The 288,358-nt window shown below is 39.6% G+C and overlaps 6 protein-coding genes across 6 annotated transcripts; 5 read left to right on the top strand and 1 right to left on the bottom strand.

Annotated features, from left to right (window-relative positions):
- Nucleotides 1-54,695: 54,695 nt before the first annotated feature.
- Nucleotides 54,696-81,091, top strand: BDKRB2 (bradykinin receptor B2; the record flags this gene model as incomplete). The annotated part of the gene is made up of 4 exons (XM_082485786.1): nucleotides 54,696-54,820; nucleotides 56,374-56,392; nucleotides 79,944-80,053; nucleotides 80,362-81,091. 4 exons carry the CDS (start codon nucleotides 54,696-54,698, stop codon nucleotides 81,089-81,091), a joined length of 984 nt encoding a protein of 327 aa, XP_082341912.1.
- BDKRB1 (bradykinin receptor B1) lies at nucleotides 56,335-90,808 on the top strand. The gene is made up of 2 exons (XM_082484945.1): nucleotides 56,335-56,392; nucleotides 89,613-90,808. Exon 2 carries the CDS (start codon nucleotides 89,653-89,655, stop codon nucleotides 90,736-90,738), a length of 1,086 nt encoding a protein of 361 aa, XP_082341071.1. The 5' UTR covers nucleotides 56,335-56,392; nucleotides 89,613-89,652; the 3' UTR covers nucleotides 90,739-90,808.
- Nucleotides 90,809-120,901: 30,093 nt separating this feature from the next.
- Nucleotides 120,902-170,555, bottom strand: ATG2B (autophagy related 2B). Its single transcript, XM_082485091.1, has 42 exons — nucleotides 169,846-170,555; nucleotides 166,005-166,167; nucleotides 164,055-164,207; nucleotides 162,961-163,063; nucleotides 161,410-161,572; nucleotides 160,750-160,929; nucleotides 157,576-157,676; nucleotides 155,438-155,616; nucleotides 154,608-154,762; nucleotides 153,767-153,878; nucleotides 153,348-153,609; nucleotides 152,306-152,456; nucleotides 151,693-151,785; nucleotides 151,328-151,516; nucleotides 149,695-149,968; nucleotides 148,794-148,899; nucleotides 147,839-148,031; nucleotides 147,559-147,701; nucleotides 146,255-146,412; nucleotides 145,833-146,005; nucleotides 145,382-145,532; nucleotides 144,320-144,519; nucleotides 143,326-143,406; nucleotides 141,574-141,680; nucleotides 141,209-141,301; nucleotides 140,370-140,440; nucleotides 139,282-139,358; nucleotides 138,879-139,049; nucleotides 138,252-138,393; nucleotides 137,091-137,293; nucleotides 135,889-136,115; nucleotides 135,071-135,179; nucleotides 132,666-132,860; nucleotides 131,981-132,082; nucleotides 129,726-129,804; nucleotides 128,672-128,876; nucleotides 127,644-127,713; nucleotides 126,609-126,691; nucleotides 126,002-126,123; nucleotides 125,678-125,832; nucleotides 124,465-124,614; nucleotides 120,902-123,650 (listed from the first exon to the last, which is right to left on the bottom strand). Exons 1-42 carry the CDS (start codon nucleotides 170,005-170,007, stop codon nucleotides 123,420-123,422), a joined length of 6,237 nt encoding a protein of 2,078 aa, XP_082341217.1. The 5' UTR covers nucleotides 170,008-170,555; the 3' UTR covers nucleotides 120,902-123,419.
- An 81-nt stretch (nucleotides 170,556-170,636) lies between these two features.
- GSKIP (GSK3B interacting protein) lies at nucleotides 170,637-173,617 on the top strand. The gene is made up of 3 exons (XM_082485090.1): nucleotides 170,637-170,810; nucleotides 172,363-172,621; nucleotides 173,246-173,617. The coding sequence occupies exons 2-3, from the start codon at nucleotides 172,364-172,366 to the stop codon at nucleotides 173,405-173,407; spliced, it is 420 nt and encodes a 139-aa protein (XP_082341216.1). The 5' UTR covers nucleotides 170,637-170,810; nucleotide 172,363; the 3' UTR covers nucleotides 173,408-173,617.
- A 2,759-nt stretch (nucleotides 173,618-176,376) lies between these two features.
- AK7 (adenylate kinase 7) lies at nucleotides 176,377-202,810 on the top strand (the record flags this gene model as incomplete). Its single annotated transcript, XM_082485842.1, has 18 exons — nucleotides 176,377-176,454; nucleotides 177,060-177,242; nucleotides 178,343-178,451; nucleotides 179,495-179,589; nucleotides 180,374-180,484; nucleotides 183,890-183,973; nucleotides 184,557-184,645; nucleotides 185,174-185,264; nucleotides 187,917-187,994; nucleotides 189,059-189,208; nucleotides 190,280-190,408; nucleotides 190,711-190,855; nucleotides 192,341-192,469; nucleotides 193,492-193,560; nucleotides 195,531-195,728; nucleotides 199,078-199,298; nucleotides 201,418-201,576; nucleotides 202,772-202,810. 18 exons carry the CDS (start codon nucleotides 176,377-176,379, stop codon nucleotides 202,808-202,810), a joined length of 2,157 nt encoding a protein of 718 aa, XP_082341968.1.
- A 1,917-nt stretch (nucleotides 202,811-204,727) lies between these two features.
- On the top strand, nucleotides 204,728-251,265 carry PAPOLA (poly(A) polymerase alpha). The gene is made up of 22 exons (XM_082484847.1): nucleotides 204,728-204,752; nucleotides 216,088-216,258; nucleotides 216,933-216,999; nucleotides 218,417-218,498; nucleotides 219,048-219,157; nucleotides 221,116-221,169; nucleotides 224,080-224,191; nucleotides 225,461-225,550; nucleotides 225,647-225,785; nucleotides 227,263-227,335; nucleotides 228,825-228,945; nucleotides 229,876-229,960; nucleotides 234,632-234,685; nucleotides 235,455-235,574; nucleotides 237,266-237,375; nucleotides 239,653-239,774; nucleotides 241,677-241,819; nucleotides 243,137-243,237; nucleotides 244,778-244,998; nucleotides 245,278-245,343; nucleotides 246,929-247,003; nucleotides 249,104-251,265. Exons 1-22 carry the CDS (start codon nucleotides 204,745-204,747, stop codon nucleotides 249,197-249,199), a joined length of 2,220 nt encoding a protein of 739 aa, XP_082340973.1. The 5' UTR covers nucleotides 204,728-204,744; the 3' UTR covers nucleotides 249,200-251,265.
- Nucleotides 251,266-288,358: the final 37,093 nt, after the last annotated feature.

Raw genomic sequence — 288,358 nt, 5'->3', positions numbered from 1 at the left:
TATCCATGGCCCAGCAATGTGCCCTTGTTGCCAAAAAGGCCAATGGAATCCTGGGCTGCATAGGGAAGAGTGTGGCCAGTAGGTCGAGGGAGGTCATTCTCCCCCTCTACTTGGCACTGGTGAGGCCACAACTGGAATACTGTGTCCAGTTTTGGGCTCCCCAGTTCAAGAGGGACAGGGAACTGCTGGAGCGAGTCCAGCGAAGGGCAACTAAGATGATTAAGGGCTTGGAGCACCTCCCTTATGAGGAAAGGCTGAGAGAGCTGGGACTCTTTAGCCTGGAGAAGAGAAGGCTGAGGGGAGACCTTATTATGGCATACAAGTATCTAAAGGGTGGGTTGAAGGAGGATGGAGCCAGGCTCTTTTCATTGGTTCCAAGTGACAGGACGAGGGGCAATGGGCACAAGTTAGAACACAGGAAGTTCCGTTCAAATACATGGAAAAACTTCTTTACGGTGAGGGTGACAGAGCACTGGCACAGGCTGCCCAGGGAGGGGGTGGAGTCCCCTTCTCTGGAGATTTTCAAGACCCGCCTGGATGCAGTCCTGAGTGATGTGCTCTAGGCAATCCTGCTTTAGCAGGGGAGTTGGGCTAGATGATCTCTAGAGGTCCCTTCCAACTCTGATAATTCTGTGATTCTGTGATCTCTAGAGGTCTCTTCCAACTCTGAAAATTCTGTGATTCTGTGACTTTTCTAATGGGAAGCCTGCATGAGTACCCGCCTATACACAAATGCACGTGCCAGGGATTGCTGCAAACACACAAATGATGATACTTCTGAGCTTTATTTTGAACTTTGTAAATAGAAAGAGAAGTCAGAGTGTGAATCACTGTATTATGCTAAAAACCTGGTCCCACATGCCAGTGGTTGCAGCAAGGCACACCTGCCTCTACTTAGTTTTATAGTGAAGTTGTCCTGTGAAATATTTTTCTTGGCTAGAGGCTATGAGGAAACAACTGTAGTTTTCCAAGCAAGAGGAAACAGGAGAGCGGGCCAGTTACTCTCCTAATTTCCTAGGAGAAATTCCTAGGCAAAGAGCTCTCTGTCCACTGCTAGTGAGAACAGCCGGTTTTCTGCATAATTTTATATATCTGAAACTAATCCTAGCACAGTTTATACTTACTCAAGGACTGTCACAAAGAGTGCTACAGGCTAATTCATCCCAACAGTCTCTCTAAATGAGGCTGTCATGATACCTCCAGACCATCCAGGCACATCTGTGCTGCACATTACGGGGGTGACGTCAGGCATGAGCCACTACTAATTCCAGAAAGACCCTTTGAAAACTTATTTATAATATCCCTCAATCTAGTACAACCACACAGCATTTATTAAATCTGTATTTTAAAAAACTCAATTGTGCACGAGATGACCAGGAACCATCTCCGGATTTCAACAGGATGATGGATTAGTGAGCAACTTTCAATTGCAGAGTATCAAATCTGCCCTTATGACCAGCCATATCTGAAGTAAAACTAGATTAAGCTGCAAGTGAATTTTGATTTCAGTCCAACAGCCCTGGGGAAAATATTCTGCTCGGATAGAAACGCAAAGGGTGAGAGCATGGATCAGTAAGACAAATTAGGTGAATAAGGGAGCAGGGAGAAGACATCTCTTGGAAAGGGGAATAGAAAGAAACCACAGACTTTTCAGCATTTTAGATACTTTATCTTCTCTCCCAGAAGGGACAACCCCTGGCTTCAGGTGCTGAAGCTGGGAGCACAGTTGCCCTGGGTTTCTCATTTTATCAGGCTGGGAGATAGCTGAGGTTGATGCATAACATCCCTCAGCTAGCAGCAACACTGAGGCGATGCTTTCAACTTACAGGTCACATTAAGGGGCCTTCGTCCTTTCAATCAAGATCTCTGAATCAGCAAAGGAAGATAGCAAATATTCATATGGCAGAGCCTATTAGAGGCACTTCTTGTGTACTTGGCATAGAATAAATGTACACCTCAGCTCACTGGGCAAACAAACACAAAGATGCTAGGAAAGCAAAATAATAATGTTTTTAAAAAAACCACAGAAGTCCAATCAGAAATCCTAATTTTGGGGAAAGACTTAGCAGAAGGGAAGACATCTATTTTCTGATCATTTTTACTAAGACAGTAACAGTGGATGATCAGCAAAGGCACAAATGGAGATGCAGCTATAGTGGTAAAAATGCTTTTGCTACAAGTATTTAGTTTATTCAGACAAAATGGTATCATGAAGAGGAATCAGACTAACATGTTCTTTTGCTTCTGTGAAGCAGTTTCACAGTAACAGGAATTGCTAGCACAGATGTACCAACCAGTCTTTTTTTTTTTTTTAATCAGGCACCCAGTTGTAGATGCAACACAGATTTCCCTTTAGCTGCAAAGCATTTACACTTTGCTCTTAATCAGATTTTCCTTCAGAGAAAGAAATGAGTAAGTAACAAAAAAAAGTGCATGAACTCAAACCAGCGGTGCAAATTCAAAAACAAAATCATGTGAACTTTGCTGAACTTCCAGCTCTGAAGTTTAATGTATGATTTATGCTGTTACTGAGTGCAGCCATGACACTGATGCAGTCCAGAGTCACATATGTCTTAAGCATTAGATCTTAAGCATTTGATCTTCAAGGTCCTTTCCAACCTAAACCATTCTATGATTTCTATGATTAATGTTGACGGTTACAAATACATTCAACCTACGGCTACACACAAAGCACTGTTTGTGGGAGCAGAAATAGTTCTCTAGCAACTGTGATAAATAAAGCTTGGCTTTAATTTTTTACTTTTAAGATCATTTACTGCCTACTGAAAAGGACATTTTCCCATTCCGAGGACTAAATGCATATTGGTCGAATCCCAAAGGACAGAGAACCATTGCCTTGGCTCGTCCTGCACTGGAGTTTGAGGCAGTGTTGCAAGCTTTACCGTCAGGGTCTCAAGGGATTCTGGAGTCTGCACAAAGTCCTTCATCTTGCATTCCATAGTGACAAAAAGCCCCACATGTGTCCAGCCCAAATGCACCAGATTTAAATACAAACAGCAGATGGGAAAGCAGCTCCTTTCAGAAAGTTGTTACAGCCTCAGGTATTGGTGCATCACATTAATCTGATACTGAAGTTTCTGAAAAACACTATTTTAAGCTAAAGGATAGATTGAAAATAGGAGGTCAACAACCAGCTAGACTATACAGAGAGAATTTCCTTGTCCTCAGGCTCGGCTCCAACATATCAACAACTGCTATCAACTTTGAAGCTCTTTTACACGTTTCTGATGGAAATTGCAAAGATTAATGGTTTCATAGCTGTCATTCGCATGTAACATGACAAATTATTTCAACAGGATTCTGTGTCAGTCTATTGCTTAGGCACAGGCAAAGTGATATTATTTGAAAGCAAATTATACCCTAGAAACCAATTCTTCTCATGGCTTACGAGGGTGGAAATGAAGAGAAAATTTGTTCAAGTGATGTTTAGAACAAGCGCCAGTACCTGCTCTTCTTAGGACATGCGCTACAAGGGGGTGGTATGGTATATTATCTCCAGCATTGCTTTCGAAGCAAACTGCTACACAACTCAAGCACGTGCCGGTGGTTCACCTTCTAACAAAGCAGAGAAGTGTTTGAGTGTCTACCCCAGACAGATTCTCCGCAAGACACCTTTCTGCCCCCGGAGGCTCTGCAGTTGCTCTCTATTAAAAAGATTTGCTGGGACACTTCATGAGCAAAATGGATACAGGTCTACACCAAAGAGGACAGCTCAGGTGCGGCACACTATTGCTCAGCCCTCAGTGACACACCCCAAGCCAAAAATAATTTCAGAAGGAGAAAGTACTTTTAATAGAAAAGCAACTGAAAGGAGTAACCATCACAGATACACCTAAATAACCAGGATATAATAAAATGGTGGGTGAGAAGCTCAACGTGAGCCAGCAATGTGCGCTCACAGCCCAGAAAGCCAACCGCACCCTGGGCTGCATCAAAAGCAACACGGCCAGCAGGGTGAGGCAGGTGATTCCGCCTCTCTGCTCCTCTCTTGTCAGAACCCACATGGAGTACTGTGTCCAGCTCTGGAGCCCTCAGCACAGGAAAGACATGGACCTGTGGGAGCAGGTCCAGAGGAGGGCCATGAAGATCATCAAAGGGCTGGAGCCCCTCTGCTGTGACGACAGGCTGAGAGAGTTGGGGTTGTTCAGCCTGGAGAAGAGAAGACTCCAGGGAGACCTTAGAGTAGCCTTCCAGTACTTAAAGAGGGCCTATAAGAAAGCTGGAGAGGGACATTTTGCAAAGACATCTAATGACAGGATGAGGGGTAATGTCTTCAAACTGGAAGAGGGAGATTTAGATGAGATATCAGGAAGAAATTCTGTACTGTGAGGGTGGTGAGGCACTGGCACAGGTTGCCCAGAGAAGCTGTGGTGGATGCCCCATCCCTGGAGGTGTCCAAGGCCAGGCTGGATGGGGCTCTGAGCAACCTGGTCTGGTGGGAGGTGTCCCTGCCCATGGCAGGGGGGTTGGAACTAGATGATCTTTAAGGTCCCTTCCAGCCTAAACCATTCTGTGTTTCTATGAAAATACCATACCCATTACAAAGTTCTTCACTGATAATCTGCAACAACAAAAAAATAATCATAGAATTGTAGAATGGTTTAGACTAACAGTATACAGCAAGCCAAAATGATCAAATCGACTTAAACTTTAATCTCTGTGTCATAATGGGAAGTATTCTCCTCCAGGATAATCTTCCATTTTTGCTTCTCACTTTTGCATGCCTACCGTCTTCCTGGGTTTGCTTGCACGCTTGGACTGCACGAAGTCACTCTGCTTTTAGACCTTGATGTTGCTGACAGGTAAATGCAAATCCAGCTGCAGCTGTAAACCTGCCGCAGCGTTTCAGTGGGACTATTCACGTGACAGATGCTGAGCACGTGCTGTGGAAGGGACAGCCCTGCAAGGGAGGTGGGAAATTATACCTGCCCATGGCATGGCGGGCACTCCTACTACACTATAAATCCGACCAGCTGAACCCTTATTGATGAGCACTGGCAGCGGTGCGTGACACAGCACTAGTCAATCACAGAGGATTTTTTCAAAGTGGCAGATTATCTAACGTTTTACCATAGGGAAGATGCATAAGGCATATACAGAGCCCCGAGGAAAGCCGTACACGCAATTTGCTACCAATTACAGATGATATACCTCGTCAGGGTCAAATTTCAGAAAACTAACAGACATCGGCAAGTCTTGCATATTCCTTCTAGAACATGCCAACCTTCCAGAGAATCTGTCTTTTCCCTATAGCTATACTGTATTTACTTGAAAATAGTCCCCCAAATTACATACTTAGGATAAATGCTTATAGAGGAAGTCACAAGACTGAAGTAATCTCACCAAACTCTGAGAGCGTACTTAAACAAGATAGTACGACCAATTCTGCTTGGCCGGTGCCAAGATTCGGCCTGCCTTAGCACAGATTAAACCAAGTATCACAAATCCAGTTATTGGAATATGGAAATTCTCTTAGTACAGTGCTGAATTTATGGAAAACACAGTGAAGCAACATGTCCAATGAATTCTTTTAGAAGCTAACGAAGCTACAGCCACTGGAAATACATGTAATGGGTAAAGAATGTTTCTGTTTTAACTGTTGCTGATATGAGTAACCCTGCCCTGCAGAAGAACTCCCCGCTGCAAGGCACAAAATAATCTTTAGCACTAAATCTGACAGTAAAGCATTTCAGAAACATTCTTCTTGTACACATGGGAGATTGTTGCCTACAAATTTTCTGTCATAAGGACTGCATGTTTGAAAGTTAACACTGAATCTGTGGAAATAATAAGTCAGTGGATAGCTATTCTATGGGGGGTTATTTTAAAAGAAAGCATTAGAAGAAGAGAGGCACAGTTAGTTTTGCAGTTACCATAAGTAAAAAGGGCCACATGAGTCTGGATGAGACTCTTCTTATCTACACTTCATCTCATCTTCATCACCTGTTTATGCTGTACAAAAGCCTGACATGAAGTGTAAAAACAAACAAAAAATCCATTTCATGCTCATTAACTTTTATGCTTTGAGATAATTTTTTCTCACCAGTAGCACTGGGACACCGTCTGAGTAAAATTGTTCGGCAACAACAAAAAACAAAGCAAACAAAACAAAACAAACCTGGCTAAAGTAAGGCTGAAAGACAGAATCCATTTTAAATTCAACAAGGGAACCAAATATTTTGACGGGGTAAAAAGAAGAGCTTTGTTCCTGGGATTAGTAGACAGCACTAACGAGACACAAGTTTTAACTGTTTATAACTGACTTCTCAGCTGTAACTATTTCAACTTCTTTCTGAGGTCATAAATTACATACAATTAGGTGTAAATACTTTGACATTAAGGTGACTGATCCAGAAAGCAAGACTCAATTTGTATATTGGGGTTATCGAATATTCAGATTATAAAAGCCCACCTTAAATAACAGGAGCACTAAAAAAAAAAAGACAAAATAAAAATCTCATATTTCAGCTACCCTGAAGTAACATAATTTTAGATAATTATTTCAGAAAGTTTCTTTGAAGTTTAAAAAATTCAAAACAATTTTTAATGTAATTAATAGTTTGAAACAGGGATTTTTTTAGCATTCTGGAAAATGTCCTCGTTTATATTTTTTCCTCTTTTTCCTCTTTTTTCAAAGGAAGAAATTCCTCAAAGATCAAATTCCGATTTGGTTTTATTTCTCATAATTTTGTTCTCATGGGGCACAACAGCCTTCTCATGGAAAAAAAACAGGAGCCCATCAGATAACAGCAAGTGACCATTTTCGTCTTAAATAATAAAATACTCGTCACAGACCAGTAAAGATGCAAGTTGCTATAATTCAAAGCCATTGCTCTTAAACTGAGAGATATTCTCAAGTATCACAAGGATCCTTGAGAATGTTTTCAATGCAACTTACTTGAGGAAAGGGGGGGAGGAATGGGGGGGGAGGAAAGAAGAATTCATTTAATTTCTTTTTATTTACTTTTTTTTCAATTCCCAAATCTGGAAAAAAAAACAATAAGAACAGCTTTTTTATATTTCTTGAACATTGCTTGAACATTAGCAACCACCCTCCACATCCCTTTTTTTTTTTTTTTTTTTTTTTTACTTTTAAGTCTGATGTTACTAGCAAAATACACTATCACAGTCAACAGCTCAAAAATCCCTATGGAATTCTGATAGATCAAAACTACTGTGGTGGAAGACAAACAATTAAGTAAAAGTAGCACACAGTGTCAGTGTAAGAAAGTAGTTCATGCTTACTAGCTTTAAGTAAATTAAGTAAAAAAATATCAGTATCCTCTTTTAAAGGGTTCTTGTTTTTTTTCTCACAAATGGCTGAAAACTGAGGAAGCTGGCATGAACTGCTCATTGCTCAGGTTCTTTCTTGAAAGGTACTCCAACTTGTTGATTGTCTTAAGACTTCTCCCTTAGAGAGGACTTTCTAGAAGCATTTTTATGTTCCACAACTTCATCCCAGATAAAACCTGGCAGTGTGCTGAATTTCAAAAATGGAAATTAAGAGTTTATTATGAAACGTGGATGCACCTCCACTCAGCTGGAGATCCTGTCTGGTGTCCTGGGGCAGGGTCATGTGTCACGGACACCTCGAAACACTTTGACACCACTGGACCAGGTCATTGCCAAAGGGTGGGATCAGTGGTTGATGGTCCAGAAATTAGGTTGTAGCAGAGAAGTTGAACTACGCCACAGTGCAGTTACAGAAATGAAGGGGAAGGACATGACTGTTAGTATGTCACTTGTAGAAAATAAAAGACCATTTCCCTGCAGTTTCATTTCCTGCATCCTCAAGCTCCACACAGACAGATCCTGTTTTGAAATAAACTCTTAGAGAAAAAAGAAATGTAAATATTTTGTTTCTATATTTTGTCTGTTTTCAAAACTCAAGGAACTTGAGGATACCTTTAAGACCACCAGTAATAAAACTGCACCCTTCTTTCCACACTCGCTGTTTCAGTTGTGCAAACACTCTTTGGGCTATCCCATGGAGGATCTTCCTATCATGTCGTGGAACAAACTGTCTAGCTTCATCCCCCGGGCAATTTTCAGCCCAGTCAACCATAGTATGAGTATAAGACAAGATTTCAAGAACAAGTGATGAATTCCTTTTCCTTGCAATCCACCAACACAAATTAAGCAAGTTACAGCAAAGATGAATTCCAACAAAAGTGTGCAGCTCTTCCTACTCAGAGAGAATTCAAGTTGGAAGTTGAAATCATGGCTCTGGCCTGTTCTTAGCAAGCAACATTGGGTAGGTGTTGCATGTGGCACGCGCATCTGGTTTGGGGGATATCTCCATACAGTAACACTGAAGTATCGGAGCTCTCCCAACCTGCGAGGCAGAAGGTGGTTAATCTGGAAGCAGACATAGCCTCTGCTGTGCCTTGCTGCCTACGGTCTCCACTAGAATTCTTTTGCTACCAAAACTTCTCAAGGAGATAATTAGTAGAGTTTTAATTAAACAGTGGTCTGCTGCTTCATCTCCGTTGATCCAAAGGAGCTCACCTAGGGGGTTTTCAAGGATTGACACACCTCCTAAAATGGCACTCAACAGGCCTACACAGGCTTTTACTCTTTCAATGGTTATAATTTAATAACACACACTGGTTTTGGCTTAGAAAACATATTTGGAAAGAGAGAGAGGGGAGCAGAGAGCAAGGATAGGGTTTGTATCATCTCAGTAAAACTGAAAAAAACCCCATGTCATTAAAATCAGTTGACCAGGTGGTTTAGCTTTTAACTTCAGAAATACTTTCAACACATATTTACAGATGGAGAACCGGACAGATTTTTCATGTACTACATTTGTAACCTATTCCTTTAACCATTCACTTTTTGCAACAAAAGCTACAACATGAAGATTCTTTCATTTAACATGAAAACAAAATTAATAAGCATGTGAAGTCATTAAAAAAAAAAAAAATAAAGAGTGCCAAAATCACATGGAAATCTTTATCTCTTGCTCTCACTTAAAGCAGAAAAGCCAGCAAACAACACACAGCATCCCAAAAGTATAATCCTGAAATCCAGGTCACATATCATAAAGAGGCAGACACCTAATATCCCCCACTTTGTTAGAAATCAGAACTTTCACACATAACTAAAATTGCCAATATTTTTCTATTCTCCAGATTCTGTAAGAAAATACAGACAGATTGATCAGGAAGGAAACCCCTTTGGAATTTTAAACTTTTTGGAATGCGATATTTTCTCTTTAACTTTTTTTCCCCTCCTTAAATTGGAACTAAACATTGTATTGGGATTATAGGAACCTAGAGGAGATACACAAAATGAGAGGAGACGGCCATTCGATCTCACTGACCTTTGACCAAACCGGACAACCCCCACCTCCTTACAGTGATCATTTACCCACTCCATGTCACCAGGCAGGCAGAGCATGAGCAGCTCTTCTTCCCATCGCCATGCCCAGTGCTCTGCTTCACAAGTGTTTGTACTTCACATATTTTATGAGGTTGAAATTATTTGAGAGATGAACGAAAAACAAACCCCTAATTTTCTCCCCCACACCAACACATACACTCTCTCTTGGACTAGATGATCTCCAGAGGTCCCTTCCAACCCTGACCATTCTGTGATTGGTCACAGACACCTTTCATGGCTATTAACCTCAAATATTTAATATTCACAGGATGCTACAGAAAAGTCCTTTCATGAGATTGTTACTCATCACTTAAATGCCATTGAAGTTTCATTCTGAAAAATAAACTTGATTTAGAACTGGGCATTTTCTCAACAGCTATTTTTAACAAGCTTTCACCACCAAACAGATCTGCTTATTAAAAGTTATGGTTCTCTGCAGAGGTTATATTTTCTGTATAGTATTGAAGAACGGGGATGGGTATAGATTTATTCACTGAAAAATAACAGTGACTTAAAAGCAAACACACAAAACCTTGATGGAAAATAACCCCAAGTCCTATTTCGCAGTGGGTTTGAAAGCTTCAGCACTTTCCTTATCACAGTCACAAAGTCTTGCCCCAGCCTGCAGCACGGCAGGGCACCGGGAGTCCACCCTGACAACTGGGCTGGTTTTCCTCCTCCTAAAACAACTCAGGACAACGTGAGATATCAGCAAAGGTACGAGCGAGGCACTGGCAGGCAGGCTTTTTAAGTACTCAGCCTTTGACCTGTTACGTTCTCCCTTCCGCACCTCGCCAGCCTCGCAAGCCGCGATGCCCCTGCGCGCCGGGGGCCGAGAGCCTGCTCAGCGCAGGGATGGCACAGGAAGCTCTCGTGTTCAAGGCTGTGGAAGGCATTTATACCCCTACCTAGGTTCGGAAAGACGGAAGCATCCTTTGTGTGCTTCATACTGCTCTCAAACATCTTTATGACTACAGTTTTTATAGCCAGCTCACAGAACTGTACTGGCAGAGGAAGGCAGGGAATCGGGGAGGCCCTGCGAGGGGAATCATGCATTGATGTTTGAAATGTCAGCTTTTAAACGCTTCTAAATTTTCCTTCTCTGTGCCCTTGATGAAAGATGTCCTCTCCTTGACCCCCAGCTATTTAAATAGCTCAAAATTCTATTAGATATGATAATCATAGAATCATAGAATGGTTTAAGTTGGAAAGGACCTTGAAGATCATCGAGTTCCAACCCCCCTGCCATAGGCAGGGACACCTCCCACCAGACCAGGTTGCCCAAGGCAACTATAATAAGCTATTAAATAGCTCAAAAGTCCCCCTTTTGAGCTACTTAAATTGACAAAATAGGTGCCTACAGAGGAAAAGGTTGTCAGAAGAGAGTATAGAAGAAGAGACAAGACAAAAGGCAAAAAGAGTGGGAGCTAGGAGGGATGGTTACAGTAGCAGAGGTATCGCAGGAGACAGGATGAGGAAGGGAGCACAGAACTAGAGGACGTGGGACGTGAACAGATTAGAAAGGGAGTGGAGCACAAGCAAGAAAGTCAGGGCTAGCAGGAAAAGGAAGGGAAGCAGCCTCTTTGTATTACAAACTTTTATGCATGAGTTTTTCCCCTTGATTTTTGCACTAAGCATCAAGCAGCACAACAGAAGATGCAAATAAGCTGGTTAGTAGTTCTGGTCTTGACCGAGTCTCTCTGCTTTTATTCTTTTTCTTCCCTTTCCTCCCCTAGCGGGCTATGCGGTTAAATGCTGACAAACAACCCTGCCAACGCCAACTTCATCTTCACATCAGCCTTCTGCTTCGTTGCCTTTTAGCCCCCTTATCCCTCCAGTGTCACCTCACCAGCTCTTGAAGACTGAAGTTCCCAAGGTGTCATCTTCCCTTTGCTTATCTGACATTCAGTCAAAACCCCTCAAGTCGTTACAGTTGATGCTTATTTCACAAGAGATAAGAATAAAAATCCTACCCGCATTAACAGAGGTTTCTTTGCTGCAGTGACTGGTGGCTGTTGCAGCTGTTTAACACTCAAAATGCTTTATGGGCTTCAGGTATTGTAAAGTACACGGAAAACAGGCTGGGTTTGTTTCTCCTTTAGAAATGAACATATGTAAAGTTATTTTCTCTTGGGTTTTTCTGGATGGTGCTGCGAAGGGAGATAAAAGACAAAGCAAGATTCTAGAAGATGAACAGAATAAACTTTCAATGCCTGGGACTCTTTTTCACAACCATTGCCACTGTCTGAAACATATGGATATTGGGATCAATGCACTGTTACTGTAACACTACTTTATATAATACTACAAACAAGGATGCTTTGCTGGGTGAGAAGGACTCAAGGGCTTGCAAAGGCTGCAAGGAGTCGTCTCTTCCTTCACCTCCATTAGCACCCTGTGCCTCCATGCATCTGCTTATCAGGAGTATGGACAGAAAGGGAGATTTACCATTGAAAAATTTCACTGCAAAGTCCAAGTATGACAGAATTTATTATTGTGGTCCTGCCCTCAGCACTCTCCTCAGACCCAGGTCATTGTTCCCCTCCTAAAACAACAGCAAAAAGCCACAGCAACAAAACTTACCTTGTGGCCAATGAGGATTTTGAGATGTGCATAATAAAATGAAGTATTATTGATTTCAATCTCTTGAGGAAAAGCAGACGACATCTTTATAGCAAAATTCAGAATTTCTATTTCGTTTCCTGAATTTATGTCCCCATTAAGACTGAGATAATTTTTATTGTGCTGCTTTTAAAATGTACTTGCAAAAGCTGAAAGAGATACTAGATAGTATTAAACTTTTTTTTCCAGAGCATTCTAGATGCACTTTCAGTGATTCTTTTCTACAGACATCAGTTATTAAAATAATAAGTTGTGTTTCACCTTTAAATTCATCATCACGGAACAGTTTGTTACTGGCATTTGCCATCACAGCCCTTCCTCACTAACCATCATCTCTCTCCCTTTCCTTATCTGGTGATTATCTTCAACTGCCTTTCATGTTAATGAATCATTTTCCAAGCAAGATGGAACACTGCGGACAAACCTCTTAAAGCAGATCACTAATTCAGTGGAATTATCAGTGAATCTTCCACGTGGCTTCCCACACGGCCCCTTCTCTTTTGGTAGAAGTGGTTGACAAAACATTATGCAAGAGCATCACTGTAGTGGGACTTTCCAAGGAAATTTTGCCAAATTTTTGGAGTGACAAAATGTTTTGAAGAAAATACTCAGCAACTGTTCTGTCCCACATACACATACTCCCTATTTCTCACTACCATCTAAAATCTTTGCCGTCTTTCTACAAGTTACTCTATGGCAAAGCTGCAGATATTTTTTCCAAATTCATTCCAGTTTTTTTCCAAAGGTGGAGAAGCACTGGGAAATTAGGACATTATAGTAAGAAGGTGGTATTCAACACATTTGATTTTACTGGACTGTAGCCTTACAGGCTAAATGGGATCCACTGACCTCTGGGAAACCACGGTGTCGTGATGTACAGTGGTATGAGCTTCGTATGCCACTATAGTTGCCAAAGACTTCTTAAGGTGAAACCATGATTTGAAACAAAGAAAAACAAAGGAATGAAAAAAGTGGGAAACCGGGCAAGAGGATTGTCAGTCTTTGACAGTAGTCTTAAAACGGTAAGCTGGAAAAGTCTCATCAGTTCCATGCCATAGAAACACGCAAAAGCAGAGAACGAGTGGGATATATTCTTTCTGGTATAAGCAAACTGAAGCCAAATGAATTGTAATGTGGTCTGTTCCTTTGGCTTCTAGAACTACACAGTGTTTGGGAATAATAATTAAACAACACTTTAAAGATTGATCAATTTTCTCATTACCAGCTGTTCTTCAATGCAATGGAGAATCTCCACCCAGTACGGAAAGGACTGCAGAATCTGACATATTGTGGGAATTGAGTTTACCAGTTGCTTTACATCTGTCTCTAGTGCTGCTGATGTTTGTGATGTCTCTCCAAGGACTAGAGTCATACCGTCTATTGTCACGTAAGCCCACTGTCCTGCTAGGTCAGTCCTCACCTCCTTTTTAGCATCCCTTCTGCTACCAAAAAAAAGTCAAGCCTGACAGGTGGAAAGCAACACATTTCGAAGCAAGTTTAAGGTTTGCCTGACCCTCCCAGGGACACACGCAGAGCCCTTGTCTGTACTCACAGATATACAACCGGACTCCCACTGAAGTTTGCAACCTTATTTCTGTCACTCAGAAGAGAGACCCTCACAGCAGACGCTATTGAAGGAGAAACAACAGGGTCTGCAGCATCCCTTCGGATCAGACCAGGGCCAACTCTAGACAGACAACTGCTGACTTTGCCCGCAAGGCAGCACAGCAGCGACGCCTCTGATGTGCATTTGCCTCCAGCTGAATTGCGAAAAGGCTAGACGTCGCTTTTAGCAACTGAAACCTCCAGGAGTGTAAGGAGAAGGACACTGCTACCAGCTCCTCCTGTAAAATCACCAGCTGCCACCCTCTCCTGCCCCTGACCCGAGTCTTTGGCGTACTGAAATGCAGTTCTGTATGCACTGCTGAGACAGTTCCGGGGTCCGGCGCTCTCCGAGACAAACACTAACCTGGGGAGAATTATGCCCCAGCATCCAACGGCAGGACCTGATCAGCAGTGCCTGCTATAAACACCACTGTTTTCTGTGGAGAAGAATGGTGTTACTAGACGAGAAGTCTAACAAAATCCCTGAAAATTCTAGCACCAGGGCATGCTGCAAAAAAAAAACCCAACAACCAGTAAGAAGAGAGGGAATTCAGCTTCAGTACTGAAAATGACTGCTTTAAGAAAACAAAACAAAACAATAAAACCTAGGGGGGGGGAGAACCAAAAAAAAACCCAAACCATCAGTAAAGTTACTGCTGGAACTCTTTCAGCTTGCTGCAGTTTCCACCTTGTTTTTGGTTTCTCTGCAATTCAGAGAAGCAGCACCCCCTGCCCAGCCTCAGCCCAGCAGCCAGATGGGCTGTGTGTGTGTGTGTGGGGGGGGGGGGGTAGATCTTGCAGGGAAACAGGATCCAGAAGGTTTAAAAAAGCTGCTTTCTCCAAATCTGGCCCTGCATCATACTTTCTTCATGCGTGAGATAGAGACAATACTTAACCTGCGCACACATAAATGAGGAGGTTAAATGAGATGTGTTTACATAGATCCCTGGAGTGGAAGGTGAGAGACTGCATACAAATTAAAATATTACATAGCGTTTGTTATTATTTCTACATTGTATTAATTCTTTTTCACGCCTTTTTCAAAAACAGTCCCTTAAAGCACACCAAGATAACAAAAGAAATGCCGCCTCATCCTGTCTCTCAGTTTCTAGATTCTGCTCTTTGTTTCTATGAAGCTTTTTTCCTTCCTTGTTTCTGAGAATTTTTTTATCTGGGTATTTGCGTTCGGTCAAGATGAAGCATTCAGCCATGACTGCTGCTTCTTCCTCACTTGCTGCAATCCTTATTTTTCCGTTTGCAATATAGAAATTGGGCACATTTTAATACAAGGACAGTGGGAGCAGTAAAAAACAAGCAAAGGCAGATGAGCTCTCTACAGGAAAGAGCCCACTCATCAGGAATGACAGACGCGGACAGGGAATAGCCGACAGGCTGAAAATTCATTGATTTAAATACTGAGCAGCAGTCCTCAGCCTCTTTATGCTCTCACACATCAGGCACTCAACTGTTTTCAGTGCCTGCATCTAGGATCTTACCATGTCGCCACCAGCAGGGACAAACTCTTTCCCCTGCCCCTGATCCTCAGCATATTTCTGAACCATTTCTCATTTTTCCACACAGAGGGAAAAAAAAAGAAATTATAAAAGGGATATTACAGTCCACAGGGACTCTGAGTTGCTTTGCAGCAACTGCATCACGGTGCCTGCTACCCACGTCTGGGGAAGTTGAGCCCTCGGAGTCAACTGGCCTCTACTCAACAGGTATCTGCAGAGCACACCCAGTGTAAGAGCTACTCCAACACACCTTTGATGGTGACTGAAGTGGATCACCTTGTAATTCACGGTTCACCTTGTTCAGGACTCCCTGGCCTGACTGATACCCTGTTCCACACACACCAGAACCTGCTGTGCAAATTTGTTTGGTTTCAAGCTCCAGTATCACAGGAAGCTGGAGGACCACCAAGGACAGAAGTTGGTCGTTATCAGTGGAAGATGGGTCAGGTTTATATTGATGAAACACCCATTCTTCTCTCAGGAAACATCTCAGGTTAAATGATCTATCTGGTGCAGTCCACTGCTGATCTGGTTATCATCTGGGAACCCATCATGGAGCAGGGCGCGTGCTAATCTAAACCTTACACACTCACAAGCAACAGAAGTAGCTCCTGCCCTGAGGTTGCCCAGGACATCAGTGGGATGAGCACAGGTCCCGGAGCAGTCCTTTTCCAGCACCCAGCTCTGTGCAACTTAGAAGTTAAAAATTCTCAGACATTGCTGTTTCAATCCTCAGGAGCATGCAGCTAAACGTTATCTTGACTGCAGCAAAAAGACTCCAGGTTAGGCAGCTGCCACTCCTATATGCGAGCAACAAGACATGTATGATTGAGAAAAGCTTTGACAAGTGGGAAGAGACTGCTTTCTGTGCGCTGCTTTCACTTTGTCACAGCTTCCCTTCCCCAGCCGTTCAAGTCTTCTAATCCTCCAGTCTCATCAACATTGCTCCATGTGGGAGCAGCACATCTGCCAGTTTAAATTGATTTGAACAAAACCGTCTTGTCCCAACGCTAAACACTTAATAGAGCACCTCCCAGAATTCTACTAAGATCTGCATGGCTGAAGAGTACTTTTCATCTTCCCATTTTTCATGCCCTTGGGGACACCTCTCCAAAACCAGACGTAAGCATTTCATCAAGCCCTGTTAAACAGCCTGAAGAAATCCCACATCATGATTTCCTTCTCGACCACAAATTTATATCGTTTGTATAGCCATTCAGTGGAGCTTTATATATACACACTGGGACTCTCACCCTTGGAACTCATGAGGGACCATCTCCACAGGTGGGCCGATTCCATGCAAGCTCTTCTCTCTGCTACGATCACTATCGAGTTCATCTTATAAGTCCCAATTAAGCACATGTGTGCGTACACATGCCGATAAGAGGTGACGGACAGTGATCACACAGGTCATGACGACTTAAACTTACAGTTGAGCTGCTACCTGGGCACGACGTGAAATTTGGGAAATCCAGTTGTGGTTTTTTTGGTTTAGGGTTTGGTTTGGGCTTTTTAATGGGATTTGATGGCTTCCAGAGAAACCTACAGGGTTTTCTGAATAAATGAGGTCTGGTGAAAAAGAAACAAACAAACAAAAAACCCCTCTGAGTTTGCAGATAGCTCGTGGCTGAAACATATGGTGATGCTGCCTCCGGAGCAGCCTGAGTCATTAATTATTAGGTTGTGTACTAAAATTGAGACAAGAAGGGATTTCCAATGTTTAGAAATATCCCAATTCTTTTGGCAAAACAAGGACAACAATGATGGAACAAAATGTGCAATAAGCCTGGACTTTGCCAAGATCCATGATTTGGCAAGAAAATCCTGACAAGAAGATTAGCAAGTCATATATCAGGATTTTCTCAAGAAAGTTAAAGATCTTTGTTTACAGCAGAACTGGGCACTGGAATTTGGATATGAACTGGATCGTTTCCAGAACGTGAGGGAACACATGCTCTGGTGGTTACTTCATCTCACCAGACACGACTTGGTGTCACTCAAAAGCCAGAATCCAAACTTCAGGCTGCTTCTAATCAATAATTTCTTGAACCAGATTAATGGGATTCTTCGCATTTTCGCACAGATTTATGGTGAGAATTATGCTAATTGTCACCACTGCTAGATATTACTTCCTTCATTTAATTACCTTGCCAGTAAAAGATGTCTGCTGATAATTCAATGTACCCTTGTAGCTCAGCACAGGAATTTCTTCATGGCTTAGTGTATATAAATGCAAACCAAAGAGAGAAACAAAGTAAAAGACACACCTAGAAAAGGTATGTTCAACACTGTATCACATTAAACCATTAGCAATGTGACCACCAATAATAGTAATATACATGTCATGTATATATGTATATATTTATTTTACGCAGTAAAAAGAATCAGAAGCCAAATGATAGGATGATATGTTTATATTTGGGCATCAGAAGAAATAATATGATATCCAGAAATTCCAGGATTTCAATTTACTTTCTTTGACTGCAATTCTCAAAGGCTTCTGTTCTACAGACCAAGACATTCACTCATGTCCCCACATTGAACCCCTCTGGAGCACCCCAAAAATGTGCTCTAAGCACAACTATTTTTCTCGAAGAGCTTTTGCCTTCTGTCTTTACACTGCATGATGCCAAAGCCCCTGTTTTTCACCTTTTGTGGACTTTTTACCTAGTCTCTCCCAGTTTCCTTAAAACCATTAAACCTTAAACCTATTTCTTCTACCTCACCATTTACTGTAAACATTTTGGACAACAAATACAGTCTGCTAGAAGTTATCCTGTTTATTTGGATTGCATAAAATCATAGAATTATAGAATAAATCAGGTTCAAAGTCACCTCTAGACGTCATCTAACTCTATCGCATCGCTCAGGGCCTTGTCCAGCTCAGTTTTTGAATTTATTATCATCATCGTGTGCTCCAGCCCCCTAACCAACTTATTGGCCTTCCACTGAACTCTCTCCAGTTTGCTGATATCTTCCTCATACTGTGGGGCCTAAAACTGGACGCACCACTCCAGATGCAGCTCTGCAAGCGCTGGGATAACAAGAATACTCAGGTCCTTTCATCTGGTGACTGTGCTGCATATACCCTGATCCCGCTTTGTCACATCCTCTCTTTCTGGTCTCTCCCAATTGTTTGGTACAATCACTTGAGACTTGATGTTTTACAGGAAAGGCTTATTAAAAAAAAATAAATAATCATACAATAAAAGGTGTATAAATAAGAATCTTATCTGAGCTGGGCCCAAAGACAGGAAGAGATTGATGCTAAAAATGAAGTTATTATAAATTAGAAAAAATAAGCTGACTGAACCTGAAGTTAATGAAAGCAGATGAAATTAATGCAGAAGTGCAGACATATTTCCATTTAGACTGTGAAATAGAGATCACGCTCCTATTAACAGGGTAGGGATTACCATTATTTATTATATTCTACTGGGACAAAACTTGTAACAAGAAAAAAAAAATCAAACCCAGAAAGGAGAGGAGAATAGAATTTTAAATCTATTCGGTACACTTTCAGGCGTCTCAAGAGGGAACTTGTTCCTGAAGAAATGAAATTTTCCTTCAGAACAGCAAAGTACCTCTAGCCCTTCCATGCTGCTCCGAGTGCCATGCAGACTCAATTGTTCCATAAACAAACACGCTGAGGGAAAGAGAGGAAAAGCAAAGTGAATAAAGGAACAAAAATACCTTCTGAGACCTTTTCCTCAGTCTCCTGCTATCACTAGTAAATCCATCGTATAATACTTCTCCTAAAACAAGCTCATCAGCCACAACAGCTTGACAGAAATGGTGTTCCCCCCCGATAAGAAAGCTAATACGTGAAGAAATTAGTACAGCCTGACCATCAGTAACATTTATTGCATGAGCTAAAGCCCAGTTCTGTTTGGGCCCTTGGTTTCCACAGGTATCCGAATCCCTTCTTCTTGATCTGTGCATCAGCCTTTGTCTAACCATCATCCTGCAGTGGGTTGGTACTGGAGACAAAAATGCCTTTAGTCCTGTGCATGTCATTTCTCTTTCTCTTGTGGGATTTTGGATCACCTCACTCAGCCCAAGGCAGGCAAGGGAGGGGGACACGGAAAAACAGAAACCAAGCTGTTAGAGAAGGCTCATTGCCATCTGGCAATATATAGCCACTGTATGACCTCTGGAAAATTGGATCAGTTACCCATATTTTAACATTTACATATAGTAATGGGAACAGAAATCCAATGATGGTGTCAGGCAACCTCAGACTTGCACAGCAGAGGAGAAGGAAATGCGTGCACTGGTTTGGAAACGACTGTGTTGCTGATTTAGGTACACAAGTAACCCTCTTGACTCTGATGTAACTGCTTGTGTGAGAAAAGCACAGAATATTGGGCTCAGGAACAAAGAGTAGGTGACTCTCCAGATGCTTCCCGAGACGAGTTTTATTTTTATTACTGCTATTAATTTCCTAAGTTGTGTTAAGTGGCCCTTAGAAAAAGAACAGAGACAGTTTTAATTTGTTAAAATAAAGTCTATTCAGCTACTATTTATGCACCTTCTTTAGATGGTACTAAAATAGCTGAGAAACTAGTACACTAATTCATCACTTGTTCAGAAATCTCATTCGTTTTAGTCAGGGCATTTATTTATTTTGGTCACTAAGCAGCAAGCGTTTCTGGGTCTCATGGTTGTCCAAATGGAAGAGAGAAGCTTCTAGGAATTTACAGAACTGCAAGGCAGAGCTTCATGTTAACCCATACTGATTAAAATAAGATCAACTAAAAGCAGTGATTAAGAAGCCACTTAAAATTAGAATAACCCTCAAGTTGCTTTACCTCAAATAGGGTGTACCCTCACACATTCAGGGACAGCAGACGGACGCAGGGAGCATTGCCCAACCTTCTTCTCTGTCGTGACTGCAGTAACACATTTGCAACCAGGGCTAGGGAAAGAAAGCTTTTATTTTAAGTTTTCACAGCAAGCAGACAAATTGGCTGGGATTAACACCCAAACTCCCAATCCGGAAGACAGGCTAAATATAAGTGCATGATTGTCCCAAAACATGGGGACTTGGTACAATTGTATTCTTCTCATTTTATTATGAACTTCAAGAGGGAAGTCTAATTCTTAGCCAAAGGCTTTCCATGTGTAAGTTTACGGCATGTAACTATTTGCCCAAGCAATTTTTATTTGCAAGATCCAGTTTCTGAAGTTATGTCCATTGCTGCACCGTGGACCCTTTATAAACAGAATTTCCAACAATGACAAACTGTTCCATAAGCATTACATTCCTTGTGCAGGGTTCAAATGTCAAGGGACGATACCACCTTATTCACTTTCTCCCTGAACATTGAAGACTATATTCCACCACCACCACCCCACCAAGAGCACAGATTCCTTATTTGCTGTTCTATGTAAGAAGTCACGAAAAACAAAGGCTGCATCCTAGAAACGTGCGCTTCTCCCCATGACCAAAGGTCAGAGCTGGTGCCTTCCACCAGCCCGAGAACATTTGCATTATACCTTAGGGATGCATTTGCCATTACTCCTGTGTTACATCTCAAATCCAATGCTGTCTGCTAATATACTAATATTTCCATTACAGTGTTTGTGTAAATAAGACAAGTAATTGACTGTAAAAAAAAAATCCAAGGACATCCATTAATACTAATCTCTTGTTTTCTGTTTTCTAAAGCACTTTTAAACCAGTTTGCCTTTTTGCTGTATTTCCCCCTTGGCCAAGGTCCACATGCAAAGGCATTGGGACAAGGCATCCTCTTTCACATTGGCAAAGTGAAAAGCTTGTGATGTTTTCTCTTATTTATATGGCAAATGGATTTCCATTTTGCTTTCAGCAAACAAGGTGGTTCCCTAATAGAAATAAGCAAACATTTGCTTAGATTTTTGAATACACTTGGAAAGAGTTCATTACATACATTTTTGTATAGGAAAGTTAACGGAAGTAAAATACATTTGCTATTTCAATCTGTAGCAGGTTTCATGTTTCAGAACTTAAGGAGGACAGTCTGAAATCCTTTCCAGGTGACATCAATAAACCAAACCTTCATATTCCTCAAAGCCTTTTGCTAACAACGAAAGTGAAGTTTTGCAGTAGATGTTTATATCTGATAAAAGCAATTCCTGATGGTTTTGATGCAAACAGCGAGAGACTTGCAGGTCAGCAACAGAGAGAGTTGCAGGTCAGCTTTCCAAGCCACAGAACACAGCAATGGATACTTCTACATAGAGAGAATGAATTGAACCCTCCTACCTACCTTCTAGATCTGCCCATGTGAACTACCAGACCCTGAGGATGACCCACCAGTGTCCTGCACCTTTCCACCATGTGTCTGTTAAGGTAATGGATGTCTAGGAAAACTATGGGGAGCCCGTGGCAATATTTCATACTGTTAGTAATGCGAGTAGTCCATATACCCCCTACTCTCATCAAATCAGCAAGAATAACATCCTTGTTTCCCTGGGAAGTGTTAAGTATTCCCAGTGCATCCAGAGAGACCATCATCAGATGCTGCTTGAAATTCATGCTTCACAGAGAACTTTCCACATTTTTTGCAGAAACTGGACTTGTCTTGCCAATAACATTGGTTATACACTGCAAAGACAGCCCTAATCCCAAAGGATCTATAGGCTGTTCTGCCCTTCTCTTTCTTCCAGCCTTTCAGGAGTTTATTGCATGTGGCAGCCTACAAAAGTGACAGTTATCCCGTAACAAAAAAGAGTTAAGATTATAAAGTCAACCAAACAACCACCACTCTCCTACTCTGTATTCCTGCTACAGTGTAGGATAAATCAGGGCAAGATCAGTAACCAGCTGTAGAAAGGTGATGTATAATAACCCTTGGTAAACCAAATCCTGCACTTTATGCCTGACCTGTGAGAACTCCAGAACTCGCTGGTATTGCCACAAAACCTGCTTACCACCACATAAATACACAGTACACTTCTACCGCTATTCCATTTGCTTTAAACAAAAAAACCCAAACAACCAAAAAAAAACCCCCAAACCAGCCAATATGTTGAAAGCATTTACATTGTAATCTTGGGGTATATACACTTTACTCACAGTTTATACCCCAATACCAAAAATATAGTCCTTTTAACCTTTAAAAGTAATTCTCAGTCCAAAACAAGACTGAAAAAAAAAAAAAAGTGAATGCTTTTTGAGGGTATAAGCTGGGATGTCAGGTCATTCTACCTACTTAAAGTAAGGTTATGTTCTGTATTCCTATAGAGTTGCGTTCTGCACAACACTGAACACTACTGCTTTTACTATTTTGCTCAAAGGCAGAACCAAACATGATGAAGGCCGTTGTTCAACCTTCAACTCTAAGCAACTGAGGTAGCCTTGAGTTCTGGTTATGAGCTAGCACATGCAGTCGTCACATATTTGCTTCCACTGCTTGACAGACAGCATCTTATCTGAAGGTTTAATTGCAGCCCTAATGAAACCTTAATTTACAGATTCTTCTGCTGTAGTTCATTCCATCTCAATTACTTATCATGCAGTTATTTACTCTACTAAATTCATCAGTTTGAAACAGAGGATAAACTTAAGCAGCCATATATTCACTGCTTAATTTCCAGGTCAGGGCTTTACCTTATATATACACCATAATATAAGAGTATTTTACTGAGTGTCACATACTGTCAGAGTAGTGCTGAAAGCCAGTTTTTTAAAGGCCATTTAATGATTTGCCTCATTGTTGTCACATAAATTGGTCAGGTCAAACCACATTTTCAAACACAAGCCATGAATCTTTTGAGAGGAGGTAACTAAAGGACCCAACATGGTCTAGTGGTCAACCTGGTACACAGGCTACTTTAAGCAGTATGTCACATGGATTTTTATTTTACACATGAAAATTAGTCAGGGCCAAACCGTGTCCCCTCAGGTTACATCAACTTAAATCCAGGGTTGCCTGCAAAAAGACCTAAAAAAAGAAAAAAAGGTCTATTGTACGAGCCTGTTTACTCTGTCTGCCCAAGTGAAACTCTTGTTTAGACATCAGTGACTCAACATAGTTTCTTCAGATTTCTGTATAGTACTCCCCCAGGATCGCCTCTAATGTATTATTTATTTACATGAAAGTTGCACTTAATGGAGTTCAGATTACTTGGCAAAAGAATCTCACTGTGAAACCCTCTTTCACGTGGAGAGCGTTGTCGTCTTACAAGTAGCCCCTGTGACTTTATTTGTGACTGCCATCATAAATAAGTTTCCACAACATGGCTTTGGTCTACAATCACCAATAGATCATCATTTCAGCATCATGTTCCTGGATTGGTTGCCAAATGGACCGGTAGCTCTAGTCCAGTTCCGTATGAGCTAGTGGCCGTAGAGTTTCATCCTACTTAATCTGTATTTTGACCATCCTTGAACAAACATCAAATGATTGAGTTGACTAGCACAGCTAATCTGAACCAATCAGCGCAGTAGACTGTGCCTTTCCTCCTGTTCCCAAGAAGAGGAAATTTGTATAGAAAAGCAGATAAGGGACAGATGTATTATTTTAAGAGATGGAGGTGCCACATGCTAATACTTCCAACAGTAAAGTCAGAGCCCAGTGGATTTTTTTAGAGAAGTGTTGTCTCCTCATTGCAGTTGCCTTTGCCCCCAAAAAACTGTATGAACAGCATGAAGGAGGGAGATTGAGACAGTGTCCCCAGGAACCTGAGCTCATGCAAACTTGGGAGAATCCAGTCAGCACAGGTGGACCATGACCAGTGTTGGCATTTCCCTCTACTCTCCCGCAGTAGTGCTGCACCCCTGCTCTCTGACCCGAGGTGGCACACAGCGAGAGCAAGACCTGCCTCTGAATGCGAAAAATTGGGGTGACAGCACATGAAAATGCTTTGGACGTTACTACAGGAACGAGTCCACTCTTTGATAAGCAACTCAAAGCACATGGGGGCTGAACCGGTGAGCAAACCGTGCTGTAAAATACAGGACGTGAGTAGGTCTTATCTCACATTTTCAGCCAAAATTCCTGCCTTTTGCAGGCTGTGCCAGAGAATAGCTAAACAGCAACACCAAACTAAGCATGAGCAAACAATACTTATCTGACCTCTCTGCAAATCAAACCCCCAATTGTGTACTTCTTCGCATTACAGTCACACCGTGTTTAGCTGCTAAGGGGAAAAACAACAGTCTGTTATGGCAACACAGGGTCCTGTGAACAGGTTTCCGTCAACTAATAGGCTCTCCTTCAAAGAGCCTATAGGCTGAAGGAATGCAAGTGTTGCATAAGGGAGGAGAGGAATAAAAGAATCAAGTCTTTCAAATACATCAGTTTACCATCATTTGCAAAGTATACAAAGCAAGACAAGTATCTTTCTTTCAGGTAAAGAACAGCCTTAACTCATTTCCCCTCCCTCCCAATGAATTCAACATCAATAAATTAAGCCAATTACGTCTTTCTGGAAAGAAATGTTCTAATCTCTTTTGTGTCTGAACAGAAAATTAACAGTGGAGTTTTACTTTATAACCAAGAACTTTGGAACATGCTTTGTTCAGAGTCTGAAATCAGTTTCTCTGATGCGTTTCTCTTTCATCACTCTGCTCTCTTTTGAGAAGAGTGGAATAGCCTTGTAGTAAATCTTCACACACACACAAACACACAATCTAGTTCTGTGTGTAAACAAACGTGTTTTTCTAGTGTGTGTCCATGTGATTTCAACTGTTATTTACTGGAACTTTAAACACAAGTCCAGAAAAGAAAGAGACACACAAGAACAGTTTTCAAATTACTCACTGCAAGAAAAGCCTGAGTCAAGAAAGCATACGTTTTCATCAGAACTCCCACACACAGACTCTTAAACTGTAGTTACAAATATTAAATAACAAGCACCCTTGAGCAATCCTGGGTAGGAGGAAATTTTGGAATCATTTGATAAGTCTGTTTTTAACTGGTTCCACCTCAGGCTTCAAACAGGTGATCTGGTATGGCAGATCAAAAAAAAAAAAAAAAAAAGAAAAAATTCCAGAAAAAAAAAAGCAAAGTAACCAAAAAACAACCAAACAAGACAACACACCCACCCCACAACACACACACTTCCCAGTCTCAGTTTTTTTTTCTCATGGCCTTCTAAAACCAGTTTCAAGACAGTCCTCTTACCTTCCTCCCTACCGTGCTCTCATAGCCTCCCAAATTAAAGTGGGGTATAGTCTAGCTCCACTCCCCATCTCAAGAGTACATCGAACAAAAGCAGAATTTACTGCTACTTTGGTCTGCAGGTTCTACTTCTCATGGTGCAATACTTCACCCATCTCTAGTTCTTGAGCTCTGCGGGGTGGGAACTGTATTAGTCCCCGCTCATATGGGATCAATCACCCAGGTGCACTGCTTGTGACTCCGGTTTTGGCAGTCCTGTGATTAATGAGGTCATTTTCCCACAAAGTAGAGCGATACCCATACTAGGCAAGCAGTCCTTTCAGACTGAAGAAGGACAAAGACTCCTCAGAGGTGCCTGTAATATCAAATCTGTTCAGTGCTGAGGGGTGGTATCTGAAGAAATGAAGTGCGGAGGTCAACATAATTTAAACAGCTGTCTAATCTGACACTTGACAACACATATTTGCTTCACTCAGTCCAAGTAATTTGTTTTTGCCTTCTGCAGCACTGTTTGCAAGTTGACCCTATCAGTTGCTTGGACCCGAGACCAACACTGCAACCCGTCATTTCCCAAAGGAAACGTCTTGCCAGCTCTAACAGAGCACTCGGTTTCCTCCCCATGTACACCTTCACCATTTGTACTGAGCACCTCTGGCACTTGCTGCAGTTTTTGTTTTAACTCTAACTGCCCTCAGAATTTTATGCGTTTTAACCTACCATCTCAGACAATCTTCTGATCAAGGTCATCAGCGTTTTTTTGACAACTCACCAACCGTTCTTGTACTTTCAAGGTTGCCCAAGGTGAGCAAAGTAACACGTCTGTTATTCTCAACAGCTGAATTCTGAAGAGCCGGAGCCCCAGAGGAGCCCTGACACAAGTATCCCTCAACTTGTTTCTTTCTTTGGCCAGAAACCTGCCTCAAAGCAACAGCCATTCCTTCCAGCCCCTCACCTTTCTATGGGCAAATATTATTTCTAATATTACTTCTCCTTAAATATAACACAATAAAAGGTAATGGGCACTACATACCTTAAGTGATAACAGTTTTCCTGCGGATGAGAGATCGTGACCATTTCCCTGGACAGAATAAAACATGTTAAGTGGTGCTGGCAAAGGCTCCAAGATCCACTGCTTTTATCCATTTGCCAGTTGGCCCTGGCAGATTGTGGCACGACCACAAACGCGGTTTCATGCTATGGATATTGAGTATAGCTTCCTTCGTTTGTTTGGTTATTTATTTCAAGGCACTCATGTTTGTGAGCACCGGACAAAACAGTATGTTTCTCAGCACACCCTAATTAAAGCTGTAGGCTCGGAAACAGTGGCAATTTGGATGAAGTTCAAGCGCGTAGAGGCAACTGATGAGATACTTATCCAGTGAGCACCAAACAGATCCCTGCTTGGTACTTTCCCTGGTCACCTCTCAGTTTATTCTACAATTAGCTACATATTTGCAACTAATTGTCTGTCTTGATCCTCCATGCCAATACACTGACTATGGATGCAACTCCACAAAATTTAGCAATTTTAACAAATCCTGTTTGAAAAAACTGGAGAACGATAGTTAGCTTTTTAAATATATATATATATTTAGACAGTACCCACTTCCACTTGCAATTAGGAAAATAAGTAGGAACCTCAGCTAGCACAACCTAGCACAAGTGGCACTCACTCCAACATTCAGAACTGCTTCTTCTAGTGACCCACAAAGGACTATCACTACAAGTCAAGGCTTGAGAGGCCATAAGGTTTATGCTATGATTCCATCAAGACAGTAGATGCAGGGCTCGGAAAGCCTTTCTGAACTTCCAACCGCACGCTGGGTTTGAAGCAGACATGCAGTTCACAGGTGCGATGAAACCCTTCTTTTGTATCCCACTATACCAGCGAAGCAAATACAACAAAGTGTTCACTGTACAAGTGACTTTCAAATCACTACAAGTCTGAAGACAGATAATTTCTTTTCCTGGCATGATGCTACTTCTTACACTTCCTGCTCTATAATTTAAAACATCTGCTCTCCACCCCTTAATCAGACATCAGAACATTATCCCCTTACAAAACTTGTCTTCTGTCTGTAAGGATCTATTCACCTCCTTCCTCCACCCAGTTGTTCTCAAAGACTTAATGATTGTGCCTTTATTCTGTTTTCAGAGAGGCATTCAAATTTCCTCTCCCTCTTCCCCTTAACAAAACAACAACAGAAGTCCAAGACACTATGTAAAATTTTAGCCACTAATTTCCTGTACTTGGTCTTGTGTTCAAAAGAATGCCAAGGAAAATTGAGTCGTTAGCTAGTCTAATTAAACTCACTTTGGTCTGATTAACTGCAGTTATATTTCACAGTTGCTTTGAGCTCTCTGTTAACCTCCATTTTCAGTCCTGTATCTCTGCTCAGTGTGATGAGAATTTCACTCCACTGACTTCCATTAGGAGCAGCTCTCTTTTACCCTCTAGGCTTAATACTATTCATTGCCCTTTCAAACTTGACTAGTTCAACCACAATCATCTTTCTTGCTTATCCCTAAGTAATGCTAACCTCTCATCTCGTGAAGTTTGCCCATCGCAGCATTTTCAATTGGAGCACTTCTAATGTGATAGGACATCTGAAGCTCCCCTTATTTAACAACTAGTTACCACACGAGGAGGAAAAAAGGCAAATGAAAAGAGGCAGGAATTTATGCTCCCGCTTCATCTGGCTCTCCCTGGCCACAGAAGCTGCTCAATGGCTGCTCTCTTCGGAGGGAATTGAGCACAAGAATCAACACGGCGAACAGCCACACTTACAGCCTTTCTGGTTAAAATAACCTTATGACGGTACCATTTATGACTGTTAAGGGGCCACCCGTGAGCCCTGTTAAAGACTTTGTGATTTTGGCAGCTGGTATTAAGAACAATTAAGTAGCTACAGTATCTTAATGCAGCAATGTAGTTATGTATTAATCAGTATTTAATAGCCATAGCTACAAAATCTTAAGCATTTGGCTTGACCCTTATTTTTAATCTCAGTCACTTGATAATATTCATAAACTCATGCACAAAGCCACTGTCCTCAGTTCACAGAAAACCAGATTTCCATTTTTACCATCACAGAGACACTGTCAACTTAAATGGAAATAACTCAGTCCCTTTGTCCACTGGAAAACCAGCAAACTCGTCTGAGAATAATTCAATTACGGGCTGCAAGAGGGATTCCAGATCGGCTCTGGATGGTCAGCGCAAGTGCCGTGAGCAACAGCTGGCACAAAAGGCAGCTCAGGCAGCCTCCAGGAGCATAAAACAGAAGGTCTGAGGCTCAGTCTGCTTTGCATAGATGGAAGAGGGGAGCAGAGGAGAAGTCAGGTCAACTGCACAAAATTAGCTTTATGAAGTCCCCTGACCGTATTATAGATTCTGCTCTTGACTAGCAGGGAAATGGTCCTGCAGCATGGAGAATTTTGCCAGCTCTTTTGTTTAGATAAATATGATCCCAAAGAACTCGCTAACAAGTCTCAGACATCTTGCAGATCCAGCATCATATCAACGGAGGGGTTTGTGATTAGTTTCTTGCTTTGGGTGTGTGCATCTAGTAAATCAATATTGTGTCCACTCTTTATAGCCATAGCATTCTTTAAAGCTCTAAGATTTATGGAGAAATCTGAAATCTCTGTGGCAGAAAGAAGATTTAACATGAATTCTTCATTCTGTTCCTATTCGCGTTCTTCCACATTTCTTAATTCCTCATTTAACTTCTCATCTGGCAAATAAGAAAGATGTTAATACAAACTCCCTAAATAGCCTCCCCTGTTTCTACAGGGAATAACAGATGTGTAAGACTACAGAAAGAACAAATATTATGATGATTATGATGGTAAGATAAAGCAGTTTATTTGGATGTGTAAACTTATTGCCTTAGTCAGCTCAGGGTTGTTATCTTCTTATCAGCTGTTCACAGGAAAAAGGATGCATTTAGACTATTTTCCTGGTGGCACCATAAGAGCTCTGAGGTAAGAGAGGCATTTGAGGTGTGAAGGATATTTACACGGTTCTCTATTTTCAACATCCACACATATAGGAACCGTTGTGCTTGATCTGAGCAGAAGACTGGGAGCCAGAATATTACACTTAGGTTTTCCCAGTTATTTCTGCTTTAATCTCATGCTAATCTGGACCTTTGTTCTCACAGCTAACCTGTGAACACCAAAATGGTCACTCTATACCCACCGATGAGTGCAGCTGGAATTCCAGGCAGGCACCGTCCACCCCTCACCTGCCAGCAGCCAGAGCTCAGGGAAAGCACCTATGTGTGTGAGAAAAAAATTAAGCTCAGCTCATTTTTTTTGTTATTACTGTACCCAGGCAAAGATTAATTGCTTAGAGTGCTAGAACACTTTCTATATTTTACATTGAAGCTATGATTAAGTTAAAAACAATAGTAATGGTTCTGGAAACGATTTCCCTTCGTCAAAATGAGTGCCGTAGCCACCAATGAGAATGCATGGTCATGTTCTTTCTTCTTGGTTTCATGAATCCTGTATTTAGGAAAAATTCTTTCACAGGAAGGACTACAAGTCTATCCAAATATTGATGCCTGGGAAACACACACAAGAAGCGGCAGATATGGCTTTTAATTTCTGAGTAGGAAAACTACACTTTGAAAGCCGGGTCATTGCCTAGAGCAGTACTTTAGAAGCAAGTCCCTTTTAAAAATTCCCTTGTATCCTTCCAGTAATATTATTCTAAGAGTAAGAGTGCCTCAGTTTTATTTTATCAGGGTCTGTAGGCTGGGAGGATGGGAAACACACACAGAGGAAGCCCTACCAGGTCAGGCTCTGCAGTAGTCTAGGGGTTACCACTTCTCATTTTTGAATTTCAGTTGGGCTTTGATGGGAGAAAGGCATCGAATTGTTGAGGCTGGGCCACATCTGCAAATGCCTGATGGGTGTTTGGGGCCAACCAACAACAACCTCCGCCAGCTCTCAGATGTCTCCTCTGAAAGGCAATGTGACGATGAGCAGGAGATTTGGAATCAGTGTGTAAATTTTGATCATGTCCTGATCTCAGCCTCTAAGTTGTCTCTTTCCCTGAGCATATTTCAGTAATGTTCACTTCCCCTACTTCAGAACAGTTCTAGACCAAGTATTTGATGATTAAAACTAAGTGAGTGAATCTTCATTCTCTGTCATGGGAAGACTGCTTACCAGCACAGTAAGCCTTGGCTTTGTGACTTCTACAGTGTATATCATGATCGTTTTAAATCATCCTAAATTGCTCTTTGTCCTCAGTGCTTTTGAACAAATTACTTAGAACTGTATCATATTTGGCTGCTGTATAGCTAAACTATCCACAGTTAGTTTTTCTTCCAGACTAGCAAGTCCTTACAGACCAGCAAGTCCTTACAGACCCCTCGTCTCTTTTCCAGGAACCCCTATAACTTTACCCACAGACAAAGCCTAGTCTCACAGCAACATGCTGCGCAGAGACCCACCATTCCTCTCTGACTTGATACACTGGCAGATAGAGGGGGGAGAAGTCAGATGAAACTGATATGAAGGAGATGCATAGCAGATGTTCTAGTTGCATGTGAGGCCAATTAACCAAAACAGGTCATCAGCTTTCCCTTTTCATTTCTATTTTATTTCCAGTCACTGTGACTGTAAGGACAATCCAACTTCTAAAGCTTGCATCTTTGCCCCACATCACCTTTCACTGCCCTAATTCCTGTGTAGTCTCAAAAGGCAGATCAGTAGCACAAAACCAGAGTGTGAGACAAGTAAAAGTAGTAAGAATTGTCGTTCTAACTCCACATCTACTAGTGAGCAATTCTGTATCTCCATGTCATTCGTTACCTTCCACGGTTTTCCAGGAGCTGAGGTCCTGCTTTTCCAATGAGTAATCACAGATGGTTTGGCTTGGGAACCAGCAAAGCTCTTCGGAACAGTGTTTAGAAAGTAAGAGACACATCCAAATTATGTGATCAGAATTGAAATGGAAGTGAAACAGGCCACCTCTCAGCTCTGACATCAGAAGGCAGAGAGTGCATTCAGCTCCCACGTCTCCTGGCTCCTGCCCAGCGTGGGCCAGCTCAGACCTTTGGAGTAAAACCTCGTACCCCGGGAGGTGAACAGGGTGTCTCCTTTCGGTCTCCAAGAGTGCAGAATTTCATCCACTACAGTGGATTCATCCTGTGGGGAAAGCCTCCTGCTTGAAAAAACTAAGAGACATTTCTGCAAAGCCTGAAACTATGGCACTAAGAGCAGAAAAGAGAAAGAGGAGATTCCCCTTCCTGCTCTTGTTAGTAAACTGTGGCTTTGAGATTCTCACGGAAACTTAGGGTACTCCCTTCCCAGCTTGCAGCATCTAGCCTGCAGCTCACACAGCCATTGAAACGAGAAATAAAGGGCTGCACTACTGAAAAACTTTATGGGTGATGGAAGTCATCTGACCTCTCGGAAAGTAATTTGCTCGTTCCCTTGATTTACTTCTCCCAGATGCGCCGAATCAATATTAAGGTGGCATTAGGGATCTGGCTTACATGCTGTCTTTCCCTACAATTGCACTGCCTACAGAGCACACATGTTCAAGAAATCCCAGCCTGGATCTTACTCATTTTAACTAGCTTTTTTTGTACTTGTCATTTTGCTTTTTTGATTTTTTTTTTCGGGGGCGCAGGGAGGGATGGCATGTGTGTGAGGTGGTCTTTTTAAAAATTCTTCGGACTGTTATCTCAACTACAAACATCTTAGGCTCCAGACAGCTTTAATAACAGATAGCAAAACTTATGAAGAAAAGAAGCCTAAATAAGGAAACTCGTGTGGTCCACCAATATGACCAACAAATAAATCCAGCATGAGAGGAGAAAGGAAAAAAAAAAAATGTTTATGCACCATAAACTGAGTAGGGGATTCCACTTTCCCCCTCCCCCTAAGGGCTCTAAGTGAGTCATCTTGAGCAAATTGCCATGAAGTAGGTTGACATTTTATATAATTCTAGGTTATTTGTTTTCCCCTTCAAAGATTTCTCTGCTGGTTTGCATGAATATAAGGCTAACTTTATAGTTCCTTGACATGCTGAGTTCTTTCTGCATTAGTTTCCTGATCCTCAAAGCATCCCCGGTACTTATTCACTGTACCAAGAATTATTTGAAAGAGCTACTGCACTAAATTCATAATGTGGATTAACTAATTCTTAGAATTTATCAGCATGATCTGCATGGTAGCACGTTCTAACTGCTGCTGAAGGCAGCGAGAAGAGGGAAGACATCCAAAATGGAAGCAGAGTTTAACTCAAGCCCAGCGTGAAATGGTCGTGCTGATGATCTGTCCTGCTCCCTATGGCACAGAGGCCGTGTGTCTGCCATGATGTATCTTCACACAAAAACGGCGCTACCAAATCCAAGTGTCACACACCTGGCTTAAAGTAAATAGCTACATCTTTTCTGTTTGTCTCTAGGTTTTCCACTTTTGAAGATAAATTCATAAAATATGGCCTGGATATAACCTGACTCCATGGGAGCCAGAAGCTTTTTTTCCCCTCTTATGAAATTTAAGGTTTGAGTATATTTTCCTCTTATTCCAGGACCTGTCTTTCAGGAAAACATTAGCAATCATGGAACTAGGGAAAGAATTGTCAACACCACAACAATTATGACTGGTTTACGTTTCTCCCTCCCAGCTTAATTCCATCCATATGCCATCTTGGACATCTGCTCTACATCCTTCCGCTTTTTACATTTGCAGCAGAATAGAAAAAGCTAATTCACCTTACACTCCACTGTTTTGCTATTTGCTGTTCTTTGTATTCAGATCCGCTTTTATATACATGTGTTTGTACTAAGTGCACAAAGAATAGGTGTTTTGTGAAAGAATGAAGAAGTGCCTTAGGTTCTTTGGGCTGGAGGCACCGAGTGAACCAGGTGCTGTGGCACTTATCTGTCCCTCAGGAACAAGACATTGGCACAGATACATCACAAGGATAACCGCAAAGTGACTGAAGTTCGCCGGTCTCCATCGCAAGGGGTCAGAGGAAAGAATTTGCTAGCAGGCAGACAGCACTACCGGCTGCTAAAGAGGACACAAATTTTGCTCTCAGCTGGAAAGAAGCTGGAGAGTACGTGACTTATTTCTGAAGTGATGACGAAGTCTTGTCAAGAAAACTTTGGTGACTGGGATGACAGAGTGACCCAAGACCGAAGATAAGAAAACCTAGGTTATACATCAACTTTAGAAAAAAAGTCTTCTTTTTAAATCTACCATAAGCTATATTTATAAATTGATATTTCTTTAAAAAAAATGATAAGTTTTTAGCTTGTGTAAGACACTATCCTCCAGACACAATTGGAAAATAAAATTAATCTGGAGGTATCACTGAAAACATGGCTTTAAGTACCTTTATATTTTTGGGGAAGTTTAAAGCAGGTTTATTTTCCTTCCCTGGCTGAAACAGAACCTGCGGAAGGCAGTTTGTGTCTGCCACAAGAGCAGATAATAAAATACAAATACGCATTTATACGAAGTAATTATTTTCCTACGTTTCACTATTACTTTTTTTGATACAGATCCCTCTCAGCTGTTTTCCCCTCCCTTCCCTCAGCAATTAAACCAGACAGAGGAGGGACCTCAGCGCCCGGCTCCTTTCCCAGCCGCGCAACTCCACCTCCCCCGGTGACAGCACCTGCAGTAAAGATACGCACACTGCCAGTGGGAGCAGTGCTCAAGACAAGTATGGCAAGGAGAGCCCTACGGGGAAAGGCAAAACAAAAAAAACAGTAGTTGTAGTAGTTTAAAAGGAGGTGGTACTGAGACTCCTGGTCTTTGCTGTAGAACGACGGATGAGAGGGGTAAAAATTGCCCGCCGCAGTTCAAAGTACTAAAAATTAACAGTCAACAGGGAGAAAACTGAAGCAGCTGAAACTGTGGCAACAGAGCACTTGTGAATTTAAATGCGCTTTCCCCCTTCTCCGTGGCTTACGGAGCAGTTTCCTCAAGGCCTTGCCTTGGGAGAGGCACCTACTGGTTAGGAGACAAAGCCATAAAGGCAAAGCCTTCACCGCCCCAGACGTCACCTTGAGCTGGCGCCGGCGTTGCCTTTGCGCTGCCTCAGCGCAGTCACAGCTGTCCCAAGGCGGCAACAATCGCATCTAACTGCTGCTATTTTGATTTATTGAATGAGAAGGCAGCTACTGCTGCATCTCTTTAGCTTTAAATCTTCACAAGCTTTTTTATTTGAGTTAGATATTTTCGACTTTTACCTGTATCATTTATCTAACTGACACGTCAGGTAATCGCATTCAACTCTAAGCCATGTTACAGACATCTTTTATAGACTTGGGTAAATTTCTTAATTGGAGTTTTGTTTCCCTTACCTGTAAAACGCAAACTGTAAGATTTTTCTACCAACTTTTGGCTACTCTATTTATGGGGATTATAAATCCTCTGAACATGGAACATTGAAAAAAAAAAAAAAAAAAAAAAAAACAACAAAACCAAACTCACATACTTACAATAAAAGTCCTTTAAATTCTACTGTCCCTAAATATTACCATAGTGAAAAAGCAATATTACAAGTCTAATTTCTGCTAAGTGAACGTTCGCATAAGTGAAACAATGTCTTAAACTCATGTTTTTTCTATAGCAACCACCATTCCATGCATTAGAAATCCGAGACAAGCTTTAGGGCTTGCCTGTGGGCTAGTGCACTTCATTACTCTACATTGCCAATATGTGTCTGGAGACAGGAATTTATACATTAGCATTTTTAACGATATCCAGGTGTATGACCAAATATGCACTTCCATCTGTGACTTAGCGTTAAGCACGCAAACATTGTTTCAGTCATGAAGGAGCTAATTACGTCCCCTTATAAAATTTACCTTGTGTTTATCCTATAATACACAAGCAATAATGTCTGAGATAAATGTTTTGGTACAACTGAATGCCTCAGAGTTTTAGCCTGAAAAACAGCAGCTGTGGGACAGAATTTATTGCTTTGGCTTCTTACAATTTGTAACTACTCGCATGAAGGTCAGATGGAAAAGGCCAAACAACGAAAGCCAAGTCTCCAACATGTCTGAAGAGCGCAGAACAAGCAATTAACATGGGCACTATTGCAGATTTCATTGGGGTTAGATTTTAATTAAGAACGCTTCACTGGATTACATTCCGCCCCATGTTACATATGCCTGTGTTGCACATATCTCATTCTACAAGCAGATGACCTCTGTACCACCCCAGTTTTTCCCCACCTGAGAACCATGTGTACGTGTGTACCACGTGAGGTACAACTATCTCCTTAGTTGAAGTATATGGTGCAAATTTTAAGCGAGGCCCATGTGTTAAACACATATCTAAAAAACTGCTTTGTACGCTTCGGGCTACAACCAACAGGGAACGATTTGGGAAAATTAACAAGGTTACCACATCAGCACTCTGCCCTCGCCGCACGGACACAGGAGCTGCTCAGCCATCAGCCGCTCAGCCTTTACAGCCCCATGTTGCCTGACAAAGCCATCACTGGTTTTGTTCGGCTCAACCTCTGGAGCTGTGCGCTGCAGCAGTTCCAGCTGTGCCTGACCAGCAGCTCCAGCTGTGCCTGACCAGCAGCTCGGATATCCCTGCAGGATGGGCAGGGCAGAGCTGAAGCGCAACAACACGTTCCTTGCTCAAACTAATCCGCTACTCCTCAGTCAGAGACTTAGGATGAAAAATACCAGATCTTTCTATTCCTTAAGCCCATCTCTTGGTAAAGAAGAGGTATTTTGGTTCACTGATGGATTTGTTCTCTTTGCCCATTGTGTAATTTTCAAATAGAAGCCAGAAAGAACAATTAGCTAGTTGTCTAGACACAAAACAAAAACATATTCCCAGGAGGAGCAGACCTCCTGAATTTAAAAATAAATAAATAAATAAATAGTGATAGCGTTCTAATTAACACTCGCTTTCACTTTGAAACTTGCAAACTCACTCTGAGGAAAGTTTGAGTAACTGCCTCTGCCAAAGGGCAAAGGGAAGCTCTGACTGCAATCCGTCATCTGCGAGAGACTGAAGCATTTGTAGTTCTTTGCTCCTGCAAAAGCCGGTCAGGAAGCCACTCCCTCCAGGGCTTCGACTTGAACTTTTGGTGACCAGCGAGCGCTCTACAGAGCAAGGGTATCAGCTCCTATTGCCTGCAAGCCTCATCTTCCCATTACCCCAGAACATGAGTATTGCATCCGTGTTTGGAGAAAGCTGAAAACCTTTATATACATACATAAGTCACACTAATGCTGCTCTTGGATTTCAAGAGAAGGTTGTGTCATCTGTATAAACATAAGGAATATAAATGAAAACAAAAGAAATCACTTTCTATTCTTCTCACTCAAACATTCATCTTCACCCACGTCTGACCCCCTTCTCCAGAAAATTACAAGAAAGGCAGCAGATGTCACTACTCTCAGAGAAAGCTGAGGCAAACCCTCCCCACCTAGGAGCCCTGACCTAATGAAACCACGCAGCTTAGCAGGACACAGCAGTTCGGATGTAGCATTTCTTGAACCAGTTTAAGCATCTCTGTTGGGGTGAGAGTTTGATTAAGAAATAGTTTCAGCTTACGTCTCTGCAGCTATGCTCTAGACTTGCCACAAGAACAAGGGAGGTCTCCAAATTGAGAGCCAAAACATTACTTTCCATGCAAACTCAGAGGCTGATCTGGTTCTTAAAGTTGTTCAGAATCATTTTCTAGATTTTGTGCATCAAGTCCAAATGGGGGAGGACAGGAATAAAATCAGACTAATTGCCAAAGGAACACAGTGTTGGGAGGAAAAGAATCAGGGTGTGCGTACATTTGTGGCTGTAAATTCAGAAAGACGCAGCCTCATACCTAATCTCCACAGAAGATTGCAGAGGTATTTCTGCTTATAAAGATCTGCATATATACACAAACACGTATATGTATGTACATGCAAACATATCTGCATATATGAACACACACATGCTCATTTTTAAGTACATTCAGAAGTACAAAACCTACTAAATCATGAATTAGATATTTCAACAGCAATTCACATGCAGTAGGAACACACAGATTTAGAATACCGAATTTTCAGAGCAATACTTGCTGTTAAAAAGTAGTTCCTGTAATTTGGAAGCAAGCACTTTTGCGAGGCGAATAAATTCAATCTGGGTTTGCTCCAAAGTAGCATTTACGGGTTGTCATCATATCGTTGGCTCAACCGTCACAAAAGCACTAAGGCAAACTCACGAGCTTCCTACCGTTTGCAACAGGAGAGACAGTAGCAACACATTTGGCACTGGTTACCAGCGAGCCAACTGGTTTGTTTCAAGGTCTTCTAGGCAGCATTCACACAGCTTTTACAGGCCTGATCTGCACTTGTAACAATCCATCGCTTATGTCCCTCTGGGACATTTGCAATTAGCAAAACAGTCCCTGCTGACTGGAGAAAAGGGCAGGGTCTTTACGGTTCAACAGTCCCAGGAAAGTCATTCCCTTCCTAAGCCTGTCAGAGTCCCTCAGAAACCACCTGCAGGGCTCTAGCCAAAGATTTTCTATTCAGGTTGGTTCAACTTGAAACTAGACCAGTTTCTTCATTTTACAAAGAAAACATTTGTTTTCCACCCAACTGCTGCAACTACACAGCTGCAAAGCAAAGCTTGGTCGTGCAGGTTTGTTGAGAGCGTGGTGGCACTACCAACTCAAAATCCAACCTCCTGTCCCATTCCTGTTGCCCTACACTGTAGCGTTGAGCCAGCCAAAGGGATGGCAAATACTGTTTGGATGGTTCATGCTGTGATGCAGAGAGGGAATTAAAATAATTTAGCTAAGTACATGTTGTGGGGCTGTTCAACCAGACCAGTTCTCAAAAAAAACTTCAGCCAGCCTCACTGCAAAAAGTTGTGCCTGAACAACCGAAGGCACCACTCTCCATTGTGGCGACAGGAATGAGCAGGAGGAGGTTTGGACGAGCTGATAGGCAATGCTGTAAGTGGCAGGATGTCAAATCTCAGCCTCAGGGTAGATGTGGCCCAGCCAGCCAGATCCAGGATCTGGTCATCACGAGGCTTGAATTAGGATTCAATTTCATGGAATCATAGAGCAGTTTGGGCTGGAAGAGACCATCAAAGGTCATCTAGTACAACCCCACCCCCCTGTGTGCCCTTCCTTGGTAAGGGATTTTGCTTTAAAATCACAGCCATGAACATATTGTTCTTTTTGTTCGCACAAGATGTGGGGCCTCAGGCATAAAATGCTAATCTGAAAGATCCAAAATTTCATTATGTCCCTTAACACAAGGCTAAAATTATGATAATATAGAATAGGGCACTTTAGGTTTCACATATTCCTTAATAAGCCAACAGAAAAGATAGCAGTTAAAGGATGTTATTATACACAGGGTAATTAAATCCACCTCCAAACACCATTCGCTTTACCTGACACTGTTTTTTCTCTGTCTGATTATAGTCCCTACCTGATCACTTGTCAATAAAGTGAGGACAGATTTTCATTCTCAGCTACAAGAAAAAAAAATGGTTGATCTTGTTTTACCTTAATATCTTTTTTGGTACTATTTTTTTAAACCCTTGTTTTATTAGAGGAAGACATCTCAGTAGAAGAGGATCTACCTTCAGCTTAGGCTGGGATTGCTCTGTTGCAATATATCTGCCTTCAGCACAATATTGTGATCATTATAAATTGTCCAGCCTCAGAAGTATGAACCAGTTTAAGCTGCTGACACCAACAGAAGCCGAGAGAACTTCTTTTTCCTTTCTCAGGAAGGACTTGGTAGGTTTCGGGTATCCTGCACGCACTCTGCAATTTGTGTAAGAGCGGTTCGGTGGCCCAGATCCAAGTGATACAACTGCTTTTATGTGTAACGAGAACCGACTGGCTATCACTTTCAAATTCACTATGGCCTTAACAGAAAGAGAGTCTACAAATTGTTGTGAAGACCTAGAAGAATAAACAATTTAGTGCAAACTGTCTAGGGGAGAGAGTAAGCCAAGAAGATTAATTGAGTAAAATCATCTATTCTCACCTTTCTTTTGCTAAGAAAGAAGACACAATCATCTCACGCATACAGAGTCACTGAAGTGACACCCCCTCCCCCCCCCAGGGAGACTGAACTGCCACTGCCACAAACATTTAAAGCTGATCTAGTAAATATGCCTCAGTAGCTCAAGAAGTCTGTTCAATGGCCAACTTCTCTGTTCGTTGAATTCAGATGAAGTTCAGCTAGGCTGCTCTCTATTTCTCCAGGCCTGCTTCCTTTCAAACAGCTTTTCAAAGCATATGATGAAATGATTTCACATATATGGAGCAGATCATCTTGAATGCCATCATGTGGCACATGCAGGACAACCAGGTGATCAGGCAGAGTCAGCATGGGTTCATGAAAGGCAGGTCCTGCTTGGCTAACCTAATCTCCTTCTATGACATGATGACCCACCTAATGGACAAGGGAAAGGCTGTAGATGCTGTCTACTTGGACTTCAGTAAAGCCTTTTACACTGTTTCCCACAGCATTCTTCTGGAGAAACTGGCTGCTCATGGCTTCGACAGGTGTACTCTTCAATGGGTAAAAAACTGGCTGGTGGTGTTCCCCAGGGCTCAGTATAGGGGCCAGTTCTCTTTAATACCTTTATCATGGACCTGGATGAGAAAATTGAGCGCACCCTCAGTAAGTTTTCAGATGACACCAAGTTGGGCGGGAGTGTTAATCTGTGTGAGGGAAGGAAGGCTCTGCAGAGGGATCTGGACAGGCTGCATCAATGGGCTGAGGCCAATGGTATAAGGTTCAACAAGGCCAAGTGCCGGGTCCTGCACTTGGGTCACAACAACCCCAAGCAGCGCTACAGGCTTGCACAAGTGGCTAGAAAGCTCTCTGGCAGAAAAGGACCTGGGGGCGTTGGTCGGCAGCCAGCTGAATATGAGCCATCAGAGTGCTCAGGTGGCCAAGAAGGCCAAAAGCATCCTGGCTTGTATTAGAAATAGTGTGGCCAGCAAGACTAGGGAAGTGATCGCCCCTCTGTACTCTGCACTGCTGAGGCCACACCTTGAATACTGTATTCAGTTTTGAGCCCCTCACTACAAGAAAGACATTGAGCTGCTGGAGCACATCCAAAGAATGGCAACAGTGCTGGTGAAGGTTCTAGAGCACAAGGCTTATGAGGACCAGATGAGGGAACTGGGATTGTCCAGCCTGGAGAAAAGGAGGCTCAGAGGAAACCTTATCACTTGCTGTAACTACCTGAAAGGGGGTTGTAGCCAGGTGACGGTCAGTCTCTTCTTCCAAGCAACAGGACATAGGACAAGAGGAAACAACCTCAAGTTGTTGGAGAAGTTTAGATTAGATATTTAGAAAATTTTCTTCCCTGAAAGGGTTGACAAGTTTTAGAACAGGCTGCTCAGGGAAGTGGTTGAGCCACCATCCATGGAGGTATTTAACAGAGGTGTAGATGTGGTGCTTAGGGACACGGTTTAGTGGTGGACTTGGCAGTGCTTGGTTGACAGTTAATGCTAGGCTAACAGTTGGACCTGGTGATCTTAAAGGTCCAAACATAACGATTCTACAGTTCCATCCCAAGCACAAATACAGGCCTGGCAGAGAATGGATTGAAAGCAGCACTAAGGAGGAGGACTTGGGGGTATTGGTTGATGAGAACCTCAGCAGGAGCCAGCATTGTGTGTTGCAGCCCAGGCGGCCAACCATATCCTGGGCTGCATCAAAAGAAGCATGGACAGCAAGTCAAGGCAGGTGATTCTGCCCCTCTACTCTGCTTTGATGAGGTGCCACCTGGAATACTGCATCCAGCTCTGAAGCCCTCAGCATAGGAAAGACATGGACCTGTGGGAGCAAGTCCAAAGGAGGGCCATGAAGATGATCAGAGGGATGGAGCACCTCTTCTATGAGGACAGGCTGAGAGAGTTGGGGTTGTTCAGCCTGGAGAAAAGAAGGCTCGGGGGAAGACCTTAATAGCAGCCTCCCAGTACTTAATGGGGGCCTACAGGAACACTGGGGAGGGACTCTTTATCAGGGAGTGCAGTGACAGGATGAAGGGTAATGGTTTTAAACTGAAAGAGGGGAGATTTAGATGAGATGAGGAAGAAATTCTCTACTGTGAGGGCAGTGAGGCACTGGCCCAGATTGCCCAGAGAAGCTGTGGCTGCCCCATCCCTGGAGGTGTTCAAGGCCAGGCTGGATGGGGCCTTGAGAAACCTGGTCTGGTGGAAAGCATCCCTGCCCCTGGCAGGGGTTTGGAACTAGAGGAACTATCTTTAAGGTCCCTTCCAACCCAAACTGCTCTATGATATGTATAAGTATATGCATGCATCAGTTATTACAGTTTCATGAAGCTTAAACACCATGTACATCCTAAAATACCTTTCTCCCCCCTAAGATTCAAAGAACAAAGGCATACTTTTCAGTTTCATGAGGATGGTACAGGCAGAACAGACAGCATGAGCACCATGTGCTGGATGGACCGTACAAGTCTGCTCAGCCCTGTATGTGTTCAGTTAAAAATGTTACAGTGGTGCTTTCTTTCATACATCAGATCACTGGGGCAGGGCAAAGGAAGGAGGCATCTTTGTGAAGCATCCATAGATTGACCTGCATTTTATTGGTCATTAAACAGATGTTATTTTTCAGGCATTGTTTGTCTCCCACTAATTAACATCCAAAAGTAGGAGGCTAAGTTAACTGTGCCGGAGCCAGAGTTATTGCTACAAATAACTTCATTTGAAATGCAGCCACCTTTTGAACATCTCAGTCATAGCAGATGTCTATCTAAAATGTGATTATTTCAGAGCAGTTTTCTGTAGCCTACAGCCAACGCATACTTGTAAACTGGCTTTCTGTCCCTTATTAATCATTCCCCCAAAGACAACTGCACAGGCAATTGGCTGTTACTGCACATTCAGTAAATTTTCTTTGTCATTGCCATAAGCTCTTAATTTTGCCAGCAAGGCCAAGCCTGCAGGTTCTCTGTCACAACTCTTAAAACGTTTAGGGGGCATCTCCAAAATAATTCACACCTTTTTTACCAGATTGTGGATTTCGCACAATCTTTTTATAAACTCCAGCAACATTCAGAATATTACAACAAAGAGAAAAACAAGAGGAAATACCACCACAGAGTAAGAGATTTAATGAATGTCTTGTAAGACCTACAGTAGATTCAGACAAGGGAGTAGATTATCAGTGCAGTGCTTTGGCCACAAAACAGCTGCCTTCTGTGGGGTATCGTCCCTTTCTCATGAAACAAGAGTGGTGCGGTCGCAGGAAATGAAAGAGGAGCAAGTGCATTTCCCCAACGTTTGTGAAAGGTCCATGCACTTGAGAACCTGCTGACATGAGTAACCCCTGCTGGGCATCCCCAGCTCGGCCTCACTGAGCAATAGTCAATGATGCAGCTCTTGCATGCCTGGCAGGAAGAGAGACGGTCTCAGAGCAGATTTTTAAAGTTTGTCTTGGTAGCTGGAGTGACCTGGGTACCCTAGAGTTCGAGTGAATGCTGAGAGAGGAACATAATGGTGTTTAGATAGTTATCTTCGTCAAGGAATCAAGCTACTGTGCACTCTATTTTTTTTTTTTTCAGAGCAATCTTCACTGCTGTTCAGTTTCACCTGCCTTGCACGGCAGAAGCTATCAGTGACATATCATGAAATCCTGTATTTAAAAAAAAAAAAATAAATAGATGTATGACAATAGCCATTGTGGCATAAAACCAGAATATGACAGGTGGGTGCAACCCAAGAGAACCTTACTATCCTCAGTGATAAAACTAGTTTCCTTTACCAGTGCAGGATCAGGCCTGCAGTACTGCTGCTCTTCCAGTGGCCAGTCCAGATCCCAAACCTGACTTTCACTTGATTTGGTAGTTCATTCTTCTGCAGGGATTCCCACATCCTCAGAGAACGTGAATGATTGCTGGAAAAAAGTCAGGTCTCCAATTTTAGTAGAAAGGATTCCTCATTTCTTAAATGGGTGAGGAAAACATATCCAGACAAGTGACATTAGTGTTCCAGGAAAGAATGGAAACACTTTAAAACATTCTAAAGGCTTTCTTACCCCTACTAAAATGCTGATAGTCTGATTAACGTCTACCCCTCATATTCAAGTCCTTTTCATGGCTAACAAAAAGACTTCCCCATGTGGGCTTTAATCTAAACGCTTGTGTTTCCCCTCAACAACTGGTACAACAGGCTGTATTTTATTTTTGCCTTACAGACAAGTCATTGTGCAAGATGACAAAATTTGTCTAGTTAGAGGAGATGCTCATATTTTAACGATACTGAAAGATGCTCGAAAAAGAGTGTATTGCAGCCCTAGCAATTGTCAGACCACATCTCTCAGTCGTAGCTCCAACCCTGCTAGAACAGACAGCAGCTAAAGTGGGAAACGCGGTATCTCAGAATAAACTTATTTTCTACTTGAAAGGGGATGCCAAAGATCTCGCTTACAATGCCTTTTAGTCTGTATATTATAACAGAAATACTGATTTTTTTTTTTTCTTGCTTTAAGCAAAGACAGAAGTTTAGCTAGCGAGTTCTCCCCACATTCCTGCTGGCATCTCAAACAATGAAACACACGTTTTTTTACCACTGCCCTTAATTCCATCTTTATAACCTAATGGAGGCACAGCACTCTAGGATCAGCTCAAAGTGTTTAGAGGATAGTTCTGATTTCAGGTCAAGTAGCCTACATCCTCTACATCATTATAAAGCTGAAAACAAACCAACTGTCTCTGAAGAGTCATGTCCAGAGGACTGGAGGGGACCTCCAGAGGTCATCTAGGCAATCCTCTTTACTCACAACCGATCGGACATAGCCGTTCCCGAAACAACAAAAGCTTCCTATGAAAAAAAAGTGTGTCAATGCTTCACTCTCTTTAGTACTAGAAGGATTTTACTGATGTACAGCCTAGATCGCCCTTGCTGCAATTTATGCCCATGGTTTATTGATAGCCTGAAATAGGTGGAACCTCCCATGTCTTCTTTAACATCCTTTACTTGCTTGAGAGCTCAGGCTTCTCTTCTTAAAACTGAAAAACTGGAGTTCCTCCAGTTTTCCTGTGTAGGCCATCGTTTCTAGACATCTGATTGTTGTCACTGCTGGTTATTCCTTTGATACACATTTTTCTTGAAACGGGGCACACAAAACTTGACACTACTCTGCTTCAAGCTTTACCCCTGCCTGAATGATGAAATAATTCTTTTGTACATGTCTTCCTAGATATTTTTTCTGTAATATACCCCAGGATATTCACATATTTTCATACAGTGGGGTTGTCTCTTGCTTCTCTTGTAAACAACTATACTCCCTGCCTTCTATCTTTTCACGTGGAGCTGCTGGCTAGATGGGAATAATTGGCTGACCAGCTGTAGCTCCTTATTCTTGTCCTGGCTGAAGTGAAAAGGTGGGCTGAAATTCATTTTTATTAAGGTGCCCTTCTTCCAACATACTGAGGGAGTCCTTCCTTGTTCTGCCTTCCCCACCCCCCTCACCCACCTTTTATTGTCTTTTTTAAACGTGTCCACCCACATGCAGTCCCTTCCGGCACCAACGTTATTCCAAAAGACTGATCAGAGCCCTGGAGAACCCCACGCAGGTCATCCCCACCATTTTGAGCCTGTTCTGTTGATAACTCTTCAAAGTACACTACAGGAGTTTTATTCAGCCAGATCATGTTTCTCTTCCTTGCTTATGAGCAAACAGGATACGAGATTTTGCCGGATGCCCCACAGTTAAAATATCGGGCTACACTGTTGGGTCTATCTGCAAGTTGTGCTCCCCTGTTACAGAGGAAAATAAAATCAGTTCAAGACATTTTGTTCTTGCTAAATCCACACGGACCATTCTCTTCAATAGGTTATTAAAAAGGTGGTCCTATTGAGCAAACCACACAGTAATTCACAGGCAAAAGGGATCGCGCTGTCTTCCAGTAGGTCTTTACTTAGTAAGCCCTTCGTCCTTGCCCTTAAGAATGCCACCTCTCAACCAGGAATAAATCTAACCTTTAAACTTGGACTTTAAAAGAAAACAAACAAAAACCCGCAAGAAACCCACACAAGCTAAGAAACAGAGTGCCACCTGGTAAGATCTAGGTATGGTATTTCCATGTGGACTGCACTCATCTGACACTACTCTCACAGAATTCAGTGGAAATAGATGATGGTGGATTATCCTGACTTAGACTCATGGAGAAAGAGCTATGGCTCAGGCACTACTTCCCTGATCCAGTATAAAAGAGCTTGGGTTTTTCCCCCCTTAGTTCTGTTTCTCTTGTGGGCAAATTGTGTTCTATTTAACTGTCTCAGTATCCCCCAGTTATGAGCAGACCCAGTATTCCCGCTGTTTCCAGTAAAAGTTGTTTTACCAGGTCAGAGAAGGCTGCTTTGGAAATCATTAGGAAATATCCGGTTTCCACTTTTATTTGATAGAATTACGCAAATGCTGAACTAGAGACACCATAAACAGATGGGAGCAGGACATATTCAAGAAATGCATGGAAATCATTAGAGATGAAAACTAAGTACTCAGAGCAAAAGCTGAACCAGAGATGCCATCATGCAGGGTTGAAATCAAACTTCAGAGTTTGGAGAAGAGCTGCAACTCTGGTGAGAACAGAGGTCATGCCAGAGAAATAGGTAAACAAACTGCAGCATTTAAAGTCATGAAAAGCTGAGGGACATACTGTACGCCAGCATTTCATAACATCTTAACACTTGTGAAGACTCAGCTAAAGTTTCTTTAGACATGCACAGATAGAGGCACGCTAGATACTCTAGGATTCCACACGAGGCACTGAAGCTACTTGTAAAAAGCAAAAAGCTCAAGAGAAACATTATGCCTGTTTTGGGGTAGTTTTTTTTTTTTTTTTTTATTTAAAGGGAAAATCCCATCGTCTCCGGAGAAGCCATGTAGAGTTGCACTCATTGCTGCAGAAGCAGTTGCATGCAGTATTCCGCTTGCCAACACACCCCTTCAGAGCTGAAGTCCCCTTACTATCAGAGGAAAGAAAAAGGAATAGTCCCCTGTTCTGCCCCCACGGAGACAGCAGGCAAAGCAGGGAAGGTGTCCATGTAGGAGCCCCCAGCAGGACCAACCAGGGAGAGACCGCAGCCAGCGTACTTATCCCTTTTAAGGGTACATGTCATACCACAGCCAAAAGGCTTCAACTTTTGAACTCTGTAAATATCCAAGAACAAGTGACATTATAACAACTCGAGAAGCTTTTGTTCCAGTGAGACTTACAAAGGGAAAATATAAAGAGATAAACTCATCTTCCCATCATTATCCTTCCAGCTATTAGCAAAATCAGTTTTGCAGTCATCTGGTCTTTCTACAGTTTGGCTGCAATTTTCTTGCACATGTTTAAATTTGCACGTATTTTTCTCACTGCAAACGATTACCAAGGTAATAAATCTTTCTTATTTCATTAAATAGGGGACGAGAGGTCAGAAAAAAAAAAACACAACAATGGAAGTGCTGGGAAGTTGATAATCAATTTTTAAAAAGTGAAAAAATAGTGAACTTTAAAATGCCCAATTTTTCACTTAGCTACTTATACAGATTAAATCATGATTATGAAAGCTTTCTCTTTAACACTAGTACGTGTCTTCCAAAGATGGGGTTGCATTTCTTCTTCAAATGCATTTCCACTTAAAAATCTAATTTGGCAGAATGTATAGATCATTTCAGTTCACACTGAATGAGTGCTGCCGAATACTGAATTTACTGCAAATATCAGAATTCTTGCCACAGCCCTCCAAAAATTGCTCCTTGATTGTAAACAATGCCCTAGAGCTAAGCTGTGAAAGAAGGTAAAATGTTAGGACAGGACAAAAAAGTCTGTCACTATGTTTTTCACTGAACTTTAGAAACCTCTCCCTGTTCTGACTCATGCCAACATCCTCAGTGAATTTTAGAGTGCTCCATTCCTCTGAAGTTTACCTCCGAAAGAAAACGATGGCTTTTACCAACAGGACCATCAGCTCATCAGCATGGAAGAGCCTGACTAAAAATAATGGAATAGCTCATTTTTACTAAAGTCTTTACCATCACAGGTTTGTGGAAAACTGATCTTTCTAAATCAAGAGGCTCAATGGTGGGGGAGGGTGTTAGTTTAATTTCTGGAAGAAATCCAAAAGCAGAGTTCTAGAAGCTATTTAATCTTGTGCATCATCATCATTAACTGACTCAAATGGTACCAAAAGGTAGCAGCATGTCACACCTACAGTTGCTTAAAAGCTGGCTGGCAGATCTCCAGGATTACTGTAAATGAGAAATCTCTGCTGGGCATTTATATTTCTGCTGAGGTTTCTCACGCACTTTCAGATCACTGATGGAAAACAGAAAAGAAAAAAAAAAAAAAAAACCACCACACACCACCTCTTGCTGATAGATTTGTGAAAAGGGATCACAAGTTATCTAGATATTTTTCCATCTTTTTTTTGTTATAAACTGGGCAAAAAGAAATTATTGCCACAAGTAAAGCACTCTGTAGCCCACTCATCTAGTCTGTATCTCCCCAGGTCAGTTATAAGAAATAGCACATGGTATCAAATGGTCTGCTAAAGTCAAGATAAACAACATCCACTACTGTCCCTTGTCCACCCAGCCAGTTGCCATTTCATCAGAGAAGGCAATCCAGATCATCAGGCATTATTTGTCCTCGGTATATCTGTGTAGACTATTCTCAACCACCTTCTTACTCCTCACGTGCATGGAAATGGCTGGACTTGCTCCACAGTATTCCCAGGACCAAAGTGAAGCTAAGCAGCTTCCAATTTCTCAGTTTCTGGCTTTCCTCCTCAGCTCTTCTGCTATAGTAAGCATAGCTTGTATGCCCAATAAGCATTTAGCTAGAAGCATGAAAAAAAAAAAGTGTTGAAACAGTAAATAATAAGATCTAGGTGGATAAGGACAAATACAATCCTTAATTTTCCTAGTTCTAGTCGTATTGGGTACCAGTCAAAAAGGAAACGGGCAATACATGGTGCATCGTTTGCTTTTGAACAAATTTGATCTTGGCTGCTGTGAAATCCAGACCAAGGTTAGACTGAAGAACAGCAAAATAGTATGAAGATGCATTTGCTCATTTTCTCTTGTTCCTTTGATCCCTTTAATCTCACTACTCCACTATTTCTTCCAGACTTCTTTGGTGTCCCCTCTGCTATTAGTACCTATCACTTTGTGGGGAAAAAGTAAGGAGTGAGGACACATTTTGTCTACAACTTTTTGCAAAAAATATTTATAATATTCGATAAATCACTTTTTTTTTTTTGGCTGCAGTTAGAGTACAGACTAATGTCCTGGTATCTTGTTTGAGTCAAATGTGAAGGGTATGGCTTCAGAGTCGTACTCTATTGTTCAGTCCTACCCTTAAGTCAGCCTAGCCCAGAAGACATCTGTAACATCAGTATTAAGGCTGGAGTGAATGCAGTGTAAATGCAAAGACATGTTTGTAAAAGGAGCAGAAGAAACAACAGAGCAAGGGTTAAGAGTGACACGCAACAATAGAGAAGGCAAAATTAGCAGTCACAGAACTAGTAAATACTGAAGAATGTGTTGCTCGTAACAAGATCATGACAGAGATGACTCAGTAGCTGAAGGCTTGTGCTTTGGTACAATTTCTCTTCCCGTTATTCAAACGGGAATAGAGTATTTAGCTAGAAGATGCCCAAAACAAGAGTATAAAACAGGCAGAGACCTTGCCTAAGGTTTCTGAAGGTTAAAACAAGCAGACCTCTTAGAGGAACGATCAGAGGCTCAGTAGCCAACATCTGTCATCTTCCATGTCACACACAAGTAATCCCAATCAGACTACTTGGACACGGGTATCTAGGAGTTCATGTATATGAAAGAGTCACCTTACCCAGAAATAAAAATAACCTTCCCCTTCTTTGGTCTCACACAGAGTTTTGATACAACCCAATGGCCTTGTGTCCCTTTCCCCAACCTCACCCAGAAGACAATAAATGCTTAGAATGAAGTCAAGCATGCTGTTGCAGGGACTATTATCATGCCCTGAGAAAACATTGGTATTGAGGAAATAGCAGAAAGTGATTTACACATATCACCAGTTGTAGCAGGAATTATTCCCTGCCAGTCATTTGTCACTATAAAAAGGTTACAAAAAAAATTACAGAGTTTTCATATTAAACTCCAGAAATACTTGGAGATACTCCTCTCAGGTTTAGTTACTGTGATCATCAAATCTTTGCCTTCTGTATCTTTAGAATAATTTGGATTTTGCTAAATGATGGTGGCCACATCTGTTTAATTTTCATTGCATTCCTAAGACATTGACCCAGAAAAGGTTTAAAGCCTTCATTCTCATGTTGCCCACATACAGTGCCCAGATCACCTTGTGGTTCATGCCCTTGAGCCACTCGCCACCGCCCTACTGCAAAGAGCAAACTTCCCTTTCACTTTTCTGGCTCAAGAAAGTGCCCAGTCAACACTTCCATTCTCCACACTTGATTTCAGCACAAATCAGTAAGATACTTGCAAGAAAGCACCTTTGGATCCATTTTAAAATCCCCTACTAAGCAAACTGTATTGAAAGTGTCATAAAAGTCAAACCCATCCCTTCCCCTATAATTCGGGGTTTACACGCTTGGTAGGTGCGGGGGTAAACCCAACACAAACAGCGCACATCACCTTGCAGGAAAAGCATAGGGGAGAACCCCAATAGCACATTTGGCTCACAAAAGGAAGCCGACGGGGTCAGGAGTTATCCTTTCCCCAATAAGAGGTACCATGCTTTTTAAAGTAAAATTAAAGTAAAAACGTAAGTAGTTCACACTCATAAAAGCCCAAAGAAACGCGTTCAAAGGCTAACGCTAACAGCTCCTGCGCATAGTCAGCTTGTCTGGAACTGTAGCATATCTTAAAATTTCAGCTTTTGTCTGCACCGCTTAGATGTGGCTCATAAGAAAGAGACAGTAAGAGGAGCTGTGTCCTTTCGTCACCTGATGGATCAGCGCGTTGCACTGCGGAGGCGTTCGGTAGCTTGCGTTGATCAGGAGTCAAATGGCATTACACTGTCCACCTGTCAGCACGACTTTTAGGCCTCAGCAGTGTTTCCTCACCCTCCCAGCAAGTATTAACTATCGCATTTTGTAGCTGTCACAAGGCTATTTAATTCCATGTAGTTGTAACAAGTAGCATCGATGGAAAATTTGCTACCAGGAATCTGGCAAAACGATGCTAGAAAACACAATAGTACACACATAGTGACAAGAGCAAACCAAAACGTTATTATAAAGGCACACGCGGGAAGTTTTACAAAAATAAGTTGCCAGGTATTTTGTGGTGTATACTACAAACACATCAACAGCCTTCAAAGTGCAGATAAGCTTGCGTTAGAATATTTGTACCAGGTTGAGGGAGGCGATTCTGCCCCTCTACTCTGCTCTGGTAAGACTCCACCTGAGACTCCACCAGCTCTGGAGCCCCCAACATAAGAAGAACGCGTACCTGTTGGAGCAGGTCCAGAGGAGGCCGTTAAGATGATAGAGGGATGGAGCACCTCTACTGTGAAGAAAAACTGAGAGAGTTGGGTTTGTTCAGCCTGGAGAAGAGAAGGCTCTGGGGAGAGATTGTAGCCCCTTCCAGTACTACAGGAAAGATGCGGAGGGACTTTTTATCAGGGAGCGTAGCGATAGGACAAAGGGTAATGGTTTTAAACTGGAAGAGGGGAGATTTAGATTAGGTACTAGGAAGAATTTTTTTTTATTCTGAGGGTGGTGAAGCACTGTCCCAGGTTGCCCAGAGAAGCTGTGGCTGCCCCATCCCTGAAGGTGTTTAAGGCTGAGATGGGGCTTTGAGCAACGTGGTCTACTGGGAGGTGTCCCTGCTGGTGGCAGGGGGGTTTGGAACTAGATGATCTCTAAGGTCCCTTCCAAGTCTAATCATTCAACGAAAACTTAATTTCTCTTAATTTTAGTATGTACGGCTCTGAATGTCTCTAAAGACTGCCCTGGGGGTCTGCCTTATCTTACTAGAGCTGTAGTTCACCAAATCTGAGACATCAGTAGAGTTTTCATATAAAAGATGCAAGACCCAGACATAAACAGAATATATTGTTCCCCGAGGTACATGGCTGCTTTTGACTGAAAATCCATTAGCTTCTTAAAATAAAATAAATAAAATATAAAGAGTCCACCACAGCATCCCAACTGGAATCACAGCGGTCTTTGTTTTGGCAGATTTTCCACAGAAAGCGCAGGGGGGGTTGAGTCTGTACAGGACTTGCTCCACGCTGCCGTTTAGATGTATGAGAAAAAGACTCTCCCATCCACCCGTCACCACCCGCAGGGAAGGCAGGACACAAGGAGTCACAGGGGACACAACTCTCCTCTTATCCTTCCCCTACCAAACTGCCAAATGCTGGGATACTCCCTCCTGTGCCCTGTTGCTTCCCCGTCACCCCTTCTCCTGGCAAAGGGCGGATCACACAGCTACCCCTCATATTAGGGGGAAAAATAAATAGTGCTTTTATCACCACCGCTATTCTCACAGATACATATCTCATCAGCTGTCTTAAATGGCTGTTGTTGCGCTCTGTACGCACGCACCAAACAGATCAGGGTTCCTGCGTTTGCATTAGGCCTCTATTAGCAGAACTTAATGAACAGACCGCCAAATTTTTGCCTGAGGAGCTCGGGAAGAGAGCAGCGTGCACTGGTGATTTTCAGCAAAGCCCAGTGCATCTGGGGAGGTGCGTGGAGATTTAACAGTCCCCTTTTACTCCAGTTGAAAGCGACGTAGCGTTGAACTACGACAGTTAATTTGAGGGCGTTCAATCCAAAGGATATTTAAAAAAGGGTATTTGCTTAGCTTGTCTTATATATATGTCTTAACTCGTACACTTGCAGGGTTGGATAGACAGCAGCGTGCATCCTTTGCGAAGTTCTCTCAGGATACAAGGGAACTCATAAATCTTAGTATTTCCAATAAGAGTGAAAAAGAATCCGATTTAAATGAGGAGAAGCAGCAAGTTTCCTTCCTGAATGGAGGAGCTTAATTTGAGGCACATCTGCAACATTGTTCACAGGAAAATTGCAGTAACTGTGAGGATAGGTGCACTACCCAGTGTCTCAGTTTGGGGTTATTCTGTTGTTTGGGTTTGTTGTTGTGTTTTTAAGTCTTTTTCCTGGTGCTAAGTGGTTACATTTAATCCCACCTAATGTCTACAAAGGAAAAAGGGGGAAAAACATTTGATGCAAAATAACAGAAAAACACAACCTAAACCATAACATCCTGCAGCACCATATGTCAGAGCTAATCCCACGGACTAGCACGCAGCGGCACCCTCACGAGAAGCTTGGTAAGATGCAGCTGTTGGAGAAGCAGGAAAGACACGCAAGCCTAATGCTGTTTGTTTCTATACGCAGTGCAAAGCTACAGAGTTAACACTCAGTAGCAGAGATATGCCAGGCTACGTGGTGGGGATAAATCTACGTAACATGAGTCTGCCAGCTGCTTGTGAAGGTAGTAACCCATTCCTTGGATGCGTGGCCAAATTGTGATTAGTACTAGAGAAGAAGCGGGGCCAAGCGCTGCATTCACAGTGACACTCCCTCCGATACTTCTGGACGCACACGTAAAAGTCACTCCTTCCACATCTTACAGATGGACTTTCTCATCCCAAGAGCGTTGCCTGCTGCTGCATGAGCAGACCTACCAAAGGTACGGAAAAGCAGGGTCCCGCGCCTGCTCCGTTCATTCTAGTGCCCTTTCCTTGGTCTCGTCCACGGCAGACTCAACTTCTGGCTACTCAGCTGAAGATGGTTCTGCTGCTAAAAGAGTACCACAGCATTCATTGCTCTCTGTGGTTTCTGCATGTGCTTGCCAAGGGATCGCCCGAGAGCCACTCACTACTTCCAAAGATGAATGCTGCCCCTTGCACACAGCTGAGGAAGTTCGATTCAGACAGCGTACCCATATAATACCATGTATAAAGGATCCAGTTTTCAGACAAGAGGTTTTTTCCTCTGGCAAGCAAGTTGCCAATATTTCCATCAGCCTTGTCTTTGCTTCTCTGTTGACATTCTGTAGCCTGTGCATCTGTAGTCAACCTTTGTCTCCTTAGAGGGCTTTCAGGACTAAACCCATTGTAAAGTCCTTGAGTACCTCATACCTCTTCTAAATCCTGATTAATTCAAACGCCTTTACAATACAAAAAAGAAGGTACTAAAATTCTTTAATTGTAGGAAGGAAAGGGCGTGTCTTTATGAATTAGAGAAATAAAGTTTTAAAATGAATGCAACACATGTTGTTTTGAACAGCCAGAAGCATGTGAAAAACAAGAAAAAAAACCAAAAAAAACCAACACTGTTCTCATGCCAGAAAAATGTAACTGACCAAAATGGATGGTTGTTTAAACCAGAACACACGCCAAGCAGCTAAGGCTCAGCGATGATACCAAAACCTCACAGCTGACAGAAAACTGTCCAGATACAATTTATTCAGGAGGATCAGACTCAGTCCAGGGCAAGGAAAAGGAAATTAATCAGCATCCCATGTAGGGAAAGTACCCAAATCTCTTCAGTCACTGATTTTAATCGGTGAGTCTTGGGCAAACACTGAGTTTGTAGCAGAAATGTATACACAGACTTAGCAGCACGAAAAGCTTCTGCTAGGAGCCCGACCAGCACACACGTACACGCAGACAGACTTCATCGAAGCACAGCTTCTCTCACTTGCGTGGTCAATAGCGCGCGACTCACCCGTTCGCACGGGGGCTCCTGCTCAGACACCGACACACAAAGTGGTAAGTCCCTGTCAAACAGCCCAGGACTGCCGTCCTTTTCCAAACCCAGGAGTGCAAAGGCAGCAACAGCTTTGCCAGCAGGGTAGGAAAGATCAAAGCACGCTTGGAAAAAGTCAGCAATTAATCAGTAAACTCACAAGGTAAGATTTTCTCCCCTAAAAAGTACCAGCAACTGTCCTGAACAACTACCAAGGCAAGAAATTCTCCCGTTATGCTTACTCTTTACTCACCGTTTGTTGTCTTCAATTAACAGTCCAAGATTCAGCTCCATTCTCCCTCAGTTTCCTAGAGAAGTACTGACTGACGAGGAATGCTCCCAAGTAACCCCGTTCAAAGCAATTAAAGGCTTCACAATTGCCGCTTATGACTCTCAGCTGTGGCACCTTGCAGCCACCCAGACAATTGTTTTCTCCAAAACCACAAAACGATGGGGGGAAGAAAGGGGAAATTTCTGTCACTCACTTGAGTTCGAGCTGTTCCGGCTTTATGCAAACACGTTGAAGATTCAACGTTTTATCTCCTTCATATTTAAATTTGAAGAGAATATTAACTGAAGGACTACAAATGAACAGGGAACTGAGCTGCACCTGAAGCCTGGCTCACGTGTTTGTTACCTCCCCCGCATCGCTGAACCACTCGTGCTTCCTCCTTTGCAGAGCTTTGCCTCTCTAAAGCTCTTGAGATGGTTGTATGCGTGTGTTTCCCCTTTCGGCAAGTCTCCGTGGCAGACCGGCTGCCTTCGCCTCCTGAGAAGGCTGTGGAGCACTCCTCACCTGCTCTTCCCGAAGTTATCTGCGTTCCTCAGGTGTAACTGAGTAGATCTGGCTATAGCTGGGGTTTATTACGTTACTACAAATGAGCCAGCAGAGTCCCTCCTATCAAGACATAAAAGACGTCTTAAAATCAAAGCAGAATTTTGCTGCACTGTATTTGCAAACTTATGTTAATGTTTATACTAAATCCAAGTCCAACCGAAAAAAAAACACCATAACCTAGAGAGAATCCTAAAATGTTTATTCAGGTACAGAAGGACTTAAAAAAAAAAGAGCTACAAGAAAAATTCAGAATTAAGATCTTTGAGATTTGAGTCTTGAGATTACACAATCAAACCAGAACTGATGCGGGGAAAGCAGGGGCAGACCAGGGGAAGGTATTGCTGATAGGAGAGCATGACTCAACTAGTGGCAAGAAAGAAAGAAAATGTGCTGAGCAGCTGTCATGACAGACTCGGCGAAAGAAAAGGAAAATGACTGGAAAGCAATGCAGTTATTCCTGTTGGGAAAAGTGCAAGTGAGACTTTCGCCCTAGAACTGTAAATGAAAAACCAGTGGAAAGCAGGGGCTGAGTACTTGCCCTGATAGATACCATTGATCTCAATATAGACCACATACAATACAAATAACCCCAAGTGCTTTCTTGAATCTTTTACTCAGAATTAGTATTTTGTGGGAAACTAAGAGAGCGGGCTGTTCTTTTCTCTCCTCACTTCTTATTTAAATGCAGATGTATCCTCTGTGTGGAATTCTGCAACCTTTTCAGATTTCAGTTTAATTGCATAAATATTAGAGGAAAAACAACTACACCTCTTACAAACAGTGTAAAATTAGTTCTCTGTAAATTATCTCAAATCCAGAACAAAAGCCAATGTAGTAGGAAAAAGTCTCTGCTATGTTCTTAGGGTATCATTCTGTTTTATATAGAGATCTCATCCATAAGCTTGAAGAAACTTTGGTGCGTTTTAAATCTTTCAGTAGTATTTGGACTCTGTATTAGTTCTCAGCAGACTGAGTAGTCAGAGGCTTCTGCTGAGGAAGAGCAGTGTCTTCCAGAAACATAAACACTGAACTTCTTCCCATGAAAGAGAAGTATGTAAGATTGTAAACGGGATAATTTGATCTTTTCTCTCTAAAAGGTCCAAGTCCTCCAACAAGCCGACTTGTTTAACTCTTGTTTGTATCTGACACCAGTAAAAAACAAATGCACTCACCACCCCTCAAAGTCCAGATCAGATTTGTGTGTGTGTGTGTGTGTGTGTGTGCTCACTCACAATTCTGGCAGCTGTTGTGCAAACACTTGACTGTTTTATATACATACAGTGGCACGTTAATGTTTTAGCTGGATTTGTGTTGTTTACCACCCATATTCAAATATCAGTAGTCTCATACTGGGTACAGTCGATAAATGTTGCTTTTAAAATACGGCGTGGGAGAAAATCCAGGAATATGATGTCATCAACAGAGGGATGAGTCTGTTCTGTTCAGGGAGGGGCAGAAAACCAGAAGTTAGACTCATTCATACAACAGAAGGAGCTTGGCTGTTCCCGGAGACGTTTCGCACTTCACTCATTTGTACCTGCTCAGTGGTGAATTTGTAGTCAAGGTATGTGTTTCCGCTTCTCTTTAATAGGAAAAGTTCTTGTTATTTAAATTCAATACAGTTTGTTGCTTCTTGGAAACCACTTCTTGAATTCTTAATATGTTTCTGGTTCAGTGGCAAAAGACGTGATGTTATTAGTGTTCCAGGAACATGGGGAAGAAAAATAATTGTCGCTAATGTGATTTTGCAACTTGCCAGCTTTTGCAGAGCTGTAACGTTTACAGAAAAAATGCTTTATTTCAATGTACCCAACATATCAAAGGCATGGCGCTTTGCACCTGCCACAGCTACTACCCAGTGTATGGGCTACTGGAGGGTGAGGAATTCTTCTGTCCAGAAGACATTTTGTGTCTCTACTCACACCATGGGCACGTGTTCTTTCATTTCACAAAAAAAAAAAAAAAAAAACAAAAAACACCCAAAACAAAAAAACCACACCAAAACCAAAAAACAACCCAGAAAGTACAAGCAGCTAACCTTTTTTTGAGCTGAGAAATTACCAACAAAATAGTGGGGAGAAACCCGAGGCAATTCTTTTCTGTATATACTGATCGTTTTCTCTCTGTTTATTGTTTTGCTTGTAAACTTAGTGGGGCGGGAAGTGTGTATGTGTGTGTACCCTGCACTGCTAACCTGTCTCATCTGCACTGCTTGAATGGCAAAGACTAAACCTTTAAAACTTTTTCTTACGTTACAAAGAAGAAAAGTTTGGGATGACCTTTAAGCAACATTATCAGTTTCTTTCTAAAATCTGTGTCCAAATAAAAAAATACAGTAGGAGCATGATTTATAAGATGCTGATAAAAACAAAGAAAAGCTTAGAACTAGGATTGTAATTAGGATCATATAACAAAAAGACCAAAGGTTGAAATACATGCTATATTTTTAGCTATTCATTTTCCATTACTCAGTATCCCAAGCACCCATCTTAGCATAATAATAACAAAATAGCCATAATGCCGAAAGAGTTCAAACAGTTTGTCATTAAGACTGTTTTAATACACTGTGTGTAATCTTACAGATGCCATCTCCTAAGATAAGAGTATGCTTTTAGCTTGCACAGCTGTACATAATTTCTTAAAGAGGCCAGAGGACAGTTAGCTAGGAAAAAAAACTATATTTTTACAAGAGAGTCTCTAAGATTGAAGTATCAGGATATTGAGTAATTACAGTCATATGATTTTTGTGTTGTCTGCTGTTCTCTGAGAATGTGCAATCATTAAGAAAAAGATGAATAGAAGTATCTTCACACTTCAGGATCGTTCATAGACTTTTAAATATATTTGTCTTGTTTTCGGTGTGTACAGTGAAAATGAGAGAAGGGATAAATGTACCCAAGTTGATAAAGACTTTGGAATTGCCAGAGCAGAGACACCTCCAGAAAATCTTTGTCAGCTTTCCCACTGGATCCGGGACACGCTAGAACAAGATCAATTGAGTTACTCAGACTTACCTGAACATTTTGTAATGACAATCCAACAAAAAACCTGAACTGCCTCTCCTACTGAGTTAGGGCTTCCTGAAATAAGAATCTTATCATTGTACTGGAACGTAGCTTTAAAAATTCTCATAGCTCTGTAATATTTGAAGTCTTTTCTCATATAGAAAAAAAAAAATAATTTTAGCATTTTCATTATGACGATTCTAAAATTCACTGCTTAAGAATAGTCTGGTTTTCTTTGAAAGAAGGCAGTAAAAAGCTCTTAGAAACCCAATTCCCACTGTTTTCAAAGTCACAGCAGGAAAAAGAATCATATTGCAAGTCCAGGAAAACGCATCGGAGAACAGAGCTTTGCTTTCAAAAGAAATTCCCTCCCAGTAACCAAGTCGACACCAAAAGTACACCTGAACTCATTAGCAATGCTAATAAACATAAAGTTAAAAAAAACCAAAACAACCAACTGAGAATAAATGCCATTTAGCTAAAGCTCTGCTTTTCTTTAAAAGTTATGCATAACCCAACCTTGTCCTACTGTCACTCATGGTTTTTTATAGCTCCCTCTCAGTACTCCATATATTTGAGTTTCCCCTACCTTATCTATAGGTTTATCATACTTCCTTCTTGCATTTAGCATACTTCATGCATCGAGCTGAAAAGTTATGCCTCTGCCTGGCTGATACAAGGCTGTAAAGAAACATGGTACTTTAAAGTGGAGACAAAAGCTCTCCTTAGGCGGTCCTCTATAACTGGAGTGACTTTGGGTGAATGAGCAGCTAGGAAAGAATCCCACCCTGCGGTACAATCTCGGTGTAGTGACTCACAAACCCAGCGGTCGGCAGGCAGAGGGCTGAACCGGCTTCTCCCCTCAGCCGGGTGCCCCTGGCCAGGGATGGAGGGAGGAGAGGGCATCCCTGGACCGTGGGAGCCCGGAGGTCGGTGGGCTGAACTGCCGTGGGAAAGCACAGAGGATGGGAGCACTACAGCAACACTTTAAATTTGGAGCCTGCAGGCTGCTGTCTTCACTCAAAGTTGCCCCTGCTAGTGATCACCGCAGTGGTGATCCATCATTCACTTACAAATATGCCAGTACACTGGGACTGCGGGACCCTGGTCACGGTCCAACACCCCACTAAGGAGTTAAATATTGGAGAAGGGGCGCAAACGGGACACAGACCAGAAAAACACACGGAGCAAAGTCGCCCGCTGAAAGCGTGCTGTCTTCAATCTGATGATAAGCAAGCCCAAAGCATTCAGACATTGCGGCAAAGCTGCTACATCCAACCCCAACCAAATGTTTCAGGACTCTCGATGTTCCCTGAAGGGGTGGATCTGACTTACTGTTGCTGCTGTGCTATATTTGCCTCCCCTACATGTCAACTCCTCAACTCGATTCAGCAAGGTTGGGCTGGTTTCTGTGGTCCCTGCAAACACATCCGATCATCCAGGTTTGCAGATCCACTAGTGCTGAGCTTTGCACACTAAGGCATGACAGAGTGGTGACAGTGTTGCAGACAAAGGCAGACTTCAGATTAGGGATAATTTGTAGAGAATAGAGCTGTCAAAATGCAGAAATCCATTTGTCCCACTCATGTTATGTGAGATCGCAGGTAAACTCCCCAACAAAGAGAGTGAGCTGTGGTTAGAGGCCCAGGTCTTCTTAATATTAACAGGATTTAGACATGCATGCCCAGAGGCAGAACTGGTCATAGATGGTTTTCCTCCTGCGGTGCTCCTGCTTTGGCTGCAGGCGCGTTCTTTGGGACCCGCACCCCTGCATCTCCGGAGGTGCTCTGTCCCTCTGCCACGGCTCTATGATTTCCGATCAGCCGTCTGACCGACTGAAAGGCTGCTGCTCCCAAGTGTCACGGGGTACAAAAGAAGGGCAGTGGGTTCCCCTCCAGAAGGGTGGTGCGAGCCCTCTGCCCACACACGTGGAGCAAAGCAGCAACCTGAGCCCCGTGCCCGTGAAGCCATCATCATTCAGAGGTGGGACCTGAACATTGAGCAAATAAGTAGGAAGACAGAAATGTTGCAGTATATGTCGCTAGGTTTTAGCTCAGGTCCGCGTGCACCTCTCATCTCCTTCTCCAGCAGTCTTTCCCTATAACGAGCTCTATTCTACGCTCTCTGTATTATATTTGGCTTCTGCTCTAGATTATAAGCTCCTTGAGGCAAAGCCTGTCTCTATGCTTACACGGCTTTTGCACATTGATTATCACCGAAGCCTCTGGTCATCGGTATAACACCGACAGCGCGGTAATATCTGCAGAGCCGTGCTCCAGCTCTTGCCTGCCAGACCGGGGCAAACAGCGCACCAAGCAGATAACCAGAGCAAGGGACCTAAAAAGTGCTACACTTAACCACACGGTCTAGATCCTCAACTGGATTGAATGCTCACAGTGCCATCCACATCAGCGGAGTAATGACACTTTATAGCAGGTGAGGTCTCACGGGTCCGTTAGCAGAGATGAGTGATTTGCTCACAGTAATCTGCGTACCAAAGATGAAAGATTAGCCCCATCCTTTTTCTGGCTGCTTCTTCCAGAGGGAAAGGCCTGTGGAAGGCTTGTTTTCCTGGCTGTGAACTCAAGAGACGAGAAAGAAATCTATGTGGTGGGTGTTCCCTTGACTACCACAACAGATAAACTTTGCTGCGGGACACAGGATACGCTCCAAAGCAAATTGTAGCCCTTGTAACTGTACAGCCTGAGCTCAGTGCTGAACTTCAGCCCATGGTGCTTATGACTGGCCTAGTGTCATCAGCCTATTTATTATAATGCTCTCATCTCCTTAAAAATCTGTCATATCTGAGCTCAAGGATGGAGTTCTTATTTCTTTATTTCTTTAGACTGAGTCGTCTAAATCAAACCCTCCAGGCTCTGTGTTTGTACTCTGGAGGGCCTTCCCTCCAGGATCCTGCTTTACCTGCTCCAGACCAGCTCACAGGCGGCTGTTCTCCCTGGCATCACCCAGGAAGTTTTGCTGTTCCAGCGCTGGGCACTGGAAACATGCAAACCACTTTCTCCCAGAGTAAACAGTAGAAGAGCAGGCAAACGGTTTGTGGCAGTAAAGGTGACCAGGAGATGTTTGCTTTGTGGGAATTCTCTCTCCTCTGACTCTATACACACGTAGACATATACAGACACAGAGACTTATATACACCTATATAGGCAAACACAGATATTTATTGGTGTCTTGTCAGAGAAGTAAAATACATGTTCCTCTGCATAATTATGTTATCCGTGCAGCCCTGTCCTGCCCCTTACTAGGGGACAATCCTACACGGAGCCTCCACCACTTCCTTCCTTGTTCCCACATTTGTACTTGGTACAAAAAGATCAACCAATATTTTCATCAGGCATTTCGGATGTGTCCATCTATTAGGATCAAGATCGTTGCCTTTGTTTATTTCTTCTCCTTTGCTTGGGCAAGAATCTTTCTTTTTTCTTCTAGTTAATGCCAAAATTTCCAAGTCGTGAGGATCTGGGGCTATCCCTCATGGGTAGACAAACAAGCAAAAGCAGTTATTGTCTCACAAGCCTTCGTTCTCTGAAAAGATTTACAGTTAAGTAACAGCCAAGTAATGAAGATGGACTAGCCATTTACAGAAATGAGGGCACCAGTTTAAATTTCTAAATAGCTCTACTCTTCTTTTTTTTTTTTTCTTAGTGAGTTGCAAGTTCATTTTCAAAGTGATACTATTCCAACCTGGCTAAAGTAGTCGTAGTGAATCAGACACGAATGCAATTCATGAATGGCTGGGATATTGTTCAGAGAACTATTAATTTATAACATACGTATGTTCTTTTAAAACAGCGTGTACAGGCATGTTGCATAAGACAACTGTGTGCTCTCACCTTCTGCGTACATCATTCCTCTGAGAAACTTTTTTTTTTTTTTCATTTTGTTCATTTTTTTTTTTTTTCAGCAACAGGGACATTTCCCAGAAGTAGAAGGAAGGAGAAATAACGATATGGAGTCAGTTTTGTGTAGGTGTTCCCTGCGATATTATGGAACATTAGTCTTTTTGGGAAATGTAAGAAGACAGCAATTAGTTTTCTTCCACAACATAGTCTACAAATTGGCATTTGAATCATGATTACAGCTCATGACTGTACAGTACGAAACATCTGGAATTTCATTCTGCTACACTTTGCTTCATGTATCACCGTAGACAGGTTTATTGTATAAGTAGTTTCCACTGCACAATTGTGTCATTTTTTTAAAAAAAAGGCTTAAATGGAACATATTAGTAGGGTGTGACTTAGGATAAACAAATTCTAGTCAAATAAGTTTGCAAAAATTGAAGAAAGATCTGTCTTTAAAAAACAGAATCAAACAATATTGAATATTGTACTATTTTGAAACTAGGCAAAATAAGGATCCAAAGCGTGTAAACTATCTAGGTTCTATAACATTTTAAATTAAAATCCCAGATGAAACTCTGATAACTTAGGTATTTACCTGAATCAGGCTGGAATCCTTATCCATTATTTGTTTCAGAACCCTTTTCCCTCATGGGAAATTAAACCCCTCTTTTTCCCTTCTTTCCTTCCTTCCTTCCATCATTCCTTCCCAGCGGCAGCATTTCTCCTGTTTGTTCTCCTTAGCAGCATTACGTTTTCTTCCAGAACTTGAATCCACTCATTTCCTTTTCACTTGTTCCTGCCCTGACATCCTGCCATGAGCCTTTGCTGCAGAAAACTCTCACGTGCAATTCTACGCAGTGCTTTATGTTCTACAGTGGTTGCAAAAGTGATGGCACACAAGTTCAAAGGTGACATGATTAACTTAAATTAGAACCTTTTTCAAAGTTAACAAAGCTGGTCAGAAGACAAAATTTCTGATTCACAGGAAAAATGTGAAGGGTAGAAAGGAGGAGTGAAATTTCTATCTAGAATTAAAGAATCTTGACTGTTTTTAAAAAAGCAAGAAACCAAAATACAGCGCACATGCACACACAGAGGAGAAATCTGCATGGCAATGGGTAGCACAGATTAGGGATTTTGAATCTTCCTTCTTAAGCAAGTGCCTGGGGGATAAGCTGTAGTGAGTTGGCCTCTTTCATTCCCTCTTTTTTGGAGCTGTTACGCTTTGTAAAGGTAATAAAATGTTTAGTTGGCCAGACAGAGCAAGAGTAAATCTGGGTGTCCTGCTATGATGTTAGCAGTCAGTATGTCTTCTTTATTCAAGATCGGAACTGACATCTTTACAATATTTTCTGTTAAATTCGCCAAATCTTTTGTGAAAAATCTTTTTTTTTTTTTTTTTAAAATCAGTTTCTCCAGAAACTTTCTGTTTTGATAGTGAGTTCAATAGGAAAAGAAAATTCCCCTCCTCCAACTTTTCATAAAACGTCTCCTACGTAGCTCTAGTAATATGCGCGTGTGAGGTACCAGAAAGTGTGACCCATTAACTGTTGCCACTGTGAAGGAAGGAAAAGGTCTCCGATCTTGTGTCAGGCTGCAGAGTCATCCTGTGACAACACAACACCATATGACTGCTCCATCTTTGAAGGATCTTTGGGTTTTGTTACCTTTGGGTACAATAGTTCTTTGAAGGAGCTGTGGCATATATTAAGGGAATCTCTCTCTACCTAAATTCTCACCATGGTTTTTTTTTGTTGGCTCTGACATTCTGGAAAGAGCAGATAGTCATATCTTCTTGGTGAACACCAGCATGCAATACCCATGTACACAGACTGAAAAACAAATTCCAGCCAGGCTCTGACATCTTCTGTTTATAACAAAGGGATGACAATAAATTAACACGCAGTTTAATTTCAGAACACTGGCAAAGCATGAAAAGGCAAAAATAGTGTCATAGTCCAAACATTGACTGTGTACATCAGTGTTGTAAATCACACCACTTCTCAGCTGGAGAATTGTCCCAAACCTTCCAGACCTCTCAGTGTTCAAAGCCACATGGATGTTTGTACAACTTAGTCACCGAATCCCTATCAGCACGTATTTGAATACTTAGTTCTTCCAGCAGAAATACAGTGTTTTCCCACTTAAGCATTGTTGTCATTAGAGTTCCCCTGGGTCTTCAGCAGAAAAACAGACTACATTTGGATGTATAACCAATTTTATCTGCTGTGACTCTCAAGGTAATTGCAATACAGTCTGAAGTTCACTGTAGTTACTCACACACACACACCCCATTTCCAATATGTACATCTGGTTTTGAGCTTTCCTCCACAGTATACAGGCTGTGGTGACTTTTAACATGATATCTGAAAACTGACCTCTTTCCAATTGCAAATGCTGCGTGTACTGGCTAAATCAGGAGCAGAGATATGAAAATAATACAAAATGACTGTCCCAGCTGCTCAAGCAACAGCGTAGCAGGACACGTTTGACCTCGGAAGGGCAAGGCAAAATGCCTTTCTGAAGTTTATCATTTAAGAAGTGAAACGCGTTCCAGGCTAGACTTCTCCTTGAGAAAGGAACTCACCAGTGCTTGCACTGCCGCACTCTGCTTTTAGGAGTTCTCGAAAGAGTATGAAGTTAAAAAACAAACAAACAAACAAACAAACAAACAAACAAACAAACAAACAAACAAACACCAAAACACACAAACCTAAGCCACCAATTCTTTTAGTAAAGACAACCTGCCATGTAGACAATGAGTATCATGTCATGCTTGTATTGCCTTCCATGATGCAAATCAGTGATGCTGGGGATCATGCACTGGGATGGCCCATGAGAAAACCTTTTCAAGAGGTTTAAATCTGAGTTTACAGTTTCATGTAGATTTTGGGATATGTCTACAGCTGTTGTCAGAGGTTCTATATTAAACCGAGAGCATCTTAAGAAGCCCATGTGGTAGAGGTGCTAACTTCAAGAACCTGGATAAATATCATCTCTTCTGTTTTCCACCTGCTTGAAATTAAAGCTGTAATTTCACTTGAATAATAGTCACGTAGTCAATCATACTTTCTAGCCTATTCTGCTGTCAGAGCCCAACGTGCTGTTTGAAAGCTGCACCATTACTCAGTGAAGCCATCCATATATCCCTTTGGTGGAAGGCATTAAGAGAACGCAAGGCATTATTACTAATTTATAGAGAGGACATATCCTGCCTGCGATGCCCTCTGCGCTAAGATCTCCTCTGCTTGCACAGAGCCATCAGCGTGTGGCTCAGCAATAGCAAAAGTAGTAGTGATGGAAATGTTTCCAGGTGCTGGTTGGGGGTGACTATTTGAGTTGCAAATATGTTTTGCAGACACAGAATGACAGTTTTGAACTTCTTTTGTGTTTTTGCAAAATGCAACAGAGACTTACTCAACTCCAGAGTAAAAGAATCAGCTACGCGTGTGATAAGAAATGCTGAAAAATTGAGTTGTCAAAAGAAACAGCTATTAGACTTTGGCCAACAACCAGTCAGCCACACATACTATCAGCTTCCAAACTTTGCTGTGGGACACAGCAGGCTTTTCTCAAAAGCCACACTTGTGAAAGCTGGTTGTGAAAATGTGCAAAAAATGCTTCATTATCGCAAATACCCTTGACAACAGCATAAACGGGATAGCGATTGGAGGCACTGGAGATGGCAAATCTCTGCCTTTTTCCTAAATGGCTGCTACAATGTTCTCGTGGTGCCAGAAGCAAAGTGCTTTCAGGGCACAGAGCCAGTTCATCCGAAAGGCAAATCTCTCCGTTAAGTATTTGATGCACAAAAGGAGCAACATTGGCAAATACTTTTCGGCCATTCTATTCACATTTTGCCTAGTCATGAGAACTTAAGAGTTGCTACCCAGGGAAAAGAGCAGCATTTCAGTTGCAAAGAGAAAGGAGTGGTTAAACCAAACTGAAGAGGTCTGGTAGGAGTAATGCAACAAACAGCAAAGCTTTAGAGGACATCCATGTGCATACCGGTGAAGGAACCTTAACTGGCGGTTTGTGCACTGCTGAACAGTTCTGTGCCTCCACTACAGCAAGGCGAATAAAGAAGCATCAGATGGTAAATCTTGGGGAACAAAAGTACTTTAGGACTTGCAGTTTTTTCCTCTTATTACTCCACCCCTGTTGCTCTATTGATATCGTCCAGTGCTTTCTGCAGGATATTTCCATTGTTCTCTGTAATGAAGATATCGAGCAACTTATGTCACTGACATGCTTCATCAGTGCTCTCCTGTCTTTCATACTGAAATCAGCCCTGTAACTACTTAATTAGTTGAACCCCAAGACTGGTTCTGAGAACCTACCCTAGGAACCACGCTCCAGCCCACCTCGCAAGAACTGCCATCAGTCTGTTGAAAATTCATGTATTTTCCCGCCTGGCTGTTTTCACCATGGTACTTGCAGTGGTTTCGATCTATCTGGGTTTCAGGAAAGGTTGTTTTCTAAAGCAGGAAATTCTTACTTTGACAAAGAAATATAATCTAGCTGTGCAAGCTACTCTTGATAAAATCACTAGCTTTTTATTTCTTTATCGCTGGATACAGGTTACCTTAGCTATTCACTGGGCTCAAAGTATTGTCTGCCACTTGATAGACACATTGTGCTGTTTGATACCATCAGACCTGCCATTTCACATGACGCTAGACTCCTGCAATGGACATTAAATGGGTCTCACAACATTAGTGCATTATACTCTTTGAATTTTGCGGTGGGATGGGGTACAGCAATCCTTTGGCTCCAACAGAGAATTCCTGCAGTCCTTAGGGAAGCAGATACAACCTCCTTTGACCCTACTCCAACCTGTTAAATCTACATGTCACATCATAAAAACCAGGAAGTTTATAGTCTCTCATTCGTCCTCGTACTTCAATTAAACTGTGCGAGTTGTGACCATTCAGCTCTGTAGACAGACACCACGAGTGTGACACAATATACAGCACGAGGGAGATGCAATATACCACGAGGGAGATGCAAGTTTGCAGCTTGGGCTGGGCTGGGAGAAGGCTTGGGCTTTCCCAGCAGTCACTGCCACCCGACAGGGAGCCCTGCGTGGTTCCCGGTGCCGAAGCACGTTGCTCTCACTCCAAGCAAACCTTTTTCCGCTTCTCTCCCCGTACAAATGTGCAGTTAGGCTCCCTCCCATCCATTGCTATTTGCAAGACAGTGCACCGGGGGAGGTATTATCAAGCTGGGCAGGGAGCCAGCTAGGCACAGGAATAAGTTATGTTAATAGCTGATCGTTTTCTCAGCAGCAGATCCAATGTTGAGTGCAAATTCTGCAAAAATGAAAAATGTGAGCAAAACATTATCTGATCATTGCCCCTGTTGGCAGGAGGCCTCATAGCTAATGATAGAAACTAGTGAGCTTTGTGAGTCTAAACAAATAAGACCAAGCTTTGGGGTTATTTCACCCATACTTCAAACCAAGTGTATTGTCCTTTACTTATTTCTCCCTAGCAGTAAGCAGGGCCCCAGACAGCACTGTCTCCATCAGGCACGTTTGCCTTCCCCTCCACCTGTCTGACTTGCAAATTTGCAGGGGCTCCTGACCTGCATCTGCCATCTTCATCTCTCCATTTTCCTCAACATCTCCTCTGTCTGTGCCTTTTAGAAAGGGAACCACTCAGCCTGAAAGCCAAGGAATCTTAAACCAGTGTATTTGGGGATGTATCCTATAGACACACAGACATATATGTGGGATGTATCCTACATCATTTTGGACCAAATATGAAGACCAAGTAAACAAAACCCAAAAGAGCAGAAGTTAGGCATGGGAGCAGATGGGCCCTAAGCTCAACGATACACTCAGAGATTTCTGAAAGCAAATGCTGTCAACAAAGCTCAAGATACCACTGTGCGAAACTAGCCTGAGCCAATATCATATACATGGGAAAACACAAAGCACTGATAAGACACAATATCAGGAGTGTGATAAACACATGTATAAGCATGATAGGGCTCACCCTGTCTCTGAAAGAGCAGACATAGACTGTGGGTCTCCTACCCCAAACCTGAATCCTAGGTATGGGCTGGGTCTTGCACCGTGGTGACCAGCCATGGTTCCCATGAAAAAGTTCTCAGAGGAACTCGTTTGGGTGACTCTTCTTCACTTCTGCAGTCCTTTTGCAGTCCCATTCTTACTGCAGCTCCTAGATTTCCCTTTCTCCTGACACCAACCCTAACAGAAATCCTACTTGTTGGCTGAGCTTTGGACAATGAGCACTCATGGTTAACCTTACCTGTTCTCATATGGGGAATGCCAAAAAGAACAGAACAAAATACCCTGTCAGCCTTGCAGAGTGAGTTTGTGGTCAGTTTTCTCCTGTTTGAATATTACCCTTCTCAGGATGTCGAAACATTTTGAGCAAACACACTAAAATACACACAGAAAATGTAAAGATTCAGCTGTGACTTGAGTGCATGGTGTGAGAGTAATGTGCCTTGCAGTGAGAAGATCAGAAAGTTGTCATCTTGGTTAAGGGAGACACAAAGCTACTGTGTGAGGACTACTCACACCAGGTCCTGGAGCAAAGACGCATTAACTCTAAGAGTGGAGTGTCCATGAAGATTAAGCTCCTGGAGAATTAAAGAAGATTAAAGAGACTTGAGAACAGCAGCAAGTAATTCAGTATTCACAAGGGGAGAGGGAAGGAGTTGTGAGATTGATATTATAAACTTCTCAACTGATAATATTTTCCAAACTTGGAAGAATCAGATTCATGGCCCTGATTCAACAACTATTTAAGTATTTATACTTATTTGAAATAGCATCATCAAGAGACATAGCCTCAATCAACATTATTTGGTAGCCTTGCGGCCTCTTAGTATACAGACTTGTAGATCACCTGAGTTTGTTCCAAGTTAAACCGAGTGGAGATTTGGAAATAGTTCTCTCATCTGTCCAACGACTACAAAGAGAGGAACAAGTTGGCTTATGCTTGATGAACACTAAGATTTAAGAACATCATATACTACATTCCTTCGTAAACATATACCACGTTGAGAAAGCTGGGGATGGAGAAAATAATAACTCCGTAAATCACAACAGCTTAAACTTTCTCAGAGGTGTTCGAACAGCAGAAATTGAAGTGCGTGCTGGGAGACGGAGGAAGGCAGTGATCTCTCTTTTCAGAGTATTTTGGTAGTTTTTGAATTAATCTTCTTTCTCTGCTCATGAACTACAATGGTAAAAAGTTGCTGAACAAGTACAGGACGTGCTACTGTGTTTACTAATCTGTCATGTACAAAAGGGAAGGGAAAAGCTGCACAGCATTAACATAATAGAAATCTCCAGGAAACAAAGCATTAAACCAGTTATTCAGGTCTAAATTTAACTTAGGGAATTGTTGCTGTGAGCCCATCACTGTGTACAGGTCTTGTATGTATCAAATTTTCAATTCTTGATGGCCCCACAGTTACCAACCTCATTTACCTTTATTACCAAATTCTTTCAAATATTAGCAGAAGGTTTATTGATAAAAAAACAGCTGAGGGATTTTGCCTCATATTCCATTCCTTTGTCCAAACTGCACCTTGCTATCATACACCTCAAAACAACCCTACAACAGTATTCGAGGGATTTGGCATTTTCTATTATTTATTTGCTTATACCCTCCCCTTTTTTATTTAAAGCTTTGAAGCAGCCTTTCTCTGCAAGGGGAATGTTCTCACCCAGCGTATCACCAATGGCAGTGCTTTTCTAGGATACTTTCTGAAATCCGGGATCTATGAAAGGTTTCCATACAGGAGGAATTACACATCTCTGAAAAACAGCTAATTGAGATAATGCAACAAAACCGCAACAAAACCGCAACTAAATCTTTATGGCACTTTGTTTTAAGAAGCGCCCAATAAGCGTGCCCAAGCTCTCCATCTGGCTCTTGTGCTCACCCCTGGCTGGGGGTAAGTCATGTAGCATCACAACAGCTCATCTGGTAAATTTTCACAGGAAAATGATTTCTGAGAGACTGAATCCACTCACGTTTGTGAAGTACTCTCAGCATAATTACTGCTATTGAAAAATATAAGAATACATGGCATTTGTAAATATTACAATAGGAATTATAGGTGATCAGAGCTGTGTGGCATTACTTTTCTGACTAAATGTATGTTTTCTCTCCTCCGTACTTCAGAGAAGGAAGAGGAAATATTGCTACAGGGAAAGTGGTTAATTTAAAAAGTTATTTCTTGCTGTACATTTCTAGCTTATATTGCCTTTGAGATAGTTTTGAAAGGCTAAAATATGGGTGAGCTTTAAGTCAACTTTGAGGAATACAGAGTTCTCAGGAATGAGGAAGGTGTTATGAACATGCAGATTTTTAAAAGGTCAGAAAGTCAGCAAAACCAAGTATATGGAGGCAAGTTTGTTTTTTTCCTCTGTTATTTTACCCATAGATAATACCATTTTTCAGAAAAACAAAACAGTAAAACCAAAATCCTTTGCCTCTAGCTCATCTGCTTTAGCTGTTGCCAAGGTACCACAGAGCTTTACACAGCATTGCTATTCTCCCAAAAGACAAGAAGCAGGAACTTCCCTTAAAAAGAGCACTAAGCCAAGGTGCAATACATTGAGCACCACATCAGACTCTTACTCATTTCAAATATGGACCCAAGCCTCCATTATTGTGTTTTTCAAATACTTAAAAATCAGAAACTTATATTTTAACTGTTTCTTCTGGAGGAAATCAGCAGCTTCCCTTTTTGAATTCTTAAAACCTGGACTTTTTTGACAGACTAATCTTCAGAAGACTATTTTCCTTATCTTCCTTTGCTATAATTCTGCATTCTATTTTGAAGCCATAAGGCTGTATTTTATGGTCCCTATAATGCTCTATTAAGCCCAAAGATTTGCTAGTTTCACAGTGGAGTTATACCCTCCGCCCTCCAATCTTAGTGCTAACGTCAAGGGGCCAGGGAGCCCCAGCAGCGCCTGAGGGTGCTTCAGAAACTGCAGGGAATCTGGCTTGTCTCCAGAAGACCACACCTCTCAGAAGTCCTGTATCATGTGCCATCCCCATGCAGACATCCCAGACACCCTGCACTTTCCAAAACACACATATTCAAGCACCCAAATTGCCTCCCAAACACCTGCATGCTGCTCTCCCTCAAAATCACAGAAATGCTTTTATCTTCTCTATACACACTGAATACAGTCCATCAGGATTTGTCTTGAAAAAAGAGGGAAAACTCCCCATTGCTACGCCAGACCAAGTTGTCAACGAGTGCATATTTCTATTTTAATTTCCTGTGCATCCCTCCTGCTCCATTGACTTACTGTCTCTGCTTAAGTCTTCCAGATGTCTCCCCCTCTCTCTCTGGGCTTTTCTTTCCTTTCTAGCCACCTAAAGAGATAACTGAAGCAACATAAACATTAGAAAGGTAAATGGAGCAGTACATACACGCTGAACCACGGCTCCAACAGCCCAGTGTGTCACATGGCAGCCTAGATGCAGAAGACTAACTCGTCACGTGTCGGTCGCTGGCGATGGCCTCTCAACTCCTGGCTGCTCAGGCTCTGCTCTCTTGGCACTCAGGCTGCCTTCTGCTTCCACCTGAAAACCCTAGATAATACAAAACAACTTTTCTCCAGTTCCTTCTGTGATCTGGAAAGGCCAAATTTGTGTCCCAATATTGGAAAAAATAAATTACTTAAGCGAAAGATGGTTCCCACAGTGCTTTCACCAAAACGGCCATAGGTTCCCAAGGAAGCTCGGTGAGCGAGGGCACCCCAGTGAGCTGGGAAACTCCGGCAAGCTACCGCACTCACTGCTGAAATTCAGCTTCTCCTTGGCCTTAATCCAACTGGAAGTTTCAGTTACTAGCACAAATTAAGGAATTTAGGATAATTCAGGTTGGAAGGGGCCTCAGAAGGTCTCTAGTCCAACCTCCTGCTCAAAGCTGGGTGAGCTGTGAAATCAGACTGTGCCACTCTGGGCTTTATCCAGCTGGGTCTTTAAAACTCTGAGGTTGACAGGGTTGAAATTGAATGATTTAGTGGCTGGAGAAACTTGAAGATCCCGTTGTTTTGATCCTGGAACAGTCTCTAATATTAAAACTAATTATATCTCAGTTTGGATTAAACAGAATTATTGTACTAAAACTCCTCTTTCAGAATGGCAGCAACATCAAGCTTTGGTGACATTTGCTTCATTTTGGAGTGCATTTTTAAGTACAAAAGTTTCCAAAATACTGACGGCATCAAGTCAGAGGTCAAATATGGACCGTCACTCAAACACCATCACCAAATCTGGACTAAATCAAAACAGTGTTCATAATGAAATTGGCCCTTTTCCTTATACAAATATCCTGTGTCCAATACTTCCCTCCGAACCAGTTGATATTTTCCTCTTCCTGCCAGCTCTCACTGCAGTCCAGCTGTTCTGTTTTTTCCATCTCAGTTAAAATTATTTTACACATAGATAATACCTTTTGTCAGAATCATCGCAGCTATTGAATGGGACATATAAACAGCATTGAAAGTTAACATCCCAAGTTATTTGGGGATAAAAAGTATGGGAATTTTTTAAGAAAAGTATAACACTGGAGAGTCTAAAGGGAGCCTTTTCAAGATTTCCATTTGGAAATAAATGTTATGCAAAGTGCTTTATTGCATTTGGGTTTGTGGTTTGTGCTCTTCCACTCCTTTCTTTAGCTGATTCCAATAGATACTATTGGAATTGACTGGCTTCACCTCCCTCCCATGGGGAAAAATCAACAGCCTTTTCTCACCTTGGACTCATTGTTATTAAAATAACTACATTAACAGGACAACTTTTTTTCCTCAATTTCCTAACATAATTGATGCAAATGCCTTAACGATAACTGCAGAGCAATGCCTGTCGTTCCAGAGTGTGCTTCAAGTTTGCATGCCGAAGGGTCTCTAAAAATTCCACTTTTGAGACGTAATAACTCCGTATCTTTTCTTTATTGCTTTAATTTTCTGACAAATTAGGGAGTTGATTTGCATTAAAATAACCTTTTCTTTTTGCAAGGTTATTTTTGTCCCAGCCAATTTCCTCAATCCGGTTCAACGTGAAGCCTCACGAAGCTGAACAGTGTAACTGCGAGGGCAGCCGCAGGGTGCAAAGGGACAGCGAAGGGTGAATGAAGAGCAGGAAATGTTTAAGCTCACATTGCCACAAAAAGCATCCACTGATCTACAACCTCAAATGGGCCAAAGCCCATTAGAGGTTCATTATACAAAGATTGGAAATTAAAAATTAAAGGCATGGGGTCAGTAAAAGCAGAACATTTTAGGAATGTTTCAACCACTTCCTCTATCTCTCCAGAATAAACAAATGCCTCCTCAGCAAAACAGAATTAAAAGGACGTTCTGAGTAACTTTCAGAGTATGTTTCAGAGATGCCACAAGAGCCACGTGGTATTACCTTTTGATATTCAGTCAAAGATACAAATCAAACCCCTTCTAAGGCCAAAGAGAGGGGTACAAGCAGTCCCACTGGGCTTGGATGAGGTGGAAACGAGAGTCGGTGCATCGGGGATAGATGACAAAGATGCTTTTTTGCAGTAGTAAAGGCAGGAAGAAGAGCAGGTTGAAACAGAAGCTTTGAAAATAAGCCTTACGGAGAAGGTATAGAATTTATAAGGAGGATGTCTTGCCTGTATTTTTGTTGACAATACATTCTGAAAATAAGAGTCCATCACAGAAGATGACCCCAATCTTCTAGCACATCTTTGGGTTCTTGCTGAGCAATGCTTCTGCTTATGCTGTCCCATCACGTGTACTTCAGGCCTGCTACACCTGTAGGTGTGGAGTTAAAGGAGAAAATATGCATTGAGGTTGTTTTGTTATAACCTCTTACTAAATAAAAAAAACCCCTACTTTTCTTTGCAAACAGATGTCCTCCTGGAACCAAATCCTCCAAAGCCGTTAAAACTAAACCTATTTCTTCTTGGCCAGCAAATACCTGGCAGGTGGTCACAAATGAAGCAGTTTAGGGGAAGTTCTGCAACCTCTTGACAACTTGTTGAGTCAATCAGGTTTACACTCCAAGCTCCTGAGAAAGCAGAAGGGGGAGGACAGCCCTTACCAATGACAGCTTTTAAACTCCTGCTATTTCTCATTTCAGTCACAGCAGATCTGTCAGGCGGATACCTTTTTTCTCCCTGTGGCTCTGACAGCTCCTCTGGTGCATTTACTGTAGCTTTTGCACGAGCGCAAAGGAAGGCTGCCAGACTGACAGGCACCACTGGAGAACCCTCTGCTGCCCAAGGTGGGCTCAGAGATGGTCAGGAGGACAAACCCATGCAAAAAATACACAGCAGGCCTGGCTCTGCACAGGAACAGAGATTTAGAGGAGAGGCTGTGGCAGGTCTTGGGTGTTTTGCTATTTCTTTCTGTATCTGACCTGTCTTCTAAAAAAACACCATACCCAAAGTTTGACAGTGGTCCTCTCAGTTTGTAGAAACTCACTCAAAACCATGTTTGTCCTCCCAGCTTTTCCACTCCGTGCCATCGACACCCATATGAAGTAGTACACAAGCACGGCAAGCCAGCTGTAAGTACCTGAAAACACTTTTGCCCACTGGCAGCACTTAAAACAAACCAGGGAATTATAAAATACCGTTAAGGTGTCATATCTAGCCTTCACAAGGCCCATCCCTTGATAAGAAATCCCTGAAATAAATGGAACACTAAATTGCTCTCTAAGCAACCTTCATCATGAATGGTCATATACCACAGACACCCCTCATTCGGAGTGGAAGACTGGTGGGGCCTTGGGCCTGCTCTGCCCTTGCAAATTAGACTATACGTGTTAACATCATGACTGTGCACATACGACACTTTTTAATATTCCACCATTTGTTCCTGCAAACCCCATTACAAGGGTTAACATCATAACATCCTGAACATTTATCTTAGACTCCACCTCTTGCCCCCGAGGACTAAATTAGCAAGGTTAATATTATGACAATCTCAGTATATACTAATTACAAATTTCATGCTGTTCTGTAAACATGTAACCAGCAAAGTTATAACAGCTTTATTATATGCATTACAATGTCCCTCCCTTGCTCCTGTAGACTAGATTATTGGCATTAACACTGCAATAATCTGAATATTTATTACACATTTCAGGCCTTGTTCTTACAAAACATATAACCGAGACCATCATAACAGTTTGTTATCCACTGTATCTTAGCATACAAGCAAATGTTTAGCATAGCGCAAGCAAAGATTAACACCACTAGTGGAGGTATTAATAGATTCATGAGTCCAGTAGCTGCATGGCTTCATCCAGATCCAAAATGGGTTGTGAAAAATGTTCACGTGATGCATCATGGGCATTTCCCCATTTGGGGAGTAAAGCAGTGCAACAAACGTCTTAGCTGTCCTGGAGCTTTTTCACATCCAGTAGCAGCATTAACTGAGCTCTGACCTTTTTTCCCCTGCACTTGCATTCCTTAGCTCACAGCTCTTGATCCTCAAAGGGCTTTTTGTCCCACCTCATCATACCCGGCTTCTTTTCTTTCAAGAACATCCATAGGTCCCAGCACGTACAGCTGGGTTGTACAACATTCCAAGGTTGACCACACTCCTGGACTCTGGGTGTTATCCTTGGCTTGTCCTCCAGCATGCTCTCCCCAGTACAGTGCATACAGGTCAGCCCTTGATCAACAGGACACCCCACCAGGTTACCAGACAATACCAGCGAGCCTTAGTGACTGTGCCCAGCCCTCAGAGCTTTCAGCCCATGGCACTGGTGAGCACCACCTTTTTGGGATTTCTCTCCCCTTGCTTGTAAATGCAATCCAACAGTCCAGCAACTACAGTGGATTAACCTCTTCTTCCCAGTTCCTCTGCAAGGGTTCTTCATTTGCAGCATTGGCAGGATCTGACCACTGCTCAATGTATCCCTGCATCAGCTGACCCCAAAGCCCTCCTCCCTTGATCAGGGCAGTTTCTATAAGAGGCACAGGTCTGGCTGCCACCAGCATGGGGCAGGTCATGGCTGCATCCCACGAAGGGCATCCTACAGCCCCCCACTATCGAAAACTTGCCATTTGTGCCCAATGTTATTAGTAAAAAATATTCTGGAACAATATGAGACAACAACCGACAATGTTTTTAGTGACTGTCCAGGAGGAGGCAACTAATAATAGGAGGTGAACTTCAGCAGGGACAAATTCAACCCCCCACAGGAGTCCCTCTTGATCCATAATGGTAGATTGCTTCAGCTGGGCAGTGTTCAAATTAAAATTGTCAGATAAAATCTTTCTGAGGGTCCCAGCTGGAACATTAGACCTGTCTTGCATTGCACAGAAAGTGTTTGTAGAAAGTGTGTGAAGGGGTCACATTGATGAGCTAATGACAAATAGACTTCATTCCCTTTTCTAAATTGCAGCTGCATAATTCATAACATTCAGTAAACACATACTTTAAATGAGTTTTCCTGTGCTGTAGAGAATAGCATCGAGCACATCATTTAAATTGGGTTTCTAAATTGATCATTAGCACATATCACCTTGTTGTCTCCCACATTTCTACCAATGCTTTACGGAAGAGCTTGAGCTAAGGACCAAGGAGGCAGGTCACCAGGTGTCCCATGTCATGGACTTGGTCACAGAGTCACAGAATCACAGAATGGTCAGGGTTGGAAGGGACCTCTGGAGATCATCTTGGTCACATCCTAACTAGACACTGCATACTGCTTCTAGACCACAACAATGTGATATAGGTAATTTATTTTAAAGTATTTTAGGGCTTTCCTAAACAGATAATCTGAAAGAGTGTCATAAATCAGTAGGAAGTTTTTGAGCTATTTGCTGTAAATTAGTTCCTGTTTATTGTTTTCCTATTAGTCATATAATGAAAGACAGAAATTACCAACATAGCCTTTATGAGCACTCTCTGAATTCCTAATGAACATCTTATTAAATATATGCATACATCCAACCTCAAAGCGTATAATAATGCACTTACAATTCTTTCTGCTGGTTCACAGCCCACTACCGGTAGAAGAAACAGCTTCTGCTAATTGCATCGCCCAACAGAACTCTCTTTCCAGATGACCTTTTTTTGATCAGCCATTAGTATTTCCCTTCCTATGTGTTTTCACAGTCTAAAGTGCCAGCGTACACAGAAAGGGAGACTTGAAACTGCTGTTTGCAATTTGTTAGTGGCATCTCTCGGAGCCACAAAAGTTGGGCTTTGAGATGTTTAAGTGTTTCTGAATACCATCACCTCGATGCCAGGCTTTGCTACAGGGAGATTAATTACAGAAAAGCATGGCTATCTAAGGTATTATTTAAGAGCGCAGAACGTCAAAGATATCAAAAACATCAGGATAAAAATGAGTTGCAGTTAATAGGGGACATAGGAGTTAACATAAAGTGTTTCTATAAACGTATCAAAAGTAAGAGGATAATGGAGGAAAGTCTGTGCCTGTTACCAAAAGGGAACCAGTAACTCAGAGAATGACTCTGTGTTAGTCCTCTCAGAAATGAAGACTGATCTGATATTTAAGATGGTTGATTTGAACAATTGCATTTATGTGAATCAGGAAAGAACAAATTAAAGAATATATGTAGGTATGCAAAGTGGCAGGGTCATATATAACCCACCCTGGTGTGGTTCAGGAATTACGAGAGGAAAACTTTGCTATCAGTTTTTATGTCTGTGAAACCAAGGAGAATGGCGACATTTCAGAAGCCCAGAGAGGGCAAAACAAAATACCTATCTTTAAAAGGCACAGGTAGCAAGGATTTACGAATTTGTCAATCTCATTTAAATACCTGGAAAACATGGTGGCAAAATATTAAATAATCAGTATATCCGCATATGGAGGATAAGAAAGAATAACAAAGTGATAAGGAACTGCCAGTATAAACTTGTCAAGAATAAAGTCGTGTGAGACTAACACAATCTGGAGTAATGGGTAAAACAGAAGCAATAGATCAGGCATATCTGGGTTTCTGTGAGGCTTTTGGTATAGTCCTAGATTCCATTGTGCTGAAAGACAAACAAATGAAGTGGTAGAAAAATGTACTATAGGTGCAGGTGCTCTGCTATGCCTAGAAGGGCTCAACAAAAATAAGATTTCTAACCAAAGCATTTGCAACCTACAGTAGTTGCTTGCACCTGGAAGATGAAAAGAGGACATAAATCAGAATATTGGCGATGTCGCACAGCCTGCACTGCGGATGGCATTTGCTTTCAGTATAGAACAACTACATCCATATCCACTAGACCTAGAAGCTCCAGATAACCAGTGTCACCAACAGCATAGGTCACTGGACAGGTGTCTACAACGTGTAATGCTATGTAATAAAGAGGCTCCACCAGCCCATTCCCCAGATGCTGGTTGAAAACATTCAGAAATCAAAAGGATACAGGTGTCTCAAGACTGAGCTGGCTCTAACAATGACAAAGTTAACGAAGAGGCAGGATAGAGGATGGACATATGTTCCTGCAATTAGATACGGGCTTGAAAAGTTGAGGTTTTGGGAGGTTGAACTTGGAGAATGAGAATATTTATGTTGTTACCCAGTCTATGCAAATACTGTCCTTTGCTCAAGTTAAAAAGGATTGGAAATGTGCATTGCTGACATTTCGTTTTGTGCCCATTAGTCTATTTTTAAATTGCCTTGTCTTTCAAGGTTCTCAGTCCCACTTGCCTGTTTTATCCAGTTGACCTGTCCTGCCTGACACCTCTTATAAATTTTACAGTATAGAGAGATTCTCCTTTGTTACTGCCTTTACTGTACTTAGTAAAATGTAGATTTCACCTCTGCTTTTGGTTCTCCAGCTTAATTAAAACTAAGTAAACAACATGTGAGCACCATTTTTCAGTAATTCTGCATCCAACAGGCAAATGTCCGCGTGCCTATCGAGCACTGACCCTTATCAACCAGCAAATCTGTAACCAGAATACAAATGAGAACCCCATCCTTTCAGGATTTACAAATGTGTCCCTTTTCTACTGCCAAGTTACCAGCTGAATCAGACAAATGCCTTGATTAAAAACACATCTGAAAAGCTTCCAATCAAACCATAATATAAACAGTGGTGTTTTAAAGACCTGGAAAAAGACAAACAGTATTTCTGTCACCCAGTCCCAGAGAATTATATAAACAGGTCTGGGCAGCCACTCTTTTATTTGAATACTGTCTCAGCATTCATTCCCTCAGAGCACAACACTAAAAACCACAGTTAACATTTTAACAGTACCGAGTGGATGCTGGGTGCTCAACTTCTGTCTGGTCTCAGTAACGTTTAAGCGCATGTCTGACATTTGTGCCCGTAAATAGCTCCCTGTAAGACCCCGAGCTCTTCCGTTCCGCTGAGTGTTTACGGCACGGCGCTTGGTTTTCAGACGGTGCTCTTGCACCCAAGCCGTCCCCCTGCGGCCTGGCTGCAGGCGGGTCCTCGCTTACACGATGGCCGCCATCTTTGCCAAGCCACCAGCCCGCCCACCGCGGACCTACGGAAACCAAATTCCCTCGCAGAGGTTGTACCGTTTCTCTCTTCTGCGACTCGCTTGCAGAAAGAGATTGCAACACAGAGGCAGAGATACACAGGTGATTGCAGTGAGGAGCTGAGAAAGGCAGACTGCCGGCGGACACGGATCCTTGCTCCCGCAGCTTCCTCGGCGCGAACCGGAGCTGCAAGCTAAATGTCTGCTGCGACAGTCGTGACACTTGGGAAAAAATACGGGGGTGTGTGGGGAGGAAAACACCACTGAATTCCACCCAATTCTTGCTTTACAGGAGAGGGTGTAAAATGCTGAGGGAGTTGCCCCAGGAGGAGCAGCTTAACAATGAGCAACACAAGACTCAGGAGGGACATCTGTCCTTTAGGAGGCTATGGCTACCGAGACACAAAGATAAGAAAAGAAAGTAACCATCAACCTCCTCAAAGAATTAAAAACCACTTGCTGCAGCTTGGTTCTAGTGAACAAAGGCTGGTAAATGTTCTTTTCAGTTAAGCTCTTGGTTACAATGTCTACTGTTGCTTTATCCCCTCTGTTTCACCCACTTAAAATTGGTCCACGCAGTTTAGCCTGTGAAACCCTCTGCAAGCGTTCAGGGTGTCTACGAGAAAGCAACCCGGGGAAGCGTAAGCCTGTTCAAAGCTGCACTTTTTAGGACAGTAGGAAAAGCAGGGCCAGCTTTTCTTATTGTATCTTTTGCAGCAATGAGGTAGACGAAGCAATCTCCTGTCATCTTTTTGTTTTTCTTTGCACAGAAATGGTTTCCATCACATCTGAAAGTGTTACACGGCTTTACAACGCCACGGCCGCCCAGGAGCTCACAGGCATTCCTGCGAATTTCGACAATAGTTCAGGAGTGCACCAGGTGAATCAATCTGAATGTGTTAATCAAGAGATATGGCAATGGCTACACGATATTCAGCCCGGATTCCTCTGGTTTATATTTATTCTGGGAGCAATAGAAAATGCCTTTGTCCTCACCGTCCTGTGTTTCCACAAGAGTCGCTGCACAGTGGCCGAAATTTACCTAGCAAACATGGCACTGGCTGACCTAATATTAGTCTGTACTTTGCCTTTCTGGGCCATTAATATTTCTAATAATTATCAATGGCCTTTTGGCCTGTTCCTCTGTAAAGCTGTCAATGTAATGAGTTACATGAACTTTTATTCTAGCATTTATTTCCTGACACTAGTGAGCATCGACCGCTATCTGGCCTTAGTGAAAACCATGTCTCTTGGACGGATGCGGCGAACCGTCTGTGCCAAATGGAATAGCTTTGTAGTCTGGATGTGCGCGTTGCTCATCTGTTCACCTACAATGGTGTTCCGAAATTTACATTATTACAAAGAATACAACATCACAGCCTGCGGTCTTATTTACCCTACCCGCCACTGGGAGCCTGCCAACAACTGCCTGCTGAATATTGTGGGCTTTGTGATGCCGCTCTGCGTAATCACCTATTGCACTACGCAAATCATCAAAGCCTTACGAAGTAGTGAGCTACAAAAACTGAAGTTAGTCCAGACAGAGAGGAGAGCCACCACGCTGGTCCTTGCTGTGCTTTTGCTGTTCATCGTTTGCTGGCTTCCGTTCCAGATCAGCACGTTCATCGACACAATCTGTTACCTCGCACCCACTTTCACATGCCTGAAACAAATCAATGACTTACTGACTCAGGTAGCTGTGTACTGTGCCTATAGCAACAGCTGCCTGAACCCGGTCCTGTATGTAATTGTCGGGAAGCACTTCCAGAAGAAGGCTGTGGAGTTCTATAAGGACTTGTTTCCAAAGAGGTGCAGAAAATCACAGTCTGTGCAGATGGAAAACTCCCTGGACACTATAAAAACTTCAATTTCTAGTGAATACCCAAGGAAAAAGTCTGTTTTCCCGCTATCACGATAGCACAATTTGTTCACTGGGGGAAAAAAGGCTTCTAACATATCAGTCTCCACTAATATCCATCTGCTACTGGTCACAGAATAAACGTGTGATAGAATTCCTCATTTGTGTGAAACCAATGGTTTGATGTTAATGGAAACTCCATACAGGGAACTGTTTCTAATCTTACTGGATGTTTGCCATGATTGAATCGTACATTGTAGCATACTTACATTTTCATAGCTGAATAATGTTTGATGCATGTGTCATTTGAACTGTTTGCATGTCTAAGGTGTACATACATGTACATACAGTTCTCTGAATAGACCCCCAGTATAGAAGCTCTTGTCAGGATTCTACAACTACTTGTGGTACCCATACAGTGTGCAAGACTAGATTTTTGATTGCAGGGGCTTGTATGTGAGTAAGTTCAGCTAAATTAATCCTGTAGGACTATTATACAAATGGATTCTTAAGTGTGACCATCTTCTGGGCTTTTACTTTCTCTGTTCAGTCATCCAAAACTATTTTGATTGTTTGATTGATGAGCTATACCTTTTTGCAACTGCTCTGCCCCTGCTAGTTCCAGGTTTACATCAGCTTGTATGTATGGAAGGTAGCTCAAAAAAGGTAAAGCATTAGCAGAAGGAAGGCTGCAGCCAGCTGCATGAAGTTAGCTGAGTTTTCTTTGTAACAGGTTATTCTTTACCTCTTCTGCATCAAGGTAAAAGAATTCAGTTATTCCTTTTGAGTGAGTGAGTGTTATTTACATTCATACCTACACTTCAGCTCAGACACTTAGGTTTTAATATTCACAAAGCATAATTAATATTTGTAATGTTATTTAATGGAAACATAAAAGCTCAGCACAACTGGTACAATCTCACAAGTAGAAGAAACTGAGAAAAGGAAGGAGGGCATCACCTAACTGCCTTAGAAATCTAACTGAAGCTAGTAGGAGTCTTGAAAGCTCAAAGTATTCAAGAATGGCCTTTTCAGGCACTAATACCTACGTTTTATTTGTAGAGTTAGTCCGAGTGATTTTGACGCAAGATAGCTTTTCCCCAATTGGACTCAGTTGATGATCTAAGTTGAATTTACACAGAAGGTAAACTCACAGTGTACTGAATTGTCAGTATGCGCTTTTACTTCTAGGAAACTTTATCGAAAACTGAGTTGGAGAAGATGTAAAATCTTCTGAAGCTAACAGAGTCTTTGTTCTTTCCAAAGCACTGAAGGTTACAGCCTTAAAACCACCAAGGGAAATGGAGTTTGGTGACATAAGTAAACTCAGACAGCTACTGCAGTCTGATATTTATTCATCAGAGCTTGAGTGCAGCAATAAAGTTCCATTTAAGATGGGAAATTTGTATTAAAACTTCAAATGATTAAACCCAAAAATGCTCTAGAAGTGTGCGGATGTGCTATAAAAATGATGGGATTTAGATCACTGTAGATGATTTATAGACAATTTCCATAGGTTTTCTTTAATAATCTAGTATAATCCTACATCATAAATACTTCTATTGTTCATTCTTTATATTGTCCAATACACCTATGATGAAACACGGCAAGGCTTTCTGTTATCTCCAGTGTTATCTCCAGTGAAGAGCGTGCTGTTCATATAACTGTTAAATAAAACCAACTCCATACAAAGGTTGTTGAGGCAATAGAAGAGATTTTTGAGTATTTGGTACTGAGAAGTAAAATATAAAAATGCTATTGTATTAATATGATATTAATTTAAATATGTAAATATATAGAGACATTATTTTGCTATGCGGTAAGCATGTACAACAGAAAATAAACTACTTTAAGAAACGAGAGTTACTGGCGTTGTCTTCTCTAGCCCATATCCTGTTACTCAGGAATGACTTGTCAGAAGTGCAACTGTTACAGGTGCTCTCTTTCAGCTCCCGTTGTACCACAGGAAAGTGAGCTGAAACCAGAGAATTTTAGCTACTTTGAGACCACTGTGTGAGCTTTCTTTTCAGGACCCATTTCTGAGCGGTGCTGACCACCCTCAGTCCCTTTGGAAGTTAAAATCTGAATTAAGACAGCTAAGGAGACTGAAATCTCTTCAGTAGCTTTTCACTCTCTGCAGACCGCAGAATGCACAACGACGGCTCACAGACTGCTTAATTCTCGTCCTTGCCCACTTGCCAACGCGATCACACGTTGTGCAGTATTGGCATGTACCGTTTATGCAGGTACAAAAGAATCCCCCAAGAAACAAAGTGTAATGTCCAAGCTACGTCTTACCTACTGGCAGTTTGCAGTCCCACTCAGTCGCTTGGCTCTGTCTTGTTCTCACAGAAACCGGGCAAAATATGAGAAGGGTTCTTAGTAAAATGAGGGCAGACATAGTCCTGAGGATCTCAGAGCTGGAGATGTCAAACTGTAATCACGCCACCTTTTTATTCCTCTTTATCCTGCCGCCCTCCCTCAGCTACTCCCATCTTCCCTCTTACCTGAAGCTGCCGCCTCTTTTATTTAGATTTTATCCATACAAACATCTGACCCCGCATTCAGGGTCGGACGGAGGCGGATGGGGACTGCTGCCAGAGGAACAGCGAGGATATCAACAGCCGGTTGATATTTCTGGCCTGCAATAGGTACGGGCAGGAATAATTCTCGTCTTTTCACTGTTTCTTATTTTCAGGTTGATTATTGGCTTCACTTGAAATGCAAAATTAACGATGTTAACTGCTGTTAGCACAAACAGCTGATGGCTCGTTGTGGACAAGTCAAGGTTGCTCCTTTTCAGGCAGGGTTTCAGTCAGGATCTCAGTTCAGGTCTCCCAAATCCCCAAGCAGCACTTTAGCCATTGAAGCATCCTTTCACGCCATTCTTCCATCAGCACATTGTGGGTTTCCAGCCTATAATGGCTCCTCCCGTGTTTTGCTGTTTCAGCCTCTGTAAACTGCAGTTAGTAGGGCTTCATATTACTGCGCTGTGATGCTACCAGGATCGTTTATTAGGGATTGTAAGACACTGCACCAGAGTTTAAGCTCTCCTCAGCAACCACTGTCTATAGTACATGTAAAGAAATCCAACAAGGTGAACAAAGAATTTTACATCAAAAGGTGACATCAAAAAACTTTACTCCTGTTCCAGAATAGATGAACTGTTTTAACAGATAACTATGTTGATTTGCAAACCATTTCAATAAAGGAAAACAAACCATTAAACCATACCGTCCCAAAAAGACAATTTGTTCAGATCATTAAAGGCTTCAACTACATTAAGAGGAAGAGTTTTAATGGCTGGACTGTTGGACCAAGAGCCAGAACTCTGGAGACCTTTTGGATTTCTGCCATTTGTCTACCACACAATATAAGTAATAATTGAGCAAACAGTCTTACCTCTGCCTTCGTCAACGTAATTGCTCAATGTTTCTGATCAGAGGGGCCCAGTCAGCATTTGTAAATTCCTATGCAGCTCTAGAGAATGTGTACTTTTTGCAGGAAAGTCAACACAGACAAGGTGGCTGAAAAACATAGAAGCTTAAAAGATAAACTAATGTGTGGTGAGTATCCTGAGTTGAAGGCACTAATACACAGATATGTTTTAATTACGTGTACACAGCAAAGGCCTTTTAACTATTGACTCTAATAGAGATGTTTTTCAACTTAATCCTTCACATTCCTTTAATTGGTAGTCCATAACATCTGTGCAAACTGTAAAATGTTACCAAATCATTATGTACTTTCTACAAGCTGAAATGAAGACCCAAGTTGCAAAGAAATAATACGCTAAATCCCCTTTTTGTATAAAGTCACAGCTTCTTACGTGGACTTGTTCCAAGTTGTTTAAGAGCTGGACCTACAGCAGTGCCTATTCATTTCACTATTATTTCCACCAAATGTACAGACTCCAGGTTTTGAACCTCTCTCCCCTGCTGAAAAATGTTCTAAAGAGGACAATGGAAAGCAGTAGAAAATAAGAAACTAGATTTACAAAGAAGAGTTGGATTTGCAAGGCAATATTTTGATCCCATTTTGAAGTGGTGAGTTTCGTAAGACTATGTTATTTATCATTTAAATTTTAGACGCAGCTGCAGTTTTCTATTCAGAGTCTGTGAGTAAATGTGGACGTAGGCAGGCTCCTAGAGATTCATGTCCAAGCAAGAACGAATTCCAGATTTCTTGTTATTGCTCAAATTTTCTTTCTTATGGAAAAAATAACTTAAACACAGAAATTCACTAACGTAAGCAAAGAGGAAATTTTGGAAAGCCTGTGACGAAGATCTCCTGTTGTATTGCACTTACCTTAATGAGTCAGCGTGGGATGTGTTGTTTAGATATTGATGTCCTGTAAGCTATTAAGATTCCTTAGGTAACAAGTAATTAAAAAAATATTGTGTTTCAGATCTTCACCAAAATAAATGTTTTGATCCAGATATTAAAAAAAAAAAACACACTTTGACAGAAGTGAAGACTATAGCTTCATTTGAGACTTATTTTTTACACTGTTTCATTTATTTAATAAGTAAATGTCTAAATAGGATGTCTTCTAAATAAAAGAAGTACTTACACATTTTAAATCTTCAAATTAAATGTTGGGTTCTATAGATTTTACTGCAGTGTGATGGTGTTAACCAGAACAATTTTTCAAATTTGTTAATTTTACCAGTGTTTTCATAATTTGAACTTAGTATCTTTTTAATGAATAAAAAGTTGGAATAAAAGTATTTATCCTGGTGATAGAGAAGTTCATAGTAAGATATCACCATGCAGCCTGGCATGCCTTTTAAATTTAACTCACTTATCAAACAAGAAGGGACACAGTTGAATAAGATGTCAGAGAGACAGTGCATGTGTTGGGTAGGTAGCCAATGGGAAAAAAGGTTTTGTAAGTAAATAACATTTCAGTCCCTGGATAATCTCTCACTGATTTTTAAAAAGAAGTTGAAAAAACCTACAGTTTACACAAATATACTTAAAAGAGATTTGTATTTAAAATCTGACATGCTTCAGGTGTGGGTTTGTTTTTTTTTTAAACATTGTCAATTAAATAAATCAGAGGAGAATCAGAATGAAAAAGATAAAAATAATTGATAAACTAGCAGCCTCAGGCTACAAGGTCCCAGCAGGTAATCACAGAAAAAGAAGATTATTTCTGGGTGCAAGCCTGAGAAAATACAGCGGTCGCCATACACTGCTGAGAAGTAACGTTCACAGAGGCTCACACCCTGGATACCTATAGCGGGGCGCAAAAGACATCGGCTTTCAAAAACAGCGGAGAGGCTGACAGGGGGTTTAGTGTGGCCAAGCTTCGGCAGCCCTTCCCATACACCTATCTGCTCCAACCCCAGCTCCTTGGCATGGTCCTCCCCCGGGCTGGCAGAGGAAGGAGCTCCCACCACCACCAAAACCTAGTTCAAAGTCTGTCTTTATGTGCATTGGCACCGAGAGCCAAGTTCAGAGCTGTAGATAAAATTGTTATTGTTACGGACAAAGTTAATCACACAAAGGAACTTTTAATTGGCAAGGACCTGTACTTGAAAGCTTTAATTAGCGGTTTCAGGAGGACAAGAGTCACAGCATATGGCTTATATGACTTCACAATGGGAATGAAATATTTCACATGCCTTGAAAATTACTACAGCCGACATTGGGAGAAGTGGAAAAAAAAAAAAAAATCCTGGGGCTTTCTTCCAAATTGTAACATCACACACATCGTACATGGCCAACGAAACACTCAGACAGCACTCAGTCGTGCCTCAGGATGCAACTCTGAATTCTCTCAGTAACCTCTGTCCTGCTATTTACCAACTGTTTCTGAATTTGAAACTTTACCTAAACTGCAAGGAAGGACAAGGACTAGGTATGTCTATCTGTTTTTAATGTCTTACCTTTCTTAAAATTATTTCACATACTTTTTATAGAAAACAAAAAAAACCTTTTGTGCTCTCAGTTCTGATCTGTGCAGTCTAGTAAGAGTTTCCCTTTCCTTTTCACCATGAAACTAACTCTAAAGTTCAGGATTAGTTCTCTTTATGTGTAAAAATATTATCCATTTTATAAAAATTCTTTATAGCTGAACATGCTTAGAAGTTTACAGAATTTTCTCTTTCAAAGTAATCTTTACTTTTAACATTGTTCCCAAAGATCAATTTGTGCTTATTTAGTGTTTCCAGAGCACATGATCCTAACTGGGTAATAAGTACTAGTAGTAATAACGGTGATAGATTCACTGTACATGGAAATTAATCATAAATGAGTCATTATTTGCATAAAAGATGACCAGAATGTGTTAAGTACATAAATTGAAAACTGTTCATGTGGCTAATTGTCCATTAGCACTAAATACATAAAAATACTTAGAGAAGAAAATTGCCTTTGAAGAAGAAATGAAATTAAGCAATGGAAAATGAATTGCATTTTCTGTCAAGAGGACATCTGGAGCTCTAAGGTCACAAAAGTTGTGGCTTGTGGTAGCGCTCAGGCACTGGCCAGTAGACACTGAAGAAATTTTCCCAGTAACAAACTCTACAGAAACTTCATGTACTGTTGAACTATTGTACAATTGCACTATTCTTGTTCCTGCTGAACAAGAAGTCAGATTCAGCTGTGCCTAAAACCTAAGTTGCAATGGAAAGTAATTGTTCCTGAAGTTTTTAGTTTAGCTCATAAGGAATGAATTTGTGGTTCCAGCCCAGAGATCACCTCCAAAATGTGCAAAGTGACTGGCATAAACTGAGAGCAAGAAATCATCAGAAAATAGGCAAGCAAGGAAATATAAGCACTTCTTTTTCCTCTGTATTTAGTAAAAGTAATAATTCTGTTTATAAAAAGAAATCTTTAACTCTTATCTTTCTTCTATGTTATTTTTGACATATGTAGGTTTTCTTCCATTACTCTCACACCTTAGCCAGCCTCCTGCTATAAAAAGTTAGACTCCTGTTGTCTCACAGATTGCCTCTTGCTGTCTCATGTATAGCCTCTTTGATGCTCATCAGCCATTTATGTGCTCTATATATCTTCTCTGCAGTTTTAGATCCTCTCAAGTTGTCTTAGTTTGCACGAGACTGTCAGTGAACTAGATAAAATTCAGACTGTTGTGAAGGAAGATGTTCCAAGCCCGAGAGCTGTGTTAGCCGGAGTTGTAGCCCAGTTCCCTGACAAGACGGTCAGCTTGAGTGAGTTTATGCACTCAGATAAAACTTTGCGGCTCACTTAATTCTGCGATGATGAAAAATGTTCTGTGCATGAAGTACCAAATTGTGTGGTGTGGAATATTCGTACTTACCTGATTCCTAGAGGCATCACAGAGATAAGTATGGCAAGCTGCTCAGATATAGGCATCACTAAGGCTGTACGTGGATGTGAAAGAGATGAACGACGGTCCTAAATGCTCTCTTTAGAAACTCCATCCTTAGCTATCTCCTTGGTGTAAAAACACAGGAACTGAAAGAGCAGAACTAAATAGCTGTAGCAGAAAGTTAACATTCAGGGTGACTGATTGCAAAATATTGATTTTTTTTAAATGCATTCTTTTTTACGACTGGCATGCTCCGCTTGGATAGGAAATACTGAAATGTTAGGTGTCACCACAGGCTCCGTAATGTCTTGCCTACCATAACGATTCTGAGACTGAATGCCTGTGAAAAACAAGATCCGGGCACTACGGTCGAGCATGACAACATCAGGAGAATAAAGTCACCCCAGGAGGCAGCTCTGGCAGCCCAGTGGGTTTTCACGGGAGGATAACATTTTACCCGTGTTCTCATTCCTGCCCGGTCTCGCACAGAGTTACCAGAGAGAAATAAAGGTATTGCCAACGCTACAAAAGCCTAAATGCTTTGGAGGCTGGGGCTGCCTCTCTCCACCTGCACTCGTATGAAATTTTTGGACTGGAGAAGAGTGCTGTGAATTTGGAGCTGCAGAGGCCTTCCCTCCAGGCAAGATTTTGAGCATAGGATTTTGGAGGAGTCAATGTTTTATTATTCCAACTGCTGACATTTGAGGGCAATAAGCCCTCTAAACTAATGGCAATTTTGAACCCAGCACTCGGGACGGGAGGAACTGAGAGGGAATGAAAGAATGCAAAGTTAAGCAAACAATTGATGCTTACAGCAAGTGAGTAGCATTCCCAGTTCTGGAAAAGGGGCATCATCCTGCTAAAGCTGTACATAGCACGGAAAATAAGAGTAAGAGAAAGGGCAGGGAAGGGTGCAAAGCTAGCCTTGTGTCGTCCCCGTGACTCCTGCTGCTCTCAGGGACCTGGAATTCGGCTGTGTCTATTTTTGTCACCAGTCTGGAGAAGACATAGAGAACTACTTGCACCAGATTGGCACCTTCCTTCCTCTGTGCCACTTTAAACAATGGCAGCAAAGAGAGGAAATTTCATAGGATGTGGAGGAAGTTCTATCCTTGCCGATACCGGGAACTTTTCTCACCGTTGCACATACATAAGAAGCATGGATTGATCTAGCCGATAATCATCGGTGAGCACTAATAAAGAATTTTCAGCAGTTAAATGTTTTTTACACCACTGATGGGAGACAACTTTTAGAATGTTATGCTTCTTTTTTTGCAGTCCCTTTCTCTCATTCCAAAGACTTCAGAGTTTTTAAAAAATGACTGACACTCCTCTACTGAGTGTTCCCTCCTCAAACCAGAGCGAAAACAACAGCGACTCAACTATTTGCCCGGACTTGAATGACTGGTGGGAAATCGTGTACTTTATAGTACCCAAGTATATAGACACCATCTGCGTTATCGGAATGTTTGGAAATGTATTTGTTCTCTTCACATATTCGCTGCACAAGGCTCCCCTGAAGATAGCTGAAATCTACCTTATGAACCTGGCTGTTGCTGATCTTATCTTCCTCACGTGCCTGCCTTTCTGGGCAGAGAACATCAGGAATGAGTTTAACTGGCCATTTGGCAATTTCCTTTGTCGCAGCACCAGCGCATCCATCAGCCTAAACATGTACACCAGCATCTACCTGCTAGTGGCAGTCAGCGTGGATCGCTACTTGACTTTTGTCCATACCTTGAACCACAGAGGGATACGGAGCAAAACTACGGCCAAAGGGATCTGCTTGCTCACCTGGTTCTTCGGCATCCTTCTCAGCGTCCCAACCTTTACGTTTCGGACTGTGAAATACTTTCCCCTGTGGAATATTTCAGCGTGCACTTTAGACTTCCCCAGCCCATCGTGGGTACCAGCTGAAAGGCTGGTGTTCAACATAGTGGGGTTTGCGTTGCCATCTACAGCAATCGTCTCCCTTAATTTCTCTACCATTCGCTCCCTACAAAAAACCGCAAGAGAGCGAAGAGCGCTCCGAACAAAGAGCTGCAAGGAGCACAAAGGCACAAAGGCTACCAGGTTGATCTTCGCAGTGGTGCTGATGTTTCTTTTGTGCTGGACTCCTTACCATTTTTTTGTATTCCTCGGTATATTATACCAGAGAGAAGTGATCAAAGGCTGCTTCTGGGGGGAACTGCTCAACTTTGGCGAGCAGTTTGGTTACACTCTGGCTACCACCAACAGTTGCATTAACCCTGTGATTTATGTCATTGTTGGGAAATACTTCAGGCAAAAGGCTTTAGAAGTCTTTTTGCAGTTTGTCCCCTGCGGATGTCCTCTGAGCTGGGTATCGTTCAAAGAAAAGTCTTCATATTTCAACATGTTTCCAGTCAGGAGTAGTTTAACCTAATGGTTTTTGGTTTCATCTTCATTTTGATACTACAACTTATCTCAAATGGCATTAAAAAATGAATATGAATTGCACTGATCTGCCATTCACAGACTAAGCTAATTATTTATTAAAATGAATCACTTGACTGCAGTAAAACTGACAGTAAATTGTTACACAGTTACTCATCAAGTACATAAAGATTTTTACTTTTTATATATGAAAATACCACTGATGGCCATTGATACTGTATTATTTTGGAATATCTTTCATCTATGGCAAATTCTTACGTACATATTTATATTTTTATGAATCAAAATGAATAAACTCTGTTACATTGCATTTTATACCATAATCTTGTTCTTTCTTTTATTTATTTTTGTTGTGGTTTCAGTAGTTAGAAGAGACCCAGTTAAGAAGCAAAGTTACTGAATAAAATTGGTCATGTTTTACCTCAAACAAGGACATTTTTGTATTTTGCCTCTTTCCCTGTTCCTTTGGGGAAGAGTAAACATATAATTCTGTGATTAAAAATCCTTGCTGCCACCAGAATATAAACTCTGGTGGTAGTAATAGTAATAATAATGACATAACAATAATACACCAGACAGGAGATAAGAAGAATGAAACTTCTTTTCTACCACTGCTGCAATTGCAGAATAGACTTAAGACAACTGCAATATCTGTTCCCATAACTATAAGAGTATGTGTATGTACAGACAATAGAAGAAGACAGGAGATAGAGTGCAGCCTGTTCAGCCAGAAAGGTACTGAGTGCAGAAAGAGGCATAACAAGCACATCATTTGTATAACAACTTATTTAATTAGTTATTATAAAGCCTGTTCAGTCTTGTACTCACTGTAACAGTGCTGCATTTTCCGCAGTTCTTTTTAGTGTCACTCTTTTGATTACAGAATTAATCTCGTATTTAATTATAGAAATCCACCCATTCTACTCATTGCAGGAAGAGTAGTGTTCATTATCAACGATTCCCCCAAACCTTTTGAATTTGAAGAGTGGGAGCCTTTTGAAGGGTTAAAAGTCTGTCTTCCTGCAATGATGGTTTAAGAATTAAGGGTGGATTAAGGGATCAGGCAGGAAGTATCACTCACAGCTTTTCACTCCTTCTGTGACAGGCTTTTTTTAAATAAATGTCAGGGTTAGACCTTAACAGTAACAACAGAATGTGAAGTCCACTGAGTCATCTGAGTTCAAAGCCTTAATTCCAGTTTACAATAAACTGTTGCATGCTGCATTTATTTAATGCATCCCCAGCCAAATCCTTAATTCAAAAAAAAAAACTTCCAAGCAGAGATATTTTCTGGGAAAAAAAAAAAAAAAAAGGCTGAAATAATCTTAAAAAGTGTATAAACAGAAGTAGCATTTTCCCTATGCATTGGGACCTTAAAAGGGAAAAATATCTTGTCTTGTCTGACTAACGCTTGTTCATGTTATGCAATGTACACAAATAAAGGGAAAAAAACTTCTTGAGCACTGTGGCCTATCTAGGGTATGAGCTAACAGACTGAAAATCAGCCTGAAATCGGAAATCAATGGAAAGCCTCCCGCTTACTTCAACGGGCAAGTGACAAGGGCTTTCCGAAAAGTGCTGCTTCTAATTTACATGTGCACAGCTGTCAGGGAAAGCATCTTTAGTTTAAATACTGCTTTAAACCACTTAGCAGGGTCTTGCAAATCAATGGATTTACTCTCCAATATGAATGTATGTAAATTAAAGTATTTTTTAGTCTATGAAGTAAAAATTGATCAGCTTCTCTCATTACTGATTGTGTGAGCCGTAATAATATAGAAAAATATGAAAAGTAAATGCAATTTATTCCACAACAAATGAAAAATTCCATATTTAATCAGAAATAATCCCCTGCACAGATACAGGGTGCAGAGTGAGAGACCAACAGCAGTTCAGCAGAAAATGATCCGTAGCTTAAAAGTCAAACGTGACCCAGGAGTGCCATGCTGTTTCCACCTTAGAGCTGTGTGTGACAACAGGTAATGAACTTAAATTGTAGCAAAGGGAGGCTCAGGAGAAGCGTTAATAAAACCTTCTCCTGGTCGAGGCAGTGACAGGCTGCCTTGGCAAGAATCCCACAGCACAGCGACGGGAACCGCTGGGGCCATTTTAGAGAGGCATCACTGGGCATGATATGAGCGTCGTTGGTTCTGCACCAGCATAGGGTGGGATTTTTAATGATGTGCGTCCCTCCACTGACTCTTCCTTTTGCGGTCAATAAATAAAGTTCTTTCGGGGCTTTTCACCTCTCACCTTTCAGTCAATACTGAAATGTCAGCTCCGTTAGCCAGTCAACAAATACGGCCAGGCTCCACTGCCCGGGGGCTGCTCTTTCGAATAAGCACCCTTTTTACTTTCTCTCATGTTATTCCTCACACTCACAATAAACACTGTCAAGTGTTGATCATTAAAACACTGCAATATCAATCTTTTGTGGGCAAGAAGCCAGCACCTCAAACCAGGACAACCCTAAAAGCTTGCAAGTGTAATTTTTTCTCCTCATCCATCTACATTGATTTAGTATATTTTATGTTTTAATCACAATTTCTCTAGGGCAAGGCTTAGTCCTAGTTTACAAATGGCCTTGCTAACACTAGAATAATAAAGTGGCATTTAGGATTCACTGAAACCCATCTCAAGGAATAATACAGCCTGGACTTGCTTTCACAGGATCAAAACATTTTGATAACCTGTTTCAACTTTACAAACTTTAACTGTAAAGGTAGACAGTTCTCATATCAGATTCTGCCTTTAGCAACAAAAAAAAAAAAAACCAAACCAACAACCAAAAAAAAGCCAAACAACCCCAGAACCCAAAACCCCCAAAAACCCAAGCTAAAATGAGCTCATCCATTACTAAAACTGAAGCTAGAAGAAAAGACATTGATCACTAAAAATAAAACCAGAAGCATTTTCAGAGATCTATAGCCACATGGGCTTCTAGGTTCCCAGGAGTCATCTTCCTGGCAAGAGACACCTTTGTCGTCCCTGGGAAAATCGTACCAAGTCAAGTAAAAATGTTGATGGAAGAATCAGTCAGCGCTGCTGGAGCAGCCAGGTCCCGTCCTCATGGAGATGCTCAAACCCTCCGCCGTTGCCTGTGACAGGGTTTCAAAAAAGACCTGGTCAAAGGAGCAACAGGGCCCGCTTCCCTGCCTGCGGGTGGCTGTGTGCCAAGGGTGGTGGGTGTCAAGGAAGCGGCTTGCTCATGGTCCTCGTGAGCTTCCTGGTGCACTCCCAGCAGTGGGGAAAGAGTAAGAGACAAAAGCTGTGCCAGACCGCAGGACCAGAACCAGACTGGTGAAACAGGGCTGTGTGTGGAGATTAATGGTAAAAAGAGGGATATCTGACTGGAGACTGGGAGTCAAGAAATGGAGGAAAAGACTGAGGGGAGAGAAGGCGGCAGCTACCAATGTCACTGTCAGCCGGTCCCCAATGCAGGAGTGTGTGGAGGAGCAGGGAGGTCACCTTGGCCAAAAGGAAGCGTGGAGGGAGGAGAGGAGACAGGGACTGGCTGCGCCAGAAGACACAGCAGGCACCAGTGTGCCTGTGAAGGGGAAATGACTTTGACAAGGATCTGGGAAAGAGGTGGGATCTGCTGGGCAAGGAGGACAGAGTAAAGTGTAAAAAAGGGAAGAAGAAGCCTCAGGATGGGACTTGGGTTTTTTTTTTCTCTTTAAAAAAAAAAAAAAAAGCCTGTCAAAATTAAAAATAATAAAAGAAATTTGAGTTTACCAAATCTAGCATTCAAGGGCCAGGAAATATTTGACCTAAGACTGTCCCCAGAATCTCAGTGTGACCTCCCTCAGTGTATGAGTTATAGTACAGTCTGATATGACTAAGCTTTGAATTTCCAACATTGCAACTTAACCACTTCTGATTTAGCTTTGTGTCACTCTGCCTTATGTGGGAGAGAAACACTCTTACATAAACCAAACAGTACCCTCAAGAAACTAAATCATCCATCCTGCATATTAAATAAAACCAACAGTATTGATAATACATATCCTGCCTTCAACTTTACAGAAAGAAATCTTTGAAATAACATATAATTAAACCAAAAACAAATTGCTGCAGGGAGATTATATAGAAACAAATGAGTCTAATAATCATATATAATCATAACTGAAAATATTAGAAGCAATTCTCAAAAAGGAGCAATTAGGAAGAATATAGTCATCAGCACAAATGTAGGAAGGCACATCCCCCTTCCCTTGTCGCAAAGCAGGGTGCCTGACAAACAGAAGACACAACCCTTGGTCACTGGAAAAGAGGGATCAAAACAGCTTCATCACAGAAGAGTGAGGTAGGGCTTTGGGTCCATCAGGAGGGCAGGAGGAGGGCAGAACTGGGGATTCAAAAAAATCCAACTCTGTCAGCGCAGGGCACATAGAGAATAGCTGGAAACACAAATTCCCTGGGCTGGACCATGAAAGAGCACCTTTTTTTTTAAGGAAAACTGAAATTTGAAGGCAAAACAAGCCTATCTGAAGAGCATGCCAACTTATCTTAGTTATTCAGGTGTTTTATCTGTTTTTTTTTCTTTGATTTTTCAGCAGTTGCTGTTCATTGCCAAGCCTGTTATTTCACACATGACTGAGAGTAAAATCCTGGGTACGTTTCCCAGCCTACCGGGCTAGATGAGGGACCTGCCTCTCTTTCCCTGGCCCCAAGCGACAGAGTCCTTGCGACTAGTATGTTTCTCCCTGGTGGAGAATGGCCACAGACCCATTTAGTCACAGGTGTCATGCCCCTACCTTAATTCTCTCCAGAACACACTGTGCAGAACACACTGAGCAGGAGAAAATGTTAGCAAAGCTCTGCTCCAAAGGAGGAGTGAAGACCTTCTCCTTGCTTTCCTTTTTTGTTGCTGTTGCAAAAAAGGGACAGTCTTGCTGGATGAGTTCACAGGTGCTCACGAAGAACCCGGATTTAATCCATTCTTGAGTTTCACCTTAGTTATTAAGCATGACTTGAACAGATCCAGCTGTCCCTCAGGGTCAATCCATGGGCAGCAATGCATCGTAGTGCCTCGTGCGAATGGTAAGAGGGGCAAAGCCCACTTTAGCACTCTGATCCTCACTTTCTGGCCTGAGGACCTTGTCCACACAACCTACTTTGGCCATGCTGTTGCCACAAATACAGTAACTCTCTTTTCGCCATCAAGCAGCGGTCATGGGGGGTTATTAAATGACATAACACAGTGAAAAGGGAACAATGAATTCAAAACTTCCTACTTTTAAAGCATATGTGTGGCTGGTTGCAGTGCATTCTATAAGAAAACACCTTAGGAAGCAATTGGTCAAGAAAACCCTCTTCTGCCATTTTAATCTTGTGCACTGCAGGTTTGTTCTGGCAAAATCTTCAGTGTCTGCTAGTGATATTTTCCTTCTGGAGCTGGGGCGTGTTCTCCATCATCACTCTAATCTACAGCTACAGCTGGGAGAGACGTTCTCCTCTGGGAAGTAATTCACATCCAGAGAAGTTCACATTTGGTTTCATGCATGGCTATTTATCTGTTTCAATTCCTGCACAGTAAATCCCCAGCCACGCATTAGGAATCAAACCAGCCACCACCATTTCCCATAGGAAGACATGAAGTAAGTCTCACTTCCATCACAAAAGACTAACTCAACAGATAAACTGCAAGGCCCAAATCCTGAAACAAACTTTTTAAATTGTCCCAGTATCGTTCTGATATATGGACAAAAGTACATTTCAGGTAGCTATGGAGTGAGAAATCCTCGTCATTCAGCACTGGGGAGGAGGAAAATTAGAAATATTTAATCTGTAAACTCAAGCGCTCCTTATCTGAGTGACAGAACTCTTCTATAACAAGTTTGAGGCCAAAACCTCAACTCATGTACCTCACAGTAAATTGAAATTAGTGGAGCTATACCTCTTTGTACCAGCCAAAGGGCTAATCCTGAACAGACAGTGACTTTGAGTGCCTATCATTACACTGTTTTAAAGTTATCATAATTTTTTCAAAACCAAAAGAATTACATGAGTGTAAAGCCAGTGTAATAAGCAAGAGTCTGTCTCTTTTTTTTTTTTTTTCTGCTATGCTTTTTAGCTATAAAGCTTCTGATGAAAATTTCTTTCCCATGACAAAACTGCTGGTGTGCACTGTAGAAGTTATTGCGGGTGGTGGGGCTTTCACGGAGTTTCAGAGTTGGAAGGGACCTCTAGAGATCATCTAGCCCACCTCCCCTGCTAAAGCAGGATTGCCCAGAGCACATTACTCAGGACTGCATCCAGGCGGGTCTTGAAAATCTCCAGGGAAGGGGACTCCACCACCTCCCTGGGCAGCCTGTGCCAGTGCTCTGTCACCTGAACCGTAAGGAAGTGTTTCCGTGTATTTGAACGGAACTTCCTATGTTCTAACTTGTGCCCATTGCCCCTCATCCTGTCACTGGGAACCATTGAAAAGAGCCTGGCTCTATCCTCCTTCAACCCACCCTTTAGATACTTGTACGCCATAATAAGGTCTCCCCTCAGCCTTCTCTTCTCCAGGCTAAAGAGTCCCAGCTCTCTCAGCCTTTCCTCATAAGGCAGATGCTCCAAGCCCTTAATCATCTTAGTTGCCCTTCGCTGGACTTGCTCCAGCAGTTCCCTGTCCCCCTTGAACTGACTTGCCCTTTTGGAGGACAAATCATGAAGAGACAGAACCTGAGATCAGTCTCTAATGATAAAGCGAGACTCTCATTAAGCTCGGTTTTGAAACAGTTAGGTAAATTGCAAAAGAAAGCCAAGACTTGATACTAAACTTCATAAATGGAAAAGCAGCTACAACATTTTCAAAAAGAAGAAACCCAAGAAAAATTAAAGATCAGGCCGCCTATTCTGCAAAACTTCAGTCAGTCTCTCAAGAACCACAAGAAGCACTGAGCCTCTGAGGGAGGCCTCTTGCCAACATTGCTTAACTCTTATCTGCTGGTTGCGTGCCAGCATCCCGGCGTGGATGCCAGGAATTCATAATGCAAATCGCACACAGCAAGAACATAAAATCTCTCTGACGTGGCAAGTGGTAGTCAGACAATGGGTGACGATATATCCGATGGGAATTAACGCTCTATAAGTATCCTTATGTTTTAGGCATTATTGCAGACAAATAATAATCTTTTGGAATAAATAATTTGTGAGAAGACGTTATGATGTTGAGCACAGTTTTGACTCCTTCTGTCCTGCCTCAGACATTTGGATGTGAAGGGCTGCAAAGCACCACTGGGTCAGCTAAATACAGAGTTCTGTAACTGTAAGAAAACGGCTTTGCGTAGCATCATCAAATGTATATCAAGGCCAACTTTCTTCTTCCCAGGGTGTGGGAAAAAAGGAATACTCTACTTTGGCAACTACTTCAGAGCTGTTAAATAGTAACCCATCACTATCAGGCTATCATGGAAAAGGTTGTTGTTGCCCTATTAACAGAAGAGGGAATTAATGATGGCAGAAGATTAATGCCACAAATTGAATTGCAGGTATATGGGAACATATGCAGAGTGCCATTTGTCGATGGTATCAAAATCCCTACAGCCAGCCCTGGGGTACTGTTCATGACTTGATAATGAAGGAGAGGGAGAAGTAAATTCAAGATAATGGGAAAATGTCTCCAGAAGCAAGTTCCAGAAAAGAAAAAGTCTTTTATCAAAGGACTTTTATGTGTGCACACTACTGAAGCTTCACACATCCTAAACTTCAAGGCAATTCTTTTGCTATTGTCACTGCAGATCAAGAGTAACATTCAGGTGCTCAGTGATGCATTATAGCCACACACTTTCCTTCCGCACACGGTCTTGTTCACACCAAGGCTTAGGAACTTTTCTTTGGCCTCCCCGAGACATGCATTTTAGCAGCCCAAGGGGAGAGGATAGTGGTCTAACTGTCAATTGTACAACTGGTATCTCAACTCCCCAAAACCACAGAACACCAGCTCTGATCTCAGCCCTTTGGCCTTCTGCAGCATTAGCACCACTCAGTTGACCATGAAGACTTGTTCTCAACAGTATGATTGTGGTCAAAGGTGTTCTGATGACTAAGGCACAAGTGTGGAGTTTTTTGAGAGACGGTTTCAGTTCTCACCTCTGTTACGGCTTTTTCTTGTTTTTTCCAGTCTTGGAGAAATCCTTAATTTCCATAATTATTTCTAAAATAGCCTTGCTAAACTGGAATCTGATTGCTCTGGTTTCCAGAGGCCTCTCAAGAACCAGCACCTCTCAGGAGCCAATAATTCACCTTACCTGCTGAAGGCGTGCTGCATTCACGCTGCTTGGAAACCCCATTTGCCCTGAGGCTCAGTGGTGTCAGAAGGACTCCAAGGAACCTTCAAGAGACATCAACAGGCAGAAAAGGGAACCAAGCCCGCACTGTGGGAGCAGATGGGGCAGCTTGATGGCTGGGGATCTGATTGCAGCCTTGTAGGCTGCTGTAAGTTCTATGTGCAGCCTGGGTTTGCCCCTAAAGGTACCAACAGTGATCCCAGAGCTGAGCCCTAGACCAAACAGTATAACCAAAAAGGTCGTTCTGTTTTGAGGTTTCTGCGATCAACACTATTCATAGCAGGGTCACTGCCACCAATGTATTTCAGGTCACCATCAATAGAATGAGGCTTACAAATTTCACAGGTGTCTTGTGACACCTAAAAAAAAAATATCACAGAATCATAGAATGGTTTAGGTTGAAAGGGATCTTAAAGATCATCTAGTTCCAACCCCCCTGCCATGGGCAGGAACACCTCCCACTAGACCAGGTAAAACAGGCATATGATATTCAGATACTATAATAACAGATGTTATTAATTACTTCATCTAGACCTTAAAAGCCAAAACCCCACCTACTCTCTATGGGCATACAGCACTTTAACTGTGTAGCATTTGCTCAAAGTTTCCCCACAATACATCTCTTCTTGGTTGTTGTGTCCTCAGATGTTTTCCTCTCCATGCACTGGATGCAGAGCATTTAAAGGTTTGTATTTACTAGGAAAAAATTAAACAAATAAAAGAAGCATTCATATGTTTTACTGTGAAAGTATCCACTTACTTGGAATAGTGGGACAAAAATATAGCTATTTTAGAATTAAAGTTATATCTCATCTTCCATGCTATGGCAAAAATCAAAAATCCTTCAAGTGTGCTGCATGTTGTCTTAAATAATAATAGGTCTGCTAAACAGCACATGATGTCCCTGTGAAACTACACAAAAGTACCGCTGATTGACCTCTTCAAAAGGGGTAGTCTGCAACACATGCATGTAAACCCAGGGCACAGCTTCAGTAGAATAAAATTAGATGTGTGATACTAGACCCGCATTGTTCTTCCTGCTCGGCTCTGCTTCACTTCCAGGTATTCACACAACCCATCCTGTTTATTCGGATGAGCTGTAAAGGGTCTGGAAGAGTTATTCTGGGATACTGTCCCAGACTTTTGGGATACTGATGTGAAACACAACTCCCTTCACACACTGAATTTTTTTGTCTGCTCTCTTTTCAAATTCTCACTGCTCAGACTAATATTAGTGGGGTTATCTTGTGCCCTGATTTTCATGAAAGACTTCCTTTTTCAGTTCAATATATTATTTTCTGATGCGTTGGACAATACTGTACCCAGTCATGTTGTGGTAGATGTATCTGAAGTCCCTGGCCACTGGTGGAGATAGCCTGCAGTAGTAGACAATGGCAGATGATGCCCTTCAGCAGTGCTCCTCAGTCCAGCCCCACAGCCTCGCTCCTGCTCCATCTTCAGGAGGACCACACACAGCACTTGCTGGCCCAGAGCAGGAGAATCCCTGCAACCCTGCAGTAAGGTACCAGTCTAGTGACAGAGACCTGGGAGACAGGAACAAACAGTACAAGACAAATGTGATGGACAAGTCAAGCCATCTTCCTCTTAGGAAACACCAGCAGTGTCTTCCTGGACATCCAAAATGTCTTCTTTTTGTCACACAAGCCAATCGGGAAATACCTTTGTTTGCCCAGGTTTATTGCTGTATGAAGTGACATTTTGTGTACATCTTCCAGGAGCAAACAAGACAGCAAGATGCATTCAGTTCCCTGAACTCCCTCCCTATGGTGTGAGGAGAAAGACTGAACAGCTCTGTTGCTATTAGTCCCACTTAGAGTAAGGTTAATAACACTTACTGAGCATTAGCAATAAACTCAGTCTATAACACTATGTTACAGGAAAAATACAATCCATTTTGCGAAATCTGAGTGTATGTTATTAGAAGCTGTCAGCAGAACAACAGTTACTCTTGGAAAAAGAGCAATAGAAATATGAGAATGTCTTAGTCATTCTAATTGAAAACAGTTTTGTATGCATGAAAAAATTCTGGTGTGACAGTTTTAGAATATAGAGACACGGTTTCATCATTTCTTACTGTCTTCTGCTGTAAGTTATTACTGAGTTACATGCTATACCTTAATAATGCACACTATAAAAACTCAAATAATTGCTTTCCTTTTCCTAGCCATTCTCTTATTTGTACAATTTTAAGTATTATCAAAGCGAAAGATTCTTTCTGAGAGATATTTTTTACTACTCGGCTTATCTAAGTTCACTTCTATGCTTCCTTAGGTGATAGAAAAAGCTATGGCATGAGAAAAACTTCTCTGGCACAGCGAGGAAATTAGAAAACCAGCTACATCCAAAAATAAAGCAGCAGCAAAGATACAGAACATACAAATGAAGTTCTCTATCATATGCTGCTACCACACATAGTTCCAAAAGTTGTGTATTTTAGTAAAGCACTTAGAAAGGTCATATTTGGTAATGGCAACAAAGGTGAAGGACAGTACAACAGTTCAATGTTTGTGAAACGACGTGTGTATCGTGAAGGTGAAATGGGTCATAGCTCGGCTGGGAGACCAGGGGCTGGTGGTGATGGGCAAAGCACTCCTGTCAATATGGGCTGCTCTGCCTGACGTGGGGTCAACGACTGCATCTTCTTCGTGAAAGAAGCCAAAGAAGTAAACAGCAAGAGCCAGAAAACTAGAGGAGCTGCCCTCTCCGGTCGGTCTGGGCACTGAGAGAAAAAGACTGCGTGGCCGTGATTATATACAGTCACGTAATCAGAAATTATCCTCATATCACGAACCCACCCGCTAAGGGAGGTAAACGAAGGTAAGGCAGATGATGGAGGTGGTTGCATTTGCTTGCTTTCTGCCATTTGACTTTCCGGTGTTACTTGCATTATTTTGCTGTAAATAGTTTCTGTATATATATTTACATATGGAACTAAGATAACAATACCTTTTAGCGTTTAATAATCCATTTCTTCTTCTAAAGGAAAATGAGGAGAAGCTGCAGTGCTCTGCAAGACAAATATTTTCTAATTCGTGAGGTCTGAAAAACATCAAATTTCTGTTTGCAATATTGTAGGGCATTAACTTTTCCTCCCTCTACACATACATTACAATAAGTTCACTAAATTTCTCTTCCAGCAAATTTGTTTGCAGTAACTTCTAACATAACTGACTGCAATTACTGTCTGATACTGAGTCATAGAAGACTGATTGGTGTGATTGGTGTTGGTGAACTGTTTCTAGACAGGCATTTTATTTAAAAAATAAGTCCACTTTTTCTCCTTACCAAAAATCTACAGAATGAACGTGCTTCATGTGTTTTAAATGCTCATTATTTGAAATTGTTCAGCAGATGGTATATATCGCAGCATACCAAAGAATGGTTAACCCTTTAATCTTGCTGTGGCAGTTTCAGCTGCTGATTTTCGGTGTGGACAGCTGTCCAAGGCACCTAATTTCGTTTATCCTCCATCACCCAGGAAACTTTCAGAGCCACTAAGAAGAGCCTCATGGACTCTGTTGACAGGAGCACCCTCCCACAGGAGTGATCAGGTCACTGCTTTCCAACCGGCTTGTGAGCAAAGTTTTGCTGCCAGAAATGTTGGGGGGGAGGAACATGGGAAAGGCACGGTGGCTCTCGAGCTTCGCTGAAGACCAGGCGCTGCTGGATGAGGAGCAGCCCCCGACGCTGCTCTGCCTCTGTGGTTCAGCTGGGCGCTTCTGCCCGAACCTGGCCAGGTTTCTTCTGCTCGACCTCGCTGAAGGAACTTCTCTACCCCTGTTGGGGCTACAGACACGGAAATGAATTCAGAGCTTAAGTCTGGTTTTGCCACAGCGCTTACCAAGCTGGAAGACACCTTCCCAACTGACTAGTAAAAAAAGCGGCAAGCTGCACACTCAGTGCTGTGTTGTATCCCAAAGCACCTTCAGCGTAGTTTTACCAGCAGCTGCTATTCTGAGCTATTAAAATATTGACATTGATTAGGAGCTTTTGTTGAAATGCATCTCTCTCCGGTCTCACGGCATGGCCGTGTCTCATATTCTGCTTGCTTCTATGTGCAGCTCACAGCGCTGTTTGCCAAGCGTGTCTCAGACAGACTAATGATGTTTACAGTGCTTCGTGCACATTTGGACACAATATTTTCATTATAATCACATCTAGAATTCAGACCACCCCGTGAGATGGCCTTCTCTGAGCAGAAAAAGAAATATCTACTGGAGAAAATGATTGGTAAAGCAATATAGAGCTTCATGAATGGCTAATTTCTCTACACCTTTTTAAATTGCAGTTGTAATTTACACAATTGCAATTTATAATACATATATATAACAGAATTTCGAAATATATCAGAGCAGGTCTCTTGTGACGGAGCCTGGACCATTGTTGCAGAGCTCTGGGCAAGGGGCATTATTTCATATCAATTTTTGTCCTATGTGAACCGACAAGCTGGGGACACGCTGTGTGCACAGCCGCGGTGTGCATGCTGTGGGAAGGCTATGGGACCTGTACCATGCCTCTTCCTCCTGCCCAGTCCTCCTAAACATTCTCACTGCCCAGTGTGCCATGTGTTCACTGAATTAAAGGGTGCAGCAACACTGACATAGCCTCCTTGTCCAATCCCAATTCTTTTGCACACCTTCTTGTAAATCACAACACACGCAGGCTGTCACAGCAGCGACTCTGCCAGCTTAGATCAGATGCCATTAGTACGACACGTGACAGTGCCAGAGGGCAAGCCCGGTCCCCTGCAACGGATGCGCTAATGAAACCATCACCAGAACTGCCGATCTCAGCAGTGAAACCACCAACAGATTATATATGGAACATACCATTAGAGTTAATGCACCTGAAAGAAAAATGAGGGGAAATTGCACTTAGGCAGCAAAACGGAGGGACCAGAAATGGGATTCGGTAATGGCCAGAAGAAGCTGGAACTCCCTGACCCATTCCAACCATTAAACCGCTTCGCTCTCCTTGATGACCTGTATTAGGGAAGAACACTGAAGCATCAGACAGCTCTCAACGTGACCTGCTCTGTTAGACAGTCCTTGGCAGAGAGGTCAACTGACCTGCTTGCTCACCCATCTCTCCATTGGTTTGAAGGAGGACAGAAGGGCAAGACAAAGAAGTCTTCCTGAAAGGTAAGAGTTAAAGTACAGAGGCAATTGTTGGAGATGGGTATAAGCATATCGGGAAGTACAGCATTCAGCTTTTTCTTTAAGACTAGATGAAAGCTCTTTCTCCTCCTTTTCTTGGCTATTGCAATTCCTTTCCGGTTATGATCTATTTTGGTTGCTTTAATTGTTCTGGAGGACTTGACCTAGTAGCCAGGCAGTAAACACCTGCGGTCTGTCTCTGTCCTCTGAAAAGCATCTGTATTGCCCTCTTTAGCTCGTTCTCTACTTCCTGAGAAACTTCTGGCATTATTACTTAGGCCAACAAACACAGAGCAGAGCTCTGTTAAAACACAGAAATTAAAATTCAAAGCAGAAGCTTGAGATTCAAAGCAAGGCGTGTTATCTTACAGGTACTCGCTGACCACCTCTTGCCCTTTCAAAGGCACGACAGCGCTTTTACCTATCACACGCTGCCCAGTAAACACCTGAAGATTTGTGGATGTCAAGAGATCCTCCGTATGTCTCTTTCTTTCCAGGGATGCAGCAGTCAGCACAATACTGCTATGTGCCAACAAGGTATTGTGCCACGCTGTGCTGAAATTCAACCAACTGGTGCAAGATGACTTGAATGAATTCCAAGGAACTGAGGATATTGTTGCCTTCCCGAGGGAGAAGTGACAGTGTTGTCAACTCCTCGGAAAAGGAGGAATACGTACCATTCACCAGCAACATTTGAGCTGCTTCAGGAACATCAGTGTACCACAAACAAACCGCAGCGGAAAGCCTGTCTTTTATATGTGTGCATCTGAGGCCTCAAGAGATGGGACAGAGGGAAGTAGAAAGACTGAGTGCATGAGTGTACGTGAGAGAGGAGCCGGGGGATTGGGAACTGCTAAGAATAATCCTTTCCTGTTACCATGTGAGCTAGCATATAATGTCCATTCCTGAAACATATTCCGAAATGCTGATGCCAAGAGAGAGGTACAAAGGTCCATCAACAGCTGAAGAAGCTCCTAACGATACTTATGTGGAATTTTGTGGTAACCTAAAATGTTTTGCGTGACTTTAGCTAAGTGCATATTTTATATGAGGCAAATACCTCAAATTGTTTAGTTTAAATATTTTCTCCCTGTTCACAGAAAAAGGATGAAGAAAGCCTACTACCAAATGTAATGTTAGTAATCTTCTGAGAGCTCAACATCTTACTCTATAATCGTTCTGTAACCATAGGCGGATCGCTCCCAAGCAGTGTGCACCTAGGGCTAAAGTTCACATTACAGAATCACAGAATCATTTATGCCTTCTTCCTCGCAGAAGTAAACAATGCACAGCCCATTTAAGAAAACTGGACCAGATCCTCAGGTGATGGCAAACAGCTTTGTGCAAGTCACTTAACCGGAATGTGTTTTGCACCCTTGCCAGAGTTTTTGCTCATTTATAGGAAGACCCTTGGGCTGAGCATCTTCCATTTTTAAAGTTCTCTTGGCAGAAGCACAGATTTCCCAAACAGCAGCGCAATATCACAAAAACACTTCTTACATAGCAATGTTCTCCATTAACTGCCTTCTCCAAGGGACAGTCTTCTACAGACTCGTCTCTAATTACAGGCACTGCAAGACGTGAGCATGGATGACTACAAGGCTACAGAGGCAGCCTCCAACACCATGGATCCTTTATCTGCAGCGAGGCTAGTCTGGATTTACAATTCTGTGAGGGTGCAGAGAATTAATCATATATCTTTGGAGATTAGTGGAAGAATTCTTGCTGCCTTGTCCTTTTGTATACTACATTTTTAATGCATATTACCTTTGTTGCTTGGTTACTCTCAGACCTCCCAGTGCAGTTTTTAAAAATACATTTATTGCCTTGCCCATGCAGTCTCTACTCCAAAAGAAGCAGCCAAGGAAGCAGCGCTTGGCAACGCAGAGCTGGATGCTGGCTCTTTCAAACTCACTGACCTGCTCATCACTCCCCAAGCCCTTAGCTACCTTATCTCCTAGGTAAGAACAGTCTTATGGCAGAGCTGACTCTGTCCTGTCTAAAGCTGTCCCAGAATTATTCCAAAGTGAGTCCGATGAGGAAAGTCCACTTATGACTTCAAAATTATCAGTGTTTATATGAATAGATACATAAACCATGGAGTACGAGCTCTGGAATTAAACGACATATGTTAGTGACCACAAAACACTAACAACCGAGTTTCCCTTCCGATTCCACTGTATGTTGCTGACAAGTCCTCCAAATAGAAATAAATATGCAAATGCATGCAAATTATTCAAAAATAATGTCTGCAAAACTCAGAGCTCCAAAACAGATGTGAAATATTAATTTACTTGGTATGAAACTGCTCTCAACGAGCGTTTTCAATCAGTCTGCGAAATGGAGGATAGTGGTAGCTATTTGGCTGACTGACTTTCATGTGAATCAAATGTGCTCGAGAGATGCTCTGGACCAGCATCCTGGCTATATTTCACATACATCCACATGGCATTGTATGGATTGCAAGTCCTGAGCTGCACACTGGTCCAGTACTTTTGGATGACCAGAAGTTGAGTACTGGATTCATGAGCTGGAAGTTTTTACAAGTGACTTAGAGGTCAAAGCACCATTTGGAAGTGGGGGTGAAAGCTGTTGTGTAGACATAGCCATCACCTCAACTCTAATTAGGGATAATAGGGAAGTAAGAGAGGTCTGAACGGAGGTAAGAGAGGTAAGAGAAGTCTCCTGGGCTGGTGAAGACATACCTTTAACGCGCTCACAAAGTGCAAGCTCATAAAGGATTGATTTTCTGTGAGAAACCTTTGAGAGTAAAAAATTGAAGCTTAGGCTTCTGTATTGTGCGCTTAGTCTTGTCTCAAGTGGGAGCGATCACGGAGAGCAATAAACACAGAAGCCTTACAGACCAAGAACAATTCAGCCTGGAAAGAAAAGATCTGAGTGGTAAAAAAAAAAACAAAAAAAGTCACAACAGGGGCTGTAACTAAAAAATGGACTATGAAAGGGTGAAAGCTACATCATTTTCCTATGAAGTCAGAGTGATGCACATTTTATACTCAGGAACCAGCCAGGCCCAGATCCTTGGTGGCACAAACAGCATTTTTTTCACTAGTGTGTTCTTCTAGTTTGCATTCATTAAAGACAGTGAACGAACAGAACTGCCTCATTTATAACTCATGGCATGTGGACACCCAGGCCCCATCTACCTTATATGCTTTGTCAGCGTAAATCAGAATCATCTTCTCTCAAGAGCATGTTCATAAGTTGGGCAGTCACACTCCTTCCTGCTCTGTGTGGACAAACAGCAGCCACTAAACCTGCACACACTCAGAGCTTGGGGTTGTTACGGCTATTTTTTCTGATGTTTTAGCACCTCTGGCTCAGGCAAGCAGGATCCAATTCTCTGCTCAGTGACAAATCTTGTCTGTGGTCTTGGCAAGACAGTCACCCTCAAAACTGGCTGTCACTTCCCCCCCCTCCCCCGCCGATGCCTCCTGCGCTTCAGAGCCTGGACACAGGCACTCCTCGTGGGCTCCCATTGCTGCTACGTGATGAAGGGCCTCCCTTGGTGGGAGCTCAAGTCCACAGCCCTGAGAGTCGTCCAAGGATGCAGCAGAGGTGAGTGTGACTAAGGAGCAATTTGTGTTGGGTACAGCTGCAGCAGGGTAGGACAGGACGAACTGGAGAGCTGCAGCGCTGCTCTGAGCCACAAGTGAATAGAATCACCGAATAGAATCGTAGGATGGTTTAGGTTGGAAGGGACCTTAAAGATCATCTAGCTCCAACCCCCCTGCTATGGGCAGGGACACCTCCCACTAGACCAGGTTACTCTGTGAAGACACAGGTCACCCAGTGACACAGGCTTTGTTCAGCAGGTGCCAAAAATCCCTACTGACTTCCATCCCCTCCTCCCGGGTTCTCCCACAAAAGCCCACCATCTCCCTCTTCTGTTTGCCCAGTCCCTGAGTTGAGACCAGACCCCCACGGCCTGCCCAAGTGTATGGGAGCACCCAAACCGGCGTCAGAGCACAATAGGTGAGATGCAGGGAGCTGTCATCCGACTCAGCTCCATCTCCGCCCTGCCCTGGCTGTGCAGAGAGAACTTGGGGGGAGCTGCAAAACAGCTCAGCCCGGGCTTATCTCAAGATTGCATATGAGAACCGAAACCAAATGGCCCTTAACTAACAAAATGCCCTGAGTCCCATCCCACCACTATTCCCATGATGCTGAGCGCCAGACATCACAAATTGGCAGCAGAGACTTAGTTATTACACCACCAGAGGTAAATATCCCAGATCGTGTAATCCACTCAGGCATAATCCTGCACCCTCACAAAGTCAGGAAATATAAACCGCAGGGTTTGGGGAGAAAAATGGGGAATCTTCCAACGATAGAGTAGGAGATCTGTCCCCCTCCTGTCCAGGATGCTGTACAGGGTACCTTCCCAGGGATTGAGCGACCTTACCTGAGAGAGAGAGGGTAAGTGACTAAGAAACATACGTACGGTATATGGCATGCTATGAAGTTTGTGATTGGTGCACTCATTTAAGGTATTAATATATAGCGCGCTTGTGGTTTGTGTTGCTACTTGTTGGGATCATTTGTAGCTCACAATAGTGTATCCCACTAATTTCTTTTAAACTGCAATAGTGTAATCGCCATTGTACACACAGAACTTGCAATAGTGACATATTGGACCTGTGAGTGAAGTCCAAATAAATTGTTAATTTGAACCTCTCAGTGAAGTCCTTTTTCCCATTTTGCCATACCAAGGACCAGCTTTCCCAGTCTCTGTTAGTCTCCCAGAAGCTGTGTCCTAGCCCAGCTGACGAGACGCTTCAAAGGAAGCCATGTCTTGCTGCCTGGGACCATAAAACAGAGAGTACCTAGAAGGCATCATCCAAGACAATTGTACAAGAAGAGCAAAATTATTCTGCCCTGAAGAGCACCGCTAGAAACCCTTTAACGAAGAAGTACCTGTATAAAGATGATGCTTACCTCCACCCATTTATTAGGGAATCTGCTTCTTGGTGGCTGAGGGAATATTCTTGCCTTGCTAGGAGCTGTCTGCAGTCATGCTTGACAGCCTTGAAGGGCAAGTATGTGCCCACACCATGCCAGCAGGCAGGATGCTGATTTCGGCCGGTGCGGTCCCGGCTGCGGTGCAGGTGGCTTGTCGAGGAGGCTCAGGTCGCTTTGGAGCTCAACCAGAAATGTCACAGCAGAAGCTGTGAGCAAACCTAAGAGAGGCAAGCAGACTGACAGCACTTCAAAGACCACTGCTATGGTTGTCCAAGGTAGTTTCGCCTTCATTGTTTCAGGAGTAAGGCAAGTGCTGGTGCTTGGGTAGTACTGGGTGGGGAGGGATTTTTCTGAAGGATTGCAAAGCTTTGAATTCTCACATTCTCTTCTCTGCCAAAACCGTAAGTCACTCGTTAGTGTAGCAAGAAGAGCCATAATGGTATGATTTTTTTTAAATACTGCCATATTTTTTTATTTATAATAATAATACTGCAAAATATTTTGCTATTCTTATTCTTTTACTATTTTTACTATCTTTGTTCTATTATTATTTTATTATTATTCATTAGCTTAAGGGAAGCTGAGGCACAGAGACATGAAGAATTAAATCCTTCAAGCTCCTCAGGTCCGTTGCCACTATCGAGTGAAAGACTCTGCCCTATGACTGATGTTTCGGGGCATCATCAAAGTCTTGGTGAGAGTGTGCACACACGCACACACGTGCACAAGGGGAAGGAAGGTGTCCATCAAGCTGTCTGAAATTAGGGGGGCACCTGCGAGCATCTGACACAGGCAGAGCTGCAGCCCGGCCAGGTTTTCTTTCTTTGCATGGCTGTATGGCCAAGACACAGTTGCTGAGCAGCCTCTCCTGGTAGAAATGAATTACTGCTTTTCTAGCGGAATTAGGGTTCAAAGAAGTGTTTAGTTCCAGCTACACTCACTGCAACAAAGTTTTTCTCTATCACTCTACCGTGCTGCCGGTGAAAGTCTGAATGGGTTTACAAATACACTCCAGCAAATCATCTGTTAAGTTGGATGGCGGTTAAGATCCAAGAGTGTCTTTTCATAAAATCAGGTATCTGAGAAGACGAAACATCGCATTGCTTTAAACAGTTCGACCTACAATGTCTCACACTCCACACACACTTCTGTGAATTTTAGATATTTGTATAGAATTTGAAATCCCTTTAAACACTTAAGGACATTCTCCCTTATTATGAAAAACACTTCAGCATGCGTATTGTTAACTTTCATTGACTCCTGTTTAATTGTTCTGCTGAATCTAATCATCATGCAACATTACTCACAGTCAAGGCTCGTGGACACTTAGAAGCTTGATTTTTTGAATATGTAGAAATAATTATAGCATATAAAATGCACTTTCTATGATACACGTGATGTAGGTAAAGCAAGTTAAGGCCAGCTCTGCACATAATTTAATATTAGTGAGTCTTTGCCAGTCTCCGCACTATCCTCTGAGCTACTGGCAGAATCAGACATTTAGACCAACTAAACTAGTACACAATTGGCATAAAATCTGCACTGGTACCATCTAACTGAGACAGTACAGTATTATTTATGCCAACACAAATGGAGATGCAAGCAGAATAGAAGGCATTGTTTCAAGATGCTGGGCTTTTTCTACTAAATTAATGTTGGGGCAAAAAAAAGCAAAGAAAAGAGATCAAATCTTGCAACATTTTTGTCAAGGCCAATTCGCATACGGTAGCACACAGTAAATTAACACATTATGCATATCAATGTTGACTTAGTAAACCTCACAGTTAGAGATCAGCGAGATAATGAGAGGTCTTCCGTTACTTAAAAAGAGAAGAAGAAAAGGAAGAGAAGTTAAGGATTTCTTACCTGTGTTTTGGTTAGCAGAGAACACACCTTTGAGGGTGAGTTTGATAAGCAAATATCAAACTGTATTTCCAAAAGCAGTAATAAGTCATATCTTACTATGACAGATAACAAGTCACAAGTGTTCATAGGCAGTCTGCCCACGAGTTGGTGAATCCTCTCTAATTTGTCCTACAGAGCAAATGAAGAGGTAAAGGTAACTGGTCTTTGCTGAGGCCAGAATGTCCCATATATTTCTTTCAAGGACTCTGCTGGTTTGTCCTCCCCCCGCCAGACTTCTCCTCCACTCATTTGTTCTTTCTCCTTTAGCTGAGCCAGGACAGCTGGGTCTGTAGATACATGATGAACTGAATCAGGACAGGGATCCAGATTAAAAACCAACAAACCATCAATCATGTTCTAATTCGCTGCGTACGCACAAACCCAGCTAACCTGGCACAGCTTGGGAGGCAGAGCAGAGCACGGATGGAGTTGCTGCTGGAAAGAGGGGTGAAGGACAGCTTAAGCCACTCTGTGACCAAATTGTAAATGCATACAAAAAAAAAAGATACTATAATTTCATAATACAGAGACACAAGGAGTTCTTTAGCCCAGGTAAAACCACAACTCCTGGCTGTTTATCAGAGATTATATTTTTCTGGCTATAACTGTTTTGTCATCAATTCCAAGTATTTCAATACATCACTGAGATTATTAACAGGTTTTTGCAGGCTATAGACAGGGAGAACAACATTTGATTCTAAAACAGCATCCCAACAAAAACATTGTGTTTGTCAAAAAAAAAAAAGAATACCAACAACCCACCATTTGTTCAACTGCTGGGTAGAAGTGAACTATGATGTTTTCCAAATTAAGAACTGAAAAACATCCAGAGAAAGCACAAACTTGCTGTGGTGTCGTCTTTTTAGGGGAGGCATTTCAGTGCAGGACTCAACTTTGACAGCAAGGCCACACCTGATGATTCTTTGGCTAGACTGAAACCTGGTGAGCAGGAGAAATATTTTCTCATCCCATTTCCACCATCTTCCCTCCCTGCCGGAGTCTCCTCTGCAGGAAACTGAATTTACTAAGTGAAACCGTGTCCTGAACTGTCCAAATGGCACACAAGCTTTTTAACAGCATGACACCACGTGTGTGGGAGTCGTGCAGCTAAAATGCATCGCGTTGATGGGTTCCATTATTGGACAGAATATCTCCTAAAATTAATATGGCACTAAGCTGTCATGATTCAAATTATTTGACTGTAATACAATTCTTCTATTTTCAAATATTCTTAATGCAGTTTTCAGAGTCTCTTCATTCCAAACAATGCATAGGACTGTTTTTAACATCGCAATACAAAGCAATTATGACTATTCTTTGAGAGGTCATGTAGATAGATACGTGTTTTCTAAATAAGCCTTTAATTGTTTTCTCCATTGAAAGAGGAGCTGATGTATTACAGGTGATTAATGTGGCCTTGGTTATATTAAGATGCATCACTTAGCTGTGGAAGGCTTGGAAAACAGCACTACTTAATTTGCTGTGACTTTCCCTGGTCTCTGCGCATAATTGTGGCTAATACTAAGACACTTAATTTTCTTCTGTAGCAGCCACTTTCTTGTTAGTATTTCCTGCCAGTATGATCAGTTTCCTCCGAAGGCTTAACCCCAGCATTTCATTACAAACAACTAGAAAGTTCCCCTCTGAAAATGAGAAAATTTGGGGAAATTATTGCTAAGCCTTACAAAACATTTCCTTTAATTGTTGCAGAACGTGCAATGTCTATTGTTCTTTCACACATTTCTTGACTTCCTGGAACATTAATATCATAGTCACAATTACAATCCATATAAAGATGTAAATTTGCCCAGCTCGAAGTACATACTATAGCACCTAAAATTGCCCTAAGCATCAACCATAGGTCTCGATGGTGATTATCCAGCACCTTCTGTGGCTGAGGCAGTAGAGCTCATGTGCTGCCCTCTACACAGACAGTTCCTATCCCGTGATTGATACATGGGATGAAATTTCATCTATAGAAGACAATATTGTTGCCAGTTTTTATGTAAACACGAGCTAGTCTGAAAATACATTTCAAACATTTTGGCACTATAGTGACAGCTGATGTTTCTGGAAACACTTTGCAGAGAAATTCAGGATGTTGGAATGTCTGAGGAATGTAAATCCTTGCTGCTTGGAGCCCAGCACAGTGGACTTGATCTTTAATAGGAAAGTGATCCGAAGAAGGAAACAGCTTTCAGCAAAGCAAACAGACTCACTCATGTGGAAGTTCCCCTGAAGACTAACAAAACTCTCTAAAAACGCTCCCAGTTCTTTGTCTCACTCTAAGCAGGTCCTTCAATTTTCAAACAGTAAAGAATTTGAAGGAGTCTTCTCTTCCAGTTCCCCTCAAACTCTCACTTTACCCTTGTTATAAATAGGCAGGGACACAATCTCTTTTTTTTTTTTCTTTTTTTTTTCTCCAGTTCTGCTTTACGATTCTAGAGGTTTTTCCAGCAGCTGGGAACAGAGGATGAGGTGGGAGCAGCCTGCCACCAGCCCCCCCCCAGACAGCTGTGCTAAAGCCGAGTCCCAGCACCGCAGCATCACTGCAGCAGGCTCAGCCCAGGCTGTTCATTTTCCTATACAACACAGCAGTCAAACAAAATGCAGGAGGAGAACAGACATTGTATTTGTGTTTTTTTTTAAAACAAGAACAGAAGAAAAAGTGTCTTCAATTGGGATTTCACAGTGAAAATGAGGTGTTAAGAGCTGCTGCTTTGCTTAGCTTACTCTGAGTTTAGACTTTTCCCGACTCATGTTGCAAATTGGCTGAAAAAATATCTCTTTAGGAAAGGAAAGAGTACTAATAAGGGTGATGCTAGTGTGGTACAGGCAGGAAGGGAGCCGTGTGCTCGTCAGTCCCTGCACCTGATGGCCCTGGCCCGGGACCCACTGCAGGGAGCAGCTGGGGCTGCTCCCCCGAAACACAGGGGAAGCCCAGAAAGGACCCGTTGTCCTACTGACAGAGAGACGCTCTCTGTGTTTTGGCAACAAACGCCTCCATCCTTCCTCGGTAGGGCTGGATGCTCGCACCCATAGCTCCCTCCTCAGCTCTGCAGTCTCTGTTCAGGCAGATGAACTCACTTTACTACCCTTTCTCTTTATCAACTTTGTCGCAGAAGTGAGTTTTGCAAATGCAACAGGTATTAAGAGCTGTTACTCAACAACACAAAGAGGGCTCCAGTGCACCTGTTTGGATAGCTACTCCTAAAATGCGTAGTGAACAAAAAAAAAAAAAAAAATCCCAAAACCAAAACCCCAAACATATTTCAAGTCTTCTATGTCAATCTGAAAAAAAATCTACTTTTTCTTTCTTCTGTTTGCATGGCAACTTTAAATTCAAGTGATTTCCCCCAGGGTAGCGGTATTGACCAAGTAATTCAGACCCAAGAGCACTTACCAGCGAAGCTCAGGGGTGGCAGAAATGAAGATACTGCTCATCTTTATTCATCATCCTTACCATCCTTTTCTGCATCTTCACAAATATCTGCTAAAAACTATTCGTGGGAATTCACGCATAATAGGAAGCAGCATCAGTAAAAATTCAGGCCGAGGACAACCAGGAAAGATGGTTATGATGAAAATTGCATTTGAAAACCTTCTCTCTTAACGTCAGTGTGGATCTTTGCATTAAATGATAGGAGAGGCTTAGGGCAATGATGCAGAGGCATTAATGGTTAATGCAGTGGGACGCGCTCCTTTGTAATCGCCTCCTGTCATCTCTGCAGCGGCCGTGGGATACTGCAAAGAGACAGGGCCCAGCATACAAACCCACATCAACGGACCTTCTCAAACTTGGAGGTCATTTTGCTTTTTGAACAAATCGTCAAACTCGGTTGTATTAACAAGTTTAACTGGAGGGGCGTCCCCTCCGGTCAGGAAAAGGAAACAGGGGCTACACGGTATTAAGTTACAGCTCTGAGGAAAGAACAGTAAAAATAGAAAGCCGTGCTCTGGGACAACATTTTTGGCTGGTGCGAACGAAATTCAGCTATCAAGTAAGAGGTTTTGCCTCCAATGGAATTGGTATAATTGCTGCCCCCTCATTTACATCTACGGAGTTTGGCCTGGCAGCTGTTCTGAGGGAAGTGAGCTCTCAGAGGCAGGAGTGACACGGAAAAGAACAAAAAGAGCAAACGCCATTGCAGGAAGGTGCTAAACAACCCTGAAAGGCCAAGAGAAAACAAAGCTCAAGAGCATCACTGAAAGCCTCATGCTTAAATAAATACCTTTAGCGCTCTAAAAGACGCTTCTGGCACTGGGTGCACAGGGACAGGCCATAATGATGGCAAAGCTTTTTATTTTATTGAGTAATTCCAGAAAACATTTCAGATCTGTTAAACATTACTAAAGAGATAAATGATACCAGGAATCGTATTTCCTAGAAACTTGTGTCTGTATAAAGAACCTGTTTATACAACCGAGCACTACTGTTTCCATTCTCTCGTTCCATCACCTTCCCATCCACAGCACCGGGTGCTCGCGCACACGTCTGTCACACACACGTATACCCACGTGTACTGATCTACCACTTCCCGGTCCAGCTGTCACCTGGCTCTCCATCAGCTGCAATGGATCCAGACCTGTACAATACCCGTCAGAGCAAAACACACATCCAGGAACACCCACGCTGTGGTCTTCGTCCTGGTTTGAGGTAAAACAGAACCCATTTTCTGTTCAGTAATTTTACTTTGCAGTTAAGCCTCTTCTAACTAACAGAACTCTCTGAAATTAATGGCATATTTTTAAGACAGTGTCCTCTCCCAGAGTGATAAGACCTGATGCTTACAGCTGATGCCCAGGGATGGTATGCAGAGAGGCTTTTGCTTATAATTTATTGCTATAATGACCAAGGGCAGCCGACTTCGTTATTTGCCCCGTTGGAGGGTCTGAAGCAGAAAAGCATAGAGGGGTCCCACCTGCGGGGAGGAGCAGACAGGACAGGTGACCCAAAACTGACCAACAAGGTATTCCATCCTATCTGCCTCATGCTCGGTATAAAAGCTGAGGGATCAAAGGGTCAGCCCTGTTTCTTCAATGGCTGACGTCTGAGGACGACTCTGTTTGCCTGTGATCCCGACCCTGAATCCAGATCTGGTATCCAGTTCCCGTCTGTCACTGAGGGACTGAGACTTTCCCAGTGCCTACCAGTGACGTGATCGTCATCCTGGGAGCTCGGTAATGATTTTGTATATATTGTATATGTTTCATTATTTTCTTTTTGTTTTATTATTAATATTTCATTAAAGTAGTTTAGTTCTCTTCTAAACTATAAGTCTCTCTCTCTCCCCCCTGACCCAGGAGAAGAGAGGTTGGGCAGAGCATTTCTCCTTCACCTCAGTGACCAGTCCGGCCCAAACCGCCACATCTTACAAACACCCTCACAGCACACCCTGCTGCCTTTGCGTCTTTTGTGGTTCAGCGCTCTCTTCGGCACACCACGCCTGCACCTCTTCCAGGCCCTTGACCTGCCATTTGGCCGTGAGGGGCAGGCATTACACCGAGCAGCACGGTACTGCCCGAGGCCTTTGCACTCACAACTCCTTTCGCTTACAGATCGGCACGAGGCCCCCTCGGCCTGTGGCGTAATGCAGCCTGGGCAGCAGCCTCAGGCTGAACAGGCAGAGGAGGTGAAAGGAAAGGAAGGATGTGGTGTGACATTCATGGAGTTGTTGGAACCACCAGCAAATCTTTGGTGCCGGACAACTGCCAAGTGTTAAAGTTAAAGCTTTCTTACCCAGGCAGCTGAGAGACGCTGCGCAGCGTCGCTATCGTGGACTATAAGTAGCTGTAATGGACCAAGTTAGTGAGTCCTGTGCTGAGGCACAGGTAGTCCACAATCCCCAAAACTGAAGTAACTCTCCTCCCGCTGATACAGGTAGACGTCCCTTCTCCTCCCGCTGATACAGGTAGACGTCCCTTCTCCTCCCGCTGATACAGGTAGACATCTCTTCTCCTCCCTGGAGGCTTCCTTCCACTCTTGGCCTGCAAGAGCCAAATTTAACCCTCATGCTCCTAGTACAGAAATAAATCAACAACACAGCAAATAATTAGGTACACAAATGAGAGCCTGAGAACAGAGTTACACTATGTCTAACTATCTCATAAATCCTTGTGACAAACATCTAAGGAGCTTGAACTGTTTCCTTGCCTGTGGGGCCGTAAATACTTCATCGTTGCCCTTCAGTAGATTCTGCTTTCATCTAATCACTCCGCTTCAGAACACAACAGCTCTGAAGCCTCAGTTTATCTGCCACAAAAAGGCAGCTTTACAATGCCTTCTATAATCTATGATAATACCGGATAGCTTAAAACACTGTTTGCTAGAATGTGAATTGGCAGAAAAAAACATCACTTAATATCACAGGTGAAAGGTGTTAGCAAAAACCACTAACAGGGAAAAAAAAAAAAAGAAAAAAAAAAAAGGATGACCCAGGCTCATGTGTTCACTGAGGAATGCCGTTCAAGGACACCAGGTAATGTTGCTCCAGGCTGGCATATCATACCGGCGGCTTTCCATAAGGTCTCAGTTAGCTGGAGTGTCAGAGGCTGTGGAGTCTTAAGTCTCCTCTGCTCTCGGGACCAAGCTGGGGCCATCAGGAGTATCTTTGCTATGCCTCAGTATCGCAAAGAGAAATAGAACATCTTGGAGATGTTCCTTGGGTGGCAATTCCAGCTTGTGCCATCCTGTACCATCGCCCTGGGGCTCTCCCGAGCGGAACGAAGCCTGGTATTCTGGCCATGTGGATAAAAGCTTGAATTACGGCAGACTTAAATCCAGAGACACACAAACACTTACTAGTAGTTTTTATATAATTGTTTTCTTACAAGTGACAGATTACTCCCAAAAATGCAGGGAAGCAGAGAGTGCAAATAACTTTACCACTTTTGATCTATGAAAGAAAGCACTGGGAACAAGTGAAACAAATTCCCCTTATTTTTCATACTTTCCTGGGATGATCAATGACCAGTTCCAAGCTGTTCCCTACTGCTGCTCTGTGGTCCATGCTTCCCCTCAGCACAGCATTTCTTCAAATATCCTGGATCACTTTTATGAGCAATCTTCAGAAAATTGAGAAGAAATTTGTCCACCTGGCTCGCAAAGAAAAACACCCTCTCACTCCCTCATTCTGCTTATACAGAACTTCCTTAAATAAAGGGGGTGGGGTGGGGGTGGGGGGGTGAGCTTTTAAATAAAAACACTGAAATTGGAAATTAATTCACATGAGGTCTTGCTTATAAAAAGGGGGAGGAGGAGCTGCACAGGGTGGGAGTCAGCTTCCTTCTTAACTGAAGGGTTACTATTTTTCCTAAGCTATAAAAACCTTCCAAAACACAGTAGAAAATTATTTACACCTGTCACGCACCTCTCCTCATTCAGGGATCTGGTGCTGCCACCAGTATTTAATAGCACCCTGTTCTCAGCCTTCTAACCTCTCTTTCCGGATGCTTGTAGCTAAACGCCTGCGAAGGGGGCATCACACAAGCATCCCGAAAGGAATTCATTATTTTGTATTCTTCAGGGGGTTTGGAAGCCAATAATGCTTTAAAATCTCCACTGAAGGAGGAGATAAGAAATACATACTCAATAATTAAATGTGGCAATAGGCCTATGGGAGACGCAGAGCATGATCTTACAGGTTCAGAGCGCTTTGTTGACGCGCCGCAGAGGTGGGTTACAGTTACACCAACCAGCTGCATTTATTTCCTAGCTTTTGGCCTCCGTGCAATTTTAAAACTTTCTTTTTATTCTTTTTTTTTCTGTATAAAACTTCTTTTAATTTTTTGAAGTACAGCTGTACAGCCAGGTAGGTAAAAAGCTTTAGCAGTTAACTGTTATTTTGGGGGACCGTTTTCTGTATTAGCTACATTCATAGGTAGAGAAAACCAACTCAAGGAACAAATTAAGATATTTATTTATGTATTGTTACAAATTTATGGTTTTTCCATTAAACATATTTAACAGGACAACCTATTTGCATTCAGGCCTTCCAGCATTTTAATAAGCTAAAATATACACTTTTGGTGCCATATAAATTATGGTCAAAAATAATTAGACGTACTGAGGGGACAAGAACTTCAAGCAAAATAACTCAAGTTGAAATAGTCAATTCCCTTCAACAGTGGTTTCTATTTCATGAGATTATGTTCTTTACACTAGCAAACTATATACAAATAATACCACAAAACTACTATAAATGCAAAAATGTAAAAAATATACACATATACACAAATTGCTGTGTTTCTGTCTGAGCTACCTTACTATTAAGAAATCCAGTACAAATGCATCATTCGTATTTGTGTACTTAATTTGTAGAATCTAATTTTTTTAATTGTAAACAAGATTCAGCACGTCGAGCAACTTAAAACAGTTGTCAGAAGCTTAAATCATGAGGGCTGGAGATGAGCGAACTATGCACACTATGGATCCAAACTGACATAAGCACCCACACCTTTTCTGACAATGCTTATATTGCTGCGAGATTTAGGCTATTTCAAAGATTTAGAAGTATTTAACTACTCTAAACAAATTCTTGGATTTCACCATTTTACAAAATGCATACATTTCAATATTTAAAGTAAAACCGGTATCACATTTGCAGGTGTATGGATCACGTTCAGTAAGGGTGTCTCGTTCATAACCATTTAACAGCTTTTTGGTTTATTAAGAAACCTATCTTGGCAACTCAATTAAGCAACTGTAAATGAAAGCAAGCAATGGATGTTCACAACCAACGACTTAATGAGAAAATAAAAACAGACATATCCCTTAAGCACATAGGGACTCACTGGTGACCGACCTAACGCTCCTCATTCAGCAAGTACGCCCAGGGAACGCTGCACTGCTAAAGAGCTGCGATATTTAGGAACTGTCAACAGATACTGGAAAGGAAACGGGAGCTGCCTTAGCATGGGTGTGATGATTCGCTGCTCTCAGTCACTGCTAAGATTCTTATGAAGCATGGGTTTTGTTTTGTATTGTTTTCTTTTCTTTTTTCCAAGAAGATGGCTGTCTTTTTTCAGGTACTTCCCAGGCACTCCAAAAATGTGAAGTGCCAGGATGCTCAAGAAAAGCCAGGGTGACAGTCCTGTCTACCAGGACAGCATCGGCCCAAGTAACAGTAGTAGCAGTACTAACGTTAGTCAGTTCAACGTTAGAGAATTTGAACATTAAACACAGACTGTGCCAGCTTACACCCACTACAAACATGAAAAGTATCTATAGCAACTGATTTCAGTGTGAAATTCAAGTACAACAGTATTTTTGCAGATCTCCTCATGCTAACAGGGAATACAGTAATGTATCCACAGGCTTCCATTCCCAGGAAATACGTCCAGAGTCAAATCTCATTTTGTGTATTTTTTTTTTTTTTTTTAAGTGCTTAAAAACTCATACAGTATCAAGCAGAGCATTTGATGAGTCCTCTCTCATACATAATATATACCAGAGCATTTGATGAGTCCTTTCTCATACATGATATAAACTTTTTGATTTAACACAAGCCCCTCCACACAAGATACATTTTTGAAAATGAAGTCCTAACCTAAAGCCTAGTTTGGCGAGTTTTGTGGGTTTTGGTTGTTGTGGGTTTTTTGTTTTGTTTTTGGGGTTTTTGTTTTTTGGTTTTTGGTTTTTTTTGTTTAAACATTTTAAACACTGCAAGATCATGTTACAACTGAAAAACAATGCAGAAATTAATCTAAAAATTAAGACACTGCTTGTAAAAATAAAATGTCAGAAAAAAATTTAAATCAATTTCACTGAAAAGGCTCAATAAAGTGCAAGAAGTAAATACAAGGGTTTACATAGTGAAAAGTGAAGTTTAATAAATTTGTACAATCTGTATTGCTGACAGAGAGACACTCTATAAAAATGTTTTACCTTGATAGCATGCCCTCATATAAAAATATATTCTAATTGCATTGCAGTACAATCAGATCATGACAGAATTGAAAATGTAATGAACACTGAATCACCACTGCTCCTTTTCAGCAATGTTAAAAAAGAAGAAAATATGTAGGTTTATATTATTACAGTATACGCCAATTAACTGGACAAACTGGACCAGATGAAATTACGTAGTATGATAATTGCAAATTAAAATGATGCATTGCTACTTACTTCCATTGACTCATCTCCACTTCTTGAGAAGGCACTCAGGAGGCGCCAAATTGCAAACACGGAACTCATTCCTGTGCAAAATGCTCAAGCTTTGAGCTCTCGCTAAAGCGGAGCTCTCTAATTACTGGACAGAAGTATCAACTGCAGCAAGTATTTTTACTTCAGAAAATGCTTCATGTCATTAAATCTGCAGGTATTTGTCCTCTCAGAAGCATCTCCTTCTGCTTACAGCAAGTCGTTTAACTGAAATAACCAGGTCTTCAAAGCATACCACAACTTAGATGATTCCAGTGAAGGAAAACGAAACTTTGTATGCCACCTGTCACCCAATGCAAGAATTTCTTTGTAACTGGAGTTGTGTTTTATGAAAAATAATAAAGCAGACTGCAGAAGTCTTTCCCAGCAGAGGGGACATTTTCAAATCATTTACCTTCCGGCCAGATTCTTTGGTGTTCAGGAACAGCTATTATAGTATCAGGATGAACAAGAAGCAACTATTTTCCTTCATACACTCCTATTTGTCCTGCAAGGCCCATCAGCCCAAGTTTTTGCTAGTAACAGGTATTAAATAACAGAGGGAAACTGCTTCCTCATCGCCCGTAGAGACTGAAGTCTGATCAAAAGCACCCAACATTCCTCTTTCAGTGGGGATTTTCCACATAGCATACTTGCAGGATTTCCATTTATGACAAGCACAGGACCATGACAAGCTTACGTTCTGGCTAGCCATCCAAAGTGTTAAGTTATCGAAATTCAAAATGTGTACTTTCTTACTCAGAATAGTCTTTACTTTTTATCCTCCAGTTTTTGCTAATACAAGGAAAAAACATGTATTCCTGCACAGCTAATTCTGAGACTTTGAACTGCCCAGAAACAGTGCAATGTCAGTTGTCTAATAAAGCTCTGTGGAGACCCTGGTCACCTATTAAACTGTAAGTAATGTCAGTATTAACTTTAATTTTCTAAGTTTTGCTGTCAGTATTAACTTTAATTTTCTAAGTTTTGCTGTCTTTTTTTTTTTTTTTTTTTTAAATCCCCTCACCCATCCCCAGTTCAAATTAAATGACCCCAAATACTCATTGTCAAATAACTGACGACACGCAAATTAAAAATACCCTGTGAGAGCAGCAACTTTGCAACTATATGAACTTTAAATAAAAGCAGATAAAATGAAGTCTGGATAGAATTTTAACTATGAAATTATGAAATACTTTGTTTTCATTTTACTTAGGATTTCTCATTCTTACAAAGAACTGTTGGCCACAGTAATAATGAACTGCTGTTTTCCTGAAGAATACTTATTTTTAGCATTGTAATTAGTGTAACAGAAGACAGTGTAACAGAAGACAGTGTTTTTACATATAATGAGTAGTTTAAACAAATTTAAGAGACTTTTCCGTAGGATCATCATCAAATGATGCTCTTTCCAATAATTTGTGTAAGCTTCTAAACCACATAAAGGATAATGCACATTACATTTTATTCACACTATAAAAAAAGCACAATATACAGGCCATATCCTTTAAAGTGCAACACAACAGAACGTTTCTGCAACATTCAGGTTATTTGAAGACCCACAAAAGTAGGTATTTAATATTTAGGAACAAATCCTGTTCATAGGTGTATCAACACTGAATCTAAATTCTGAATGGTTATCAAGCTTGCCCTTGCTGCAAGTGCCACGCTAAAAGCGATGCTTATGACCACTAAACGATATTATCTTATCTGCTTCCATATTACAGAGCCTTCGTGTCTCTTGTCCAAAATGAAAGCTTTTATCCTTTAGTCAGTGAAGAGCATCTGCAGAGCCCTTTATTGAATGCAGTTCTTTGACTACGCTCAGAAATCATCTTTAAAGTATACTTAGTTTCACCGTACAGGCTACGGCTTCAGATGTTAAATCTGCCAAGAAAAATACGGTAAACGGAATAGAGCAAGCATGTCTCTGAGTTGGCAGCGCATGCTTCGCTATGTTTGGCACTATCTACCAAATATATTGGTAACACACAGTATAAGCAAGTACCAATTTGCTTTCCACTTCATAAATATTTTTGGTTGGATGTTTTGCTAATAGTAGTTGAAAACCTCATTTGTTCCTGAGATGAGCACGACAAAACAAAGTGAGCTCCATCTAAAGCTGCCAACGGGACAATCTTCTGCATCTCCAGTCTTGCTACCTGCCTGCTGAGCCAGATTCATAATCTCAATCCTCCCCAAGGCGCCACTTCTGAGATTCTTCTTGGCGCACATCTGGCCTGATCTGGTTTCTCATTCCACCTAGAACATTTGAGGTTGCCTCTGTTGCAACAATGAAAGGTTTCACCACAGTTGGTGGAATTTGGCGGAGGACTCCTCCCACTGCTCCAGTTACTCCTCTGTTTTCGTGCTCACGAGCAGCAGTCTCATAGATGGTTTGGGCTGTGTCCGTAATCCCCTTTGAGAAATTAACAGAGATTAATTAGGTGGAAGAATAAAAAGCAACCTCTCCTAATTTTAGGGGAAACTTTAATACCCCAGCATTTGTTGTCTTTGTTATTTGTATTATAACTGTAGTACAACGATACCGATACAAAAATGATTTAGTTCTTCTAGCAAGGCTTAAAATAACACTACTATGAACGTACAGATTGAAATATTTCATGTAACTTCTGATGGCATGCTTTTGCATAAGGGAAGAAGCTGTGGGACACTGTGACCTATTAAAAATGACAAACTTCACTGAAAACTCCCCAGCCGAGACTTAACTTCCTAGACACGCTAACAGGTGCGACTAACTGACAGTACAATACAAAAAAGTACAATAAAAGCAGGTCAGCATTCTAATTTTTAATACACTGTCATGGTAAAGAAAGCTTTTACTTGTTTTAAATCCAGCATTATGTCTAAACTTTAATAACCTCAGAATTAACAGGAACTGGGGGGGCGGGCAGGGAGGCAGAGAAGGAAAGAATGGACAATGCAGGGCAGGAAATCAGGTTTACGTATCTTGGATTAACTGTAAACTCTCACAACTGCAGAACACTTAAGTCCTATTCAAGCTTATCTGTGTAACATCTTAGTTGATTTCTGCTTCTCTCATTTTTCCATGCAAGGTTTCTGTTGGTTTAGGATTACTGATGAAGACAGTCTTGTTCAAAACTTAAGTCCCCTTCTTCATTTGGTCAGCTTAAACTAACATTTGATATTTTATTTGCTGTCTTAGGAAATAATTCATAAGTTTGGTTAAGGACAATTACTTTTGCACTCACCTCTTTTACTACACTGTATGCTTTGGCTACACCTTCCCGTAGGTCTACTGGCTGATGAGCTAAACGATGCCGAGGGAATCGTTTGATTTTCTTTGCTTCAATAAAAGTAGGCCCTGGTGATACCATGTCATATGCAGTTTCTGCAGCTGCCTGAAGATCATGAGCAAATGCAAAATATGTAAGAAGTCTTATAACATCCAATCACAAATTTAAACTGCTAACAGGGTGACATAATCGAAATAAAAGAATTTTAATTTCACAAATAGTATTCATTTACATCAGATTAAAGTTTTGTACAAGAACTTCTGGAATGGGTGCAGCTGTAACTATAAATTAATTTCCACAACAAAAGAACAAATGTTGTAGGTTTTGGTAGGTTTCTCCCAGCCCCCCCCCCCCCCTTTGCCATTCTTTCAAAGGCATCCTCTAATCTCCACAAAATGCTCAAGATAGAAACTGATCAGTGGTGTGTTTTTCTTACAGACACACAAACATATACATAATTCCACTCATGTGAATAACACCATTTTTTTCACTATATATGTTCAAGTTTAGGCACATCTACAGTTTTTGCAAAATTGGGTGGTAAAAGTGTATTTTTCCTATGTATTTTATGTTAAGGAATGTAAATGTATTAACACTTTAATCCAAGATTACTTTTGGCTTAAAATCCAGAAAGCTTTATAGACTTCATGTACGTCAACTCAATTACTATTTGTTTTAAGACAATTTTTTTGTTTGGTAGGTTTTGCTTGTTTTGGGGTTTGGTTTTTTTTTTTGTTTGTTTGCTTGGTTTTTTTGCTGTTTTTTTTTGGGGGGGTCGTGTTTGAACAACCAGATATAAGATGACATTTTAAAAAAAAGCTAAGAATCTATTACTGGAAAACACACATATGCAAAGAACTCATCTTTCTCAATATCAGTGATTTTTTTAGTGCAGCTGAGTATTTTAGTATTGAACTGTACATTGTAATACATTAAAGACATTAAGAAACATGTGACAACTCAGGTGTTCAGCAATATTTTAACACCACAATTTTCTAAACATTGCATTTGATGCCACCTCACAGACTGCTGCAAGCTTTGCCCAGTCTCTGCTTTCCTATTTATACTGCTGCTTTTTTTTATTTTAAGACATGCTCCCAACCTTAGGCACAGCATTTCTAGCAACGCTTCTCATTTTATGCCTAACTCCAGAAGTAAAACACTATACCTGTATAGTCTGAACCATTCTGTTTGTTAGCTCCAGTGCTGCCATTGCAGTGGAAGTACCAAAAGAAGCTGCTCCTCTTTGAAAGCCTCTAACAATACGGCCATCCTTTCGGTACTGCTCTATTGGTAACCACACCAAGTCCTTCAGACCTTGGACTGAAAATGAAGACAGAACACCAGAGTCAGAAAGTTCTCTTACATAAGCAGAATGCCTTGAGAGGAAGGGAAAACAAGTGTCAACATTGTCTGGAGGGTGGTGGTGTTGAGCTTTGTTTGTTTAAAACAGCTGCCAGGTGTGTCTGAATAGAAATAAGAATTAACTTACCTAACTGCACTAGCGAATGCATAGGCCCTACTCCTCCCAAAATTCCTGGTAGCTGGTTTTTCTTTATATCATTAAGCCATTCACTGATAGCATAGGAGAACAATTTATCCACACCTAATAAACTGAAGTAAATAAAATTATTAATATTAAAAAAAAAAACCCATACAATTCCTAATAAGACAAAGGCATTATTCATTGCAGTAAACAAAGACATCATTCAAACAAAAGGAAAGCTGTTTTCAAGCGTCATCTTTTGTTGCTGTTGACTAACCCAAGGGTTTCAGGTGTATATGCTTCATAAAACAGAAGTTGAAGACTGCATAATCACATCCAGTTCAATAGGAAGTAAACATACATCTAAAATTAAGAGTTTAGCACCAAGACTAGCACATATATTAAATACTGTCCTGTAAACAGATGTTTTTTGTGAATGCTATAAATTTGACAAAAACTAAAATCAAGAAATATTTGTAAAGTCAAAAAGCACCGTGGATTTTAGAAATGCATCTTTTGAGAGAATTTACATTTTGCCTGTTATATTCAGATTTTCACCATAACCTTGTTCAATTTGCAATACCAATGTTAATCTACAATTTGAAAAACTTACCCATGTCTGTAACAAAGTCTCTTCAGCTTTAATTCCGAGCAGTTTAACTGAGCAAGCCCAATAAGAATCCCAGCTAGTGTCCCCTGTAAGTGAAATATTTTGTTATCACATGTGTTTATTTCTCACCTACAGATTGTACAGGATGAATAATTTCATCATCTCAACTCTAACTACAGGTATTTCTATCTAAAAACCAACTCTCCCCCAGTCTCCCAAATGCTACTCATTACAGCACTATGAATTAAGTTGCATGAAAACTTGCAAAAGATGCAAACTGGCTTAATCAGCTACTCTAAGAAAAACATCTAGATACAAAAGGTCTTCTTCAAAAATATTAAGATATAGCAAATTACGTAAACACTGCTCTGGCATTAGTGTGTTCCAGGCGTTCTAAAGCCGCTATTTCATGTTTTGACTTCTTTGCAGAAATGCAAATTCAAGACATTGCTCGTTTTACTTGTCCGTATTTTCTTACTGATTTGCCATGACAGAGTACAAATCTGGTTGCACAAACAGGATTTTTGGAGGTCTGCTCTGTAAATGCAGTATGATAATCAATACATACTTCAAAAAGAACTCATTGTTTTCATCTGTATTAGATTCTGCCACTGCAGCCCATAGATTAAGAGACTGCAAGGGAAGGAAACAGGACAGGATGGGGGGGAAACAATACTTTATTCCAGCATTAATGAGGAAAAAAATAAATTGCACAATTCTGGCATCAGATAGTAGTATCATCCTTTGACGGGCACCACAGCTGTGTAAAAAGATTTCTAGCTAGTCACTGAGTTGATAAATGTGACTTTAAAGTCTCATTCTGAGTTAATCATAACTGGAGGATCGACCCCTTAGTTTTGAAATTGAGTGAATAAAGGCTAAGCTTTATTGAAACGAAGAAAAAACAATTTCTACATTTCTCAAGATCACATCTATAATGAGTAGGGAGCATAAAAATATACCCCAACTCAGGGAGGGGAAAAAACAAAACAAACAGCAGCATTTTTTTGTTCTACAACATCAGCATTATACACAAACCTGATCCATTGATACATGTTTGCCGTGGTAATCAAGCCGTATTGGAACTTCTGATGTAAAACGAAATTCTCTGGGATATATAAAGGAAATTTTACAGTTAGAAACATGAAAAGGAAATAAAGTTATCTTTCCAAAAACAAACCCATGAGTTCCCATCCTCCTGGAATAGGATGCCATACCCTTTTCTGTAACCCATAAATCCTCCAGTTACTGTGTTAGTACTTCAGAGTAAGTGCACAAAATTCAGCATTTATAAGAAATTTATAAATAAAATAAAATATTTTAAAATAAATTTATAATAAATTTAACAGTCCTGCAAAAGTGCTACTAACCCTGCAGGTGAATATCTTCTGTCAATTTTCACAGCATGAATTTCAGTTACCAAAAAAAAATATGGCTAATGATGGTTCCGTGGGTAAAACTGAGCCCTGCAGCTGGAACTTATTAAAAAATTCTGTTGGTGATGTACATGATGGAATAGAACCGCAGTCATTCTCTCATAATTTGGTTCTGCACTGCTTACCAAAGTACACATCTGTTGTTAGAGGCACTTACAATCTAAATACACAAGAAAAAACTTCTGCATACCAAATTGCAATTTTTATAATCACTTCCCAGTCAGGACTACATTAGAGTTTCTCTTGTAATACACTAATCTCTCCCATGATATCCTTTTCCTCTATATACTCTCATCTCTGGTTATATTAGATCTAATTTACATTGTTAGACATAAGAGTACAAAGACTGCTCTCTTTTCATTTATTTGTAAAAAATCTCATTACTGGTTCTATACATGGCAGAGCTTTAATTAATTTTATTTTCTTGTGCACAGTAGTGTGCAAAAGTTAATAAAAAATAATCATTAGTTACCTTCCAGTGATCAAAACAAATATATTTGATTTCCACAGTCAATGAATACACAAAAAAATGCACCTTGTCAAAAGGTCTGAATAGTTTATCATCACACTTTCTTAAAACATTCAGCAGAACAGCTGTATGTCACTGGAAAACTTATAACAAAAGTTTACCTGAAAAATACTGGCTGATCACTGTATGACGTTACTTCTTGTGAGAAATTATGATCATCTCCATTAACCACATCCATAGAATCAACACTACCATTTTCATTTGCTTGCTTGTTTGATGAGAAAGAAATGACTGGACTTGGGTCCTTAAGGCTGCTGACGTGCCTGGGCAAACTACACGTAACTTCAGCACCAGGAGACTTTTTAACTAAGATAAGAAGTTATAGACAATAAATTGACTCATATTTATCACAGCAATTATAAAAAGATTGTGTTTATACAATTACTGTATCCTTAGCAAGCTCTAATGCTTATTAATAGGAATTACTAGCAGGACAACATTTACATTCTCTTAGTAAGATAATATCTCAGCTGCCAATAGAAACTATTGCAAGAAGGTTACGTTGAGGTTTATGCATGAGCATAAATAATCCATCTAGTTTTAATGGCAGCATTACAGAGCACTTCATTACTTATGCATTTCAGTATGACATCTCAACAGAAACAGGTAAAGTATAGATGCTAACAAACTCAAAATATAGTTAATAGAGGAAATAAGCTTTTCAATATATATTGGTTTTTGCATCAGATGGTGTAGTCGATTAAAAGTACTGCTTTAACTGTAGCATACACCGTAATGCTTATTTATAATCTTGAATTCTGTTCCTTTCTCCAAGGGTTACACAACTTCATGCTATTAGACAGACATACTCTTTCATGCAAGAAGTATTAAATAATGAACTTGTTTTATCTAATAACTCCTATTATTATATACACAGCCCTCAATTTTTTCAGAAGTTCTTATTTAATATGCTCCAATTTTGATGAAAACTTCTATACAACAGAGATCCCAGATGTTGAAGACTTTTGTTGGTATTTATAAAACACAAAACTAAAATACCCAAAGTTTCTGTGTTCTAACAAATTAGTTACTAATGCTGGGGTTTGGTCACTAATTCTTTTACGCACATGAGATTCACATTTGAATTTATAGTCATATACACATATTAAAGGAGAAAGAAGCAGCACTTTCATTTTAGATTTTTGAAAAGTATACCTTCAGGATCTGGAGTAACTAAGAGTTCTACTTCTGTAGTGAGGCTAGTGAAAAAATCCTTCAGGAAAAACAAGGCATCCTAATGTCAAAAATAAAATACAATCAGGTTAAAAAAAATAAAAAATAAAAATACCCAATTATGTAAAAAAAAAAAAAAAAATTACCTAGCATTTCATCTCTTTATTCCTACGTAGATATGAATCAAAATACATTTGTTTTTGATCCTTTAACAACTGCAGAAGCCACATAGAAATCTAGGACAGAACCGCCCTGCTAGATACAATATGCTTTCATAATCTGTCTAGCTCTGTCTTAAAACTCCAGGCTTCCAATAAAAGGGTACTCAAGTATAGTTTATATTAATCTCTAATACTGCCAATGTCAGACAAATTATTCCAGTATTCCAGATCAGATCTCACCATTGCTTCATTTAAAGCCATCAATATCTCTGCTGTTAATGTCTTATCAGTCAGATGCATCACACTGGTGCCTTGTTCATCCTACAATTAATGACATCTAGACTTCCTTTTCTTTTTTTTTTTTTTTTTTTTTTTTTTTGTTTCCAGCTGGTAAGCAGACAGCTTAAGTAGTAATAACAAGAATTTCTAACGTGACTGCATGCAACCCTGTGCTTCCAAGACAGCTGTGGTGAATTTTGCAGAAGCTGTAAAGCTGAATTTTGTTTATAGTGCAAAAGATAACAGAAAAGTAATCAGAAGGACCATATTTCCTCACTAGATGGCAGTATTTCCATGCTATTTTTCTATACGAAATTAGTACAAACTATACAGAATTCAGTTTTTCTCACAGTAAAATGAAAACCTGGTCTCTAATGTGTGCTGAGGGAAACAGAAGGCAGGTATGGAACTACTAATTGTGCTCTTGAAAAAAACCCACATCTCTCTGCAGATGACAAATTAAGCAAGAAATGCCTCAACAAAGAGTAATAACTGCACGTTGAACTTGAATGCACAAACATATGTAGCTTCCTTACTGGTGCAGAAAAAAATCCCAACTGTTTCTTGAGTAAAAAGAAAGTAAAAAATCCCAACTGTTTCTTGGGCCAATGGCATCCTGGGGTGCATCAAAAGTATGGCGAGCAGGTGGAGGGAGGTCATCCTCCCCCTCTACTCTGCCCTGGTGAGGCTACATCTGGAGTACTGCGTCCAGTTCTGGGCTCCCCAGTTCAAGACAGACAGGGATCTGCTGGAGAGGGTCCAGCAAAGGGCTACGAAGATGATTAGGGGTTTAGAACATCTTTCATATGAGGAAAGGCTGAGGAACTTGGGTCTCTTTAGTCTAGAGAAAAGAAGACTGAGGGGGGATCTTATCAATGCTTTCAAATACTCAAAGGGAGGATGCCAGAGGGATGGGAGGAGTCTTTTTTCAGTGGTGCCCATTGATAGGACGAGGGGTAATGGGCACAAGCTTGAACATGGGAAGTTCCATCTTAACATGAGGAGGAACTTCTTCACTTTGAGGGTAGTGGAGCACTGGAACAGGCTGCCCAGAGAGGTTGTGGAGTCTCCCACTCTGGAGACATTCAAAACCCGCCTGGATGCTGTCCTGTGCAACCTGTTGTAGGTGACCCTGCTCTGGCAGGGGGGTTTGACTAGATGATCTCCAGAGGTCCCTTCCAACCCTGACTATCCTGTGATTCTGTATATGAAAAATACTTCGCACAAAGGTGTGCTAAAGAAAGTAAACCGATTTCTGCCATTTCTGTTCTTCATGCTACTGCAGTAAATAGCAAGACCACAGCCTTCAGAGCACAGAAGCAGTCCTCAAGTGTCAAATGCCCTTGACTAAAGTGTTGTAAACAGCTTCTGGATTAATGATTAACTTTTTTCAATTGAAAACACAAACCCACTTCATGAACAAACAAAGCAAGAGCATTCAAGAATAAGTATATGCTTTTTAAAAGCCATGATTTCAAAGCATTAAAGATCATCAGAAGTCTAGGGGGGTAAACTGGTATTATTGAGTGAACAGCCAGGTCTACAGATATTCTTGGCTTTTAAATTTAAAAAAGGCTAGTCTCTGTAATAGCTGGAGCAGAAGGCAAGCTCTAACATGGATATAAACAGAGTGGCAGAAATCCAAAGATATGTATGATTGATCATAAATAAAAAAGGTATCAAACCAAGAAAACAATGCCATAAAACTTCTACGATGGTTACAAGTATCTGGTAAAAAAACCTAGTACATTAAATAAATAAAAGTTTAATTTATTTTTTTGCATTGGCATAACCAACCTGGTCAATATTGAGGCGAAGTGGCATTAGTGAAACACGTAAACAACATTCCTGTGGGGATTTGCCAGACTCTGGACGGACATGTAATGCTTTAACTGTTAACTGAGAAAAAGCAACAAGATAAATAAAAGTAGTAATATTCATAATTATTAAATCTCAGACCACTAGCTAGAAAAAAAAAAAACTTTTCCTGCAAAACCTCTGTACTAATCTTATTCCATTTACCAATTATAAAGCTAGAGTTGAATAAATAACTTATTATGGATGTTACAAAAAAGAAAATTAAAATAAGAAAACCCCCAAAAAACGAAATTCATCAATCCTTTATAGAACCACTAAGACTACAGCATATCATAAAACTACAACTCTACATGTGGAGTAAAAAGTCTAATCATACTCCTACAACCAGATGATTGTTCAAAACCAAAATCTGAAAGCTACTAAAGTAGTCTTACACATCTACTTTTTTTAAACTGATAGAATCTCAAAAACATTAATACCTGACATACTAATAATCAAACTGACTTTTTAATTAGTTTTTATATCCACGGAAGTCAAGCAAGTAACTATCAACAAGTTACATTACTTCAGTGTTCCTTCTACAAGATTAAGAAATTTATACAATCTCCACAATGACAGTCCAACCACTATGATTTTAATGAATTAACGTATTCCATAACCGTACCATGTTTGAATGTGCTTTTCTGGGCATCTCCTTACTGCAGTAGAGATAGAGAAATTTATTCATCTGTGATGTAGCTAAGCGATCTCTAATCTCCAGGTCTTGAACAATAAAAACCTGCCGTGACACTGGCTGCTCCAACAGACTGGATTCACCTTCTGCAGCACCAGGAGGGTATACCTCATGCTGGAATTTCACCTTTTAAAAAGGAAAGAAAATCAGCATAATCAGTTTCAGTGAAAAACCACCTTTAACAATACAATAGAAGGCTCCCGGGAGACCTTAGTGCAGCCCTCCAGTACCAAAACAGGGTCTACAGGAAAGATGGGGAGGGACTTTGTCAGGAAGTGTGGGGATAGGACAAAGGGTAACGGTTTTTAAACTGAAAGAAGGTAGATTTAGATTAGATATTAGGAAGAAATTCTTTACTCTGAGGGTGATGAGGCACTGGAACAGGTTGCCCAGAGAAGTTGTAGATTCCCCAACCCTGGAGGTGTCCAAGGCCAGGCTGGATGGGGCTTTGAGCAACCTGGTCTGGTGGGAGGTGTCCCTGCCCATGGCAGGGGGGTTGGGGCTAGATGATCTTCAGGGTCCCTTCCAAATCTAACCATTATATGATTCTAGTATTACTTAAATTAAAAAAAAAAAAAAACAAAAAACAAAAAACCAAACAAATAATAACAAAACCAACCAGCCAAAAAAAGCCCGCACCATGCATAAGAACTTAAAAAGCCATCTACTATTTTAAGTTTACAGAAATAGTACTAGGATTTCTGAAAACTATTCACATTTTTGCATGTCTAGTAGCAGAAATCTTCCAATTCCTCGTTGTGTACACGTTCATATTTTAGGATGGAAATTTGAGCCAAAACAAAGAGTCAGTGTAAGACAAAGAACAATTTTGCTTTTTGTTTTAATATGACTCTGCTTTTTCCTCTCAATCCTGACATGTTTCTTACATCATGTTGAAGTCTTTACCAGGCAATCTTGCAGTTCATGAATCCTGCGAGTTCTACGCTTAGGAAAGTAAGGTTTCTTCCCTATCAACAGACTTCTCGAGTAGCTTCTTGCAGTCTCGAGTTCCTTTTTCTTTACTCAGTCCACAGAAATTCTAATCCATTACTTTCTTAAACTCTAAAAGATTCTGAATTCTCTCCTTTTCCTCATGTCTTGAAGTAGTTCTCATTTTCAAAGCCCTGTGGTTACCTACAAATCATTCCCTGCCTCACTAACCCCCACAGCAGCCTTGCCTGCAATGTAATGAAGGAGACCTGGCAAGCAGAACAGTGGCCTCTACTGGCCAGATACTGACACGTTAAGAAACACCATATTTAAGTGCTCTGTACTCAAGTTCCGTATGATAATGAAAATTTTAAGTGTTGGAGAGAAAAATAGATGTTTATCATAAACATTGCTCAGGAACTATACGTTTTTGACACTCATTTTCCTCTTAATTTCTTGTTTAAACATTATTATTATTGTCTTGTACCAAGTTAGGGGTACAAGTTGGGGGGGAAAAAAAAAAAAAAAAAATTTATGCCTTAGTGCTAACACCAAATCATTAAATACCTGCAAATTAAGAGAGATTGCTATACTTCTACATACGAAGTTTTCCATGTGGAATATTAAATGCTTTCTTTTTTCTTTTTTTTTTTTTATTGCAATGTCATGGGTTTTTTAGAAAAGTTAAATAAGTATACATTTCTGGCAAGTTTGAAGTGCTAATGGGATGAATTTTAAGCTCTAAAAATGCATAGGGACTATAAAAGGCACTTCGTTTTATGTAGTGTTTTTCATGATTATGGAAATGTTTCATAAAACCTTATTTTGAAAAGTTTTGTTATTGATCCATTTAACATAAAATTTGGTTAACTCCTTGTCAATATTCTGCACAGCACCAGAATTAAGCATCTAGTTTCTATGTTACAGCTAAGCACAGTCTTAAAAACGAGAGTAACATACTTACACCTGAAAGGTGCTAAATATGTTAGGGGAAATAGAGCAATGATATTGTGATATAACTGGATGTTATTAAATATCCAGTTATCATCAACTGATACACTTGAGTGTCTCAGCAGATCTACATCCTGATTATTTTGCTAGAACATTTAATTTCATAACAGGTGTATGAATTCAGAGCAGAACTGAAGACAGAAAAACAGAACAGCAGTTGTAAAACAGTTATAATTTAGAATCTTTAGAAACATGTTTATTCAGCAAGTAAACAATACTGCGCTAGCAGAATAAATACATTTTTTGTTAAAAAAAATCTAAATTCATCACCTTCAAAGTGATACTAATGGAAGAAAACCTGTTGAATTCTAACAAAAAGCTGTTATCGAAAGAATATAACATGTAAAGATATTCAGACACAGACAGTCATGGCTGAAGCCGTTTCTGTCATTCACCTTGCTTAATTGTATTTCCATCAGGAAGTCTGGGTTTCTTCCTCTTCCCCCACATGCTGTACTCCGTCCATGCCTCGTTGGTGTATGAGAAGGAGAACTATGGGGACTTCTGGGGAAATAAAAAAGAAAAATACACTTTTGCAGATTAAACTTTAAGCTATCTCACTGTTAATCTAACACTAAATGGAAGTATGTTTCACTGGGTATAGCTTATTAGTATTTTAATGGTTACAAAAGAAAAATACTCGGCAATACCAAAAAAATATTGGAAGTTGTGTTACTGTGAACCAAATAAATACTTTATTTTTATTGTTCAAGCAATGCATACTTAAGCAGAATGCTAGGCCTATGCTTCCCACCAAATTAACATTCATAAAACATCTCCTTAATTCCAGGTGCGATAATAGTAATTACTCTCTAGTTTACATGACATCCTGAAATCCAGACTCCAGCTACCATAGCAATAGACTCTTGCGCTCCTTAAGCCCCAATCTCTTTAGGATCTTTTCTAACATAACCCTTGAAAGCAAACCCCATCCCTCCATCCCCCAAAAACCACCAAAACCAAACCCAGCTTGTCCACATTACAACTCAGGAAAATTACGCTCTGCTGTGTGGAGCTAAACCGAGTAAGAAGATTCTAGATGATCTTTAGGGTCCCTTCCAACCTAAACCATTCTACGATTAATTCCTTGTGAGGAGGGAGCAAAGAAGCAAGTGAGGGAGACTTGAAATTAAATAGTGAGATTAACTTCAAATCAAAGGAAAATTAAGTATTTTTAAGTGTTCTAATCTACAGAATTAGATCAAACACTTACATGAAACTTTTAGCTGGAGATGTTGGTGGTGCAGTCCCAAAATCCCTTCCGCCATAAAGATGCCAAATAAGAGAGATTTCCTTTACAACATAGCGTACCAGAGGAACAGGAAAATGAAGGGGAGCTTTGCTTGTATCTGTTTTTTTAATAGGTTGGCTGAAATGATTTTCCTTTATGGTAATCGCATCATCAACCATTATTTTTATTACTGGTTCTTCCTCTTTTTCCTAATTAAAACAAAAAAAAGTATGTAGCATTGAGAAGGTAAAATCTGCTTTCTTTATTGAGATGTCTAATTCTTTACTATGAAAAGAAAAGAAACTGTTCTGTACTGTCTTCTAAAACTTATACAACACAGGCTTGGTTTAGGAATGATTCTTATAAAGCAACTTAAAGACAAAAACACATAAAAATAAACTAGAAGCTGAGAAGTAATTTAAAAAAAAAATCCTTATCCAAACCGTAAACAAAACAAGTCTTGAAAACAAATAAAACACTATGAAAGAGCCCAGGTTACCATATTAGCAATTTTGGAAACAAACAAGATCAAAGATAACTAAATACAGTTTCTAATCAGGGACCCAGAACTACTCCTGTCTATTAAGAAGAATACAACCAGAGATACTATGAAAAACATGAATACAAGCTGTTTTCAAAGAGTTTGAGTGTTGTTTCCTAAATCTTTTAATGCAGTGGACAGACAGTAGTGTAAAGTGACACAAGCTTTTCTCGGGGGTCTGGCAAGGATCTTAGACACATAAAAGCATTGAAAGCTTAGACTATGAGAAAAATTAATAAAAGATTAGAAGATGTGCAAAGCTGCTATTTTGAGAAATACTGTATTTTGCTTAAAACATTTCTTTTCCGACTATAGCATTATTGTAAGTCAAAATGGCAGTGATAAAACATGACTAAAATTTAGGAAAACTGCCAATATAGTTTAATGGAATGCTCAGATCAGAGAACAATTACATACTGCTGAGATACAGAAAAATCATATATGTTTGAAAATACTTGCAATTCATTCCTAACAGTAACAATGCTATAAGTCATTTCTAATAGAAAGATTATTTTCCCTGCTACCCTGCCCACTGATAAAAATACACAAAATCTATGAAGTCTAATTTCTCCAGGTCTTACATAGGCTTTTCTCTAATTCCCTTTATATATGGATTTTTTTAATAATTCTCAAAGCTTCTTACAGCAACAGCAACTTTGGGTGCAAAAAGAATGCAGAAGTCATCGCTTTCTGCCGGAACGTCTCCCATGGCCTCATTTATCAGGTGATGAGTGAATGAAGCATAGGTGGGACTTGGATCTTGTGAGACATTTCCACTTTCGTCTGGAAACAGGAAGAGATCTGAGCAAGATGGCTCCTGAGTTTGGGATCTGTCATCCAAAACTCCTGGGAGTTGAAGGAGGGTGGAGAAAACACATGTTTCACTGGAAAAATCTTTACAAAATACAAAAATATGAACAAAATAACCAAACAGTTAAATAAAAATTTTTTACTTCAATTGCATCAATAGAATTTTCTTATTATACTTGAATCAGTTCCTACCATAAATAAAATAGTATTTTCAAAAATTAATCTAATGTACAATTGAAAGTGATTACAATATAATTATAATTAGTTACTAGTAGAGGTGAACTGACAAAATATAGAAAAACTATTTGTAAAAAAAAAAACCCAAAATGGACACAAAAATGTTTTTTTGTGTCCAAGTTTCTCATTCTGGTAGTAAGACCAGAGCATCAACAACTTTCAGTACTACACTGACTGCTCACCATCCACCATCAAAAAGAGGACCAGACATCACAGAAATAGAGAATTTCACTATTTGCAGTACAAAATCCGTAGCCAATTTAAACGTGGATTTAACTCTAGCCATGATGCAGAACCCATAATCCTGTAATAAAATCAATTATCTTCTTCTATCTGCTAATTGAAAGATTTCCTCATAGAGAAAGTTCTTTTTGTGACTCAGAACTGTACCATCCTCCTGGACTGCCTTCATACACAGCAGGGAGGTCTTTGATTCCTCCACAGTGCAGTACACCATATAAACTTACACCCATACTAAGTTATACTCCTAGAGAATTTGGGGTGTGAACAGAGTCCCACAAAGTCAGATTCCTTCCTTGCTGTTTGCAGTACCTCAGTAATGCGTACTTGACTAGAATCTTAAATTACTTTTGCATTACTGTTACTAAAAACAAGAATCTGTTTGATAGTTTGAAGACTTCAAAGATGTTGATCTCGTTCTTGTTGCAGCATCTCTACAAAGACAAAACTTCCAGTCCCCCTTTCCTTCCAGAAAGGTTGTACTTTACGTATACTTATCCCTCCAGAGGACTCTTACCATTAGACTCTGGCTTCATGGCGGAAGCAGCCTGTTGAGTCTCAATTTCCTCCATTGCATCACTCATCAAATCCCGTAAAATCTGTTGCTCTGATTCAGCAAGGACTGGTCCATGGGAAGATGGTTGGCTAAAGGTTTCTACCTGTAAAAGAGGAACTATACATAGTTACATCTTAAAGACAACTACAATATTGTGCAGAGTAAGATTTTGCTAGAAGGACTTGATACGCAGCTTTTAAACTGTAAGAAGTAACAACTTAACTTTATGAATAATCAAGTGAGCTGAAACTCTGAGCTAGATGATTCATAAAGTAGGTTAGAACATTATGGTTCAGGGTATTTAGATCATCAGAGTACTTGGACAGCTCATATGTGTCCTGGAATTTTCTTCATTAGATAAGAATAAAGTACAATAAGTAAACAGCCCAAAATATTTTAAAATACTAAGTAGTGACCAAACCAGAAATGAAGGGCACTATTTTACTCTCAAACCTATTTTAATTCAGATGCAATCTGTTATTTTTTTGCAGAAAATCTCATTCTTCGGAAATAGAATGGGGATATCAACATTGAAACATATTACCAGGAAGCATAAAGTTAAGTTGATATTATTTTGCCATTTTATACCTTCATTTTCGGCTTGCTAACTCCACGTTTAATCTCTGTCTTAGCGGGTGGATGTAAATCACCGTAACTTGCAATATATTGTATAAGATTCATTAGTGCAGCACATGAATCTGAGCAGGTACGAATATGGATTACATCACTGGAACAGTGCAGCTCAAAACGTGGTTTTGTCTAGATAGCAACAATAAAAAGAAAAATACACTTCAAATCAACCTAAGATTCCATAAAAATAGCATCTATACACAGTTGTTTTTAAATTAGTTTACTTAACTAGTGAAAAAGGACTTAATAGTATCTGTAAACTGAAAAGCCTTCCTTGATTTTAAATATAATAAAGTAATTTTCAAATCACAATCTGTCATGTAGATTTTACATTTTGTTTTATTTGTGATTACATACTTACTCTTTCCCCATCAGAATCAGATTTTACTGCTGTAATGGTTAGTTCCAGCAGTCCCATATCCATAACACGAACATAATCTGAAAGACAATGAGTAACTAAACAAAATAATATAAAATTAAGACTTAAAAAATACATAGTAAGAATGATGTTTACTAAACCATTAGAAAGAGCATGAGCATAAAAAGGGATCTTTTTTGTCAAAACTTTTTGTATCTCTGCATTTCCTTCTTTTATGAGGATTACTCTCAGAGCTCAAGTTTCTCAAGCTACTCAAATCAAGAACTCAAATCTTTTCAATCCAATGTATCACTCCCACTGCCACCATCTGTGTGCAGTGTAATCTTTTAAGATATTTATCCTCACCCCATCTGTGAGCTAGAGAAGCAGAGGCCACTGAAGTTGGGTGACTAAGCATCCTAGCATTTTTTTAGTTGAAGTGAGAGAGAGGACATTTTCAAATTGTACTAATCTTTCAGTACCATGAATAACTTATTGCGGCTCTTCCTTATTTAAACAAAATAGGCATAACTTTACTCTATCCTTCACTAGAGATCTCTTACCTAAGCTAAATACACACATTTGTGAGCACAGGGTTTCATCATTTCCCCAATTCATTTGTTAAATATTGATTCAAGTTCCTCAGTCCTTAAAGGTCGTTACTATACAAATGACAACAAGCCAGTTAGTATCATTCTTTTCAGAACTGAGAACTCTGTGACACATAACACCTTTCATGTTCAACTATTTAGAACATATATCTCATTTTATGAAATCTCTTTTCTATGAAGATTTCTTTCTATGCTAATGCTAGATTTTTAAAAATACGCTTTTTTCAAATACGCATTCTGGAACTGTAACAAGAAAATGAAGGACTTGTGAGTTGCTGTTCACTGACATACCTCTGCATCCACAAATCCAAATTAGAGCACTCAGATTTTCATCAACACTGCATTATTCATTCATATTCAACTTGCTGCTCCTTATCTCCTCAGACCTCTTCTCCAATAACCTTTATAAATGCTTAATACACCTGTAATTTTATTTCTTTAGGCTCTGCATTTCATTAGTTGCATCTAAAAAATCCTTACCTCTATGGAGGTTCACCATAACAGTGTTGCACTTGTCAGACAGATGCAAAGCAGCTTCATCTAAAATTATCCTAAAATATAAAAAAAAAGGATGAAATAAACATGCTAGAGAAATGCTGTGCAATTCACCAGATAAAAGCAATTAGCACAGCAAGAGGTACTCAAAACCACAAATATATCTAGTATATCTTCAAGACAACCTCTTCACTTTAACCTTTCATATTTTCCAAATCCATTGGTAATTAACCAAGATACTTTTGGCTTCACTAATTTTATTTTATTTGCATTTCAATTTATATATTTGATCCTTCCTAGAATAAGTAATGCTTTTAACATACAGAATTAACACTTATTTCCTTTTTTGCCTTTTTTTCTTTTCAATAAAATAACAGACACATTTGTTTCAAAAGTCATTTATATGGTTTTTATCAATAGAAACAAGCAACTTGGCACGTTTCACATCAGAACAGGCATAACAATGAACATTCAACTAGAGTTGCAAGAAAAATTATTAAAAAGTTAAACAGATGTTCAGTAATCACTAAATATTTTCTTAATACACTGTCTCCAAATAGCAAGTATTTAAGAACTCTTTAGGTGCTACTAATTAACAAAACAGACAATTTCATTTGAGGACATCTTTCGACTGTATTAAAAATTACAGAATTGCTAGCTGTTAAAGAAAGCAATCCAACAAAAAAAAATTAATCTAAAAAACCAGAAGAATTACACATGAGCAAACCAGTGTGATCATTTACACAACACAAATGCTTCCTAGGTCAAAAAACAGAGACAGGCATTACGGGAGCTCCCATGTTTCACAATCACCTAAATAATACCTGAGAGTAGAAGAGGATTTATCTACTGCAACGCTGCTGGAAATGCTGAAAGTTTCAACAGTAAGTAGAGATCTGACTGGCAAAAACAAAGGCCTAACAACAAATAGGAAAAAAAAATATTAATACTCTGTACCTATTTAGAAACGCAATCAAAGTTTTATAGGTTATCTAAACAGATCTTCCCAGGCCTCAGCAAGTGCTTATCCTACTTTAAAATTTCTTACAGTTTAAGGGATTTCTTTTACATACTTTTTCCAAACAAGCCTAAATAAATATTCTTCACAATATGCGAACTCAAACATTCCTAAAGAATAAATATGTAAGCTGCAGTGCCACCAAGTGACATACACTTGCGTTTTATTTACCTGTAATCAAGAGCACAACTCCACAGATGTACGTGAAAAGTTGTAATTGTAGCTGGAGGATTATATCCCAGAACAGGCTCATCAGAAATATTCAAAAAATATAAAATCTAAAAATCACAAACATATTATTATAATACTTAAATATCTGATAAATTAATAAACAATTATGCATTGGAAAAGAGAAAATCCATAACAGGTACAACAATAAAATGTTTGATTAGTAGAAGGAAAAGGGAGTGTGCAATCTCAGATATTTAGAGGTGCTTACTCAATATCCGAATATAGAAAAGCATGGAATGTAAACAGGGCAAAAAACACAGCATCCAATCACAGCTTCAAAGGTATGGAAAAGACCAATCCACAGACACGCAAGTGGGTACCTGTACAGTACCTCTCAATCAATTTATAAAGCATTTCCCAAATACAGTCTCATTCATCTTTCTTTGCAGTTGTTACAATAGTGTTAGCATTTTCTTTGTTCTCTTTAGCTAAAAAGCCAACTTTTCTTGTAAGACCGTACATTGTTAAAGTTATCTTCAAGTTATCTCTCTTTTTCTTTGGGGAGGGGGTGGGGAGAAAATGTGGACATGCATGTATTACTGCATAAAATAAACTCCTATACTCCTCTCTCAAATCTGCTACAATATAAAAGTTCTTCTTAAATTATTCCAAGCCTGGGACAATGCCAACACTGCCAGCCTTTTAATCATTTCCTCTACCTACCTCTTTGGCCGATTTTTTTATTTACTGCCTCCCCCTCCAAAAAACATTCCCAAGTTCATTACAGGCAATGTTAATTGAGCAAAAATTCACAGAGCAAATAAGCAAGCCAGTGTAAAGCAGGCTACAAAAACACATAGGAATACCATGCTGAGAAGAAAGCAATGACACAGCAGACTCCAAAGCACTGAGTTCAGCTCCATGCAGCTGTACAACAAAAACGCATGTAAAAATAAGCATATCGCACATATTGGAGGACCAGCAGGATAAGCTTGAATGTCAGGGTTTGCCATCTGCAATCCCGTATGGTGTAAATACATGCAAGTACATGCAACTATACTGCTGCTGTACCAACAGCATGTCCTGGCTCAGGCATGTTCACACACAGCTTCCAGATCACGGGTCTCTAGCCCTCTCTGCTGTGCTATACCTCTGCATCCACATGTATCAGTACAACCCTTCTAATTCAGAAGGTTGCATTACAAGCATTTATGGAAACTGCTGCTCACTACTTCCCCATTACTGCTATTCAAACGCTGTACAACAGGAAACAGATAAGGGACAAACCAGGACTTGTGGAATCAAGTTAGCAGAAAGGAAAAATACAGAAATGCTTCCAGTGCTGCAAGTAGCATGTTTGTTTTGAGGGTGTTGTTTTTTTTACGCCAAGGATTACCTAAGTACTTGGATAGCATGGGACTACTGAGATTTTCCATCTGAACTTTAAAAACAAACAAACAAACAAACAAAAGACCCCCGGAACCTCCCTGACATGTTGTCGGCAGAGATGTAGGATGATAAGAGGAACTGTAGCAAATATATACACAAATAAGAATTTAGGAGCAAGACTAGAGTTTGTCAGTGGTCTCACAGAGAGACAAGAAAGCAAGTAAATAATAACACTTTTAAGAGGAGAGTAAGATAATAATAAACAGGTATTTTTCATCAAGGTTTCGTTTGATACTAAAAGCAGTTGTTAAATCAATAAGACTGAAATTGAAGATGTAGTTGAGAAAACTGTAGCAAACTGACCTGTTCATGCCAGCTTAAACCTGAAGGCAGTACTCTGTGCTGAAGGGTGGCTCCTCTTAGTCCAACAGCAACTAGAAATTCCTGCACGAGAAAGTTGCACAAGTTAATTTACACAAAATACATGTAACTATTTGACACCTAGATTATGAAACACAGTCATCCTTCTGCTCCCAGAATCTCCAAGTAAAGAAAGGACTGGGCCAGGATTAAACATTAAAAAAAAAAAAACCATGCTTCTTAATACAGAAACCCTGGCTAACACAGTCTAATACTTTTTGCAACAAGATAGTTTAGAAATGACAATTCTGTAGTAGTGGTAGAAAGGAAGACTACCGGTTCATTCATTCTGGGATTCACCAGGAATTACCAGGAGTACCAACCCAATGTAGGTCTTCCTTATGCTGTTCAAATCTGAGACCATTGATCCCCCATGACACTTCGCTGGTCTGCAGATTCCTTCTACTTTAGATAACTCTACAACCTGTTTGTCACCACTATGCCAGCTCAGAGGTCATCTTTCAGTCATGCTAATGAATGCTACTGTCAAAGCAAAACGTACCACTCATTCACCAGTGCCACCCTAAATAGGCAAGAAAAGGCTGCCTATTAGATGACACTACTAGTAAGCTCAGCAGAAAGCTTTTTAACTCTTTTTATTTGTTCTTGCCTGGTTTGGCACCAGATTAAAACTCAAAGAAAAACAAGAAGGTGGTCAACTGACCAAGAAATGCATTCAGTAAAAAAAAAAAAATACAGTGCGATCAGCAAAGTGATGCATTGGAAGGATTAGTAAATGATGTTGATACTTAAATGTAAATAAATTTACAATCCACTCAAAAGATTCTAACAGAAAACAATAGTTTGAGAATGAATGGCTCAGAATTATATGGCTTCTTCATCTATACCCCTTGTAACTCCACATCTAGATGCTTCCATATAAACAGAGATAACTCAAATAATTTCTAAAAGCACAAATTTCTAAAAAAACACAAACCTTTGTATTGCTCTCTATTTTATCTGATTGGATTTTAACTGCGACGGTCAGCATACTTGGAAAATCTACTCCTACACCATCTGAAGTAGTCCTACTAAGACCATCTTCTTCAGAAAAACAAATAGTAGGTTCTAACCAGTGGGGACGTATTGTGCTGGGCAGTCGTACTTCAGAGGAAGGGACGACCCCATCTACCATACCTGCAAAGAGATTTTAGAATGAGTTACCTTGTGCTTCAAAGCTCTTACTGATGAAGAGTAAAGGAAAATCCTTTTTATGCTTAATGCCTTTAAAATTCTTTTGATTACCAAAAGTAGTCATGCACACTGACAACCAAAAATTGTGAAGAGGAGGTTACAGATGATCCAATATTTAATGTTCTAGCTAAAATATTTAATGTAACTATAGTTTGTTTTTCCATTTGCCCAACAATTGGCAAAGTTGAAATAAAGGACAGAAACCTCCTACGGGTTACATGGAAAGATAGGAATATGTCTCTCCTTTTCATTTTATGAGATGGTGCCAGGTTAACCTCTAAACACACAATAATTAAGCTTTACACTGAAAATTCATTAACTTGACTATGATTGATTCAGACATTTGAGGGGAAATCCTTAAAAGGTTTAACTACACGGGCATTACCCATCATATAAACTACATAGCCAACTTAAAATTCTTCACCTGCTGACTGCAATTAGCTACCCAGGAAAGATACAGCTGTCACTGGTAACCTGTATTGAAATTAAATAACCAATAGCATGCAGGAAGTGTGTACTTTCATAAAGACTGTACAGCCAATTTGCCAGAGGACCACAGTATCTTTAAAGACCTGCAGGTGTCAAGGGAAGTTTGAGCTAAACTGTAACTAAGTAAATACAGTTATCATGAACTTGTACTACTGTAACATTTAGGAGCATTAGCCATGAACTAAATCTACTGTGCCAAATGATGCACTATCAGGGAAGAAAAAAAAAAAAAAAAAAGAAACAAAAGACACACACCCCAAAACCACTTCAAGCTTATCTTATTTCAGTCCCAAAGCCACCCCAATCCCACCCCTACCTTGATGATATAAATTGAGGCTGCTAGAATGGAGACAAACATAGTGTCTGTCCTCAAAGCCTTCATATTTAGTCACGCTGAAAAGCGAACCACTGTTGAACTCAAACCAGAATTCACCATATTTCCCTTCCAGTGTATTCCCATCATCCTGCTGAAGGAAGAATAGAAATGATGTAATGATTGCTTGCTGAGTTTGCTGCAGTTAGACAGTGTAAACTAACATAACATTTGCTACCAATACATATTTTCCTGCTCGTGTTTAGCTATTCTCATGTAAAGTAAACAGAATTGCTAAAATGTTGTGTTGCATTATTGTCTAGTTATAGTACAATAGCATGAAGATTACAGAATTACTGTTCTAAACACTTGTTCCTTCCAAAACCAGAACATACAGCATGAAGGGAATCCCAGTCAAAACAACAGAATAACTTTTTCCAGCCCCATGTCTCACCTTTACATCTGTGAATATTGACACTAATCCATGTGTCACATTTAGCAGAACAGACAGAAAGCTTTGCGAGTTCTTATTCTGAGAGTCAAGCTTTTTTCTTCTGCGTGAACGATAGTTTGGATCAACTGTGGAATAATACTGTAGTGTTTCTTCCTCAGATCCACTCTCATCATCTAATAGATAAAATGAAAAACAACTAACTCTCGAGCTAGTACACATACTATGCCAATAACATTATTTTTCCATCAGTAATGCAATTCAATTTCACGCTTATTTTACTTAAACAGTAATCTAAGTCTTTTCTTCTTGGTTTAAGTAAATGCTTTCTTACAACTCTGCAAATTCTTTCAATTATCAGTTTAATGACTTCAGCCAATTATACTTTTGAATTGCTATAGCTCTAGATGATTTAAGTGTATTACCATAATTAACTGCAGATTTAAATTGACTAAAGCTGTCTTTACTGAAAGTGTTGATGAGCTGGCTGGCCACAGATAGTCCAACACCGTAAGAAAGGTTTTCAAATGTTTCTACAGGAGATGGAGCTGTGGGTTCCCACAACAATAAATCATTGCTGATCCTAGGAAGAAATACATTATCATTATACAAAACACATTATTCCAACTTAATATAAGGTCAGTCAAGCAATATTTCCTTTGCAGACTTCATATAACAGATGCCAGATTTCATAAACAAGGAAGAGAAAAAAGTTCAAGAGCACAAGAAAGAATAACATATTCATGAATAAAAGCAATAAATAATGAAAGTAACTTTTTTCTGTAACTATGGTACGCACATATCAAAGTCTAACATTTGACAGTGACACAAAAGCCTCCATTTGTAAGTGTATATTAGATCAGTAGGTTGGAGGGGGTGTAACATAATCCTATTTTGACCACATCAATTTTCAAGCAAAATTGCAGGAAACATTAGTTCTTTTGATTTCAAGTAAGGCTGTGTCTGTCGGGGTAAAGATATATGTGACATTCAGTACAGAAGTACACCAACAGAATATTCAATGAAAGATACAGCTTCGCCACTTTGGAAGTGAAAAAATACTTTGTAAGTAAAGTAATGCCTATCAGAGGCTAAAATAGATCAGTATCTCTCTTTATGTAGCTCACGCGTAGCATAATACCTATCTTTTAGTTGATTTAATCTCATTGTTTTTCTTTGTTTTTCAGACAGAAAATAACAGAAATAAATACTGAACACACATCTATAAGTTGTGTTCACTTTCTCTACATTTTTGTAAGCCTTTGTGATGCTTACAGAACTGCGTTGTCAGTGGTTTTTCCCCTGCCTGCCTTGTGGACTCTTAATTTTTAGATAGAGAATCACTGAAGAAAAAAGAAAAAATAAAATTAAATGCAACATTTTTTGAAGCGCAAGGATCTATTTATAGAAAAGAATTCAGAAAGATCAGAGCAAAATGAAACATTGCAAATGGAAATCTGAACAAAGTACTCACTGAAAGCAAAAGACTAAGACTTTACCCTTTGTTCACAAAATCTGCCGAACGCTTTTCAGCAGCTGGCTAAAATATATGACACAGTAGCGTCTCTTCTGTTAACTTGGAAGAATATTGATATAGTATTTTATGTTCTTAGAAAACTATACAAACGAATTCCTGCCATAGCTGCTTGTTCAACTGCTTTTATCAACAATGAATACAGAACTAAAAGTACAGGTCATGATAACCAAGCAAAACAATTATCATACTTGCCTATTGTAAAGTTTTTCATAAAAGCTTTTGTTTGGTAATGTTAAGTGAATGTTTGGTAACATGAGTTCCAGTACATAATGAGAATTGCTAATTGTTTTATCCTGAAACTCAGTCATTTCAACTACATCTCCTGGCATCACCATCTGAAAGAGAAAAAAACCAAACACCTCAAGTGAAAAAAACAAAACGAAACTGGATACCAGAAGATGCATATAAAGTAGGGAGAATATATTAATTTTGTTTACCATAAGCACAGAGCAATAACAAAATTCTATAGTACCTCTTCATTTTCAAACATGACCCTACGGGAAGAAAAAGGAGAAGGCTCTGGTCTTCTAATATCACAGACATCCTTCAAAGAATGAGACCCTCCTTCTTCTTCCTCTTGAAAGTTATTATCACCTTCTTCCTCCTCAGCTGCTATCCTTTCCAGAATAGAGTGCACAGCCAAAGGGTTTATTTTCAATACAATCCTGACGTTGGAGAAGTTACACAGAATAAGCCATTAGAGATGCTTAGAATTTTTATATTGATGCACAGTCATGTCCCCTAGCTCTACTAGCTAGCCATTAATGCACATAGGCTAAATAGCTCGAAGACGGGGAATTTTATTAGACAATAATGTATTTTATTAGACAAAGTGATACCATTAAGAGAAACACCAAACTTACAGGCACAAAGGGACATTGAGAAAGAATCATCAGGCAAAAAAGTTAGTGTCTGCTTTTTTTAACTCCATCAGGTGATGCAAGAAAAACCTAGTGCTCTCCCAAAATAACACTTGTATCATTAGACCATCAACAGCTATTAAAAAATCCTCTGCTACATGACGTAGTGTATTACATGTACACACTTACAGAAAAATGTATTTGTACCATTATAAAAGAAAACCATGCTGAAAAAATACAAACATGCTGTCAGAAAGCCACTAAATTTAGTGGCAAAATCATATGTGGCAAATTCTGCGGCAAATCTAAAATTGCCTCTTTAAACATCTTAATACATGCTACAGCTGTTAGGTCCTTCTGTTCAGTAACTCTGAAGTATTGTATTGCCTTACATGTGATACAAGCTGCAGTAATTCAGTCACAATATAATTATCCTTATTGTCATTACAGCTTTATACCAGCTTGTATTAGTATTTTGAGGCAAAATTCGACTATAACAATAAGAAAAGTAACAGTGCTTCATAAAAATCCAAACAACCCTCATTAAAAAATAAAGCATTATTTTACCGAGGCCAGTCAAAATTGTCTGATGATGATGTTATATCTCCATCTATACCACCAGAGACTTGAAAAAATTTTATTGGTGGTTCTGCATTATCTTCTTCAAATGAACCTGAATAGAAAAAGATTTTTAAAACATTAACACAGGAATAACAACTGCTAACTTCAGGTTGCCCACTCCCCAGGTTGGAGTCCAAAAGGCTAACATTGCAGTGCTATTACTAAGGTACTCATACAAATTTTGTCATCTTTTCCTCCAAAACTTAAATATCAATTTCTAGAAACAAAAGTTATTTCACATTATCTTCTAGCTATCAGCAGTTAGAAAACTAGATGCTTCTAATGCATAGATATCTGCATTTACATTTGTAGCATTGCTACATTATGTCACAGCCTTGAAAAGCACATGGAATGCCAGTCTCACAGATTTATTACTTTGAAAGATATTAGAGGTATAAAAGTATTAAAGTTTTCTCCATAACAGTTATTTACAACATCATTCACTTCATTTCTAGACTAGACTTCGGATTCCTAATTTGCATAGCTGTAGCATCCCCCTACAAATCTACAAAACTTGCCCTAACACCATGATAGAGATCCCAGAGCTACCCTAAATTGAAATAAATTGCTATAACAATATAATGGAAAATAACAGAAACACTAACTCAGATCTCAAAAACACAAATGCAAGCACTACACCCACATACATTAGTTTCTCCTCCTAGTAGTATTATTTTGACCTGTATTGCTATTTAGTAGAGAACAGTAAACTGTAGCAGAGATTCCTCCTGAATTTTGGAGCAGGTAAGACACTCCCTGTGTTTATCCATATGAGGACCTTTTTCTCAACTAGGTGATACCTGGAAAAATAAAAAAGACTATTTGAATATAATGTTGACATTCTTACCAGTTAGCTCTTTAAAGGTAAGTTCTAATTTAACTTGCTCTGGAGTTGACCCTCCTATAAACTCAGTTTTAAATTCCAAGTCTGTAAATTCAAGATGAAGAATCTCCTTCTGAAGCGATTTCTTAAACCATGGTCCTCTTTCCTGATCTGATCGAAGGTCAGGTATTGGGAAGCGAACAGAGAGGTTTAATGCTGGGGCATTGACTTGAACTGAAACTCTACAGTTTGCAGGAGTATGCGAATCATCCAGAAAAACTTCAGTAAATGCTTTATGCTTAAAAAAAAAGTAAAGAAAAACACATCTAAATTAGAGAAAATAGCACTAAAATTACTATGGAGAAGCTTCGGATGATGTAATACCTAAAAATGAAAAGGATTAGTTTTTTGTATATCAAACAAAACACACATAGTAGGACCAACTTTATTACTCTTAGGATAGTCTTCTATTATTGGTGCTGTTAAGATTCTACTTAGTTAGAAGTCAAGTATTTGCAGAGCTTAGCAAAATTTCAAAAATGGCTATCTTTGTATTTTTTTCTCTTAAATTGATAGTGTGAAAGTACCAAACAATACTCAACTGCAGTTAAGAAATATCATGTTTCACAGATTTATTAAAAAAAAAAATTAAAAAATGCTGTTGTTGAAAAGCCAGGAGCTATTATCATGCATATTTACCCCTTTCAGTAAGTCATGGCTTCCAGCTCCTGTCACTAATGCATCATCCAAAATCTCCCCGAGAATAGCTTATTACAGACCATCATTGAAAAGACTCAAACTTTCAGGACATAACCATATAGAAATTACTGATGTCTTACAATTTTTTAAAATGAGGATTCTCTTAAATAAATCTTGAAAACTATTTTTTCTGTAATCAATCAATGTAGCAATAAAGTTACATGAAGATATTTATTGCTGTGTAGAAAATCAGTTAATTGCATTAATCCTTCCTCATGTATTTCAAGAAAAGCCTTCAAGTTTAACATTATTGTGTTAAATATACTAACACTTAAATCCTGCTGACAACCTGAACCAAGACAAACAAGCTCCAGCTTCCTCTGTTGGTCCTCCATCACTAGAACAGAATGCATACGTTCCCCATCCTTTCCATTACCTACCCCGAAAGTGGGGAAGGCACAGCAGAGGCAACTGGGCTGACTGTGACAACTGATATTTCAATATAGAAGTGGAATTGTCAGCACCAGTTTATATCAGCTGCTGGTGAGCACAATGGGACATATTAGGGATTAGAAGTCAGTCAAGATTCCTTTTTTTTTTTTTGCGCAGTTCTGCTTGCTTCAAGAAGCTGAGAATTTATGCAGTTTGTGAAGCAGCTACCATTGCCTTAGGTCTGTTATCAAGCATGCAATCACTGAATCTAAAATGACTATCTATGTTAGATGGCTACAGTTCTGTATCACAAGTAAAAAAAAAAAGAAAAAAACAAAAAAAAAAAAAAAAAACAAACAACCACCACAAACAAACAAACAAAAAGAACCCAACAGAAAACAAAGTACCACATGGCCTTTTGGCACCACAAGTCAACCAGAATTAGCAACCTCTGACTTTGTACCATCCTGCCTTCCTTCTGCAAAAAAATCAGCAAGTTTATTAATCAATTTCATTTTTAACTTACCAGATTTATGTGCTTGTTATAAGAAGCATACATGTGAGATGCCATCATCTCCACTGTAGTTAGTTTCTGTGGTTGAAGTAAGGAATTTAATCGGTCTACAATACTAATATCCAGCTCACAAAACACTGGACTTAACTTCACTTGTAGCTCTGCCTTCTGTGGAACAGAACTGAGTCTGCCTTGACTACCCTGAAAAGAAAGAGAAAAAGCACTAAAATCCTTAAAAACAACATAGTGAAACAAATTATAATAACTGAGTGTTAAGAACCCTCTGTTTTATAAGAAAGATACCCTCCTGTTAAAAGTAACAAAATTAGACAAAGGCCATTATACAGAAACTCGGTCTTTTTAATCTCCCACCTTACCTGAGGTCCTCTATTATCTGAATGCTTATAATGAAGCTGAAGGCATGGCATAGCACGAGAATCATTTCCTTCTTCAGAATGAAATGTCAGCAGCTTTAAAATAAAATAGAGTTAAAAATCTTTAATAGATAAGGAGGAAAGAATTGCCACAGGAAAAGATGTTTATGACATTTTACCTAGAACAGACAGTAGGTAACTCTACACTCGAGTCATCAGCCCCACTGCTTACTCAATCCACTTATTCAGCCACTTTATTGGATGTCTCTGACTATTAAAAGAGCTGGAAGAATAATCATCGCCCAAAGAAACCTTCACATTGCTCAATTCCATTGCTCAGGTTTTGGAAAACATTTACTCTAACACAAAGTGCATTAAGCATATTTAAAAGAGAAGTAAATTAGCGAAGCCTAGCTACTTAATGATATTCCTCTCAGGTATGACAGCAAGCTGCTTCCTATTTGAGCTTACAATTAAAATACAAGTTGCACCTTAAAACCATAACATTAAAAAAAAAAATTAAACATTTTAAAGCTACAACCATTTTAAAATCTTGCATTCTCAGTTATAAAATTAATACTTCTTTTCCATGGAACTTCCTGTATTTTTTACATACCTCTGTATAGTGAGGCTGAATGGAATGAGAGTCAGTAGAAAAAAGGCATTCTAGGAACTCCATATCCCCAATGGATAAATCGGTACTAAAACTTCGAGAGGCAGTCCTTTGCCTTTGCTCATAAGACACTTTGATGCCAGTACCTATAAATCTGAATTATGAAGATTACAAATTGTGAAAAGTAGCATAAAACCATAAAATTATGAAAAGTCAAGATTTAAATATGTAATAAAGGATCACTACAGTCCTTTTAAAAAATCATTAAACCCACAATAATTTCTTAAAAACAAAATTATTTATAACATAATTAGAATAACATATAATTCTTTAGCAAGAAAGACAATGGAGCTCACTTATGTTAAGTGTTCAACAATAGCCAGCATAGAGAAATTTGTAAAGAACACTTTAGACATCTAACCTAAGGTGCAATTCACATAAAGCTAGGAATCTAACATACTTATATAGACAACAACAAAGTCAAATGCTTCAGGAAGTCTAAATCACATGCATAAGGTAAGAAAAGATATATACACCCTTAAATATTTTACTTCATACACTGTACTGTGAAAGCAAAAGCTTCTGGAAAAAAAGACTAACGTTACGATTTTGCTCGCACTTACTTTTTATCCCTACTGGTATATTATTTTGCACTACGGAAAACCCCAAACTCCTTCAAGTAGAAATCCCTATGTTGGAATAAAGATAGTCCTATAAAATACAGCTATTTTTAAAGAAATAATTTACTTAATGATTCTTGACTGTCTAGATTTCTGTGGCAGAAACTGTACCTAGTTTAATTTATCTATTGTTGAGAAAAAGCTAGGTTGATTTCAATGTTTATACATTTTTCTTCTTTTTCAATTAAAAAAAGAAACAGTCTTTGACAACAAATGTCAAAATTCAAGGCTACTTTGAAATTAACAATGAAGTCTAATGCAATTCAAATATTAAGTGACAATTCCTACGGAAATAAACTTAATTTATTCAAATTTACTTAAAAGATATTTTTTTTAATTATATTTATTAATAAGCAAAGTTATACCTAAGGTGATCATGAGAACAAGCTTCTGCAAATACTTCTCGGAAGGACAGAAAATCTTCTGTTGAAAACTTAACTGGCTCAATCTTTTCTATTCGGGTAAAGAAATCCCGAGCCATTGGTGTCAATGGGTTAAGGTTCAGTGAACTTTCAGGTGGGGGTAAAGGGTCAATATGAAGTACAGACACTGAGAAAGTTCCAACTGCCAGTCTAAAAAGAAGCTCAGGTCTGGATTCATCCACAGAAACAGATCTGGATGGAATAGCTGAAATACAAAATTAAGTTCACGTAATTTTTCAGCAATAACACATTTATAAAATTATCTTACTTTTGATTTTCATTTCTTTTTACGAAGTTGCTGCATAACAATTCATTTCCAGAATTATCTAGGGAGCAGAATGCAAAACAACATTTTTACTTACATGTCCTTCTTAAGGAAGCCTGGTGAACCATGTTGGCTGTAAGCGAAGAACCTCTTGGAGGTTGTAGTTCTTGTTTGTTACGATCAAGAAAATCACCCCAAGTTGGCTGAAGCTAAAACAGAAATATATATGCTCTTAAATTCGACAATTGGATGATAGACATTAGATCAAACATAAATAATAAGGTCAAGGAACAAAGAGAAAATACATGCACAAACAATCAACAGCATGCCATTTCATGGCATATTAGCGCTCAACTAAACGATGTAGATAAGCTTTACTTTGGGTTACACTTTCTAATTCTATGATCATCCAGATCCACATAATATTAAAGTTCAAGTTGCTCTCTCCACGAGCGTATATTCTCCTTTTTCTCTGTAAACAGCACAACTGCTCTCCATAGCTTTCATTAAGTGAAACATTACACACATAACAGATTTGGGAAAGATAGCGATATCAACAGCATAATTTTTATGTTGTTTGAGAAATAATGTAATATAACAATTTTTCACTTTTCATTGTCATTACCTGTGTAGTCCATACTAAAAAGAAAACCCACATGGCAAAATGTAGTTATTAAAAAGAAAATAAATCATCAAGTGTCCTATAAAAGCTTCAAGGCATTTGAAAACAAATACATTCCATTTCCTGTCTTGGCAGCCAAACAGATGAACTTTCCAGTACAATTTCCATAGCAGAAAACAGAATACCATCAGCTCTAAACATTTTCAATTGTCCTAGAATTTTGCAATGGTTCTTGATATTGTAAAGAATATTTATGCAACAGTTTCAGACAAAAGTGTTAGTTTCAAAAAGGTTTTAAATGTAGTTAATACTGTACCACTGTAGTGCTCAGTGGAGATCCTGCTGGTGTAGTTGTATATGTACTGGTTAAAGACAAGTCTAGATCCATAGTTGGAGGGTCTCCAAGAGGTGGAAGGGAAGAAAGGCTGTGAGACATGTCCATTTCAGCCATTGAGAAGAAAACTTCTTCTTCTGATAGGAATCATAGACAGTAAAGTGTTATCTTCTAATGAGAAAAATAACTTTACTTTTAGCAGAAATGCATTCATAAGTTCAGAAATCTAACTGCTAAACAGAATAACCAGTTAAATATATTATTTAGAGAAGGTCCAAGTTCTCTTGACACTGAGACTAGTAGTATCTATGGACAGAAATTATTAAAAAAATAAGCAAAAAACCTAATAAATATGAAAACAGTTAAGTGTTCCATTTTCATATTCAAGTGGACATAATTTCTATAAATTCATACACTCTCCTTTTGACAACTCAAAGTTCACATTTTCACATTAAAATAACCAGCAAAAAAATATTCAAATAAAAATATAAATATCAGGGCAATGAAACTATTATTCTATATTTAATTTCCTTAAACACGCATTTTAAAAGATGTTATACTGCATGTGTATTTACTGTGTTGCACAGTAACATACAGATTACTACATAGTTTTAATGAAATATGGAATCAAGTCTAGTCTGATAACTAAACTAGGTATTAATTTTTTATTCAACAGTACAATTAATAGCATACAGTTATTCTATGTCAAAGCTCTTTTGATACTTAATTAGGTAAGTTTAGAAGATGAACAGTCAGTTTTTATAATCTTAACAACAGGTTATTTGCTATGCTTTATCATCGTTTATACTTGCCACGACTAGAAGGCGTTCTGGCACTCTCTGTCTCATAGAAGCTTTGTTCAGATGACGCTCCTGCAGATAAAGACTCTTTTCTTAAATAACGTTTCAACTCCATCTGAATCCGATACTCATCTTCCTGTTGCATTGGCCGGTTCTTCCTATCTTTATTTGACAATTCTACCCTGCTTAGGCTCTCTGAATTGAAAAAAAAAAAAAAAAAAAAAAAAAAAAAGATAAAAAGCACACTGTAATTTCCTTACAAGTGTCTCAAAGAAAATTCAAAAACAAATCTTAAAATTAACCAATTTTTGTTGTTCTGTATATATATATATATGCATCTGTATATATATACATAACTTTTGTATCTCAGATGTGTACATACATGCGTTTTGTTGTTTTTGAAGTTTTACTTGTCCAAAACAGATTACTTCTCCCTAGTATTTCAAAGTCTGAAGAAAATATTTTAAGGTCATATATAATATCAGCATCTATTTCTCTTCTCATTCAGCTTTAGGGACTAAGGACACAATCTGTTTTTTTACTATTTACTCTGTTTTACTATTAAGGAATTATTATAATTTCAGGTTTGAAGATGACACATATGGGAAACCAGTTATCTGAAAAAAGTGAACAAGTCATTTGCTGATGACACAAAACTGGGAGGAGCAGCTGACACACCAGAAGGCTGTGCTGCCATACAGCAAGACCTGGACAGGCTGGAGAGCTGGGCAGAGAGGAACCCAATGACATTCAACAAGGGCAAGTCCGGCACCTAGGTCCTGCACCTATGGAGGAATAACCCCATGCACCGGCACAGTTTAGGGGCTGACCTGCTGGAAAGCAGCTCTGCAGAGAGGGACCTGGGAGTCCTGGTGGACAACAAGTTGACCATGAGCCAGCAAGGTGCCCTTGTGGCCAACAAGGCCAACAGTATCCTGCAGTACATTAAAAACAGCGTGGCCAGCAGGTTGAGGGAGGTCATCCTTCCCCTCAACTCTGCCCCGGTGACGCCACATCTGCAGTACCATGTCCAGTTCCGGGCTCACCAGTTCAAGACAGACAAGGAATTACTGGAGAGAGTCCAGCGGAGGGCTACGAAGATGATCAAGAGAAGAGAGCACCTCTCTTACAAGGAAAGGCTGAGAGACCTGGGGCTGTTTAGCCTGGAGAAGAGAAGACTGAGAGGGGACCTCATCAATGCTTATCAATACCTAAGGGGCAGATGCCAAGAGGATGGGGCCAGACTCTTTTCAGCAGTGCCTGGTGACAGTACAAGGGGCAACAGGCACAAACTGGAACACAGGAAATTCCATCTCAACACGAGGAAAAACTTCTTTACTTTGAGGGTGGCAGAGCACTGGAACAGGCTGCCCAGAGAGGTTGTGGAGTCTCCTGCTCTGGAGATACTCAAAACCTGCCTGGATACGTTCCTGTGCAACGTGCTGTAGTTGAGCCTGCTTTGGCAGGGGGGTTGGACTAGACGATTTCCAAAGGTACCTTGCAACCCCTACCATTCTGTGATTCGTGCAGTCCAGTACAACAAATATCAGTAACATTAGAGGAACATTAAGCACCTACCCAGGACTTGACAAATCTTTTGAAAAAGATTAACTATCTCTTCTAATAGTAAGTGTTGTTACATGAGGTAGATGGTGGGAGGGAACAAACCAAAACACCCTCATCCAGCAGTAGTCTAAACACCACTGTTCATTACTTAGCAAATATGGACAAACAAACTCAATTACTGTCTGTTCTATGTTTTCTGTGCCTGTCACTAAAGCATAGGTCAGAGAAGGAACCAGACTGCTAAGTCCCTCTCATGAAACAGAGGCTACAAGAAGCACAAGTGTTCTGGCCTTCTGATTTTTTCCACCTACAATTTACCCACCTCTCTCCTATGACATAGTCACTTGTCAAGCTGTATTTCATACCTAGATTTTCATTACCAGCACGTACAATTTGCCACCGAAGTCAATAAATTGATCACAGTCCTACTCAGAGCAGCTACAAAACATTTTGCTAAGATCAGATAGAAATTAATAATAATCTACCACCACAAATATTTTTTTCCAACTGAGGAAACCTGTTTATCTTGCAAATTTTATTTTTTGTCCACTGTAATACATATTTCACATGTACAGAATGTTCACTTGCCTGGTCCAGCAATAGCTGCTACCATGTCCAATAAAAGATGCACCTGCCTTGGTGACAGAAACAGATGTACAGAGTCTATTTGTCCATCTACATCCAACTAAAAAAAAAAAGGAAAAAAATTTACAGAACACTGAAGGAATTTTTCTTTAGAAGTCTTGCATCAACAATTTTGATAATAGATCTTGATGCCGTAAAGGATACAAGCCATTCCAGCAGTATCTTCACCTTCTTCACCTTCTACACAACAACAGCTAGAAATTTGTGTATTGCTTCCAGTCTGTAGCTTGGCAGGATAAATGCAGGTGTGTCACTGACAATTTATTAGCTTAAAATAAATACACAATCATTTAACAGGAAAATTCAAGAATACCATTAACCTGCTAGTTGTTTTGCTTCTTTAGTAATTCCAGACATAATCAATAATATAAAGTTAGTATTATGTACTAATTATAAAATACTGAAGTCAGCACCTTCTGAAGTAGACCTTAAAAACTGTAAAGGTACTCTTCAGGACTTCTCTTTAGTATACAGATGAATAAATTCGCATACTTTCTTCATAAAGAGTGGGATGTTTATCAAAGTCCAATTGGTTTGATATGGTATACAAAAAAGTAAGTCCCTTATCTTTTGAGAGCAGCTCAAGCTAAATTTATCTTAAGGACTTTGTCATGGTTTAGGCTTGTTTTACCTCAACCAGGACAGACTTGTATAGATTTATTTTTCAGTTCTAGACTCCTGTACTCCCAGACATCGGTCCATTCATGATTATTACCCAGTGTATTGGGTTTAAGTGGCAAGTGTCGGCAACAGGGTATGAGCTCAAAGGTCAGGGTCTGCCCCACACTGGGCAGAGCTGGTTCCAGCCAGCCCTGTATTGGACCCACCTCAGGACACAGCTGAGCCCATCAGCAAAGCTGCCAGTGCCTCTGTGAAAACATATTTAAGAAAGGGCAAAATGCTGTGCAGGCAGTAAGGTAAAAAAAAGCAAGAGAAACAATCCTGTGAACACCAAGGTTGGGGAAGAAGGAGGGGAGAAGGTGCTCCAGGTGCCAGAGCAGATATTCCCACTCTGCAGCAGGTGGATGTGCCCTGAAGGAAGCTGTACAGCCCATATAGCAGCAGGTTCTCCTGTCAGGACCCATGTGGGAGCAGGTTTATCCTGCTGGACTCTAGCCCATGGAGACAACCCACACTGAAGCAGTTTGTGAGGGACTGCAGTCCAAGGGATCCACACTGCAGTAGGGGAAAAGCATGAGGAGGAAAGAGCAGCAGAGAGGACCTGTTATGAACTGGATGTGACCCCTCAATTTCCCACACCCCCTGCACTTCTTAGGGTGGTGAGAAGATAAAGGAGTCGGGAATGAAGACAAGTTGAGCCTGGGAAGAAAAATGGGTGAGGGGAAGGTGGTTTTGTTTGTTTCTTATCATCCAACTCCATTCTAATAGGCAATAAGTCAATTAATTTTCCCCAAGTTGAGTCTGTTGCACTCGTGACCATAACTGCTACATGGTTTCCCTGTCTTTATCTCAATCCACGGGCATTTTCATCACATTGTCTCCCCCTGTCCTGCTAAGGAGTGTGAGTGAGAGCAACTGGATGGGTGTGTGACAGCCAGTCAACACCAACCCACCACACTCATGGGGATGGAAAAAAAAAAAAAAAAAAAAGGCACACAGTGGAATGCATTTGTATGAAAATATACTTTTGCTCATAAAGACCTTAAGGCAATATTTACCTAAGCAGGAAAAATAAATTTTCAATCAGTTTTGTATACTGTTTCCTATTATTTTTTCCATCCTTCGGGAAGAGTTGAAAGAGAATGAAATTACTGAAGTGTGTCACACCTGACATGAGCTTAGACAGTATATTTTGTAGTTCACATGCTTGAAGCATCTATTCTAATCAAAGGTTTTCTAACATAGTTCAATTCCCAAAGTAAAAAAAAGTTAACCTTGACTAAGCAATATACCGTATCTATGTTCTTTCCAAACTGCATGAACTTTACCAGATAAACCAAAAATCAGGTCTTTCTTTAATTTTGTCAAGTAATATTACATCCATTCACTAGCTCAGATGTTGCTGTTTTGTATTACAGCAACAGTGTTTTGCTTATACTCAAGCCCAACTTGCAGAGACCACTGCTCTGCATTCTATTACACTGATCATCTACTATAAAACAAAAATTATTCTCAACTTTGCCCTTGACATTTTTCTTCTGGCTACCTTAAAATACATCTAAATATAAAAGTGGAAAATTTTTCATCTTTATCTGGACATCAGCTAATTTAAAGGTGTTAACTGCATTAACTATTCACACTTTTGGAATAGCCAGCATTTTTCTAATTCACACCAAACAAAATATGCTATTTCACTTTTCAAGGACTTCTATTAACTGAATGAACACGAAAAGTTATAAAGATTGACTAGAAATTGCTGGACATAGTAAACTTTTCTACTGTGGTAGAAACTTTCTGCTTTCTGTAAAATATAGGGCACTATGTAAGACAGGTCAGTAGCCAATTGTAAGACTAGAGACAAGGAATATATTTACACAACTTTTTTTTAAAAAAAAAAGTAAGTATATAAATAGCTTTATTTTCAACTGCTTTGCTTCCTGTATCTTTATGTAAAAGTCAAATAAAATACTATTTTAACTACTAGCGTTTAAATATGGCATTATTATTTACTATAAATTCTAATATAAAAATTCAGAAGTAGGAATGTTCATGTTCATTTTATAACACTGTAACCTAATCAGTCATTTCAGGTTTACTTGTAATTGTTGAAGTAAATTATACCCTTTTAAAACCAAAGTGATTTAATCAACTGGTTAAACATTCCACACATACATAGGCAAAGTGCCACAAGTGCCAGCCAGAGTGCCACAAGAAAAAAGAATAAATGAATAGCAGCAGGAGTTTCGTGAAAACAAAACAACTTTCTCAGGAGTTACTCCAATACATAAATTCAGTCTCTAACATACAGGAGGAATTCTCCACTGTAAAGATGTCTAATAAGACATATATATCGGGTTTGAATGCAGAGAATCTAAAATAAAACTAAGGGGATTCTGTCCCCTTGAGAATCTCACCATTTTTTGTATGCAGTAGAAAAAATAAAACCCTACATAACTATTAATTTTGTTAAAGACCAGGAAAGCATGACTAACCTTAGCTCCAGGAAGTACTTCATTTTGCTTTAATGTTAGGCTCAACTCCATTCTACCAATCAGCTTACTGATCTGCACAGGGTCAGAAGGAGTGATTTCTGGCAAGTTTCTTGTTAGTTGCGGATGTGGCTCATAAATGATTTTTGGATTCCAGCTAGGTGAAAGCTTTGGTTCAGTTGCCTTAAAATGTTACAGAGAAAGGAATAAGAGTGTATCCCATTTCTTACCCCAAAAAAAACACCCAAGCATTTTAAATAAGCTTATCACACAAATGATCATTTTACACAAATATAAATTTGACAATGGCATTAAAAACATGCATTGATAACTGTTAAAGAAACAAGGCACATAAAACATTGAACATCAGGCCTTTGCAAAAAACTAGAGAAAGTTTCCACAGAATAGTGAACTGTAGAGGATTTCTATACATTAAAGTTGCAACCAGATTCCAGTACAATACATCCTAAATTTTACTCAGTCCTAAAGTCTGTTCCCCCCCCCCCCCCCAAAATCAACAGGAAGTGATTATGAAACTTATCGAACACAGATTCAAGTAAAAGTTCAACTCCTACATCCTTCAGAATGAAACTAATATATAACTGCAACAATATATTCTATCCTTCACCAATTTATATTCTTATATAATGCATTTCATTTTACCAGCTGTGTAGCTGAACACACTGGGGAGGACTTAGCTGATGCAGGAAACTCATCCCAGAAGAAAGAGACACCTGAGAGCTGCAGTAACTTGTGAGCAAAAGCTGTGGGCTGATGCACATTAATTCCAGAGCACTCATCTGCAGTTTCATCACAGTACATAGTTCTGGGAGACAAAAGCAAGGAAATAAAGATGGTAGCTGCATGCAAATTGTTACCTTTATTGTGCCATTTAGCCTTTAAGTTTGTACATGTTCTCTCTCTTCACACTATTTACAATGCCACTGACTGTCCTGAAAGGTGAAACCACCACTCTCTGGGAATGGCTGGAAATCTTACATTTTCTATAGGACACCACAGGACAATTGTGACAAGCTTCCAGTGTGTTCACTGGAACAGTATATTATGCTTGTACTTAAGTCTAATCTGACCATAAAGTGAAGGAGTCTGTCCAACACTTCTATACATACGTTTCCATTAGGACACATGTAAGTCCTGCTTCAGAATCTGAATTTTCTCAAAATCTGTCACCTAATACTTTTCTGTTGTCTAAAAGTATTACTTGAAAGTAACATTCCGTGTCAAAATTAAAGTTGAAAATTGAGAGAACAGGCTCCAATCCTGCAGAATTTCTGTGAAGTTAAATTTCTTAAATTATAATACTCAGACAGCATAAACAGTAAACTCTTAAAAAGGTGCAAGTCTCCACATAGTAGAATTTACAGTGGAAAAATATACCTACCTGTCTATAAATAAAACGTATCAAACATCAAAATAACATGCTATTTAACAGTTTGCTTCAATCTAGTTTTTAAAGTTCAGAAGAGGATGTTTGTTCTAGGACTGGACTTCCATAAGAATAATAATTACAGTTTTACTGACATCTCTCCTGAATTGAAAATAACAACCTGAAGTTGATAAACATTTTAAACCAAATACATTTCATCAGCAATTCTCAGAAATAATCAGTTTTACTTGGCAATGATTTAATACTTTGCAAGAAAGTATGATTACACTATTCCATAGGTCAAAAAAAAAAAAACAAACAACTTTAAGGACATGTACAGTATTCAAGCTCAAAGTAATTAAAGAACGTCTGTGGGCTTTTCTGAAAGCTCACAGAGGACCTAAAATCTTCCAGTTTAATTTTTTTCAGGACTGTATATTTCTTCCTGAAAATATTTAAAGTGTCTTCAATATACAAAAGGAACTGTTAATATCTTAAAACCCTTTTGAGTAAGAGATGGTCTGATCTACCAATAACATCCATTGAATGTTGAACATTCGGGAAATGGTATTCATAATTGTGGAAGTGGTCATTAACTTATCTTTGGAAAACACAGAACTCTTCTAATTTGATGGTTAAATATCTTCAGCTTAAACATGTTAAGTGGCAGTTGAGTGGGGAAAATGCTCACTGGCATTATAAAAGAAGTGCTCAAGAGCTAGTGTCTAACTGTATGCTAAGAATGTGTGTGCGTGGGTAAAATATATTGCACAGGAAACGGCAAAAAGTGCCTTCGGAAATACAGATTTTTAACAAAATCTCTTTACCTTTCAATTCTGATTTCAAGTGCAGTTCCACTTTTAGAGTTTTCCGGCACATGTTCTATTCGCAAAACAGTATCTAAAAAGGTAACTTTCACTCTTCTTAGAACTTAAATGAGAAAACAAAAAGATACCATGCAACCATTTAAGTCAAGTTACTCAACAATGACTTTTATAACCAATTTAAAACTGTCTTTCATTTTGTTTAAGTTCTCAACATTTATTGCAGTGGAAATAATCATTTGAGTTTAATAATGTAACAAGACATCAAGTGACAATATAACCCCCTATTAAATGCCTAATATGTACAACCATACCATGCAATGGCCCTTTAATGCATGGATATTTGAGCAAGTGACAACTCAAACCAAGTCGTTCTGTGGCTCAGTGTGGATGACCCTCAAAGAAAATACCTGCTTCATTGTGCACCGTGTCTGAACTCCTAAACATTGCTACAGCACCATGCTACTTCGGTTGAATACTTCTATTTCTAGATCTGATTCTAAACATTTCCTTTAGCTCACACATTTCAGCACTAGGTTCTCTACTGCATAATGTGGTCATAAGCCCTGAGTTTCTTCCACTTAAAATCACCACCAACAACAGAGTTTCTAAAGTAACTTCTAACAACATGGTGTGATTATTGAGATACACATGTCAGAACAGGTCAGCTTGGCGAGAAACAGCTGAAAAAACATTCTCTGTTTCTCCCTCAACAGCATCACTGCTAACAATCTAAGTTTGTGTGATGAACTAAATCAGCACCTCCAAAACTAAGGCATCTCACCAATCACTCAAGCACAGATTTACCTGTATTTGTTCTGGTGTAAACAAATACCAATTTGCCCTGAAAGTAGGGTTCATTCTGTCCACTGCGGGAAGTACACACATATTTTAATACGTAAATGGGCTTTTCTTCCCCTGCTTTGAAAACAAGATCATTTGTCCTGTCTTCCTGTTTAAATTTTACAGGTAGTGCTAACAAGCAAAAATTTGTGAGACAAGCTACGGCAAACAAGATGCCATTTTGTAAAACTGAGACAAAACATACACTGATTTAATCTCAGATGTTCATTCAGATCTCAATAATTACTTCATACCTGTTTCAATAGTTTCTGCAAATTTCTCAAGTCCTTCAAAAGGCTGGGACCCTTCTCCTTGTTCATCTGTCAATTTTTGGCTAAGACACTCTTTTGCAAGCTGCATACTACTGGTCATAAAACTTGACCAATACATAGGCTCAGACCCAGATGCTGTGGAGTAAAAGAAAGTCTTAATAAATTTGACTGTGAACATTTTGAAACAATAAAGACAAAACAAAATAACACATTTGGCGCATCCAGAAAAGAGCTTCAACCGCTTAGTAACAAGCTATACTTAAAACCAAATTAAGTTACAGTTTTTCTTTATACATTTTACTACTTTAATATTACTTTAACCTATTTAGACTGCATTGGTAAGATTCTGGTATTTGAAAACTCAATATATACAAGATGAAACCAGGATTTAGTGTAACCAATCTTCAGTGCTGGTTGAAGTGAATAGTTTCTTGAGTACTTTCGTTATATTAGTATGATTTTACAGGCATAATCAGCAAAACGAAACCAAGGAAATAAGAAATAACTTTTTTTTTTTAAGAATTATTTTAAGGTTTCTTATTCCATTTGAAGGATATGGGGGAAAGACGGGGAAAGGCTAAACAAGGTTGAAGATGCATCTTAGCGTATTAGAACACATTTTAAATGTCTAACACAGACCTGACGTAAGTAGAACATAATAAAATCTGAGAGCGTAGCACGTATAAGCTGAAGAAGTTTTTTAGCAGCCAGATTAACTTAATTGACAGCGCATTTCTGTCAGCTAGTGCCAAGCCCATTGTGTGCAAACACTACAAAACTAGATTAGAAGATTTAATCAAATTCAACTATAACACTCTAGTATAGGAAAACAAAAGTAAAACTAGCACAAATACAAACATGTTAAACAGGCAAAACATTCCAGTTTAGCATTCAGGTCTGGAAACATCCATGTGCCTATAAAAGTATGACAAAACCAGCACCGTGGGGTTTTTTGTACTGTATTATAAAACTCTGTGCATCAAAAAGAGCTAAATGGATGCAAGTGAATAAAATAAAGCTGCCTCCTAATACTACCATTATTTCAAAACAACAATCTTAAATCAGAAAGTAAGATAGCTCAAAATTTAGTACCGGTTAAACAAATAAGAATGAAATGCAGAGTATTTAAAGAAATATTTTCTTCCATCTTCTCTACACTATAAAAAGGCAAACAAATTAAAATCCTTCAGGCATTTATTCAAAATTTTCCACACACTAAAAATGCACCAAGTGTCTCGCACATTTTATAACAACACATCTTTACAGAATTCATGGAGGTTTGATAGTTAGCAAAAATTTATCACCAGGGCAGTGTAAGCTAGATCAGCTAGATTCATATGGGTACAGACAAGCTAGAAGAGCTCAGACAATCCTCTCAGCATTATAATCAGAGGTAGTAAGTATTTAGAGTACTTAGCATTTATTATTTCAGACTGCTATAGCAATAGTCGTTCTCCAAATACACAGAGATGCATTCTTTACCCTAAAGTTGCGGAAGAAAGTCAGAACCTCAGTGTAACCCCCCCTCATAGTCTTACACTATTGTGTTACCCTTCTACCACCCAACAGCCAGCTACTAATGCTGACTAACAGCACTTGGCGTAAAACACCCAAAACCCCTAGCTAACAAACTCCTTTCCACCAGTGTTACTTTCATTTCAGTACATCTGAAACAATTTGGAAGAAGAGATACAACAGTAGAAACATTATAAACATTTCAAGCTATTTCACAGATCAACCACCAATTTTGAAATACTTGACAACCAATTAACAAACACCAGACAGTTTCTTTTTTTATTATATTCTCTATCATTAATGTATGCAATAAATGGCACTTTAAATAAGGCTAAGAACTGACTAAACCAAGTGTAGCCTTTTGCCTCTGCAAAATTGTAAATAATCTCCTTTTCAAAAATGAAAAAATAAGCCTACCAAGCCTTGGTCTTGGCCTGAAGACCATCTCTAATCCTTTTATTTCTAATGCACAGTTATCCTGTAGCAACGACCCCCATGGAACAGATAAAGAAATTGACTGGATAAATCCATCTGTGACTTCCAGAGGTGCATCTGCAGACTCCAGGATCTCATTAAGACACTAGAAGAATAGAATAAAATAAAATAAAAATAATAATAATAAGTTAAAAAAAAAATCACATCCATAATTTTGCATATAACAAATAAAACAAATTGAGGCTATCATAAAGTTACCTATACTCAGAAAGACAATGACCTGGTCACTTTCAAGTATTTTAATTCCATCATAATTTTTTTCACAAAATTACTTTGCTTTCAGCCTAATATAGATTTCTCAGTGGTAGCTGCATTTTTGCACTATACTAAAAAATTCTGCTATCTTACTTTATAAATACTACAGTACTGACACACGTTAATCTATTCTTTCTCCGGCAATACTTGAAGATAGCTGAAAACACGTTGACAGTAACAACACAACAAGTACCTGGTTTCTGTGGCAAGAGTATTTCACTACCATGTAATTTCAATGTAATGTCATTTTACATTTCTCTGACACTGGAAAAGCAGAACCAAATAATCACTTTTCGTTGTAAAATATACTTGCCATTTCTAAATCATATTTTAATCTGGTCAATGTTCAGCATTATGTTAAAAATAGAAGCTCAGTTGACAGACCAATATTCTACAGAAACTATTCACTTAATTCAGTCCTTTATAGCGACATTATAAACAAAACAACATTTAAGTTGCCCTCAGTGTAATACAGAGTAAGCGAAATTGATGAGACAAATGGAATTTCATGTCTGAAGTAATTTAGGATTTTTAAGTTTTCCACAATCCTCAGAAAAGACTCACTTGTTGCACCATGTAGCTTTCATTACATCCATACAGAGGAAACATATTCTTTACATTTAAGTTAAAAAAAAAATAAAAATGCCCTGATTGAAAAATTTAGTGAAAACTGAAATTATTGAACAAGAACTATCTAGGCTGGTTTAATAAATTAAAAAAACATCTAAATCACATCCCAAATTCAGTGAGTGTAACTGCCTAATATAAACAAGACCCTAAAGACTGTGGTTATAATATTAGGTCATTATTTTCAACTGGAAAAAAAAAAAAAAAAAGTGTGGTTTTGACCTTCCTGTGTTGAACAGGGCCACTGATTTTACCTGAGAAAAATGCATAAGTTCAACATCAAGTTTTTTTAAAAAAAAAAATTAAAATTTGCTTTCCATTTTAATTATATTTAAAATGCTCTAATTATACAGAATACTTTAAAAATAAAAATGAACAAAAATATTTCAGAAAATTATACTTTTCATTCTTATGTCTCCAGGTGCAATTTTCCCATCATGTCAACTTGTTGTTCTGCTTATTCTCTTAGTAACTTTGCTTTTAGAGTTTTGTTTGCTTGCTTTTCTAGTTTCTGTTCCAAAGTCCACTCAAGCAGCAGAAAAAGACACCAACTTTAAAGAAACAGAACCTGAAACAGTTCTATCAGGAAATTATTTAAGAATAAAAAATCAGCTAAGATTCAGTGACACTAAAACTTATTTTGAACTAAATATAAGAATTATAGATGGCAGTAACAGCATAAGATAAGGCAAAAATATTTTTTTGGCATGAAAACTGTATTTGAAAATATCACAGACTCATTTAAATTACTTGAACCTTTACAAAATAATTTGCTATAGCAGGAAGTAAGCTAGTTATGATATTTTGAATAAATCTGACTCAGATGTCTTTTTTTGCTACTAATGTACATGGTAATAAAAATTAGTGTATTTCAGTACAGTCATTATTTTGAAATAGAATTTTACTATCTAAAAGCAAAAAAAAAAAAAAGTATTCTTATACCTAAATTACTTTATAAACAAGCCAGTGGTTCCTAGACAGCAGCAATTAGAGTATTCCAAGAGAAATTTTAAAACTGAAGCACAGTCTTCACATCCGGACTTGTTCCCATGTTATTGACTGAAAGTCTCCAGCTGGAAGTCACAGTAATACTAGCAGTGGAAGTACTATTTGATGTATATCAAAATTCAACCACAAACATGGGTTACATTTTGGTTTTTCTAAAGAGCCCAGATCCCAAGAGGCAAAGGGGTTACACTAATAGCCACACTAATAGCCACAGGTATTCCTACGTATCTCTACAATCCATAAACACTTAAGAGTGTTGGCTAAAATATCTACAATGTTAAGATGAACAGCAGTATCCACAAAAACGTATAAGATAATATGTAAAACTACAGCCATCCCGGTGATTCATAGAGAACAAGCTTGCAATGAGTAGGTGGGGAAAAAAAAAAAGCTGTAGTACTTCCGCGACATCTGTTCTTGCAATCTGTCATACATGAGAGTCACGTGCAGAGAACCTCAAACATGTCATTGTTTACAGCCAAAAAGAAAAATGCTGATCTACAAATGGGGAAGATAACCTAAGCATTATTGTATATACATTTAATCACTGTGTATATATAATTAACTGTTCATTTAGTCCCGGTCTGTAACTGCTGCTGTTTCCAAGTATTCACATTTTAAATAATATCACTTCGACTAGTGAAGAGTGCTGTGATACCCACTAGAGGGCATAATAATTCAATTAAAGCGAGACAGCCTCGCTGCCTGCCACAGAAAACAAGCTGCAGACACAGCCAGAAAAGAAAACAAACAAGCAAACAACAACAAAAAAAACCACAATAAAACACTGCTAATATTAAGCATTTCTGCAAACGTCTGTCTCCTGCCACTTTCAAACATATTTCCACACAAACAGCTGGAAGAGCTTTATTTGAAAACACCACATATTCACAAGTATTTTAAAACGTGCCCAGCACGGCCAGAACACTGCACAGTAAAAATGTGTTTTGAAAGTACTCTGTAAAGCAATAAGCCTGTGTACCTAGTTCATCTCCTGTGCTACCCTGGAAGTCAGTGACTGACGCACAGCAGTGCTTAAGGCTCCTCATGACAGTCACTTGACCGGCAGGTAGAATTCAGTAACACTGGCAATTAACCCAAGAAACTTTATGACATGGACACAGACCTTTGGATGACTACAGTCGACTGGAAGTATGCATACGTGTGTGTGTATAGACACATACACACACATATACACACATATGTATATATATACACACATAAAAACATACATGCCAGGACTGAAAAAAAGCTTCAGTTGGTTTAAAGCACAACAGCCCACCTACTAAGTAAACTCAGGCTAAAAAGAGCTTTTCGTTTGTCAACAAGTACTTTCACCACTGCAAGACTAAGGCGCAATTTTAAGCGATCGACGTGGACTAAGCTAAGTGTAACACTGTCAATAAGAACCAAGATGCCTCCAAGACAAAGACAAAGCACAGACGGAACAGGGATCACTTTTCATGTTTTTATCATCTCTAGTAGCAGTCAGTAAACATGCTCCTCAGTAACTACAGCAGCAATTTCTAGTAGTTTGGGCTACACTAGCTCCTTCTCACTGAAATATCAGCAGCAAGTGCCTTCTTTTAGTTGTTTTTTTTTTTTTTTTCTCCTTTCTCATAATGAAAAACAACAAAACCAAAGTATGGCTAGAAAAACATATGCGTAATACATGCCCAAATTTATTTTTTTTTTTTTAAGCGCCAGCACATCAGAGAGGAGCTCCACAGAGGAAATGCTAATTACGGCTGTAACTTTTTACATAAAGGAGGCTGGGTACTGAAAACAAAGTGGGTGGCAGCCGGGGGCAGGGAATCAGCTGGTCCCTCAGACGCAGCGGGAGCCGAGGGGGCGAAGCGCCGGCATCTCTTACCCACTTATCCAGAGGGACCTGCGTCAGGGAGCCGGTGCCCTGGTAGAGATCCAGGCTGAGCTGCTCCAGGCTGAGCTTCTCCTGCAAGAAGTGGCCCAGGTACCTCTGCAGCAGGTACCTGCAGGCCCTCTTCTTGATGGACTCCGAGAAAGGCCACGGCATGGCGGCTGCGCGCCGTGGGCCGCGGGGGCCAGGCGGCGGGACGGGGCCGGGGCCGGCGCCGGCCCCTCCGGCGGGCGGAGAGAGGGAAGCGAGCGGCGACCGCTGGGCCCAGCCTCGCCCCTCAGCGCGGGCTACCGCAGGGGCTTCCCGCTGCCGGGCGGCGCCGCCACCGCCGCCCCTCACAGCGCCGGCGGGGCGGCACTGCCTCCCCTCAGGGAGAAGAGGCGCTGACAGGTAGCTCCATCCTCACTCGGACACGGTCGCCGCCATCTTCACGGCGGCCCGCAAGCGCGGAGGGGGCCGCCGCAGACCGCGCTGCGCAGCAGAACGGGGCGCGGAACCGGGGAAGGGGCTGGCGGGCGGACCCCGCTCCCCCGCGTCACCTCTCCGCCGCCGGTGAAGGCGGCCGGGCCGATCCGTGCTGTTTGTCTCCTTTCCTTTCCTTTCCTTTTTTTTTTTTTTTTTCCTCCTCCTCCTCCTCCCGCCCCCACCCCGCCGCCGCCACCACCGAACGCCGTCACCGGCACCGTGACGTCCGGGCGGAAATGGCGTCGCCGAGCGGAGGAGGCGGGGGCGGAAGCGGCCGCAGGAGGCGCGTGAGGGGGCGGTGTCGCGCCGGAGGGGTCTCTGCTGCCGGGAGAGGCGGCGGGTGGCGGTGCTGGTGGCCGCCTCTCTAGCGAACGGGCCGAGGGAAGCAGCGGGGCGGGACGCTCTCCGCCGGCAGGGCGGAGCGGCGAGCACCGGCGTGTCCGGAGCCGTTCGGGGTCGGGCGGCGGGGCCTCGGCCGCCCGCTGGTGGGGCCGGTAGGTGGGCTGCTGCCGGGGCGCGGCGCTGCCGGTGGGGGCAGTGGCGCGGGTGTGATGCGCGGTTTGTCTCGCTGTCGGTGTAATGGGAGTGAATTCGCTGCGGGCGGGAGGCTGCGCGGCTCGGTCGCCAGCTCCCCTGTTGCCTTCGCGTTCCTGGGGCTTTGTGTGTAGGCCCAGGGTGGGATTTCGTCAGGAAGGGACGAATGTCATGGTGTGAGTAGGGCTTGCGTGTTGCAGATCAGTCGTTGTCGGCTCCCCTTCCCTCCTGGCAGCGGTGCTCAGCCACCAAACGGCTCGGGGGCAGCGTCCCAAGGGCTCTCCCTGTGGGCCTTGGGCAGGTTTCCCGATGGGTGTAGGTTAGCTGACGTCCCATGGTGACACCAGTACCCGAGAGACAAATGCTGGAGCCGCTGTGGTGACCCCCACAGAGTCCATCCCTTTTTGGTAATGGTTGCTTGCAAAAGCCAGCAGTGGATGTCTTTGCAATGTATTGACAGTTGTGCATAAAAGCTGAGCAAGAGAATTGTTCTTTAGTGACTTTAAACAAAAAGCTGCTATTAATATGTCTTTATAGTCTCTGATAACCCATTTAGTTCACAGACTTTTCTAAGTCTTTCTTAAATTCACCAACAATAGGTTTTTATTTTCTACAGCTACTGCTCAAATACTGTGTTAAGTTTTGGGCCTCTCACTAAAAGAAGGACATAGAAGTGCTGTTCAGAGAAGGGCAACGAGGTTGGCGAGGGATCTAGAGCACAAGTCTTATGAGGAGCGGCTGAGGGAACTGGGGTTGTTTAGTCTGGAGAAAAGGAGGCTCAGGGGAGATCTACCACTCCCTACAACTACCCGAAAGGAGCTTGTAGCAAGGGGGGATCAGTGTCTTCTCACTAGTAATAGGCCATAGGACAAGAGGAAACGGATCAAGTTATGCCAGGGGAGGTTTAGATTGGATATTAGGAAAAATTTCTTCCCCAAAAGGGTTATCAAACATTGGAACAGGCTGCCCAGGGAAGTGGTGGAATTGCCATCCCTGGAGGTATTTAAAAGACGGGTAGATGTGGTGCTGAGGGACATAGTTTAGTGGTGATTTTAGCAGTGTTAGGTTGATGGTTGGACTTGATGGTCTTAAAGGTCCCTTCCAACCTTGACAGTTCTACAATTTCAGTTTTTCCAGGCATGACTTGTCTTCCTACTGCATTCTGGATCAGCAAAGGGCAGAATTAATTGGTGCTGAATCATAACAGAGTCTTATACAACAGAATGCGAGTTACTCGCATAAGGAGAAGCAACTTCAGTGATGCTGATTCTGCTTCTGTGTGCTAATATAACCTTCCTAAGCAGTTGTTCTCAACATCTTGGTTTTGAGTTCTCTGGACTGCCATTTCATGAGCTATGGAAGTCACTGGGTCTTATATTCTTTTTTTTTTTTTTTTTTTTTTTTGGCCACTGTTAAGTATGTCTGTTTAAAGAGATATCCCTTATTTTATGTTGTTAATATATGTTGAGTGTAGTGGTATGACAAATCTAAAATAAGTGTTTCCATATGCAGAATGGAGACTGATTGCAATCCTATGGAGTTGCCCAATAATACGGGTTTTGAAGACGATTCTGATTATAGAGACTTCGAAGGAACAGATGTGAAAGATATGAGACTAGAAGCCGAAGCTGTTGTGAATGATGTTCTGTTTGCTGTGAGCAACATGTTTGTCTCAAAAACCCTTCCCTGTGCAGAGGATGTGGCATATATCAATGTGGAAACCAGGGAAAGGAACAGATACTGCCTGGAGCTCACCGAAGCAGGACTCAGGGTAAACTGATTTGTTGATCATTTTTTCAGGCTTAAGAAATTATAATATTCAACAGATACCCAGAAAAATACTTCAGTGACACCAAAACAGCATATGTATTCCTCTTGTACTTTTATGAAAGCCTATTCTACATGTTTTCTCCTAGAAGGTGGAACATTAACTAGTTACTTTCAACAAAGCAAGAAGGCAAGTTGATGAAAAAAACAGGCATTTATTTGAGACACAAAACAATGAAGACTGAAGCAGCAGTTTGTTATATACATGTCAGTCTTTGGGTTTCTCAGGTACCCGGATAAGTCAGTAATACAGCATGTATACAACTCCTTTTTGCACCATATGCATGTTTTCTGCAAACACGTAAATGTAAGACTTCTTTTCAAAGGTCATGATGATAGATTTTGCTAATATTCTGAGTTTTGGACAAAAAGTATTTGAAATTGTTTAAATACTGTATTACCACTAAGCCCCATAGTAGAAAGCACAGATTGTGATTTAAATCCAGTGTCTTTTGTTCTCACGTTACTGTACTACCCTGACTGGCAATGTTAAGTGTTATGATATCTGTTTCCTGTTACAAGGTGATCCTAACCACAGAAATTTAATCAGTGGTTTCTTTTTCCGCAGGTAGTAGCTTATGATTTTGATCAGACTGATGACAGATTGCAAACTCCATACCATGAAACTGTCTACTCTTTATTGGACTCTCTCAGCCCTGCATATCGAGAGGTGTTTGGAAACGCGCTACTACAAAGACTAGAAGCTTTGAAGAAAGAGAGTCAGTCATGATTTACCCAGAAGTGAGGAAGGTTTAATGCTAGAAGGGATTCTTAGTATGAGGCACTGCGATCTTTCTTACAAACATAATCACAAACATCTTTAAGCTTCATTTCTTGCATTAATATCTAATTCATGCTAGTACTACTCTAGAAATTTTTTTTTAGTATATCACAATGCTATTAAAAGCCACTTTGATAAATTGTAAAATTAATAAACTTCTGTTTTCTTTTTTGTTGTAAGTGAGCAATTAAGTGTTGCTTCTTACAACATTCAAAAAATCTGGTCTCTTCAAAGTGTTATTATCCAAAACTCTAAAACAATAGACAGAGACTGAATGTTATATACACAAGTAGTAATTCTTTTTGTGTGTGCTTACTGATAATTTTCATATGTGCTTTTTAAAATAGAAGTTAACTACTTTCTGTACCCAATTAATGAAAAATAATTGGGAAAACTACTGTTCTGCAAAGGACAGAATTTCAGCTTGATTTGTTTTACATACATCTGAAAATTCTCAGCTTCGGTAACAAGAAAGATGGTTCCTGAACAGTTGAGCGTTGCTTACATAGTGACAGTATCTGAGTTAAAAGCAAGGCTCAGTATTATTTGATCGGTCCCTGTCTATGGCAACCAGCAAACTCTGAATAATAAATGAGATGTACTGCTAATATATGAATGTATTGTCTGAATCGCAAATGAGTTAAGCACAGAATTAGGATGTAATGGGCTACATTTCCTAAAGATGATGTTAAATATGCTATATTTATGTATATGTATGCTATATTATAACTATTTGGGAGGTTTGGAAGACATTTTAGCCTGTTTACTATTCTGAATGTGTGTTTACATGATGTACAGGATATACCCAAGAGTATTTTTGCTTCAGCCTTTACTTTCTATAATACAGTACTTTGGTACTCCCGTTTTTCACATTTTCTCCCTCAATTGTACAGCGTCCTCTCCTAATGAATACTAAGTAAGCACTGTAATGTTAATTGCATTGTATTGGTTTGAAACCAAAGGCTGTATGAAGTTTGCTAAGAGTAATACAAACTGGAACATATAACTTGTATTTTCTACTTTAAAACTGGTACAAATCTCTTTATAAATCTATTGTTCTGCTGTATCTTTTCAAATATGTACTGAATGGTAGACTTTTTAAAAATTACATTTGGTTAGAAATACCAGTACTGTTGAACTAACATTCTGTGATGTTCATACTTTTTGTATTCTTGTGTTATTCAGTATTTGTGCATCTTTATTTAAATAATCTTGCCATTATTCTGCCATGCTTTTGTGACAAGTACATGCAGTAGCTTTTTTGGAGCCACGCTTAGGGACACATCAGTTCTCAGGAAGTCACAGATTCCAGTGACTTCAGTAGAGCTGTATTGACTTCTGCCTGCTAAGGATTAGTCATATTAATTGAAGAAGCTTAGTAGAGCTTTTGTAATAGCTTTGGGGTAATGATGTACAACTATGACTGACAAGACAACTGTAGTTAGCACTTCTGTTTTCCAGAGCTTAATTTTGTGTTTATTTTATTATCCTTTTAGGTTGAAACTTCTGATATTAATCCTCTGCCCTAGGGTATGCTTCCATGCTCTAAAAATTGCTCATAGGCTCTCTTTCGCACACAGGTCTGTGGCACGTGGTTAGTCCTCTGTGAGGAGAATGTACTTTACCAAATTTATATTTGAATATTTTCCCTTGCAACTAATTTACTTGTTCAATTTCAATGACTAAAGCATTAAATAAAAATGCACCAGTGTGTTGTAGTTTTCTTGGGGGGGAAGCTACTGGAAAGGAGGGAGTGAACAACTGAAGTCATCATGCTCATAAAAAAATCTGAAATATCAAATAGTTAAGTATTTGAAAACCTTCTGCTGCAAACTTCTATCTGCTTAAACTTTGTCATGAAGAAAACAACGGAGGTGATTGTAAAGAGGGACTTGGCAAAGAAGTATTAGAAATACAAGTGGAAAAATGCAAAAGTAAATGTTACATTGCTAAGATTATTCTTTTTCTTAGACATCTTTAAAATGCTTTGTCATTTTGTGTGCTTATTATAAACCTAAGCTGAGAAATGCTGTCAAAACAGGTGTTTTGTAGGTGTTACCAGAAGAAACTTCTCTTGTTTCTTGTACTGCAGGGTTAACTTAAACATGGGAGAGCTATGTCATTCCACTATGTCTGGGTTTATGAGTATAAAGAAAATGCTTTCCAGTCCCTATACTTTGCCATCGCTGCCTATAGCGAGGGAGCTTCCCTGAGTCATAGAATGGTTAGAGTTGGAAAGGACCTTAAAGATCATCTAGTTCCATCCCCCTGCCATGGGCGGGGACACCTCCCACCAAACCAGGTTGCTCAGAGCCCCATCCAGCCTGGCCTTCAAGCACTGAAAAGGGAGAATTGCAACAAGTCTCCTTTGGCTGTCATTTGTTTTCATTAGCCGGACCCCTTAATGAGTGCTGCTTGCCCTAGTGGAGCTGTTAATCTCTGAATTACCTAAAAAGCCTCAAAGCCTGCCTGCTGTCTGAAAGGATGTCTAATAACCTAATTAAAGCTATTTTTATCTCAGCAGTACTACATACATTTTTGCTCTGGTTGGCGTCTAGAAGTCAAGAATACCGCCCCTGATTCGTTGGCTGCCGCTGTCCCTGTTTGTCCTGGGATAATTTAGCTAAACCGATTGGTAGATCATAGCTATAGATTGAATTAGGTATAAAATCGGGTAGGATGGATTGAATTGGGTAGTAAAAAAAGGTTATACGTACATGGGAAATGCCTGTTGCTATTGACGACGGCCTTTACCGGAGGAGCTGCCCGAGACCCCCCGCACCCCGCAGGCAGCCCCGCCCCGCCTGCCAGGGGAGGGGCGGCCCCGCCCCGCCCCGCCCGGCCCCGCCCACTGCGCAGCCACCGCCGTCCGCGCCGTCTCCTAGCAACGGGCCGCCTCGCCGGCGCGGGTTGCGGCCATGGCGGCCGGGCCGGCGCGGAGCCGTCGGCTCTTCCTCAACCACCTCGACTCCTATTGCGGTCGCGGCATCGGCGAGGTGACGGCGGGAGTCGGCGCGCAGCTCCTTCAGCAGTGGTCGCTGCCTGAGGCGCCGCCGCCCCTCGCCGCCGGGAGCCCCCGCCTGGGCCGCGGCCGGGAGCCGTGGCTGGGGGCCGTGGTTGGCCGCCGGGGAGCTCGGCCGGGCGGGAAGCCAGCCGGGCAGCTGGGGTCACCCAGCTGAGGAGGGGGACTGAGGGCAAGAAGGGGTTAAGATAGGAAGGGGAAAGAAAATGGGAGTCGGGAGCAGGAGGTGTGGGTGAAGGGGGTCGGGAGAACTGAGGTAACAGGTGATCGCTATGGAGGGAGAGGACATACATCTCTGAGGTAACGCCTGCCCAAGAGGAGCCAGGCTGCAGGGAAGTGGCATCTTGGGGGTCACCAACACCTTTGAGCCTGAGTAGGACACAAGTCAAGGGAAAACATTGGTGACTGAGGTTGAGAAGTCCCTAACACTTTCCTGTTCAATGGAAAGCTGTGTTCTGAGCTACATGACCTACAACAGGATCAGGGCTAGCCAACAGCGTTGCTGTCTCGCCAAGACCATGAGAAGCTGTGTAGGATTCAATATACATTTGCATAAAATTTTTGTCTTGTGTATTGCAGTATTTATCCAGATGTGTTGTTGGGGCATCGCTTGAAAGCATAGGAGAAGAAGAGGAGGAGAAAGATGAAAATAATTCAATTGCTGAAGTTTCTAGTAGGCCAAAGGAAGGAGTCTACCAAGTAGTGGGCACCCTTTCCAAACCAGAGAGTACTAAACCACATTTTGCAGAGGAAACATATACAGTAAGTAAGAGTCTTACTCCAGGTTGCCATTAGAGAACATTAGAAGTATTGCAAGTCATGTAAAATGACCTGCTTTAATAAAATGGTCTTTTGTTGCTGCTAGAAGCTGTACACGTATATTTTATTCTTTCTGCTTCCTGGACACTGTTGTCTCCTCCCTGCTAGGTCTGATACAGCAAATAGTAAAATCAATGAACTCAGACTCAAAACAGATTTTTAAAAAAAGTAGTTATGGACAAGATGATGATAATCCACAGATCTGCTTTCTTTTCCGCTCAAAACACGCCTCAAGTACTCCTCTTGTCTCCTCTGTGTCTTTTATCGCTGTATTAAAGGTAGTGGTGCTGGAATCAAGCTTAGCATCCCCCTTCTTAACTGTTCACTGAAATGACAACTTTCACTAGCAGCTAATTGTTTTGAATACCTACATCTTTGTATAAAGATATATCCAGAGTGTACTTAACTAAAGGAGGCTTGCTTTTAAGAATGTGATTGCTTATTGCTTGATTTAGTTTTCTGAAACTAAAATTGCCTCCGTCTAAAGCTGATTATCCAGAATATCTTCAAACATTTGAAATTTTTTCTTTAAATATCTATACAGCTCAGCTGTTCAATCAGAAAATTATGGCTGGCAGTATTTAATCTTGATCACTGTTCTTGCACAAAGTGTGTGTTGGACATGCTCAAGTGATGCAGACAGACTGCATTTAGCAAAAAATGACAGGATGTTATTTTGCAAGGAAATAGACATTTTTTTTGTCATCTCCATTCTGCCAGCTGATCCTTTTTTAAAATACCTGAAAAAGTCATAGATATCTTTGATGCTTACAATTGCACTGAAAATATGAACCCTAAAGTGCCACTAAAAAATTGTAAATTTTTTTGAACTATATTAATGTGTACGGTTCAGCATTTAATTCGCATTTCATCACCTTACTTGTATCTGACAGATAAAGTTTGATAACGGTCTTATTCTAACAGTATTATTCGAACATCCTAGTGTTTGAAAACTACATTCTGTCAGTAAGCTAAACTTTCAAAGAAAAGGAATTTTGGATATTTCTTTTCTTTTCTTTGTTTCTAACTTTTTTTTTGCCCAGGTCTCTTCTCGAGAAGAGCTCTTAAGTCACTTGCTTGAGTGTGAGATTGTTTTATATAACATCACTGAGGATGCAAATCAAATTGAGGAAGCAACATGGGCTGCTTCTGGTTAGTATATCTATTAGAAAATAGAAAATTTGTTGCTATACAGCCATCAAAGTTTACCATAAATGTATAGTAAAATTATCTGGGATTACCATAGATGTATATGAAATTATCTGGGATTTATAGTTTACTGTAATATAAAACTGGGTTCCTTGATGGAGAAATGCTGCATGAATTGTTCAATTAATTAGCAAGGATCCATGTAATCCACTCTAGCATTCATAAGCTAGAGAAACTGTCATGGAATGGTCCAACACTTTAAATGACATATCTGTGTAGGCAGTTATTTCCCTAAATAGCTATCAACTATCGTCTTATCTATTTGCATTGGGATGTGGGTAGAAAATTTGCCCCTGTGATATTTAGATAATGTTTCAATATTTTATATAATTATTTTAAATATATTTTGACTTAAAAGTCTGATAAAAAAATACTGCTAACAGTCTTTCTGAAACTTTCTCCAGATTGTTATATCCAAATTCTAATGGGCATCTGGAATCTTTTTATGGTAACAGTGCAATGTTGTTCTTTATGTGATAGTTAAACTAAATTATGCTTTCCTGTTTATAGTATAAACACTTGGATAACATTATAAGTTTTAGAGGGCTCAAAAAAACATAACCCACATTTAATTATTTTGCTCTAAATTAAAATAAGGAAGCTTTACTTGAATTCTGTAGATTTTCTGTTTCAATCATGAAAAAACTCCACACTTTTATTTTTTCCAGTATCTCAGCAGTCAATACAGAATCATTTCCAAGTATAGATTGTTTCCTTTTTTTTTTTCCACCATGATATGTAGCTCTATGGACAGTATGTTGATTCATAATAATTTGATTCTTCATTACCATTATTTGTTAATTTATTTTCTTTCCTGATTTATTATCTTTATTTTATACCAACCCAAATAAAGAATATTTGCTTAGAAATACATATCACATAGAATGCCATGGTATAAATGTCTATACAGGATCTTTATAAAAGCAAAAATACAGTTTGAGTAAAACAGTTTACAATAAATTAAATCCTTTGCTTTCATTTAACAGCTCTACATATGGAAATAGAGCATTTTGCAACACCAAAGTTATTCATCCTCATTTCAACAATAATGACCTGGGCAAAAAGTAAACCCCCTGACCCTGTAAGTAATGTGAAAACATATTTTTTTTCTTTAACTGAATATTTCCTTTTAATGGAAAATATTCATTAAATGCGATTAAGGAAAGTATTTCAGTATGTACTTCAACAATAGCTAATAAAGTTAGTGTCAGCAAGTGTGCTTTTCCTCATGATTCTTTCCCCTTGAACTGCTACTTCCTGCCAAAGTCGTTAGATTTATTTCACTGGATGGAGAAGTTTAGGCACTGGGCTACAATGATACAGGCAGACATTAGGAACTGCTTGGACAAGAGGTAAGGCCTATGCTAACCACAATATGCACTGTCCCTCAGTCATAAAAAATCCCATATTTACTACATATTTAATGAAATACATATTTAAATCAGTGTATAGACAGATTAATAGATACATCTTTCTATCTCTATATGTTAAATATTGTCAACAACCATGTGGGACACTTTGTAGTATGCTATTGCAATTCTCAAATTCGGTTTTACAGTAAGCGGGCACGTTAATTTTACCTATAGCAGTTGTCAGAGTTTTTCAAGGTTGTGTAATGCTATATATAACAATAATTCACAGAGGTTTGTTTAAGTATAAGAAGTAGTTTAAAACCTTTTCCTGTGAAAATTGAAATTGAACTACTGACATTTTCAAAATGTTAACCTCAAGTACCAGAATCAGAATTTCAAGTTAAAACAAAGTTAAAACAGTTTTTTTAAAAAATTTTAAGAACTTTTAACCATCTAGGCCTTTTAAAATCATTCTCTTTAACGTGTATCACAGTTACATTTTTTCCTTTGTAGGAAGATCCCGAGATTCCTTTTACTGATGAAGATTATCGCAGAAGAAAATCTCATCCTAACTTTATAGATCACATAAATGCTGAAAAACTCGTTCTCAAACTTGGGAAAACTGTACGTAAAGAACTTTTTTATAAAAATAGGTTGTTTGGTCTTCTTACTCAGACCATTATCTTAGTAATGGCAATTACCAACAATCTGAATAAATTTTAAGATTATGTTATTCTCCTGATAAATATGGATAACATCAATAATTAATAAAATGTAAAATATAGAGAAGACTATAATGTTTTTTGAAACATAGGTATCTACCTAATACAAATCCCAATTTCTGTCTTTTTTCCTTAGGGAGTAAATCATACTTGTCTCATTCAAAAAAATACATTGTTTCATTGGTTGTATCAGAGAACATGAAAGCTGAGGCCTGTGTGGGAAGAGACTTGAGGATTAAAGAATGTAGAGGAAAGGGATATTAGTATAGTTTTAAAGAAAGCATCATCTTTACATAGTAGCAAGCTATGTTAATATTATGGCTCATTTAAATACTTAGAAGATGTTCTGGCCACACCTAGCATGTTCCTGGATAGCTCGTGTTCTTGGAGCAGAGGGCTTGTTGACTTTTATCCCACCCTATAATTCACTTTAAAATGATGGCCACAGAGCTGGTCCAGCATAACTAGAATAAATATTATCACCTTATACATGTTTTAAAATCACCTCCTTTGGCTTTGTTTGTTTCAACCTGATTAGATTATTAGTCTTACTAGAGAACAGACGATGCCTCTCTCTGTATTTAAGAGATGTTGTTAGATAAATACCAACAGTGGCTCAGATTGTGCTTCACAACTCAGGAACATTGACGCTGTTGTCATTAGAGACGGAGTACTGTGGAGGTGAGGAAAGAGAACTGGAAGACAATGAAATACACTATATGATGGAGGTGTCATTTGGTCATTCTCTTTGTGTGTTAGCAATCTCCCATAATAAACACAATTTAGTGTCCATTGCAGAAATTTTTCTGACTAATTATAGAGGGAGGAAAAAACCTTTAGTCTGATTTGACTATACGCTTGTCATCTTATGCCCTGTTGAGAAAATAGGACTAGAACTTATATTCTATTCTAACATGGGTTTAATAGTACAGAATGCCAGTAAAATTTGGTTTACAGCTTGAAAAAAAACAGTGGTAAATTGTTCTTTTACTGTGATAACATGGAGTTATTCTATAAGACTATGGAATAACTTTCATACTTGTGATGTTAGAAACATGAAGATTGTAAACAGAGTGTCCACCACGCCTCACAATAACTTCTGCCACCAGTAACACCCAGATGAACTATTGACTCCATTTTTCTGACTAGTCCAAAGCACTGAGTCACTACATAACAAAGTTATTAATGTAATTAGCATCTAAATATTTGCCAGGCTGAATGTCTGTTGAGAAGACAGTGGAACAATATGTAGCAGTACACAATGAAGCAACTGGAATATTTTCAATACATACCTCTTGTAGGTGTTTCAAAAGGAGCCCTTTTCTTCCAGAACTCCAGGGGCAGCTTCAGTGGGTCTCATTGCCCCTGTTTAGTTTCTGTCAGCACTTTGGAACAGGAAGGCTCCAACGCATCTGTTCTTCCCAGCAGAACAACATTAGCTTCCTGTGATGGCTGGAGACTTCTGGTTTACAGTTCTTACTCCTTTCTAAATTCAGTGGCATCTGGGGAACATGCCATCTGTGAAAGAAATGACAGTGTTACGACTCATCTGCAAAGAGTTCATCAGGAAACACTGAGATTGAGCAGCTGTGTCAGTCACATAAAGATCTTGCACCTAAGAACAGAAGGATTTCTTAACCTTCGTATCTGTTCAGAGTGCAATTTAATGGCTGTTGTTGCTTAAAGCAAGATTTCACTCCTCTGAGTTACTGTATCTCCCATCTATATTTTGCTTAAAATTCAGCAAGAGTTATGAGTAAAAAATCTTTGCTTTTTAGCATTTTTTTACCTTTACCTTTGTGGCAGGGCATTTGGGCTGGGTAGCTTTTCTCACAGTTGTTGTGTCCCCTGCCAAATTCAGAATCCTTGGAGAAACATCTGCCTACCACAGACAAAGGAGCGCTTCATCTCCCAGCTCTGTTCTCAGTGGCATCACACTTCCTGAATGCATTAATTTAAACCTGTTTCCCACTTCAAACATTTTATTACAATCAAACAAATAATCGTAAAACAACCAAAGCCTAGAACTGATTACAATAGCTAGAATGTGACATCTAGTGGCTTTAATGAATATTACACAGGAACTTGAAGGTATCCATGACTAAACATACTCTGTGTAACTTGAGCTTGCCTAATATGGTCTTATTTTTTAAAGTAAGTATACCCATGTCATCTCAAGTAGTATCTTCTCTTACGTGTGACTTGTGAAACAAAATAGAAGACTTGAACCTGTTTCAGCGGTTTGTATTTCAGTGAAGTATAGCACTCAGTGCCAAACCACGTTTTGTCTCCACAAGTGGCTGCTGCAAGGTAAATGGAAGAAAATCCTAAATTTTACATTCTTCTTAAAGGAGATGAGAAATAGCACCTCCTGTGCTTTCACAAGAGGCAGGTTTTTCCTGCTGGGTGACGGAAAATACAGGGTGATGTTTTCTCCTGGGGCGTGTTTCCAGTCTGTCCAGAGCAATCCTGGGAGCTGCTGCTCTTTGGGTACAGTTTCTATCACGATGCTACCCAAGGAAACTAAGTGTGGGAGCTCTTATGCTATCTGTAATGTCTTCTAATTTTAATGTTTCTTGTGATTACTCACAAGCTGTTGCATTCAACTGAGTTGAAACAGTTTTTATTACAAAGTTCTTTTGTAAGTAGATAAAAACACAGACATAGATACAATACACTGATTTTATTACTTGTCATCCTGTTAGATGATGCTTTGCTTATATAATCAAAGATTGGCTAACAGTGGTTTTAGTTTTATGTTTCTGCAATATTACAAAGATGATAACAAAACATGCATTTTTTCCACAAAAAAAAAGTAGATCCCAAATCTGGGCTTTTATTCCCTCTGCTGGTAAATGCAGGTTCTTTTATATAGTGTTATGTAGATATATAATGTCTAGGATCTTTACAACATGAGGATTATTTAACAATTTTGTTTCACCTTAAAAATTTCAAAGTGACTGGTCCTAATTTAAAAGATTTTCTTGAAAGTTTTTTCTCCTTAAGGTGATATAAAAATCTTTTTTTTTCTCTGTATAAACATCCTCAACACCGATTCAAGCATCAACTTTTTACATAAGCAGACGGCCAGGACAGCCAAATTTATCACATTATGCTATAATGGTCAGCAAAAAATATATGGGTTGATTGTGATGTGTGATTAGGAAATTGTTTAGATAGTGCATGGATTATTTTTTTTTTTAAATGAAAGTAAAGCAATTGTATAATTATTGATCCAGCATTTCCTACTTCTTCATTTGCAGTACCACATTTTTATAAAAACCTTCCTGTTGATTTTACTTCACAGAACAAACATAAATTTTCAACGTATGTTGTTGCCTCAGGACATCAATACGGAGCTGGGGAAGGACTTTTGCACTACTTTTTTAAGGTAGGCATCCAATTATTTTTGAAGGGTCATTTAATTTCTAGTGGCAAACCACACTGGAATTGAATGCATTTTTAGTAGCTTTGGTATCATAAACATAATGCTTTTGTGAACAAACTGATTGTTTGATCCCTTTGAAATGTTTTAGGTACAGTGGGACTGTTTTCCACTTTTTTGGCTCTATATGTTTGTTTTAGTTTTTTTTCCATGGTTTTTAAACAGTATATTTATATGTACTTTACATTGAGAACTTATCTGTCATATCAGTGGAAAGAGGAAAAAAGTCTTTCTTCTCAACATTATATTCTCTTTTTTTCCAAGCATTTCTTTTATTTGGGATACAAAATAACATTTGTCAAGATCAGAGAATATTCCTAAAAAAACAAAACCATATTTCTTGTTTTTTGTAGGCTGCCAGTCATTATTTCTCAAGAATTGTTTCCCTTATTGCACTTCCATTAATAATTCAAGAAATTGAACTTTAAATCCTGAATGTATAGATTTGCCAAGTAAACAAATACTCATTTTTTAGCTCTAGTTAAAAGTAACCTTTTTCTCCTCATTTCTTCTGCATTTATATTTTCAGATAGGTTGGCTTAGTGAGACTCCTGCAATACCTGTTTTTGGAGATGGAAACAATTTTATTCCAACTATTCATGTTCTTGATTTAGCAGCGTAAGTAAAAAAAATTTCCCTGGACAATAATTGATACCAAGCTAAATAACAAATCCAAATCTACTAAAGAGTACTGAGGCTTTTAAATTAGAGTGGGTGGGTTTAAGAACACTCTTTCGCCCTTCTTACTGGGTCAAACAGAGACTTCCATTTCTTTAGTACTGGATATGCCTTCTGGAAACCTTATCTGACTGTTGCACCCGTGCTACGCTTTTAAGAAATTACTCAGTTGCGCAATCTAGAGTGTGATACCAGTTAACTGACACAGAACTGGAAATGGATCGTGGACTCTACAGCAGGCTAAGTTAATATCTTCTACAGATGTTGCTTTTTATCCTCTGAACTTCTTTCCAAATAAAATATCTAGCTGTGCTTTTTTATTAAGGAAAGTGTATATGAAAATGCCGTGCTCTGAAAAGTTCTGTAAGATTTTACAACTTCTTTGTACTGTTTCTGAGATGCATTTAACAATGAAAGCCCAATATGCTTCCCTAACTACCAGCTCCAATTGTACTTGCTATGTTTCAGAGTGTTACAAAATATAGCAGACCACAGGCCAAGGTCTCACTATATACTTGCAGTAGATGTATCTATGCACACTCTTCAAGAATTAATAAAGGTAAGAGATTTGATTTTTTTTTTTCAGATATCTTTAAGGTTTTAGAAATGATACATTTTACTGAAGTACTAGTTCCTAGGTCTTCCTGAATTATCTTATGTAGTAAATGACAGGGAAAATTATTTTTAAATGCTCCAAGACTTCTGTCCTTTGAACAAAAAACATTCCTGATTTTGCAGAACCAGATTTTCCAGTATTATCATTAACTTAAGTAGAAATTTTACTGAAGAAATTTCTGGTGAATTGTTATGGGATTCACCATACTGTAATTAGATCCTCAAAGTTTTTAAGATGTTTTTCACTTCATTTTGTAGGAAGATATCTTTTTTTTTTCCAAGCATTTTGAACTTAAGTCTTGAAATAGTCTTGATGACTTTGTTGAACTATACACTGATAGTGGGAGTCAACTAATACAACATAATAGAAGAATCGCTCATGTAGATTGAGCAGATGTTATGTAAGGACCAAACATAACAGTGCAGTATATCTGGTTGTGTCAAAGAGCGTTTCATGGAACAGTGTGTTAGGCAGCTCACAAGAAGATGCAACCTTTGTTTTGGTTCAGGTTAATATACAGGGTCTCAACAAAAAGTTAATAGTTGAAGAGCCATTCTGTATAAGTGACCATAATGCAATTAGTCAACACATCTATGGAAGAAGCAAAGGTCAAAATAACTTTTGCAGCTATGGTCAACCATAGGAAAGGGCATTATATAAAAATGGACAGAAAAGACATTAAAAATATTAAGTCCTTAGAGAAGAAAGGTAGAGGCTATTGAAACTTACATTATTAGCTGTGTAAGGCCATTGCATGCTACTTATTAAGTAATAAGTTTGGGAGAGAGAAAATGAAAATTAGCATTATTAAACTGTAGGTTGCAGAAAACAAGATGTCAGACTTCAAAAAGGTATGGTTGTATCCAGATGAAGAAAATAGAATAGAAAAGATCATGAAATCTGGCAGGATAATTGAAAAAACACTTGAAGATCAACTCTCAGGAAAGAATCGAACTGAATATTCTTTTTTCAAACTCTTAAAGAACAAAAAGCCTTCCAGAAAATCTATAAGGTTAATCGATGATTATGGTATAAAAGGACCACTTAGAGAAGACAAGGCCATAGCAGAAATGCTTTACATTAGTGGGTGTGGGTAAGAATTTGGAAGCATCTTAATGCTGCAGGATATCTTTGTGGATAACTTGTTAGAGGATCTGTTTAAAACTAAAGTAACTCTAGAAAAAGATTATAGAATGAACTGACAAAATGAACACTAAGAAACCACCAGAGTCTTACGGTATTCACTGAAGAGGCCTGAAATAGCTCAAGGAGAAAATAACTCTGAATTGCTATTTCACACATACAACCTGCTGTTTATCACGGTCCTGGCAATTGAAGGCTGAAGATTGATAAATGTGATGCCAATGTAAAAAGCGAGGTTTCTGAAATATTTTGGGAATTACAGGCCAATATGTCTAATACCATTGGCTAATAACCAGGTACATTATTAGGCGTTATAATAAATTAAATGCATTAAAGGAACCCCAGATACATATGACCTATTTGAGAAGAGTCAATGTGACTTTTCTAAGATACTTTCCCAAGAAATACTTTCTAAAAAAGTACTTTCAAATACTTTGGAAACCTCCTGCAATTCTTTAATGTGACCAGCAAATGTGGATAAGGGTGAACAAGTTGATGTAGTCTATTTGAATTTCCCAAAGGCTTTCAAAGAAGTTTTTCACCAAAAGCTATTGAGAAGCAGCTGGGCACTCTAAGAAAAGTAGTTGAGTCCTTTCATGGGTATGTTTAGAAACAGGAATTAGAGGGCAGGAGTAATGAACAGTTCTTGTAGAGACAGGATGTTGCCAGTGGGGAGAGTGTTGCACAGAATGCTGCGGAGAGCTATCTCGGCCAGGAGCTGCACCAGCCCAGGGCAAGACTGTGAAGGTTCATGGGAGAGAAATACCTTGATATATAAATACCTAAATATACAGCAGCTATTTCTAGTTTAGGAAGTCTCTGAGCTGAAAATAGTTGAAGATTAGAAGAGTATCTGGAAGGAGTATCATATATGCTTATCCCATTCTTACCTTCATTTAGGCATCCACTCATTGACACTTTGGAGACAGAATGCTGGAATATATATACATTTGAACTGATGCTCTATATAAATTTTTATGATTTTATGGAATCTAGTGGGGTTTTGAATCTAAGGGCTGTAGGAGTAACTAACAATTTCTGTTTAATGATGAAATGAAAATGCTATTATACGATTGTTGACATAAATACTTCAAGAACCTGAAGTGAAAGTGCTGAGCAATAAAACAGGTCTCCAAATAGATCTTAAGCAGTAGGAGGTCGTACATATATTTAAGAGCTTTAGAACACTTTTCTTTGATTTTGGGTTGTTTGCTTGTTGTTTTGTTTTGTTTTTTTTTTTATTGCAAGTTCTAAAGAGGAACTGTATAGAAAAACAAAGGTGTTCAATACTAACAAAGTTAATATACCATTCTCTGTCTATTTCAAATCAATATACTGATTTTTCAGGTATAGTGTAACATAAAATTTAAAGCACATATTTTATCCATGGGAGTCCTGTTCAATTTTTTCTAAGAATCTGATTAGATAATGTATTTTTTTTTGCCTTGATAGTGTATCAGTAAAAATGTTGGACCAGGAAAAATTGAGAAGATTCCAAAAGAAAATGCATTCCTGAGCAAAGAGTTAACAGTTAGTACTTTTTTCCTTTTATTACTTAAGGAAAAGATGTAAACTTAAGAGTATAATACCATGAAAGATATAATTTCTTTTTTTATTTCACCAGAAAAAAAATAACCCTAAAACATGCCTAAAATATATACAGTGAGTTTAAATTTAGAAAATAAATAAACTATAATTAAACTATCATAAACCAGACTATTTTGAGGAGTTACAGCCTGATTTAGAAAAGCAGTGAAACACTGATGTCGCTGTTGCACTGAGCATGCTGGAGCACTCTGGCGTACAAGTATCTAAAGGGTGGGTTGAAGGAGGATGGAGCCAGGCTCTTTTCAATGGTTCCCAGTGACAGGACGAGGGGTAATGGGTACAAGTTAGAACATAGGAAGTTCCGTTCAACTACACGGAAAAACTTCTTTACGGTGAGAGTGACAGAGCACTGGCACAGGCTGCCCAGGGAGGGGGTGGAGTCCCCTTCTCTGGAGATTTTCAAGACCCGCCTGGATGCAGTCCTGAGTAATGTGCTCTGGGCAATCCTGCTTTAGCAGGGGAGTTGGACTAGATGATCTCTAGAGGTCCCTTCCAACTCTGAAAACTCTGTGATTCCGTGAAAACCTACACAAAATGATAAAAATAAAAAAAAAAAAAAGTTAATAATGAGGTGCTACTAAGGCTGATGAACACAGCATATAGAAATTACGTTATATTCATCTATTGATCTGGAATAAACTGTTCGTAGGAGAAATAAACAAATTACAACCCTGATAGTTTTAAGATGGTACTTGATAAATGTATGAAAGACGTCGTTTCCTGCAATTATATGAAACCTTTGTATTGTATAGAATAACTGTCTAATAGTTTGTTTTCTAATAGTTCATGAGAATATTCAAATATACATTGAAAATATTTATATTTTTAAAAAGCTTAAAATGCCTGTTTTGCTTTGTGTGCAAACCTTTCCCCATGCTTTAATTCTTTCTATCCTCATGCCTCCGTTCTAGTCTCTGGTTTAAGCTAACAGTGTTCTTCTAACATGCATAACTTGTCTGTAAATAAATGTAGTGTTGCTCCCTCAGCAAATGCATTTGGATATGTTGCTTGTGAACCTGCGAATGGAATCCATGTTTCTGAAAGAGACTTTCAATATTAAGTGGGTTGCTGAGGCAGGACTGGTGGAGAACATTGAACAAATCGTCAAGGAATACAAGCTAAGTCGAGGATTACTGGTAATGGTTTGATGCATACTATTTTAAAGGGCTGCTTTCTTTTTTTCCCCAATAGAAATGGATATATAAACACAAGCTTTAATTTCTTTAAGTAAAAATACATGAACAACTAATGTAGGTGCAAAATAAGTGAACATAAAAACTGAAAATTAAACAGAAGTTAAAAAAGAGGAGATATTAATTAAAACAATAATAATTAAGTTTTATTTCTTTTATGCCTAAAACTAAAATCCTGTAGATGCAAATAAGCTTCCTGATGGAGAAGCTGCTGTTCTGAAACTAGTTTCTGTATGCAATATATGGCATTCCTGGTATATTTTGCTTCAAGAATACAATACATGAATCTTTTAATTAAGCTTTTTGTAATAGTCAGTAATTAGGCAAGTATTTTGTGTCCTTCTTTATATTTAGTGAGCTAGGATATTCAACTGCAATGTAGTGGTTTGTTGTGGTGTTTGTTTTTTTTTTTTTAACTCTGCTCTACTGTGTAACGTAGTGAGCAACTTTGCTGTTTCCGATGTTAGCTTAATACATAGAACTTCTGTATTCAAATGTATAGGGAGGGTTATTGAAAAGTGCTTGCATACATTCAAGTATTGATTGGTATGATAAAGCTGTTAACATGTCTAAATCTTGTTCAAACTTTGAGCAAGAGTTCAGGAGGCGTAAAACTCTACCTCAGTTGGGAAATAGAGCGATCGCATGTGTATAGCAGAATATGTGCCACCTCATTCAAAAATTCACTGCATCCTATTTATGGGGTTCTGTTTCATCTCTTTTGATCATTCAAACACTGATAGAGTTGGTCTATGAGTCTACTAAATAGAAGCATGCTTTTTCTCCAATGGTAAAGTTGTACATTTAATTTAAATAACTCTTACTCAAAGCCTATGGATGATATAGGAAATATTCAGTGATAAATACATAAGTAAATGAGTAAAACTGAAATATATTTTCAGTTTTAATTATAACTGTTATTTCCTATTAGTTATAGTAAAAAAAAAAAGTTCCTTTTACATAAAAAAAATATCTGTATTGTTTGAATGATGTTATATCTTTCTTTTTTTCCAGCCTCTCAAAGTTTTCATTCATGGTCCTCCTGGGGTTGGCAAATCTACCATTGCTGAAGAGCTCTGCAAACACTACAAGCTACATCACATTAAGATAAATGATGTGATTTCTGAAACAATAGCAAATCTGGTGTGTTACTGTTTTCTAATATTGCTATTATTTTAATTTCTGTGATTTTAAAATCCTTGGCATCATTAAAATTAATTATAATTCAATTTTTTTAGAAGGGAAATATCTTTTGACATACTGATCACCTCTGGGGCATGCACTGAACTCTTTTTAGAGGCTGAGGGTTGCTCAGTAATCTCCCTGTCCAGGAGCATGTATGAAATGAATTGTCAATTTTTTTTTCCCTTTTATTACATCTGTGTTTAAAAGAAATTTGGCTATGGAAATTCTGAGCCTATTCATATTTCTGATCTTGTCTTCAGGAGAAAATTGTGGTGCCTAAAGAACTGGACTCTGATAGAGTAGGAGAAGAGGGAGAAGATGATGAAGAGGAGGAAGAGGGTAAAAATGTAGATGCAGCACAAGAGATATTAGCTGAAATAAAAGAAAGCATGGAGCAGAATGCAGGTAGGAAATACAAAGTACTAAGATGGGATTTAGGTAACTAGTACAATCCTATGCAAATGGAAAAAAGTAAATAAATCTGTGCTTTAGAACTTCTATGTTCTATTAAAAGCAAGAATCACGCCCTGTCCATTTGTGCCTCATTTAAAAATCAAATACAGTGTTTTACATTAGGCATTATATACCTTGATATTAAAAGTGATATTTTTTTTAAATACTGTTGTGCTTTTTTAATTGTAGAAGTTCCATCTTTCTGTTTTTTTATACATTTTACTATCATTCTTTTTACCCCATAAGCTGATACATAAGTAAAAAATGTATACTCAGAAGCATTAGATTCTTGGCCAGATGTTTTTAAAAACATCCTGTTTTCTTCTCAGAACAGGGAGCATAAATTATATAATATAAAGTAAAAAGCTAGTGAAGCACATCTTTAGGAAATTTGCAAAGAAGAAAAGTATTCTAGTACGAAAAAGAATTAGTCCACTGTCATATGAGGTTGTGGGTTTTTTTAAGTACCTTATACCTCATTTTGGCCATCTCTAAAAAGTAAGTAGTATTTGCTGAAGCCTATAAAGAATTTTAAAGTCCGCAGATTGAAAAAGGTCCATAAAAATTGCCGTTACCGAAAAGTACGAATTCTTATCTACATATGAATAAAGTCATGTAGTTTTTTACTTAGTGATTAACATTTTCTGTGCAGTATAAATTGATCCTCCTTAAAAATGCATTCTATCACTAAAGGTTTACCTGATTTGGATCTTGTGTATCTGCAAAGCAATGAACTTGTAAAGCACCCAAAAGCTTCGGTAATGAGATCTATGGCAGCATCCCTTCTGCACACCTTGCTTTGTTGTTTAAAATAACTTTTAAAATAGTAACATACTTTTATGATTACAATTCTTTGTGAATATGTAAGACTTTTAAAAGCCAAAGCAAGTTCAAATAGGAAACTGGAATCAATGGTTGCAAAAGGACAAAAAAACAGGTCAAACCAAGCTTTTTACTCCCACGTATTTGCTCAACAACGTAGGCCAAGTTAATAAACCACTTCCTATCTCAATCTATTAATCTGAAAATGAAACTTGTAAAACCTATCTCATGTTTGTTTTTCAAGACTATCTTTAAGTCTTACTGTTAATTATAAATACAAATTTATCGCTTTGTCATGGTTTTTTTCTATAAATATTTCTTTGCTGCTTCTATTAAAATCAGATTGTATTATTCTAAAAAACCCTGCTTCACGTTTAGTATCCATAAAGTTCTAATAGTCATACCCTTGTAAACAGAAATGTAATTTTATTTTACAGCACACATTTATATTCCATAGATTGCTGACAACATGTAATATACAAATAACTCAAAATACATACATTTTTAGGGTCTAAATAGAAGTTTTTTTGATAAATGAATTAAAAAGGTACTAAAATAATTTCAGATCTCTCTTTTCGATAAACTAGGTACTTATTAACCTTCTTTGTGTCTTAGGTCGGCTAGATGATCCATATGTTATTAAATTTGTGAAGGATAAGCTCAAATCTATGCCTTGTAGGAATCAGGGATATGTTTTAGACGGATTCCCAGAGACCTATGACCAGGCAAAAGATCTTTTTGATTGTAAGTACTGCTGCTTTGGTTTTTATTGCTGCTAATATTGTCATTATCATTATTGTTCTCAGTGCCATAGTAGTTGAAGTGCATCAGCATTGTAATGACTGCAGTGCAGGACACAAAACAAAGTTTACACATGATGCTTAAAATGTAAGAAGGATTGTAATGCACCTTATTTAGTTTAAGCAGAAGATAGTTTTCAGACTGCTGGCAAAGTGCTAAGTAAATGCACAAAGGTGGAGGATGCTTTCTTGTTCTCTGTTGGTCTACTCCACTCAAGCAAGCTCTGAGGCAGAATTTCTTCATAATATTTAAGGACAGCTTAATAAGGGGATCCAGCCAGTGCACCAATGAATGTTTTGTGAGCCAGATTACAGTGGGTGTATTAGATCAGCTACAGTAGATAAGATTTCAGAGGAGCTCTGCAACATAGATTTCAAATTGTCAGCAAGCGTTGTCCATGCATTAAGTCCAAGAATCATCTTCATATGGAAATTACATCATGAGGTTTAATGGGAAAAAAAACCAAAACAGTCTTGTTCAGCTTAATATGCTGGGCTGTAAATGATCATGTTCAGTTGATGCTCTTCAGGCGGTTTTATTGACTATTCAGAACAGCAGACATTTAGTGGCAGAAACCATTTTAAATATACTACCGTACAACATTTCTACACACTGTTCTGAGCCTTGTCTTTTTTTTTGGCAGAATAATGTACTTGGCAGGAGGAGAGGGCAGGGTCAGGACAGCAGTTTGGAAATTGGACACATTTTTAAAATGTGTATGCACGTGCATACTTCCGCTATATAGGCAAACAACTATTAGTGTCCCGAGGTAGAATTCTGTGGTGGCCGGCAGCATGAATTACTTACTGAATTCTCTAAACTGATATCTAGGTTAGATTCATTTCCAACAATTAGTATAATTTGAATATAGACAAACCTGTGTTTGTACTGGGCACATTTTTAGCAAATATAATGATATTGTTGCTTCAAATGAAAATGTCAATAATTTCTCACTTTTGTTTTAGTGGAAAGTGAAGATGAAGAAGAAGAAATTAAAGGCAAAATACCTAAGTGTGATAAATTAATCACTCCTGGTAAGTTTGATAGATTTATTTTTAAATAAATATAAGAGTTTTCAAATACTGCTGCCACCAACAAGAGGTCTAAAATGCCACTCCATCTGTTCATATTTAATTTAACATAAAATAAATATCTAATTTGTGTAATGCTGCTGTCCCTTTATTTGAAAGTGAACAATTAATCAAAAGGAAGGTTTTAGTTTGGTTTGTGGGTGTTTTATTCTTCTATTCTTTTCTTTTTGTGAAAATGCCATCAACTGTTGGCTGATAACAATAGTGGTGGCTGCCTTTGTTGTGGTTACAGCAGCTATTAATGGAACAAAAATGAGCTCCTGAACTTGGCATATTAAAAAAATGTAAGTTTATCTTTAGTCTGATATCTTGAAAGATGTTACCAAATTCATTTTAATGCATCAGTGAAGTTGGAAATTAAAATAGAGTGGGTTTCATCTATGCAGAAATAGCTTCATCCTGATGTTTTCACTGTTCTTGATTTCTTTGGAAGTTTTGATTACATTCCAACAACACATTTGGCATATTTTGCATTACAAGATGTGTATGGTTAGATAGTATAAAGGTTGAATATCTCAAAGGTTTAGTGTTTCAGAAAATGATAATTTACTGGCTTCAGTGGAAGTGAAGAGAATTCAGAACTTCCTGAAAAATTCCTTAGTCCTTGCACTTACATAAAGGGGACAAAGGTTTCATTTAAAAGGGAGGCTTCTAATAAGTTTTTAACCACTTATGAATTGCTGATTTCTGAAGTAAATAAATTTCTGTTATTCATAAACAAACCCACTTTTAGCCACCATTTCAAAAGAGGAAATGTGAATGAATTATTATTCATTTATTTAGTTATTATGAATTACTTTTAGCCACCATTTCAAAAGAGGAAATGTGAATGAATTATTATGATGGGCTGGAGAAGTACTACTTTCTCTCCCGTAACAGGACTTCAGGCATGGAATCCGTTTTAAGAAGATACTTTCTCAACCTTGCAGGAAACTTGTTTTAGAAAACAGAATGGTCCAGAAAGGACTTTTGTTGTTTTGGGGAGGCTTTCTTGGGTTGTGGTCAGGTTTTTCAAGGGTTGGGAGAGCTCCAGGGGGTGTGCTGTTGTTTGGGGTTTTTTTGAGGGTGGTGGTGCGTGTCTGTGCTCGATTCTGCAAACTTCTTTCTGATGTAAGAAAAATTACTTACTGGCTTTGTTAAATTAACAGGTTTCAGTATTATTGAGTAAGGATATTAACAGAAATATCAGAATATATTATGATAAATTGTCTGAGTTGAAACTACAAATATGACACTTCAAAAGTGAAGAAGGAGACTTCTGTTTTTTTCATGGATCCTTGCAAGATTTCTGTTTTTGTTTTTTTTTTTTTTATCTACTAATAGTACTACAAATAACATTGACACTAAATTTTATGGCATGTAGTGGCATAGTATCTTTAATGTATTATTTACTTTTTTTTTATTTACTTTAATTCAGCAGATACACCTTTATTTGTGAGTTTAAAAATCACAATACAATACTTTTGATGACTCGACAAACGAGTTGTTAAATTTTCCGGTGTTACTTGCTGCTTTGCCTGCACAATTCATAAGAATTTTTTTCCTTCTATATTTATTACATGTATTGGTTGTATGATAGCTTTCTCAGAAAAATTGGGCTACACTGCATTGCTCTTCTTAAGATTTTTGTGCTGTTTATTGCAAGAATAGTCTTGTTGATAGTGCTAATTTGGTGAAAGAATTTGGTGAAATTGGAGTTGGCAGTTTCTTTACAGATGTCTCAATATTGTGGGATTGCTCTAACTGGAGAAGTTGAGTACAAGCATTTGATAATTAAATTCTCTGTAAAGATATATACAATTCAGGTCTGTTTATGTTCAATACAGGTTTAAAAATTTTTACTAGCACAAAATAAGTTAAGATAGAAGAAAAACAATAATATATGAGTGCTGATGATGTGTTCTTCTTCACAGAATTTGTTGTTTCTTTGACTGCATCTGATAAATTCCTTATAAACAGAATAATAAATCTGCCAGAGAGTGTTGTTGCTGGAACTCATTATACTCAGGACCGGTTCCTGCAATCTCTGAATCTCTTCAGAGAGTTAAACACAGAAGATGAGACTGTTCTCAACTATTTTGACGAACTTGAAATACATCCTCAGTTTGTTGGTATGAAATAATGAAATTAGTAGATAAAATATGAATAAAAAGGTTTTGTTGTTACAAATTTAACACTTGTGAAGATCATATGGTAAGTGTATATATATAAACAGTATTTTAAATTAACATTGCAGAATACATATACAAAAAGCAATTGATTACATACCTGCAAAAATATCTGTATACTCATAAGGATTCTGAATTGTTCTCGTACAGTGAATCTGTTTTAAAAAATAGGTTTTTTTAATTGTACATTCTTGTAGGCTAAATGTTCAAAATAATTTTCTGACTTAGGTTATAGACCTCTGCACTGGCATCCTTCCAGATTGGTGTAATAGTACATTTTCATTAACTTTCAATATTATAGTTGCTCATATTTTTTTCTTGAGATTTATTCTCAGATGCCATGACAATATAAGGATAATCTGTAAATGATGAAGCATGAAAAAAAGTATTAAAAATTAAAGGTGGAAGGCTAGGACTGATTCTGTTTTGTACTATACCTGTATATGAGAAAATTTCCCTACACACTATCTAGAAAATTGTGATTACTTGAATATCTTGAGAAGATTTCTATAATTTGATTATACAAAACCAGTGAGATCAGAGTGACAGCATTCTTAAGAAAAATGTTTTGTTGTGATTTTTTTTTGGGGGGGGAGAGGGGAGCGGGGAGAAAAGAAAGAACAAGGGAAAACCCTGCAACTAAAATCAAGCTGATGATATTTGGAATGTCCATTGTAGATGAGTTAGGAGAAGTTAATTGTTGAACAGCCTTAGTCATAATTGATTTCCTAAGGTTTTTTTTTATTTAATATCAGTCATGGAAATTATCTTGAGAATAACACCATACATGTGTTGTTAGGAAGTGTGGCAGTGGAAAAAAATAGCGTGTTAGTATAATCATTTTAGAATTGAGGTAATTTGGCTACAGAAGGTACATGTAAGAAATGGTAAATACTGATGCCTTATTCTTATATTCTTATCTCAGACACTTCTGGTTATGCAAGTAGTACCACTGTCCAAGACCATGATTTATTTTTGTGGGGACTATAAAGTGTATACATCATGATAGAATATTGCAGTGTTTTCTGCTAAGAATTATGCCCAAAGATTACCTTAAACTCTAGTCCATTACAAATAAGGAAATACACTGGTCTACTAATTTTAATTATTGAGGTATCACAACTGTGACATTCATTGACTTCCGCATGATTTTCACATTCAGTTTATAGTGTTGATTCTCATCTTCAAAGGAGCATCGTCTTTAGTTTCTGTTTATCTCTGGAGCTGCCTCTTTATGTATACTTACATCACTGACTACTACCCACCAAAGTATGCAAGCATGTAGCTTTCTGTTGTAGCATGGTAAGGACAGATGACATAGATAACTTCAGTGAAGAACCTTTAGCTCTGCAAATACCCCTCCATTCTAGCTCATGTTCCAGTTGGTTTATCAGATCCATATAATTAAGTAGCATTAAATTTAAGCAGAGAACCAATTGCTTTCTCAGTCATTTTCTGAATTTAGTGGGGAATGGTTAAAAAATTGTCCTTGATTTGTTAAATATTGACTCAAATTAATCGAATCTTTCTTCCACCTTAATTTTAGAAATTCATAAAATGGCTTTATGAATTGCTTTTATGATCATTATTTTTTCTGAGTCTGGAATATGATTAGTGCAAAGGAGTGGGCTTCAAGATTCTGGAAGCCCTACTTTGCTACGGTGACTCACTGCATGAAGTCTGCAAGTCAGTTGTCTTGTTTTTCTCATCTGCAAATTGGGGATGGTGACACAGGCATATTAGATCGTCTATAAAAAGGCATGTTAAAGTTATAACAGCAATTTCCTTTGAAGATCTTAATTTTTGAACTCCTTTTCTGGTGATATTTTCTGTCAGTTAGCTAACCTCATTTTTTATTTAAGATATTTACTTTTGAGGATAAATGCAGTTAATTAAGATTGCTGTAATATTTGCATTGTAATTTTGCTGGGCCATCTAAGAAAAAAATGCAGTCTTTGAGACCTCAAATTCAATGCTGAGAGACTTCTTAGCAATACTGTAAATTACTAGAAAAGTGGTTTGCACTGTAATTTTTATCGCAGAAACAATGGACTACTTGACATAGAAAATGTATTCTTCTTTTAATTTGGAATGCTTCAGGAATGTAATTCCTGATTTTTTGAAAGACGAAGTTCTAAAAGAAATTTTATCACGTAGAATTATGTTAGCTTTCTCCTTTATTCGTTAGCAGAGTTTGGGCTTCAGGTCCACATTACAAACGTTTACACTCTTGGAATAATGGTGTTGGTATTGGACAGCTATCATCTTCTGTCTGAATTAGTGATTAGGAAGAAATGGGAAGCATGCTTTGCCAATGGCTTTCAAAATAACTTCATAAAGCAGAGGACTGTGGAGTAGGGACTACTGGATTCTCATCTAAATTCTGCATTCTACTTGTTCTGTTGTTTCCCCTTCCTCTGCTTGCTCTCCTTACCCATTTCTGTACCTTTACATCTATCTCCAGTCCCTTAGCACTGAACAAATCCTTTATCTCTGTATTCTCTGGATACCTCAAAAGCCCACATTTCCTCTTTTCCATGCACATTTCTATACCCTTTCTGCCAGATGCCTCCCCACACTGAATGCATACAGAGCCCAGAAAGCCCTGGAGACAGTCCCCATTTTTCTGTGTTTTTTCTTTTCCTTCTTCTTTTTTTTTTTTTGCAAGTTTAATATGCAAGTAGCCTTCAGCAATTAAAAGAGAGAAGGAATGAAATTAAAGAGAAGGTCTTGCTCAGTCTACTATGTGAAGCTTCAGATTTGTTTTGTAGATATAACACAGTAGGAGTTCAACTAGAGATAGGTCTGTGTATTTGTAAATCAGTTTGAGTGAAAACTTTGGAGTTTGTTGCCAAATCCTAACAACCTATTGTGTAACCTGCAGGGAGACGGGGTCAAAAGCTGATGGTGTTATGCATCCGGATAAGTTGACATAAGATTGGTGACAGGAACATCTCTGATAGTGAATGACCTCATTTTCAAGTTTCAAAACCTAGGCAGGCTGCAGCTGATAAACAGAACAGTTGTAAAAATTATTTTAATACATTTCTCCCTTACATCATCTTAAAAAGACAAACTATTTTAGCTGAAACTATTAAAGAAAATCAGATGTAGAAAACTTAATTCTGCATAGCAAAAAAATAAACATTTATAAGCAACTGAAAACAACGTCTTATACTTGAAAATTCAAATAGCATGAACACTGTATATTTTTAGGTCTTGCAATTATTTACTGATGTCCATTGATAATTGACAAAAGTCTTGAACAGTTCTCTCCTGTATTGTTTAAAAGATGTAGCCAAATTTGAAGATCCTGAGAACAGACTTATTGTAAAAGAGATCATCAAAGAAATTGGGGAACCTCGGAATTATGGTTTGACAGATGAAGAAAAGGAGAACTTGGAACGCAAAGCAGCTGAGGAACGCCTTGTCACAGAAGCTCAAGAAAAAGCTGAACGAGAGCGTAAAGAAGCTGAGGAAAGGGCTGAAAGGATGGCAAATTGGGAAGAGTGGGTAGGTTAATACATATTTTTGGGAAACCATTATTATTTATGTGTTTTAGATGGCTTCCAGCAATCTGTTACATAAGTATACTTGGAAAGTGTGGCATAAATTCTCTAGTTCCTTACATGATCCTTTAGATCTGGGTTAGATTATCTTCACAGTCCATTTTGAGGCTCAACCTAAAGAATATAGTCTGTTTTTCGTTACAGACGTAGCTTTTTTGCATGTTGGCACCAGCATATCTTTAACATACTTTTATGATACTCTTCTTGTTATTGCCGTGCCAGACTCTTTTATTTTACCATTTATAAACATCTACTATAATCAGTGGTGTTTTTCCATAACCAGTCTTCCAGGACTTTTGCATTTTGCTCACTTGACTTCTAAGCAGCTGACCAAGTCTTAATTATCATGCCTTTCAAATGAGATTTTTAACTCAACAATTTTTAACTCATCAATGTTCCAGCCTGTATTGCAGAAAGGTTTCTGAGACTGCAAGAGAGAGTTGAGAGCAAATCTTTGAGAGCTGAGTCCTCAGTTCAGTGAGGACTACCTGATGCAGTCTGAAGGATGCTTTTTGTTTGCTAATACTTCGATAAGTACTTGGTATCTAGGCTACCTGACCTCACAGGATTCGCACGTGATGCTTTTTCCCTTTCTTCTTTGCTACACCTAAGGGCATAACCTGAAATGCATACTATAAGAATGTTCTTGTTCACACCCAAAGTCAGGTTGTTTCACCAGAAGGCAGTTCTATTGTCTGCTTCTAGAGGTATTTAAAAACAAACTGATCATTTCACAGGATGCCTATACACATCTATGGGGAAATAATACCCTGAAACTACTCACTTTTAAAGGAGTGTTTGCATTGCTTGGATGTTGTCTTGTAAATAAGTTTTCTTTGTTATCTATGCTTATTTATAGCTTTGTTCAACATTAAATAGCATTTTGTACTCTCTGTAAACTTGTCTAACAGATTAGTAAGGGTAGTTAACATATTTTTAGCTATATTCAATCTAAAGCCATCTAACTTTCAAGACAGCAAACTGCATTATTCAAAGCTAAAGCAAGTGTTTAATAAAATGTGTGCTTAAGTGTATCCCTTTAAATAGGCAGATTCATATGCCCTTGAGACTGTAGATTAGCTGCTGTCTCTAAGTAGTGACCAAAGACCACTTATAGGATTTATTCAATAGCACTCCTGGATTGAGTGAATAAGATAAGTATCTTTTCCAGATATTGCTATATCCGTTTTATCTGAACATTGCTCTTGTGTTAATGCCTTGAGTATAGAAAAGCAGTCTTCAGAGCGTCATCTGCTTGCTGTATCTATGTATGACTCAGGCTACTGATGAATAAAATCAGTATATGAGACAAGAGAGGACAATCAAATGTTTTTGAATAATCTCCTGGCTAAAACTACTGCAAGTATGCATGCTATTAAGTGCTATTAAATGGAAGAAAGAAAAACTCCCAGCAGTTTTATTTCCCCACCCCTCCTACTTCTTGAGTGTAATCGTTGTATTTGATTTAACCTGAATTCAAGAATACATTTAGCTGGTGTAAACAGATGTAATTCACTGTGGTTTTAGTTTAACTCATCCCCCTTGAACACTGACATAAATGAAATAAAACCAAAACAAAGAAATCAAAAGCAAAACAAACATACAAACACAAACCCAACACAATTTACATTTATTTAGAGACTCAGGGCTCTCTTTGTGTAAAAATATTCTCCTTCCCCTCCAGTTCAAAGAACCCTCAGAAAACTGCATTTGCAACAGTACTAATTTTTGAAGTGATACAGTGTATTCCAAACATTTTGCCAAATATCTTATGGAAACAGAATCACTGGAAGACTTCAGAATATAAAGAGGGAAAAATAAAATAATTTTACTAAGGAGATTATTTCAGTTTTCATCGTGTTCAATTCTTTGTCCTAGCTGTGCTGCATGCTCTAAATTTAATAAGCAGTTCATAGTATTTCCTGCCAAGTTGTGCGTTTTTAAGTTCTGTCCACAGCTTCTAACACTATTTTTTTTCTCTAGACAACCATTATTATTTAGTCAATTTGTATTTGGTAAATGTTGTAAATCTTATTCTTTATGATTTTATTCATTATTTGTAGAATAAACACCTGGAGGAAGTGAAAAGACAAGAACAAGAGTTATTGGAAGCCCAGTCCATTCCACTACGAAACTATTTAATGAGGAATGTCATGCCAACACTTATGCAAGGGATAAATGAATGCTGTAGGATCAGGCCAGATGACCCAGTTGATTTTCTGGTAAGGTGATTACAATTTTTTTTCATATATTATGTTTGAGAAACCTTAATGAAAATATTCACATGGACCCAAAGACTCTCTGTTAACGTAAGGACTATAATTCTTTTTCCCCACTGTCATGATAACAATTAATTAACAGATAGTATCTGCAATCCTGGTGAGCAGTAATCATTGCGAAAACTGAAACCCCAGCAACTACTCTTTATGGGATCAATTCACACTGTGTATCAAGTAAAGGCATAATCCAGTTTTGCTAAACAGTAACAGGACAAGAATCACTACCCGAATCTGTTTGTCTTTGGTGTGTGCACGCTGCACATCTGGCGTACCCTGCCAATTCTGCTGTGACAGGCCTGCAGCAAGGGGGACATCACTCTCCATCCTGCTTACACCCCTTTAGACACACGTTACTGTCATAATGAATAAAAGCTCTTCAAGTAATTCCCTTTGCAATACACAAATAAATTAATGAGTAAATCCTATATGAAATTCATAGAATAATTCCTTTTGCAAAGGACCTCAAGAAGTTTTATCTAGTTCAACATTCTGCTGAAAGCAGGGTCAGCATTGCATTCAGACAAGAACTCAGGTGCTGCAAAGTTACCGCTGTACTGCTGCTCTTCCTGCACTTCCTAAGAAAGTCATTAGCAACCTAGCACTGTTTTAATGAAAAGAAACATTTTATTAACCAAGCAAAAGCTTAAAATGAAAGCATCAGTGCTGCGTGCCACTTTAAGCACTAAGCAATGTTTAATTGTTTTAACCTTTTTGGTTACCAATGAGTGACATATACCTGTAGCTGTAGGAGCATGAGAACTTCCCTACTAACTGCATAACTTTTAAAGATCTATATTATCTGCTTTTCTGGGTGTAGAACTCAGGCCCTAGGGTATTCCCTAGGATGTTCCATGGAGTGACAAACACTGTCATAAACAGCTCACTTCCTTCTCTGGCCCGTGATTGACATGGGGTGACTGCTACCAAGGGGGAGAATGAGGTGGATGGTATTTTGGATAGTATTTGTGGGGACAAGGTTTCTCTGATGTATCTGCCAGCAATTACATTTTAGAGCCATTTAATACTTTCCGTGATTTTGTTTAAAGCAATGTTATTCACTATAATTTTGCTGTTTTGTGTATAATTTACACTTATTTTCAAGTCTTGAATTTTAACTTTGAAATTCTTCTGTTTACAGGCAGAATATCTCTTCAAGAACAGTCCTGATATCGAATGAGATAAACACTAAATCCTCACAGCTATCAAAACTGTTAAGTAGAAAAGAAGAAAATTCCTAATGCATTTTAAATAAAAATACTTAGTTTCTGAAATTATTTTTGTTTAGGCTTATTATGCAATCTCCATTTTTATTTCTCATACTTCATTACTATGTTGTATTGGGTTTTTGGTATTCTTTCTACAAAAGTACCTTTTACTGCACGTATTCATTAATACATTTATGCATCTGTATTTCATATGTCTATTTGAAACGGTGAACCGTAAGAATCTGTTCTCTCTCCAAAATTTTCTTCCTGGACTTTTTTTCAGCTACACTTTCTATTCAAGCAATAAGTAGAATCAAATTGTCCTGATCCATAGCGGATATAGGCATCTAGCCTGAGAAAACCTTTTCCTAAATAAAATAAAATAAAAAAAAGAAATCAAACACATGGGTGTAGTTCTCATTTAATTCTCTTCATCATTCAATATTTGATACGTTTTTTATAGATTCTTGAAGAATCTAGACTTTCCAGCCTGTGGCTGTCATTCCCTTTTTTATTGACTTCATGTACTTTTCACAGAAACTGTCAATATCTGTGCTGACTATTTGGTGTAAAACAAATACAGGATTTTGTCAAAACAGAAACCAAGGACTGTTTGGGAGAAGGGGGGGGGGGGGGGGGGGCGGGAAGAACTGAAAGAGTGGTGATTCAGAAACATTTTACACTTATTGTATCTATTAATTTTAGAATTAGAACGTTGGGTGTATTAATGCCCAATGTAGTTATTCAGATATATTAACATTTTTAGAAACAGTCTTATGTGTTTTCACACAGTCACACAGCAACAGAGTTCAGAACCATCACCTACTCTAAAGAAATAGTTTTTTGAGGGATTTATATTTGCTATATGCTGCCAGTCCTAGTTACCATTTATCATGAGGCCGTTGAAGATAAAATAATCGGTAATTTTTAGATAAATTTTTAGTTTGAAAGTCCTGTTTTTCAGAAAGAAGATGAAAACAGGACACTAAAAAAGGAGATAAAAAAGTTGGGTTGGTTTTTTTGTGTAGAGTAATGCGTTTACTTTTCCAAGAAGCAAGTTTTGAGCTGGTATGTAAAAAGTGTGATTTTTTCCTTCTTGTTGTTTAAAATTTTCTGAAATTGAAGCAGTCTGTTACAGACAGATCTTTCAAAAACGGTTAGAAACAGATCTCTCTGCCGTGTGCGGGGCACAAAGCCCAACCCAAGCGGGCGGCGGGGCGGTACGACCCAAGGACAGGCCCGGATCCGACCCAGCCCCGACCCCCTCCGCTTCCCGTAGGAGCGGAGCAGGGGGGCTGCAAACGCGGCCCTGCCTTCCCGGGGGCCGCGGCCGCCCCGCTCCCCGGCGGCTCCCCGTATGCCTTGGTTTCCTCGCTTCGAACCTCCCCTTCCCGGGTGCCCGGTAGCGCCGAGCCCCCCCCCCCCCCCCCCCCCCAGCTGGCCCGGCCTCGCAGCCGTTAGCGCTTTGTTTTCAAACTCGGGCTTGCCCCCCTCACGGAACTACAACCCCCAGGATGCCCTGCGGCGCCATCCCGTCTGAGCATGCGCGGGCGAGCCAGCGTGCGCGGCGTGCGGGGGTGGCCGCGCCGCTGCGTCAGACCCTCCCCCCCCCGCTCTAGAACGTTGCTGTGGTAGCGTCTGGGCGCCATGTTAGAAGGCCGGAGGGGAAGAGGAAAGTGAAGCGGCGGCGGCCGGGCCTAGCGATCGGCTTTCTCCTCCCTCCAAGGCCTGAACCCGGCCCCTACCATGGTCACGGTTCCCGCTTCCCGGCGGGACGAGTGACCGGTCCGGAGGCGGCAGTGGTGGGGGAGGACGAAGAAGAAGAGGAGGAGGGAGAAGGGGACGACGCGGTGGTGGTGGTGGTGGCGGCGGCGGCGGAGGAGGAGGAGGAGGGGCCGGAGAGACGATGCCGTTGTAAGTTGGAAAGCTCGCGGGGTGTCTTACAGGCCCGTGTGTTTGCCGGCCTTTCCTCAGCGCTCTCCTCGTAGCGCCTAGTGCTCCCTGCCCCGCTCGGGCCCTTTCTGCTGGCGCTCGCCCTTCCCTTCCCGCCCCCCCCCCCCCCCTCCGGCCTTGGGCCCTTCCGGTGCCGCAGTGTGAGGGGCCGCGGGGCCGCTCCTCGCCGCCCGGCCCGCCAAGAGCTGGCTGGCGTGCTTTCCTGTGTCCCCCAGCGCTGCCAGTCCCGAAGGAGATGCTGAGGTGGCTTTTAGGTTGTTATTGTTGTCGCCTTCTCCATCGTGATCTGTTAGCGGCAAGCGTGAGGGGCCGGGCGGCCGCGGGGCGGCCCGCTTCCACCCGCTGGCGGGTCAGGCCAGGCGAAGCGCCGCACGCTTACCCTCTACTGGCCCCGGCCGCCAAAGGTGAAGCTCTTTTTCTCTCACGAGTCCCGACAAACCCGCCCCCCCTGTGGCTGGTTTTTCCTCGATCCGGGGGCAGGAGCGACACAGGTGCTGGTTCTAGCAGGCGACCCGAGCTGTGCCCGCTGTCCTTGCAAAATCCGCCCGGTTCCCGGTGGCTGCGGAATGGCGAGCGGCTGCGGGGGCCCGAGGGCGGCGCCCCGTGGCCGGCGGCGGCCCCGCGCCTCCCCCCGCCGGGGGCCGGGGGGCTTTCTTGCTGAAAAAGTGGGCCTTGTGCTTTGGAGCTGCCGGGCTGCCACCCTGCTGGTAGTCATGGATAACGAAGTGGGACATAATTTCAGCCCGGTTTCTTCGCTGGTTTCTTTCACTCCACCCCCGCGTGTTGGAGTGGCTTTTTGTTGTTTGGTTTTGGTGTGGTCCGTGTCCCCCCCTTTCTTCTTCCGTTTTTCCCTCGCTAACATTTTGACGGCTCCAGGTTGAGACGACGGAGCTTCCTGCTCCTCAGTTCCCTAGTCCATAATGTTAGCATTTTATTATCCTATATAAGTCGGGGGAACCAGCGATGGATAGGTGGTCAAGTGGCTTGTAAGAATAAGGCACGTTTATATGCTAGGTTCGGTTTTTTGTTTGGGTTTTTTGTTGCCATTGAAGGAGAAATATAAAGAATTTAGGATTATCCACTATTGCTTTGCTACTGTTATTTAGGATTATTCACTATTGCTTTGCTACTGTTATTTGGGATTATTCATTATTGTTTTAAACGCATAAACTTTATTTGAAGAATAACCATGCTTGCCTGTTGTGCTTGTTTTATTCAGTCTAAAATACTGCTAAGTCAGTTGTGAGGTAGATAACATGAGACAAGCTTAACTGAAAGACTTTATGGCAGAAAAAACACAGTGGGCGAATGCAGAAAGGAAAATGGCTATGCCAGGTAGTTTCTAATGCTCGTATAACGAGGCTGCAGTGTCTTTATAGATAAGTTTTGCACATGTTCATTATGGCAATGAAAAATTACCAGAAACCAGCTTTGAAGCTGGCTAGGCTTTTTGGCCTCAGGAAAATGGGAGTGTGTTTATTTTGCCTGCTTTCATTCTTAGTTTATTTTGTTCCGACTACATAAATTCCAAATGCTTAATAACAATGTTTTAAAGGTTTGGGGTACTTCTATGAGTTTTAGTAATAGCGATCTTCAACTTTCACAAGTTTGGAATAACTTGATAATTTGTCTTAATGTAGCTGTTTATGATACTTTAACTAGAAACTCTTAAATAACATTACATAGTTACATTTGCACTAACATGCTGCTATTTTCAGTATAAACATTACATGGCAACTTCACTAATACAGGAGATTTATTTTAGTTAGGAAAAGCAAAGCTTTCTCAGATTCTGCATTTGCTCTGTCGTTTGTATGTTTGGAATTACTGACTTTGTATTATTCAGTTGAGAATTCAAAGTGGACATTGTAATGCTTGGAAGTTGCAATGCTAGTAATATTAATTCTTGAGTTTATGAAATGATACCTCTGACTTAAGTTTGGAGAAAAAGATGAGCTTAGGAAGTTCCTTTTCTGTATAATTATTTTCAGTTGCTGCTTTCATGCAGTTGGATAATATTTTTGAGTGAGTATAGAACAACCCTATGTCACTGCCAAACTTTCAAGATGACAAACAAAATACTCTTTTTTTGTTTTATTTTTTTTCCTGTTTGTCCTGACCTTTCAAGGCAACCTTTAAACTTCATTTTTTAGGGTGGTGTTTACAATTGACAGGCCTTGTCAGAGCTCATCTCTCATACAACCAGAGATTGTCATAACTCTTGAAAAGCATTAGTTCAGCGTTCTCAAGAGGCATACAGTATTGTTGATACTGCACTGTGTGTATATGTGTGCGTATTTCTTAGAAGTATGGTACAAAACTATAAAACCAAGCAAATTGTTTACGTACAAGACATGAGTAGTAAGAGAGCAAACTTGGGTTCTGCTGATAGCTGGCATTTGCAAAAGCCTTTTGAAGTTTTAAAAACCACTAAATTTATCCTAGGAAGTTATGTGGCTGGCTATTACAATTCTCATTAATCTCTTGTGTGAAGAGATAGCTGGATAAGGGAAAACTCTAACTTTTGATTATTCAAAAAAGCTGGTTAGAAACAAAGGTGAATATTTCCCTTGTTACAAAGATACATTTTAGTGAATTGTTAGATATAGAATATTCCTTTGCATTATCTGAAAAGTGAGATGCTGGGGAGAAATACAGCTCACTGAGCTGTTCTTATGTTTCAGTTAAGGCTGGGTTTTATGCAGGAAGGCTACTGACTCAGTGAAGCAGCAGCTATGTTTATGTGAATTGATGATGTAGTCTTTTTATGTAACCTGGGCCTTTCTGACCGTCCAAATAGAGAAATAGCACCACGAATCTCTTTCTTGTTAAGACACTGATGATATTGCACTTACAGCTTCTTTGCTGAACTTCCGTATCTGCTGAAGTCATTGCAAAAGACTCTTTTTTTAACCAGAATTGGAAAAGTGCATTGAGTCATATACCTGAACACTTAAAAGTGCCATAAGTGCTATAAAGTTAAACTATTGTTGGTATTGGTAACTTCCATATTAGAGTTTTGGAATGTCATTAATTTTTTTCAGTCTTTTTTGTAGACAGTCAAGCTTATTCTCGCTTCTGAAGTAAGGCTTTCTGTGTTTGTTTTTTTTATTGAACTTTGCTTTAGACATATGCAAAGTCATTGTTTTCTTGACTTTTAATTAGTGACTGTCAACTTGTATGCCAGAACTAGTACAATACTATATTTAAAATCCTTGTACTGATTGGGAGTGGATAAATAGTATGCTTCTGAACAGTGAGAGCTCAGGTTTTTATAGACTGTTATGGAAGGAATGAAATTATTCCTAACTTTGCAGAGCATGGGACCTACTTAAGAACAGTTGCCTTAATTTAAAGTGATAGCTTTATTAATCAAGAAGAAATTAGTATAAAAATCTATACTGAGGATTAATTTGTTAGATGTAGTACAGAGGAAGTGGATATCAAGTGTATGTGGTTTTGCAATAGCTTTCATTCTTCTAATGTCACTCCAAAAAAGACTGAGTTTATACCTCTTAAGATGGAGGTACTGCACAGAACTTGGAAACTGAGTTATTTTGGGCTGAGCAGATTTCGCTACTGAGATAAATTAATCTCTTACGGTGAAACACTTCATGGGATTCCTAGTTCTTGGCTTGATACTTCCTGTTATCTTTTGATTCAACCTTACTGAATTTCTTAAATTGCTACCTCTGGAGTTTTTAGTCTCCAGAATAGCGATAAACCTCAATTTTGGCTCAAGTGCTGTGTGCAGAGTTCAGTAGAAATCTCTTTTGTTTAAACTTAGGAAACGTCTTCTGAAACTGTTGCTAGTAAGAATGTTGTGGATGGATGTGTGTTTGGACACAATGCCTTCACTATTCTGTGTAAAGAACAGAAGAGCCAGAGAGAACTCAGGATTGAGCCAAAGGTTAGCAGAATGTGTATGAATGTTCTTTCTTTTGCTATAGGTGAGTCTCTTCCTCCATAGGTCTGTTGCCTGTCATTGCTCCAATACCCATGTTCATATCTGGTTTGGGTATCTTAAACATCTCATACTGATGGTTGAAAACTTAATTTATGGTCTAAATGATCCAGCAATTTTCTGCTAGATACTAAAACTTTTGTTCAGGAAGGACAGCTGGATTGTCTTAAGTATTTAAAACACATGTTCCCCAGTAACTGATTTGCACAGACTTCATTAAGATTTCCTGCCTAGATTTCTGAAATTTTACACGGAGTGATGGCGTTACCATTAAACCAGAAACTTTAATCTGAAATTGCACAAGTGAGTCCCTGTTGGAGGAGACTTTAAAACAAGCAAACAAAACCCCTCAAAACACTTCCTCTGAAATGTGACACAGGGGAGCTTGAGCTTTGTGAATGTAGCTCCAACTGATTAACCAGATGGTGTGATGACCAGTACTGCTTCAGGAATCTGCCTTGGGTATCTTACACCAGTAAATAAGAAAGACTGAATTTTACTGGAGTAATCGGTAGAGGCAAATAAAGAAGAGAGGATAGTTATTGAAGTTCCTTAAGCTGTGTATTTTGTTTTGGTATCTGGAGGCAAGACTGAATGAGCCAAAGGTCCTGACTGAAGTTAAAAATTTCAAGTTAATGTTCTGTGGGTTGTTGGCACTATTTTAAGATGCTTAACAGCCCATGGTTTCTCTTGCTTCACCATTGCTGGCTTTACTTCGCATGTCTGTCTGGACAAATTTAATCCTCATCTGAGGTTTAGTGAAAGGGGTTATGTGATTTCTAGCAAAAGCAAGGCTTGATGGCCAAAAGCTGGAAGGAATTTTTTGCATGCACTTGGCACATATTTAGATGAGTTAGATCTTGGTGGTTAAGATCTATTACAGGATGGATCAGAGATGAGTTTAAAACTTATACGGGATTCAAACTATTATAATTTGTTAAATATTATGGCATCTGATTTTAAGATTTCAGTTGTCTATGTTATCTCTTATTTCTGTGAAGCATCCCAAATTTCAGGAATGTGATGTTTAGATAATGCAGTGCTGATTGCAGCTGTATTTTGTTTGCAATGAGAAGCATAAAATCTTAACTTGACCAATGCAATAAAGATATTACCAGTAGAACTGAGATAAAATACTGTGAACGAGGAGGAAAAGGTGTGTAGAACGACATGGGTTTTCAAGTGGGGTTGGGAGGAGGGTTAAATGCAAAACATGCTTGAAAAACATGTCTTGTAAAATAAAACAGTAGTACAGTACTTCAAATTTGTATCTAACTCAGTTAGGTATGGGGCAGTGTTGTATAGATCATGAAGTCATAGAATTGTCTAGGTTGGAAGGGACCTTTAAGATCATAGAGTCCAACCATCAACTGAACACTGCTAAAACCACCACTAAACCATGTCCCTCAGCACCATGCCTGCCCTTTTAAATACCTCCAGGGATGGTGACTCAACCACTGCCCTGGGCAGCCTGTTCCAGTGTTTGATAACCCTTATGGTGAAGAAATTTTTCCTAATACCCAATTTAAACCTCCCTTGGCACACTTGGAGGCAGTTTCCTCTTGCCCTATCAGCTGTTACTTGGGAGAAGAGACTGACCCCAACCTTGCTACAAGCTCCTTTCAGGTAGTTGTAGAGAGTGATAAGGTCTCCCCTCAGCCTCCTTTTCTCCAGGCTGGACAATTCCAGTTCCCTCAGCTGGTCCTCATAAGCCTTGTGCTCTAGACCCCTCACCAGCTTCATTGCCTTTCTCTGGACATGCTCCAGCACCTCAATGTCTTTCTTGTAGTGAGGGGCCCAAAACTGAACACAGTCCTCAAGGTGTGGCCTCACCAGTGCTGAGTACAGTGGGACAATCACTTCCCTAGTCCTGCTCACCACACTATTCCTGATACAGGCCAGGATGCTGTTGACCTTCTTGGCCACGTGGGCACACTGCTGGCTCATATTCAGCCGGATATCGACCAACACTCTCAGGTCCTTTTCTGCCAGGCAGCTTTCCAGCCACTCTTCCCCAAGCCTGTAGCGCTGCATGGGGTTGTTGTGACCCAAGTGCAGACCTGGGACTTGGCCTTATTGAAGCTCATAGCATTAAATACAAGTCTATTTTCAGTTTACGTGATGTCTGATCACAGTGTAACCTGGTCTTTAAAAAATGCATTGGAAATATGTTTTTTTTTTTAACCTTATCTCACAATCTTGTCCCCTTCCTTCAAACAGTGTTTAGTCACTTCTATTTGAAGGAGTTTAAAGGCATACAGGTCTGGAAATTGTAAAGCTTCTTAACAAGCTTTATTTGTTCTTTTTCGTTTACTTCTGCACTCTGTTGTAAAATGGTTTTAGCAGTTACCATATTACCGGGGTTTGTTCTTTTTAATTTAGTAGTTATCGAAAACAGTATAACAAGATAGTGCCTACCAAAACTTTGGGTTCTGAAGAAAAAGTAGTTTAACTACTTGTTGTCAGCTTAGTACAGACTAGAACTTCTTATGTGTTTTGTGTTTTTATACAGGGGGGAAAAAGTACGTGTGCGTTTCTCTTAAGAGATGAAAGTAATTCATATTTGAATATGAAATACTGGATCATAACACTTTAGAATTAAACCACTGTTGCTGTTGCCCAGTTTGCAGATGTTTGAAGCTGTCAGCATATGCTCTTCAAAAATTCAGGTCAAACCTGAGCAACAACAATAGCATGTTAAACTTAACTCTACATCATTTTCTACAACTTTATTTTAATTTTTGCTATTGACAGGTAGCTCATATTCATAGCAGAGCGAGAGTAAGATCTCTGTGTGTATATGTGGTTGACTAGAAACAAGTAAACAAAAAAGCCCCAACCTGTATCTTAATTTTCTTTGTGATGTTAAAAAGAACTTTTTTTTTTAAACAAACAAAATACAAAAAAACTCCACCCTTAAGCATACTTTGAGTTGAGACCTTGACAGGGTATGCCAAATCTGTCTCTGCTGTTGTGCTCTGCTGGGGTGGGACTTTCTGTTGCTGTGTAATACTCTTTGATTTTTGTTAATGCTTAACTTCAGTGACTAGCAGATTTGTCATACACACCCCCCTCCCCCAAGGCCTTAACTTCCCTAATCCTCTCAGGTAGAGGGTTAGCATTGACACTTACCTGTCTTTTCTCTTTGAATAAATTCGGTAGTTTAAACTAAGGGATTCCAAAAGTGATGTATCATGACACGTCACAGGTGAAAATGCGAATGTGGATGTGTCTTTTCAAGAGGGAAGATACTGTATGATCTTCATGGTTTTAGGAAAAAGTAAAATATTAAGTCTAAGATTATTGATCATTAGCATTTTCTAGCTAAAATATAATGTGTATATACAACATTAAAGTTGGAAAAACGAGCATTTAAAGTTTATTTCTCAGTGATAAAAAGTGATGCTTTTAAAATCAAAAGCAGCTAGCAAATCCTATCTTTGAAGTTTCTTGGTTTTGTGGAAGGTAGGGTTTGGGGAGAGGATATACCTTTGCTTGTTTGTCTTCTAGTAACTTTCATGACATGCTGTCATTTAAACAAATGAACGTGGGTTAACTAGCACTAGTTAGTTTATTGCATCCTTAAATGAGTTTAACAAACTTTCTTGCCAAATGCCATTTTTTCTATCATTTTACAAAGATACTTCTCTGATATCTTTTGATGTGCTACAGAAGCCTTAGAATAGTCTTTAACTTCAGCAGGTGTAAACAATTGAGCTTCAATTTAAAAGTTTTTAGCTGGAAATAACCTATATTCTCTTCAATACTAATACGTGTTAAAACGTAAGCTGCGTTGTATCTTCTGGAGTTGTAAAATCTTCTAGAAGGCAGCAGCGCTGAGAATTGTTGCAGACCATCCCAGTGAAAGTGTTCTTATTAACTCCTTAACCTTCAAACACAGATGAAACATTTGTGCAGGAAGGGCCTGTGCTGTTGACAGCATGCTTATTTAATTCTTGTAAAATACAAGAATATAAAACCAGTAACTGTAAAAACTGTAACTGTTTTTTGTCTTAACAGTTCTGAAAGATGTGTATCAGGTAATTAATTTAATAGGTTGTTTAAAGACCTTGTTTTCGCAAACAGTTTCAACGCTTATTTCGTGCCCTGTGACCATGCTTTGATGGTCCTGTAGGGGTTGGAGATATTACTGGTTTAAGTCATGTCAAGATGTTGTTTTGTGAAGACAGATCGGCACGTTGCACTGCCAGGGTTGTGCTGTAAACTAGATCAGGGAAACGATCTGATGTTTGGTTGGTTTTTATGTATTGTAATTTTGGGGGCAAGATGAAGGATTATTTTTAAGTGATTAGTTCCCAAATTCACCCTTAGAAGCAGGTGGAAGACAGAGGGCTCAGTCAGCATAACTGACTTCACGAGTCTGCTTCACTGAATCTGGGTCTGAGTGACATTGAGTCTGTTTTTGAAATCTAGTAACAACCTCTGTTTGGCAATGAAGTCTAGTATCTGTTGGATATGGTTTCTAGTTATGGATACGTGAAAATGACAGATCATCAGGAAATTGCTACACAACTAATGCTTATTGCTTTAGATTACTGCTTTAAAAAACTAAAAATAAACTGCAAAATCTTAAATTGAAAAGCGAATTTATTTTTTCAAATTAATGGTTGGCAAAAGAGGAGAAATTGTAGTTCAAATTTAACTACCTGCTTTGTGGTATAAATAAAAATATTCATAACATCCAAAGGATGTTTATATATCGAGACCTTTTGGTTTCTGAATGCTTTGTTTAATAGCAACTAAGTAGCTGAAGCTACTATTTGTGTTGGCATTCCTAAATGGTTTTCTTTTCTGAAAAAGAGAGAAAATGTTTTAATGGCATCTTTTGTTCTTAAGTTTAATTACTGTTTTATATAATTCATCTGGACAGCTTTATTTTTAAATGTTTACATTCACACGTGAAGTCCTAAGGTCTATGTGATTTGTTCAGCTGCTACCAAATTCTTCATTAGGTGATTAAAACCTCTTAGTTGAAGAAAGCAATATCAAATAATGTTCCCAGACATGATTACTTGGGTGTTGATTTTTTGTTTTATTAAATCTACAGTTTTTCAGTGGGTTTTTCCCTGCTTTGCTTTTTTTTTCCTTTTGCTAACAAGCAAAGGGACAAATGTGCTAGAACTTGCTTTGTGAGAAACTTACATTGCGACTGATATTTTTTCTTATTTCAAATTATAGTACTTAGAACACTTTTAAAATGGATTGAACTTCTGGAAAATGATATTAGGTTTTGTTGATTCCTGACAATTTTAAGATGTTCTTTTTTTAATACTTAGTCTTCATGGAAATGATGAATGAAGTCCTGAGGAGATGATGACAATGGATTATGGAAGTAAAAGTGAAGTTGTACTGTATTTTTTCCTGTAGTTAGTCTGAAAAATTGTTTCTCATTTTGTATGATAGAAATAGTATATAGCATGTATAAACATGAAGGACTGATAATACAGCAGTATACAGGGAAATGTTATCCTTGCCGAGAATGGGACTTTCACATAAGCTGTCGGCTTGAATTTTTGCCATGGAGGATCCTCTTTTCTTTAGACTTTATCTCTATGAAAGTTGAAGGAGACCAAACTGATGATAAAGCTTTTTTCTTAGTAGAATGAACAATTGAATTCAGGAAAAAAGATATTAAAACATAATCTGAATTAAAAATATCAGTTATACATTTGATATTAAACAAAATGTTGCTTTCTACATTTGAAAGGGACTAATCTTGCTTCATAAGAATGTAAGTTAATGCAGATATAACACAAGCATTGCCTTAACTTTCAGGTAAAACTTGCTTTAATTGTTGATAAAGCTTTCTGAATAGCTGTTGATACAATAGCCACATTTTTCTGAAATGTGTATTTTGATGAGGAATCAATGTTTTTGTTGGTATCTGTAAGGTTGATTAATTAAAGTAACAAGTTGGCTTCAGAAAAGAAGCTTTTCAGTATGCTTAAAAATAAAGATTTGTTACTTTCAAAAGTCAGAGATGTGGAATAATATTCATAATTTAGAGGAAAGTTCCCTATATATCTATATAAAACTACTATTTAACGCTGCAAGTAACATTTAGAGCTTTTTAAATACAGACGTTTTGTGTATTTTCTTTAAACCTGTGAAGTATGTAGTGTTCTTAAAATTTGGTTGTCTTAAACATATTCAGTATTGTAGAATAAATTACATACTTTAATGATACACTTCAAGATTTTTTTAAATGGCTACCTGTTAAAACTTTTTTGAACTAATACTAGTAACAACTATATGGGTATAGCATCACCGTTGTAGTAATCATGGAATACAAAAACTTGTATGTTACACAGTTCAGTTTTAAAACACTTAGAATTACTAGCCTTAAAGCTCAAACTGTTCTGAAAATAAGGCTTAAATACATACCCATAGTGGAAAAAATACATGGCTGTTCTTCATCCATGACTCTTATCTGGGAAAGCTGTTATTAGTTTTCATAGTATGATGATCTAGGATAGCTGTTAGTACTTTTCACATTATGATGGTAATTTTACTTCTGTTTCTGGTGAAGTTCCTTTGCGTGCTCTCCTCTCCCTTTTTACAACATTGAAATATGGGGGGCTGACTTGAGAGTATCGTCCTTGTCCTTGAAGTTTGGCTCCATATCTATTTGTGTAGCTTGAAAAGTGCAAGGCAAGGATGCTGTGAGAGCTTGTATTTGGACTGTTTACCAGTGAAGTAGGTCCTTGCAGATTTAACCCATTGTGGTGGGTTAGGTTTACTTTTGGTTTACTTTCCTATTTAGGGAAACACTTATATGAAGTAAAATGTCATGTTAAGGAAACATGAGGGATGTGGAGAGAGTACTGCTTACATCCCCGGTACTTGTGCTAGGCAAAGTCTAGCACAAACCTCTGATATGCTTCCTCCACACCGTAATGAAGTAAGGCAATATGTAATATTGCCATCATGGATTGAGCTGACATTGTTCGTGTAACCATCCTCTTATGCTAGCCAGAAAAAAAGTCAGCTTAAAGCTAACTGTATGATGCTGTTGGGCTCAAAATGTACTAAAACCTCCTTACTTAGGTGACTGTTTTGAGTGTGAAGTCAGATCGTGCCTCATAGCAGCTTGTAACCCTGCAATCAATATTTAGAGTTGGAGAGAGGTAATTCTACTGTTGTCCTTAATAATACAGATTTAACGTAGATTGGAATGTAAATGCCAACAGTAGGCTTAACTTTTTATTTCCTTAGTATGTGTTTCTTGTCTGCTACTCTGATGAGGAAAAAATAATGTAAATTTTTTTTGTTTTGTTTCTGTCAATAACTTTGTCTAATTGCCTTTATTAGTCCCGTTACAACCCAGGGATCACAAACACAGCAACTACAGAAGCATTATGGCATTACCTCACCTATCAGTTTAGCTGCCCCCAAGGAGTTTGACTGCATGCTTACCCAGAAATTAATCGAAACCCTAAAACCTTACGGTGTATTTGAAGAGGAAGAAGAACTGCAACGCAGGTGAGTAAACACTCATTCTAGTAGTGGTTTTCTGCTATCCTGAGGTTCATGTAGTTGACTACTGAACCCCAAGTATGTTTATGTTCTTTCAAATGCTTTATTAAAAGCCTAGTGGAATATTAAGATTGATTTTTTTTTTTTTTTTTTTTTAAAATTATTATTTTTTATTCCCCCCCCCCCACACACACACCCCTTAAGAGGAATACCTGAGAGCACAGAAAGGAATTAAAATGGCCTTTAAATTTTGGAGGCCGGCTTGCATTTTTTTTTTCCCTTCATAACTGTTTTGTTGTAGTGGCCTCTATGCTTTTTTTTCCCCCACTTAAGCTCTCTAGAGTTTTTTTTGCTCTCAGTATTGCTTTTCACTGTTTGTTTAGGTGCATGTGTGCTATGAATTAAGGTTTTACTTTGAACGTGAGTAGAATTAGTATACCTAAAATGTGTGTAGGCTCTGCATGCTTGTGTTTTTTCTGAGCTTAATTCACTTGAACATCTTTAAAGGGGAAGAAATAGTGGGAATGTTGTAAGTGTGACTGTTTCAGTGTATATATAACAAGATCTGTAATTAGATCTGCAATGTTACTGTAATTGACTTACTGTAATGATGATCAGAGTCTTAAGCACACTGTTTTAGTCGAAGTTCATGACCTGTGATTCTGATGTTTTATCATTAGGATTCTAATTTTGGGAAAATTAAATAACCTGGTAAAGGAATGGATACGGGAAATCAGTGAAAGCAAGGTATGGATGTATTTTACATGGAACTGCTTACACTAAGACTGCTGTAGGAAGATAACTCCAAAATATGTTCCCAGTTACGGGAATGATGAATCTTAGGTTTGGGGATCAAATTTGATCAAATTGGAAACATAAATACCACCTTTGTGTAGCTGCTTTTGTTTCCAGGTAGTGTCACCCCTTCAAAGTAGAACTTTGTCAAAGAAAGAAACTGATAAATATTGGGAAAAGTCATGGCAGTTGTAATAGTAGTTCCCAGTTGTTCGATATTTCTCCCCAGGTAGAAATTTAGCTTGACTTTTTGTCAAAATCCATATGTATAGTACTGTGTTAATTATATGCTTCGATTGTTTGGCTTTGCTAGATCTTAAAATGGACTTTTTGCAGCTTTATGATCTGTGGTATTTTTCTTTAATGTTAGTCCTGTAATGCTACTTTTGTAGACTCTAATAATGGTAGCGGTGGTTTTGCTAGGTTATAGTCGCCTCCTCCCCACACACCTTTTTCTGAATGATTATAGAGTTGCAAAAATGTAAAGATGGAAGTGGCTTTTTTAGAGGTAAAAACCCAATGGTTTAAGCTATTTGGCTTTGAGTGTATTTAGAATTGTATTTCTTCTGTACACTTCTCTTGTTCATGTATATTCCCATTTCATAATATTATTGGGGGGGATAGGTGATGCTGCTACATATATTTATCCTTGAAAACAAAATAGTAAGAGTATCTTGACTGGTGTAAGGTTGGAAACTGCTTAAGTTAATCCAATATATATTGCAAAATAATTAATTTTCAATTTGTTTATATCTTTTGCTGCGTGACCACTAATGTAGGGCTCCAGATTGTAACATAGCATCTTGTTATGAAAGGGTAACTTCTTTGCCCACAGTACTGTGGATTCAAGAGATTTTTTTAAGATACAAATCTATGAACTTTAGTATATGTACCTGAACAACTTTAACATAAAATAAATACCTTTCCCAAACCCAGACTTTTATTTAAAGAATGTGGTATGGGTGTCTCTGAAAGTAGGTTAATACACGCTGGTACTATAAGTAGTATTTTTCTGTTGCTGTAAATTGGAATCCATCATCAGTTTCTAAGTCAGTCTAAAATGCCTGTGTATTAAGCAAAATGTGTTTAATGTCAGTAATATTTTTAAAATGTTGTGCCTGAAGTGTAGAACTGCTAGAACAATTACCAAGTTTGAAGCAGTAATGTAGTACTTGAAATGTTACAAATAGTTCCCAAGTGGCAAACATACCTCTGTCTTTTCTGTAAATACTAAGATTATTATTTCAGTAGTAACTACACCTTAAACAATACAAATGTTGTGGTATATTTTGCGTTTGTTTTAAGAAAAATTGTGTGTGGTGTTTTAATTTGTTAAGGTAAAATAACCACTTTTATTTGCTCCATTTAGAATCTTCCACAGTCTGTAATAGAAAACGTTGGAGGAAAAATTTTTACATTTGGATCCTATAGATTAGGGGTTCATACAAAAGGTAAAATTTATTTTTATAATAAAAACTCATATGTTTGAGCTAATGATGTATCTGTAAATGTCACACTGAAGTAACAAAAGCTTGCTGTCTTTTGAAGTGGTGCTAGATTTTTTTCCTTTTTTTTTTTTTTGTCAGCCATCTCCAATCTTCATTCTAAATAACAGAAATATATTCCTATGTTATGTTCTTGTCATGAGTTGGGAAACAGGCAAAAAAGTTGGAAATTATTTAAAAACAGAGAAAGTTGTATACTTCTTGTGGTTTGTTCTTTAAAAATTACTACATATGTTCCACAATTGAAAGAAGAATGTATGTATGTATGGAGCACGCTTAATGACCAGGAAAGTGTTTTGGTTTTGTGGGGAGATGTGTTTTTTGGTTGGTTGGTTAGGTTTTTTCCTATTTAGTTTGTCTTGGTATTCCCAAAGAAAAGCCATTCTACAGGAAGAAAAACTAAATTTTCCTGTTTGGTTTCAAAAAGATTTCTGGCTATTAGTGGCGTTTCTTTTGTGTGAAGTGTGTGTAACTTGTGCTAATAAACAATTTCAGGTGCTGATATTGATGCCCTGTGTGTTGCACCAAGACATGTTGAAAGAAGTGATTTTTTCACATCGTTTTATGAAAAACTGAAACAACAAGAAGAAGTAAAAGATTTGAGGGTATGTGAACTGCCTCACGCAGCTAGCTGAAGCGATGATGCTGAAAAGTTAATCGTGAAAGATAATGCTTTAAATAAATAAATCTAACTTTACCATTAATGCTTGCAATGGATTTTCAGTTAACCTGCAGCAAAACCTATCACTGTAGTTGAAATAAAGAGAGATTCTTCCATATTTTCTCTGTTACCACTTACTAGAGACACTTATTTAAAAGTCTGGATGGCATAATGATCTCGTAGCATGTATGTTAGTATTGCAAAATTTCTGCTTGTTCTATAGCAACAGGCAGATGCAAATCTAAGTATTTGGTCCTGATCCTTTTCAAGCTAACTTGCATGTTTTTAATGAAGGTTTTTAAGTGTATTGTTATGCTGCTGTTTTTATAATTTCATACTTATATCAACAATTACAGTGGTTGATATTAACTAAACGTTTTATAATGGCTGTCAACTGTGCATTTGAAAATGGAGGTTACATTTTTAGCGTATGTCATTATTAGATACTTGTGCAAAATTTTTAGCATGTAAAGACGAAGATTTCCCCTGTAGGAATGGAAGACACACTGGTATACAGTATTTTGTTTCTAGTCTACCTAAATGACAAGCCTCCCTAGGTCAGCTGGTCAACGTTTTCTCAGTGTTGGCTCAGAGTATATTTTCTCTGCTGCAGTTCGTTCTTTTTAGATGAAGGTAGTTGCTGGCAAGAATTAAATGTTTTTTTGGTTTAGTCCTGCTCCTGTAAAATAAATGGGACTGTCTCTGCAGCGTTCTTTCACTCCATGTATCTTATAGTTGGTAACTACCAGGGAGGTGCAAATATCTGGTGGTAATACTATATGCACTGAAACAACTGTTTTGAATGCTTTATTATCTGAATGCTTTTAGTAAACTGTAAATCCACATGCTATAATTAAGGATTCTGATTTTCAGATTTCCGATTAACTTTGCTATGAATTCAATCTAACTCAAGCTAATGTAGTTGATTTAGCAGCAAGGTAGATCAACATATGCTGCTCAGTGTAGCTCTGCAGTTTTGCAAATAACTTGCAGATCAGGGTGTCATAACACTTTTAAATCGTTTCAGCTAGGTCTAAGAAAGTTTGTACATTTCCATCTTTAAGGAACCCGGACTTTCCTAATGGTTACTCTACTGAGTGAGTCTGGGAGACTTGTGAACTTACTATTTTGCATAGGATACATCCTGCCAACCAGTAACATTAAGGTAACCTTAAGTGCATAGAATAGTGTTGTCTCCTCCTCTTGTTAAGAACTAGAAGACTTAGAACTGTGTATGCAGTGTTCTTTGCTTTTATGAAAGCAGTGCTCTGCAGATCTGCATTTAGTTCACACGCTTAGTTCAGGAAGGTGGTATTCCTACCTGACTGCAGAGTAGACATCACGTTCCATAGTTTCATCGTGGATACTGTTTGTCAAAGTACCTTATAAGTGACCACATCTAGAAAAGATGCTTGAGCTCTTGGGACTGGTGACTTGCAACCGGTTTAGGTGAAGTCAGACTGCATGGTTACACAGTTATCTCCTTGTCATTTCTTGTAAAATACTAGCTGCAGAAACAATAGAAGCAAGATGCCTCTTAGTGTGAGAAACCCCATAGGTTGGCCTTAGAATACTTAGAGATGCTATGTAGAGTAAAAGATGCTTGATCATGTCCTACACACAGTGAGAAAGAGAGTTGGACCTTGAGGTATCATCATCAGAGCTGGTTGGTATGACTGTGGCTTATAATTAACATCTAGACAATTGTAGCACATAGTAGGTCCGGGCTTGCTGCATAAATCCTCAATGATGGAGAAAGATGTTGCTGACAAAAATTGACCTGAAAACGAAAAAGCATCTATATATATAGCATTTCATTATGGTTATTTAGACCTGCTAGCTATTGCTTGTAAATGATGTTCTCTGTACTAAAAATAAAATATAACTTTTTTCCCCCTCCAGGCTGTTGAAGAAGCTTTTGTCCCAGTTATTAAACTTTGTTTTGATGGAATAGAGGTAAACATCTTTTTTAATTTTGTTTTGGTAGAACATGGTTAAAACAGTTTTGAAGATCCGCATAACTTGTGTAGCATTCATTAATATGAATGCTGTTAGAGTGACTCTTCTAAGTGCGTATCCAAGTCCTTGAAAACAGTCCTCAGTTGTGTAAATTAAAGTGGAACTTTAAGACTGAAACAAGTCTGTCTTGATGTACTTAAAGCTGTGTGTAGAATATATCCCTGTTCTTTTTTAGGCACTGCTATCCACTTGTACTTATTACTTTACTGACCTGTAGAGTACCAGTATTGGCATTGTTAAGACTTAACATTTAATAGAAATTATATTCATAAATAATGTGCCTTCAGTACTTTTTTGGCTGCTAATGATTAACTGTCCAAACATTAAAATCAGATTTGCTTCGATGCCTTATAATATAGGACGTTGTGTGATCTTTGGTCAGTTCTCAAAAATGTACCGTTGAAGGCAAACTGGATATCCCCTTTGTCCTGATCTCTTTGGACATCTGTAAACACATGACCAAAACAATGGGTTTGGTCTGCCAGTTTCTGTGTAGCCTGATGGATCAGCTTTCTCAGAGTGATGAACCTGCTGTAGGTGACCCTGCTCTGGCAGGGGGGTTGGACTAGATGATCTCCAGAGGTCTCTTCCAACCCTGGCCATTCTGTGATTCTGTAACTTGCCTAACTTAATTTTCACTATTTTGGGAGAAGTTGCTGGGAAAACAGGAACATTGCTCTCAAAAGATACTCTGTTAATCTTTACCGGTCTGCTTTATAGTCAACCTGTCATCTTTTCTTGGTGACAAGACAAAAACATACAAACTGTTCATACACAGAGTTCATCAGACTTGTATGTGGATTATGTCAGCCAGTAACTGGTGGATGGTCCGAGGGCTGGAGCACCTCTCCTATGAGGAGAGGCTGAAAGAGTTGGGGCTGTTCAGCCTGGAGAAGAGGAGGCTCTGGGGAGATCTTATTGCTGCCTTCCAGTACCTAAAGGGGGCCTACAGGAGAGCTGGGGAAGGACTTTTTACTAGGGCACGTAGTGATAGGATGAGGGAGAATGGCTTTAAACTGGAAGAGGGCAGGATCAGATTGAACATTAGGAAGAAGTTTTTCACTTTGAGGGTGTTAAGGCACTGGAACGGGTTGCCTAGAGAGGTTGTTGAGGCCCCGTCCCTGGAGGTGTTCAAGGCCAGGCTGGACGTTGCCTTGGGCAGCCTGGTCTAGTGAGAGGTGTCCCTGCCTATGGCAGGGGGGGTTGGAACTCAATTATCTTCAAGGTCCTTTCCAACCTAAACCATTCTATGATTCACAAGTGTTGTTAGGCCAGAATTTCTGATGGTTGCATTTGTGTCTAGTATGTCAGTATAAGAAGACTTCAGTTTAATTTTCCTTTTCCTAATCCAGGTAAAAGGTGTAAGAAGTTTATCTCTCTGTAAAGAAAATCTTATGACTGAGGAAAAGGACTTTAGTTTTGTGGTGATCTTGTCAGTTAAACTTAAGAAGTTTCTGCCAATACCAGTTTTTACATATGCATTTTATGTTCTTGCTTAAAATAAGCAAGAACCTTCTTGTTTTGTTCTTGTAGAAAACTGATTCCCCATGAGCCCTTACCCTCCCAAAAAATTACATAGGACAGTCTATTCGTTTCATGATTTGAAAAATCCTTTCATTGTCAATGAACTTTGAATCTTTAGAGGTGCTAGACCTTCTAGAGATCAGAATAGAACTTCAAGCTGAAGTTAATTTTGAATAACTTCTACATTGAAAAGTAGTACTTTCGACTGAAGTAGAAACTTGTGCTTGTAGTACAGAATGTTGTTAAGACCAGCTATTAAAGACTTAAAAATGAAATGTGCACTGAATACTCTAGAAAATACTTTTCTTTGGAGAAGTGCTTCATAGTTTAAAACAGATGGATGTGAAGCTTTAAACACCTATGAAAAGTTCTTCATCTTAAGGTATCTTCAGCTTTGTTTTATCTGAAATAGTTTTAATGTAACTAAAACAGTTTTGTTCTTGGTGCAGTAGGACTAGGTGTTTCATCATCTTGTGGCTGAAGTGGTATCAGTTAGGATGATTAAAAACCTCATCTGGTGAAGGGGGCTTGTTGCCTAGCAAACCAGCTGCTGATATGCACTTTATATTCTCATCATACTGACTGATACCTAATCTAAGGGTGGAAAGACAACCTGACTTCTCTACTCTGTCCTTGCTGTGTATGGGACAATGTAAAACTCTTGTTCAGTGCTGAATAGTATCTTAGATGTTCTTGACCTAGAAAAGCTGTGATGACAAATTATTACAGAAGAAATTTGGCATAATTTCAAAATTCATACAAATTTATACACTTGCTCAGTAGCTTGCTAGGTTTTTCAGAACTTCCTTTTTTCTGTAATCAGGTATCTAGACTTTGAAAAGATACTGATTGTATACAGAGGCAACTAGTTGTGTGTATGCTTTACAGTGCTAGATTATTTTTCTGTAATTCAATGATAATTTTGAGACTATTTGGGTTAAAACTAGGTTATATTTTCACGACTTGTTCTTGCATGTTAGAATTTTGTATTCTGGACCTAGAAGTCATGTTTGTCCCCAAATGATTTTTATTTACATTGACAGTTGATGTGTTTTTTATGTGTGTGCTGGTTCTGTATTGGTCTTAATGTGTATTTTATCCTCTTAGAACAGGAGGCATAAGCTAGATGAATCATCTGGAAGTGTTTCTTTTAATGTCTGCGAAGGGCATTAGTATGTATTGTTTAAAGTGATTTTTTTTTTTTATACCAGGAAGACTACTATTATTAGTAGTAAACTTGCTGAAAATAGATTACAGAATTAATTCTAAAAAAGAAAAAAAAACTGTTTCCTAATGTCTTGTATCTCTTGTTTTTTTTTAAAGATTGATATTTTGTTTGCAAGATTAGCACTGCAAACTATTCCTGAGGACTTAGACCTGCGAGATGATAGCCTACTTAAAAATTTAGATATTAGGTGCATACGAAGTCTTAATGGTATGTATACGCAGTTAAACTTCTTGCCTAATCTTTTAATAAGTATCCTAGATTGTTTGATACAGTAGTTTAGTTGTGGACTTGAATGAAAATATAGCAATTGTATATCTGGAAATGAAGTCATAGCCAGTTTTATTTATTGTTTTGGAAAGAAGGGTTGTTTCTTGTTGGCCAGATTTTTTTTTTCTCTTATTTGGGTGGTAAATGGTGCTATCTAGAAATTAATGGGACTTGGCACACTTTTGTGTGGAGCACTATCTATTTATATAAATTAAGATGTGTGCATATTTTTTAATTTGTTTGTGCTTTAATATGCATAAACATACATGAAATTGCTTCACTGATAAATTTGGGATATCAAAATACTGTCAGTTTCATGTAAGGTCTGTAGTAGCTTACCAGCTTGTGTAACCCTTAACTTTTCTGTAATACTGCAGCTTAAAAAATTATTATTTATGTATGGGACAGTAGGGGCTTCAGCCTGAATGCAACTTGGTGGGGAAGAGGAGCATGGGGGATATCACTGATTCCTGTTATGAGCTGGAAACTTGATAATTTGGGATTACCATAGCAACTTGCACTGTTGTGAAATTCACATTTGTGCAGTCTCTAGAATTCATTCTTATTTGCTTTGAAAGGAACTCCTAGTCTTAGATTAATACCATTTTCTTGCAAGAAGCTCTCTGTAGCTACTTAGTAACAATGAACAACTACTGATTTAAAAAAAAAAAAAAAAAAATCAAGCAGTTAATATTGTCATCTGTAATGTTATTCTTAAGCCTGAAAATAGCCCATCAAAATGATGATACAACTTGTATCTTTAAAAAGTATTCTTTCTAGCCTGTTCTCATAAATTAAAATAAAGCTTTGACCTATGAGTTCCAGGTTTTCGCTAGGTCCATGAAGACTCATGCTTTTTTAATTTTGTCTGCATGTTCTGTGATATACTGGGTGTAATCCCATAACAGCAGAACTTAAAACTTGTTTGGTTCTTAAACGGCTTGTGCAGTTCATTAATAACAGAAAATCAAGTAGCAATACAAAACTGTAGCTATGCATGCATAAATTGTCTTCCTGAGCGCTAAAAAAAAAAAGTAAGAAAAAATCCAATGAAAATGTTAAGCTTATAATTCAAAACAAACTGATTGAAATACGAAATGACTTTCCAGCATGCTGATCTAGGAAGTTTAATAGCTTTGAAGGTGAGGAAGGGTAAGCAGGTAAAAAACTTTGGAGGCAGCAATTGTAACGGATGCTTTCTTTTGGCAGGTTGCCGGGTAACCGATGAAATTCTGCATCTAGTACCAAACATTGACAACTTCAGGTTAACACTGAGAGCTATCAAACTGTGGGCAAAACGTAAGCAGTTTTATTCCAAAAATTTTTAAGTTTTCATTAACTCCTATGGTTACTGATAACTTTCTCCTTTTGTCTCTTTTCTTTTTCAATTTGCAGGCCACAACATCTATTCCAATATACTAGGTTTCCTTGGCGGTGTTTCCTGGGCTATGCTAGTAGCAAGAACTTGCCAGCTTTATCCAAATGCAATAGCATCAACTCTTGTACATAAATTTTTCTTGGTATTTTCTAAATGGTATGTTTGTTTTGTTTTTTTTTTAAATTAGATTACACTAAAATAAAATTGTTTGTAGACACTAAATTTTAGTCCTGTTTTTATGGTATCATTTTCAGCTTTTACCAGATTAAGGTGGTAGTTAGAAGCATTGTTTGTACAGCCAGAAAGTTGGTAGCATAAGTTTTTCAATAAGTCATTCAACGTCTTTTGCTTAAAGTAACCAAAACAAAACCACCCAGTTTTTAATTACAGTTTTCTTAAGTATTTATTGTAGCTCAACATTATTTTTCAGATAAAATACTTATATAGTGCAAAATAAGAGCAGACACCCCCAAATTTAAAGTCTCTTAACATTCGGATACTGGGATAAAGGGGAAAAGGACTTATGTCAGTATCTGGTTTAGGCACATAGCTTAAATGCCGTTTAGGAGCAACAGTGGCAAAAGTGTGGTTTTTAGTCTTGTCATTGTGGAGAGGGAGGTGTTTTAGAATTACATATGGTTTCATACTTCTGAGCTAGTTTGGTTAGATGGTTTGAATAACTCCCATGGGAACATTCCAAGTAAATTTAGAATGAATGGGACAAAAGTGTACTTTGCATTTTACAAATGAATACCATTTTTCTTGAAAGAGCATGTCTGGATACCTATATTCTTCATGAGACACTGACAGATTTTAAGAATCACTGTTCCAAGTTGTTGCTGTACTTCAAGTATAGTATCTTTCCTTCTTAACATGAAGATAATTTCCACAGTGTCACTGTCTTGAATCCACAGGCTTTATAGCCTTTTTGAGGTACCTAGTGCTTAGTAATATTTTGTCACACTAAGCTAATAGAGGAAAATTGGTTGCAAGATCTGTTTAATGTGTTCCTTATACTGCTGTCCATTTTATATGTGCGTAGTATAGGAGCATTAATGTACAAATACCAAGAGATTAATTGACTTCTACTCTTTATAGGAAGATAACTTTACTCATGGGAGTAGAGATGACTTGAAGAACAAAAGTGTTACTCTTTTTAGTGCTTCATTCAGCCTGGTTTCTTTTTATCTTGATTGGAATTTTTTATTAATACATATACTTTGTAATGATACTATAATACTGTAATCGCACTGACTGTTTCTTCTGTAGTTTGTCCATGAAACAGCTAGCTTGAAGATAGACTCAATGTCAATCTTCATAGGGCAATTTCTCTTTGATAGGTATATTATGAAAAAAATTTAGAGTTTACTTTAGTTACCTAAACCAGTGGTTATAAATCTCCAAGACTACAGAAAATTCATTGTTCTGATGACCTGCAGCAGCTAATTACAGCTGCATTGTAGTGCAGCAATACAACTTGTTTAAACAACCACAGTTAGACAGCTTAGTCGTGGGGAAATGATGCTTTACCTTGAGAGCAGATTGAAGAAGGATCGCATTCAAAAGTATTGTTTGTTGAACATACGTGGTTGTATCCAATAGTCTTATTCAGTGCTACAATCTTTTTGAACAGGGAATGGCCAAATCCAGTGCTATTGAAACAGCCAGAAGAATGCAATCTTAATTTGCCTGTATGGGACCCAAGGGTTAGTGTATTATTTTTTCCCCTATAAGTCACACTGTACAATAAATTCAGTTGCTTAAAGAATCCTAGGTGAACTTCATTTGGGGTTTATTAAACTTAATATTTTGATGTTATGTCTTTATAAGTAACCTCTAGTTCTCCAGAGTGTGGGACAAAGTTAGCTTAATTTTTTAAACTGACCACTTGAAGCACACTTGCTGAACAATGTACTTATTACTTCCAACTTTTGCAATAAGTGACCTTAATAAATATTCAGCGTAATTAGATATACACCTTAAAGAAATAGGATTTTTTAAAAACTGCTTATCTTAAACAGTTTGCTTCTGACTTAAAACCTGTTACTTTTGCAAGTGTATCAAATTTACTTCAGTGCAACAGTCACAGCTGGATAGGTTTGATTCCATATAGTTGTAGTAATGTGTTTTTTCATCTTGGACCAAAGAAGATTGTAACTTGAAGTCTTTAATTTGTTTTGCGTATTATTTATAATATTTTATCTCCATCTTTGTAGCACTTACATTAAGGATATTGGACATTAATGTCCTTCAGGCAGTCAATAAAACAGCTTGCAGCAGATGCACAGCTCACATTCTGAGGTTTCAGTAAGGCATAGCGTGAATGTGTTCAATGCTGTTTTGTCAATTTTAGAATAGTTGGTGTTCAACGAATCTTTTTTTGGTGAATAGTGTGAGCACCAGATGTTGAGTTGTATGCCCTTTTGTACTTCATATCTGTTTTTCTCGTTGACAAAATTCCACGTTTAAATAATGTGAGGCAGTTGAAAAACTGTTCTTGAGTCTTGCTGTTATTCTTGGGATAGGGAGTTTGAGATCAGCGTGTGGTGGGAACTGTGTTGCAGTAGCTAAACAAAGTGGGGTAAATTAATGACAGGGTTTTATCTAATTTACCATCTACAGAATTGCTACTCTAATGCTACTTTAAATGTATCTTGCGTGTGTTGTGTTTTGTCCCTTCTTTTTTGTTTCCCTGTGTGCTGTTTAATAAAAGATACGTTAATGCAAGTGATGCTTCTCTCAGGTTGCCTAGAGCCTCTCGTCTTAAGCTGGCCCTTTATTTTCAGTAGTGTTACAGAAATAAAGTATAAAATATTTTTCACAAGGTCTGAACACAGTCGTGCTTCTGAAGGTGCTCGTGTGGTGATAAGGTAATCTTTGTTTTGATGTAATCACAAGCTAATTTCTATTAAAGAGAGAAGTTGGTCTGTTGGTGTTTCTGGACTTAGAAATGCCTGCAACTTGATCTTGATGTGCTGACAGGTTACAGCCCTCCCACATCACTGTGGTTCAGAATGATGTCCTTTGTGAAAGCTTTATCCTTGTTTTCTAAACTTTCTCTGAACTGTTGGTAAACTTGGTCTGCAAACTAAGGTCTCTTAAAACTTAAGACTCGGTTGTAGTGAAAGGAGAAATCCAAATTTGTTAACTCATGTGTATGCTTGAAGAAAACTGATTGGCTGTTGTTATATATAGGTAAACCCCAGTGATAGGTACCATCTTATGCCTATAATTACACCAGCATACCCACAGCAGAACTCTACCTACAATGTGTCCGTTTCCACACGGATGGTCATGGTTGAGGAATTTAAACAAGGTAAGTATTATCTTATGCTCTCTATATAAATGTTTTCAAACGAATTTAAAATAGTTCCATTGTGGGTATGCTTCATGAGGAGGGGGGAGGTGGGAGGGTGTTAAATAGCTTCTTGACATGAGATTCTCTTCTGAGAGAGGTAAAACTTGGCCTGTTAAGCTTATGTGGCTTAAAGTTCCAAATTCAGTAGGGACTTCTGCACATCTGTCCTTCACTCTTGGAAACTGAGGGTAATTAATTAGAATGCCTTGTGCGCTGAAAATGAGTTAATGGTACAATGTCTTTTTTGGTGTGTTTATTTTAGTGGCTTTAGACTGTGTCATGCCACATGGAAGATTAGTGTAGTAATCGACCTTGCTGGCCATTTCTAGGCCTAATATGAGACAATATACTTGCTCAGAGATGAGTCCTCTGGATTTACCGTAGTAATCTACTTGGATAATTAAAGTAGATAAGAGAAGATGTTATCAAAGCAAGGAGGAGACTTGATTCAGAGAGCAACTACCAGTGGCTCTGTCAGGCAGAGCGGTAGCTTATTGTCTCACTGTTTGCTTGTAACAATGCCTTGCTGAAGAGATGATCCAAGTCCTGTAAGGAAAGAGATCTCTATCTTCTTTGGACTGAGTAGTTACTGTGGCATACACAAAAGACTAAATTGAGCTGTGTTACACTGCAAAGCATATGCGAAATCATCAGTCTGATCAATTAACATACATTTCTAAACATTTTGTTGTGTTTCTTAAAAATATTATTTGTATAACTAATGAACACCTAAGGTATGATGGGAATATAAAGCTTGTTGATAAATTCTGTTGAATTTGAAGGGGGGAAATAATTCATAGTAACCTTTGCTAAGTTAATAAGCTGTTTTTAGTCTGGGTACTAAACTGAATTTAAAAAAAAAAGTTTAAATGTTTTCTTATAATTTAGGTCTTGCTATCACAGATGAAATTTTGCTGAGTAAGGCAGAGTGGTCCAAACTTTTTGAAGCTCCAAACTTCTTTCAAAAGTACAAGTATGTATTTTATGGCATGGCAGAATATATTAAGTTTTATCAGTTAAAATATCTAATGATGGTCTGTGGCGCAGGATTTTAAAAATACATACATTAGACTTCCAAAAAGTGTTTTGTTAGGATTTTTCTTTACAGTGGGGGAGTGAATGCACTATTGTCCTTTTCCTTAGAAAAGATACTTTTTTCTTTTTGGTCTTTAGCATGTATTTCAGAAACCTGTTAGTCCCTGGCCAGACATTTAGAATGTCACCAGTTAATTATACAACTGGTATGCTACCAATAAAATTGAAGACATATCAGCTGGTTTGACTAACAGAAATGTTCTTTAGTCATGTCAGTAAGCATTCTAAAAATGGGTCTTGCCTCCCAGGAAACAAGATATATAAAAGAATTAATTCTGAAGGTCAATATTTAAGATGAAGATGTACTTGAAACTGTGTGTTTTATTCTGTCAATATAGTCAACAGTTCACTCTGATAATAAAAGATATTTTTGCAATTGTGTTGACTAACTGCCAGATGTACTAGTTATTACTAGATTTTTTTTCATTAAAGCTTAAGGCTTTTGGATTTTTATTAATACTCTTTCACACCTAGCTTCTCTAATTTTGTAATGTCTCTAAGGGAAACTGAAGTTCACACTTCACGTTTTTAGGGTTTCTAGTAATATGCTTGTGGGGCAGAAGCTTGTTAAATGTATATGGACTTGCTGAAAGTTGTATTTTTATAATAAATATGGATTCTTAAAATACGGACTACATTATCTTTGCCCTCAGTTGAAATTGGAGACCCATTTTTCTTGAATCAAGATAAAATATATTTTACACTTGTTTCTGTGTTGGGTGGTTGGTTGGTTATGTACTAATCTAAACAAGATTGAAATATACAGTTCCCCCATTAAAAGACAATGATGACCTTCATAATGTGTCTGTGTTTTGTTTCTATACCTTTTGCATGATAAAAACTATAAAACGTTTGGATGGCTTTTATGTTGTACCTTGGAGATTAAATTTGAAAACACTTAGAGAGCAATGTAAAGTTATATTATTTTTTGCAGTCAAAAATGGGCTCCAGACAAATCTGTTTCTGCTCAAGAGGTTCCCTAGTAATACGTTTCCTAGTATATTTCCTTTGTTTCTTTCAAAACTAGGATAAAATAGGAAACATTAAATGTCATTTCAAATAATCTCAATTTTAATATATTTTTTTCGTGTACCAGTTTGAGCCGTTTCATCAGTTTTAGCAATAAAAAGTTTTCTTGCCATCATTAAATATCCAGGTTTAGGAGTTTTTGCACAAAATATCTCTGCCTTTTTTTTTTTCTTTGTTTTGTAACTGTGGAATGGTACTATGGAGCCTGCTTTAATTTGAATTACCCAATATTTTCTCTGTTTTACCTTAGTAAATTAATTTAAAGCTTTGGTTAGTAACCTTTACAAAATAAAAACATTATATGCAGTCATCAGTATGCAATAAATGTGGCTATTGGTCAAATCTCCATCTGAAAGCTAGGTGTTTCAGAGTTGTGTTTTTTTCCCCCCTCTTCACGCTGTCCTCCTGTTGAAATTGTAGATGCCTTGGGTTGTTCCTGCTGAATTCAAAGCAGTCTGTAGTGCTCTGCCAGATAAGAGAAGATCTGATGCTTGCTCTGAGGCATACTTTTAAAAACATTTCTCCTCTTCTCTGAAATCATAGCTCCTTAGTAATCTATATCACTCTTAGTGGCAATTAGTTGCTAAACATGTATGCTGATCAGAAACGCTTTTAACTTGTTAGTTGTGTTTAAAATAAACAAACTTCAATGATGTGTGACTAAGGAGACCTGGAGGCTACTGCATACCTGCATGGCAGGAGCAGATTAGAAATTGGGAAAATAGGGAAATCTGGTTTAATTTATTTTATTTATTTTTCTTATTTGTGAAATGTCAACAATTACTTGAAGTTAGGGAGTTTCAACATGTTATCTGCCCTTCATGTAGGTTTAAATTTTTCAGATGGAGGGGAAACAACAACAAAGAACATACCCTTGCTGGATATGGTATTTTACAGAGAAATGACAAGAGTAATTTCAAATGGGTATAACATAAGTATGAAATGCTACATGAGAATGGAAATTATTAGAACGTAAAACCAAGAGGGAAGTATGATGATGAAAAAAATAACACTCATTTAATTAGCTCTAGCGTATTGTTTCTCTGTTATAAAGACAGATATCCTGCTAAGTCAGTAAAATATAAACAAACATACCTTTTAAAAAGGTACTTTGAACACTTGCCTTGATAGAACTTTAGATAAAGCACTGGATAATTTGTAGTGTAAATCCTGGACAGCTTAATAAAGAAAAGTTGAAATGAGAGCATTCAGGTATTCTCAGTTTCTTCAGAAAGTAATATGACTCTTAAAAATACTTTGTTTTTTTTGTAGGTACAGATGTTAATGGTGTAAGACAATTTTGTAATATCTGCATCAGGTTATTTTAATGAAAATGTAATGCTGATAGGGAGACAGTGGGAAAGAAACAGCACCAGTTTCTAAAAAAAAAAAAACAAACACTAAACCCAACCAACAAAAAAAAACAACCCAAAACAAAAAGACCAAACCCATATACTTCAGAATAATACCCTGCATCTAAAAATGATGAGAGGCAGAAGCTTAACTTCAGATTTTTTTTTTTTCTTTATCATGAAGTAATGGATACTTCTGAATGAGATTTCTTTGTGATAAAATTATTAATGATGAAATGATAACAAATCTTGTCTCTGTAAAATTTAGCAATGAGGCCTTGTCCTCCAAGTACGTCGTAGTTTTTAACAGCTTGGGCTATTTAAGTTTTACTAAAAATGACAGTAGCAAATTTCCAGTGATTAATTCCCTTTCAGCACTGTTTAACAGCTGGAGGTGGGAGAAATTGCATCTTTTTCTTTCTTTTTTAGCTAGCCCTACCTCAGCCACAATAGCTAATCATTATATTTATTTTTCATAAATAAGGCTTAGTTTTTTTTCTGAGGTGCTCACCAGCTAGTTGAGCCTTTTAGACATAGCCAAATTCGGGTTTTTTTTTTTAAATTCTTCTTAGGATGTTTGTTTCAAAGACCTGCTTTTAATAAGTAACTGGAAAATTAGTTTCTTCAAATACTTGCAGATTTGAGATTTGTCTCTTTCAGTTCATACATAGTTAAAAACAACAGAAAGCTTAATTTGTCTTTCCTACTGAGTGAAACATTCTGCAAGTGTATGTAGTATGTATGATGTAGGAATCTTATGGTTGATAGTTGCATATCTAGTGCTCCTTAGAAGAAATTGGTATTAGAAATCGGTAACTTCTTATTTGAAATTTGCGTAAATGACCCTTATTACCTCTTTCCTTTCTTTTATTTTTTTTTTTAAGAAATATATATGATTGAGTCATGATATTCTCCAAGTAACTAAAATGAGAATTTCTATAGGATAACAGGAAAAACTCCTCAATGTTTTTGTACGGAGCAGTTAATACTGCCAGAATGCAAAAAATAAGTAGATAAAATGCCCTATTCAGAAGGGGGAAGAAGGTTCTCCAGATCTCTCTTCTTCATCCTTGTATTTCATTGACATTCTCTGACTGAATTCAAAGGACTGTAGCATTTAGCAGTTGTTTCTTTTCTTTTGCCACCTAAAGAAAACAGTAACTACATGTTTCTGTACTTATGATCTGTTGATTTTGATTTACTGTTATGATTTGAAGACTTATAGCATAAGAGGACTCTTCTTGCACTATAGTTTACCTTGGCGTTCCTTTCTATGAGGTATATGTACCAGGGTCTAATCCCTCATGTTACTGTTGTTCTTTAAATCGTGCTCTGAAGATACCTAAATATACCATATCAGTATAGAGTAATGCCAAGTTGGATGACTTAGAATGTTAAAATAGACTTCCCAACTAAACTTCTGAAAAACTCAACTATAGATGTGTAAGGTCACCTACCTCATTATGAACTTAAGTTAAAAGTAATCATCTCCCATTCCACTGTCCTTGGGCTTCTTTGTTTAAAATACCATTCTTGCTTTGTATACTGTTTCTTTGAAATTTACTTACAGTGGATATACACTGATTATCCTGGAATATAATTGAGAGCTTAAGAATTATCATCAGAGGAAACATTCCTTGTGAAGTTTCAGATAAGTGTCTTCAGACAATTCTAAAATGCAGATATAATTTTTTTAAACCACATTTGATAGTGTTATTTTTGACTTTGAACGAATGCATATGTGCTAACCAGTCCTCTAACTACTCAGAAATAATGTTGCGACTAAGAGAACTGACACATGTAGACAGTTGCGAACAATTGTTTTTACTTGCAAGAAATCTCTACTCGTCAGTTAAATGCCTGATCTCATTAGGTATTGAAATATCTGTACTGTTTTTCAACTAGCCTTTTATTAAGGTTACTGGTATTAAAGTGTAGTCCCAAATGTCCCTAAAATCCAAACTGTTTTGAGAAGTCCATTAGTCACACGCTTGGGGGACATAGCCCCTTTGTCTACTTAATAATGCTTAATTTTATTATATGCTATATGCTTAAGCCAATAATCTGTAGTTTGCAATGTAGAATTTACAGCAAAGTTTTAATATTAAGGTTTGAATGTCTAGTTTTAGAAGTATAAATAGAATAGCATATTGTCTTTATCTCCAAAGGCATTATATTGTACTTCTAGCAAGCGCACCGACAGAAAAACAGCGACTAGAATGGTGAGTACAATGCTTGCTATTTAAAAGAAAAACAAAAAACAACAAACACAAACAAAAACCTGTCAACCTTGGATGAAAGGGAATATCTAGTGTATCTGGTATCTTTTTAATGACACAAAGTGGAGCCTTCAATGTTCCAAAATGAAATGGATGAAGATGGTACACTTCTGAAAAACAGTACAAATGAAGAACCAGGGAGAGAAGGCTGTTGCTTGAATTTTCCTTCTTTACAGCACTGTCAGGTTCATGTAACAACTCTTATTTTCTTAAGCCTTATACACGTTTTTACTAAGCAGTGTGAGGAGGCACATTTTCAATTTCTTGAAAAATACTGTTTCTGAAAACCAAAATGCTTCTTTCCCTTGTTTCTGCTGGCTTTTATGAGAAGTTTTAAGATTGTCAGGTATTAGGAATTTCTTCAACTTTAAAATTCATCATCTGGAGCCAAAAGAATATTGGAGAAATATGTAGGAGTTTCATGCTGACTTGCCTTTTACTTGATGTCTAACGTCTTGCTATTTAATTCCATTTGTAAAATTGGGCCATAAAGAGAGCTTCAGGGCATTCTGAGGCTTCCCTTGCATTAGCTTTTGTAACTCATTCACTTGGTTTTATTGATCTGAATTATTCTGTCATGTATAGCTAGTTCATGTGTCATCTCAAATATTAGTATAAGGAGAATATTGAGGATTTTATCCTGATGTATGATGTTAGATACTTCTATTATTTCATATGAATGAGAACTTGCTAATAAATGACGTTTATGCAGGGTGGGCTTGGTGGAATCAAAAATCCGTATTCTAGTTGGAAACCTGGAGAAGAACGAATTCATTACGCTGGCTCATGTGAATCCACAGTCGTTCCCAGCACCCAAGGAGAATCCTGACAAGTAAGCAAAAGTCTTTTTTCATGTAATGGTGAGGAACTAGCTTAGCTAAAATACCAATTCATTAATAAATAAAGTAGCATTTTTGTAGGATCTTAAATTAATTTTTAATGACAGCATCTAAAGGCAAACGGTTCTAAGCTCTTTACAAGTACTATTTGTAAAATTAGATAATCTTTATTCTGTCTAAGAACGTTTCTAAGCCAGAAAATAACTTTAAGGAAAGAATATATTTTTGCTAATAACTATTAATTGCATAATTTCTTGCCAGTAATCCTTGTTAGCTGCTGCTACTTAGCTGCTGTTGTTTGAGCATCTAGCATCAGTTGGTAAGACAGTTTTAATTATGAGGCAGCACTGAGAATCGGGTAGAATATCAGGCACAGTAGAACTGCAGTCTTGAGTTTAATCTTATAAATATCATTAATGTTATTAAATTTAGCAGTTGAGATGCATATCACTTAAACTTGATAATGGCTGATGTTAAATTCCTTGGGTTGTGGAAACAGTGGAGAGAATACCGAGCACTTAAAATTGTTCAGGATTATATTTCTTTTTTAACTCCTTCCCCCCTCTACCACCCTCTACTCCCCTACTCAAAACAATGCTTGTAGGTGCGTGGGCTAAAAACTCCTTTTAAGACTCTATTTTATTTCTAGATAGTGTTTTAATTAACTTTAAGGAATCATATTTTTGTTTGAAGTGTGAGAACAGGGAAGAAATTTTTCTCTTCACTGGGAATATGTGACAAGCCTTATTTACCTTCCATACAGCCTTTTCCAGACATCAGTTGCTTCAAGTGACAGTATGGTGCTCTTATATACATAAATTGCTCTTTATATACATAAATTGCATGCATGTTCCAAATGAAATCAGATAGAAGCAGGCAGTACCTCTTCAGCAACATTTTTGTGGGTAAATATAGCTACAACTGCCCACATAATCACAGCTCACAAGCTCTTATTTCAGAGGACTTGATGCGGGCCACGCTTTTAGGAAAGGGCGTTTTCCCACGTAAACAATGTATGTTCTTTCACCTGCCTGCCTACATTTTCTCATTGATTGATTGGAAAACAGTGTTCTTCTGAAATAGTCTTACAGGGGAAAGACATTTGAGTTAAAACATTAAATGTCTTGAACCACAATAGAAGTGTTACGCTGTATTCTGTAATAGAATGTAATAGTTCATCTTCCAGGTATATGATGTGAAGGTGAGCTGTCAAAGGGAGGCTCTTCCGACCTGAAAACTGCACTTTATGGTCAGTTACAGCCAAGAAATTTGAGAGTTGACGACAAGTTTAAGTGGCAAAATGGAAGTTGTTTAGTCAGGCAATAGATTCTAACTACTTTCAGGGTCAGGTGCTGAAAATCCGTTACCTCTTTTCAGATCTATTTCCTTTACAGTTGTGATGGCTAGTTGTACAGCAGCACAGTAGAATGAAGCAATCGAATGGTGATGTTAGTTCATTAAGTTTGCTGAAGATAGATGTGTCAGTGTTTCATGACTTTTTTTTTTTTTTTGTATTGCAAATGAAAAGAATGTCAAGTCAGCTTTGTTTTTTGCCTTTTTATGGCTAGCTCCCCATTGCTCATGGAGCTAAAATGTACAATCGTTGCCTATTGCAGCAGATAACTTACTAGATTATTCAGTTCTTTATCGGTACTATATGACTGTTTTATATAAAATTTTCCAGGGAAGAATACCGTACAATGTGGGTGATTGGGTTGGTGTTTAAGAAAACCGAAAATTCGGAAAACTTAAGTGTTGATCTTACCTACGACATTCAGTCTTTTACAGACACAGGTGAGTCTTGCTTTCTAGATGTTCAGGTATTAATACACTTGTTGAAGTTACTGTCTTTGTTCATATTGTAGTCTGTTTCAGTAGTAGAATTGTATCTAGACAGAGTAGAAAGACTCAGCTAAGGAGTTAGGGTGTTATTTAGTAAAATACAGTTTTAACGCTTCTAGACACTTCAAACTAATATATTCAGTTTGTTTTCATTAAAAGTGGTTAAAATGATGCACACGAATCTTTCAGATCTCACTAAAAATAGTATGTTATATTGTGATCTTTATTGAACTGACAAATTGGTTGTTACATGCAAACTACCTAGCCTATTCTCAGTTTGACAATATGTGTATAGTTAAATTCAGTTTCACCAAGTAATAAAAATACTTAACCAGTGGATTGCAGCTGAGTATCTAGCAGACTCTAGAACAAAAAACCTTTTATTCCATGCGAGTTTCATGCTAACTAGTTGGTTCAGTAACTCTTTCTGATGTTCACTCTTTGATTCACAGAGATAATTTAGAACATGCGTAAGAAATTTGTAAGGAAAGAATTGGTAACAGCTGGAGAGTGTGAGTCTGGAATCTTAAGAAAGGAACAGTACCTTTGATAAGCTTATCAAATAAATCTGCAATATCTTTTTTTAAACAAATGACAGTTAAGGCTCAAATATTATATGTCTATAGAGTTAAAGGAGTAGATTCAAGTGCCACCTAATACAATGCTGGTCTCTGGATGTCTAAGACTCAGTAAGACTAGAAGTGAGGACTTAGAAGTCTAAATATATGCAATTTTAAATGAAGTATAATTTCATCAAAGTAATTGTGAACTGTGATGCATAGTTCTCTGTTCAATTTGTAAAGGTGACCAATTAGCAAACAATTTCTGGTTTTGTGTTGTGGGTTTCTTTGTCATCTCAAATGAATGTGGGTCTGTCTTCAGTGTTTTTAATCCATCCCGAAAACTGCTGTTTGCCCTGTCTTTTAGAATAGATCCTAAGATTTTCTCAAAACTGCTGAAGCATTTTCAAGAATGAAATTAGAGAATAGCTTGCTCTTTAGGGGGAGCAGGGGGAGGAGGAGAGCCATGAAGAGTAGGCTAGGTTTTCCTTGTATTAAAACTTTGGTAAGACCTAATGTCAGGAATACGGAATGCTTTAACCATATCTGGCTTTCCTGAGCATGCCCCTAACTTAACTGTAACTTGTATAATATACACAGAGGCTTTATGAGCTTATTGAATACCAGGAATTAGTGTAGTAGGCTCTTTAATATGCAGTATTCATTGAGCTCTTTGTGTGTCTGTCTCTTAACAGCTTTTTAATTACATGTTCACAGCCTATTCAGTGAGATTCCTTAATGTTTGTAGAACAGACAGTGAGTAAGGGAGATACCTCTTAAGTTTTTGTATTTCAGATCTACAGAACAAGTTTTTTTTATTCCTACGTCTGCCACAGCTTTGTTCAACATTGTATAGAAAGTCAGTGTGAAAGAAAACAAATTCTTCATTTTTACCTGGCTTGACTTCAACCGAAGATGTTGGGTTGCAGTGTCATTTGGTTACTAGCACTCACCATGTTAACTCACCAGAAGTAAAAGTTATGAGGTGAAGAGAAATAGCTTATAAGGGTAGACATAATTAAAGAAAAAGACAACAAAAAAAGAAACCCCAAAGCAAACCACCACCAACAACAACAACAAAAAAAAAAAAACAGCAGAAAAAAAACTAGCATAAACCACTTCTATATAAAAATGTAGTGGTATCTGAGTTGCCAGAATGATTTGTAATATATTAGTTGGGGCACAAGCATCATCTAATTCAGCTCCTGAATTAGAACCCATTTGTTGTAAGAACTGCATAAATAAAAGCTGAATCAACTGTGTAGAAAATAGTTCTATGTAAATACTGTTACTCATATCAGAAAATCTTATTTCTATCTTTAGTCTCAGAGTTGTTACTGTTAAAACTTGTTAACAATAGTTGAGAGAACTGTGTGCTTGCAAGAGATTTTTCTCGGAAAACAGGTCACCTGTTTCCAAAGTAATGTTTTAGTGTTTGTACCATCAGTGCTCGCATAGTAGGCAATTGATTTTTTGGTTGGACTAGATGATCTCCAGAAATCTCTTCCAACCCTGACCATTCTGTGACTTTCTTCCTGCAGAGCAAGGAAACGCTATGCTTGTTCTTGAGGGTAATAAATATTCTGAAATGCAAATTGTTTCTGCCTGGGCAAGTAAGTGGACTTTGCAAAATGCTTCAATATGTCTTAATGTTATTCTAATTGTATAGTTTATAGGCAAGCAATAAACAGCAAGATGTTTGAGATGGATATGAAGATTGCTGCAAGGCATGTGAAACGTAAGCAACTTCACCAACTGCTACCTAATCACGTGCTTCAGAAAAAGAAAAAGGTAAACTTGACTAATATTTGAGAGCAATAAAAATGCCATTGATAAATAATTCCTCAGCTTTTTAGATTTACTAATCAAAGAGCTAAAATAACATTTTTAAAGCTTAGTTTTACCTGTATGAGCAATGTGATCTCATTTGACTGTAGCAGTATTACTATTAGGACAAGAGGAAACGGCCTCAAGTTGTGCCAGGGGAGGTTTAGGTTGTATATTAGGAGAAAGTTCTTCACAGAAAGAGCTGCTAAGCATTGGAATGGGCTGCCCAGGGAAGTGGTGGTTGCCATTCCTGGAGGTGTTTAAAAGATGGGTAGATGTGGAGCTTAGAGATAAGGTTTATGGGTGGCTTTGGCAGTGTTAGGTTAATGGTTGGGCTTGACGATCTTCAAGGTCCCTTCCAACCTAAACAGTTCTATGAATTCTACATGCACTAAATAGAATACTAGATTTCCCAGAACATGAACAATGTAGATAGTATCTTCAGATTTGGCTGAAATATTGTATTTTGTTGGCCTTCCTAAACTAAACGGACTTTATAAAAGTGTAATAACAAGGTTTTAAAGCTTTCTTGCTATTTTAACGTGTAGGTCACCTAAAGGAAGTGTCTGTAGCAATACCAATAGAACAAACAGTCGATCAGTTCTTGCTATCTCCAGCTTTAGATTTTCCTGAAGGTGTCCTAAACGTAAAGTTGCAAGTTGTCAAGTAGAAGCAGAGTAGAGTGTTCAACTTGTTGCTGCCTTTCTGTATCTAAGGTGGTAGTCTGTTGCTGTAGCTGAGGTTGAATACTTTGAGGATAATTGGAAGGAAAGTATTCTTGAACCTGCAACTTGGCAGCTTTTGGTATTGTATGCTCTTTTAATTAAGAGTAAAAGATTTAAATAACAGTTTTGACATCAGAAGGTTGCCTGTTGACTAACCAAGGTTATTTTCTCCCTCAATATATAATTTACCTGTGTGGCCATACATGAGAACGGTAACAAAATTTTTAATTAAGCTGTTGTGTTGGATATGATTTACTTTCAGTGGAAGCAGGAGGAAGGGGGTGGAACATTGAATTTAACAATGTAGTCTGTATTTCAAAATCCCTGCTTCTTTGTGTTAACTTAATCTAAGAGCAAAACAGGTTTGTCTGTTTTTGTGAATAGCTAAACCACTGTTTTATACTCTCTTTAGGTATATCTGAATAACATGTTTTATTACTTTAGCTGTTGTATATTAACTCTGTTTTTAAACAATAGGAAATCTTGTATTAGAACCAAGTGTAAATCTTGTTGTTTGAGGGTAATGTAAATATTAAGTATCGCATCCCTTTAAGTAGTACTATGTCAGAGGAGGGGTTTTCTTCTCCACTGACTGAGTACAAATCAGTCTCTAAATTCTTTGTATTAATTGTGGTTTTGGTGTACGTCAGTATTACTTTGAAGTTAATAAGAATAGTACCTATAAGCCCAGAAAAACAAAGAAACTTGAAGTAAAGCTGAATATACAGTCACTAAACATAATAAGTTTATCTTACGTTTTTGAACATCACTGGTTCAAACAAATCTGTACCTGAATTGTGAACATGAAAATGTAAATGCTTGTAGTAACAGGATAGTGGATTATTTACTTGTAAAAGGATTTGGAAAATGTCCATTTACATTTTACATTTTTAAATGCTTCTACTTTCAGGTTTGTGTGGTGTTTTTGTTTCCTAAAAACATACTTTAACTGCATTTAGGGCTTGCATACATGCTTAGGTCATGGTGGAAGCTCACCACTGTTAAATCACCTCTCACTTTTTTTTCTTCACAAATGGAACAGCTGACACTTTGCATAACTGAAGTATTATATCAATTGAATCTTTGTTGATTTTTAGGTCCTCAAGACTAACTTAATTTTCGTTTGTTTTGTGGATTACAGCATTCTACGGAAGGGATCAGGTTGACAGCTCTGAATGACAGCAGCCTAGACTTGTCTATGGACAGTGATAACAGCACGTCTGTGCCTTCGCCTACTAGTGCTATGAAGACGAGTCCATTGAACAGTTCTGGAAGTTCTCAGGGGTAATGAAGACTTTCAGTCTCCTTGCTGCTCTCTGTTGCTGAACTACTTGTGTTAAAAGCATAGCAAATACTGCATGTGTGAGATACTAAGTTGTGAATGTTCCAAACCGGAGCTTGCAGACGTCCTTATTTCCAGTTTGAACACTAGAGAGGGCCTAAATTTGGGGGATAGGGAGCGTGGCATTGGACGTAGATGAAGAATTATAAAGTTGGGTAAAGGTGCTTAGAAGAACAAGGTGATGCGGAAACTTGGGGGAGTAGGAGGCTGTGAGCAGGAAACTGAGGTGTGAGAGCGAGGAAGTTATGTGAGGTATGGATCAAGATGTGAGACAGGTAGAGAAGCTTAGGCTTTCTGTCTGGGAAATCAGTAGTGCTACTGCTGTTACTGATGATGTCTGTGCAAATTAATCTTAGCAACGTAACTTCCCATTGTATTTTCAAAGTGTACATACTAATGTTTATCTTAATACTAACTTTCTCTATTAAGTCTTTTTCCTATCTAAACTTCAGTTTGCTAAAGCAAATGGGATTATATTCTCTCTTCTTACAGGGATATCATGTTTGTCTTTGATACACAGAGAAGTTAACATCAATCTCCTCCTACAATTGTGCAGTATTAGATGTATATTATAGGATCTTGTGTAGGATAAAACACTTAAGTTCACTAAACTTACTCCTTTTGACAAGTGCTCTTTTAGTCTTCCTTAGTAAATGATTTCTAATAGTTGATGCCACTGACATGCTATTAAAACGAGTCTATGGTATATAGGATGTCGTGCTTGAACTGGAAATTGCCCTGTGTTGATCCTAGACACATACTGCTTCCCTGTTTCTTGAAAATGAAAAAACAATATTTTTTTTTGTCATGTGAAATCCCAGGCCTTTGCTTGGGAAGTTCAGACTGAAATCATAGTTGTAATGGTATGTGTAGATTGAAAACAAACTTTCTATTCTAATCGTTCTACAACATTCCATCCTTCAGGAAGAGTTGCTGTGTTTTTCTCTGCACTTTATTTGGCCAGATGTTGCCTTAATTTTTGCCTTTTTTTAATGCAACTTCTTACTGATCTAAAAAAGTCTCTGAAATTATTCATATTAAATATTTGAAATAGCTTCCATTGTTCAAGTTTGATAATACATTGCCAATGCTCATTTCTGTCTTCCTGCTGTGACATAGTGTTACAGGTTCTGCTCTGTAATGTAGGTGAAGTCCTATCAGCTATGGTTACTGACCATGCATATGATGTGATGAAAGGCAGAACACATAGCACCACAGATTTACTGATGTTCAGCATTTTGTCATTTTTCTCTTTGTAGCAGAAGCAGTCCTGCGCCAGCTGTAACAGCAGCATCTGTGACCAACATACAGGCTTCTGAAGTCACTGTGCCACAAATAAATTCCAGTGAAAGCTCAGGGGGTAAGAAAAATGGGATAGCATATTGTTTGTATTGATTAGGTTTTTTTGTAATATTTATAAAGCAGTTTTTCTTCCAGTTTGAGGTCTTTACTTAACACATGCTGTAACATGTTCTCCTTAACTAGTTTCTTTAGGACTCAGGAAATCATGGTGGAATATTTTGTGCCGTGATGTTTGTTTATTCTTAGGGATTTATATTTGCCATTCACAATAGCAGTAGTTTTCCAGTCACCTGAGGCAGGTTGAGATCAGCTGGTCAAATGAGGAAAAACTAAAGCTGGAAGAGCAATTTTTGTATTTATTTTTAATCCATTTTGTAGTTAACCCAAAAGGTGGTTCTTTACTGTCTGTCATCTGTGCTCCCATGTTCCTGTTCCTTGTGCTTCACGAATTTGATTCTAGGAATGAAAGAGACTCAGGTGTAAGCAGAACACAGGCTCCTTACTCTTTTCAAATACATCCCACTGTGTGTGCTGACTTTGTTTTCTACAAGAAAAAGTACCCTTCACTTGATACTTAAAAAAATTAAAAAATGACTTTTTAGTGAAAGAACAAAGGCATCTGGTGAAAATGTTCACTTAGCAGAGTCAGCTACTCCTCTTTTCACAGAACTTTAGCTGTATACAAGGAGCAAGTCAGAAATAGATGGAAAAGGGGACCAACTGATAGCCTTTCAAGATGAGATCTCTTATTTTACTCTGACATGTGGGATGATGGAGTCTTAACTGTTCTCTGAGTTTTAGCCTAAGTCAGATGCATCAATGTGAGTAAGTTTGTCCAGGAGCACTAAATGGAGCCTAAACGACATGAGTGTTTTTTTGGATTTGGAAGCATGTCAGAAGTTGTTCATTCTTGTATTTTGGTTAATCAAAAGCAGTTACCTGATGGTTTTTAATGAGAAATTTCCTTAATGTGATTTTTCTCATCCTGGAGCATCTCCATATGTACTCTTGCTTTGAGGTATGCGATTGATGAGGTAGAGCTTTGTCATATGGAGCGTTTTTCAAAAGGATGTATGGAATGTCAGATCTTTATCTGATGCTCTGTGATGACTTCGTATTTGTCATTGCATACTCTGAGCCTGAGAAATGATAAACTTTGAGTGACAAAGGGAGTATCAGGTTGCTCTTGGATTTGATTTAAGGCAGCCTTTGGCAATGCACATGTATGGCAGAATACAGAAACAGTATAACTTCTTTGGGTACCAAGAACAGTATAGCTATATTAGCACAGAGCTCTGTCTGGGCTAGCATACACTGCTGTTAAGCAGGGTTAATTAGAGCAAGCGGAGTGTCACTGACATGGCTACCCTGTATCTGGTACAAGAATTTTGTCTCAGAATGAGCTTGAAGCTTATCTGTGCTGTGTATGCACATCTGCTGTTCCAAACATGATACTTCCACCGCTAACTGTACCACTTACTTCCTTGATGCCTAGTTGATACCAGTAGTTTTGAATAGAGACCAAAAGTACCAGTGATTGAACTGAAATGGTTGTGTCAACTCATTGTGTTGAAGCTTTTTAAATTATTTATCCATAGGTACTTCAAATGAAAGCATTCCTCAAACTGCCACACAACCAGCCATTTCTCCACCACCAAAGCCTACCATCTCTAGAATTGTTTCCTCAGCGTATCTATTAAATCCATCACCAAGAACTTCAGGAAATGTTGCAACAAAAATGCCTAGCCCTGTCACAGCAGTGAAAAGGACGTCTTCTCCCCATAAAGAAGAGTCTCCCAAGAAAATGAAAATTGAAGAGGTATTTGAGATTTTGAGATCTCTCTGCTTTAGGTATTCAGCTTGCTTAGGTGTTAGGGTTTTTTTATTATGCTGATATTCATCACATGACACATGTAGTGCGTTAGCACAAATGTTTAGATTCTAAATTCTTGTCTTATAAGCAATTATCTTGTTAGAGTATAACATGTTAAGTCTTAAAACTAATTCTGTCTTCAAAAACATGACCTTTTTTCTTGTTGATTTTTTTTAAAATGGGTTTTATGATTTTTAATTGTTTCTGTGTTTGTTTGCATTTCAGCAGGATGAAATAAGTGAAGATACTAGCTGTATAGATTTGAATGAGGATGAAAAAATGGAAACTAAGGTATCTATGCCTAGACCATACTATTTTGTGTATGTTAATTGGGATTGTTTCCCTCTAGGAATGACGAAGAGCATTTGTAGATATAGTATAGACTCTTCAGTAAAGATAACAAAATGATATGTTATTTTTCAATGTCTATGGCAATATTAAGGAATCACAGTACGTTACCCGGTGCCAGGCTAAGTTAAGCCTGAGTCTGTGGTCACATAGGACAGTGATTTCTTTGCTGGTCATTCACACAGTATTATGCATAGCAAAAAAATTAATGATGATATTTATATTTAAATTTGTTAAATTATACTAGGGTTATGTTTGTATGCCTTGCTTGGCCTGTGTCCCGAACTTGATGTATGATACTTAGTTAAAGAACAGTTGTCCCGTGTATTCCATTGGGATTTTTGCATGTTGTGTTTAGAGTTGCAAAGGCAAGGGCTACCTTGTTCACTTCTTGGATTAAAAAAAAAAAAAACAACAAACAATTTAAATGATGGTAAATAAATCTTTTCTGATAGAGAAATTACTGTATGAAGTTACAGCATACCTTTTGGGGACTTCCAGAGATTAAAGTGTGCCCTTCCAGTATCTTGTAATTTAGCAGACAATTTTTCTGCTTATTGGTGAACAGAAAGGGTGACAGTCTGTCTTGAGCCTTATGATAGCAGCTCTCTGCTTGGGTGTATGCAGTCTTTATTGAGCACGTTCCGTTGTCTTTGGAATACTCTGGAAAATATGCTGAGAAATTAAAATATCTATTAAAACCCTTAAGTGCTTTGGTTTATAGTCTCCACAACCTTAAGTGAAGAGTTTTGTCTTGTTATGTAGTCACCTTGAAATCTCTTTGAGCTCAAGACAGGTGAAGGCAGAAATACATGTAAGCATTTAATCCTAGCATTGAAAATAGATCCTCTGGATACAGATGATTGTAAAAGACACAGGTAATCCTGTCAGATGTTGTTGTCAGTCTCCTTTAAATTTTAGGTCCTTAATGTGCATGGAAGGCAATGGAGGTGTGAACTTCTTTAATTAACATAGTTTTTTCTCCATTGAAACACGTGGCCTTTTTTTTAGGGTATGGTTTACTAAATGGTACCATTTTAATTAACAGGTGGTTTTCATTAAAATGAGAATGTGCCACTGTCCTGCTTTAGCCATACAGTCCCACTGTTTTACCTGAAAAACTGACTTTTGACGTTCATGCCTTCATCCAGAAAGCTGATTCAACCCATTAAAGTAGCAGGAAAACTCTTCTGGCAGAGTGGCGAGGTGAATGGAGTGGAGGAGCAGTTGAATTTGCAGCAAATTGAGTAGCTTTTCACATGGTCTTCCGTGATGCTATGCTGCTTGTCTTTAAGGAGTTGAATGTACTGTTTTTCTATAGGATTCTGTATAAAAGGCATTAAGTGGTTAAACAAGTGTGGTGATTCTGTATGGTAAAAGGATGGGTATCAATGCAGCAAGTACCAATACATGCCTTTTTTATTCTGCTGTATATGCACAGCTTAACGCATTCTGGTTAATGGAGTTCTGTATAAATTGCTTTTATAATTGAAGTGGTGTAACTGTGTTTATGCTTTTGGTTTTTCAGGAGCAACTTGAGACAGAAGTGAATGTTAATTCTCAAACAGAAACTCTTCAGACAACTTCTCTGCAAGCTCCTCAGGTACTGTTTTTAAAAACAACACCTCTGTGTATGTGTGTGTGTGGTAATCTGTGGTGAAAATATTGAAATTAAAATGAGTCCAGATGCTAAAAATAAATGTATCATTTTTAATATAAATCCATTGTATGGAAAGCTGCTTGTTGTTACTGTCACAATTTTTGTGTTTTAGATGGTCATTGATCTTATTGAATGTGCATTGTAGCTAAACATGTATGGCTTGCCATACAAACTGACCGAAGCTGGATTCGCTCTTCTGAATTGTGCCTTCAAAGTAAGGGGCTCAGTTTATTCCTTTGTGCTTTGCACATCACAGAATAATCCTTTCAAATAAGGAAACAAGGTTTAAATAGCTGTTGCTCAAAGATACCCTGGTAGAGGTTGAGAATGTCTGAAATGTAACTTCAGATTCTGATATTTGGTATGAGAGAGAGAGAAGTGGTAATCTGATAATTCATTAGCCAGCTGTGTAACTTCACTGTAGGTATTAAAAGTGTAAGGAGCATTGGAAAATTAGACATAAAGTTAAGAATTCTGTGGCATTCACTTAAATTTTTGTTGCTAATATTGCACATCTTTGTCTTTACTAGCATTTTTAAGCTTCTCTTAGTGCTCTGCTGATAGTTTCACCATCACAAAACATTTTGTGTACACTTTACTCATGAAACAATGTGTAGTAAATGTATTGATTGAAAATGGAGATGTATTGCAATAGTATTAATGGTATTTGTTATCACACTGCTTGAACTATATGAGCAGGACTGAATAAAGGTAACAAAATTATTTGGCAAAAACTCTAGATGTTACATGAGCACTCTAAACTGCTTCATTTAGTACACCAAGTTTATTTCACCTGTTGCTGAGGGATGACTATATAAAGCTTTGTGGCTTTTACAAATCGCGTAGTTGTTACTTTAGCAAAAGTAATCTGGAAACTGCAAAAGAATGGTGGGCCTCTTCTGTCATTTTTCAGTATTTTCGTTGGCTTTGTTTAAAGCACTGCTCATGTTGCAGAAAACAGAAACATGTTAAACTGCAGGTCAGCACCAACCTGAGGGGGTTCCTGGGGTCTGGGGGGAGGTGGGACGTCAAAGCTATTTTGTTCTGAGTTCCTGTTGCATTGTGCTTTGCTACTGTATCAGTCAGTGTTAACTCAATTGATTTCTTTTTAATAAAACAACAATTAAGAGCAGTCATTTCAATGCAGTTTTTCCCATGTATCAAATATACCTTACATTAATTTTGAGTGCTTATAATGTAAGAGAACGTTTTATGATAAATCATGGGAAGTACTGCATAATAACTGTCTTATTGGGATGGCAAATAATCTGTCACAGTGGAAGAGGAATATTTCAAAATTACAAAAAAAACCTGACCCAACAATAGAGGCTTGTTAAGCATGTGAGAAATTAATGAATCTCACTGAATCTTGGGAGTGTTCTTTTCCTTTGTTGTCCTTTATTTGGCTTTAGAGATAATTTTTCTGAATAGGATTTAAGTCTTTTAAGTGAGAAAAAAGTGTTAATGTTATTTTCAAGGTGAAATTCTTAACCCGGTCATATAGCAGTGCTCTAGAATTCGTCATACTTTTTCCATGTAAATCTAAACCAATATGAGAAGTTGGAAATTTGGCTTTCAAGAGCTTTTAAACAATCTGAAATGTGAATGTATGAAGACACGTACTTTGCATTGGGGACAGTTATTCATCATGCATCTGTAAGGGGCTGAGATTTAATACGGAATTGTTCAAAGGAATTGTTAAATACCAAACATGTAGATCAGATAGTGGATGTCACTGATCAAGCACCCTTATTATGTCGATATTATGTTTTATTGTAACGCAGGCTATTAGTAGGTTCAGCTTTATCTGCAGCGCTTCCTAATTTACTACAGTTGTTAAAAAAGGAAATGCACGCTATGAAAGAGACTCTTGTACAAATTTTCCTTAATAATGACTATGTAGGCAAAGGAAATATCTGCTTCTGTATTTATAATTTGTAATTCTCCTTATCCTGGTATATTCCTAAAAACTCAATACTACAATATTTTTCTTTTGATATCTACAAAGTTAAAATGCAACTGAACTTCTTCTTTTCTTTTCAGAAAACACCCAGTACAGACCTTTCAGATATCCCTGCTCTCCCTGCAAATCCTATTCCTGTTATCAAGAATTCAATAAAATTGAGATTGAACCGGTAAAAACAACCTCAGGGGTCCATAAACAGTATCTGCCAACTCAACCTGTTGTCTTCTAACGCTAGAAAAAAAGGAGAATGGAGGGTGCAAGACTAGAACATAATCGCAAATGGATTTAGGTATATTTTGTGCACTTCCCTTTCTGGGCTAAAATCACTTGATTGGAAGTCCAGGTTAGTATGTGAAGCCAGGAGTACAATTAATGTGTTAGCAACAGTTGCATTAAATATTTCGAAGGATTACTGCCTTTAAAAACATGAACACTCTTTGTAGCCATATTTGACATTCTGGTTGAATTTGTTTGATGCATTGTTTCAAAATTGAGATAAAACTGGCATAAGAATCCCTTAAATGCACTTTTATGTACTTTTTTTTTATTGAAGTATGACTAATTTTAGATCTTCAGCTGATACACTTTTGTTTTATTGAAGAATGTCTTCAATAGTAGTAATCTGCAAATTGGATGACGTTCTAGGATATACTTTACATTGAAAACAAAGTGTATAGTATATCTAGTTCAACTGCCATCAAGCAGCAGTAAGCCTTTAAAATGAAACGTCCAATCTTGAGGTTATAAGATGTCAGTTGAGTAAGTAATTGGGAAGTTTTGGTATTGGTGGGACATGATTAAGATGTGGTCTACTTTTATTTATAGGGTTGTTTTAAGGTGCATACAGATCAGCAATCGAACAGCAAACGAACAGCAAATAAACTTTCCTTTGAGCTAATCAAACTCCTTTTTCCCTTTTTGATCCCTTTATTTCTTGGGAAAAGCTTTTGCGTTTAATATTGGGGGGTTTTTTGCAGCTTGTATGCACCATATAGGACAATAGTTATTTATACAAAATAAAAACAAGCCATGTATTCATTTGGGTTCCCCCTGCCGCTAACCTAAACATAGTACCTTGTGGCCTGTAGGCACAAATTGCAAATTTTGTCCCATGACTAAAGTGTTTAAGTAAATATTGCGTGCCTGTGAAATGTAACACCTGTCTTGATGGCCTTTGAATCACTAAATATAAGATGATTTTTGTACACTCCATAAGTCCTGTATGCATTAAAAAGCTTCAAATTTTAAATAAAGGTGAAAAGATTTTTCCCTAAGAATTTTAACTTTTTTATTTTTAGATGGCTCATCAGAAATTGTTTTACATACTGAACAACACTGAATTTTTAAAAATCATATTTCTAGTAAGGACTTGACATCTAGTAAGCTCTCTTACTCCTATTTTTTGTTCTTGTAGTCCTATCAAAAAAGTAACAACTTTTTCTTTTGAAAGAGCTGAGTCTCTCATGGCAAAGAACAGCAGTATTCGAGGAACATGAGGGATACCAACAGTAGTACCAGATGTAGATAACAAACTTCATGTTACTATTACTTAAGTCTGAAGTATGTGGGATGTCAAATCATACTTCCCATACTTTGATTAGCATGTTTTATGAGCTCCCTTCTCCCATTGTGCTCCATCCTATTACACGTGCATCTTTCATGTTAAAATTAAATTACTTACACTCTTCCCCTTATCCTTCTAAATTAATTCTCCAAAGTCAGAGTGTAGCTTCTCTTTTACTTAGGCTGTGCAGTAACTGAAGGGGGTTTTTTTTGCCATTTGTCTAAGATGTCTAGTATACAATATTTCTCTTTTCCTTGCCCTGTGCAGCCTGCTGTCGTCCACCCCCCAAAGAAGGTTATATTAACAGTTGAAGTGTACAAGGTGTCTGTGTATTTTGTGTAGCTATGGAGTTTAGATCGAAATTGCCAGGCACAAATTTAGTCTTGTCATTTTGTTTACACATCGGAAAATCTTTTTCATTTTATTAAACGTTTCATGTAACTGCACCCAAGTTTTGCCAAGCTGGAAACTTGGAACCTTTCTGTATAGTGACTTTTTAATTCTAGTTTTCATAACCTGGAGATCAGACTGTTGCTTTCGCATGATGTACGTAGTGTCTCATGACTGGAGTTTGCTTTGTTTTATAGTATCTGTACTCCTTGTATTTTTCAAGAGCTATTTTGTAAACAGATGATGTATTTCTCCATTGAAAACACAATAAAAAACAGCACAATCCCATAGTTGTCTGATTTTTCTGAACGTACAAAATGTATTTTATTCTCTGAACTCATACTTGGCTCTTAAATTTTCTGTGAAGACAAAATACAGTGTGGCTAAAAGAAATGGTACATACGTGAATGTTCCCTAAATATTGTGGTGTTAGATATGGGAAGTGGAAGTCACACTCAGCAGGATGTTGAGTTCTGGTCTGTTAAAGGGAAAGGTTGTGGATTGGCAGGGGCAGTTTACTGCCAAAAAAACAACCCAAAGCAAACCAAATTTAAACGCATCTGTTCCTTGTCTCCTGATTAGGAGTCCATCTTAAATTCTTAAAATTCATAAAAGCTTTACTTAAAGCTTTAAAAATTCTCAAAACCTTTTCTTTTTAAATTCTTAAAAGCTGACAGAACTAGAAGAAATGTGTGCGTAAACAATTTGAGGCTATACTATTTTCTTTAAGACTTTGAACTTTGTTTTTTAAAAACATCAGTTGTAACAGTTTTGGCATCTTACACTTGCTTTTCTTGTGACTATTTCTTACGTCAGCAGATGGCACTATTTCTCTTCTGGTCAAATAGTTTCAGCTTGCCCTGAAATAAAAGTAAAAATTACGCGTAGCTGTGCATCACTTGATTGATCTTTGTATCAGCATGAGCCCAGTACTCCAAATGCTTGATGTGAGTAACTTTAATAAGTAGCCTCCTTTTGACTAAAATTTCTTTAACTGCTAAAACCACTGATGATTATGGTCTTCGTATTATAATTACCCTGCCTAAAACAATAAACCTTTGTGTTGTATATATTTTTCACAGCATGCAATTGCTTGTCTTGTTCAGAACAGATTCATCATCTTTATATCTTGCCCACCCCATCTTCCTTTCATCACAGCTGATGTTATTTATGGCTTTAATTCCTCTTTTATTTTCTCCGACCAATAAAAGTCTGCTAGTAGATATACAAATTTCTGTTCAATGTTTCTCAATCTACTGGCAATAGGCTTCAATAGGCTTGTTTTTCTGAGTTACCTCTCAAGAACCTCCAGAAGTAAGTTCACGAACTCATAAGGATCGGCAAACAAGAAGCTGAAAATTACTGTTGTAGCCAAAATAATTAACATTAATAAGCCATGGTTCCAACAGATGGCTTTAGACATACTGATTGGAATCAGACATTTGAGTTGATGAGTTCTAGCTGAAGTTGTGCTTCCTTGCTGTAGGTAGTATGCGTGCATGCCATTTTTTACTGCATTCCTTTTTTTTTTTTTTTTTTTAAACAACGAATATCAATTGATAGTAATGTACCTTAATGAGACAACCAATTTTAAGCAATAATGAAAGTTTAAAACCGAGTTCTTCAGCTTCTAGAATAACCAAAAAATAATTCAGTATAGCAAGAACACACTAGATATTACTGCGCCAGAATCTATACTTAAATGCAAGAAAAACTACTGTGGTAGTTACTGAGAAAGCAGAGTATATTTACTTTCTCATAATACATATTTTTTTGGAAGTTGTGTGCATTTGTACAAAAGGCATTTCGCATGTTGAAGTGAGCCTGGCATCATTTACGTAACTTTATAAACACACTAGTCAAGTAGCTTTGCTGTGCTTAATCTCTCTTTGACATCATTGTGGCTGAACAATACTTAACAAAAAATTTGGTCACTTAAAAATGTGCAGGTCTTGATAGTACACTCACGAATGTCTGTATACACATATATCAGCTGAGTACTTGGTAGGTTCACTTTTTTAAGGCTGCAACGTTTGTATTGGAAAAATGTCGGCAATAAACCATTTTTAGTTTACTTTTAATACTCTTAGTAGAATTAAGGATCTGTTCAATAAAAAAAAAAATCTTGGATTTGTTGATAGAGGCAGATGCAGTTTGATACGTCTCCAAAGTTCAAACTAATATTTGAAATATCTACAAACATCAAACATCTGCTATCATCACCAAAAGAATGCAAACTTTGATAGCAAACTTCAGAGGGCATGTTTTATTATGAAAAAGATAATACGATGAACCACTGCTGGATGTCTCATCTGCTTTTTGGGTATTTAAACGCTAATGGTTTTTTAATAAAGTTTAGGCATATTTGTATTGTTCTGACTAAATTCTGGAATGCGATCTTCAGGTAACTTTCTTTTTCTTCCTGCCACGCTTAATGAATTAACCAGATCACAGTTCCTATTCAGCATGTCTGGGTTTTCTTTAATGATCTTGGTATTTTTGACCTCTGTATTCTAGCGGAATGTTTAAAAGAAACTAAGAGTGACAGTGTCCTACACACGTTATTAAAATTTTACCTCATAAACTGTAGAGGTACTGAATTTAGAAAAAGTCAAATTTAACAGCATGCTAATGGTTGGGGAAAAAAACCCTGTTGAATAATATATGCAGGTATTACCAAGCTTGTCTTCTGCAGTCAATTATTGTCTTTAAATCACAGTCCAGGCAAGTAACAGGAAGGGATAAAGAGGAAAATTACTATGGATGTAAGGTGATAAAAGCTCCAACTTCTGTTGGGTAAGGAAAGGTGCATTTATTTATTTAACTTAAGAAAATAGACAATACATTTAAACTGTCCCGTAATAACTGGCCCACGCAGATACCGGGCAGTTTACAAGTGCAGATGCCTTTTTGTCTGTCTTATTTGGGAGCTAGCGCGTCTACCTTATGAATGCATTTTATGTTTGTATTTTTAGAAGTAAATTTCCTCAATAAGGCTGCTTAAGTAAATGTTTTACATGCTTAAAATCTGCACATCAATTCAAACTTTTCAATTCATCTAAGATTATTTCTGTGACGTCTGCTTCAGTTAGGGTAGTACGCTAACCTAAAGCACGTAAAATTCTGGATGTTGAATGGAATGTTGGGTCACTTACCCTTCATTGATCGGGCGTTTCAACTCGCCTTAAATTAAAACTGGAGATGGGGCGGGGAGAGGTGGGGGGGGAGGATGCTTGACACTTGAGGAATAACTTGTTTTCTTCTTTTTCCCCCCGACCCTCCCCAACTAGAGGTTTGATCGGAAGTAAACATAATAAACACGGTGCTTCTTAGAATGGCACGCAAGAGTTTTGCGCTACAGCTTCTGCTTCAGCTTCGCTGAAACCTTGCCCTGCGTGCCGCCTGCTGCCGCGCGCCTTCCAGAAACCTGGCGTGCGCGCTCGCCTTGTTTGCCTTCTCGGTCTGCAGTGGAGCTGTTAATAAAGAGATTGATGATAAAGTTGTCGAAAAGAGACAGTTGGACAGGACTGCTCGCCATGAGTGACAGAGGGCACGCTCTGCCTTCACAGCCAAGAACGCTGCCCCCAGCAGAGAGCCGGCCATGCCTGGACGCTGTGCCAAGCCTGCTCCGTGCGGGGGGAGAGGAGTCTGCGGCTTATACCGAGGATTTCTACCAGATTTTTTTAGCTTGTGTTCTTAAAGCGAGATTTCCTTTATTTAGGAGTGTCACACCATTTTATTTATTTTTTTTTTTAAAAACACTTTATGACCTCTTGAGAACAAACACAGTTTCAGCGGCCATAGAAAGATCAGTGTAGGTAAGTTCTGAAATTTTTGTGAATGGTCCACTAGGACTTTTAAAATACCTCATTGCGGTCTGGATCAACGAAGCGAAATAGAGATCCCTTGTTCTTAAAATTAACATTTTTTGCTTTTATGGGGAGTAAATGCATTATTCATGTGCTCAATCTAGATATTAGCTTCGGTAGGAATCTCCCTGCCAAGATGTCATAAACTTGATTCAACTCGGTCACGTGGTTGGAATAAGAGAAAGGCCGGAATGATGGATGGATGCATTCGTTGTCTCAGCCACAGTTTATCATGGATAATTTTTACCCATCACAACGTAAAAAACAGTAAGACTGATAAAACATTTGATGGTTTAGGCCATCTGCTCATGCAGTATATTAGAATTATTAGTGATTATTCCTACTGTTTCTTATCTTCATCCAGAACAGTGTGTGGATTTTCGATACACTGATGATCGCTCTGACCACTAAATGCAATATCTCATCCAGGAGTACTTCCCCCCCCTCGTAGAAGCTAGTTCTCGTAGGTAGTGAGATAAAAAGATCCTCTCAACCCTAATCAAGAACAGTGGCTTAAAAAGCAGTTTCAATGTTTTAATTTTGAATGTATTTACAGGAGGAAGATCAATCCTTTTGGTCTGATCGCATTTGAAGTGGTGGTAGATCGTTTTCTGTGGACAAGTTGTACAAATACTAATAAAGACTTTTTCCAGCATTATTTCCCACAGGACATTGTTTCCCTTTTTTTTTTTTTTTTTTTTTTAACTGGATTGAAATGTGCAGTAACTTACCAATGAATTCATAAATTAATTCTTTATATAGGTATTCTTTCTCATTCTTTAAAAAAAAACAGCAACAAAACACTAAGAAAAGGGCATCTGTTCTATGGGCCTTTACCCTAGATCAGGATGAAGTTTTGTTTTGTGGTAGTTGCTGTGAATAAAAAAAAAATGTTGAATTGATGTAGTAACATTTTTCCAGTAGTTTATATTGGCACAAGAAATTTCTTCTCAATTTTTAAATCTTGCCTCTTGACTGAGACTACTTAAAAAAACCCCAAAATTTCAAAGTTTGTTTTCTGAAAATACAGGTTTAATTCTGGAGAATCTCAAGTCTGTCAATTAACTGATTGTGATTATAGTAACCTAAGAAGATTTATTTTTTTTTTAAATGGAGGGATATAAGCTAACTCACTGCTGCGTTTGTGTTTGTTTTGAAGGTGTAGGAATTGATTCACAGTCTCGGTCGTGTTGCTCTGAATAGGACCTGTCTAGCCAGAAGCACACCAGATGTTCTGTCTTTGCAGATAAAGTCAAAATGGCAAGTTTGGTATAGTACCATTAGGACTTCTTTTTTTTTTTTTGTTAGCTTAAAGAATACTTTTATGTATGATTTACTATAGGCTGTATTTTTAAAAATGCATGGAAGTAACACTTTGAATTGTTGCAGTTGATTTTCATTTCTGGCCCATTAGTTTTTCAAAGGTAATCTGAACATTCGTTATGAAAGTAGCATTCTAGTTTTGTTTAAAGCTGATATCTTTACCATTTATTACTATTTAATGTTCTAGTATGTTAGATTTTTAGATTATTGTGACTTTTGGCACCCACTGTTAAGTGTCAAACTGCATGCAGTGTGCCTTACCTGACAACGGACAAAATTTTTCAAAGAATCGTGGGACTGAATTGTCCATTCCTGTGCACTCCACCCACGGCGCATGTCATCAGTGCCACCTTCACCTGTAACAGCTCGCTTTGGTGCTACAGGATGTTACCTTTTATAAAATAGTCCTCGTGGTTTAGTTTCTTCAAAACAAAAGGAGTCATAGTCATATTATTTCAAAGATGCTTTAATGTGGCTATATGAGGAGAAATAATATCTAATGTGTAAGCAAACAGACAAACCCCAACTCTACCTATGGCATGAAGCAGTTTGTTAGAAGGACTGGCTCACAGCAAAGCCAGACCCGCATTCCAATCCTGACTCGTGTATACGTGACCTTGACAGGGCTGTTGACTCTTGGCTTCAACCTTCTTGTATATGAAATGAGATTAGGGATTATCAGACGTTTCACAAATACTGGCCGTTAACGTTTGAGAATGTCTTGGAATTTTCATATAGGAGATGCTTTAAAATTATTCTGCTGTAAGCATGAATCACACAGCACTTGAAACTCATACGCTGGTTTTCCAATCTCCGTTTTGTATCAGATATATCATCTTTATATCCTGCTGTAAATTAGTTCTAAGGGCATCACATGAAAGAGGAAGGGTTCCTGTACATGCTATTAGAACAGTCTTCCAGTAGAGGAAAACAACAAAATTGGGCAACTTAGTGCTGTTTTTATTTGGATGCATACTGGGTCCTATTTTGCCTTTTTTAAAAAAAAATATTTTTAAAGAAACACACAGACCTGCATGTGGTGGTATTTCCCCAGGAAAAATAGAGAGAGGTTTAGATCCTAAATGCTGTATACCTGTTTGCTATTCTGCTTATCAGCTATTTAATCCTGTCGTCGTCTTCCCATTTGCTTATGTATGGTTTGCAAGCTTTGTAGCTCATTGATATGTTGGTACAATGTGTATGAAGTATAACATATCAGAAGATACATTTTGGCTTATACCACTTTTCAGCTTCTGACAGTACAAACAAGTGATGCAGATCTGTGGTCTGTCTCATCCTGTAAACAGAAACAGTGAATCATAGAGTCATAGAATGGTTAAAGTTGGAAGGGACCTTAAAGATCACCTAGTTCCACCCCCCTGCCATGGGCAGGGACACCTTCGACTAGAACAGGTTGCTCAAAGCCCCATCCAGCCTGGCCTTGAACACCTCCAGGGATGGGGCAGCCACAGCTTCTCTGAGCAACCTGTGCCTGTGCCTCACCACCCTCAGAGTGAAAAAGTTTTTCCTAATATCTAATCTGAATCTCCCCTCTTCCAGTTTGAAGCCATTACCGCTTGTCCTATCACTGCATGCTCTTGTAAAAAAGTCCTTCATCTTTCCTGTAGGCCCCCTTTAGGTACTGGAAGGCCGCAATAAGGTCTCCCTGGAGCCTTCTCTTCTCCAAGCTGAACAACCCCAACTCTCTCGGCCCGTCCTCATAGGACAGGTGCTCCAGCCCTCTGATCATCTTTGTGGCCCTCCTCTGGACCTCCAGAGTTGGATGCAGTATTCCAGGTGGGGTCTCACCAGACCAGAGTAAAAGGGCAGAATCACCTCCTTTGACTCCAATCCTGCTTTAGCAGGGGAGTTGGACTTGATCTCTAGAGGTCCCTTCCAACTCTGATAATTCTGTGATTCTGTGACCTGCTGGCCACACTTCTTTTGATGCAACCCAGGATATGGTTGGCTTTCTGGGCTGTGATCGCGCGTTGCTGGCTCATGTTGAGCTTCTCAAAGGCTCAGGTGAAGGTGGTGAGGATATCTTGGAAGACTGGTTTCTTCTTTGTTTACAATGTACAAATTTTTCTAGTTCTCCAAGCTCCAGTTGCTTTCATATGGAAGCTTGTCTGAAAACTGGGGAAGACATTCTTGTATGAGTCTGTTCATGGTTTGCGTTTAGGTTCTTCTCAATGGTAAGTGTAAAGGTAAGTGTAAACAACCTACCACTTCTATTTTTCTGTTGATTAAGAAAGAAAAAAAAAGTCCTTTTAATGTAGTATGTCTGACAGCTCTAGATGAGAGAAAAGGACGTTAGTTTTACAAAGCAGTGATAGTGCAGAGCATTGCCCAGAAGCACTCCCTGGGTTCGTATGGAACTTAGGCTAAGCAAGCAGTGGAAGTCCATGTTTGCCACCTGTTGAGGGTCAGCCTGTGCAACACCGCCAAGTAAAAACTGGAAGTAACATGGAACCCTGTAACTGTCATTTTGACAACTACTCCTAGGCTGGCTGACTTAATCCAAAACCAAGCGTCTCTACTCCTGTGCTAGTGAATAGGATGTGCCCTATGGTGATCCCATTTTCCCTCAGATCTTCTCAACGTCTTCCAATTCTTTGTTGTTTACTTCCAGCACTCTTCTACGTCGTCCTGGTATTTTGAAATAACTCCTCCGACTTTATTCTACCCGGAGGATGGAACTGAGGCAGCAAAAACTGAACCTAATTGGGAGTTATGTTAATGTCTGCTGCACTCAACACTTGCCAAAAATGGTTTGATTGCTATCCGCATCTTTTATCTCTCGTTATCTGAGCGTGTCTCTGTCAAAGGCCCTCAAAGCATCTAAAGCCTGGCCTCGTGTCTTCTGCTTTAGGTGTATTTTTGTTGGACAGGTCAACACAGCTCTTTCCCTTCCCACACAAGCAGGAGTAAAACCTTTGTTTCTGGGAGACAGGTGGCAGTTAAACCCCATGAATACAAAAGGTGTGCTGAGCTTTGGGGTGGGGGTATGTGATGGTAGCAAGCAAATCTTCAGCTGGCCTGGTCCTGCCTGAAGCAGGACGGTGTTGCAGTATCTCCGATAACTTCTGGGAGCAATTCTAAGCCAAGACTACTCATCACCAGGTTAGGAGGAAAATTATGAGAACAGTGTCTCTGATGGGGATCCCATCAGCCAAGGAATAGAGTTTACTTGGGATCTTGGAGTTATTTCTAATTCCTTAGGGAAGAGGTTAATAGCAGTGGCCTAGATGGTAGAGCATTAGGATCCTTGGGGAGATAGGAGTGTCTTATTTATTTAGGCACTGGTTATGTGCTTGCAGATATTAAATTCAAGCTCTTCCTCATAAAACAGTCAAGGGAAGGTGCTTCCCAGTGTCCATTGATCAAAAAATTACAGTGTATAACCATGTTAAACCAATCTCCACGTATGTGCTGCTAACTGCCATGGGGATTTTCCTACAGACTATAGAACCACTCTGGAGAAAGGACGACTTTTGTGTTGGAGTCAAAATATAATATACATCTTCCCAAGAGTTCTTTTCAGCTTTCTAACTGTGTTCGGGCCTACAGACTGCGGTGACTGGTTCTGTACACAGTGGAACATGCGTGACACTTTTATTTAAACAGCCGTGTATATTGCCAATGATTAAACTAAAAACTGAAATATGGACAATACTGATAGGAGAAGCCACGTGTCCAATTGATTCTCTTGGCACCGATCCATTTTTTTCTCATTGACTTCATAATATTTCAGACTTATACGAGCACCTTTCATCTGATGATCTCAAAGCTTTTTGCAAACATTAATTAAGCCTCTCGGTGCCCCTGTGAGCTAAATAAATACGATGGGTGCAGTTTAGATGGGTAAAAGAAGACACTGAGTAGTTGTCTTGCCCAAGGTCGCCCGGTGATTCAGCAGTGGAGCCGAGAGGTAGCACACCAGCTGCCTGACTCCCCGTTCTAATCGCTGGGTTTAAATCGGATTCTCCCAGCTAACTGCAAAAGACGACCAAACTTTTGCCCTGGGAAAGACAGATAATGCAAATAATGGCACTTTGTATTCTGGCAAAGACCAGAGCTTTTCTACAATTCTGAATTGTCACTAGTCTTTGCAAAAATAATTATCTGCTTCATACAACCAGCCCAGGGAAAGAATTAATTAATCAAAAAAAAAAAAAAGTCACAACTCAAAACTAGTTGTTTGTTTAGTATTTCCCTAATATCTCTTCATAGTTTACTTGTCTGCATCCAAGAAGATGCTATTCAACACTTTAAAAATATTCCGTATCAGGAATGGGATTAGCAGGAATATGGAGTAGGGATGAGGAAATGAAGAAAAGTAGAGATAGATCGCAGAAGAACTTAAGCTTAGTATTTGTGATATGATTTTGTTTCTCATCAGAACTTTGTTGGATCTACCTTGTCGCCTGAATACAGAACATACGTACTTTTGCTGCTAGGTTGAAAAATGGAAAAATCTGGCTTGGTGTGTGAAAAGTGTGTATGAAATGGTCCGTCATGTGAGACAATTATCTTCACGCAGGACATTGGTCTTGGCTTAAAAAAAGCAGGATGACTTTATTTCTCATAGTTCTTTTAGTGCATGAAGTGTTTTGGAGTCCTCTTAGGATGTGACAGGGTCAAACTCATTGCCTCTGGTGTCGCTTCTTCTTCCTACTAGTAAAACAGGTGATGCTGCTAGTTAGTTCAATGATAACTCATCAATAAAGTTTTGCTTTCTGCATCGAATATCTTTATTAGCCTAAGAACTAGTTAACAACCTCCTCCTGTTCCGCCATGTTTCTGAGCGGGCTGCTGCAGATGCTGTGTTGCTAAGCTCACACCTTGCAGTGCAAACTGTGTCTCTGAGGGACATCTCCAAGAACTTACAAGTTAACTTCTGCAGGAAGACTTACACTTCACACACAGTATACTCAATGATTTTCAGGGTCCCTTCCAACCTAAACCATCCTATGATTCTGTACCGGCCCAGGAACAAATGCCTCTCAAGTTCTGGTACTTGGTGGAAGTGGCAAAGCATTTTGGGGTAAGCATTTTGTAGGCTGCTGTAGGGAGTTGGGAGACAGAGGTAAATGCCTGAACACAGCTCAGTTTAACAACTGTTTTGTTTTCCAGCTGGTGGTTCTCTTGCTTTTTGGTTCTGCTTATTCCTGATGCAGGAATAAGGATATAGCTTCGGTCTGGAGTTGGGAAATGGAAGAAAGATTGTTACTTTTTGAAGAACTGGTCACAAATACAGTTCTATCTTCATATATTTTAATTTTCTTGAAGGTTTGGTTAGGGGATTTGATGTAATATTGTACACGTGCTTGTTCAAGGATATTCATGTCCATTACTTTTCAGTTTCTTTTTACATTTGGCAAAATATGTGGGTTGATACCCAGTGAAATACAGCCATTTCTAGTCTGGGAATGAAATGGTACGTGAAAAGCAGTGCAGTAATGATGGAAAGTTATCAGCTCAATAACGTCCTGATCAAACTCGGGCTGATTTCACCTTACAGTACCTGGCTTAGCTCAGACGTGCACACCGAGATGATTGTGGTGCCTTTGTTTAGTCAGGAAAAAGAATTAAGCCCAGTTGGAACCAGAAAGCACATTGTGGAAACGATCTTGCAGAGTGTAGAAAAGTTGAATAAATGTAATGTAGGAGGATTGTAATACATTTTTTGATCAACTCCGGTTCATAGGCTAGAGCTGAATTTCTAATTTTTTTTTTTTTAACATGCCCACATAATGAGTACACATCAGTCTAATTTTAAAAATTCCTATTTGAAGTTCTAAGTATCTGCACAAATGTCTATGAAATACATCTAATGTTTGTTGTCCATATCTTGTTTAAAAACATTTTTTTTTTTTTTTTTTTTAGGTACATGTTTAATCACCTTGACAGTAAAGAAAAATCTTTATCAGGCTGTCTAATGTATGTTATTCTGATTTTGGGGGAAAAATTCTGAGATGTGTTTTGCATCATGATTTGAAGTTCAGCGCGCACAAATTCTGTCAGATTTGGATGGTAGGCAAAACAACTTCTTAAGATGAGGAGTTGTTTCGATAGCCTGCCTTCTAAACCACTGAGGTATGCTTTTTTTTTTAAAAATGAAAAAGAAATCCCACCTCCTATAACTGGTTGGGGTACCTTTAATGACTTTGCCTTGCGCCCTGGCAGCCACCGAGCCCTGAGAACCGCCAGGAACGGGAATACCTTTGGCTGGTGTGTCTAGCGCGATGCTACGAGGACTGCTTGGCATATATATAATATACCGGACAGGAGCAGGATGCGTGCGACGCGTCGGAGAGCCCGTCCACTCTGCTGCACCAGCTCCGCGCGCAGTCGGTGCCGCCGCGCGCTCCCTCCTTCAGAACGTTCCGTCTCATTAGCAGTCTCTTTCCGTGGAGTGTAAGGAACTCCTTTTGACCGGGGCATGTTGTTTACTTCCAAACCTGTGTACAGCTGGCATCAATCCCTCCAGGCTGTGGTCAGAGCTGGAAGTTGGCCATTAATACAGGCTTCTTCTTTGTCATGATATAGACTTAAAGAAAAGAAAGCAGGTGCCCTCCTGGCATTTTATAAAGAGCCATTCATGAATACAAGATAGTGCATTTTGCATATTAGTGTGAGTGCCAATATAAACCCAGCTGTGTGCAAAATAAAGTGAAATATGTATCTCAAAAACTAGGCCACAGCTTTTCTATGGTGCAATCTGAAAGCATTTGAAGCAACTTTGCATATGCATAGCCTTTTCTTTTAAAATTATATTTTTCCTTGGGTCTTTTCTTTCTCTCTCTCTCTCTTTTTTTTTTTTTTTTTTTTTTTTTTTAAATGTGGTGATTTTATAACACTTCTCCCAAGGTAATAAGACAATAACATGAGCACAAGCTGAGGAAAACAGGCAGATGCCACAAAATGCATCCTGAAAGTACACCTCTGCAGTAACTTTCCATCCTCTTCTCTCATCCCAAACTGGAGCCCTCTTCCTGCATTGGGCTGGGATTCTCTAATTCCACATGCAACTGTTTCTGACAAGGCAGTCGACAATTTTGCTTGGGATTTTGTTATAGCTTAGATCAAACTCTGCAAAGCTAAAATTTCTTTACTGCTACTTTTCGATCCTAGAGGCTGGAAAAAGCGGATTTTTAGTATCCCTGGTACACAACTGGTACTGGGTGATCTTTGTGCTGAGGGAAGGAAAAATAAGAGGGGCATGGAAGTGCAGGGAAAGTAGAAGAGAACCCTCTGGACTATGGTGGAGTTATCCACCGTGGCTGGTAACATCCACCAGGCAGGTGACACCACGAGTCATCTGTTTTGTGGACCTGAGTGTATCTTGCCCTTTATTGATCCCTGTATACTTCCTTGCTTTTATCGCCTTCGACGATAGTCAACTATTTTAAAAAACACTTGTGTTTGTGGAGATAAAAAAGATGTGGTTTGCCTTTTTTTTTTTTTTTTTTTTTGTCAGGTAATTATTAAATACAAGATGCATTTGGTGGCTGCAGTGAAGGCGATGTTTATTTTCTGGTAGCTGTAGGTGATGCGTGGCCCTGAGATGTTACAAGCTTTCTCTTCCACTGAGTTTCAGCACTTTTCCCAAAGGAAAAAGGAACTGTCGTCTCGTTGCTGTGGTCCTGCGATACCCTGCTGCGATGCAAATAAGAAGAGGTGAAAGGAGGAATACCGGGAAGGAAATCTTCTCCCATGGCCTGTTAGGCTGGGGTAGTTCGCCCATAGAAGAAACCCACAGGTTAAGCTGGAAGAGGTCATTCGTACAGCGAATCTGGGTGCCCGCTGCCCAGCCCCCGCCCTGGGAGCCGCGGCTTCAGGGCTGCAATAACCTGCACATGGCCCTAAGGACTCCCCTGAAGGGCTGCTCCAGTCCCGGGGGGAATGGGAAGGCGACGGCCGAGCATCTGGGGGTTCCCTGTGCCAGGGAGAGCTGAGGGATAAGCCGGCGTTCTTCCCATGTGCCCCTGAGCATCCCCTGCCTTCTCCTCGGCGCGCTGCGGGGACAGCAGGGATCAGTGCCGAGGAGCTGCCGGGCCAGGCCCAGGGTCCGGCTGTCAATGATGGGGCAGACGCTCTCGTTTCATACCTGAAGCTCTCTGGGTGCTGCATCAAACTGCCTCCCAGGGTCACAGAGGGAACTGGTGACGCGGCAGGAACCTCTGCACCACCAGCTGTGCTTCCAGGTTCTGTAATCCAGCCAGCAGATGACACTACCTTCTTTTTTTCTGTGTGCGCTTCTCTTAAATCCCATAATGGATCCATCTGCATTCGTACGCAGTTAGAAAGTCTGATCTGATGACAACTCATTTCTCCGCAGCAAATTGGGACTGACAGAGTGTGGCGCTAACGAAACCAGAGGAGTTTAAAACGGCATCTTTGTGCTTGTGAAACGACGAGATGGGGGTTCAAGATGCACCGATAATAGAAATTAACATGTGTTGAACTATATCTGATTTATTTTGATCTGTGGCTACCAGTGGTTTGGTTTAATAGGATTCTTTGGTTTTTTGCTAACAGGTGCTTGGCTTTAACAATATTCTTTCACTGTTTGGTTCTGGTAGATTTAATAGCATAGTTGCTAAATTGAGTTTAGATAGCTTATCCTGTATATATTTAGAGATAAGAAGTTCATTTAGGGATTAGGGAATGCCTCTTGTATATGCACCATTAAGCATAGCGCATCTGCTCCTGAACTAGCAATCAGCAGAATATTGACAAAAGTTATAAAGAAATCTTTTTGTTCACGTGAACACACGTTTATACGTGAGGTTCTAGATGCTTACATGATGCACAAAGTAGCTCCAAGAACTGTAAATTAAAGCCAAATTCATACTGTTCTTGGGTGAAATACGAGTACTGGTCTTGGTTAGAAACTGTTGAAGTGGGTCAAAAGAATTGGTGACAAAGTAATCATCTTACAGCAAAGTAAGATTTACGTTTTAGTTGCAGTTTCTGCTTTTGAGAGAAAGAGGAGCTTTTCTAGTGTATGGGAGGAAGCGGAATAAACAGTAAGTTGTGAGAAGAAAATGAAAATGAGATGTAGACTTTCACATATTATTTGCTTTATCTGGAGAGTCAGGCCTCTCAAAGTACCCTGCAGAGCAGTAATCAAAGCACAACTTTTTTTTTCTTGAAAAAAAAAAAAAAGAATAAAACAAACCAAAAAGTTAAGCGCTTTAAATAACGGGGAAACAGTGAGAACTCCTGGACTGTCTGGGAGAGAAGGGGAACAGAATGACCACGTCACTGACACTCACCGGGCCGGTAACCCAAACCGAGGGGGGAGCAGTGAAAACGAAGGGGAGTCATCAACATCGTCGGGATATCTAGTCCTCATTCATACCGACTGTACCGCTCTATATTGCGATTAGCAGAAAAGCCGTTAAATCTTTGAAACGTGGCGATGAGCCTTTCGGACATGCAGGTGGTTGTTGCGAAACGCCGGCCGGTGGCGGAGCGAGCGGTGGGTCCGTTTATGCATGGGCAGCTCCGTTCCCACCGAGCAGCTCGAGGAAGCTTTTTCTGGGCTATTTATATACTTTATGGCAGGCTGTTTGCTTTAGAAGAGGAAAAGCTGATTCACGCTGGTGGGGAAGCTGATTGTGCTGCCAATGGGAGAGGGGAAATTTGAGGTACGCGAGGATAATCAAGCAGGAGATGTGTACGGTTCAAAACTGCGGGGATATTTTTGGAAAGGCGCCGGTTCGCGTTGTCAGTGTGTGGGGCTCAACTGCAGGTGTCACTGTTAGATCTGAAATAATGCTTTGCTCTTTGGCTGCTGCTGTCACAATAGGCTCTTCCCCCCCCCCCCCCCCCCCCCCCCTTCCCCCTCCCTCCCAGAAAGTCACACTTGTGATAGTAATGTAAAATCTAGAAAATGTGTAGTAAACTGAAATCAGTTCAAGCTCTGCGTGAGCGGCTCTGTGTGCGCACGTGTGTATATGTACCGAGGTTGTACCTATACTTCAGGTGTGTCTCTGTGCGCTTATACTCCCCACCAAGAGCTATCTCAGCACCTCTACAGTAAGCTCAGACACCTCTACAAATTACACTTACAACTTTTAGTCTGAATGTTTTGCAAAGCCTCCCACGCGTTGGGATGGGTATGTAGCTGCCGCTGACCCTTAGCAAAGGGATGATGAAATCTTTGATACGGCCGTAGAAAGTACGAGCGTTAACGTGGGGATTTGATAGCGAGCATCTGAAATGGTTTACAGTGATTTGCAATAGCTCAGTATTTCCATTCTCTGCAAGTGAATTTGCTTGGGTTTACTTGTGTTTTGTTTTTTTGTTTTGTTTTGTTTTTTTTCTTTGTTTGTGTGTTTTAAGTAATCTCTGGCTTTTTCTTTTTGTGTGTGTGTATGTGTATGTGTGAACAAACAGGCCGGGTTCTTCAGTGATTGTTACTCATATAATGAATAAAGTGCTGCAAGTTTACCCTCTCTCTTTTTCACTTTTTCCCCCTCTTTCTTTTTTTCCCTTTTCTCTTTTTTTTTTTTTTTGAAGAAAAAAGAGGGAATGAGAAAGAACCAAAAAAAGGGGGATTTAAAATACCTTAGCAAAATCTTCCCCTGTGCCTAATTTGAGACTACAACATACCGTTTAGAAAGTGAACAACAAATGTGATTCTGAGGGTATTTTGGAGTAGCACCCCAGCAGCTTTTTTTAAACAAGAAATTTTAAGAGAAACGCATTATTCTCATTAAGAACCGATCTCCACAGCCTGTGCTTCCCCACCTGGACACCATGCCTTCAAAGCTGGTAGGCTGGTACATGACACTGATTAGCTCGCTATATTAACGGTTATGATGCTTTGTTGTTTTTCTTCTTGGCGGTAGCTTTTCCTAAGTATTTATGCAGTTTTATGAAGTATATCCCTAATCTAGATCACTTTATTTCTATTACTTTATTCCCAATTTTAACTTTTTAAAATGTTGTGTTACGCGCCTATGTAGGATTTTTTTTTTTGTTTCTTCTCAAATCCTGCCAAATGCTTTTGGTAAAGCAAACGGGTTCGTGAGATTGAAAAATACTCTTTCCTCAAATCAGACAATGGAGTTTTTCACTTGCACAAATAAATGTATATATCCCTGAATAAGCTCACTCTAATTGAATCCTGAACGTTCTGGAGGGATTTAGCCCTCCCTTTTTAATTTTTCTTAAAACAAAACCTAGAAATGAGAAAATATTTTGAGGTGGGAAGGAAAGGGAGGGGGAATAGAAAAATAAAGCAAATAAATTTTTGAATAAGAATGACCCATGTACTGTGACCGGAGGGCAAATGCAAATGTCTGTTTTCAAACACAGACTCGTGAATTCTTATTAGGGGTTCGTGACTGTGCCTCCAAGCACATCATTACATATTCATAAGTGTGAGGAAAATAGACTCCTTCCACATTCAGGTGTGTTCAACTAAATGCTGCCCCTTTAATCTTAAAGAACAGCTCATTTGGTCTATTTTCTTCAGTTCACAAAGTGTTAAGGGAATATGAGATAAAAGATGCACACACACAAAAAGAAAAAGAAGCAGCAATATTCCACAAAGATCTTTTTAGTGTCAACTTAAATGCACACAAATAGCAGATGATGATCTCTTTTATTGGACTAACATTTATCCAGTAATATCCACACACTTTTAAAACCATTGAGACCTCCTCTTCAGGTGTTCATTTGAATAGAAATAGCTGAATGAGTGTTTTTATAATTGATCCCCTGAGTACTGAATGTCTAGTGCTGCATAACCAACATTTTCCCATTGCTGATTTTTTTTTTTCCAAATTGCTACTCTGCAAAATTAGGATTTTGTATAGTTTTGATAAGAAAATTAACCTTCCAAATGCCAGATGCCCTTAATGTTACTTAGGAAGTAGTGTGAAGGTACAACTGGAACTCTTGTTCTCAAATGGATTCTTTCATGTACACGAGGAAAAAAAAATATCTTTTCTTCCATAAAATTAGACAGAAACTAGAGCTCCCCCCCCTAAAAAAAGGTTGAAAGTTGTTTGTTTTGGTTGAGTTTCTTATCGCGGTCCCTTGGATAAGAAGCTGTCCTCTTTAGACGGTGCTTAATGAAATGCCTTTGCTTTCAACAGCAACACAGAAACTTCATAGTACTTGTTTGCTATTGTTTGACTTTTACGCTAGATGAAAAATCTGATAGGTTTTCAGCTTTTCATTTTATCTTTAAAGTCACCTTTAGAAGATTTTTCCTGCAACATATATTGTGTGTCATAAGAACTAAATTTTCCAGAGACATAACCAGGTACAGCGTATATTTTGCTTTTTTTCTTTGTTTTCTTTCTTTCTTTTTTTTTTTTTTTTTTTTTTTAAATAGGACAAAGCATCTAGGTAATGCTTGCAATTTTGGACATGGAGTTTAAAAAAACCGATCTTCTTGTTGTGAAGATGCACAGCAGCTGAAGTTTAACAGCATGCATTACAGGTGGCTGTTCCTTCAGTAGCCCCTTGAAGGAAATGGAATTCCTAATTGACACGAAATCATTTTGTAGCAGCAACACCTGAATAGTAGAGAAAAAGGGAAGATATGATAATGACTGTGTGATAAAACTGGTTAGCATTTGTGTGCCATAGTAAACACTCATGAGTATAAAGAAAATACTAGCTAACCACTAGAGATATCCACTTATGTTCATGATACAACCACTACAAACTCTAGTTCTATCAAACCAACATCAAGCACAAGATCCATCTTTAATTAATTTAATCCTGTAGAGCTGAGACTCATTTTATTTGTGACTGTGCAGAGAGAAATTACACTTCCATACTTGCCTTGAACTTCAACCTTATCCTTCCCTATCAGTCATATTGAATAACACAAAAGCACATGCTCTGAAATTCATGTCCTGTTTTTTTTTTTTTTTTTTTTTTTCCCTAAAGATTATTCAGATCTTCCTACATGTGGCTCACTCAAGAAAAAGCACAGAAAATGCCTCCCCCCACTCCTCCTTCTTGAGGAGAAAGAGTGATTTCTTTTGCAGAGGGGAAACAGATTATTAAATCAAAAGTCTTTCTCATAATGAGTAAGGCACACGGAAATTCTGGAAGAAGGCAGAAAGATTTCTGTCCTCTCCTTGGTACAGGAATGAACAAACCGTGCCCCACTGAGGGCCACACCTGATACACATAGGATAGTGCATTTTGCCTTTTTTCCTCCCTTTAAAATTGTGCTTTGTGGGAATTATGTATTCTGCGTGTGCTACTACTGTATGGCTACTTTCCGTATCAATAACCCGTTGCAGATGCTAATGCAGGTGTCAAGGTACAGCGCGCGATGGAAGGGGCAACTGTGCACCTTCCCGGCATCAGCCCGGTCGTGAGGTTGCCCAAGCGCTCCTCACGATAGATTAATTTCCCGAGTTCAGCTCTTACAACCAACAATACAAAAGTTCTTTTAAACTTTTTCCTTTTTTCAAGGAAACAAGGGCAGAACTGTGGCCCTCGCCAGGGGAAGAAGCCAGCGATGAGTGAACCTTCATGAACCTTTAAAACAGCACAACTTCTAGGACAGGAGTGCTGCTTCTCACCCTGGATGACCAAACTGAGTGTGAACTTGTGGTATCGCTGCATATGGCATGTGTCAAGCTTTGTAGCATCTCTGATACGGCCATGAAAATATGTCGCTTGGAAAAAACACTGTGCTCATCTTGGTGGCACATCGTTAAGGTGCAAAAAAAGCTCCAGCTTTCACCCAAACCTCTAATTGTAGGCCCGAGCTGTGGTTCTTCTCGTGTACGGAGATGCCACTTCAAAACAAAACAGTATCTCTCGCTTTTTCCTTCCAAAAATTAGGAAAAGCTGAAGGAGTGCAAGAGCTAAATTCTAAGATCTAAAGGAAAAAAATTGCTGGGCTTCCCTTTCCCAGCAGGCTGCTGGAAGGCTGGGTGTGCCTTTGGTGCAAAACAGGCCTTTTGCTTTGGGATGTGTCCCAGGGAAAGGTTTGTTTTCTCCCAAATTCTTAGGTCAGCCCTGTGTGCAGGAAGAAGGGTGGCGAGAAATAATTTTTGCACGTTGATTAAATATGCAGAAGATTTTCTTGGGGGGGAGCGGGGGGGGAAGACCACAAAGTTGTTTTTCTTTTTTTAACCACATTCTCAAAAACAGGCCATCTGCGGCTTGGGCTAGGGTTAAAATGGGGAAAATGTATCAAAAGGATGCGGAAAAGTCAAGTTCTGATGTCTCTGTGAAGGAGAACCCGCAACCTCCCAGGTCTCTCCTCCCCTAACTATCCCCATAGTTATTGTGCCGCTGACCTTCCCCACCATGACCGGACTTTTTTTCCTGCTTTGGTAGAAAAAAATCAGGAATAGCATAGTTTATTTTGACTTACAGACTAAGCGCTGCTGTAGAGAGCAGCTATTATGTCTTTATATTTCCTCTTATCCTTACGGTCATCTGTCAATCTTTAAGCCCTCTGGTTTGTTATCCAAAACAGAGGTCCTGACCTGAGCAAACAGTCTTTTGCAAGTTTTAGGATCTGTGTGTTTTAAAAAAAATTTGATTGGTAATTTGCAGGCATACAGTAACATTGTAGTTACATATGAAGTTAAATTTCATGCTAAACTTGGAACTATCCCCAACTTACTGCCTGGGAAGTGCAGAGAGTAATATGGACAACCTCTTCAAATTGGCTGAACATTTTTGTGGGTTTGGTTTGTTTGTTTTTTGTTTTTTTTTTTTTAACTGCCAAAATTAGACATATCTCAGGCAAAATTTCTGTGCATTGCACAGTTTTGTTGTTTCCAACTGAACCTGCGCATGCTCTGACTTCTAAAATACAAGGGCCTCAGTGCAAGACACAAAAATCGACAGGTCTCAGAAGGTTTGATCCACAGCTCTTCCTCCCAGGCTTGCCCACTTGAGCTCCTGCCTTCTTCGGAAGATTACTGTTGTGCCTGCTTCCTATTTTTTTCCCTTCAATATTTCTGTTTTCTCTTGCACATAGGAGGAGAGAATAAGAGAAATAAATGTCAAGAATTATCTCATTTTAGTACGTGGGATTTCTGTGATGGGAGCCTGCTGCCAGCCTGCCATTCAGCACAGCCAAGTTCCTGTGTTTTATCGCTCGCTCTATCAACAAGGCCTTTGCTAATTCTTCACCGTCTACAAACACAGTCCTTATTATTATTTTTTCCTACTCAAATGCAGTCCAATCGTTCAGTTCTAGCATGAAAAGGCACTGCTTTGGCATTAGGTTTCAAAGTTTCAGCGTCTTGTTGTCCTTTGCCATTCTTGGCTTGCATTAACTCACTCTTCTGCCTTTTGACTCACCTTGTTTTCCTTTTACGAATTTTACTCCGGTGATGGAGTTCCTGTCTCATCTTTTGCACCTTTTACTCTGGTGTGGAAGAAAGGATGGATCTCCTACACGAATATTTCCTGTGCCAGGCCATTTTCCTCTGGTAATAGAATTGCCCGTTGCTGAGACTGAACAAGGGAGTTATTTTCCACCCTCCTCTCTATTACAAAGTCACTTCTGGCTCTTGATTCCACCTTCCTCTGCTTCTGTTGCGGATTTATCTTTCTTATGGGCTAATAATAATAATACTTACCTGCCTCTCAGGGGTGTTGTGAAGATTAGTTAGTTAATGAGCTCCAAAGATGAAAAGTGCTGCATCATTGCTAAATATTATTGTTGTTCTTATCCTGTATAGATTGAACCCATCAATATCAGTATTTCAATTATAAATCTCACCCTACCATTTTTCAATTAGGCCCACTAGGTCAGGTTGTCCATCACTCACTCTACCTTCTTGTTCCTCTGGCTTATTTCTACCTTTCTGCTTTTGAGAATAGACACATAATGACCATATGTTCCTGTAAATAAAGGATTCACCTGTTGTTTCAGAATGCTCCCAGCTTTTTTTTTTTAATATTGAAAATTAGGATCCACAGCAGACTCCGAGCAAGGTAATAGCTCCTGCTCCTTTATCTGAAGTAAAATCTCCTTTAAAGTCTGTTGTACTACCTACTGAAAACAGTACCCTCAGCAGGTGGTCTGTAGGCAGTCACATAACCAACTGGGCTCCAACACCTCTCTTCTGTTGGACCATCATCGCGAGCTATGGTTTTTGCCTTCTTTTAGCAGTTATCTTTGAGTTGACGAAACCTTCCTTTGCTCCTGTGGACTGCAGTGGATCTGCTGAGTGAAACAAAGAGTAGGGATTCCCCAGAGCTCTTCATCTCATCCAGAAACTCTTCTTGCACTACTGCTGCCATGGAAGTTAGGAAGTACCACGCCTCGTTATTTCCTTCAGCGGTGTTGGAGATGTGCCTGTCTGTGCTCTTTGAGCTGAGTCAGCAGTCAGCACTCCTGAGTTTTTTCTTGTTCGTTTATCTTTTACCCCTTTCACCCATGGTTCATATTCTGTCTTTGAATGCTGCTCAGTGTCATGTTCTCTAAAGCGCGCTGAAAAGATACCTTGGGAATGTAGATTTGCCGGAGACTCTCTGTCACCCAGTCCATCTTTTCGCCTGTTCCTGCCTCTGTTTAATCTACACTATCCTGCTTCGGAAAACACGATGACTGTTGCGTAAAAAATGATCCTCAGCCTTAACTGCTACAAGTTCCCTGGGTGCAGATAGCCGAACACCCAAAACGCCATGCTGTAAACACGGGAGGGAGGCCAGAGGTGCTCTGGTTTGGGCACAGGGCCTCCCTTTGCTGCAGTGCCTGCTTTCTGGGGCAGCCGGCAAGGACTGCTCGGGAGCAACTCCGAGATTTAAATTTATGAGTTCAGGCGAACCGGCCTCGCTCTTGAAATCTGTAAAAGCGAAATCATTCCCACCACCCTGCGCGCCCATGTGGGAGGGGACACAAATTTGGAACAACCGGAGGCAAACCGCCTATTTGCATCCCAGCCAAGGGCCCTCAGCCCAGGGCTGCAGTCAGTCTCGGCCGCCCTCTCTCGTTCCGCTTTGTCCGAATAATTAAATAGTCACTGGACCTGAGAGAGGGAGGTGCCTACAACACTGCTCGCGGTAAGGGAAGAACACGATCAGCCCAAACCGCTTGCAAAAGAGCTTCTAAACTCAACAAACCCTGTCAGACATCTTAACTCTTGCGTCTTACGCCTAGAGCTTGGGAAGCGTAATCTTTCTTCGGAGAGGAGTTGTCAGATCAAGCAGAAATAATGCTGGCTGAGCTTAAACAACAACCATATTTGATATTTTCTGCTGATTGAGCTGTCCAGTTGACTGGAAAGGGCTGACAGCAGAGAGAGCCCTGGTCTGAGCAGAGCAGCTCCCAGGCCAGCTGGCGAGGGAATGGGTCTGCGCCAGGTAATTATTGCCTAGTGCAGAGGTCGAAAGCCTCAGAGAGGCTGATGTACTAATGAAACACAAATGGGACATCTGTGTTCAGGAGTTCAGCAAAGCACGGAAAACAGAGCCTTGCCAGGACTGTATGTACTACCGAAAGCAAACGCACTTTCTTGAGCTGAGGGAAAAGCACTGAAGGGTAAAGGCACAAGAAAGGCTTTTGCGATGGACTTCTTTTTGTTCGCACCACAACTTAGAGGTTTCTTGCCATTGCTCTAGACACCACAACGTTACAGAGGGGAAATGGGTGCGTCTGAACGGCACGATGCAAGGTCACGTGTGGATACCAAGGAGTGTTGAGGGAGGTAGTAAAAGAAAATTCGAGGTAAACGAGGTTACTGGGAGTCTTTACTGACATGAAAAAAAAAACAGTGTGGTCCCGAGTGGGTGGGTTGTTGTTTCTAAATGGCTGTAGTTAGATACGAATTTTAGCATATGAATTCAGCCTCTGAATTTTTGTGCCTCGCATAGCCATGTCATTAAAGCTGTGTTTCAAAAGTTCCTCTGTTTCATACTGGGACAAAGTGGATGAACTAGGTACATATACAGATATACATTTGTAAAAGTGTAAGACAGCACTTTCTGCAAAATAACTACCGGAAGGCTCAGGGTACTGACGTTACTGAAATAACACTGTCATAGCCACGTTTATGTGGAGACTTGGAGCATGTATCAGGTAAAAGGATGTTGAGTTAAAGCCTGCAAGTCAAGAAGAGCCTCTCAGGCTGGACAGGACTAATTTGAGCAGTTCCTTAGGGTCCCTCTATCAGCTTAATTTTGCTTGTGTTAGGGGATGTTAGTTACCCATTCCGGAGGTGCAGGATAGTTGGCTGAAGGGGGAGAGGATGTGAGACAGGGAGCTGAAATTTACTTTTTTTGACTGGGAAACAAACTTTAATTGCAATATCCTTCAAGTCTCTGCAAGCTTCACCGAAGTGGGGTGGGAAGGCGGTGCGCTGAGGTGTGCGCAGACTCATCCGTGTCCTTGGTGCAGCTAAAGGCACGTGGGTACCTGCCCTGCTGCTCCCATCAGTGCTCAGCCTGGGTGGGAAGCACCAGGGCAGGTCTGGGCTGGCCACCATGAAGCTTGAGAGACAACAGGCCCTGCATGCTGCTTGGCCTCGCTGGGAGCTGGGCTTCAAGGGAAGGCGACCAGCTGGGCTTCAAGCACCGCTCCCCGTGTGAGCAGATGCTCAGCAGGGAGGGAAAGCCAGGCTTATCCTTGCCCATTCCCAGATCTCTTCCACTAACTCAGCAGTGAGGAAGGAAAAAAAAAGGAACTCAGCTGGAGCTGCTATACCTGGATCTCTCCTAGCCACAGAGAACCTCGCTGTGCCCCCCCTACACAAGTTATCTCAGTGCCCTCAGAGCAGCAGGACTTGGAGTGAGGTGTCCTTTTCTGCAGAGAAAAAGTCAGTATTTCTGATGTTTGGAGGAGGTTTAGCGTGCCCTCAGGTTGTCCCTGTGACGGTGAATATGGCACCTCTCTGGCATTTCATTGCAGTGTCAGTGCTGGGTGTGAGCCGACATCTGATGCAAGATGAATCTGGGACCTTCTGGCTTGGAGGCGAGAGTGTGAACGCTGGCACAGAGGTCCTGACTATGACATGTCATGAATGAACTTTGCTCAAAAGTGGTCTCTAAAAATAAATAACAGCAAGAGTAACATAGGGGTTTCTTTTACACCTTCCAGCTTGCTGGCTCTGAACATTTTCATTTTGCCCATAAGCTACTTGATGACTCATTTTAGAATCAATGCTTCCAAATATGAAGAATGTATGCATATTTCCTCCATGATATAAAGATTATAATCAACAACGGCAGGGTAGAGCATTTGTAGCACAGGAAATCTGAGCTGGAATTGGCCGGTGCCGTGACACTGCCTCAGGCTGTGACCTGGTCACATCCCTGTAGCCAGGCAGAAGGAGGCTCCTGGGGAAAATACACACTGGTTTTGGTGTTTCTTCCCATCCAGAAGCTGCATATTCTCCCCCATCACAGAAAGGACTCTGTGGCTGGCTTTTGTGTGAGGCACAGCCAGTGTTTTTAGCACTGACATCTTACGGTATTGTAAGAACGGGGGCATTTGCTATGTCCTCCTACTAGCCACCAGTTAGGGAATCATGTTCAGCATATCTCAAACTTTCTTCTGTTGTCCTAACTATACGTAATATTCCTTGGTACGTTGCAATATTCTGTGGTATGTTGCTGTATCATGTTCGTTTGCCTTGTTTGAACGTTGCAGATCTTCAACGGCATTAACAACTTCATTTCAGTGATGGGTGAATCATGCGTATTTAAAATTAAACATCAGTTTACTGACTATGGTTTGGGATCCTTGGCTAAAGTGCAATTTTTATGTCATCTGTTATTGTAAAAAACCCCACCGACCTACATTTGGACAATGTAAGGGGGCGAGTAACGCAGCGCAGCGTTCTCCCACTGCTTTTAGACCCTGCTTGGATTCCTTTCCCATGATTCTCATATTACCTGTTGTTGTCACTCAAGACTTTAGGAGATGATCACTTATGCTTAGTGATGTACTTTGATCAGCTGCCCTAGCCTGCTTCTTGCACACTGTGAATGCCGACAGCTATAGCAAGTTTTGGTTATTATGTTTATGTCTATTTGCAGGTAGGTATAACTTGTCTGGAGGGGCAGCTTGATAGTGATGAGCCAGTGGCTATTGCATCAACTGGGACTTTATCCAAGTGAACGCTGGATTAATTGATAACTCTGACAAAAAAGCATTTGAGGGAGGTGAATGTGAACTCATTTCTGTTGATGAGAAGCAGCTTCTTTGTTGCTTCTGGCTCTAGCGTAAACTTGCCGGAGTAAATACATACAACAAACTTGGCTATTGCTGTGATTAAATCTTAACCCACTTGTTTGAACTACCTGTGTAGACAAGAAGTGGTCTCTTTTCAGACTTGTCCTTGTCTTGGCGAAGGATACCTGCCCTTCGTGGTAGTAGGAAAGAGAAATCTAGGCTGGGGAGCCCTGAGCGATAAAGCCCCAGGTGAGAGGCAGAGCCAGGCGTGCAGCACTATGCAGCAGAGCTCTGGAACCAGCCATCAGTGGAAATAAAATCAAACCGAATTACTTTAAAACAAATTGCTCTAGAAAAGCACAAAATATTCAGCGTAGCTGAGAAAGAAGGCCACGTGGTCTTTTGTTTTACTACTTTATTAACGGAATGAAAGGTGGGAAGCTGAAAATGAGCTGGGTTCGACTTCCTTAGCATTATCTAGAAGTGCTATCCTGTAGCACAAGGAACAATACTAGGTAATTTTGTTTGGTGAGCTACTGTTCCTCATGTCCTGCCTTCTCACTGATGAAGCTGGCTTCCGGCTACCCAACTTCAAACCAAATTCCAGACACAACCGGGGCAGTCTGTGCCGACACACATACAAACAGCTACGGTCTAGATATTAATTCCTCCCTGTTAAGATTTGAGGGGCTCCGTGTACACAAGGGAAAGGAGAGCAAAGTGTGCTCTGCAGTGAGGGACTGCGCCAGTCATTTGGCCAAGACAGAGACCGGTTGGGCACAGCCAGGTGAACTAGTAAGGTCACACTGGAAGTATGGGGGCAGCCCCAGGAAAGAGCGATGGCAAAGGGATGCGCGGACCTGGCATGCCTACTGCATCCCTGGAAAAGGTTGTTGCAGCTAGCACGCAGGTGTAACGGAAAACCTGCCGCTCCAGAGATTGCTTGTGCTTTTTCACACTGCTCCTGGCCATTAGGAATGCGGGAATTTGAAGGCTGCTACTTACTGAGCATTGTGGAGCGTATTTTCCCTCTTAGCCAAGGTTTATGTTGCTAACTGTTCTCTCAGCTAAGTCTAGAGCTGGTGTAGAGACCAGCAGGTAGAAGCTAAAATAGTCATTTTACCTGCCCTATCTGTTGCCCTTCCCTCTGTGTACTATATTTAGAATCATAATTTTCTTACATTTTCTTTCTAACACTCTCTTTTTCTTACACCTGAAGAGAAAAGGAAATAGACAGCCCTTGGGAGCCAGAATTATCTAAATTCAGTTAATCCAGATCTCAGTCCAAATCCTTTTGACTTATTTTTCAGAAGAAATGGTTAGCCTGAAAAATCTGGAGTACTGCACCGTATCTCCAGCTGGGTGGCTTTGTTTAATCTACTCAGTGACTCTACAACACACAAATTAGCTCATTTAATATGAGGGAATGTAGATGAAGCTGGAGTCATTTGTCCTAACAGCTTTGGGGAAGATTATCAAAAGGAGCTAGAACTGGAGCCTAGAGAGAAGAGCGGGAAAATCTGTCCAAGTTCTCCAGACTGTAACTGTCAGTGAAGATTACTGACAATGGTAAACAGATCGGAGGTTTCCCTTTAGAAAAAAAGGGTTGAGAAGTGGTGTCCCTCCTTTGGACCATTCCTCCAAGTACAGTTCCTGCTGTGCCAGAAAAATGAAGATATGTTAACGATGAAAATCTATTGTCTGGCAAGAAAAACATGCCCATAATGCCACTTAAAAAAAGGCAGTTTGGAGGTGTGAGAGGTCAGCTTGTAGAAGAGGGTGACTGTCCACAGTCTTTCAGACAGCAGTGGTACCACTGGGAGAGCAGGATTCAGTCTAAGCTTGTTGTATCCTCATCGCCAACTGTTTAATGTCCCTGTGTGCAGTACCACAGAAAATCCTGATCTGCATTCCTGAGAAAGGGACAACAGCTGAGTTTTGGAAGCCACCAAAATCCACGGTTGCTTCTGTCCTTGAACCATTCTCAAAATGGCTTCTGGCTTGGACTCACAGGCAGTTTGTCAAAGGCTTTTCTTTGTTTTCACTTTACTGTGTGGAAGGTCCATCCATACCTCAGAGGGCAATGTGCAGGGGACAACCATGTTTTGAGGTCAGCTGTAAATTTTCAGAATGGTCTTCCAGTGGGCCTCTTCCTCCATTATCTCCACGTGTCTATCAGAGAAGTAATTGCCCAGCTGTCTCCGCAAAAAGGCAGATCCTTGCTGCCAGGAGGTGCTCGCCCTCCTCTGGTGACCATTTAGCTCCCCAGTGTTTGCTGCTCAGAGCTGCTCCAGTCCCTCCACCACCCGCTGGCTCTGCAATCTGCCTGGGGTCTGTGGAGCGTGGCCTGCGCAGCACCAAATTAAACAGCTGCATTTTCATCATCATTGAGAGTACGTGGGCACTCCTACCTCCCACTCTTGCCTGGAGGAGCATGGTCCAAGCTCTTAGGGCAGCTGGCACTTGGGCAGGGACTGGGATGTTCTCCTTGGTAGTATGGATCATCTCAGGTGCTACACCTCTTCTGTGCTGCTGGGCAGTGGGACCGGTCAAGGTTGACACGGAGCCTTGCTAGCTGAGAAACACCTTGATGTCCCTCTGGGTGACCACGCATGGCTGGGTATGACTTCCACTGAAAGCGATGAGTGAGGAAGGACTGGCAGTTGTGCCTCTCATTAAGGTCAGTTGCCCCAGACACAGCAGAGGTACAACAGAGCTCCAGAGGGAGATGACAGAGGATCTGTTCAGTCTGTCCCGTTTTTCTGGCTTTGCTTTCTTGTTTGAGGCTTTTTGCGATGCTGTGTGGAGTACAGAGGCCTTGCCCACTCTTCAGATAAGGACAGCCAGAAATTAACTGTTTGAGGAGGAAGAAGTGGATTTCAGTGGTTTGGGCACAGGGCTCCAATACCTGCACTCCTGACTTTGCTGCTGGGATGATGAAGGACTTGGAGCAAGTCACAAAACATTTCTACTCTGCCTGGAGAACAGGGATAACAACAGTGTCATTTACAAAATCCCCCAGTCTATGGACGAGAAATGCTGTAGTCAAGTATTAATGGAAGGGTACTTGTTTCTCTCCTGATTTGCTTCTATTCACAAGTTTGCTGCCTGTTAGTTGTGTGGTAGGGTCTTCAGCTTTCCATCGAGGTTTCCATCGAGTATTGACAGAGCAGAGAAGATACTGTTGTCCTGTGTCCAGGCTTCGAAATACTGCTCTCAGCCTGTTCAGACCCTGTGTGACCTTGGGTACCTGTGGCAATAAGTGATGGACTGAAGAAAGGCCATTTGGTATCTGAAGCATCTTTTCTCCACAGACGCCATCTTTCCTCCCTTTGCCCTTTCTCCATGGGGTTGCCCCGGTCACCAAGCACACAGGGCATGACAGAAGAGAAAAGGGAGCAACCCCTAGCCTGGAGAGATGGAGAGGCAGGTCCCTCCCATGGCTGTTGCAACCCATGCCACGTCCCTGTGACTCTCCTACCTGAGTTCTTCAGGGGTTAGGCTGCTCTCCCACCACACTTGCCTCAGTGCTGGCGATGGACAGCCACAGCACTACCTTGGAAGTTTTCAAGACCCAACTGGAGAAAGCCCTGAGCAACCTGGTCTGGGCTCAAGGCTGACCTTGCTTTGAGCATGAGCTTGGGTGAGAGACCTCCTGAGGTCCCTGCCAGCCTGAATTATTCTCTGATCCAAAGGCGCCAGACAAACCGTCGAGTCACTGCTTTCCTTGGCTGGAGATGATGGTGGTGGCAGCTGGCAGAGCTTCAGTGCATATCCTTGGTGGCACTGTGGAAGCACCTTGCTCTCTGCGCTCTGCTCTTGCCTTTCAGAGGTTCAGGATGTGACTGAATTTGGGGTTTCCTAAAGAACAGGACCGGTAGAAGTACCAGAGATGTTAACAACCACGGGCCTGTTTCATAAAAGCCTGTAGATTTAGGCATGAGTGGATTGTTCAGAGTGCTCCACTTGCCTTGAGTCATCAAGGGAAAGGTCTCATTTTGACACTAAGATGGGAGGTGCTGACCTCCTTTGAAACTCTGGCTGCAGACGGGGCTGTGGGAAGAGCAGAACTCTTGGTGCCCTCAGAAAACTAAACCTGAAGTGTATAAGTGGGACCTGAGTGCTGCTGAAAGAAAAGTCTGATGTGGCATTGGGTACCAAGACCTCGAAAATGTGACTCAGAGCTGTACTTCAGCCTTAGCTCAGAGCTGTGAAAACGGGTATCAAAGGACGCTGTCCTGTCTGAGCTGTCTTTCACAGGCTCATCACGCTGGCGTGAGTGATCACTTAACATGGAGCACAAGGGAGAGGTGGTGATACTACGTGAAGGCAGCCAGGGGCCAGGGTGAGTGCTGACAGAGATGTCGAGAGCGCTGAGGATAAAGGAGGTGCAGCCTAAGCCCAGTTTTGTGCTCTGAGTAGATAGGAATATACAGAAAAGGCAAAAAAAAAAAATAAAATCACGTTCTAGTCTTCAAATAATTCCTATGTTTTCACTTAAAAGTGGAATAAAACAAACAAACAAACAAACAAAAACCCCCAAATAGGCTTTTAATCTTCATAAGTGCAGATGATCTGTACATTCCACAAAAAAGAGATGTAGAAAACACACACACACCTTTTAACTAGTGAGCAATTTAAAGACTAATAGGATTCATCCATAATTACATAGTTAAGTAAAATTTATGTATGAAGGAATTAACTGATTTCCCTGAGGGCAATATAAACCATAGAGACAGTGCTCTCATTTAAAAGTACCATCTCAATGTTAAAATACTTTGTCATTCTTCTGTAGCGATGGTTAGGTGCTGTGAGAGCCACATGGAAGTTTATTTACTGATCCGCAGACAACTGATAACAGATCTCTGCTTTGTTTGGAATAGAAAACTTGAACAGCTTGTCTGCACCTCTCCACTCGGACATTAAATCAACATGGCTCTATTAGTGGCCCTAGGATGCCAGCTGAGCCATCTCTAAGCCTGTCACCGTGATGTCTTCATCTGTAACCAGAGCAGACGTGAGCTCCTGGCAGCTTCGGGAGGTGACAACAAATCCAATTAGCTCCTCTCCATGGCGCCACAATACTACTGTGAAACGGCCTGACAGGGAGGGTGGCTGCAATACCCCGCACAGTGGGCCATATCCTTCGTATTTAAAAAAAAAAAAAAAAAAATTTAAAAAAAAAAAATCTACCAACACTTAATTGCTGGAGTGACTTTCCAGGCGGCTGCTGGAACCTTGTGCGCAATCTGGTCAGAAATGTGAGCTGTCCTGGAGGGCTGGATCGTGCGCAGCTTGGGGAGGGCTTTGCGAAAGGGTAAAATGCTCCAAGAGGATAACTCTGTGCCAGCACTGTCATCCCCCTCCCTCCCAAGGAAAATTCGGTCTGGAAATCATGCAAAAGCCAGCCCCTTCCTGCTCCAGTCCCATGTCGCACAGAGACAGGGACTTTTGGTGCCCGGAGGTAGTATGTGCAACGTACTGTCTCTTTTGGCTATGGTGTAAGCCAAAACATGGAAGCAAACTCCCCACTCCAGACTTCATCTGCTGGAAGGAAAGTGGGGGGCTGTTCAGAGGACGTAGGATTTGGAAGTAGACAGTCTAGTGAAACTCTTCGAGCGTGGAATGGGAGGGGTTGATAACACTGCTCAGAAGTTGAGGCTGGGCTGGCTGAACTTTGGCAGTTGTATTTAAATCCAGCTTCCTGCCTCCCAAACTAGTTAGCTAGTGCGAAGATATATTTCACATACTAATTAAAAGTTGCTGATATCCCATGAGGCTTAACGCATTACGGCATTTAATTCTTTCAGGCTCTATCACTAATGTGATATTTTTGCATTCTCTGACCAGTACTTGTATCCAACAATGCAAAGTGAAGAAGGCTGGGGAGAAATAGGTCCTCTTGAGTGGGAAACTAAATCTAGTTTCTTCTATTTTGTTCTCAAGGTCATAGAGGCCATCAGCGGAACCTGAGCATCCCTGCTGCTGAAACGTAGTACATTTGAGACGCAAGAATGCTTCCCAGCGTTTGTGTTCAGGTGTTCTCCAGCCCCATTCATGTAGGTAAATTCTGTCTCTTCCAGTCTTGGAGGCTATTAGGAATCATTGTAACCACAAGCTGCTCTCAGAGAAATCACCGAGGTTAGTAACTAGCTTGATTTCTCTGCTTTCAGTGGAGTGAGCCTGGAGTTACCTCAGGATAACTGTGTTATCCAGTCTAGTGACTGTGGTCACTAAACTAAATCTGATACTTCTAACAATATAAATTCTGGTTTCCAAGTTAGGAAGGATGTGCCTTTTTGCCCATCACGAGTCTGTGCTAATGTGTAATGCTAACAGAACTGCTTTACAGGTGACTGAACCTATGAGAAGGAAGAGTCCAGCAAAGCAACAGTAAAATGGTCACATTGCTGCATGTCTGCAAACTTCTTTGAATGGAGAATCTTCATTCCTCCAAAGACAGTATGTCTTAGAATCATAGAATCACAGAACTGTCAAGGTTGGAAGGGACCTTCAAGACCATAAAGTCCAACCATCTACCTAACACTGCCAAACCCACCACTAAACCATGTCCCTCAGCACCACATCTACCTGTCTTCTAAATACCTCCAGGGATGGCGACCCCACCACTTCCCTGGGCAGCCTGTTCCAATGCTTGACAGCCCTTTCTGTGAAGATTTTTTTCCTAATATCCATCCTAAACCTACCCTGGTGCAACTTAAGGCCAGGGTTGTTTGTTACTAGCAAGAAGAGGTTTACCCCCACCTCTCCACAACCTCCTTTCAGGTAGTTGTAGAGAGTGATAAGGTCTCCCTTCAGCCTCCTTTTCTCCAGGCTCAACAACCCCAGTTCCCCCAGCTGCTTCTCATAAGCCTTGTTCTCCAGACCGCTCACCAGCTTCGTTGCCCTTCTCTGGACACGCTCCAGCAGCTCAATGTCTTTCTTGTAGTGAGGGGCATAAACCCAGGTAGAAGACACCATTCATCTGGAGCCTGGATCTGCCTTGTCTGTGCAGTTACCGGTGATCGGGGTTCATTGAAGAGGAAAACAAAAAACCTGCAAAAATGGTGTTGGCAAGAAGAAGAGCTTTAATATTTCCAGCAACTTCAATGTATATTTTTTAACTGGTTCCCCTGAAGCTCAGGTTCCATGCTTTAAAAGTGCAGTGAGATCTGGGAACGTTTCAGCACTAGTCGTGATTTCTGAGGATGGATTTCTCCAGGGCGAGCATATTGCAGCAGCGTTTGCCTCCCGGAGCCAAGCACACACTCCAGTCAATGGGTAGCAGTTGGCAGCCCACCTCTCCCTTGTCAAGGAGCCAGTTGTACTGTTGTCTCCTGCCACATCCCTGAGGAATACCTGTGGGCACTGGCTGCCACACAGCCGATGAGAGAAAGGGAAAAAGGTGTAACTGGGATAAAACAAAGGCTTTAATTATTTTTTTTTAACAGAAGCAGCTTGTTGCAAATATACATTGTTAAATCAAACTCATTCCAGATTATTTGGGCACAATATCCAGGCATGTGGCTGGTTTACAGAGCAACCAAACACTCAGTGAGCCTTGGAACTAGTGGACCAGTTTTGGAAACCGATCGAGTGCTGCCAGGCCCAATTATTTTCAGCAACATCTTTCTGTTACCAAAATGTGGCACTGTGGACTTTGGCCTGCTTGGTAGGAGCTGCTCTGCTAGCTCGCTGCTGAGCACCATCCAGACTGCAGACCTTGAAATGAGCCCGCATAGCGTGGAGAAAAGGATACCCTGGTCAGCAGCACAAGGCTTTGTCTTAACCAGCAATTAGCCGTGGTAGTGGTTAACCTGAGTTTTATTTTAAGCTAATTACACATATGTTGTGTGTAACAGTGCAGTAGGCTGTTGAAGGAAAGCTTTGCATTCCGTACAAACAGGTGATGGGGGTTAAGGTGTTAGTTACCCTAAATGCGGATGCACAGTAGGACTTGCACCCACACAGCAATCAGAAAATTTCAGGGAGAAACCGTTCTAGAGACCTAGAGCAGGGTGTGAGAACATAGAGCCGACTCGTTGGGGAAATATTCCCAGCACAGCTCACATCACAGGCTGCTCAGCCCGTCTTATTTGACCACAAACATCACAGTCAGGCCAGCTCCGCCAAGACAGTGGTGGCTGACACAGATACGTTGCAGTGAGTCTGATTGATGCAGTTCATGAGTCAGCTGAGGATTTGCATTATTGTGTGGCTTTAAGGCAAGAGTTGGTGTGGCTTTGTTGGTGGCAACTGAGTTTGCCGAGTTTTGCTTCGCCATTTTAGGGAGACTGAAGGGATGGCTAGAAAATGAAACTCGATGATAGCTACTTTGGTGCTGGGCATCACAGAAACTTTTAATGAGGCTTTGCCCCCTACCCCTCTCAAAGTTACACGCTCCTAACGTGCTTACAGACAACATGACGAGCATGATGACTTGCTGCCCCAGCATGCGAGGAGAGCTTGCTGTGACACGTTGGCAATGGGAAATAGAACACGCTTTTCTGTTGAGCTGTTAGTCTCAGTGGAGACTGTCGTAACTGTCTCCTAAAGTTCAGCATTTATGATGATTGCGAAAAAAGGCGAGGCAGAAAATGCTGAGTCTCACTAAGGTGACTGGACACTGAAAATGGCACTGAGACCGCAGAGACTTGAAATACAGCAACAATAGGAAGTCCAGATACATTCCATCTGGGAAATCAGAGGGAAGACGAGAAGACATTGGCAGAATGACAGCAGAAATGTTTAAAAAGCAGGAAAGAAGTGGAGAAGTTATTTAAGTGGGCTAGGCATGGAGGAGATATCTCATTTGACAGCTGAAGGTGATAAAAGCACAAGAGGAAGAAGGGAAGGATGAGACCACATGCTTCGAAGGCAGGTGCACCAGGGAAGCACAAAGGTGTCCTATTTCCTGAAGTTTTTATGCCAGCTCATAACATTGGCTATAAGGAGCCCTCCAACCGACTTCTGTAGATCATCCCAAACTGAACGCACATACTAAAAACTCTCCCTTTTTGCTGTTCCCTAGTTAACAGTAAATACTGGTTACAATTATGTTTTCTGCCAAATCTTTTAATTAGATGGAACCTGTATCAAAGAAAAACATATGGCTTCAGTTATTGGGAAGTTTGAGGAAACTTAGCCACGTGGATTATCACAGGAGCTGATCTTGAGACACCCTCTTTAAAAAGAAATTTGTATAAGAAATGAAGGTCTTCATTTGAGTACTGAAGGTCTCTCCTCTGGAGGTCTTTGAGATACTGCTCTACAAAGATTTGACAGCAAAACTGTAGTTTTTTCTTGGAAAACCTTCATCAGCTCTCATCTATTCAAGACAAGATTTGCCCTGTCTTGAAGTAAGAGTTCCTAAATATGGTCTCTTCCTCTTTGTGGGATGTGGCCAGCTGTGACTGGGACTTTCTTACTGGAATCACTGAGACACACGCTGTGGATGATGGCGTTTACATAGTCAAGCCTCAGTTGTAATTTCAAAGCTACTAACCAGAAGAGTATGTCTGCTGAGCATTCCCAACCCGTTTAAAGGTTGGAGAGACATCTCACAAGAGCTGGCATTAGTCAAACTGCTCCCTCAGTAGACAGAGGGTTTGTTCTGATAGCCTCAGGGAACCTATAGTTTAAATCAAATGGATTTTGTTGACTTATTTTCTTTTCATGAACTTTTTTAATATGTCAGAGGTATCTGCCTCTGCTGGAAGCAGAGGGTGGTTTACACAGTTGTGTCACCAGAACTACATCCCACTATATGATTTCCTCTCTTTAACTTGAACAGATTTCAGCAGTTTTAGAAGCTACGGTTTTGCAGTCTCTTGGGCTCTCTTGCAGCTTTGGCTCCTGGTAACACCGAAATCCAAGCTTTTTAAAAAACCTATTCTGAAATGGGACTCTTGGAAAAGTATAGTGTTGTTATGAAGAAAATAGCTAGCAAAGATGGTGGCACAGCCAAGACAATTTCCCCTTGGTTTTTGGCCAAACCCTCTGGTGCTTAAGTAGATTCCATCTGCCTTTTTCCTCTATGGTATTGCAACTCCTCGTAGGCTTTAGGGCTCCTCTAGGCAAAGAAACATAATTGCACCAAAAATCATTATTTGAATCACAACGCTAAGTTTCACTCAGGACAACAACATCAAGAAATACACAATTTTCCTGCTCTCTGCTACCCAGGCTTATTTTTATCTACCTAAATGCCACCTTTCCCTGGCTTGTAATATTGCTGTGCTGAGTACTTGTGTTACTCTATTGCCCAGGAGTCCCAGTCATAGACTTAGCTGGTTTAGGGGCTAATCACAACACTAAGATCAGTTTTCCTTGGCCAGCCAGCAATCAGAACAAGGAGAATATTGTTCAGTAATCCTTTTCCTAGTGCTAGGGCTTACTTAAACTGATGTTCAAGACAAGTTCCCACTCTGAAAACTATTTGCCTGACAGGTGATGGAGTTAGGATATTCATTCAAGATTATTTAAGATGCATGAGTGGAGCGATGGGGAGAACTTTTTCTCCTCTTGAGGCCCTTAGCATGGATTTAGATGGTTTGTTCTTGCTTCCTCTACAGCCTTGGCTCAAAAAACTAGAAATCTCCTTTGCCCTGTGGCACAGCTTCTTCAGAAGAGGGGGAAGTGCCCCTGCATGGTGCCCAATTGCTCTGTTGTGTTTTCCAGAAAAACATACTGAAGAAATATGGTGCAAATATCTCTCCAGGGGGCCTGGTGCCACGAGGCAATGCAGCTCAATGCCATGTGGTGATACCAGCTCCCGTCGCCCAAGCAAAAAGCATTGTGTTCCTGTGGCAGCAGTGCACGCGAGGAAACAAGCTCTGTACCTTTTCCAGAGCAATGGGACCTTCTGCATCTTCTAAAACCAGGGAGTATTCACAGTAATTGCTGGGGAAGGGGTGCTTGTCTCGCTTTTACACATTTCTAGAAACTGAGTACCAAACCCCTGTTAGTTGGGTTTGGAGAGCCTTTCTTCCCACCTGGAGGCTTTGCAGCTCCTGGCACCTTTGGAAACAAGCTCAATCAGGATTCAGCCTCAGGCCTCTCACCTGGGGCTGCGCAACATTGCTTCCAGACCAATGAGCCATTTTGTAGGTGACTTCTAAACATGCAAAGAAAATTAAACGACTCCTTTGAATATCCTTAGCCAGAAGAACGGCTCAGAGGGTTATTGAATTTTTTTTTTCTTTTTGAGTGTACAGTTCTTGTTTATTTGAATGCTGCATCAAAGCTGAGAGAAAAGGCCATTGTGCCTTTGATTGGATTGGAATTTTCTGCACCAGCATTGGCCAAAGGCGGTCCGTCCTCTCGCCGGCTCTCGTATGTGATGCAATGGGGAATGGGGGAGGGGGAAAACCTGACAGACAAGCAGACAGATCAAACACGACACTTCAAAGAGAAGAAAAAATGCAAGAATGAAGCAACCCGGCACTACAGTCCCTCAATGCTACGAAACAAAGCAGACAACCCTCTACACATGGCCATTCCTGCCATCCAGAGACTGAGGCTGTATACATGAGATCTTACCAAAAGCACTAGGGAGTGGTCTCTAGTGACTACATGACCAGTTATTGCACTATCCGTGCTCAGACACTCTGAGGGGCTAATTAGTGCTTTTAATATGTAAATCAGAGCCTGAACAGATTAAATCTAGGGAAAAAAATAACCCAGCTGGTGAATATGTTGTTTTAATTATTGCTCTAAAGAAAATATGGACACGGCTGAAGATGATGACAGAGAAGAACCTCTAATACTGCCTTATAGAAGTTGTCCCTTTTCATAGAAAACTAGCAGGAGAAGCTTGGTGCTGAGCTGGAGCAGCAGAGGAGCAGCAGGAGCACATGCAGGGCCAGCGGAGTCCTGCCGGCTGCCCGCTCCCTCCCAACCTCGGATCCTCCAGTCCAGCCAATGGAGTTTTCAAAACCACCTCAGTATTGCTGCTAGGTATGCACATGCCCAAAGGCTCAGTCCGGATTTCATCTTGCTGGGTGTTGTTGAAACATGGAGAAAGAGCTATTCCCTGCCCCATAGAGAGATC

Source organism: Vanellus vanellus, assembly GCF_965231255.1.
Source record: "Vanellus vanellus genome assembly, chromosome: 6".
NCBI classification, from domain to species: Eukaryota; Metazoa; Chordata; class Aves; order Charadriiformes; family Charadriidae; genus Vanellus; species Vanellus vanellus.
The sequence above is the reverse complement of the archived record's forward strand: the minus strand, read 5'-3'. Positions and strand labels throughout refer to the sequence as shown.

Bases quoted from the DNA above. Each gene is read 5' to 3' on its own strand.
- BDKRB1 (XM_082484945.1), top strand. From the start codon at position 89,653: ATGACTGACACTCCTCTACTGAGTGTTCCCTCCTCAAACCAGAGCGAA.
- ATG2B (XM_082485091.1), bottom strand. From the start codon at position 170,007: ATGCCGTGGCCTTTCTCGGAGTCCATCAAGAAGAGGGCCTGCAGGTAC. The intron at 153,879-154,607 runs GTACAGTATTAA...TTTCTGTTTTAG, and splicing joins CTCCACTGAGCACTACAGTG to CTTCAGCCAACTTGGGGTGA. The intron at 141,302-141,573 runs GTAAATAAAACG...ATTTGTTGTTAG, and splicing joins AGTTGTGCTCTTGATTACAG to GCCTTTGTTTTTGCCAGTCA.
- GSKIP (XM_082485090.1), top strand. From the start codon at position 172,364: ATGGAGACTGATTGCAATCCTATGGAGTTGCCCAATAATACGGGTTTT. The intron at 172,622-173,245 runs GTAAACTGATTT...CTTTTTCCGCAG, and splicing joins TCACCGAAGCAGGACTCAGG to GTAGTAGCTTATGATTTTGA.
- PAPOLA (XM_082484847.1), top strand. The intron at 219,158-221,115 runs GTATGTGAACTG...TTCCCCCTCCAG, and splicing joins AAGAAGTAAAAGATTTGAGG to GCTGTTGAAGAAGCTTTTGT. The intron at 237,376-239,652 runs GTGAGTCTTGCT...CTAATTGTATAG, and splicing joins TCAGTCTTTTACAGACACAG to TTTATAGGCAAGCAATAAAC.